At 43.0% G+C, this 288,358-nt stretch overlaps 3 protein-coding genes and 2 long non-coding RNA genes across 10 annotated transcripts in view; 2 read left to right on the top strand and 3 right to left on the bottom strand.

The window, feature by feature from the left end:
* Positions 1 to 9,873: 9,873 nt before the first annotated feature.
* Positions 9,874 to 18,335, bottom strand: LOC308474883. Its single transcript, XR_013984991.1, has 2 exons — positions 17,889 to 18,335; positions 9,874 to 10,268 (listed from the first exon to the last, which is right to left on the bottom strand). It is a non-coding gene; the product is annotated as an uncharacterized lncRNA (long non-coding RNA).
* Positions 18,336 to 43,913: 25,578 nt separating this feature from the next.
* Positions 43,914 to 46,750, bottom strand: LOC308474898. Its single transcript, XR_013985017.1, has 2 exons — positions 46,622 to 46,750; positions 43,914 to 46,355 (listed from the first exon to the last, which is right to left on the bottom strand). It is a non-coding gene; the product is annotated as an uncharacterized lncRNA (long non-coding RNA).
* A 5,724-nt stretch (positions 46,751 to 52,474) lies between these two features.
* Positions 52,475 to 250,788, bottom strand: GABRB3 (gamma-aminobutyric acid type A receptor subunit beta3). Of its 3 annotated transcripts, XM_081001393.1 has the most exons (10): positions 250,458 to 250,788; positions 155,641 to 155,688; positions 147,622 to 147,713; positions 147,376 to 147,443; positions 81,747 to 81,967; positions 72,264 to 72,346; positions 69,292 to 69,429; positions 67,644 to 67,796; positions 65,816 to 66,060; positions 52,475 to 54,860 (listed from the first exon to the last, which is right to left on the bottom strand). In XM_081001393.1, the coding sequence occupies exons 1-10, from the start codon at positions 250,556 to 250,558 to the stop codon at positions 54,510 to 54,512; spliced, it is 1,500 nt and encodes a 499-aa protein (XP_080857519.1). In that variant the 5' UTR covers positions 250,559 to 250,788; the 3' UTR covers positions 52,475 to 54,509. The 3 variants fall into 3 exon arrangements, with proteins under 3 accessions (XP_080857519.1, XP_080857520.1, XP_080857521.1); XM_081001394.1 differs by lacking the exons at positions 155,641 to 155,688; positions 250,458 to 250,788 and adding an exon at positions 148,068 to 148,326; XM_081001395.1 differs by lacking the exons at positions 147,376 to 147,443; positions 147,622 to 147,713; positions 155,641 to 155,688; positions 250,458 to 250,788 and adding an exon at positions 84,196 to 84,359.
* On the top strand, positions 188,603 to 262,847 carry GABRA5 (gamma-aminobutyric acid type A receptor subunit alpha5). 3 transcript variants are annotated; one of them, XM_081001398.1, is made up of 10 exons: positions 188,603 to 189,066; positions 191,057 to 191,212; positions 207,984 to 208,105; positions 210,918 to 210,985; positions 211,103 to 211,323; positions 227,612 to 227,694; positions 246,811 to 246,954; positions 253,432 to 253,584; positions 255,535 to 255,754; positions 256,959 to 257,070. In XM_081001398.1, the coding sequence occupies exons 2-10, from the start codon at positions 191,127 to 191,129 to the stop codon at positions 256,963 to 256,965; spliced, it is 1,104 nt and encodes a 367-aa protein (XP_080857524.1). In that variant the 5' UTR covers positions 188,603 to 189,066; positions 191,057 to 191,126; the 3' UTR covers positions 256,966 to 257,070. The 3 variants fall into 3 exon arrangements, with proteins under 3 accessions (XP_080857524.1, XP_080857522.1, XP_080857523.1); XM_081001396.1 differs by having other exon boundaries at positions 188,613 to 189,066; positions 255,535 to 255,746; positions 256,952 to 262,847; XM_081001397.1 differs by lacking the exon at positions 188,603 to 189,066 and adding an exon at positions 189,199 to 189,597 and having other exon boundaries at positions 255,535 to 255,746; positions 256,952 to 262,847.
* Positions 262,848 to 284,371: 21,524 nt separating this feature from the next.
* Positions 284,372 to 288,358, top strand: part of GABRG3 (gamma-aminobutyric acid type A receptor subunit gamma3) — a 310,487-nt gene continuing 306,500 nt past the window's right edge. For both annotated transcript variants that reach the window (XM_081001400.1, XM_081001399.1), the window contains exon 1: positions 284,372 to 284,999. In XM_081001400.1, the coding sequence (XP_080857526.1) occupies positions 284,947 to 284,999 (53 nt within the window). In that variant the 5' untranslated portion in view covers positions 284,372 to 284,946. The remainder of the gene's footprint in view (positions 285,000 to 288,358) is intronic.

The following is a 288,358-nucleotide window of genomic DNA, read 5'->3' as shown; positions in this document are numbered from 1 at the left end:
CGGAACGACTCAAAAAACGGAAAACTCTTTCATCTAGCGAGTTTTTCGTCTTGCGAGGCATTTGTCTTGCGGGGCACCACTGTAGATAAATAGGTATCGCTCCAGCGGGAAGGTAATTGGCGTTTCAGTGCACTGCTCTGGTTCGCCAGAAGCGGCTTAGTCATGCTGGCCACATGACCCGGAAGCTGTACGCCAGCTCCCTCGGCCAATAAAGCGAGATGAGCCCCACAACCCCAGAGTCGGTCACGACTGGACCTAAAGGTCAGGGGTCCCTTTACCTTTACCTTGGACATTGATCACAGAGCTGGCCAGAAACTGGCCAGTTTCTGCTAAACCATTGAAAAACTTCATTGAGAGTGAGAGAATTGCAGCTGCCTGCTCCCCCCTTTTAACAGGGCATTGTTGATGTGACTGGCCCAGGGCGGGGCCTGACAGGCCTATAAGAACTGCTTCTATGGCTACCATCCAGGAGGATTCCCCTGCTCAGCGCCTGAGGGCCCCAGTCCTGCCACTCACCACCTGGCCCTGATGGGCTCTATAAAGGACTGCTGCCGCTGCTGCTGCTGAGCAGAGAGGGCTCTGTTTTGTTTTTGTTTTTTACCTATGTCATCTTAAACTCTGATATGAATGCTGTATTCTTAGTTTTAGATTTTGATTTATGTGGAAATTATTTCCCATTTGGTTGTGTATTTTTTTTGATGTGGTTTATTTATTGTTTATGACTTGTGTAACTACGTAAATCTTGTTATGCTGTAAGCCGCCTTGAGCATTGTTTTTTTAACTGTGGAAAGGCGGCATACAAATAAAAAATGATGATGATGATCCATCACAGAATCATAGAACTGTAGAGTTGGAAGGGAACACAAGGACCATCTAGTCCAAACCCCTGCAATGCAGGAATCTTTCGCCCAAAGTGGGGCTCAAACCCACGAATCTGAGATTAAGAGCCTCACAATCTATCAGCTGAGCTATGATCACTGCTAGGTTTCTCTTTTATACCTTGCCAGCACAGGGGACCAGACCCTGCTGCGGTCCAAATCCAGACCAGCCTCATCCCCCACCCCAGTGCTTGCAATTTGACTTGGGGGAAGTAAACTCTCCTTGGGTGATATAGGACCTTCCGTCTCCATGCAAATAGCAGGTGCAAAGTTGCCTAATCTGAACTAAGGCTGCAGTGGGGCAAAAGAACCCGAGCCCCCTATCTCCCATACCAAGTTCCTAATCTGAACCAGGTCCCCTGTGCTGGCAATCTGAGAAACCAACACTAGGACAACAGTGCATGCAGGTTGACTCTTAGAGGAGATACTACAGCTCCTATAGAGGAGTATCTACAGCTCCATGCTGCTTCTCAAACACAGTGTCTAACCATTTCATGCTTTGCATTGCTTCACTCGACTTCCCTTCTTAGGAGAGCCTGTGTGACAGAACGGAAGAGAATCCCAGATTACGACTAGGAAGCTACAAGTTCAAATGCCTACTCAGCTATGAAACTTGTTAGTGACTTGTGGCCAGACTCTGTCTGTTTGTCTGTCTGTCTCTGACCTACCTACAAAATGGGTTGGAAGAACTTTATCTAGAAGCATTTTACAGGGGCAAGCACCTAATAATGCATGGATATGCCCTTCAAAGCTGGCACAGTGAACTTATTTGTTACACAGGTGCACCTACTCAAGTACAAAATGTCAAGTACAAAGAGTAGATTTGGACTGATGGAGAGCCCAACTAAATGTGCATTGAAAACATAGCAGGCAACTACAGGCCTTGTTTCTCCTTCATTCATTACTGGGGTGGAGAGTCTTTGTTCTCATTGTGGAGGCCACAAGTGGGGCGGAGAGCCTTATCTCTTCACCAACCCACTGAGACTGAAGTGGGTGGGGAAGTCTAATGGGACTCCCCCATCCCCGCCAAAGCTCCTAGCAATGTAGGGGAGGTAGTGGTGGCACAAGTTCCATTCCAACCTCAGCAGGGGAGTGATGAGAACAGCCTCCCCTTTTTGGGGGCTGCCTTCACAATGAGAGGGGCACAGGTGACGCTGTGGGTTAAACCACAGAGCCTAGGACTTGCCGATCAGAAGGTCAGTGGTTCGAATCCCCACGCCGGGGTGAGCTCCCATTGCTCGGTCCCTGCTCCTGCCAAGCTAGCAGTTCAAAAGCCCATCAAAGTGCAAGTAGATAAATAGGTACCGCTCCAGCAGGAAGGTAAACAGTGTTTCTGCGTGCTGCTCTGGTTTCGCCAGAAGTGGCTTAGTCATGCTAGCCACATGACCTGGAAGCTGTACGCTGGATCCCTCGGCCAATAAAGTGAGATGAGCGCCGCAACCCCAGAGTCGGCCACGACTGGACCTGATGGTCAGGGGTCCCTTTGCCTTTACCTCACAATGAGAATCCACCTCCTCCGGCTGTAGTCAGTTAAGGAAACACAAGTTACTGAGCTGCCTGCTATGAATCTGAGTGTGGCCCTCAGAAATATCCATGCGCTTGAGATGCAGAATGCTGCCTGCCTGCTTGTCCTTATATTACTACATGTAAAAAAAAGGGGGGGGGATAGAAATTACGGATGGGAGAGAAATCTAGTTTTGTTTGCATTGTAATGAGAAACTGCATAATTCACACTTCTCCAACCAGTAAACGACCAAAACGCAGTGGTCCGCCAGACCTTGAATTTTGCAATAGAGTTCGCCAATGTAACAATGTTTACACAAATTAGGTTGAAGTTTGCGTTAAAATGCACATATTAGTGAAAAGGTACCCAAATACATTAGGGGAAAGTGCTTGCAGATATATTTGTTGAAACTGCATATAAAAAATGTGCACGTTAAGAAAAAGGCACACTAAAATGCTGACAAATTTTTGTTAGGAGTCCACACACCCACCCTTTTTTAATGCATATTGCTGTAGAAATGTGAAAAACGGAACTTACGCTTGAAAAAAAAAAAAAAAGGAGACGCGGAGAAGGATCAAAATGGACAGATTCATCCTTCCGTTCTAGAGACCTACTTTTAAAAATGAAATGTGGGTGAAAATTCTCAAAGGGTAAAAAAAGGGCCTGGGATGTTTGCTGAAGGGGCCCGGCTGAAGCAGCAGCACACTCACTCACTCACTGTGACTATAGCCCTGACATTAACTGGCTTGACTTTTCCTAGTTCAGCTAAAGGCTGCATGAAAAGCGAGAGCCTCTATTTACAGGAGCAGGCAAAAGGAGCTCAAACGGGAGGATTTAACTCTGAGCTGCTGTTGGATCCGTTGCAAGAAAGCACCAGCAAACAGCAGAGAGGTCTCAGCCCTTTCATAATCCTCACAGCTGCTGCGAAACCTCCTCACAATGGAGCGATGTGCTGCACGGGGAAAACCAGCTCTTCTTATTAAAGGAATTTGTCAGTGGAGTGACAGGAAGTGTAGACGATGTCAAAAATCAGCTGTTAGTCACTTGTACAAAAAAAAAATCAGAATAATTAGCCGGGATGGGAAGTAGATGCTGTGGCGCTCTCATTTCTAAAGAGCTGCCGTTGCTCCCAGGCAAGCAGAAACAGAGAGAGGGAGAGAAGCTTTTATGTTACATGGGTAACTTGGACCCAAATGAGCCTTGAGCCACACTAGCTAGCACAGAAGAAGCATTCCTGCCACAGCTCCAGCCATTGCTCCAGCAATTCAGTCCCCACCTCCCACCCACCCACTCACGTGCACCATTTTGAGGGAAGACGATGCCTCCATGGGAGGCGAGAGTCATCGGCGAGTTCAAAGGTCAACTCTTGAAGATATTCAAAATTAAATGGCAAAATTAAAAACAACAACAATGAATGTTAAGAGCAAAGTGTACAGCTTGTGTTCATTTTTTGGGGAGGGGGTGTTTCTTGAGGTTTGGACTAATCACATGTGGTCTCAAACATAGGGGAAGGGTAGGGAGGAGTGACCCCCCGCCCCTCTTAATGGTACTCCTGTACCCAACCATGTTCCCTGTGGGTGCTTAATTTCCACAACATGGATGCAAGCTTGTTGTGGCACCCACATCTCAAGTGCAAAGACTCCTATGAGTCCCTCTTTTGCCATTTCTGTCCCCCTCCACCTTTGCTCATGATATTTTGCTAGTTCTCTGATGACACCATTGTATGAAAACCTGATTCCATTGGTCAGTGCACCCCAGGCTTGGGGGACCTGTGGCCTTGGGATGTTGCTGGACTACAACTCCCATAATCCTTGACTTTGGCCATGTTGGCTGGGGCTGGCAGGAGTGCAACAAAATCTAAAGGACCTCATGTTCCCTATCTCTGGTAGAGCATCAAGTTCAGTTCATTCCTGCCTCTTGTGATAAGGAATTGTGATCGGAAACTTTGGATTTTTCCTGCACTGTACATTGTCTCTCCTAGTAAATCCACCTTACCCAAATTCTGTGATTTGGGCTTTGCTTTGAATAAGGTATGAATGCAATTAGTTTTACAGCCCTGGCCTCAGTGACTCAAGGGATTAAGTCAAAAGTACCAGGTTTGTAGTGGCACACAGTTTTGCAGAGAGAGTGCATTTCGTATCGCAAGTCAAACACCTGTGTGGTTTTATTTTGTTTTATTTTGTCTTTAATTTTTATTGAGTTTTCTATTTTACGATTTAAAATATTCATTAAACAACCTTAAAATGTCAACGACTTCCCTTCTTCTCTTTCCATTGTTCAATTTGCATATCATAAATCCCTGCACGTTTTACATAAACTAAACCACTGAGTATTCCATTAATACAGCCATCAAAACTTGTTTACACTGTTGAATTTATCTTAATGCTGCCAACGTTTTCAAGTGTACAGCTTTCCCCCATATATTCAGTAAACATTTTCCAATCATCTTTAAACGTTTGCTCTTCTTGTTCTCTTATTCTATATGTTAGATATGCAAGCTGCACATATTCCATCAGTTTAAGTTGCCATTCTTCTTTAGTTGGGACCTCGCTTGTTTTCCATTTAATACCTGTGTGATTTTATAATCCATATATTGCTAATATGGAATTCGAAACACAGGTGGCTGCTGAGACAATTCACTAAACCACAGGGTGCCACAGGTTGGTGATTGGAGATGGGGCTATGCATTGTGGGTGATGATGGAGGCATAGGGAGTTAGAGCTGGCACACTGCAAGTCATCCTGTTGTGGACACAGGCTACTGATGTCATTGGGACAACCATCCAATCTGGCAACATGCTGGCTGCAATATCCCACACCTCTGCCTACTGGCATGTAAAGGTAATTACAGGAAGGTCCCTCCAACCTCTATAGTCATGCTGCAGTAGCCTGCAATTTCACCCAGCAAACTGCCTCACTGGCTACAGCTTACTCCGAGCCTCGCCAGCTCACATGACCCAAAGGGGCCACTTTGTCATCTGCAGCTGAAAAAAAATAGTGTTATGTTCAAGTGTCTAGTTGAAAGCCATTAGCTCATGTGATGAAAACCACTTGGAGTGAAGCTGTTAGATAATAGAGTTAACCCTGACAGATGGTCTACTCTTGCACTCCTGTGGGTATAATTTTAGGAGCAAGGAGGCCAATTATATCCCTAGTGGTCCACCAATGGGAAACATGGCATTTTGCCTCACTCCAGAGAGCCTCCTTTTGATTCAACGCAGATGCTGATGCTGTGTCACTCTTGACATGCAATGTGCCACTTCAAATAAATGTCCTTCTCAAGAGCTTCTCGGGTTCATGGAATACTGTGGAAAACATCAAATTAGGCTCTTTTCTAACATTAGCGTTGTAATTCTTAGCCACCTACCCTTCATGATTTCAGATCACGGGGATCATGGAGAGATGTAAGCAGGAAGGGGCTGTGGGTGCCATGCAAGTACTGAAATTTGTGGTGCCCGGCTGGAATTTTGTGGGTGCTCGGGCACCCAGGGCCCCAGGGAGTTGGCACCTATGCTACTTGTGTAATAAGAGCAGAGAGGGCAAGAAACCTGGAGGCAGACACATTTTGGGGGCAAAGTCCTCTGCAGTGCACCAAGAAGCAGCATGAGGCTCCCATGATAGTCTTGCTCCACCATCCCTCTGTGCTGCTAGACCAGCCATCTAGTCAGGCAGTGTAGTGGTTAAGAGCGGTGGACTCGTAATCTGGTGAACCGGGTTCGATTCCCCGCTCCTCCACATGCAGCTGCTGGGTGACCTTGGGCCAGTCACACTTCTCTGAAGTCTCTCAGCCTCACTTACCTCACAGAGTGTTTGTTGTGAGGGAGGAAGGGAAAGGAGATTGTTGGTCGCTTTGAGACTCCTTAGGGTAGTGATAAAGCGGGATATCAAATCCAAACTCTTCTTCTTCTTCTTTTGGAAACTATAACTCTGCAGAGCATGCAAGAATCTGCTGTAAGATTGAGAATTTAATTAATACATAGCCTTTGGAAACTGGTCCTTGGTCTCTGTGCACTCATGCACTGATTCCAGGTTGCATTCATGGAGCTGATGACGCTGTGGTCTAAACCACTGAGCCTTTTGGGTTTGTTGGTTGGAAGGTTGGCGGTTTGAATCCCCATAACAATGTGAGCTCCCATTGCTCTGACCCAGTTCCTGCCAACCTAGCAGTTCAGAAGCATACCGGTGAAAGTAGATAAATAGGTACTGCTGTGGCGGGAAGGTAAACAGTGTTTCCATGCACTCTGGTTTCCGTCACGGTGTTCCATTGTGCCAGAAGCAGTTAAGTCATGCTGGTCACATAACCTGGAAAGCTGTCTGTGGATGAACACCGGCTCCCTCGGCCTGAAGTGAGATGAGCACTGCAAGCCCTTTGACCGGACTTAACCATTCAGGGGTCCTTCACCTTTTTACCTACCTCTCCCCCTGTATTGCCCACCCCTTAATAAACCTGTGATTGCCAAAATCAAGGCAGCAGCAGGAGTTACTGCATATTTGCAAGGGACCCTTGGCACAAGTCTTAGAAATGACTACAGTGGTGCCTCGGGTTACATATGCTTCAGGTTACAGACTCCGCTAACCCAGAAATATTACCTCGGGTTAAGAACTTTGCTTCTGGATGGCAAAAGAAATTGTGCAGCGGCGGTGCAGTGGCAGCAGGAGGCCCCATTAGCTAAAATGGTGCTTCAGGTTAAGAACAGTTTCAGGTTAAGAACGGACCTCCAGAATGAATTAAGTTCTTAACCCAAGGTATATATATATATCAATATATATCAGCTCATAAGTCAGGGTGATTAGTGTGATTTGACACTTAACTCTTCATTCCTTGTTGATAGAATTAAAGTTTAGCTTCTGCTGGCATTCTGGAAAGGGTAATAAGCATCACAACGGAGGACTCTAATGCGCCGTAGGAGTCTGAAGCTTCAACTTCTGTGTCCATTCAATGCCTACATCTGAGCTCCATAGCTCTCTAAGTTACAGCCCTTCTGCTACCAGGCTCACAAGACCCTACCCCACCATGTTTGGCAATAATGAAAAGAGATTTACTTTTATTGAAAAAAGTATTAATGGTATTTAGAGATCCCACTGGAGCAGTCATGCAGTTTCTGGCAGAGTTCCCTCATCATCTAGTTAATCGCTTTAGTTTCATAAATTGTTGACCTGGAGATATCTTCAAGCGGAGGTAGATGGAATTAATTTCCCTTCTAATCTTTGATTAAACAGGCCAATAATTTACTTGGGTTGCCTCGTGATTTATAAGGGTTGTATCAGGGAAGCAGAAAGGGATAAAGATAGGTAATGAAACTGTTTTAGTGAAATTGTTTTATATATATATATATATATATATCCAGATTATGATTGCTCGCCACCAAAATCATATTTGCAGTGCTGAGAATTTTGCAGCGTCGTGAGCCAATGATAGATAAATAGGCACATGCTTCTTAATCAGACATTAAGCCTAATGGTACACAATTTAGTTCGTCTGTGATGATGAAAGGTATAGTTTATCCCATTAACTAGGTTTTCGGAAATGCACAGAGATAAATGTTAATCCAGTTATTGGAACGCCATGACTTTTCCTCAAGACTGTCACTCTCTCTGTGTGCGTGTACATGCACATACTGCATGTATCTGTCCTTTTAAAGCAGTTTTTTTTCCTATAGAGCAGTCCAAAAAAACCAGTGAATCTAATAAATTCTGCTCCACTTTGAATGAAATAGTCTAAACAGAGGTCCTAACAGCCTCATCTTAGAAATAAACAATGCAATATACTGGTTCTAGGAAAGAAACTGGTAGCTACAGAGAGTGTTTCTTCTTTACTCATGTGAAATATTTAGAGTCTAAGCTTTTACACCTCTGAATTCAATGGGACTTACTCTTTAAAAAACGTATATAGAACCCAAGACTTTACTGCTTAAATTCACTTACCGCCACATACGCTCAGGTCTGCAAGGTGACTGAAGGTGACGTCCGAATCAAATGGCTACGTTAGCATTATTAAAAGCTTAAGGTAGCCATCATGTCCCCAAAGAAAAAAATCCCAGATCCAAATTAGGGCAATACCTTTATTAGGCCGACTAAAATAACACACAGTAGCATGCAAGCTTTTGAGTTTGGTCAAGCATAAGTAATCCAGATTTTAGAATTTTCATTCTTGTATTTCTGAGAGTTGTAAAAACAACACAATTGACTTAATAGAGGATTTATTCACTCACACCCCCACTTTCCAGCAGCACTGGGCTTCTTGCAACAGAGAAAAACAGAACCCTGATTGAGAGTGTGCCGGTGAAGGGAGCTATCCTTTGGTGACTGTAGTAGCTGTCAGAACAGAGAGCTGCCACAGTCATCTGGAGGCTTCTGGCTTTGAAAAGACTCATTCACAAAATCTGTTTCCCCTGTTTCCTTTTGTATATGCTGAATTTCATTTCCTCATCCAACCTTCAATCTCTTTTCTTTCTTTACATAACCACTAGTTAAGAGAATTTGGGAGAAAGCTTCGATGCAGCTTTGAAAAATCTCAATGTTTGTTTTAATTCTGGAGATAATTTGAGCAGTATTTGCAATATAGCATCAATTATTTAAGAAAGGGGCTTTGAAGATGTTTTGATCTTCAGTACGTTGCACTTCAGCAGGGGAAAATTTACAGATTTCTTAAAAGTTTAAAAGAAAATGACCAAACAAAAAAACCCAAACCCAAACCCAAACAGAGGAGTTGCTTCCACTGTGGTATTTAAAACTCTGCTCTGGGCAGAACTAGCAACAGTACAGTAAAAAAAGAGAAGAACACATTTTGTTCCTGTGAAGAAACTCACACAGAGAACACCTTTAGTTCTTGTGAAGGTGTTAAATGTTGTGTTTGCATGCGCACACACTTGAAAACAAATGTGCTTTGCTAACCCTAACTAAATTTCACCAAACATTTTCATGCTGAAATGCTTGCAATCAAACCTTCGTGAGTAACTGCAGGTCTCCCACTCTGACAGGGAGGAAAAATGTTGCCAGCCTCAAAGCAACTCTCTCTCTCTCTCTCTCTCTCTCTCTCTCTCTCTCTCATGTATTCTTGCAGTGGGTGTTTCTTAAATTGCCAATGCCGTTAGTTTTGAAGTCTCCTTTGCACATTGCACCAAGCTGAGCTTGGGAGGGATGCTTCCAGTAACTAAACGGCTCCTTGTCATCAATTAACCGCATGCATTCTGTCAGTTAATGGTCTTGTAGCACCATCATTTACTTTAGAATACTTCCCCCAGAGTCCCTCAGGGATGCATTCTGGTTTTGCCAGACAGGCAGCAAATGCACATAATTATTGATCACTGCTGTGCTGATTGCTTAACTGAGAAATCTACGAAAAGCTACGTCAGTTTGAAGTGAGAAGTCTGACTGGAATTATTGAGAGGAATCATTTTCGGCTAAGGGTGGTGTTGCCTGGTCCCAGGTCTTTGCTATGGGTCTCTCATGATCTATCTATCTATCTATCTATCTATCATCATCTATCATCTATCTACACACACGCACACAAACATTTTATTGCAACATTTTAACAATCTCTGGAGAAAAAAAACCTGATAACAGTTCTGGGGCCTCAGGAATTCCTTGCGAAATTCCTCAGGGGTATTTGAAGGTCAAATGCAGCCCAGGGCTTGTTGCTTATAAGGCAATAGAGACTTCACAGAGATGCTGAAATATGGCTGTGATGCTTCAGACCGCTGGCAGCTTGCCATGCCTTTCATGACCCCACCACAAACTTTTCTTGGTGTCCCTTGGAGGCGACCAGATGAAAACTGCTTAGTCTGTGCAATACATCCATCACACCAGGTATTTGTCATGCTGCAAAAGCTGCCATTTGGAGCAATGGTAGGTGCTACTGTACAGCTTAGTAAACAGGAAAGATACCTGGCAAAGAAGAAGAGGGGGGAAGAGTGAGATATGTCAAGACAACGAAACCACTAAAGTGGGAGCCACCTAAAGCCAACAAACAATAGTAGGCACATATGACAGTATTATTTGTTGGATGCTTAGAGTTCACTCACTTGGGTATTGTGTAATACAGTGGTACCTCGGGTTACAGATACTTCAGGTTACAGACTCTGCTAACCCAGAAATAGTACTTTGGGTTAAGAACTTTGCTTCAGGATGAGAACAGAAAACATGTGACGGCAGCGGGAGGCCCCATTAGCTAAAGTGGTACCTCAGGTTAAGAACAGTTTCAGGTTAAGAATGGACCTCCAGAACAAATTAAATTCTTAACCCAAGGTACCACTGTAATGGTGCACCTAGATATACATACCCTCCAACACCTTGAAAGCAAAAACTGGGGTGCTAGCTTCCTGGATGCCATATTTCCATTTTCTCTTGTGAGAAAACGGTGGCCATTTTGGACACTGTGATGTCCCACAATTTTGTGCAGCAGTTCCCTCCCCCAAGTGATTTTGGGGGTCATGGTGCCCCAAAATGTGTGTTTTGGAGCACAGTGCTTTTTGGGGGGGGGAGGAATTGTGGTGCGGAGTCACGTGAGATCATGTCACACAAAATGGCTGCCATTCTCTCATGAGGTAAAACGGGATGTCCTGTTTCTTCCAGGTCACCTGTGGGGCCACTTGAATCCCCATTTGAGAGAAATGTTGTGGGTTAAAAAAAAATAAAATGTCAGGTTGTGGCGCACAGGTAATAGTCAGAAGCAGTCTGACAAATGGAGAGAATCGATTTTCTCCTCAGCCACCATCTTGCTGCAATATCCATTAGGAAAAACTCATTTGCATTGTGGGAATCAGTTTTGTTGACTTTCAAGGGGAAAGGAGATAGCATTTTATGGGAATGATTGTTCCTTATCAGGATGGTGAGGTCAACAGGGAATGGGGATTCCTCACCACCTTGTTTGCTAGGTCCATCCTAATAAACCTGAGTGTGCAAACTTCTTAGCATAAATGGCACTAAATGTCTTCAGAAATGAAACGAATGACACGGCGAGGGCCCCAGCTGAAGGCTATTATGGGTTAAATTGTGATTTATGGTGCCCATGCGCCATCATTTTCTGCCCAGTGACAGCTTCCACATTTCAGTCATGGCACCTTAATGAAGGGCCCTGATAGTATCTCAGAGTCTGCAGCTCTGTAATAGGCCAATTTATACAGCAAATGACACTGGGAGAGTCAGAAGAATGTTTTGTGTAATATTTGATAATGTAATTGACATTCACTCAGGTTTATGAATGTAAATGTTGGGCCATTTGGTCTTCATCGGGGGTCATTTTTCTTCCAATTATTGGGTACCCATAAAAATGAAGGAGCTGAACTTTATCCATACTACAGCAGAGGTATTCCGAAGCATATTCTCCTAGGGAGGAAAACATTGCAAACCTTTACAGAGCTATTCTTCATTTTCTTCAAGATGTCATATTTTCACACTCACTCACTGGAAGGCTGCGAGTACCAAGTAACATAGGCAGCACCTCTGGAAGTTGGCAGGGAAATGGGCTTAAAGGTACCATGTGTTGTAAATGGAAATATTGGCTTTGCCATTTTCTGATGAGTTGACTGGCTGTTTGGGGCAGAAAGAGTGTGACTGCACTGTTAATGCAACCTTCAGAGGTAGCAGTGGCCATGCAAGGGGCAGCGGTATTTAAAGCTGGGTTTCCCAAGCCTTTTCATGCTTCCATAGTCAACTGAAGCCAGTGCTGGATTTATGTATAGGCTAAGTAGGCTGAAGCCTAGGGCCTCTAAATCTAGGGGGCCTCGCCAGCCTGCCCACTCCCCAGCGGGCAGTCTCCCCTCTCCCAAAATTGCAAACCCAAGACTTCATGTGAGGGCATGGCAACTCGGGCCTCTAAATCTAGGGGGCATCACCAGCCTGCCATCTCCCCAGTGCCACAGTCTCCCCTCTCCCAAAACTGCAAACCCAAGACTTCATGCAAGGGCAGCGCAACTCAGGCCCAGCAACTATGAGACTCAGGGCTAGCCAGTGGGGCCCAATTTGAAGCAGTGGGGTGCAACTTGAATTTTTTTTTTTTGGTAGGGCCCCAGTTCACAGCCAAAGTCTGCAAAATCTTAGAGATATAAATAAAATCCATCTAGATTGCCCTGGTGCAGGAGCCCCCTTAGGAGCAGCAAGCAGGGCCCAATTTAGCTAAATTGCTCCAATTGCCTTAAGGTCAGCCCTGATTAAACTGTGCAGGAGTTGGACTGACAAGCCCTGCACCTTCTAGGTCCCTGGTGTCACTATTCAAAGTACAGACTCAAGGACTTGTTATGGAAATAAGGGGGGGCACTTATTGGAAATCAGTTTTGTCACCTCTCCCCCCCAACCCTGAGACAATGAGCTCAGCCACCTTTTATTCACAGTCGCATAAGCACTACACTACAGCATGGCCATAAAGCTGTACATTCAACCGCTGAAATATACACCCAATATACACCCAATGGAGATTTATGTTACTGCTTTATGAATGAACACTGTGTTTTATAAGTTGACTCTGTATTTTGTGAATTACCTAAGAGCCACCAATAGGGAGCTGTAGAATCTGATAGCTAACCAATTGTGTACTACCAAACAGCAACCACTACTGCTTAAAGCAGGTAACCAGCATGGAATGCTTCAGCTCAGCCTTTGCACTGTTGACTGACACCCCCTGCTGTGCAGATAATGGAGAAAGCTCATAAACTGTATCCCTTCTGGCATCCTGGCCAACTCTATTATGCTGGTGTAAACCCTGGTGCACCAGAAGCCCAGAATAGCAGCAAATAAAATCCGTTCATACGTCAGCGACTGATAAGAACTTGTCAACCAGTTCTTCCAAAGTCTTCCTAAATTATAAAGCCATACAGGCCAAAAGAGAACAAGTCTGGGAAGAGCGAGGCATACAATGGGCACCACCAGTGAAAAGGCCCTGCTCCGTGTAGCTCCTGCCCTGTCATTTGATAGGGTGCCCACTTGCCCTCCTTCTTGACATTGGATGCTCTCTATTGGAGTCTCCAGGTCCAGTAAAAAGACCATAAGAAGGGAGAGCAGGGACCTTGAAGTTCCCAACAGCTGTTAATCAAGCAAGCAAGCAAACATGCAAGCACACAGGCCACCTTTGTCACAGTCACAGTCAGGATGCCCATGTCCTGGCCAGGCCTGCACCCAATCTTGTTTTTGTGCAAACTTGTTTGTTCTCAGTAACCAAAATTATATTATCAACATATACAGGCAGAAAAGTTGTTTTCCTTCGTTTGCAAGGAATTGTACAAAACAAAGTGGCACTAATAAAGAAAAGTTCCAGGCTGACAACAGAAAGCAAACTAAAAATGCTTTGGCAGTTCATCAGAACTATCCAGCAATATCAAGTTATAGGAAAACTGGTGCTATTAACAGTAATCCTTCTAGTTGGTTAATTGGTTTGGCAACTTCCATGCACATGACATGTGATGCTAATTATTTCCCCAAAGAGGTAAATGATAACTAATCAGAGGCAGATACAGTTGCAAATGGCAACAAAATATCTGTGAAAGGAAGAGCAGGTTTGCTCAAGTGTGTTGCAGATAGAAGTACTGTTTGTAATGAAGTGAGAGCAGTAGTTTACTTGCTCGAATTAACAAATAAGAAAGTTTTGAGAATTTAAATTCTAATCGGTCCTGGAGGGTTTCATTAAATATGATTAGAAGGGACCAATTGGTAAAAGGTATCCAAGTGGGAACCAAACAGTATAAGTTGAAAGCATTTGCCGATGATTTGGTATTGACTTTACAGGAGCCAGAATCAAGCACCAAAAGAGTATTAGAATTGATTCAAGAATTTGGTCAGGTAGCAGGTTTTAAGTTGAACAAGATGAAAACTAAAGTTTTAGAGAAAAATCTAAATGAGATTGAGAGAGACAAGTTCCAGAAGGAGACAGGATTGACATTGGTTAAGAAAGTGAAATATTTAGGGGTAAATATGACTGCTAAGAATGTGAATTTATTTAAGGATAACTATGAAAAATGTTGGACGGAAGTGAAAAAGGATTTAGAAATATGGTCAAATTTGAAGCTATCATTGCTAGGTCGAATTGCTGTGATTAAAATGAATGTATTGCCAAGAATATTATTTTTGTTTCAAACATTGCAAATTTTGGACAAGATGGACTGTTTCAAGAAGTGGCAGAGAGATATCTCTAGATTTGTCTGGCAGGGCAAGAAGCCTCGTATAAAATTTAAAATATTAACAGATGTTAAAGAGAGAGGTGGATTTGCCCTGCCAGACCTTAAACTTTATTATGAATCAGCCGCATTTTGCTGGCTGAGAGAATGGATGCTTCTTGAAAATACGGATGTGTTGGATTTGGAAGGTTTCAATAATGTATTTGGTTGGCATGCATATTTGTGGTATGACAAGGTTAAAGCACATAAAGCGTTTAAAAACCATATTGTTAGAAAAGCACTGTTTAATGTTTGGGTAAGATATAAGGATTTGCTAGAAAGCAAAACCCCAAGATGGCTGTCACCAATGGAAGCAAAGGCTCAGAAAAAACTCAATATGGAGGCCAAATGGCCGAAGTATTGTGAAATTTTGGAACAAGAGGGAGACAGATTAAAATTACAGAGTTTTGAAAAATTGAAAAATAAAGTGCGAGATTGGCTCCATTATTATCAAATAATGGAGGTATATAATGTGGACAAAAAAATAGGTTTCCAAGTGGAAAAATCAAAATTGGAAACAGAATTGTTAGACTCTAAAGTTAAGAATTTGTCAAGAATGTATAACCTGCTGTTGAAATGGAATACTCAAGATGAAACGGTGAAATCTGCTATGATTAAATGGGCACAAGATGTGGGACATAATATTATGATGGCTGACTGGGAACAGTTATGGACCACAGGTATGAAGTTTACGGCATGTAATGCCTTAAAAGAGAACTTAATGAAAATGCTTTATAGGTGGTACATAACACGTCAAGCTTGCAAAAATCTATCATTTGCCTGATAATAAATGTTGGAAATGTAAGGAGACTGAAGGTACTTTCTTTCACCTTTGGTGGACATGCCCAAAGATTAAGGCTTTCTGGGAAACGATCTATAATGAAATGAAAAAGGTATTTAAATATACCTTCTTGAAGAAACCAGAGGCCTTTCTCCTGGGCATGGTCGGCCAATTGGTGTCAAAGAAGGATAGAATTTTTTTTATGTATGCTACGACAGCAGCAAGAATTCTCATTGCAAAGTACTGGAAGACACAAGATCTACCTACCCGGGAAGAATGGCAGATGAAGCTGATGGACTACATGGAGTTGGCGGAAATGACTGGCAGAATCCGAGACCAGGGAGAAGAGTCGGTGGAAGAAGATTGGAAAAAATTTAAAGTATATTTACAGAAATATTGTAAAATTAATGAATGTTAGAAGGATGCTGGAAAGAAGTTATATGACTTTAGCAGAAATGTTATAAAGAATTAAGTATGAATAGATTGACAATGGGCAAAGGTGCAAAACTTAAGGTTAAATTGCGTTAAGATAAATTATGGAACTAAATTTGAGAAAGAGGGAAAGGATTTGCTGGAATAATTAATTGAACTAGAATACAAAAAAAGGAGGTGTGAGGAAGTCGAGGAAATAAGCAAATGAAAGATAAGGACATGAAAATACGGGGTCTTTTTGTTGTTTTTTCTTTTTTTTCTTCAATTTTTTTAAAGGTTTGTGTTTTTTAAATGTTTCTGTTTTTTTTTTTTAATGTTTTGATGTACTGTTGTTGTTTTGTTTTATTGTATTCTCTTTTGTTTTTGAGGTTTTGTAATTGTTCACTGCTTGCTTTTCTTTTTTTTTGTAATTCTTAAACTCTAATAAATATCTTTTTTTTTTTTTAAAAAAAAGAGAATTTAAATTCTAGATTAAAACTGATTACTTAATTGAGAAGGGGATTATAACCAAAACACTGGGGCTTAATTTGAATAGTAGAGTGCCTGGTATCTGGTGGGCAATCTCATCCTTTATTATCTCATCTGTAGCTGCAGACCAAAGCACTCATCAGGAAAGCTATGAGATTCAGGTGAGGGTCAGATGCCTTGTGAATCCCAGCAGGTATATAAGAGGCCTTCACCCTGGCCAGGCCTTCACCATGACTGCTGAGGTCCACGGATGGCTGAATGTGTCCAATGCGTAACTGTCAACTTTGCCCTTTTCTTGCAAGGAATCCTATTTGGAATAAGGGAATTTCCCTTAAAAAAAGGAAAACTTTGACAGCTATGGTCCAATGCAATGCAAACCCAACATTACCTCTCTCGCCCTGACCTAGCCACTGTGATCCATGCGACGGTCACCTCCAGACTGGATTATTGTAACTCGCTCTACGTGGGGCTGCCCTTGAGACTGACCCAGAAACTCCAGCGGGTGCAGAATGCTGCAGCGAGACTCCTTACGGGGTCTTCGCTGCGAGACCACATTCATCCGGTGCTATACCAGCTGCACTGGCTCCCGGTGGAGTACAGGATCAGGTTTAAGGTGCTGGTTTTAACCTTTAAAGCCCTATACGGCCTAGGACCCTCGTACCTACGGGACCGCCTCTCCTGGTATGCCCCACAGAGAAACTTACGGTCTTCGAATAAAAACATCTTGAAGGTCCCAGGCCACAGAGAAGTTAGGCTGGCCTCAACTAGAGCCAGGGCTTTTTCGGCTGTGGCTCCGATCTGGTGGAACACTCTGTCACAAGAGACCAGGGCCCTGCGGGACTTGACATCTTTCCGCAGGGCCTGCAAGACAGAGCTGTTCCACCAGGCCTTTGGCCAGGGCACAGCCTGACTCCCTCCCTCGGCAATCTTCGCGGAGCTCTGGCCCAATAGTTGCCAGTGGCTTGAATTAATTAATTTTATAACGAATGATTTTAGACTGTTGTTTATGCTGTACTTTTGTACTGTTTTATTGTTGTTAGCCGCCCTGAGCCCGGCTTCGGCTGGGGAGGGCGGGATATAAATAAAATTTATTATTATTATTATTATTATGGTTCTGAATGCACATTGCCCGTGTTGGTCTCTCAAAAGCTAGGAGAACAGCATTGGATGGGTAGATTAAAGATGCCAATCCTTACTCACAAATGTGGCTGGGGAGAGTGTTTGGCAAATGGCGGGCCACCAAAGAAAAGTCCCTCCTCAGAGGCTGATTTAGGGGAGCATGACCAGTTCAGTCGCACTGGGCACGGAGCCTCTGGGGGGCTGCAAGTATGTTTTACAATGGAGTGTGAGTGGTGGAGGGGCACAAAATTTTAGCATTGCATGGGGCGCCACTGAAATCTGAGACCCCCAAAGTCAACCACTGCCCTTCTCCAGGTTTACCCACCACCTGTGAGCAACCGGGGGGGGGGGGGCTTTTCAATTCAGTGCCCCATTTGTCAAACACTCTCCTCAATCAGATTTGTGAGGAGGGATAGGGAGGCAGAAGACTGTTCAGCCCCAAATGGAATCGGGGGCCCTTCAGCAACCCATCTGAACACTGACGTTCCTGCTTGATGTTCAGTTTCTGCCTATTCGAGTAGGCCAAATTCCACCCACAGGTCTGATTCCTTTACCCCTTACCTGTCAGTTTGCATTTCTTTGTGCAGAAAGTATTGATTTGATGTGTAGAGATCTTTCCCATCCTACTTAATTCAAGAGGGTTCTGGAAGCTTCTGTGTGTGAAACAAACAAACAGAAGGTTCATGATGTTTGGGTTATTTCTTCCGAGAAGCTGAATACAGCTGGCTTAAACTGGTTCTCTTATCTTTTTCTGTCAAGGTCATGCTGATTATAAATATAGGCCAGAAGGGGCCTGGGTTTCACTTTCTCTTTCTATCTCTTTTCCTTCTGGTGTGGTGTTCTGTACATAGTATGCTTAGTGTTTAAGTTTAGACTTATTATAAGTTATTGTAAGTTTAAGTTCAGTCTGCTGCAACTGGATTTCTTATGGACAGTGCCAATCCTGAATGTATTGGATTTGTGACCATTATGCTCATTTGCCTTCAGTAGCAGTAAAGCTCTGCTGGATGAAATATTAATTGCCTCTGGTCTGTTCATTGGGAATCCTGCAATGTGATTTTACTCTGCTAACTATATATTGGAGTTCTGCTCCGGATCAACGTTGAGTAGAATTCCTATCACCCCTTATCCCTTAACTCATGGGACAAAGCCACTGTGGGGTCAGGCTGGCAGCCGCGCCTCATGGTGGAAGGCTCTGAGAAGTGTGAACTTTGAAGGATAACGGTGCTTCAGTTCTCGTATTGTTTCAGAAAGTAGGATTGCCTTTAAGTTAGAACGGAGCCCAATTTCTCCCCCATCTGTTTGGAAATAGCTTCCACTGAAATGCAACATAAGCACTGCAACTGACAATAAACCAATAAGCAGAGTGCTTATTGGTTCAAGCTCCCTTCTGTGCATTTGACAATGAATGCTAACATAAGACTATTCAGGCAAATTCTCCCTATGGGTTCCCTAAATGTGACATTCCCCTCTTTTCCATTTCAAATACCTGCAGATCATCCAGTAAGGGTTTTTTTTTTCTGATGAGCTGCTCTGTCTTAAATGAAGGCACTAATGTGCATGTCTCATGGTTTTTATTTACCAGAAGTCGCTTTCTATGATTTACAAGTGATGGAAACACAGTGCCTAAAGACGGGAAGCAAATGAATACAAATTTTGCCCCAAAGCATCACTTGTTAAAAGTGTTTTCCTCTACCAGCCCTCCTAAAATGTACAGATGAGGAAGAGAAATGAAGTTAAAAAAGCAAGGTAACTAAAGAGAATTCTAAAGCACGAATTAAAGCAAAGGGAAACTTATTTTGAGTTTAATTCCCCCCCCTAGCTTTCCAAATGCACTTAAGAGACAGGGGGGGGAAAGGAGAAGTAACAGGAAAGGAGTGAATTAGGCCACAAAGTAAAGCATATTTTCAGTTTAAGTGCTCCCCCCCATCTTTGGGGGTTTGGAAATAAATGCGGACTGGGCCTCTGAGCAAGGTTTTAGGAGTGGGGAGGGGTACAAATACCTAAAGAAGGAGGAGGAGGAAGAGAGAATCCTGCTGTCCTGGCCAAATGGTTACATATTCACAACATAATAATAATATTATTAATAATAATAATAATTTATTATTTAAACCCTGCCCATCTGGCTGGGCTTCCCCAGCCACTCTGGGCGGCTTCCCCCCCCAAAATTAAAATACTGTAATACATCGAACATTAAAAGCTTCCCTAAACAGGGCTGCCTTCAGATGTCTTCTAAAAGTCTGGTGGTAGTTGTTCTCTTTGACATCTGGTGGGAGGGCATTCCACAGGGAGGGCGCCACTAACGGGAAGGCCCTCTGCCTGGTTCCCTGTAACTTGGCTTCTCACAGTGAGGGAACCGCCAAAAGGCCCTCGGTGCTGGACCTCAGTTTCCGGGTAGAAAGATGGGGGTGGAGATGCTCCTTCAGGTATACTGGACCGAGGCCGTTTAGGGCTTTAAAGGTCAGCACCAACACTTTGAATTGTGCTGTATTACAGTATTTTAATATTTTTTTTGGAAGCCGCCCAGAGTGGCTGGGGAAGCCCATCCAGATGGGCGGGGTATAAATAATAAATCATCATCATCATCATCATCATCATCATCATTATTAGTGCTTTAAATGCATGTTGTAGATGTGGCCAGTATCCCTGAGAAGTGACTGAAAAACAAGTCCCTCATAATCTGAGGCAGTTTGTACCACTGTAAACAGCTCATAGTCAGTGCTGGATTTAGGCAGTTCCCCCGCACAGGGCAGCGAGCTGAGTGGGGGCAAAATAATAAAAAATAAAAAAATGAATTATTGTGAAAATAAGAAATATGAGGGAGACAAAAAAAATTGTCAGAGCACCATATTACCCAATCTGCCCTTGCTCATATCCCCAGCAAGTTCTTCCTAATGCTGTTCAGCCACAGAACAGATTGCCTCATAAGGGAGTTTGGGGATCAAATGCATAATGCTCCCATTATGAATGGATGGATGAACCTATTGATTCACTATCAAACAGCTCTCTGCCTGCTGCTCAGTACAACTAGAATCATAGAATGGTAGAGTTGGAAAGGATCCCACGAGTCACCTAGTCCAACCCCCTGCAACACAGTAATCTCAACATGAAGTCCCCCATCCAATTTGAAACCAGGCTGGGCCCTGCTTAGCTTCACAAATGTGCTGGCAGTTTTATCGCTGCACCACTAGGATGTTCTTGCAGCTGCCACTTTAAAGGGAGATTTGCACCATTGGGCAGATGAATAGCTTTGCCCTCCCATTTCTGCATAAGGAATCACTGTAAGAAGGATAGGAGCAGGTCAGGTCAATTTATCTTTTTTTTGGAGGAGGTGGTCAGTTGGCAACTCTATCTTTTACATCCAACCAGATTTATAAATAAAAGCTGACATAATCACATTCCTTGAAACGTTAGATAAGAACAAGCACAGAGGAAAGTCAGCGTAAAAGGGATCATTGTGAAAAGGCCAAACTAGTAATTAAGATATGCCAATGAAACGGAAAAGGTTTTCTTAAAATAAACAAGTCCTCGGCTGCAATCCTATATTCATTTCCCTGGGGGGAAGTCCTGTCGAACTCAAGATATTTCTTATTCAATATATATAGGATTGCATTGTTAGCCTCCCTGTGAAAAACAGCGAGCGAGGGGACTCTGAGACTTTCTCACTCTGCTTTTCACTCTTCGCTCATTCCAAATTCATTTACAAGTGCAACTCAGGAGAATAAATGAGCTTGGAAATTGTGTGTGTGTATATATATATATACACACACACACACACACACACACACACATAAACGGAGCCGTTACTGGTTTGTTGAATTCTTATTGTGCCAGAATCAATTGTGTTAATTTTGAGAAACGGCAGCAAAAACCAACATTTTGACAGAATCAAGGCTATCCCTTATCACCAATTTTGTTTGACAAGCTCACCGAAAGCTGGGCAGTAAGGAGGAGGTCAGATAGACAGATTAAAGCACCCAGGGTTTCTCAAACTAGGGTCTACAGACCCATCATCCCTAGCTAGCAGGACCAGTGATCAAGGATGATGGGAATTGTAGTCCAAAAACAGCAGGAGACCCAAGTTTGGGAAACACTGTAAGACAGTGCTGAACTAGATGGATCAATGATGGTTTGAGGCATCTTCCTATATACTTTGTTTCCCCCCCATTCTCTGAAAAATCATGAAAAATGCCCCCACCCCTGATTTTCAGCCTGAAAACAGGCTTCCAAAAGTGAGGGAGGAGTTGTTGCAGCATCAGTATCCTCTTACATCTCCATTTTGTTTCTCCTGTCCACACTCCTTCCAATCAATAGGAAAAGCATTTTTCTTTTCTCAAATGCAACAATTGAATTTGCTGGGCCAGCTCATTCTGAATCTGTTTAAGCGTGTTTGTAAACTTCCCCAGTTGTGTAAGGAAAAATGCCCTTTAATAGACTCTTAGGTGTTGGCTCCAAGTGCACATGCTGTGTGTGTGTGTGTGTGTGTGTGTGTGTGTGGCGGGGGGAAAACACAAGCATTTAAAAAGCTGTCACTCAGTAAATTGAGCTTTGAGAAGATGTATGATTTTCCGGTTCCTCATCATTGCTTTTTAGCATCTGTGGAAGATTTAACTCGACATCTATCATCTTGTTATAGACAGACAATGCTGCACTTGACAACTAGTGGTTTCACTGAAATGTGCATGGCATTGCCTTTATCCAAGATGCCTTAATACGTTAATCCTCAAAGCCTCCTTTTGGAGGGATGGGCCCTCAAACAACATTAGAAGGCGCTAAACTCCGGTCTGTTGAGTGTGTGGGGAGCAGTGCTGAGGAACTCCAGCACTTAATTTAAGCCTAACAGGTTCTTCTGTAGGTAGATAATTGTAACCTGCCCTTTGACCTTAAGGTGAAAAGTGAATGAGTAAGGAATCTAAATGTCATCACCACCATTTGAATGTCTTCCCTGCTCTTCTTGCTGGATTTGGACTGGGAAGGTGTGGGCAGGGACAACCAGATTGCACTGACCTTTTCTGCAGACTGAACCATACATAGGCGTACAGAGCAGGAGTCAGCAAACTTTTTCAGCAGGGGGCCGGTCCACTGTCCCTCAGACCTTGTGGGGGGGGGGGGCGGACTATATATTTTTTTGGGGGGGGGGAGAGAATGAATTCCTATGCCCCACAAATAACCCAGAGATGCATTTTAAATAAAAGCACATATTCTATTCATGTAAAAACACCAGGCAGGCCCCACAAATAACGCAGAGATGCATTTCAAATAAAAGGACACATTCTACTCATGTAAAAACACGCTGATTCCCAGACCATCTGTGGGCCGGATTTAGAAGGCGATTGGCCTGGATCCGGCCCCTGGGTCTTAGTTTGCCTACCCATGGTACAGAGGCTCCCTTGCACCCTTGGCAAGAAGCTGTATTGCCCGCCCGCCCCCCAATTACTTGTGCCCTTGGGAAGGACCTGTGTCAGCGCCTCTGAAGCCAGGAGAGAACATGGACCAGAAACTCAAAATGTTTGCTTTTCGTCACCTTTCATGCTCCTGCAATGACTTCTTCCACAGCCATCGGGGGCAGGTCAGCTCTGCTCAGCCTCTCTTCCTTCCTCCTCCTCCTTTGTTGGTTTATTTGCCTCCCTCCGTCCTTCCATCCATCCCTGCCACTCTCCCCATCTTTCTTTCCCCCAGCCCTGCTTGTCACTCAGCTCACACTTCTAATAGCACCTATGGATGACTGGGGAGGGGCTCCCACAGGGCTGCTGTGATGGCCCACATCAGTCTTACACTCAGGATTGATGGGAAAACCCAGCCAGGGAGAGTGAGAAGCTTTGGTTAGCAGGGAAAGTTGAGTCAAACATGCCAGGTCTCTTAAGAGTAGTAGTTATGGCTGAACATATCTCCATCAGTTCTCCATCATATCTAGATCTGGTATATACAATTTTTGTGCATGAACAGCAGGTGTAGATTGGGAATGTGTTGTGCATAATGTGGCATTACGATATTATGATGTGTATTATGATGTTGCAAGCCACTGCCTTCTCTTCTCTGATAGGGTTTTTCACATGCCTTTGTCTGTTGCCGTCAACACATGTTCAGGCATTTATGACCCTTTTAGACTGACCATAGCCAAGAAAATATTTCCAAGAATTTCCAAGAAAAGAATAAGAATAAGAGTTTGGATTTGATATCCCGCCTTTCATTCCCCTTAAGGAGTCTCAAAGCAGCTAACAATCTCCTTTCCCTTCCTTCCCCACAGTAAACACTCTGTGAGGTGAGTGGGGCTGAGATACTTCAGAGAAGTGTGACTGGCCCAAGGTCACCCAGCAGCTGCATGTGGAGGAGCGGGGAAGCGAACCCAGTTCACCAGATTACGAGTCCACCGCTCTTAACCACTACACCACACTGGCTGAAGTCTGAAGAGAAGACACATTTCAAACACACACCAAACATTAAAGGAAGAGTGATGCATGTATGTGCTGTGAGCGCAAAGCGAATGGTTTTTACCACTATCCATTGCAGAGGATTCAATTGCAATTGAACAGTGAGTTCCGTGAACAAGCCTTCTCAACTAGAAATGCCTGAGGAATCTGATCTTTCTGAACGCCATAAAACTATATTTATCTGCACCTTCCAAATGTGCAGATTGGAACTTCACTATCTACCATCTTTCATACTTGAAAATGTACTTGATTCAAAAGAAAATATATCAACAGTAAGTTCTTTAAGCACATGTTGAATGAAAATACATTAATAGATATGTATTCAAGACCAACAGAAGTGGAATAATACAGAAACTGGCAACCCAAACTGTGGGTGGACGCATCCAAGAGGTGACATGGAGCAGAAAAGACTGATTTGCTCATTTCTGCTGTCAGTGTGTGATGGCACCATAGGATGATGAATGTACTGATTGTTTGGTTACCTGCTTGGTCCTCCATGCCCCTCCATGCAGAAGGTCTCAGGTTCAATCCCTGACATGTCCAGGTAGACCTGAGAGTCACTGCCTGCTAGCATAGACAATACTGAGCTAGGTAGACCCATGAGCTGGCTAAGGCAGAAGTTTACCTTCCTACAAGACTGATCTTTGTTTCAAGTCAGCCACTGTATCTTTTTGTGTCATGAAACTGTGACCAATGGACTCTTTGGATCATATTGCTGTGATTCAAGAGGAACAGAAAACCCAATAATTAGGGCTGGATCTACACTGACATGTTTAACGTTATTAGAATGATATTAGATCTATCATTCTAAAACAGCCTTTCTCAACCTGTGGGTCCCCAGATGTTGTTGAACTGCAACTCCCATCACCCCTAGCTAGCAAGGCCAGAGCTCAGGGATGATGGGAGTTGTAGTCCAACAACATCTGGAGACCCACAGGTTGAGAACCGCTGTTCTAAAACATCACAGGGCATATTTATAAATTAAACTGTATCTTACCTTTGTCCCCCCCCCCCCATCAAAACACTGTTGCTTGTTGCTCTGCAGCACCCCCTGGTGTCATATTTTAATAACACATTGTGAATGTTAAAAGTAGGGTGTCATGTGTCCAAATACACTATGAAAAGCATTTCTTAATCATTCCTTAATGTTAAAAACCACAAGTGTAGATTCGCCCTAGGAGAAGTAGATTATAGAATTAGAGACAGAATTACAAGGCAGTCTGGTGATGGTGGTAAGGGGGAGGAGGCCAAATTCAAAATCTGGAAATGCATGTCTAACCCTGTGCGAAACCTCACAAACAGAATAGTGGCCTCTTGTGTTTAAAACCCTGTGCAAATCTGTTACATCAATGGGAGGCAGAGCAGGGTAAGGAAGACTTCCACCAGAAATCTGATCGTACATGCTGACTGTCATGCACAACTTCATGTGGAGGAGTTATGAACAAGCATGGACACTAGCCATGCATGCATGCCGTTATGTGGTACTCCCATGGGTTTATAGATCCTGCCCCAATGTATTTCCTGTAATCATGATGGGATTCCTTCGATGGAAATCTGCAAAATCTTATTCAGCTGCTATTCATTTTGGTCCCCATTTTTCTTTCCAAATAGCGATATTATAGAAGTGTTAGTGCCGGTGGTAGATGTTGTGAAAGCACTCAAAATCCTTGCCAGATAGAGCGTCGCAGCAGTGCCCCATTTGTTTTGTTTTCATTACAGCAGAGTGTGATAAATGCCACTTGCCTTGTGGTCTTTAGTTCAGCAAATGCCATTGGAAACGAGCACAATTATTGAGGCCATATTGAGAATTTCTTCCTTGCCCCCCAAAACAAAACAGCGTACATTGCTGTAGTTTGAACTGCGCCTCGTGCAGCTACTGCAATGAAATTTGTATCTATAGCGAAGGGGAAACTGCAAAAGTGCTAATTAAATAGGTTCTGCCGGGTCTTGACTTTGTAGATTAGTGCAGATCACACAGGAAAAAGTAGACAGAGGCATCTGTCAGCTGGTGTAGTTATCTCAATCTGCAAAGATCACTATTACATTTTGCAACTCTTTTCATAGCACAACCTACTACCCACCCAGGGGAGGAATCATAAAATCATAGAATTGTAGAGTTGGAATTGTAGAGTTCTATGCTTCTATTGCACTAGTTGGAGCCTTTGCACTGGCTTCCTTTAGCATGCCGGGTTAGTTGAATTCGTCTCCAGGTTTTGAACCTTTGTCATAACCAAACAAATTCACATGCTGGATCTGTTGCTTGCCACCAGAAAACAAAGGTATACTGTCTTGCAGTATGGAGGTTTCACTTTACTAATGCTATTTTGGCTGATGGGTTAAAAAAGTCTGATCGCCGAAGAATTGATGCTTTTGAATTATGGTGCTGGAGGGGACTCTTGAGAGTCCCATGGACTGCAAGAAGATCAAACCTATCCATTCTTAAGGAGATCAGCCCTGAGTGCTCACTGGAAGGACAGATCGTGAAGCTGAGGCTCCAATACTTTGGCCACCTCATGAGAAGAGAAGACTCCCTGGAAAAGACCCTGATGTTGGGAAAGATGGAGGGCACAAGGAGAAGGGGACAACAGAGGATGAGATGGTTGGACAGTGTTCTCGAAGCTACCAGCATGAGTTTGACCAAACTGCGGGAGGCAGTGGAAGACAGGAGTGCCTGGCGTGCTCTGGTCCATGGGGTCACAAAGGGTCAGACACGACTAAACGACTAAACAACAACAACTTAAAAAAGGAAAGACCGGACAATGCCACGGATTGCTCCCACCCCTTTATGTGGCAGCAAATACCCTAGCGGCACAGCCCTATACACAGAATGTCTACCCAGAAGTCCCCGTGAGTTCAGCAGGACTTACAGCCCAGGATTGCTGTCATTGTGAATTCAATGCTGTAGAAAGGAAAGTTTTCTTTACTTAGTCCAGAGCAGGCATAGGCAAACCCGGCCCTCCAGATGTTTTGGGACTACAACTCCCATAATCCCTGACCATTGGTCCTGTTCGCTAGGGATGATGGGAGTTGTAGTCCCAAAACATCTGGAGGGCTGAGTTTGCCTATGCATGGTCCAGAGCCTATTGCCAGTGCCCTCTAGTTGCCTGTCATGACCCTGATTTCGAGACAGAGAAATTCCATTCACTTCACATTATTCATAATTTCATAAGCTTCCAAACTGTGTTGCTGTGTCATTTTCTTTCCATCTGTCATTTTTTTTCTAAACTAAAAAGGTCCAAATGCCTTTTCCGCACTTTTGTCAAAACGCTCTCCTCGCTGAGGAGATGAAAATTCTTTCCTCAATGGGGAACATATTTATAGAGCAGCCTCAACCCTGCCAAGGGATCGAACAGCAGAACCCTTTTCTCTTTCTGTGTTTTTTTAAAAACTAAATTATTTTTCGGATGACTGTGGATCATGTGGCAAGTCTGTCTAATCTGATCTGATCCTTCTCTCCCTGATCCCATAAAGAAAATACTCTATTTGCCACAGATCCATTCCCTCTCCCATATGGAGAATAGACGGGATGCAGACTGTAGCTTATTGCATGACTATTGCTCCAGAGCATCAATGGGGCATAAATTGCTTGATGAAAAATGGTAGCAGCTGAGTTACCCTTTCCTGCTCTTCTGTTTTGCTTTTGGATTTTAAGCACAAAAATGGGGAACTTGCAGCTGTTGGACATTGTTGAACTACAACTTTTGTCACCCCTAATTATTGACCTTGCTTGCTGGGACTGATGGGAGTTGAGTCCAGCAACATCTGGCAGGCCATTGGTTCACCTTCTCTGTTTTAGCAGAACCTGCTGTGGTTTTCCTCCTCAAACATGTGCACTAGAAACATGGATGCTTTAGCTGAGATTTCTGCATTGCAGGGGGTTGGACTAGATGACCCTCGAGATCCCTTCCAACTCTATGATTCTATCTGTTTTTAAGATGATGGCCAGAATTGATAAAAAAAGGAATGCCAAAGTTTTATCGTAAGGCTTATCTCACCTATTTTGCAAGTTCAGAATAATGTCAAGCAAAATTATCGCCAAACGTTATTGGTGGAACTCATGTTTATTTATTCATTGGAAACATTGATACAATGTCCCCTAGTTTATAAAACCACTCAACAACCATAAAAACAACATCCATTGCAAAATATTGGGAGGGGGGATTAATATCAGCAGTAAAGAAGCAAAAGGAGAACCAAGGGATAAAAATAGCAGATCAATTAAAACCTGTTTAGATGACTTGTTGGGAAGCTTGGGCAACAAAAAAGGGTCTTCCCTGAGACTGAAAAGTTCTCAGGTCTGATGCCAGACTTATCTCCCTATTCCACAGAAAGGTGCCATTCTAGCTAAGCAGAAGCACTCAAAATGGGTATGGCTTGTGGAAGCCTGTTTTGCCTGGGAGTGTCTCAAGGGCCAAAGAGAGAAGTCTTGGGGGCCAAAGACAAATATGAGACACACCTGTTGCTCTGCTTTGCTACCTGAGCATCAAAGTCTCACCAATTAGCCATTGATTAGCTATGGAGAGAACGTGCAAACTGTTACGATATGGATGCAATGCAGCTGCAAACTGCTAGCTTGAAAACATCACATGATGGAATGTTGGGACTGTCCGTGGGAAACAGTGGGACAGTCAGTTCACAGGGCAATGCACCGGAATTTGCTCAGAGTGTAATTTGAGCTCTTCCTCTTGTGTACAGGAAGTACAGGAAGTTTTTGTCACTTGACTGCTGGAGTTTGAAGTGAGCAAACATGTTTTCTGTAATGCTGCAAAGACAGAAATAAAGGCATGTAAATACATTTCTGTCTATCTCCTTTCCCTGCCGGGGGAGCAGGAGGGAGGGTGTGTGTTCTTCCCACATTTGGGAAGAATCCCCTATCGAGACCTAGCCTGGATCTTGCTGGGGAATGCAGCCAGGGAGGTCAACAGGAGACCAAGCCGGGTGCCGGGGAGAGTTGCCAGTTTCTCCCAATAAAGGCTTGATTTCCGACATCTGGTAGCATGAGCCGATGTTTTTGCTACATGCAGTAGCAAAAGAGGTTGATGGATCGTATTCATCCTCTGTAAGGAGATAAAGGAAGATATGGTAGCGAGCGGATGGAAGCTACAAGGACGGCTGAGCACCGGTGAAAATGTTTTTGCTGATAAGCTATGAGCAACGGAACCCCTAAAGGTATGCTGATTGTTTGATGGCTGAAAGAGTGGCTGAAAGAGTGAACACAGATTGATTCTTCTCTGGTTCACAGAAGCTGCTTTTGGATAAAAAACAGCACTGAGAGAGAGCCACATTCTTCACATTCCTTAGGACTGATAAGCTCTGCTACTGCCGTCTGCCAAGTCCAGTTGCTAAGCAACGAGACGTGAGTACTTTCCAGCTACTTCTGAGCTAGTTAGCCTTGAAAAGTAAAGAGGAAAATTACAAGCCAATGCGAGAGTGAGGCTAGGACTGTGAGAGGCTGGAAAAACACTGGTAGTTTGTTTATTATTTCACTGCTCTTGGAGGGACTTTCCAAAGCAGCCTGCGCTTTAGCTGCCAGGTGCAAGGCAGTAAACAACCAATAGACTTTTGGATTTTACCAGCGCGTGACTGAGAGCTGAGGCTTGGATTCAAAATGGATGCCAAGAAGGGGGGAGGCTTACCTTACCCACCTCCACTGACTAATGACAATTATTCCTCATGGTCTGTAAAGATTAAGGCCCTGCTTCAGAATCAGAGGATTTTTGGGGTGATTGATAATCCCATCCCTGCTGCACCAACACCAGCGTGGAATTCACAGAATGTGAGAGCCAGGACAGCCATAATTCTGTGTGTCTCTGATGATCAACTCGTTCATATTGGGAGTTTGGAATATGCACGTGAGATTTGGGAAATGCTGCGTAGAATACATCAAAGAGATGCTGGTGCTTCAGCGTTGCTGCATTTTGAAAAGCTGAGAAATATGAGGCTAGCGCCTGATGGAGATGTGCAAGCGCATTTGACAGAGATGAAATTCTTACGCCAGCAGATGGCGCAACGCAATTTCCCTCTACAGGAAGAGATATTCTGCTTCATGATTATTAACAGCCTTAATCGGACTTATAAAACAGTTGCAAGTCAACTGGGTTCTCTACCTGCCGCTGATCTTACGGTGGAGAGGATTTGTTCAGTGGTTCTGAATGAGAGAGACAGACTTGCTGCAATAGATGTCGCTGACAGGGGGAGAGAAGCTCGGAGTTCTGGCACCCCCACTGCTATTGCTAGTGAAGAACAGGCTGTTGCTTTGAACGTTGACCGATGTTACAATTGTGGACAGACTGGGCATCTTCAGCGGAACTGTAAGAAGCCACGTCAACAGAGAGGAGCTAAGGGGAGCTCTGCAAAGCCTGAGGCGTCAGGCAAAAGTCGTACCAAGTCCCAGGTGAAACCAGCTAAGGCATTGCTGTCAACAAAAGCCACATTTTCAGTGGAAAACGCTTTTGTTTTGGACACTGGAGCCACGCAACATGTGACATCGTGCCGAGAACTGTTTTCTACGTTTGAGAAGCAAAGTTTCACTGTGAAACAGGCCAATGGTCAGGAGATCCAAGCGACCGGATTTGGAACTGTTTACCTGGAGAGTCTGAACTTGACTATTAACAATGTCTATTTGGTTCCTGATTTGAACTTCAATCTGCTGAGTGTTTCGCAGATCACAAAGAAAGGACTGGTGTTGTCCTATGAGAAGGAAAGCTGCAAAATCTTCAAAGATGGAGAGCTGTATCTTTCTGCCAGAGAGAAAGATGGACTATATTTGTTGACTTTTGATCAAAATGATTGCATTAATTGTACTGCATCTGATTCTAACATGATTTCTCTTGCAGGTGTGTCGAAAAACGTCCAGAAGGCGACGAAAGTTAACAGTGCATTTCAGCGAGTGTATGCTGATGTGATTGGTCCTCTAGCACCATCTAGAGGCAATGCAAGATACTATCTTGTGTGTGTGGATCATTTCTCTCATTATGTGTGGCTATACATATTGCAGAGTCCAAAAGAAGCCTTAGAAAGGTTTAAAGAGTTTTGTGACAAGGTTAAAAGTGTTCATGATACTAACATTGATTGTCTTTTCACAGATGAAAAGCCAGTTTTTCTTTTACAGGATTTTCAGGATTTCCTGGATAAGAAAGGGATTAAGCACAAGATTGCTGTTTCTGCACGTGCATGGAACAAAAGTGTTTGTGTAAGAGTGAACAAAGAATTGCAGAATGGGATGAAGGCACAATTGCTGAGTTCACATTTGCCACACGAGTATTGGGCTGAATCTTTATCGTGCTATTGTTACATTTGGTTGAGAAAGGTTTCAAAAGGCATGGAGTGTTCTCCTTTTGAAAGGCTATTCCATAGAAAACCTTCTGTTGCCCATTTTAAGGTTTTTGGATCTCATGTCAAGACTGAAGCTCCAGGTGGAGTAAAGAATGCAAAAGGCATTTTTGTGGGTTATGAAAAGGGTCTCTACAGAGTAATTTTGTCTGAATCTGGTCAGGTGATTCTTACAAAATTTCTAGAGAATGCTCCTGAACAGGAGAGAGTAATTGTTCACACATTTCCCACTGAGGACAATTCAGATGATGATGATGATTTTACTGATTATAGTGGTACTGAGAGTGACACAGATAGCTCAAAGATCTCAGTTGACACAGTCATTGAGAGGAAATCTCACACAATGGCTAGACCTTCACAGGTTACAGATGAACCACTGTTTACCATTGGAACTGTTTCTCCAAAGAGGTATTTTCAAGAGTTTGCTAACTCAGCTATCGCATGTGTTACTATTGTTGACAACTCAAGACAGGTTAAAGGTGTGTCCAAGTCAGAGACAAAGACACAACAAGGAGTTGCTAAGTGTAACACTACATTCCCTAGCCAAGGTAATGCAGAAGCATTCATTCCTTGGAAAACAGACAACCAGAGAGGTACACTGGGGAAACCAGTGGCAGGTAGTTCCAAGGGAGGAACTGAAACAACAGGGGATTGTTATATGTATAACAACTGTTTGTTTTCTTCTCTGGATCAAGCTTTGTTCGCAGCTCACATTGATTCATATGGGGGAGTATGTTACAATATGGATGCAATGCAGCTGCAAACTGCTAGCTTGAAAACATCACATGATGGAATGTTGGGACTGTCTGTGGGAAACAGTGGGACAGTCAGTTCACAGGGCAATGCACCGGAATTTGCTCAGAGTGTAATTTGAGCTCTTCCTCTTGTGTATGTGCAGGAAGTGCAGGAAGTTTTTGTCACTTGACTGCTAGAGTTTGAAGTGAGCAGACATGTTTTCTGTAATGCTGCAAAGACAGAAATAAAGGCATGTAAATCTATCTCTTTTCCCTGCCGGGGGAGCAGGAGGGAGGGTGTGTGTTCTTCCCACGTTTGGGAAGAATCGCCTATCGAGACCTAGCCTGGATCTTGCTGGGGAATGCAGCCAGGGAGGTCAACAGGAGACCAAGCCGGGTGCCTGGGAGAGTTGCCAGTTTCTCCTGATAAAGGCTTGATTTTCGACCCAAACATCCACCGAGCCAATAACATAGTGACTGTTTTTCTGCTTTATGAAGCCATAAATGTGATGCTTTATTTGCTATTAGGTCTCCTGCTGTCTCTGTGACTTGTTAGGAAACTTGGGATCCATTTATTTTCATTAGAGGTTCTACCTTAATTTGTTGCTGAGGAAGTCAAGCAAAGAGGAAATTCACCCTGCCAAGCCATAGTGAGGTTGCGTGGTGGTTTTGAATATCTCAGGAATGATGCTATTCCAACTGACACAGATGTGCAATGTTTTCCTGGCCTATGATGGATCACTAAGGTAAAAACAACTACACTTTAACAAGTGTTAAAATGGTTTTTTTTTTGGTTTTTTAATGCATTTTGAAAAGTATACTCTTGCCCCAGTTCTTTGATCAGCTGCATCACTGTTTTTTTCACAGCCTTTGGTTTCTAGCTGCTAAATGATGACCGCACCAGCCATTTCCATGCCATTTCATCCATACATGACAATTTGCCACTGATGCTTCAATGGTTCCTGATTAGGGTCGCCAGCCTTTAGTCTGGGCAAATGATGCATAGCCAGGGATCTGCAAGAATTTTGGACTTGGGAGTCATTCAGAAATCCAATAAACTGTTGTGGGGCATGGCAGGAGAGCACTATGGCAAGAACTCCATCCCCTCCCATGGCTGACCACCACAGTGCTGAGCAAACCATTTGATGCCCACAGCCGTCAGTGCAGGCACAGCCCACTGCTGTGTGCAAGTACGCTTGGCTCGTGGCCAGTGACTACAGGCAATCTGATGAGTCTACATTGTATACTCTGCATCACCCTACAGCAAGCAATTCACTTACTGGTAAGCCTTTATGAACTGTCTTCATTTCAAAGAAGTCTCTGGTTTGTGTGATTCCAGGAGATTGCTCTATTTCCTGAAAGAGAACTCTCTCCGTACCAGCACCTCTGTGTTCTAGAAAACCCTCTACTCTTGATCTTGAGCTGTTGTGACATCCTGCAAGGAACCAGGAGCTTGTATGGATCTATAAACATGCTCAGAGGGAGCAATTACTTCTAGAGTGTGAATGATGGAATCGATACATACACATTCTGAAAAGCCCTGGTTTGGCAGGCCGGCTAGGTAGAGGGGGAGAGATTCTCTTGAGAGAGACTGGTTGTCTGTCAAGGTGGATTTTTCTGACTCAACCACAGCTGGGAGAGCTGGCATGGAGGCAGGGGAAGTGGCAGGGAAGGGGGGTGCAGGATGGTGAGGTCTTGCCTGGGGATAAAGCTCCTTGCTTCAAAGGGGGGAGGAAGACCGCGCATCGAGCCAGCAAGCAGAGGGATAGGTTAATTAAAATATTTCTTCCTGCCATTCTGATGTTCATGAAAGCAAAACAATGTACTTAAAAGGTGCCCCATAGGGTCAGCGCCTCTGCTTCTCCCAGCTGTCCTGATGCTCAGAACCCTGCTCATGGGAACACCCAAATTATCCCTAATGGCCTGGACCTTGACATCACTATTATTTCCCTGAAGCGCCTTCTCCTTTAGTGGCTGGGTCATTCTTGGGCAGGCAACCATTGGTAACAGCAGCTGGCAAGAAAGAAATGAAAGGAAAACATTTCACTGTAAGGGACTAGGAAGCACCTCAGGGTTCCTGGGACCTCTGTTCAATCTCGGCAACGAAGCCCAGTTTGTCGTACCTGAAGCTTTCCCCTGCATACACTTCTTCTGCTTACTAGCTGATTAAAGGCATGATTGGAACGGATCCTGCAAATTTCCTGTAGGCAACTTATTTCATTGCCCAACTACCCTTAGCATTAGGAGGATTTATTCTAATATTGAACTTTCCCCTCCTGCAATTTAAAAGCTCCTTCTTGCCTCTGGCGGTGCAAGACATTCTTAGCAGCTGATTATATGCAGCTGAGGAGGCCGCAGCTGGAGAAATCTTGACTTTTTGGTGGACGCACAGCTGTTTTGTCTATCACTGTTTGGCAAGCAAAACAACGTTTTAAAGAGGTGGTGTGTCTTACGGAATCCCCTCAAGCTTTAACACCCCCTGTTTCTTTCTGCTTTCCTTGTGGATTGGATAGGTGTCCCCTTGACTCTATGGTGTGTTCTCAATGGACACAAAGTCAAGACATAGGAAGGGAGGAAGTTGCCTTAGACCAAGTCAGACTGTGGTTCCATCTAGCTCAGGGACTGGCAGTGATTGCTCAGGGTTGGTGGCAGGGATCATTCCCAGCCTTACCTGGAGATGTGAGGGATGGATCCTGGATTGCTTCCAGGTTGTCACTATTTTTGGGTGGCAAGGATTCCAGCTCATGCTGGCAAATCCAATTATAGTGGATTGGGAGGTCTTGCGCAACAACCCCCATGCCTTTTTGCAAGAAGGAAAATGATGAGGAGATGCACTGGAAAGTGAGGGATACTGCTTGTTTTGATGCTGCCCAGCGGCTGGGGCAACCCAGTCAGATGGGTGGCATATAACTAGATGATGATGATGCAACATCATCTAATCTCCCTGCAAATAAATCAGAATGAATGATCAATAAACTGGTTGCCTGGAAGTTTTTGGGTACACAGCACGAACACTACCACTCAAATATGGCCTCCAGCCAAAGATAATATCATCAGACTCATATTTGGCTTCACTTGACTGCGTGCTCTTTGCATGGGACATTTCTAATCTAATTAAGTTATTGGCACATATTTAGATGCATTTATAGCACCATCCTGAAAGTTTGGGTGGGTAGAGAACTCCATTGCAAAATTCAGAGAAGTGTGCATTTCAAATGATGGTTGTGTTCCAGTTCATGTGTTGTTTCAGAAAGTACAAATGAGGTAGGTCTGTCTTAAAATGTGAACTGAATCGATTATCTGCCTGATTCCTGTCCTCTGGTTTGTCCCTCAGCCAACAGGAGCTGTTGGGGCAATGCATAGAAAACAAGTTGACTAAGGAAAAGACAAAAGTGTGTGCATTATGACCCAAACCATGATTTGCTTCTTTGAGGTTCAGAACTGCTTCCTTGAGCCAAAACGTAGCCAGCTTTTCCTTAAGCATATGGGTTTGGGTTTTTTTTTTTTCTGGAGATGCCACATGGTGGCAGGCTGCACTCTGCAGGGGCTCAGCACTGGGGGAAAAAAAATCAATTAACTCCTGACTTTGTGCTGTTGTTTCTTATACACCTGCTGCTTGCAAGCTGTGCTGCCTCCATGAAATCTTAGATAACTTTTGGCCTGTCTCCACTTTAGAATAGCAGATTGGATACATTGACCCACCAGAAACTTATCCTTCCCCATAAATGGTAGTACTTGAATGGTGGTCATGTCAACAGGACTTCTGTCGGAGTTTTGCTGCTGAGTAGAACTATTTTGCAACATGTTTATCCAAATAGGAAACTGTAACATCAAGGCTACTGTCCTATACTATAGTGAACACACCAACCTATCATAGAATAATCATGTTGGAAGGTATATCAAGGGTCATCTAGCCCAACTTCCTCCAATGCAGGAATCATAACTAAAGAATCCCTGGCAGATTACTATCCAACCTGTTTTTTGAAAACCTCCAAGGAAGGAGAGTCCACCATCTTCTGAGGCGGTCCATTCCACTGTCAAACAACTCTCACTGTTCATCCTAACCTTGAGTTAGAATCTCCTTTCTTGTAACCTGAACCCATTGGATCAGGTCCTATCCTCTGGAGCTTGCTCCATCTTCAACGTGACAGCCCTTTAGATTTTTGAAGATGGCTATCATATCACGTCTCAGTCTTCTGCTCTCCAGGCTAAATATACCTAATGCCGTCAACCATTCCTCAATAAAGCTTGGTTTCCAGGTCCATTGTTATCTTAATCACTCTCCTCCATACACATTCCTGGGAGTAAGTTCCACTCTAAGCAGTGAGGCTTACTTCTGATGATTATTTATTCCATTTATATCCAGCCCTCCCTCCCAAAACAGCCCGGGGCAGCGTCAACATAGGAATATAGACATAAGAACATCGGAAGCTACTTTATATAGAGTCAGTCCATTGGTCAATCAAGCTCAGTGGCTGTTCAGGATTTCAGAGTGGGGTCTCTGCCAGCCCTACCTGGAGATGCAGAGGAATGAACCTGGGACCTTCTGCATGCCAATCAAGGACTCTAACACTGAGCTATGGCCTTTCTGCTCATATAAGATAGTGGTGTTAGCAGTTCTCCTGTGCCACCAGTGGTTCAAATGTTTCATTCTCAAACAAATTTGTCTTTTAGAAGGGGAAAAAAAAATCCCACTTTTATCTATGAATGAGAACTCAGCAATATATCATTAATGAAAAGAAACCTCAAAGGCTTGGGTGAAGACGATTTGACTTTAAAAATAAATACATCACAGCAATCTTTTGCTCTATCCCTGCTCTCAGACAGCTCACTGCACGCTAAAATTTGCTGAGAAACGACTTGAGCATCCTATTGCCCTGACCATAAACTTCTCTGAATGTTTTGCTTAGCCCTGACTGGCCTCTGTCGGAGTACATAAAAGATAGTGTCTCTAAGGAAAACGAAGCACTTAAACTCAGTTACCTATAATTTAGCCCAACCCTCAAGGAATAGTGCTGTGTACGTCATTCTAAAATGTTTCGCTTTTCCCTCCATTAAATAAACAGCAAGGCACACACACTCACATTCGCACACAAATAGATATAGTATTATAGAGAGGTTTTTAATGCAACGAAGAATTATTTCAATTCCAGGGTATTTCTGGAGTCTATCTACATGGAAACAATATTGATAACAGTGTCACACAAAGTTAATAAGAATCATCATCGTTTACATAGTGTTTTCCAGGCCTTCCAAAGCACATCACACACATGATTGAAGTAATCTTTACACGAACCCTGTCCTATTATCCTCATCCTGCAGATGGGGGAAAGGGGTTGGGGAGCACTGTGATGTACCTATGACAACCTACCATGGAGCATGTCAGAGACGACATTTCAGTTTGGGAACTTTTTGTTTCATGGCACCACAGTGGTTAGTCATCCTTGAGACAGACGAAATAAGCAGTGAGATCAAGGGTGCCTGGTGCTTTGCTGAGTTGTGGCCATTATATGTCACACACTGCAATTAGGTCACCAGTGTTATTATTTTACATAAAGGGAAGTGAAGATGAGAATTTGTGACTTATCCTAGATCGCAGTAAATAGGGGTACAGCTAGTTCATTTCCAACTCTGGACTTCATGATCTTACACAAACACACTGCACCTACCTTCTTTTGATGTTAATGTATTGTTGAGGGTTACGGGGGTGTGAGGGGATGTCTCTTTGGATAATGCCCCAAGTCTCTCCCAATTATTGGAGCCCTATACCCAGTGAGGTTGGAATCTGGCAAGAACTAGTCAGACAGGTTTCTATGTAAAACAATAGCTGGCCACTTACTTGTCCTCATCAGCATCCCAAAAGAACGAGTCAGATTGCAAGAGCTACCGCCAAGCGATGGAGTCATCTGAGGAAATGGGTGGGCCTTCTCCCACCTTCACCTAACTGGTAAGTAGAACATTGGGCAGTGTGAGAGCTGAGCAGAAAGCAAGCTGGCAGCTGGACAAAGAGACATACTTACTCTGTGCTGGATCCATACTGGTGATGCAGAAGCAAGACCTTTTGGAGTGTTGGTGCTGTGAGCACCTCCATCCTATACTCAGGTTGTATATATGTATATAAAACCATATATTCTAAAGGAGTTCACAATCTCCAATGACCTTCATTCCAAGGAAACGGAAGCACTTGGAACCTGTGGAGTCTCTCCCCATTTGGAGAATGGGGTGGTGTTTAACAGTACATTACATTACTTACTTCAAATGGAGGGACCTCTCTTTAAATTGTAATGCACATTACTTTGCTTACTGTGTAAGACAGCTCTGTTGCACTTGGGACCCTATTGCTCCTCCTGCTGAGGCATCAGTGGGTCAGTGTGTCTGGCTGTTAACCAGAAGGTTTGTGGTTTGCACCTACCCAGGGATGGCTGTGGGATTCCTGCATTCCAGGGGGTTGGACTAAATGTCCCTCAGGGTCCCTTCCAGCTATAATTCTATGATATGATTTGATATTATCTGTGCCACTGACAACAAATGTTCAACAGCCTTGAACTTGCAGCAGGATCTCTTGGCTCTTTGCTGGGAGACTTCAAGGAGGCTGGTGAACTCTTCCAGCTTCCATTTTCTAGTTCTCCTCTTTCCTTCTACTTCCTTTTGGGACTCCCTGCTAGAAATGTTGCGTGGAGGCTCATGTATAATGAATCACAGCGCTATCATCGCAACTTAATGAGCAAGTCTTGTCCTCATCATTATAACACTTCAAGCATTTAACATCCCCCTGGAGATTTCTCCAGTTACCACATGTCGCTCATTAAAAATAACACGAGTTGTTCCAAGCAAACATTCTCAGGATAGATTAAGAAGTTATCCTAACTGATTGTTATTTACACCTCTGGCTTATGCAGAAACGGACTGAGTCATTCCTTCATTAATAAAATAGCACAGCAGGTCCAGAAAAAGCAAACTGGGCAATGGCCATTTTTCTGAGAGCTGCCCTTAAGTTTTCCTGTAAAGGTATAAGATGGAAGAAAGGGGCAGGTGGGAGAATGCTTGCACCATCAGCGATCTTACAGGCTTGGACCAATAGGCTGATCACTCACTCTGACATACTGTTAATATTTCTTCTCTTTTGTAATCTGGTGTGTTCCTGATATGATGCCATGAAGAGTGCCACTCTGTAGAAGTTCCTGCCTGTGGAAAAATCAAATTTCTAAAAATGCCGCATCGAAGAAAATGTGTGCCTACGGTCAGTGGATCTACTTTAGCATGGGCACAGAAACGAATAACTGGCTTTGATATGCCTCGTTTTTATTGTCACACTGCATGCACTCTTCCAGTTAGGTGGACAGCAGAATTGGGCCTCTGCGCTACTAGTCATGATGACTGCATACTATTTCCACTCTTGGTTGCTGTACGTTTCTGAATGCCAGTTTCTGGGTATCACAATTGGGCTGAAGGCTGTTGCACTCAAATCCTGCTTGTAGGCTAGCCATAAGCATAAGTGGCTGGCCACTGTGAGAACAGAATGCTGGACTAGATCTTTCTAGCAGGACTCTTCTCATGTCCTTCTAATTCCTCCTACATGCTGCTACTGCTGTTCCCACCACAACTACTTGACTTCAGAAGGTGTGAGCCGCCTCTACAGGCACACATGAAAATTAGTTCTTGCTTGGGATGTGAGTGGGATCCGGGGAGATCATGCTGACATTCTCTTGTCTTCAAACCAACAGACCAGAGAACTCTCAAAGCAAGGAAAAGACGGGTTTGTTCTTACCCAAAGCATGCCTGGACAAGCCACGTTCCCTTGCGCCAACTACGTTAAGATGTTTGTTTTGCCAATTTTTCTCAGAGGGCATGTAGTATAACAACAAGGCTTTGTCATAAACGTGGTAGAGCGCATTGCTCCCTTTCTCTTCTCACCTCCCTCTGGTAACAATAAACATAACATTTTATGAGCAATTTCCTACTGTTTAGCTGAGCTGGTAAAACACAAAGTGCTAAAGGCAGCCACAAGGCAGATTACCACGAACGCTTGTGCTTGTTGAGCACTCAGGGTAGACAAAAAGGAAAATAAGAGTTTATAATCTGACAACTTTCAGAAGTCATACAACTTTTATCCACCAACTGTTGGATTTACTGTATCCTAGCCATTATTTTCTTGGAGGGCCTACAAGCAACCTGGGAGGAGGTCTCACACCAGTACCTCCTCACCCAGGTTTCTCCTTCTCCTTTATTAAATTTCTAGAGTGCCCTTCATCCCTAGATCACAGGGCAGTTTACAACAGAAAAACACAAAACACACAAAACATAATAACAAACAAAATCAATACCCCCTGCAAAGTTTAAAAGGCCATAAAGGTAAAGGTAAAGGGACCCCTGACCACTAAGTCCAGTCGCGGATGACTCTGGGGTTGCGGTGCTCATTTCGCTTTATCGGCCAAGGGAGCTGGCGTACAGCTTCCAGGTCATGTGGTCAGCATGACTAAGCTGCTTCTGGCGAACCAGAGCAGCGCACGGAAATGCTGTTTACCCTCCCACCAGAGCGGTACCTAGTTATCTACTTGCACTTTGAGGTGCTTTTGAACTCCTAGGTTGGCAGGAGCAGGGACCGAGCAACGGGAACTCACCCCGTCGCGGGAATTAGAACCGCTGACCTTCTGATCAGCAAGTCCTAGGCTCTGTGGTTTAACCCACAGCGCCCCCCACGTCCCCAAAGGCCATAGATTGTCTTTATTTAAAATGATGGTGTAGGTGCTGAAATATCTCCCACCTTCATTGAAGATGATCGGATCCTAGAAAGGTATGTTGTCAGAAACAGTGGCAATGCAGCCTCCGGCTGACCCACAGATGCTGAGAAACAAGAGTTTTCAAATCGGGCCAATCTGACTTTGTTGCTATGGCTGCTCCTGCATCCTGCCTTGTGCATGCATAAATGTGGTGATGGCGGGGACATAGTGGCAAGAGGGTAGCCGTTCATCTCATAGAGACTGCAATATTTTGGGCAGGGGGGTCCCATCATTGATTCCTGTCCTATTTGCGAACCCAAAGCCCACTGTCCTGGCATAGCCTTTGTTTGCACTGCTTGCAAATATACTTTAAAGTGCTTCTGGCAATAGATGTTGCCCTAATTGCATAATATGAATTGTGTTTACTTCATTACCTGTACGAATGAGTGGCTGCTTCCTCCCGTGTGTGTGCAGGAGGACTTTGTTCCTGCTTAATCCTCCTGTTGAACACTCTGTGACTTCTATGCATAAGGAAATCTGTCACTGGGCATGAGGATTTGCTCCAATACATTTCTACTAGGCAATTCTCTCAGAAAACAATTTGAAAGATGACAGTAATGAAGAATTAAATTCAGTATAATGGGCTGGAAGAATTGGCATATTAAGCCATTTAATAATTTATCATTTCTGGCCAAAAGAGAAACAGCAGAAAGGATCAAGACCTTCTGATTGTTCAATAAAGTTACTCCTTCTTTAAATTGATTTTTTAGTAAGCAAATTCCAAATCTGCATATAAAAGTCAAATATTTGGATGTTTAAGTCACCAAGCTGCCATTGTTCAGACATTGTAACAGCTGGACCTGCATTCAGATTCTACTTCATCCAAGCCATTTCCCGCCCCCCACAATGTCATGTGCATTAGGCTCGATCAGACTTTGACGGCCAGCTTTGCACATGTAAAAGCAGATGGTTGGGTGATGATCATCCTGACAGAATAATCATCATCTTCTGCTGCTGTATTATACCAACCAACATTAAATATGTGGACATACATGCAAATGGGACTTACTACTACTACCACTACTACTACTACTACTACTAATTTATTATTTATACCCCGCCCATCTGGCTGAGTTTCCCCAGCCACTCTGGGCAGCTTCCAATCAAGTGTTAAAAACAATACAGCATTAAATATTAAAAACTTCCCTAAACAGGGCTACCTTCAGATGTCTTTTAAAGAGAAGATAGCTGCTTATTTCCTTCACATCTGAAGGGAGGGTGTTCCACAGGGTGGGCGCCGCTACTGAGAAGGCCCTCTGTCTGGTTCCCTGTAACCTCACTTCTTGCAATGAGGGAACCGCCAGAAGGCCCTCGGCGCTGGATCTCAGTGTCCGGGCTGAACGATGGGGGTGGAGACGTTCCTTCAGGTATACAGGACCAAGGCCGTTTAGGGCTTTAAAGGTCAGCACCAACATGAGTAGACATGTTGCTGCAAATGAACAAAGTTTCCTCTTTGGCCCACAACTATATATTATTATTATTATTATTATTATTATTATTATTTCATTCAATTTATATACAACCCTTTAATAAAAGATCCCAGGGTGGTGTACTACACTAAAAATGCATCACAGAACATCAATTGTAAAAACATAATTAGAAAAAACATAATGACAGACAGCCTAATAGTAAAATAATCATCATGGTAGCAGTCCACTCCCCCCACGCTTTCACAGGCTAAAGACTTGTAGTGATGGCACCAAGCAGGCGTCTCTGAAGAGAACATTCCACAATTGGGGAGCCACCACAGAAAAGCCTTGTTGTCTTGTTACCACTGTCCGAACACCTCTGGGATGAGGAATGTAGAGAAGGGCCTCAGATGACAAGCACACATATCCACACATACATAAGGTGTGGTGATGGCCACTAACCTGGATGCCTTTGAAACAGGATTAGAGAAATTCATGGAAGATAAGACTATTAATGGCTAGTAGTCATTTGCCTCCACTATCAGAAACAGTGTGTCTCTGAGGGCTCATCCACACTTTTTCTCACCCTGCTGTTTTTGCCAGGGGAAAACCGCTCTTTAGTGTTCAATCAGATCAAACAGCAATTCTGGTTTTCTCCGGATTGGCATTTGCTCCTAAAGAGCAGGTTTTCCTTGGGAATGGGGTGGGGCGAGGAGGAAACCACTTGGACCCAGTGGAAAACCTACATTTTTGAGGTCCTGAAGTTCAAACTGTTATGGGGCCCCCTTCTCGACCAGCAACAATAGCTGGGTAACCACTGTTGTCTACTCAGTGAGGCTGTTCCATGACAGATCACCAAACCGTTACAATGGAAGAGATAGGACTAGCTTCCATTTCCCACACTTTCCAAGCATGGAATGTAAACACAGACATGTGATGTAACAATCACACATCCAGCAACGGGAAAGAATGAAAATACTGACAGATCTGTGCTACTGACTCTCAAACTTGGGGGTTTGTTGAACTGTAAAAGGTAAAGGTAAAGGGACCCCTGACCATTAGGTCCAGTCGTGGCCGACTCTGGGGTTGCAGTGCTCATCTCGCTTTATTGGCCGAGGGAACCGGCGTACAGCTTCTGGGTCATGTGATCAGCATGACTAAGCCGCTTCTGGCGAACCAGAGCAGCGCACGGAAACGCCGTTTACCTTCCCGCCGGAGCGGTGCCTATTTATCTACTTGCACTTTGTCGTGCTTTCAAACTGCTAGGTTGGCAGGAGCCGGGACCGAGCAATGGGAGCTCACCTTGTCGCGGGGATTGGAACTGCCGACCTTCTGATCAGCAAGTCCTAGGCTCTGTGGTTTAACCCACAGCGCCACCCACTGTTTGTTAAACCGCGCCCCTTGAACTGTAGACAACAAAAAAAACTATTCAATTGGAGTCGTGCAACTCAAATTCGGTCTTCTAAACCCAAAATTCACTTCCGGGGCCCCTGCAAGACGGGAGGCCTGAAGCTTAAGCTGTATTAATTTCATAGTAGATCCATCTGTGCTTGGACCAATGTCTAAAAAGCATGGGAAAACCACTCAGAGCTGTGCTTTCTGGGCGCTGAACAAGTGGGAATGTGGACAAGTCCTGAATGCCAATTTCTGTGAACTGCATCTGGGGAGAATGCTGCTGGTTTCAGCCTCTGCCAGCAGACTTCCAATGGGCATCCGACTGGCCTCTTGGAAAACAGGATGTTGAGCTACATGGGCCTTTGGTCTGATCAAGCTGGGATCTTTTTAGGTCCTTATGTTCATAGTAGTCCCGTTGGATTTTAGTCAAGCTACTCTCTTCCTTAAGTGCTGTGCAGGGTTAGAGGGCAGAAAGAAGCAGCATCAAATTGAGAAGAAAAACAAGTAACACACAACCCTCTTTATTTTGCTATGTGAAATAAAGTTACATTAATTTTTTTATATATATGAAAGGACTTGGGCGGGGGAAAATCATGTTAAAGCAAACAACATTTTATTTACTGAGTTTTACTTGATGCCCGAAGGCAACAGTCTTTTTGAGTCTACTGTTGTTTTCCTTTAATTCTCTTGATGGCATTGGTTATTCTTCTTCAGGCAATATGGAATTTGTTTTGAATACCTAAGAAAAAGAATATTGCATCTGTAGGTTGAAATTCATATCCTCTACTTCTGCTTAACATTAGGAATGACTTGGAGGAAAAAGCTGTTGATTAAGAGACTGGTGAAAGCAAATTAGTCAATAATTTAAAACAAGGTTTTACTTGCATGATGCTAATGCCTTTTTTTTCTTTTAAAAAAGAAACAATATATCCAATGCTATGCAAATCCATAATACTCTCTTTCCTTCTTAAAATATATTTTATTGTAATTTTTTCAAAACAATAAGCTCATTCCATACCATCATTTCCTCCTCCTCCTCTCTGCCCCTTTACGAATATTTCTAGAAAAAAAGAAAGGATGAAAAGTCACAGTGATGTTTTTCCACCACTTTGTTTCATTCATGTTGTTAAATATTTGTCTTTTCGTTATTTGTGAAGGGTCCCAATTTGTTCATGTGTTGGTTGGGTAATATTCCACTGCACTCCTGAAAATGCCAAATGATAGCTTTCTATATGACATGACAATTCCAATTACATGAATCACAGTTGCCTATCTACAGGTGCTCCTTTAACTGCTATAGGAAGGAAGAAATTCAGTAAACATGCCTTCTCCTGATACAGATGTAATAATGGAAGAAATGGCATCAGGACCTTACCACATTTCTCTCTATCATACGGTAGGGTAATGTTAGCAATCCCTATGAAGCAGTACACACACACACACACACACACACACACACACACGGCTTCTGTGTGAAGTGGAGAGGATCAGTAGGGTACTTATTCAGGGCATCCAATCTTTGCAAATCACATGTGTCTTAAACTGAGCACACACTCGTTTCCTGACCTGTCTGCGTACACTGTAAATAGGGGGCCACAGACAGCTGGTGTAGGACAACTGCTAAAAGGGGAAGCTGTGGGCCAGGGAGTCCAGATTCAAAACTCTAATTGGATCAGGGATGGGGAACCTTCAGCACTTCATACAATGTTGGACCACAACTCCCATCATGCTTAACAATTGTCCATGCTGGTGGGGGCTGATGGGAGTTGGAGTCCAAGAATGTCTGAAGGACCCCAGGCTCCCCATCCCTGCATTAGGGCATAATCATTCTTCCTGGCTTGAAGCAAGCCGTTATCTTTCAGCCTCAGCCACCACATGGTTATGAAATCCTAAGTATCACAAGAGGCCCAGTGCTCTCCACACAATGGCTGCAAAGTGCCGTCAGCTTCTTTTACAGGGAACGTTGTGGGAATGTCAAAACGATAAGTGGTCTGACAGCTGGGTCATGGATATGCTAGTGTGGTGGAGTCCACTGGGTGCACTTTGCCTGTGGGTTGTCTCTCATGTATTGCACCAACCTTGGGCAAAAAGCAGGCAGTTAAAGGTAGGTGGAGCCAAGGGTGCCCAGAGCCTAGCAGTGGAGGAAGAAAATAAGTACAAGGCTGCCAGTCCATGCATGGGAATAAATCCCACTAAACTGGTCTACAGAGGATTGCTCTGCAGATCACACTGCTTTCTCTGGTGGTCACAGGCAAAAGATGGCAGAGATCCTATACCTTAGAAGATAGAAGAGGACATTTCAGTAGACACAGCTGGTAGGACTCCTGTCCTTGTTTTCACCTGATGGGCCTCCTTCCCCCTCTCATTCACATACCAATTCCTGCTTTGATCCATCACAACTCCCTTCCTATAAATCCTATAAATCAGTGTTTCCCAAACTCGGGTCTCCAGCTGTTTTTGGACTACAGCTCCCATCATCCCTAACTAGGAGGACCAGTGGTCAGGCATGATGGGAACTGCTGGAGGCCCAAGTTTGGGAAACCCTTCTATAACTGCTTACCTACAGGTATAATCTAATAAGTTTCCGAAAAGCAGCATCTTTGTAATTATTCAGTTCTTCAATGTCATATTTTTTTTAAAAAAAGTTTATTAATTATTCATAACAAAAACAGTCCCAGTCCGTATTGTTTGCTCAGCCAGCCTTGCCGTGTTGAGGATTTGTCAAAGACAAGTAACGTAATACTGCAAGGCATTTGCCTTAATATAGATCTTTTCCTAAGAAGACATGCCAGAGTTCACAAGGGCTAAAGTACTTCCCGGCATCTGCTGTGCTATCACCAAAGCCATTGCAAGGAGAAGTGGGGGACTGGAGTATTGTTGCGACTCACAGTCCTGCCAGGCAATGTTCAGTGGGAATTGGTAAAAGATTTCTCTACGAGGAAAGGAACTGAATTGTTATATACTGAAGTTCTCACCCTGGGCCAGCAGGGGGATATTGTAGATAGTTTTCACTCAGGTCCACATATGCAAATAAGGGATTGAAAGTGACGTTCAGTGATTGGATAGTTACAGAAAGTGGTTACTGTTGCGTTCTAGTGGAGCTCTATATAAGCAGGTTGGCTGAACCCTTCAGTTCAGTTCTGTTCTAGCCTGTGAAAAAACAAGAGCTGTTTGAAGAATCGTGTCGTCTGATATGTTCACCCACAACTTAACAGGAATGAAAAATGGGGGGGGGGGGTTACTTCTCTACAGACAGGGATGATACCAAGCAGGGGTGCCAACTTGAATAAAATATTGCAGGGGGTGGGCAAGTAAGCTCTGCCCCACATAATCAATCACAAGGCAGTGCACGCACACAATCTGAATGGCAATGCCCATCAACGGCTGGCCCCCTCAAATATTTTATTGGGGGGAGGCTGGAGGGATCTTGGTCCCTAGGAGCTGGCTCTGACAGTAGTGAGCAACACACAGTGGTTGCTGATTTAAATGCATGTAAGTTTACACTTGATTGGCCAGCCTAGACAAAGATTGAAGATGAACCCTGGAAAAGGTGAGTGAGTGACCTGATTGTTATGACTAGTGGGTTGTGGGTTTTTTTTTGGGGGGGGGGGGAGACTCTGGTTCTGCAGTTTGGGAGGGACAGGGTGCTGCAGCCCCACCTGTCCAAGCTGAAGAAGTACCTCTGTTTCTATTGGCTTCATTTAACCAATTCCCAAATTGCCCATAAGAGCAACTCCTCCATTACAGTATCTTTCTTAGTAAAGAAAAACTGTCGATTCAAATCTGTTGCTCCAACCTCCATCTAATCTTCTGCTTAATCTGGGGAGGGGTTTTTTTTTTTTGGAAAATATTCATAATATTTCCACTCCTGCAAAGCTTGACCTATTTGCTGAGTTTTCACTCCCCTTAGAAAAAAGCAGGGAAGGACCAAAAGAGGTGTCAAGGAGAATCGGGGACAAGGCAACAAAGTTTACGTACTTCACCCACCTTCAGTTCAGTCATGCACAGCTGACTAGCTGGAGCAGAATATGAATTAAAATACATGTGCATCCTGATACATTAAAAGTAGTGGAGTACATATGGAGGACATATTTATCTGTATGCACAGCTGAGTAAGAAAATTGCCCACCCACACTGCCTTACTTTGCTTGTACATCCTAAGCTGCCTCTCCACCTACATCCTGTCCCAGACAGCCACACACAACTCGAACTGAAGAGGGATTTACCATGCAGTAGTGGCAGGAAGTGAAGTGGGAATAGGATGTCGCAAGACAGGAAGTGTGTCCCCATTATCCTGGGCAATGGAGACACATTCCACTCCCTGCTTCTCCTGTTCAGAGCACAGGCAACAGAAGGGCTTCGTTTGATGCCCTCAATGGCATCAATTTAATCTGATTAGTTGCGGTCATGTTAACAGATTCACTGTGCAATCCCCAATTGGTTGAGATCATGGTGTAAAGGGGAAAGACAAAAACGACACTGAAGCTGCTGAGCTCAGTGGCTGCAAATGGGTATAGAATAATTAAGCAGCTGGAGGAATTCCCCTAGGAGGAAAGGTTACAATATTTTAGTGTTGTTGTTTTTTAAAAAAGGCAAGTAAGTGGGAACATGATAGAGTATATAAAATTATGCATGGTGTGTAAGAAGTGCATAGAAATAAGATTTTCTCTTCGTAATAGTTAGGCTGTCCAATGAAGCTGTATGCTGGAAGAGTCACGAGAGAGAATTCCCTGCCAGATCTGGTGCATGCCAGATCTGGATGAACCCCAAACAGAGGTGCGATGCTTTGAATGGATTCGGTCTCAACCAATCTGAGGCAAAGTAGGATCTGTTCAAGACTGGACAGAAGAATTTTGTGGTGTTGCAGTGACCCAGACATTAAAGAAATGGTGCAGGCCAGCTTCCACAAAATGCGAAGTTATGTCTCTAAGCTCCCTGAAGAAGGAAAATGCAAGGGGGAAGAGGGAGCAGCTTTGCCAAATCAAAAGTTATGACTAGCTGAAAGCAAACACCAGGATCAGGAGAGGGCAGGAAAGCTTTTTACTGGCACTTCTAGCTTGCAATCAGAGAAATGGTTTTATCAGTGCTCCCCAATCCCAGTTTTCAGGGATTGAAAAGACATTTTGGCACCTGAGGCAAACCATAAAATGGCACCTCACTCCCCACCAGGAAAGAAGGGGAAAGAGCTAGACCAGGAACAAGAGGGGGATAAAGATCTACATCAGGATCTGTTGACCCTGTGGATCTGCTGCCTGAGGTGGTCGCCTCATCTTGCCTCATGGGTGGGCTGGCCCAGCCAGGTTTTTTGGGGGAAAGGATCAGCTTTGCAAGAGCAGCTTATGTCTTGAAGCTTAAGGAATAAATCAGGATAGGAAGGGGAGGGGGCAGAGAGCTCCACTGTGACTGGCTGGTCAAGCTTGTAATCAGAGGGAAATATTTTACATAGAAAGTGAATGCCATTTAGCTCTTTGCACTCCAAAACAACTTCAGTTGTGCCTAGCACAAGAGTCCCTTAAACTCTTTCTTAACCTGGGGCACCACTTTCATTTCTCCAATTTTCAGATCAGCTGAGTACAAATCAGCAGGGGAGATTAAGTTATTAAGTAGCAGATGCCTTTACAAGAAGACTACTGCAGTTATCATTCTGAAATGTGTCAGGAATCAGGCCTTCAGAATGGTTTATTCTGCCTGCAAATTTCATCCAATTCTGTCCCTTAATAAAAATGTTCCTCTTCCTTTTTTAAACAAAACAAAACAAAAAACAAAAATCCAATGTGAAAGGTATATTGGACAGAGGTGAGCTGTTACTCAAAAGTACTGAACCAGGGTCTGACCCAAATCTTCTGGTTGGTGAAGGACCTATTTAGATAGCTTTAAAGGGGATTTATGGAGGATACTGCTATCAGTGACTAATTTCCACTATCAATATGAATTGTTGGGATTCACAAGCAGGAGAGTACCACTGAGCTAGGCTTCCCATAGGCATATGGTTGGTCACTGTGGAAACACCATGCTACACAGTGGTACCTCGGGTTACATACACTTCAGGTTACATATGCTTCAGGTTACAGACGCCGCTAACCCAGAAACAGTACCTCGGGTAAAGAACTTTGCTTCAGGACGAGGACAGAAATCGTGCGGCAGCGGCACGGCAGCAGCGGGAGGCCCCATTAGCTAAAGTGGTGCTTCAGGTTAAGAACAGTTTCAGGTTAAGAATGGACCTCCAGAACGAATTAAGTATGTAACCAGAGGTACCACTGTACTAGTTAAGCTTTTGAGTGATCCAACAAGGCTCTTATACCAAATATGTGATAGATCAGTACTGCATGTACTTTTAAAGACTGCTTATATCCCTTGAAAGACCACTTAGGACATTGAAAATTGAGCTAGGTGATCATTCAGCACAGCACTAAAAATGTAATCTGTAATCCTGGCCGTTATTACAAAGTGACATTAGAAAAATTAGTGGGGTGATGCATAGCTTTGAGCATTTAGAGAAAGTGCTAAATGCTGATGATACCCATCAATTTTCTGACGAAACCGTTCCATTGTTTTTAAGAGTTTGCACTGTTTTGTTGTTTTAGGGTTTGTTGATTTGATGCTATTGTTCCTAGAGCTAGTGTCCCTGTGTGTGATTCTGTGTTTTTTTGTTTTTTGTTTTTACTATGCACACTGTTTCAATGGCAATGATAAGGACCAACTTGAATGGCTTTGAGAGGATTAGAGAAATTCGGGAGAATAAGGCTATCAATGGATACCAGTCATCACGGCTACATTCTCTCTCCACTATTGGAGGAAGTAATGCTTTTGAATACCAGCTGCTGGGAATCACAAATGGGAAGACCCCTGTTCCTACTCTAGGGTTTTTCAGAGGCATGTGGTTGGCCAACATGAGAGCAAAATGATGGACTAGATGGATGTTTGGTCTGATCCGGCATGATGTTTATTATGTCCTTTCCAGTGCCTTTCATAACAAACATGTTTTGTTGGCCTGCAAATAATTTATAAGAATTTTATGTAAAAAGCTATAAAAGACATGGCTAAATTTGCTCGAGTAGCAGCCTGAGTTCAGGAACGGGAAAACCTTTCAAGAAATTTCACTAGTCCCATCCAAATTCTCCGCTGGGCTTCCCTAGAAAACCCTCAAATGTTTTGCTACATGTGAAGCTCTGTAGCATTGTATGAGCCTTGGGATTGGACTCTTGCTTCCTCGGCAGGCTCATTCTGGTAGCAGTTCCTCACCCACCAAAGCTGTTGCAGCTGTATTTCAATTTTCTTGATCTCACCAGAGTCGCTAAGGCTGCTAATTCCAGCCATAGCTAGGTGGAGACACCACAGCACATACAGCACTTAATGGCTAGGGTAGAAGAGCAAGAGAGGCATGTAGCTGCACCAGCCTGGAGCAGGCATAACAATCAGGTCCAATTTGGGCCCATGGGATAGCAGTAGGATTGGCTTAGGATCCAGCAGATCCCAGGCTGGTTCTGCCTCCCCTGTCTCCGGAACACCCCATTTTGAGGGTTCCTACTTACTGTCTAGCAGGTGGAAGTAGAGCTCCACACCAGTGGAGGAAGGTGGTTGTCACTCTGTAGGCAGAGGCCACCAGGGTTGAGCAGTGGGGTAACTCCATCTAATATAAGTGCCCCTGCCCCTGCTTGGTGCAAAGGCAGGGTTGGATTGCTTAGTAAGGCTGTACAGTGGTACCTCGGGTTACAAATGCTTTGGGTTACAAACGCTTCAGGTTACAGACTCCGCTAACCCGGAAGCAGTACCGTGGGTTAAGAACTTTACCTCAGGATGAGAACAGAAAGTGCACGCCGGCGGTGTGGCGGCAGCGGGAGGCCTGTTAGCTAAAGTGGTACCTCAGGTTAAGAACAGTTTCAGGTTAAGAATGGACCTCCGGAACGAATTAAGTTCTTAACCCAAGGTAGCACCGTAATCCTAAGCACACACAAAGTACTGTATTTTTCCATGTATAACATGCCCCTGTGTATAAGACGACCCCTACTTTTTGGGACCCAAAATTAAGGAAACACGGGGAGATTGCCCAGCCTTGCTGCAGCCACCAATCACCCGCCCAATTGACGCAGCAGCAGCCAATCACCAGCAGGCCTTGCCACAGCCACCAATCACCCGCTCAATTGATGCAGCAGCAGCCAATCGCCAGCAGGCCTTGCCACAGCCACCAATCACCCACCCAATTGCCGCTGACAATCTCCTGCTTGCAGATGCCACCAATTGCCCGTCCCCCCTCAGCACTATCCAAATTTTTAACATTTTTAAATACTACAAAAACATCATCTTATAGACAGAAAAATACGGTAGGTTCTATAGATCTGTTTCAGCTTAATATGTTTAGGATTCAGATTAAATGTTACAGATATATGGTTCAACTCAATTAGTTTATGAATCACATTGTCTAAATTGTTGTTGAAGCCTGAAGTCATTACGGGTTGCTGTCATTCCTCGCTCGTTACTTTTGATCTCAGCGTTATAGACCAATCAAGATACCCTCACACAAAATTATCTTTATTTACATTCATAGCAAAAAAAGAAAAACGAAAAAGACAACCCTTCCCATCTTTCATAAGTTTATGAACTTCAGTATAAGCCTCCACATTCTATTATAATTATTATAATTATTTTAACACTACGGCTGTACTGAAATTTCGATTCCTATTTTGATTTAAAGGCTCATATTATAATTTCAATGGTAGCTTCAGTTAGGCAATAAAATGAACCAGTCCACTAAGAATAATTTTGGCATGATTTTAGTTAATACGTATTCTTCCAAGAAAGCCATGGTCTCTAGCAAGCTGCCCTGGATTCCTGGCATATATCCAAGGCTTTTTTCCAGCCAGAACTCACCGGAAGTCAATTCTGGCACTCTCAGGTGGGCGCCATTGCCATTCTAAGAGAACAAGGGAGACATTCACGGTGAGTTCCGGCACCTCTTTTTCTAGAAAAATAGCACTGCATGTTGTCTCAATAGCAGGTGTGGTATCAGCTGAGACTAAATATAATTCTGCAGGTTTCTGTTTTCATATCAAGGTAAAACTTTCCCCCCCAAATCACTAGGCCAGTTATGTGAAATACCATCCCCCCCCCCCCATATATGGTGTTCTCCAACATGTGAAAATGAAACCAGGTATGACTGGCTTTAGCTCGGTCTCAACATCAAACCCTTTTCTATAGTATATTATTTTTTGTGGGAGTGACATGCAAAAAGCATTCCTGTAACATGGAAAGTGGCCCTTTAACGATATGGCAGGTGAATCAGAGATTGCTTCCATATAAAGAAAGCTACAAAATGTTTCCAGTGCAACCCAACTAGTGGAAGTTGCCATAATGAAATGAATGGGGAATACAACTGGCGAATTGCACCTACAACTTTACCTTCCAAATTCCTGCTCATCCAGTTTTCTCTAAACTCCTTTTGATATTCACTCATCTCATGTATGCTAAGTTAACAGCACTGATATGAATGCATTCTAACTACAGGAAAACAAAAGTGGATCATTTTGCATAAGGAAAATGACTGAATGCATTTAATGCTGAAGCAAGACATTTGTTCTCCATTATTTATGGTTTGTGAATGTAGCATATCAGCTATACTAGCAGTTTTAGTGTGTATATACATATATATGTACAAAACAGATGTGAAAATGTTCTGTTATTGAATTTATACATTAGAAGTGCTATATTGGTTTAATTCTAGAGAAGAGAAAGCTGTAACATCACAGAAACAAAAGTATGATATAGCATGCAGTCACAGTAGCAAGCACTAGAAAGAAAATTGGGTAAATTATTCATATATATGCATATTATGCAAATATATCTTACATTAATCATGTTATAAGAATGTTTGGTAATGTAAATGCATGGTTTTCCCTTTTCATTTTTAACCTGAGGTGTCTTCTAGTTTATCATTGGAATATTATTAAAGAAACAATGGGCTAAGATTATCATATCCTCCATTGCCTGGCATTCTGGAAATTTGAAAAGCTCTGTGGCACAGAGAAGCTTTTATATATATATAAAAACCTTATCTATTATTTTGTGGAACTGATTTGTTCTGCCTGGCTGCTCCACTGTAACATGGAGAAGATTTGCAAAGGGGAAGCAGGTACAGCAGAACATGGAGCAATGTATGTGCTAAAATTTTCCTCAGAAAGAATCTCCTCAGATTATAGTACCCCTGCAAAGGAGAAGATTTGATAACCCTGTATAGATCAGATTAGATCCTAAATATGTTAGCAGCAGTTGCATTTCAAACAACATTCTAGTAACAATATGCTGTAGGGATTCTCTCCTCAAAATAATCCTATACTGTAATTGGAATATTAAATTAAAACATTATATAATGCACTGTATCACATAAGAAAAGGCTGCTTTGCATCGTTCAATAGCTTCTTAAGAATCGTAAATCCTATGAACGCGAAGCAAACTGATCTCTTGATCAAGATTTAACTTGCTACATGAGAATGAACAAGTGATCGCTAAAAGGATGATGCCCATTTTTGATAGGTAAACTGATCTTTGCTAGAATATAAAACACAAACCATAAGCAAAAAAAAAAAAAATTGATTAGGTTCATTGGTTCAATGATTAGGAAATATAACTTAGAGAAAGCGTACCAGTGTTAATTCTACCAGTTAATGAGCAGTCAAGTTTCCACAAACAATATCACATAATTCTGATAAATATGGAATTGCAGAGGTCTGAAAAATATTTGGGTGGTCTTAAATGACTTTTAGATTTATCAAAACCTACAGTTTTCAGAGCACTTGCCTCTCCATACTTTTTATTTTATTTTTTAAAAATCACTTAATGCGCATTCTGCTAAACTGTCCGTTATCTTCCGAAAGTACAGTGTGTGTGTGTATATATATAGTACATATGTGTATGCACAATGGGTATAATACACATTCTTTCACAATATATGTACACACATAAACAGGATTTTAAATATATTTATATATATTTTATATTTATATATATATATAGTGTAAAAGTTCTTATGTACACATACAAAATAACAGGCAAATTAATATTTAACTTGTTGAAGTCTTTTTTTTTTTAAAAAAGAAGTAAAGTCAGTTTAGTTGACATAGTATAGCCAGTAGATTAAGTTGAAAAGAGAAAATGTGAAAGGAAACACCATTCTTGACCATCTGTCTATGGCGTTCACATCCGTTAGGTCAGGAATTTTTATCTTTAGCTGTGAAGACCTTCTCCGTAAATGACTCTTCTTAGTGTGGGCGCCAGTTCTGTCCAATGTACGCCTTCCAAGGTTTTCTCGATGCGAACTCTGTTTTCTGTACTGGATACCTGAGCTGTCAAAGGATATTGTTGAATTCTGAGGATCGGTGACGCTTGTGGTGACCTCATTGCTTGCAACTTCATTGTGAATTTCGAGGGACGTTAGCAGAATATTCCCATGCATGTCCACCTAGTTGGAAACAAATTCATAATGATGGAGGTTCATAATTGTTTCCAGTAAATAAAAATATTTAATTCTATTTCAGAATAGAGGGCACCTTCTGTTCCAAGTTTTAAATGCCTGCTGAAAACCCTTCTATTCCATCAGGCCTATGCAGGAAATTAAGAATACATCTTTCCATAATAGTTAACTGACATCTGATTTGAACTTTTTAATATTTTTTATTGTATGGGGGTTTTTTTTGTTCTATTGTTATAAACCACTTTGGGTTTTTTAATGAATAGCAGTATACAAATGCTTTTAAAACAAACGCACAAACACACAAACAAATAAAATAAATAGCATGGAAGGTTAGCTATTCCCCATTAAAATGGACAGAATTACCATATTAAGTAGTAAGGATTAGGAACCGTGCCAGTAACATAAATATAAAACAAGTAGGGCCTGAAACAAAATCTTGCAATGTAGACTCGTTCTGTAACTGGAGTGCTATTTTCCAGGGCTTTAGCCAGTCAGCCAGGTAGTCACACCTCAGGACCTCAGATGATGCAGATCAGAGAGGGTTCTCTCGGGAGGGTTCTCTCCTGAGGGCATTTAACACAGATGGGTCTCTGTTGGTGGGATGAGGAATCCCCCCAGACCTTTGCACACTCCTGTGAGCACAACAGTATATAAAAAGGCGAAAGAGCAAATCCACTTTCACTACTGAATTGTATTGTAAGTTCTGATCAATATTCAAAATTGCATTTGAATGCAGGCTACTCATCTGCTGTAGAACTCGCTTTACCTACATAATGATCCTTCAGAAAAGTCATTAACACTAGGGGCAAATTCCGGTCCCAAGTGAGTATTGCTGCTCATGCAAGGAATGGCTGGCACAACACTCAAAATCTCACTTTCTCCTCTCCCTGGCACACATATGGGTGCAAATGCAGTGAACCACAATACACTGACCCATTGCCAGAAACAGGACTTTCACCCCACCTTTTATCTCCCAATGCAGCCCTCCCTCTGCCTTGGGTAAAAGTTACTCAAGCACCGGACATGTAAATATGAAACTTTTGGCCTACTTAAACTGTATCAAATGTATAGTTCACAATCCTGGGATGGTGGTGAGATTACATAGAAGACATACCACTACTTCCCAAGGGCTTCCTAGGTCCCTAGGGTAGGGAGGTCTTCCTCTTTGGTGGTTTTTATTCTATTATTATTCCCCCTTTCAATTGTGGTAAATGGAAAGAAATTGGCTATTTCATTTGCAGCATAGCTGAAGGCATGTGAGGGGAAGGAGGAGACTTAGGATCCTGCTAGTGCTTGGCTGCCCCCAACATTCCCCTGGAAAGCCCCATTTCCCATACCCATTGCCAGAAGAACATGGTTGTACGTGTTTGTGTGAATGTGTGTAAAAGTCCTGGCAGCAGGCCTCTTCAATGGCAGAGCATACCACACCTAAAAGCACCCCAGATCACATTTGCCTGGCTTTAGGATTACTGAGTGTGCAAATTCAACTAGGCAGAACAATCTACTTGCTCTTTTTTATTCTTAAAATGTAACGATAATCAGAGGTTCCTGAAGATACTATTCACTCTGGTGCAACATATTTACTAGAAATTTTCTTGTTCTGCTTTGGAAAGCAAGTATGTCACTGTCATGTCTGGGAAGTGTCATTTCATGGCAAAACTCCCGTTTGTTTTATGGGTCTAGATCAATTAAAAAAATGATTTAGCAAATTTGTATCAAAATGAGCAGGCTTCTCACTTCGTTCTTAATGCCAATTTCAACATATTTTTTATTGTGCGGAATTTTTGAAAGCAAATTTAATGGCAGGCAATTCATGTTTCCTGAATATTTCAATCCAATTTAATTGTTTAATATGATATTAATTTTAAGGGTCCTGGAATTAAAGCGTATTTGATACCGTTCACAATTGCACAGTGTTATTTACTTTACATTTTACCCTTCTCCCCTTTTCCCCCTCTTGCAGTGGCTCATGAACTTAACACAAGGGCTCTGTGGTAGTAAAATGAGAATGTGTAGCACCCTTTATCTGATCTGGCTTTATCATCAGAAGATGTTATAATATAGTGATCCACAAAAAGGTCAGATCCCACAAATTAGCTGTGGGATCCTTCTGCTTGGATTGAGTGCAATATAGAAGAAACTGACTGATTTCCTAGCCAGGGAATAAGACAAACAGCCAAGTCACTAGCAGACATAATATTCAATTGCAGGTTCTCTTGTCTTTGCACGTTAGCTTTTTCATGCAGATATAACATCCCCACAAGGCTTGGGATAATATGGGTTTTGACACTGTACTTATGCAACAGTCAATATACCTTCTCTAAACGCTTGCTTATGGAAGCAGGCGGTTTTAGAATCAGACCAAAACATTGTATATTAAAACAATGTTAGCCCATGGCAGCTGGGATTTTCCAACCAGACTATTTTAACCTTGTGCTATGTTGTTATGGTCTGGGCTATGCGTGTTTTGAACTCCGTGTAGATTGGCCTTAGACATTCAGTTGTGTCACCCCTTGAAACAGGATTGTGCTCCAAAAGTCAACCTATGCCAGTTCCAGTGTGTGCTAATATTGTGGACTCACTGTCACTTGGCCACTTTTAATATTGTCTCGAATAGATTCCCCTCCTTTTTTGGTTATATTAGTGAGAACATTTGAAAACTACTTTGCAATCCACATACACTGTCTACGTTTTATTTTCAGTGAAGGATAACCAGACCTCCTGAATGCTAAAAAGAGGGAAACTAGAATTTACATGGAAGCCGCTTTTAAATGTCTAGTTACTTAATTTTCTTGATTAGCCATTCTTGCCTTTCAAATAATTGTTTGTTTTATTGTAAATTGCTTTGGGACTTTCGTTGTTGGAAGCAATTCATAAATTCAATAAACCTAACTTAAAGGTCTATAGGCCAAGAGAGCCGGCGTTTTTCCGTAGACAGCTTCTGGGTTATGTGGCCAGCATGACTTAGCCACTTCTGGCGAAACCAGAGCAGCGCACGGAAACGCTGTTTACCTTCCCGCCAGAGCGGTACCTATTTATCTATTTGCACTTTGACATGATTTTGAACTGCTAGGTAGGCAGGAGCTGGGACCAAGCAACGGGAGCTCACCCCGCCGCGGGGATTTGAACCACCAACCTTCTGATTAGCAAGCCCTAGGCTCTGTGGTTTAGACCACAGCGCCGCCCGCGTCCCAAACCTAATTTAACCTAACTTTAATGGACATCTTTAGCTCTAGCACATATTTTTAAAAACACTAAAGTCCAAATAAACATCCTGGAAACAGTGTAACAAATACTGTTAAAGATCATAGTGAAGTGTATCAGAAAATTAAAAGGGGAAAGTTTTGTATTACATTTCCACATGCTACAGAAATTGCACTGTTAGTTCCTCCTTGCCATTGTGAATATTAAGAATTCTACTTGTAAAATTTTAGATGGGCTCATTGCCAATTTAAAAAGGTGCATACTGAATTATTAAAACTGGTGACATGGGTTGTTTTCAGTAAATGGCTCCTATTAAGGGGCCGTTACGAAACATGTGCAGGTTTTCCTTTACCACTCAATTTTAGAGCTCACCAACATTGTTCTGTAGTATATATTCTCAGTCCAGAAGAAAGCCTGTAATTATTTAAATATATTTAATATTTTCCCAAGTACAAGAATGGCAGATGGTCATTCAACAGGCCAAATTCAAACTAACTTGAAGACCTAGTATTACACAGCCTGCACCATCATTTCTCCCTAACTCCCAAGAGCCGAGGTTGGAGAAAGTGAGCGATGCTTTTTAATAGTAATTGGTACAATGAATGTTCCTGGTTGGAACACTCTGTTTCCAGGGACAGGATTTTCAGCTAACCATGCAGAACATACTTAACAGAGAAAGACTGGAAACCACGTTTCTCTTTCAGTTCTTTAATAACTGGGAGACAGGTATTTTCTAAGCCTTGCTCATCCAACACCTCATACTATAGTGATGCTTGCATGGGAATAACATAAGCAGACCAGCAATGGGGGTAAAGATTTACACCCTGATAGTTACTGAGTGGAGAGTTATTACATCACCAAAACAGTGGAATGTGCAAACCAGCCTTCATGTTGATAAAGAACAGGTGCAAAGCTTCAATAAAACACTTCCCTAAATTACTGCTGTAAAGTTTTGCATACATTTCTAAACACAACTCTAGCAACAAAGCATGCACACATTTGGGTGAAAGTGCACAGGAGTGGGGTGGGGTACGGCAGGACACAGTTTCGGAGAAGTTTTTTGGTGAATTATTATAGGTTCCAGCAGAATTTCAGGGGCTTCATATTAAACAACAATCTATAAATATCCCTGGTTATATCATAATTTAAGTGTTGTGCTTCTTAGTCAATGAACCTTGTGAGTTGTAAAGGGCAATACAGATATAATGTGGCAGGGGGCGGAGGAGATAATGAACCTCACAATAGAAGTACAGTCCTATGAGGGCCTTTACACTTGCAAGGTGTGCTGTCTTCCCATTTGTGGTTTTAAATGGGGGGCTACAGAAAAATCTCCTTTGTCAAAAGGCTCTGTCCTTGTAATGGTGGAGAGAGAGAGAGAGCCCATAGACCATGTCCTTTTACACTGCCCCTATGATCAAGATGCTTGTACAAAGATTATTGCCCCATTGCTTAGAAGAATGCCCAGAAGTCCTAGTTTGGAATTGCCCAGTTCACTTCTAGAAGACAGAAAACCAGAGACTGCAGAATTAGTCACAAAATTATTTGTGTGACAGCCTACGGAATAAGTCAGTTGTTCTTACCTGCTGGGTTTACATAGACCATTTACGGAAAAATATGGTATCTCTCCTTTTATTTTGCTTGATTTAATCCATACTAGTATTTGTTGTATTAGAGCACATTGGTATTTAACCCCCCCCCCCACAACTCACAAAAACAAAACAATTCCCAGAAGTCATTGGGACAGTTAAACTAGTTTAGGATTGGGTCAAAAAAAATTACGTAGGGAGAAGAAATTATGTAAGCCTGGATGTGCTCCCCTGATCACATGATAGATAACACATTTAGCCATTTAAGAAAAGTGGGTGACAAGAATACCACTTTCCTCCCTGGACATAGCAACAAAATATACTGGGACACCATATATAATATTGGCTTGAGAGGACCTATACAACTGTATAATGTTGCATGTGCCGTGAGGCACATGTCTCCTCTCTCTCTCACACACACACACCGCCCTTAGATAAACATCAATTAAAAATTCTCAGTGTGGTGACTTGTAACAATAGAACTAGTAAAAAAACAAATCAGTACACTGAGGAATACAAACACCACACTTAAAGCCTTTCTTAAATGTCTAAACATTGATCTCATATTTAGCTTTCTCTCCTGCACAACACAAAGGGAGGCACTGCTCTAGCTATGCGCTTGCAGTTCCACATCAAAATATGTGGTTCTCAATCTCTTACTACGTCAGTTGCCATGATCTGCATCAACCAAATATAACTCCATTAATATCACATTGTAAACGGCCCTTTGAATTCAGAGGCAAACCTCGTGAAGAAAAGCTGTCTTCTTGCACTCCTTTCACCATTTCCTGTACAAATACATACAACAGGAAATGAGCTGAGGTTTTGCTACTGAATAAATGTGTGTTTTGTTTTTGACACACTTAAATCCAACTGCCAAACAAAAAAACTCTGCATCTTCCTTAGTCTGGCGGGGGGGGGGGGGGGGGAGCTGACAGCATTTAAGTCTGGGCTCCATGACTTATTTCTCATTCTGTAGAAGAACTAGAAAGAAATAATAAACAGTGGCAGAAGTAGTAGTTTTTGTATGTAACAAAACACATTCAGTTGGCCAGTTCCCTTATCCTGGTCCCTAGGGTAGGGAGGTCTTCCTCTTTGGTGGTTTTTATTCTATTATTATTCCCCCTTTCAATTGTGGTAAATGGAAAGAAATTGGCTATTTCATTTGCAGCATAGCTGAAGGCATGTGAGGGGAAGGAGGAGACTTAGGATCCTGCTAGTGCTTGGCTGCCCCCAACATTCCCCTGGAAAGCCCCATTTCCCATACCCATTGCCAGAAGAACATGGTTGTACGTGTTTGTGTGAATGTGTGTAAAAGTCCTGGCAGCAGGCCTCTTCAATGGCAGAGCATACCACACCTAAAAGCACCCCAGATCACATTTGCCTGGCTTTAGGATTACTGAGTGTGCAAATTCAACTAGGCAGAACAATCTACTTGCTCTTTTTTATTCTTAAAATGTAACGATAATCAGAGGTTCCTGAAGATACTATTCACTCTGGTGCAACATATTTACTAGAAATTTTCTTGTTCTGCTTTGGAAAGCAAGTATGTCACTGTCATGTCTGGGAAGTGTCATTTCATGGCAAAACTCCCGTTTGTTTTATGGGTCTAGATCAATTAAAAAAATGATTTAGCAAATTTGTATCAAAATGAGCAGGCTTCTCACTTCGTTCTTAATGCCAATTTCAACATATTTTTTATTGTGCGGAATTTTTGAAAGCAAATTTAATGGCAGGCAATTCATGTTTCCTGAATATTTCAATCCAATTTAATTGTTTAATATGATATTAATTTTAAGGGTCCTGGAATTAAAGCGTATTTGATACCGTTCACAATTGCACAGTGTTATTTACTTTACATTTTACCCTTCTCCCCTTTTCCCCCTCTTGCAGTGGCTCATGAACTTAACACAAGGGCTCTGTGGTAGTAAAATGAGAATGTGTAGCACCCTTTATCTGATCTGGCTTTATCATCAGAAGATGTTATAATATAGTGATCCACAAAAAGGTCAGATCCCACAAATTAGCTGTGGGATCCTTCTGCTTGGATTGAGTGCAATATAGAAGAAACTGACTGATTTCCTAGCCAGGGAATAAGACAAACAGCCAAGTCACTAGCAGACATAATATTCAATTGCAGGTTCTCTTGTCTTTGCACGTTAGCTTTTTCATGCAGATATAACATCCCCACAAGGCTTGGGATAATATGGGTTTTGACACTGTACTTATGCAACAGTCAATATACCTTCTCTAAACGCTTGCTTATGGAAGCAGGCGGTTTTAGAATCAGACCAAAACATTGTATATTAAAACAATGTTAGCCCATGGCAGCTGGGATTTTCCAACCAGACTATTTTAACCTTGTGCTATGTTGTTATGGTCTGGGCTATGCGTGTTTTGAACTCCGTGTAGATTGGCCTTAGACATTCAGTTGTGTCACCCCTTGAAACAGGATTGTGCTCCAAAAGTCAACCTATGCCAGTTCCAGTGTGTGCTAATATTGTGGACTCACTGTCACTTGGCCACTTTTAATATTGTCTCGAATAGATTCCCCTCCTTTTTTGGTTATATTAGTGAGAACATTTGAAAACTACTTTGCAATCCACATACACTGTCTACGTTTTATTTTCAGTGAAGGATAACCAGACCTCCTGAATGCTAAAAAGAGGGAAACTAGAATTTACATGGAAGCCGCTTTTAAATGTCTAGTTACTTAATTTTCTTGATTAGCCATTCTTGCCTTTCAAATAATTGTTTGTTTTATTGTAAATTGCTTTGGGACTTTCGTTGTTGGAAGCAATTCATAAATTCAATAAACCTAACTTAAAGGTCTATAGGCCAAGAGAGCCGGCGTTTTTCCGTAGACAGCTTCTGGGTTATGTGGCCAGCATGACTTAGCCACTTCTGGCGAAACCAGAGCAGCGCACGGAAACGCTGTTTACCTTCCCGCCAGAGCGGTACCTATTTATCTATTTGCACTTTGACATGATTTTGAACTGCTAGGTAGGCAGGAGCTGGGACCAAGCAACGGGAGCTCACCCCGCCGCGGGGATTTGAACCACCAACCTTCTGATTAGCAAGCCCTAGGCTCTGTGGTTTAGACCACAGCGCCGCCCGCGTCCCAAACCTAATTTAACCTAACTTTAATGGACATCTTTAGCTCTAGCACATATTTTTAAAAACACTAAAGTCCAAATAAACATCCTGGAAACAGTGTAACAAATACTGTTAAAGATCATAGTGAAGTGTATCAGAAAATTAAAAGGGGAAAGTTTTGTATTACATTTCCACATGCTACAGAAATTGCACTGTTAGTTCCTCCTTGCCATTGTGAATATTAAGAATTCTACTTGTAAAATTTTAGATGGGCTCATTGCCAATTTAAAAAGGTGCATACTGAATTATTAAAACTGGTGACATGGGTTGTTTTCAGTAAATGGCTCCTATTAAGGGGCCGTTACGAAACATGTGCAGGTTTTCCTTTACCACTCAATTTTAGAGCTCACCAACATTGTTCTGTAGTATATATTCTCAGTCCAGAAGAAAGCCTGTAATTATTTAAATATATTTAATATTTTCCCAAGTACAAGAATGGCAGATGGTCATTCAACAGGCCAAATTCAAACTAACTTGAAGACCTAGTATTACACAGCCTGCACCATCATTTCTCCCTAACTCCCAAGAGCCGAGGTTGGAGAAAGTGAGCGATGCTTTTTAATAGTAATTGGTACAATGAATGTTCCTGGTTGGAACACTCTGTTTCCAGGGACAGGATTTTCAGCTAACCATGCAGAACATACTTAACAGAGAAAGACTGGAAACCACGTTTCTCTTTCAGTTCTTTAATAACTGGGAGACAGGTATTTTCTAAGCCTTGCTCATCCAACACCTCATACTATAGTGATGCTTGCATGGGAATAACATAAGCAGACCAGCAATGGGGGTAAAGATTTACACCCTGATAGTTACTGAGTGGAGAGTTATTACATCACCAAAACAGTGGAATGTGCAAACCAGCCTTCATGTTGATAAAGAACAGGTGCAAAGCTTCAATAAAACACTTCCCTAAATTACTGCTGTAAAGTTTTGCATACATTTCTAAACACAACTCTAGCAACAAAGCATGCACACATTTGGGTGAAAGTGCACAGGAGTGGGGTGGGGTACGGCAGGACACAGTTTCGGAGAAGTTTTTTGGTGAATTATTATAGGTTCCAGCAGAATTTCAGGGGCTTCATATTAAACAACAATCTATAAATATCCCTGGTTATATCATAATTTAAGTGTTGTGCTTCTTAGTCAATGAACCTTGTGAGTTGTAAAGGGCAATACAGATATAATGTGGCAGGGGGCGGAGGAGATAATGAACCTCACAATAGAAGTACAGTCCTATGAGGGCCTTTACACTTGCAAGGTGTGCTGTCTTCCCATTTGTGGTTTTAAATGGGGGGCTACAGAAAAATCTCCTTTGTCAAAAGGCTCTGTCCTTGTAATGGTGGAGAGAGAGAGAGAGCCCATAGACCATGTCCTTTTACACTGCCCCTATGATCAAGATGCTTGTACAAAGATTATTGCCCCATTGCTTAGAAGAATGCCCAGAAGTCCTAGTTTGGAATTGCCCAGTTCACTTCTAGAAGACAGAAAACCAGAGACTGCAGAATTAGTCACAAAATTATTTGTGTGACAGCCTACGGAATAAGTCAGTTGTTCTTACCTGCTGGGTTTACATAGACCATTTACGGAAAAATATGGTATCTCTCCTTTTATTTTGCTTGATTTAATCCATACTAGTATTTGTTGTATTAGAGCACATTGGTATTTAACCCCCCCCCCACAACTCACAAAAACAAAACAATTCCCAGAAGTCATTGGGACAGTTAAACTAGTTTAGGATTGGGTCAAAAAAAATTACGTAGGGAGAAGAAATTATGTAAGCCTGGATGTGCTCCCCTGATCACATGATAGATAACACATTTAGCCATTTAAGAAAAGTGGGTGACAAGAATACCACTTTCCTCCCTGGACATAGCAACAAAATATACTGGGACACCATATATAATATTGGCTTGAGAGGACCTATACAACTGTATAATGTTGCATGTGCCGTGAGGCACATGTCTCCTCTCTCTCTCTCACACACACACCGCCCTTAGATAAACATCAATTAAAAATTCTCAGTGTGGTGACTTGTAACAATAGAACTAGTAAAAAAACAAATCAGTACACTGAGGAATACAAACACCACACTTAAAGCCTTTCTTAAATGTCTAAACATTGATCTCATATTTAGCTTTCTCTCCTGCACAACACAAAGGGAGGCACTGCTCTAGCTATGCGCTTGCAGTTCCACATCAAAATATGTGGTTCTCAATCTCTTACTACGTCAGTTGCCATGATCTGCATCAACCAAATATAACTCCATTAATATCACATTGTAAACGGCCCTTTGAATTCAGAGGCAAACCTCGTGAAGAAAAGCTGTCTTCTTGCACTCCTTTCACCATTTCCTGTACAAATACATACAACAGGAAATGAGCTGAGGTTTTGCTACTGAATAAATGTGTGTTTTGTTTTTGACACACTTAAATCCAACTGCCAAACAAAAAAACTCTGCATCTTCCTTAGTCTGGCGGGGGGGGGGGGGAGCTGACAGCATTTAAGTCTGGGCTCCATGACTTATTTCTCATTCTGTAGAAGAACTAGAAAGAAATAATAAACAGTGGCAGAAGTAGTAGTTTTTGTATGTAACAAAACACATTCAGTTGGCCAGTTCCCTTATCCTGGAGGCACGGCAAGGGTAATTGGGGCAATATACATTGCATTAAGTGTTAGTGATGGGAAGAGAAGTTCCCAGGCTTGTGAATTCTGAACTAGCAATTTTGCTTATGGTAATAAAGTATGTGAACCTGTAGCCTACCAGAACTATGTTTTGCTCACTCGTTCCCTTTCTGCACTCTCTGTGTACTGGGAGTGTTTTATGTGACTAAGGATCTATTCATACTGAGGGAGGGAGGGAGGGAGGTGGCTGCAGTTTCTACAGATGCCAATGATACAGTTTAGCGTGGAGGGTAAGTACACTTAATCCTACTGATCCATAGTGGTGTTTTGGAACTGAAAACAACACAGGCTAGTAGATGATGTGAATAATCCTACCCGGTTGCTTTCGAACTTAGAGCGATCGTTGTTTGCTTTGGCCGTCTTTTCTGCAAGTTTCTTCTGCCTTTGAGGGCCTTTTCCAAAGAAGATGTAGTTGACAAAAGCATATTCAAGTAAGGCCAAGAAGACAAATACAAAGCAGCCCATGAGATACATGTCAATGGCTTTGACATAGGGAATCTTAGGCAAAGTCTCTCTGAGATGAGTGTTGATCGTTGTCATAGTAAGCACAGTTGTAATACCTAAAAATGGGAAGAAAGGTAAGTATATTAAGATCTTTCATGCATTTCCCCTTAAAAGCCATTTCCAAGAGCTTGTTGATATTGTGGAAGAGTCAGCAAAATAAAGAGAGGGAACGCTATTGTTTTATTTGTTTGTTTATTACATTTATATTCTGCCTTTCCCTTCAAGGACCTCGTATTTTGTTTCATAGGTCTGTGAATTCCACAAAGAGATCTTATCCAACATTTATTGGATGCCTCACCTATTACAACCAAAGTGGTTTGGAGCAAGACAGTTTCTTTACTGAAGAGTTTGCTTCTGAAATACCTATTAATGATTTGTTATAAAACTACTTTTTCCGGACCTAAAAGAAAATTGTGATATGTGAAATTCCTTAAAAAGGATGAAAGGAGATATAAAGGAGAGCTAAAAAGGGGATTTTCACTGAAATCAATTGAGCTTAGAGAACTGATGTAACCCAGTGCTTTTCAAAGGGTGGATCATGGGTTTCTCTGTACCAAGGGTGGTAATGGCGAAAGTTGGCTGGCCCACCAATTCTATCTGAAATGTGTACCCTAACAAGAGTGCTCTGGGATGCACATAGAGCAACGGTGAAACTCAAAAGCTCTAGCAAGAGTCCTGTGTGAATGGCATGTGTGCTTTAGAACCAGATGGACGGGGTATAAATAATAAAATTGTTGTTGTTGTTGTTGTTGTTGTTGTTGTTGTTGTTGTTGTTAAGAACCCACTTAAAAGCACAGGTGTTCTGTGGCAGGTGATATGGAAACAGTTCCTTGAACAGATAATAGCTGGAAAACTATTGATGTTCCAACAGCAGGTGTTTTGCACTTGAGAGTGGACAATGGGACTGCACGCAATTCAGTGCTGATCTTATTCTGGGTTACCTCCCTGTAACAAGGGAGAATCCACGAGGAACTGGGAGGAAGAAGAGGAAGCAAAGTGGCCTATATATTCCTTTGCCCTCCTCATCCTCCCCCACAAAGCCAGCTTGATAATCAGAGACGGGCTTGGACTTCAGAAACCTTTTCTCGGCTCGGTCCCCCTTGCATCACCCAACTGCTTCAACAGCAAAGGGAACAGAGCCACTACTGCTTACCAGGACGAGTGAAGCAGTGGCTAGATTGAGGCTGCGTACATACAGTGGTGTGAGCAATGGATTGGCTCTGTTGGTTAGGCATCCCCAACTTTGTCACTGTCTTTTAGCTCCTGCTACCAGTAATCACCATTGCTTTGCTGCTGGGAGGCTACTGCTGTGGCTCCAACCCCACTGGACAAACCACTTCTGATCTGAGGCAAGCTCTAACACAGGATTGCAAAAAAGCCCAACCTGTGAAAAGTCTTTATTCGCCTGCTGGGGACTGTAGCTGTAGCAACTTACTGATTTCTTCACTGTTTGTGGAAATGGGGACTTCTCTCATCTGACAGCCTGTTTATTTTCTGGGAAGTGCTCCACCCCTCCTGCGCCAGTCCACTCACCCATCTGCATGCAATCCTTTGTCACCTGTGCTTAAATATGTGGCTGTTGTAACAACCTCCTACATGGATATGACAGGGTAATGCCCCATTCATCCTCATTCCATACCGAGAGCAACTCTTGCTGCAGATGCATCATAATTGATCCAGAAGGACACCCACGATAAAATGGTAATCAGTATCGAGGGCATGTAGGTCTGAAGAATAAAGTATCCAATATTCCTCTTCAGCTTAAAGCTCAGTGACAGTCTTGGATAGGCACCTATTAGAAAACGAGGGAAATAACAGTTAGTTATATATATATATTCTCCAATGTAACTATTGATGATGTTAGTAAAGGCAGAATATGCTCCTCTTCTACAGAAGCAAAAGCACATTTGATGGGCTGTTTATAAAACCTCGAATAAAAATCACTTTGTGAGTTCACATTGAAACTAATGCATATTAGAGAAAATATGTCGTGATTCTTGAACACCTATCTGGTTACCTTTTGAAATTTTGTGAAGAACAGAGATATAGTTAACTTACATTTACAAAATAATTTTCACATATTACTGTAAATGTGTGTGTGTGTGAATAGCCTTCTTCCCCTTGATCCCAGCTCATGGATGTTTAAATTAGATAACCCTAAATCTTTAAAACACTTATCAAAATAGTGAATTCTGTCAGCACTTGTTACAGTGCTCATAATTAGAACAAAAACCTGACATAAAAACCTATTAATTAAAAAAAAATATTATGGGGGGTGGGATCAATACTTATTTCTCTATTACTATGTTTATCCATTAGCTTGGTTAACACTATACAGACAATGCTCCTAAAATAATTTAATCAGGAAAATTCAGACTGGTGGCTCGGTTCAGGAAGCTGTTTCTGAGTGAATTATTTTTGCTGTACAATTTCAGTCAGTTTCTGACCTTTAAGTGTTGCCCCTGTTATTGTTTACAGCCCCTTATTATTCTTACTTATTATTCTTCTTTTTAATTATTATTATTCTTACTTTTATTACTACTATGCCCAACTGGTATGTATGGTTCATAATTTGCAGCATTAATGGTAGGTAAAGGTAAAAGTAGGTCCAGTAGTGACCGATTCTGGGGTTGCGGTGCTCTTCTCACTTTATTGGCCAAGGGAGCCGGAGTACAGCTTCCGGGTCATGTGGCCAGCATGGCTAAGCCGCTTCTGGCGAACCAGAGCAGTGCATGGAAATGCCGTTTACCTTCCCGCCGGAGCGGTACCTATTTATCTACTTGCAGTATGACGTGCTTTCGAACTGCTAGGTTGGCAGGAGCAGGGACTGAGCAACGGGAGCTCACCCCGTCGCGGGGATTCAAACCGCCGACCTTCTGATCGGCAAGTCCTAGGCTCTGTGGTTTAACCCACAGCACCACCCACGTCCCAATGGTAGGTAGGATGTTGCAAAATGTTTTCATATTGAATCCCTGAAATCACTAAGTAAAAGGACTTTGCCTCTAAAGTGCTTGGTTGGAAGTCTTGCTTTGCCAAAGCACCCCCCCCCCCAAGCTCTACAGTTGTTTGGGATGTTCATACTTATATCCTTTATTCTAGACCATCACAAAAACATGGAATGTCTCGGTTGTCTTTTATTCCAGTCATTATAACACCAGTGCCCTCTATTTTAGAAACTATGATCTGGCCACCCAGTTTTTGTCACCTCTATGGCCATATAGAGACAAAAATGGGCATGTGCAAGAGAGCTAACGATGCTGAGCATTCAAAGCATGGGAAATACTTGCCTGTGGCAAAGACAACATTCCTGGACACAAGTTTGTGTTCCACAATAGAGAACTGAGGAAGTTCAATTCTTTCCACTCCAGAGACTGCATTATTCCCACCTCGCCAGTAAAATTCTATGTCATCTGTTGTGTATCCATCTGTCAACAAAGCACAAATGCTTTAGAATCATGGGTGCTTAAATGTAAAACTGACCATTGTTAGAGGACAAGCAATACAGAACTACAAGATAATAACCTTAAACAACAATTTCAAAAAATAAAACAGCATTCCTCCAAGGCACAATTTTGTTTGAGTCTTCATTGCCCCAGAAGAGCAACGAATTCACTCCCTCTCAAGAAGTAGAGCAGGGGCAGCCATGTGTGTATTTCTTATCAAGTTTTGTTGACTAATAAATGTGATGCAACTATCTGGCTACTACAGACGTCAATCCCTCAGAAACCAATAAGCTGGCCATGGGCCTATTAGATACTACTTCTGTCTCTTTTCGTTAGATCCAATTGAAACATCTGTCAGCTGCCAGGATGAGAACAACTGCCCATCAGATGTGTCATCTATCCTTATTTTCTTGTTTATATTTAAAGGGACAAAAATAAATAAATCCCATTCTTGGCTTCATGCTAAGAACTGATGCCATAGTAATACATGTTTATTATATGGTAGCTCCTACACAACCTGAAGAACTTACCTCCAAAAATAATATGTCTTATGTAATAAGTTTAAAGTTACAGATAGTAAAAAAAAAAAAAAAAGACTTAAAACTGGAGATTCTTTTTAGGAACACTTCAGAGTAAGAACAGAAACGATTGACCTAACTCTGAATTAGCCATGTGATGTTGTCATATATATGGTCAATCTTATTGGTTAAATAGGGTCATTACGTCATCATGCAATCCTTGACTGGCTGGGATCATATGGTCTATGACCACATATACACCATACATTTAAAGCACATTTAAATCACACCCCCCCCCAATAATCACGGGAACTGTTCCTCACCTGTCACTGAACTACAATTTGCAGAAAATTAATATTCCCAGGATTCTTTTTGGAGGGCAGGGGAATGCGATTTAAATAAATGACATATATGCTGCCTATGTGAAGAAGACGCTATAAAAATGGGACCCACAGGACTAAAGACCGAACAATGAAGAAGCCACGAACAAGAGTGGATGACAACAAATGTTTATGATTTGAGGGACTACTTTTGCAGCTCCCCCCTCTGTAAGTATTGAGCACAACCCTAGATATAGAGATGTTCTTTCTATCAAGACCAATCTCCTTCGAACGGTGAGCCCAGAGGGTCTGTGCTTCAGATTCTTATACTTGTGGTTCTGTGTTGAAGCACAATCAGGAGCACTGGAAATGGACCATTAAAAAGCAGGGTTTCCCCCCTTCATTAGCACAATCTGCACTGAAAGCAAGATGAAAACAACCCAATCTTCAAGCCAGCCTTACAATGTCAGCAATGTAACCACTGCCAGGGCCAGGGAAGGTAGAAGCACCCTGGCATGCATGTACTGAAGTGATTGGATGCACTAAAAAAGAATATTCAATCCTTTAAATAACAATGACATAGATGTATCCTGAAACACTACTATTTGAAGGACTAAAATGTTGTTGTTGTTGTTGTTGTTGTTTTTTAAATGCTAGAGTTGTACTGTACTGAAAAATGTTGAGAAAGAGACTTTAGAAGTGCTGTGAGACAAATTTGAGGCAGATGGCCTAATTCTTCCTTTGAAATCCATGGCAAAACTCCCGTAACTTCAACAGGAAAGAGGTAGCAGGCCAAGCGTAATTTACACAAAAGTGTTCATTAGCGTGTATTGATATTTTAGGCGTGTAAAAATTCCCTATACCCTTTGCATTGTAGAAGAAAGCGATGGCTCTTGAAATACAAATTTAAATGATATGAGCACTCCAATTATGGAAAACAACTGGATGGGGGAGAGAGAGGTTCTACTTCTTACATGAAGCTGAACTTCTAATCATAAGTAGGTCTATCTGACAGCCCAAGAGGGGGGAGGGGGGCATAGCAAGATCACTCATCCATAATAAAGCACACTGAAAGCAAATTGAATCTCGGTGCTTGCTTTCCTCAAACTGAATCTGATTAAAACATGAACACTAGTTCTCTTGTGTTGTAGATAAGCATCCAGTCATTGCTCTTTTGCCTAATCAGAACGGCATTATATTTTCCATGCCTTTGGGGTTGGTTTATTTTTTTTAATGCCCACAAATAATAGCAACTTAGCTACTATATTTATGTACTTATTTATTTTTCTACATATGAAAATGAAAAAGATCCCTGCAAAAATAAAAAAATAAAAAATCAAGGGAATACAGTGGCCATGATCCAAACAAAAACCAAACACTTTTAAGTTGCAGTGATTTCAATGGGGGGAACTTAAACACCCGATTAACCTTCTGATTTGCATAAATAGAAGCTGAAAGTACATAGTTTTGCCTGCATCATATGCAACAGATTTAACATTAAGAAACTCATATTTTGTCCTAGGTTGTCCTATCCAGTGTCAGCTTCCGTGTGTGTGTGTGTGTGTTCAGGGGGCCTCCCTTTCACAGGAACTGTTCCTCTTCATCTCTGATGCTGTTGCCCTTTCATTTGCCTTGCCCTTCTGGGCCCAATCCATACCACCAACCAGAGAGAGAGAGGTCAGGTGACTGCCCCGTCACTGTTCACTTGCTTGGGGAGGGCAGCTGATGAGGCAGTGACATAGAAAAGGGCATAGGGATCTGAATTTTGCCAGCGGACCCCTGCTAAGGTGCAGCCTTCAATAAATGCCTAACAATGTCAGCCCTTTATGCCAGCCCTAGTACCATCCTGAGACTTCAGTATGTGGCATGAATGTGAACGGGAAACCAAATAAATAACTGAGCAGCAAAATTAAAATTATTATAATTTGTGCTAAATACAACTGAATCTAGTAAAGCAAGTACTTTTATGTGTACGTACAGCTTTCTATTTCCAGTGTACAATTCTGCTCATCTAATGGGTATCTTCGCAAGTCCATCATGCAAGCTGCAGTGGTTGTAATTCTGAAACAAAATGCAACAATAGGAACTTTATAAGAGCAATAAATCAACAGTCCCTTAAATAGATATAACATTAAAAAGAAAAGAAAAACAGGAACTGATAAGTAATGTGAGAGAGGTACTGAATCGTTTGCTATTCCTTCACTAGGACTAAGCTCATGGGCGGGCAGCCTGTGGCCCACTGGGCTCCCCATTTGTCTCATCAGGCCATTTGGGCAAGGCCATGCTCACCTGTCCTGCACCTTTCATCCTATGTGGGGCTGGTAGATGTGGCTGGGACAAAAATGAGTTTGTGGGCACCTATCAGCCAGTTCTTGGGACTTCCAAGCACAGAGCAGGGCTCCTTGAAAGCGAATTGCTTATCTTTGCTTGAAGAGGACCCTGCACAGCTGAAGCCCCGATAATCAGCAAGTTATCAGTTACACAAGAGAGCTCCCCTTCAGAAACTCCTTGGTGCAGTTGAGGGGACCAGAAGCAGCAGCTAGGATTCAAAGTGCTTCCTCCAGGACTTTGAACCCAATTTCCTTCTATTGAAAAGTGTTTTTCGTTTCTTTTCACAGAAAGCCACCCATATTAAAAGAACTGGAGGATGCACTTTGAACACAAGCTACTTTCTCTGCAGAGGAGCACCCCACCCCCTTTAATTTTTAACAAGTGTCAATCTTCTGACATCACTGTGACTTCAGGAGTTAGATAAGGGGTGGTTGCACCCACCCGTCACAGTTGGACCATGAGGGGTGGAGAAGATAAGGATCCGGTTCACTGGTTGGATCCAGTACTGTACCCCAGTTTAATGTCTCTATTTCTGCACAGCCAAATGCAGCACAGAAAGATACATGGCAACTCTGTTTTTACTTATTCATTAAATATTTCTTTATTCTGCCATATCCAAAACGTTAATGGTAATTTTCAAAGGACAAGGTTCAATGCTAATAAAAGACTATCCTTGTTAGTTTAGGAACCTCGCCCCTCAAAACGATGAAGTAAGCTCAAAACGATACACCCACTGAAATTCTATAATGTGGGGCAGAAAAATGGAAACCTCTTTTTCAGGGGAAGAACAGTTTTGAAAAATTGGAACACATATTTGAACAAAGTACTAGGCCTGGAATTTTCTGCAAACCTTGATGTCAAGCTTATCTTACAACCATTTTCCTTTTCTAATCCCTTACTCCTTAATCTCAATGAGAAGCAAATTTTTTTTTACCAGTTCCACTAAAAACATGATTCCCCGCCCCCTTTTTGCATATCACATATATATCACACACATATACGCTCCAGGTTTCCTAAAGTAAATAAACAGATACATAAACAGATACATGCAACAATGTATATAACTCTATACAAATTACTTCTGTGTTGTTATTTATAAAATGATGATGAAGGAATAGAGTACCATATGGGGCATGACGCTTATACCTACTATATATGGTGGGGTTGTGTATAATTTTGCATATAACTGAGCTTTTAAAATAATATGCAGATGGCTGAGATATAGAAGAAGAAGAAGAATTTGGATTTGATATCCCACTGTATCACTACCCGAAGGAGTCTCAAAGCGGCTAACATTCTCCTTTCCCTTCCTCCCCCACAACAAACACTCTGTGAGATGAGTGGGGCTGAGAGACTTCAGAAGTGTGACTAGTCCAAGGTCACCCAGCAGCTGCATGTGGAGGAGTGGAGACGAGAACCCAGTTCACCAGATTACGAGTCTATCGCTCTTAACCACTACACCACACTGGCTGACACTTGCTGCAAGAGGTGGTCCAATGTGGGCAAAGCTTGGTTGGATTAGAAAACTGCTACATTCCATGCTATCTCTATCACAATACAGTGCTACTTAGAACCAAAGACATTATTTGTTAATCTAACACATGCAGGTTGAGGATCAAACTGATTTGACACAGAAGACTATAACCAACAATCATGTGGAAGTTCAGTTAGCATGTCTACTCAGAGGCAAATCCCACTGAATTCAATGGAGCATCCTCCTAGGTAAGTGGGTGCACAGTTGCAACCTTAACGTGTGGTTTTTAAACAAGTGCTTCAACATAATGCTTTATTCATTGACTTAGAAATTTTGCTACTCTGTGGCTTGATCATGTGAGCTTGCTATGGAGTTTGTCAGAAAACTTGTCCAATGAAGTTCAAAGCAAACAGTTTCATTGAATGAGGGAAAACAGACTGATCAGCACTGGTGCGGCCAAATGGAAGATGAATTGGGGTGATGGAGGAAAAGCTGCAAAAGATTTCTCAAGGGTTCACATTATAGCATGCAGGATAAAAAAATTAACAAAACTCTTAAGGACTGAAACAGCTTCTGAAGAGTGCCTTTGCAGCTGGTCTGTGGCTTCAGGGATGAATTCCTTTTTACCAAACATCTGCTAGCACCCAGCTAATTCCCCAGGCAAGGTGCTCAAGACTATTTACTACAGGGAGACTGTATTTCTCCAGTATGACAGCAGCAGCTGTGACTTAACATGTACAAGTAACACCAAATTATCCCCCTTTTGAAAACCATGCTACCTTAAGCTAAGGGGCAATCAAGCTTGTTTTAAAATGCACCATTCTGGTAATTATATAATCCTATTTATTTGTTAAAGAAGTGGAATCGTTTTGCAAGCAGTTCCAGTTTAGTGCATCGGACAAATAAAAGACCTGAGCTTTTCTGCTTGCATCAAGTTCTTTACGCAAACAAATATAAAATGATTTGCTTCAATAAATCAAGGGAGCTCCTAGCCTTTATCGTGCATTTGCATGCATTTTAAAATGAATATATGTGGCCAAACACACTTTAAATACTTATGGTACAATGCTTTTCTCTGTGGTTTTGAGTTATATGCCTGTATTCCTTATACTCCTATATTGTTGATATAAAATGTTGCACAGCTTGCACACTTGGAATAAGCAGCATATTCAAGGATTTTTTTAAAAAAAATAGATAAGTATAACAAAATTTAGCCCCAAGTTACACTTACATGACCACTGTAAACTTTATAATGCATTCCTGTTTTTGTGTACAGTGATACCTTGGTTTATGAACTTAATCTGTTCTGGAAGTCAGTTCTTAAACCAAAGTGTTCTTAAACCAAGGTGTGCTTTCCCTTAGCAGTGCAGGACTCAATTTACAAATGAAACACACTCAACAGGAAGCAGAACATGTTCTGCTTCCAAGGCAAAGTTCACAAACCAAAACACCTACTTCCGGGTTTGCAGCGTTCTTAATCCAAGTTGTTCATAAACTAAGCTGTTCTTAAACCAAGGTACTCAGAACTAATTATAAGAAAGTTCAATGGGATTTACTCCCTGCTAAGTGAGTTTAGGGATTTCATCTTTACACATAAATCTTCACAAAGGAATGTTCTACCACTTGTTGATGGCACATTCAAGGACCTTTAAACGTTCCTTTCCCCTTGTTTACAGGAAGCTTGTGTTGATAAGGGCTACCTCAAGCATCTTTGCAATAAGCCAAACCAAGCAGCTCAAAACCTAGGCTAGTGTTTATGGAAGTTATGTATCAAAGAAAGGAAGGAACAGTTATTCTTCTTTCTTTCAATGCATAACTATGTAGCAATACCTGACTACAATACAAGACCGATTCTTTATTGCAATATAACTAAAGTTGAAACCTTATCAAACAGTGGCTAATTGTTTTCAAATGTTGTAGACTTTGTCTGCCTAAATGCATTTGGAAATATTGGGTTGGTTTTGATACTTATCTCTTCATAAATGTTATAAATAAACAAGTCAATACATTGAGAAGTCAGTTTGTGTTTATCTCACATTTTGTCCATTTCTTAAGCTGTGACCTTTCTCTTTGAAAATGTGCAAGCTGACTATACTTCAGGAAATCTAAGTGTTCTGTGGCTTGACATATTATTCACAATGCTCATGACCATGGTAACTACCTTAAAATGGGGTGAAAGGGAAGGTGGGAAAGAATAGGATTGTATAGACAATTATAGTTTTCAGAAAGTCATTTTTGTTATCCACAGAAAGTTATTTTTGTTATCTACACCCCACATTTTAAAATATGCCTGTGGCTCCTACAGTTATGTCTGAATTTGTCTTTCTGAGTTCTTTCTGTATGAACATAAAATCTGCAGTACAGTGGTACCTCAGTTTACGAACTTAATCCGTTCCGGAAGTCTGTTCTTAAACAAAAACCGTTCTTAAACCAAGGCGCGCTTTCCCTAATGAGGCCTCCCACTGCCGGTGCCCTTCCACCATTCAGATTCCATTCTTAGACCGAGGTAAAGTTCTTAAACCAAGACATTATTTCCAGTTTTGCAGAGTTTGTAAACCAAATCCTTCTTAAAACTGGACTGTTCTTAAACCAAGGTACCACTGTATATCTAAAGAGTCGGCTTCAAAAACTCATCATCTGGAAAGAAAAGCAGACCCACAGATAAAATACAGGACTTCAACCAGAATCCAACCCTTCTCTCCTTCACAAGCTGAATGATCTAATGCAAGTAATAGTAGCTCAGCCTCCACCTGTAAATAATGAAAATAATGGGTTCTGGAGAGTGAACAGGATATAGATTATACATTACTACAGTGGTACCTTGGGTTGCATATGCTTCAGGTTACATACACTTCAGGTTACAGACTCCACTAACCCAGAAATAGTACCTCGGGTTAAGAACTTTGTTTCAGGATGAGAACAGAAATCGTGCTCCGGTGGCGCAGCAGCAGCAGGAGGCCCCATTAGCTAAAGTGGTGCTTCAGGTTAAGAACAGTTTCAGGTTAAGAACAGACCTCCGGAAAGAATTAAGTACTTAACCCGAGGTACCATTGTGTATAATTTTTTAAAAACCTTACCTAAAAGTTTAAAAATCTAAGGCCACAATTCAACCCCCCTCTGCATCTGTGACGCCACAGAGCCACTGCTATATCTGCAGTCCTGCTATTCATAGCAGTGGCAGAAGCTGCAGGGGAAGGTAATCCTTGGGCCAGCTTGAGGCTGGTGCAGTGATCGGGCCTGGCCTGGGCTCAATACCAGCCAAACATGACTGTGGAACCCACTCAGGATCCAGCAGATCCCGAGTCAATTCAGCCTCTCTGCTTTGGGGCTTTCCACTCAGCTCCATTGATGGGGGCCTTGCCAATGGGCTTCACCTGCACATCAGGTGGGTGGAAGGGGGAGACATTTGTATATTGGCAGTGGGTGGGCAGCTCATGTAGCAGAAATGAGCAGTGGAACACTTGAGCCAAACCCTCTATAGCCCAGGATAAGGCTAACCGTGCTGTCAATATGCAAATCATTTAACCTGGGTGAATTCTGACCAAACCATCCCATCAGTGGGAGTGTTACAGTTGACATCAGCAGAGCTTGGATTATTTCATCTCTCTCTCTCTCCCCCCTCCCCCGTAATGTAGTTTTTATTCATTTTCATCTTGAAACTGCTTAACATGGCTGTATTGAGATATATCTTTGTTTACATCAGAGCGTATGGCATGCAACTATTACATAAAAATAAAACAATGACAAAAACTTAGGTAAACATTTATGAGTATATTAACAAAGTTGTGTTGAAGTGTATATACCAAAATAATTACAGTTATAACAGCGACAAAACGATGCATGGTAACATGTATTGTTTAGATTGGCGACCATAAGTAAAAGGTAATTTGTATCAATAACAATTGGAATTTATAGGAAGAGGGGAAGGGAAAAATTAAAATGCATACTTCTTGCACACCAGACTGTGCCATAAACTATGGACACTGTTCTGTTATTCTGTAATCAATAAAGGCATACCAGACTGCATAGAAATAGTTGTGTTTCTTTTGACCTCTTGCTGCTTAGAATTTTTGTGTCAGTTTTTTCCAATAATGCTGTTTGCCAAAAAAGCAGAGACATCACCTTGCCAACAAAGGTCCATATAGTTAAAGCTATGGTTTTCCCAGTTGTGATGTATGGAAGTGAGAGCTGATCACCAAAGAATTGATGCTTTTGAATTATGGTGCTGGAGGAGACTCTTGAGAGTCCCATGGACTACAAGAAGATCAAACCTATCCATTCTTAAGAAAATCAGCCCTGAGTTCTCACTGGAAGGACAGATCGTGAAGCTGAGGCTCCAATACTTTGGCCACCTCATGAGAAGAGAAGACTCCCTGGAAAAGACCCTGATGTTGGGAAAGATGGAGGGCACAAGGAGAAGGGGACGACAGAGGACGAGATGGTTGGACAGTGTTCTCGAAGCCACCAACATGAGTGTGACCAAGCTGTGGGAGGCAGTGGAAGACAGGAGTGCCTGCCGTGCTCTGGTCCATGAGGTCACAAAGAGTTGGACACGACTAAACAACTAAACAACAACAAATCTCTTGCCCTGCATGCAGCTAGAAGTAGGTAATCTCCATTAAATGCAATTGTTGTGACTGTCTTCAGAAATTGCTAAAGAAGTGCAGGCATCTGAATGCATTGTTATTTCACAATGCAGACTGCACTGCCGGGCGAGGAGGCAGGCCCCTTTAAATCCCAAAGAAGGGGACCCAAGCAGAAACAACACCAAGTTTCCACCTGGCTCTGCCCTCTGCTGATGCCTCCTAAAGCCTGCCCACAATTGGGCTGACATCATGAGAGGGGTAAAATTTGACTTCCCCATGGCTGAGGGGAACATCTCCCATCAGCAGTTGGGAGGCTCTGAATCAGTCTGGCACCAGCAGCAAGCTGTGAAGTGCCACAACTGTCTTACACCAGCACAATGAGTGGAATTTCCACACTCAAGTAGCAAGACATGCCGTGTTTGAAGAGCAACATGCATACAAGTAGTGTACTGGCTGAATTTGCAGATAGCAGCAACGCTCAAAGCTGCTGTTGGTAAGGTTTTTATTATTATTTTAAACTCTGTACAACATGTCACAGTTTCATATCATTTAGATTAATATTATTAGTTATGTAATTAGACATATACAACAAACTAGTGCTTGAAAATAGTTTGAAGTAAATACCCTTGAGCTGATTTAATTTCTACAGAAATCTTTGTAATTTACATCTACTCGACATGTTTAATAAAATTCCAAGACTAAATTGCGGATAGAATGGAATTAGCTCTTACAATCTGAAGAGATAATGTAAGCATTTGTTTTCTTTAAGAGATTTGCTGCTTTCAGCAATTTGTCTTCAGAGCTTGTGTTTATTTGTTGAACTGAATTAAAGGTTGGCATGACATGAGCAACTTAACATTGAGTCATTATTTACTGCTGCTGTTGGGCTTTGGTCTATATACAAAATGTTGCTATGGTATGGCATTGTTAACCTGGGTGCCAGACCCCTCTTCTCCTCGGATCTAACAAATGTTAGAATTTAATCCAGGGTTCACATTCTTGGAATAGATAGGCTACCCTCCTGGTGAGGTGATAAACCTGGGTGATGAGACATTAAGGGGAATTTAGGGTGTTAAGGGAGATTAAGGGGCTTGGTACAAGATGGCAAATGGGTGGGGCCCCTTCTCTCAATGGATAAAGCCATAATTGAAAGTAGAGAGTTTGGGGAGCAGTGATGTGACCTAGAAGTAAAGCAGCAAGCTGGAGAGAGAACCAGAGCAACATTTGCTTTCTGTTTGAATTTAAGGCTGTAGCTATGGGAGAAACAAGACCCATTCTGGTGTGTTCATGCTGTGAAACCCTCCAGCATAAGCTCTTAAAGACACCACAGTTTCTGCTGTACCTCATTGCCAAAAGGAAACACAAATCCTGGGTAAGAACCTGGAACCCCTGGAATCTTGCAGCGCTTGGATAATGGGGTGGCATGCAACACCGTGGTATTATAGCACTGGCTACTGAGGCAGTAGTAGAGAGGCTCTGGGTTGCTCATATTTTTCTGGGAAATGAGCAGGAATGAAAACATAACGAATCCTGCTTTCGCTAAAACGGAATGTGTTTTTCATATATCTTGCTCCTTTCACAAACAAGACCATAGCAAGAAATACAGCTTTTTATTTCTGAGACTGGGTAGTTTCTCAGCCTTGATGCTTTTGGACTAATTCAGGGTTTGCATCTTTTGGGGGGCAAGCTCAGGAACTGTACAGCTTCCTCTTTCAATGTTAGGGAAGTGGTAGATTTTATTGCTTCAAGGCTGGGGAGCTGTTAGGCCTCATAATCTCAAATAAAGGTGTGCATACCCCACCCCTTGCATCAGTATCTGTGACTTTAAAAACAAATTCCAATGTGTTTCTGAGTTGCTCTGTGCTCTGTCCACTTGGATCTGTGTTTTGAATTCTGAGCCACTCTGTACACAATGAAGCTCTGTGTTTCCCTGTGTAATTTCCATCCTCTTTGGCCAAAGTGAGCGAAGTTTACAGAGGAGACCCTCCAGCATGGATTCAATCTGTCCAGGGGTTTCTGGGAGAGTGTGGAGTGTAAAAATGTTTTGAAAATGAAGCATTTGATGTGAACTGAATCAATGAACCCTTAGTACAAACAACTCTGATCTGACTTGGGAGGTGAATAAGGGCAGATTCTGACATGCTGCTTAGTCAATAAAATTGTGCCCTGATTTCACCCAACACTGGTGCCCAGTTTGAGTTATTTCCACCATACTCACAAGCTACAGGCATGTGCTTCCCTGGGCACTGCTGCTTATCATATGAATCAGTGTGATCAACGGAAAGCTCCCCTGCTGGCACTGATATGGAGACTCTCTATATGACTGAACTGATTCATGAGATAGCAGCCCTAACTAGCAGCCTCCCACATGGTGACTTCAATAGGAGTTTCACTTTACCTTGTGATTCATTATCAGTGCTTTGGATATTCCACATTAAATATATTACACACTTTTCATTGTCCCACTAACACAATGGCATTAAGGTACCAGAAAGGCATGTTTGTCTGAGGGAACTTCCATGTAGAACCCCAGAGATAGGAGGGAATGTATGCTCTGTTGGGTTGGGAGGTAAAAGAGCAGGAAGGATGAGGAGTTAAGTTTCACACATGACTAGACCTTGGAGTGCAAGTCTCAACAGACCACATGCTTTTAAACGAATGTTTGATAGATACTTGGATATGAGTTGATAGCTTAAATTTTGAAGCAAAGAAAACCTGGCAAAAGTACCTGGCACCAAGTACCTTGGTTCTCGAACTTAATCTGTTCCGGGAGTCCGTTTGACTCCTGAAACTGTTTGAAAACCAAGGTGCAGCTTCTGATTGGCTGCAGGAGCTTCCTGCACTCAATTGGAAGCTGCATCGGGAGTCGATTTGTTCAGGAGCCAAGCCGTTCGAGTGACAAGGTACCACTGTATTAGCAATGTCATTTATTCTCTGGGGGAATCTTTTAGAGAAATGCTAGAGGACGCATGATAGGTGGCAGAGGGTCTATGATAACTTAACACCAAGGGAACAAAGGTCAACAGCACAAAACCAATACTGGAAAAATCTTGATCACGCTGCTACATACCTGAGGCCATACAACACTGTACCATCTGGATGAAGGCGAATCATTCGATTCTTAACAGTAACACCGTGCACAAATGATTTCTTGTCGTTTAGGAAGTAAGTATCAGGCACCCATAGTTGATCCGCTACTCGGTTATCAAGCGTAAGGTTGAGAGGAATCCCAGCATAGGCTAGTCTTTTATCTCTCCAGTATTGTTGAAAATACATAGTTAGTGTGTAGTCCTGGTGGAGAGAAGAGAAGAAACTTAAGTCATATATATCACACTTCTGAAATCAAGTTTGTACATTTTCTTTGTCTGATACACTTCATTCTAAGCCTAGCTTGTGTTCAACATTTGAGTCCTGTTGCATAGCACCGTGCGATTCTGTGTAATTAAAATGTCACTGGGTCATTGCTTTAAAAAAAAAAAAAACGTGTAGGGAAAGTTTCAACTTTTTATTTTCTTCCTCAAATGTCCACTGATAAATCGCTAATATTTTTTTTGTGAGGGCTGCTGCCTTGTGTGGTGTAACATTTGCCTCTACGGGAACACTTTTGGAATTACTTGTATGGAAGGAAGCATGGGAAAGAAGCTGCACTAGAATTGGGCATCCATCTGAATTTTTCAGAATCCCAAATCAGACATGAATTTCTCAGGGGATACGATACAATACTGCAAGACGAAAAACTATCTTTGGTGGAGAATGATTGTCACTACTGTTCAGAGAAATAGCAGTTATATTCCGTTCTCAGTGCTCATGAACAATTTCTATTAGTGCATTGTCAGAAGGACAATATACCCCCTGGTGTTTTCTGCAATTTCTGATGTAAAGGATAGGAACAAATGCATTCTCTACCAGTTATAGCTTAATTAAAGCTTGGTTTTAGTAGTAATAAAATTGCAAAGTATTTTTATTGGCCTCTAATAAGTAATTTGGAACCAAAAACTAGATTACTAAAACCCACAGGTATATGTGTAGCACCAAAACCACATTATAGTGCAATATTAGTAATTTGATTAAACTAGAAGCAGTCTAAAAGAACTCTGTGTCTCTGGGAAAAAGAATAAATAGCAGGAAAGGCACGCCACAGCTATCTAGTACTCTCCCAAAAGTTCCATCATATTCCCATTTTGGAGAAAGAGAAGAGAAGAGCTTCCTGCTCAGTAACTGAAGATGAAGCTGCTTTCATGCTGACTTCATAAACTAGTAGCCTTCAAAACCATACAACTCTGTGAACAAATATTTAAATACATAAAATACTGAAACACTTGTGATTACCTCTCCAAACTTTGCCACACTGTATTTTTCACACACAATGCCACCCATAAAATATTTGTTTTATCATTTATCGCAGTGTAATAGAATTATATAACAAAGCTGGTGGAGAAAACATGGCTCTCCCATTATAGAAAAATAAAAAATTCTACAATCTCAATAATTTTACAATCAGCATTGTAAAAACTGGAAAGGGGCTCCTATCAACTTATTAAAGCAATTTCCAATTTGGAATAAAATTACATTTATTTAGATGAGGAAGAACAGATGGCCCCAATATTCTGTTTTTTTATTATTTTGCAGCTCACTTCACAAAGAAAAGTTCTTAAAAGAAGTTGGGAGGGGGAGAGAACAGGGAGTTACAGTGTTAAGTTTATTAAATAAAGTTTGGTTTGTGTTTCTATTCTGAAGGTGCTTGTGCATTTATTCATATGTAACAGGATATCTTATACATAAACACGAGTGGAAACAAGGTTTGTTCTCTTTGGAACAAGGATATTTCCTTTCAACTTTCTTGAACTGAATAGACCTTTTTAAAGAGGAAATGTTCCCATCAGCTTTTTTATCCCGAGACTTTGAAAATCTCTGTGTTGCAAAACATGACCATCAAAGTTTCCCAGATTATTGCCTTGCTACCTATATAGTGGGCAGGAGGCGCTCTCTCTCTCTCTCTCTCTCTCTCTGTTTGCAGGTCCTTTAAGAAAAGAAAGTTTATAACAGTTAAGGGCTTCTTATGAATAGTAACGCTGGTGGTGCTGTGGGTTAAACCGCAGAGCCTAGGACTTGCCGATCGGAAGGTCGGCGGTTCGAATCCCCGCAACAGGATGAGCTCCCGTTGCTTAGTCCCTGCTCCTGCCAACCTAGCAGTTTGAAAGCACATCAAAGCAAGTAGATAAATAGGTACCACTTCAGCGGGAAGGTAAATGGCATTTCTGTGCGCTGCTCTGGTTCGCCAGAAGCGGCTTAGTCATGCTGGCCACATGACCCGGAAGCTGTACGCCGGCTCCCTCGGCCAATAAAGCGAGATGAGCGCCACAACCCCAGAGTCGGCCACGACTGGACCTAATGGTCAGGGCTCCCTTTACCTTTACCTTTATGAATAGTAATAGGTCAGTGCCAAATCAATTACTTATCTCTGTTGTGCTTCTTTAAGTAAAGGAGCAGGACAGTTAATTTTGACTTGTTTTACCTACCTCAGAGCATATTTTTAGCTAGTGTTGGAAAATGTGTTGGCTCCAAATGAAGGCCAAGTGGCACGCCAACATTTTTGCAGGTCTCTAGCACAATGAAAGCAGCCTCCCAAAGTGCATGCCTTTTGGTGTGAATAAGTATGCCAACAACCTCTTTGGTGGGTATAAGTGTAATGAGAAAGGTTGCCATATCAACCAGTGTTAAGAGATACTGCACGCAATAGAAGGTTGGTTGGCATAGCAACAAAAGGCACAATATCTTCATTTTGGCATGGGAAGAAAAACTAACCACAAAGTACTAGGCTTTCAGGCATGGAAAGAGAAGGGACAGAGCAATAACATGAGATTGTTTTTGTTGTGCCACAGTCTCCTGTTGCCCAAATGATATAAAAGCTTGTCCATTGAAGGAGCTATTCCTGCAGTTATAAGTTGCATTCTGGAATATTGCTTTAGTGAGAAAATGTAAATTGGTCATAATTTTTTTTAAAATGCTTACTATTTCTAATCAATAATTTGGCTTATTGGGGCTTCCAGCGCAGTTCTAATGACTGAATAATCTAAAAATAATCCTTTCAATTTCAGCAGGCATTCTAAATAAGTTGTTCTTTATGTTTATTGATTGCTGTGTAAAATGTTTTGTGAAAAGCTATTGGAAACAAATACAAAAAAAAAAATCCATGTTCAAAGGAATGTTCTTAAGGTAGGCTTAAAAGTAAAGAATTTTAGAAATTTATTTACTTATAATACAGTTTCTATTATTTTAAAAGTACAGTTTCTTTATACAATTTACAAAATTGTAAATTGATGTGAAAATTCCTGAGCAATGGATTTATTTATGGAATAAATACATAGATGTCCCTTCCTTAGTTGATGCCAGGCAATGTCAGTGGCCTTCAACTTAGGAAATTAAGGTCATACACCTGGAGCTCAGAAGATATCACACGGAAGACAATACACACAGATCTCATGATCTGAACACATTGTGTACTCAGGAAATCATCTGTTAGGCAAGCAGTCACATAACAAGTAAATGATTTCCATTGATTCCTATGGGGAAATTTCTTAGGTCTTACGCAGTACAGATTCTCTCCCCCCACTAAATCATTGCAGCTTTTATTGTTGTAGGTTGTTTTGGATGCCCTTTGCCTGGGGAAGCAGTATAAATATTTTAAAATAAACAAGAAATGAAAAAAGAAGTCTCTTCATTCTCACAGCACAATGCTTTACATGTCTACTCAGAAGTCAGTCCCAATGAGTTCAATGGGGCTTACTCCCTGGTAATTGATGCAAGATTGCAGTCCTAGTCTGAGTCCAGCACCCTAGCCACTACCTCTATGAATATAGCGATGCCACTACCTCTATGAATATAGCGATAGGACACCAAAATTCCCTTCCTGATTAAAATGGTCCAAATGAATCGCAAAAGATTCATAGTGCATTCGTATACATGTTTACTCAGATGAAAGATCTACTACAGTTGATAGAGCTTACCTCCAGATAATTGTGCACATGACCGCAAACTCAGTGACTGAAGGAATATGTCCATTTCCTTTCCTCTTTCTTTCTCTTACACACCGAAGTGTATAGCAAAAGGGGGCATGATACTGTACTGGAAGTGGCAAGCAAAGGCTAGCCAATGAAGAGTAGAATGGTCTGCTCTCAACTAATCACAGAGCATTTAAAGATGCACCTCTGTCATTTATCCTTTACATGTTTGCTGCAGGAAGCTTTGCACAAGCAATATTCCCACATAAAACAGATACACAAAGATATAGCAAAGGTACTCGAATATTGCATTTAAAGACTCTGTATCGCAATGCAACCTAAAGGAGTTGAGATGTGTAGGTGGCATTTTTCAGGATCCAGCCATTCCAGGTTGAAAACATCAGGAGAAAGACACAACTAGTAGATTGAGACTGTTGACGACAGCTCTTTTAAAAAAAGGACCAGAAAGCTAAATACCCAAGAAAACTACCATTCAAAAGACAAATAACCTTAGGCTCAGCAAAGCACTGAAATTGCTTTATGCAGCACAAAGTTTATTTCCTTTTTAAGCTAACACTCTCGAGGGGATAGATTATTTGGAATCATTGTAACCACTTTAAAGAAAGGAACAAAATGTTCAAAGACAGTTGTGACTGAACCTGAAGTAGCAGTGGCCAGATGAGGGCCTTGCTTTGCTTTAGCAAGAGGAGGCAGGGGGAAAGGATTCCTTGAAGCTGTCATCTCATCTTTGAAGTAAACTCAAACCATATTTTTTTCAAGCTTTCCACTGCCATCCAAATAAACTTCAAAAGAAGACAGACATTTCTCAGCCAATCTTTGAATGCTGCAGTTTCAGGGGAAAAACCCTGTATCAAAATGGTCAAATGGGGCTGCCCTCGCAGTCGACTTGGAAACTTCAAACTGCAGTGGCCAGAACACTAGCTAGCAGTCCATTTAGATTCATATAACCTGTTTTAAAACAGTTGCATTGGTTGCCAGTTCATCTCCAGGGCCTTTCAAGGTGCTCACATTAGTATTTGAAGTCCTAAATGACTTAGGCCCCAAAGAGACTGTCTCCTTCCCTACAAGACCCTGATGGGTGTTTAGATTAGCAAAGAAGGTCCTCTCGGCTGTTCCACTGCCCTCAGAAGTTTGGGCATTGGCAGTTGAAGAGAGTGCCTTGGGATCTCATGGCAAAGAGGGGTTAATAAGTATTAATAATAATAATCCTGCTGCAATCCTATGTGAAGAGTTTCAGGTTGCAGAGTGCCCCCCATAGGAGCCAAGTGGTACCATCTCCACCTCTACATACCACCACTGCACTGAATGAACCATTGCAATAAATTTCCCACAAGCAGGGGTGCTTTTCACACTACACATAGGACAACTGACCAGCCTGGTCAACCTCAATTCCCTGCTGTGAAGTCTGGGAGCTGGGCTGTACCTGGAGCCTTGGAAGAGGTAGACTGCTAAATCATCTCTCTGTCTTTCTATGAACTCATGATTGCAGTCGAGGAGCATAATCCAAGTTTGCACCTAATTTTTAATTATAGAAGGCTCAAGAATGTGGAAATTTCAACTGAAACTCTTGCTGTTTTCATTTTTATCATAACAGCATATTAAGTGTTTTGTAAGTAATTATATATATCTTTTAAAAAAGAAAGAGTACAACTGTACTAGTGAATAACATGTAATTCATTGAACACTGAGGAATACTTATAGGCCTTATTCCGAATTGATGCTGAGTATATAAACAATGTAATTTGTTTAACATCTGCTTGTGGTAAATGTTAACAGATGTTCCTAATTATTATCTTTCGGTGCCTATGTATGCAGAATATGAACACACATATGATAAATTAGACTTGCATGAAACGAATGCGAAATGAGTTAACACACAAACAGTATACAGCTAATTAAAATGCCCATGCTTACATTTGAAAGCTAGATTAACAAACCATAACAAATGCCGCTATTTTAATCATACAAACGAGGCAGATGCTTTCATTTGCTGGGGAATTAGACCACCCAAAGCACAATTTGATATATTTGTTGTATTTTAAAACCTTGCCCTCTTCTCCATCCATCGCAATGTAGTGTTGTTGTCAATCCTCTTCGATGGTGGCTTTTGTCACTTGGTGGCTTTTCATTCAAAAGAATGTTAGATGGCAAATTACATGTAGTCACTATAGATGTAGTGTGTGCTACACCTACATTACGGGTGTTGATAGGTGGGTACACATGAAAAAGGATTGAGATTGAGCTCAATTTCAGTTCCTTCTATTTGTACCACCACAATTCTCCCCTTCTTCCTCTTTAGCCATGCCTAAATCCCAGCACAACAGACAGTATGCAGAATGGAAGGCTGGGGAATTCCTCTTGTACTGGTATCTTCCCATTTATCTACTCCCTATAGTTTGTCCTTTTAGTTATTATTGTTCTGGGCAGCTGTGCCTGGAGTCAAATTGACTACGCCAGTATTAGGTTTTAATTTACATTTCATGAAGCATTCCCCGCCCCCCTACTCCCGGGCCGCAAGGAATGGGGAAAGAGAAGCTGTTTTGATCCACATAAATACATTTAGGATCAAGGCTTAAATGCTGAAGTTTTGTGTGAGTCAGTCAAGCCTTTACATTATTTGAAGGCTTTACTCTCATAAGCACTTTATTCCTATGCTGCGAGATTTTTAGACTCTAATAGTTCACACTGTGTGCCAAGCAACTTTTAAGTTTTTTTTCCTCCCCCTTTGAAAGAAAAAATGGTGAGACATCTCGTTTAAGATTCTGGTGTGGGGAGGAAGGTTTCTATCGCATTTCGAGTTCCGTTTGCTATGCTGTTCACATTTAAAAATCTAGCCCGAGCACCGTATCTTTTTATGACTAAGACTCCAGTTGTCAAGCCACTTCCTTTGGTCTCCTGTCAGTGAAGCACTGAAACTGACAGCAGTGCTCCAGAACCGCTCTGGCCTTAGTTGCTACAGCTTCAACATAAACAATGTCGTGCAATCTGGCTCCACAGCACAAGCTGCTTACTTTGGACTCATCCAAGCAACTGGCATGAATCTCATTTAAGCATCTGCTATGTTCTAAACATCCAGCCCATCCTCTTGGATTTCTTCCTTTTGATTTCTCTATCCATGGATAAAGACACAGAGTAGAAAAATACTGACCAAGTATTTGTCTAAATGACAGCAAGTTTATTTGTTATTTGTTGTTGTTTAGTCGTTTAGTCATGTCCGACTCTTCGTGACCTCATGGACCAGAGCACGCCAGGCACTCCTGTCTTCCACTGCCTCCCACAGCTTGGTCACACTCATGTTGGTGGCTTCGAGAACACTGTCCAACCATCTCGTCCTCTGTCATCCCCTTCTCCTTGTGCCCTCAATCTTTCTCAACATCAGGGTCTTTTCCAGGGAGTCTTCTCTTCTCATGAGGTGGCCAAAGTATTGGAGCCTCAGCTTCACGATCTGTCCTTCCAGTGAGCACTCAGGGCTGATTTTCTTAAGAATGGATAGGTTTGATCTTCTTGCAGTCCATGGAACTCTCAAGAGTCTCCTCCAGCACCATAATTCAAAAGCATCAATTCTTTGGTGATCAGCTCTCACTTCCATACATCACTACTGGGAAAACCATAGCTTTAACTATACGGACCTTTGTCAGCAAGGTGATGTCTCTGCTTTTTAAGATGCAGTCTAGGTTTGTCATCGCTTTTCTCCCAAGAAGCAGGCGTCTTTTAATTTCGTGACTGCGGTCACCATATGTAGTGATCATGGAGCCCAAGAAAGTAAAATCTCTCACAGCCTCCATTTCTTCCCCTTCTATTTGCCAGGAGGTGATGGGACCAGTGGCCATGATCTTAGGTTGTTTTTTATGTTGAGCTTCAGACCATATTTTGCGCTCTCCTCTTTCACCCTCATTAAGAGGTTCAGCAAGTTTATAGGCGTGCTTATATGCAGGTGTATGGTAAACCAGTATGACTAAGTGGCTGCCAAATTTAAATTTCGGAAAATATTGAAACATGAACTATAATATAGCATAGCATATTAATCTTATAAACAAATGATACCCCCCTCATTACTTATTCTTATTCTAAATAAGGGATGGGAACTTGTGGACCTTAGGCTGCATAGCTAACAGTCAGGGATGACGGGCTTTTCCTTGCTTGGGCAAGTGAATGAAGTGGTATTAAGACTTTCAAGTTTTATCCTTGTTTGTGGCAGATACAATATTGGCAATATAAAGAATGGGAAAATGGGGAGTGTATAGAATTTGAGACTTAATATACAAAGGCAAAGCAATAACAAAAGAAAGGCTAAAGGGAAGGCAAAAAGATCTGCACCCTAATTGGCTTCAACTTTTCCAGTGCTGCTCCTTTGCAAAACATGTAAGAGAAAGAGGGGAAGGATTTCGTTTCCTTGCAATATTTGAATCAAGGTGTGTTGAACCCCATTGTGATATGAAAGGCATGGTTTCATTGATTTATAGTATGCTTGTAGAACACTATATGGGGAATGGACACCACCCTTAAGAACTATCTCATCTCACCTTCAAGAAGCTTATCTGAAGGTCATTCTTAGGTGGTATTGGACTCTGGTGCATCTAGCCCAAATCAATAAATCCCTACACATACACACCCTTTGTTGGAGAGGCTATGGGAACCTTGGAACGTATTTTCATGCTTAGTGGGAATGCAAAATTATTTACGGTATATATTTTGGACCAGGGTCTTTGATATTATCGCAAAGATGGTTAAATAAACTCTCTTGCCAAACCCAGCCTTAGCCCTGCTTTAACTAAACCCAGATTCCAACCATACTACCCAGCACAAAGATTTACTTGTTTTCCTACTGGTAGCCACACGTCTAGTGATGATAGTGTATCACTGGAAATCCCAGGTGGAGTTAACTCTTGAGACATGGTTCAATAATATTTGGGATATAGCTAGTTCAGAATGACTAACTGGCCTTAGGAGAGTTTCAAATGGGGTTATAAAGGAAAATACATTTGTGAACCTGGTGTCCCTTCTTTTCATATGTAAAGGGGGGGAAAGTAAAGCTCTTCCAACAACCTCACAAACCTGTTTGTGGAGGACCTATACAGACTGCCAATGTTTTAAGACCATGCAGAATGACACCATAATCTTAATGCTATGTTCTTTTCTTTGTTGAGACTGTATTGTATAATATTAAAATCTATTTTTAATATATTTAGAAAGAAAGAAAAATAAGAATCTGGATTTGCATGAGGCTCCCACATGTCATGTTATTTTTTCTAGAAGAGCAATATTCCAAACATTATACAACCAAGAAGAAACATGGAGGTCAGAAAAAGTTTTCTATTTTTGTACAACTGAGAGGCATGCGGCCAATAATTTTAAAAAATCAGTAAAGGAGAACTAGTTGTTGTTTGAATTGAATTGGTTCCTTATTAATCTTAAGAGACTTCTTCAAAAAAAATTTGGCTACCACGACAACATCTCTTCTTTTGAATGTTTCCTTGGTTTCATTCATCATCTCATGATCTCCTTGAACATTTTGATCAGGGGGACAATAGGACATCCCTAGGACTAAATAACACTTGGGGGCCAATATTATCACCCACAATAATTCTGTGGGGGAGTCTACCCTTCTGGGATTTCTAGCTTGTTGGACTCAATGCTCGCTTTGACCTGCAGAGTGACACTGTTAAAGCTAAAAGTTTAATGTGCATAAAATGTTTGTACATGCTGAGGTTAAAACATCTGTAGAGGTTAGCATTTGGAAGACAGAGGTTTACATTAAGTGAGAGGTTTTACTTTAGGTGAAAGCAAAAAGCTGGTGTTTTTCCATTTCACGGGCTTAGGCTACCTGATGACTCATCTCCAGAAGCCCAGCTGCACATCTTTCAAAGCAGAAGAGGAAACTTGAAAAGTCAGTGATGGCCAGCAGCAGCAGTGGCAGATGAAGCTAAGCTCTGCAATGATGAACAAGCTTAGGATCTCTCTCTGGGACCAGAGAGAGGAAAGTTTACTGTACTGCATAAAGGACTGAACCACACTGCCTGCGACTTGAAAGCAATATGTTAACTTTGTTTCTTTGTAACACTTATAACACTTATCCTTTGTAGTTAGTATATAAGACTGTTCGGCAGTAAAGCTTTGAAACTCCTTCTTGGGGATGGAAAGCTTATTTATTTCTACACAAGGTCCAGATCAGGGATTCCGCTGAACAACTCTTGACAGACACCACTTCTGCCCTTCCTATAGAGTTTTTATCCAAGGAAAATTGTGTCCCATTGGGTATCTCCATCCCACCAGATTTTCTTTGTGCCTGCTATAGGACAATGCCATCCTCGAAGACCCAAGTGCTCCAATTCACCCATCAGGCTCAGAGGTTTCTAGCATTAGCATATAAACGCTTGCCTACAGTCTCTCTCCTCCAATGGTCCTTGCATTTTTTGGTACTTGTATAACTGTATAGCATTGCAGCAGTAGGATAATTGTTTAGGGTGCTTATCTAAAGTTGAGATGTGTGCTTGGGATATGGGGAAGCAGGCAGCCGCCAACTAACTGAACAGGAAAAATTAAATAAAAAATCAAAAAGGTTCATGAATTGGCAATACGACGCTGCATGTGGTGATGGTGGAAGCTGGAGTAATGTCACTTATTACTTGCTTATGGTAGTAGGCAAGAGTACCTGGGTGGGTGTGGGATAGGCTGCTGCCTGAGTGCTGGAAAAATGTCATTGCCCTGAAGCTGATGTACTAGCAGGCAGAGAGATGGCTAGAACGCCCACAGTAATTGAGTAGGAATGACACAATTACTGCACAATAAAAACAATAACATAGACAGACTCTTATAGCCAAAGCCTTTTCAGTGTCAGCTCCAGTTAACTGCGGGGTTTACTATGCATTATGCATGTCTGCACAGTTTTTATTCCATTCATTTTTAAAGGACATTTAATAACACAGAAAATGAGCTGGCCAAGTTTCTGAAACTTTTGTTTATTCCATAGGCTTCTGCTTAAGCCTTTTAAATAGAATTTAAGAAATGACCAATTTTAGTCAGCTTGTTCCCACATTATTATTTTTTATAGTAAGACAAAATCTGCTAAGAAGCAAGTGTGTTCTTGCTGGAGAATACAATTAAAATCAAGAGGGCTTGCAAACAGTATGTTTATGCTGCTGTTTTGTTGCACTTGTTACATTCTCCAGCAGCTGGCATTCACTTATATTAATATCATGTTTTAGACTTTCTGATTCACATCTTGTATACCATACACAAAACATTCATTTCTTCTTTGCTGAAGTCTTGTTTAAATTACTGTTACTTAAGCATCAACAATAATAATCTCTTTTGAATTGGAGGTATTCAGCAAAGTTTTACATGGAGTATGCCAATTAAAATTAATGAATATGACTAAGTTAAGTCCATTAATTTCAATGGATCTATTCTGAGTTAAAGTTAGCTGAACACAATCCAAAATATTCTGATTCTGAACCCACTCCAACTTTAAGATTCAGAGCAGCTAACACTGAAAAAAATATTAAACTAGCAGAATAAAGTTACATAACTGACAATATTATGGCAAGGTATTATCTTAACTTTCCTAGTAAGCACCAAATCAATCCCATTTATGGAAAAATTCTAATTAAACTGGAATAAGATATTAAATGAGACTTAGCCAGTAGAAGCTAATTAGAAGTACAAAAAATTATTAGGAGTATGTCTGCTAATTAAGTGAGATCTAATTAACTGGTTGCCTAATGTGATTATTTCTTTTTTAAGACTAAGGACTCTGGGCTTGATTTTTCAAGGTCACTAAAATATTCAGCATGTCCCAGAATGAGAGCCATAAATGGGATGGTACCTAGTGACTGTTAAATGCCTTAATTACTGAACTTGGCATGCTTTCCAATCTTGTAGTCCCTTCATAAGATTAGAAAATATGCACTAAGAAGTCAAGGAAAGTGGTTGGGAGAGATATGGTCATTATGAAGAAGATAGGAGCATGTTCCAAACTTCTGAAGATAGATGTGAGCTGGATTTTTAAAAAGTTGTTCCCAATCTTATCTGCAGAGATGACTAACTTTTTGCAGGAGGTCCACCGTTCAAGGAAAAACATCAGGGTTCCTCTGTTGACTTAATGGGCTGAATCCAGAGGATGAATACATCTACTGCCATCTTGGTTTCCAGTCTCACTGCCTACTGCTGATGGAGTCCCATCCCAGTGTTTTTATTGGAGTGGACTCTGTCAGCTTACCTCTTGGTTTTGACTCACACGACTAAAGGAGTTAGCAGGTTGATTTACACTGGCTTAAATCATCACCATCTTAAAGTTATGGGGATAGTTTATGAAGTTAGCAGTGCCACCCAATTAAAATGCAACACATATTTGTGGTATTGTACTCATCCATTCATTTTGCAGCCAATCTAGACCTCTAATACCCAGCAGCTGTGTACCAGCTTACTAGCAGTCCACTGATGACCCAAACAACACAAGCTTGATTCAAGGCCTTTTAAATTAGGCATGGGCAAACTCGGCCCTCCAGATGTTTTGGAATTACAACTCCCATCATCCCTAGCTAACAGGACCAGTGGTCAGGGATGATGGGGGTTGTAGTCCCAAAACATCTGGAGGGCCGAGTTTGCCTATGCCTGATTTAAATCTTGGGTCATTTTAAGGTCTTTGTTTCTCTCATTGAAATAGTAAACCATCACCTAATAGAAATAAACATTCAGCTTTCTTTTCCCTTCATATGAGCATGTGAACAAATCTTAGAATGTCCTGAGCTCAGGAGTTACTATCTCAGGATAATGATAGTGCAAATAGGACTTCATGCTGTGAAATATACATGAAACTGATTAGTCTCCCAAGGATAATGATGACTTCTTTCTAAATGCTAACATGAAATGCTTCAGCAGTTGTTTGAACAGAAACGAGAACATTCCCCAGCCCTGATAGTATTTGCTGTAGGTTGTAGATGACAACACCTATTTCTTAAGGCATCAGAAACAACCATCTCAAGCTGAAGAAAGCAATCAGTGTCACATGACACAATTCACTCCTGTCCAGCTGCAATGATACAACTTGGTTAGAGCAGGGAAGGTGTATGTGAAACAACCAAAGACATTAGTTTTGTAATACTGTTGTTCATGTATTTATTTCGTTTATATTTTAAAATTAGTTTTTAATATATATTGTACATCTTCAAGAACTTGCAGTCTTCTCTTCTGCATTTCTGCATTGCCGCTGCTAATTAATACTGATGAATAATCCATGCTAGTATAACAGGTTGGGTGTTAGCTACCTCCTTTATGTGCTAAAATGTTATACCTGTTTCTTAAAGCGGGGGATAACTAGATCTTGTGCTTCCATGTTCTGCTATGGCATGGGTAGGCAAACTAAGGCCCGGGGGCCAGATCCAGCCCAATCACCTTCTAAATCCAGCCTGCAGATGGTCCAGGAATCAGCGTGTTTTTACATGAGTAGAATATGTGCTTTTATTTAAAATGCACCTCTGGGTTATTTTTGGGGCATGGGAATTCATTCATTCCCCCCAAAAAAATCCCCCCCAGAAACCTATTTGACACAAGAAAGAGGTCCTAAGACTTCTTGCTCCTGTACATTTGTACTCAAAACAGTCTTGCCAGCAACTGCAAGGTCATGACACTATTGTCACAGTAAAATAGCTCATCATGTGGCAAATATTTTATTTTGAGTTGAGTATTTTCCATTACTGATATCAGCGCGAGTTTGTTGCAGAATTCCTACTGGATGCTGTTGTTTTGTAGTGGGATCATTTCCCAAGTAATGGCAGTGTTCTCCTGCCACTGATGCATATCAGATTGCCAGAGAAAGGAAGTCTCTTTCCCTCACACCAAAAAGGCACTTTTTGAGACCTTACAGAGCCAAAATCTGTACCTCACAGCCTATCTCACTCGCAGGCTGAAGTTGCTGTTTCAGTCTTTTATTTCTTTCCACACCCAAACCTAGATTAAATTATCCTTAGCTAGGAGTGGTGGAGAACAGCATATCCTCCTTGCAGACCTCACAGTTATTCATTTCACATCTAAAGAGAAACACATTTTAGGCTTCTTCTTCTTTTACCTGTTTGGCAGATTTACATGTTATGGCTATTCTGGTGGTGATTGCAAATGGAATGGAAACTCTTCATGCAATTGGGGCAATCTACTGTTCCATAATTTTATTGGCCAGAACACAGAGCAGCTGTAAATTGTACATTGGCCCCTAAGTCCTACACATGTAGGATGATGTGTATGGTATCAAGGAAAATCAGGTATACGTTTATAAGATTGAAACACCCATACAATGGGCATAAAACTCTAAAAGAAAACATTACATAGGTCACTTTAAATAAATGTTTTACATTTAAATACAGGCTTTGCCTGGTGCTAATAAAATGATAGCAGCATTAATACAGCACAGACCAACCTTCCACAGCAAAATACGGATCTCCTAAACAGAAACACCTGCCATATTCATTCCTTCAATCAATCAATCAATCAATCAATCAATCAATGACTATGGATGGCAAATTCTATCACCCTCCCACGGCACACAAGAGGAAAGTCTCTGTAGACTCCAATTAATCTCATTGTATGAAGATGCACAAAAGATAGTGGTGAGGACAAAAAAAAAACAAAAACCAAGGTAAATTTCCCAAAGAAAGGTAAAACATGGTTTTTACTTCACTTGTTAAGGGCACAAAATGTTGGATGTTTTCAGAAGGAATAGGTTAGGAAAGATTTTGCATGCCTTCCCTTATCTGGATATTAAATGCCATGTTGGGGGGGGGGAGCATTCTCACTACACCGTCTTTAGACGCATTTCTTGGACAATCTATGTACGCAACTTAGTTACTAGGTTTACAGTATCCTTCAGTGGTTGACGTTTCCCATTCCCCATTTCTACTGGCCTGTATCACCAAAACGGGGGGTGCAAAACTGTTGTGTTGCAAGTTGCATGGGAAGCTGCCCTCCAGATGTTTTATACTAAGGCCAGACTAGCTGGGATTGATGGGAGCTGTAGTCCAAAACACCTGGAGGGCACCAGGTTGGAGGCAGCTGGCTTTGGCAACTGGATGGCTTTCTTTAATTAACCTGTATTGTTCTCAAGTTTTTCCATCATTCTACAAGATCAGACACACCAAAAGGCCAGTAAAACAAGCAAGCAAGCGAAGTAAAATTAGTAATTTATTACGTGAAGATGCCAAATATGTTTCGTCCAAAGAGGCAAACCTTGTGTGTATTTTATTCAGGGAAAAACATTATGTGTATTTTATTCAAGTACAAATGTAAACAATTCACTCCTTAATGTATGGCCTTTTGGGTAAACAAGGTGGGTAAATATCACCCATCTTCATGCCCGTCCCACACCCAAGATCAACAAAAGCAGAGATTCAACCTTGCAACCTGTGAAAATTAAGCCTTATGTTTTGTCTCAGGGCTCGTCCACACTTCCGCTTTTGTGCTTTCTGGGCATGGGTTCAAGTGGTTTTGCCTTTGCCTTGCCACTTTCCCTTGGAAAACCCGCTCTCTAGTGCTGAATCGGAACAAACAGCAATCCACAGGAAATCCAATTGCCTTTGTTCTGATTCAGCACTAAAGATCGGGGAAAGCGGCAGGGCAAACAAAGGTGGGGATAAGTCCTCTGTCCTATTCATGATGAAACAAATAAACCAACATGTCACCCTCCATTACTGTGGTGGCAGATGAACATCCATCACCATGACTGATATCAAACAACTTTTATTAGAATCATTTTCTTAAAGCTTACAAATTTGAAAGCTCACATTTCAAAGCTGCAAGCAAGAAAGCAGTTCACATGCCACTGGTTCTAGCCCACTGATAAATAATGGCAATACCCTGCACCAAGAGGAAGACGCCCTTGCTTTATATGTATGAAGCAAACACTCTATTATTACTGATGGGTTTGTGATCAATTACTTTTGCAAGAAATGCCAAGAAAAATTTGAATGTGAACAATGCTTAGTTTGGATGAGAGGCTAATAAACATGTTTGGAAACACTTTTTTTTTTTAACATACAAGTATGTAACAGTTCATATCGAGAAAGCAGATATTACCTAATATATTGATGGACGCATTAATAGATAATTTACTGTCATCTCTCTCTTTCTTGGCAGCAAATCATTGTATGTGTGTGAGCATGCATGCTACAAATTCAAAATAAAGCACTAGACTGAGGATTACTGTAGACAGAAACCATGATACTTCAAAAAGCCCTCATTCACATGTTGATAGTACAGCAATAATCCTAAAAAGCTGCTTTAGCTGCCCCGGTGCAAACACAAGCTTGATTAAAAACTAAGCAGTTGGAGGCCACTTTTTAGCTCACATTGTAGGATAGACTTCCTTCCTTCTACAACAGAGAACCTAAGAACCAGACTGAGTTATTAATAAGGAAGTATTAGAGTGAGCCAAAAAGAAACCGAGTTATTTAACCTTTTGTGTTAATATTTTTGTGCGTATGGAAATGCAGGGCTTCTGCAGTCCATGCTATGTATATTTACAGAAAAAGAGTGACACCAGTTTTTGACAACTATGTTATACAGATACTGTCTATCTAAATTACCAAAGCCTTAAGGCTGTACAGTATGTCAAACATAGTTGAATTCTAAGGCTTAATGACCCTAAAATGTGTATTCTATTTTTGTGAACATTATGTAAGTACTGTATCCATTTTACGTAAAGTGGATCTAGCACTATAGAGTGCAATATTTTGATTAAATGAGAAGCCCGTTTTTGCACGTGGCCAAATAATACAGTGGGTCCTTGAAGGCTTCAGCCACATTTTTGCTCAAGAAGCAAAGGAACAGAAAAGTGAAACTATATATATGCCAGGAGCACAGGCCTAGAATTCCACTTGCATTTCTCACTTATTCTTCAGCACATACCCATTTGAAACAGGTCATAACCTTTATTTGTATCATCACAGACACTACTCACAGGGGTTTTTTGGGGGTGGGGGTGGAATCTAGATCAGTCCATAAATAAATTAGATTTAGTGTTTTCAAGCAACTATTATGTGCAAAGGCACAGGCTGTACCAATTTTTTTATACGATTCATGACCATGAATCCTATTCTTGAAATATATCTGTAGTAAACATTTCACATGATCTTTTGACCTGATGAAGCAGACACTTGTCCCTGACACTGAAACCAATATTGCTGCATTTTTAAAAATGACAATCGTCCTATCAGTCTTACCAGCACATCATCAGCAGCAATATACTTTACAAAACAGGTAGTTTAAAATCACCATGCCCTTCATATAAGTCTAAGTGTCTCTTGTCAACATACAACTTAAAATTTCAATAATGTTGTGAAGTTATATTCTTTTACTCAGTGTATATGTGGGGGTTTTATGTCAGCGTCACTTGGGTAGGTTCTCTTTCTGTTTGTCTATTATATTTCCTTGGTAGTCTCTCCCCTTTTTTCTTCTTCCCCAACCTTATTCTGTATACAGCACTAACGTCTCACATCAAATGTAACCGATCTGTAGAAAACACTCTACAACCTGAAAAAAGAGACGATGCAGGTACTTTTGTAAACCAAGAAAATATTTAATAAAAATTATTTAAAATAATAATAATGTTGTGAACTGCTCTGTGATCTTCAGATGAAGAGTGGTATACAAATTTAATTTAATAAAATAATGGTAATAATAATAACACCACAAAACAAAACTGGCTGAAGACTCGCTTCAAAGCCTGAAATGCCTAATATCATCAGTGTTTCAGGAGTAATGTCTCTTTGATCATGTGCTGACAGCCTGTGTGGTCAAAACAAGTGCAAGAAGGCTGCTTGAGCAACTAACAGATTCTCTGAAAGTTGGGGAGGAGAGTATTGGAGCCTCGGCAAAAGTTATATTTGAGCAAAATGAAGAGAAAGAACTCTGCATTCACCTGCAGCAGCATAATGAGTCTGGTGCAACCCAACCTCATTCTCTTCCTTAGTCAATTCTGATGACTGACAGTTACCCAACGTCCTTCTATGGAAATCGAATTATTTTTCCCTCCCTACCATACAGAATAGAGGAAAGATGAGTTGTTTTCAGGGTCCCTATTCGAGTTTGATGTCTTGCACTTCATTAGATATTTCATAATGCTACTAGGATTACAGTGGCACCTGAAGATAGTGCAAATACTTCATGTGTATCAATAAAGGTTGCTCTGTATACAGTGGTGCCTCGCAAGACGAAAAGAATCCGTTCCGCGAGTCTCTTCGTCTTGCGGGTTTTTTCGTCTTGCGAAGCAAGCCCATTAGCGGATTAGTGCTACAGTATTAGCGGCTTAGCAGGCTTAGTGGATCAGCTGATAAGCGGCTTAACGATAAGCTGATAAGCGGCTTAACGATCAGCTGATAAGCGGCTTAACGATAAGCTGATAAGCGGCTTAACGATCAGCTGATAAGCGGCTTAGCATCAGCTGTTAAGCGGCTTAGCCATCAGCTGATAAGCGGTTTAGCGGCTTGGGAAAAAGGGGGGGGGGGAAGGAAAAAACCCCCGCAGGAACTCGCAAGACATTTTCGTCTTGCGAAGCAAGCACATAGGAAATTCGTTTCGCGAAGCACCTCCAAAACGGAAAACCCTTTCGTCTAGCGGGTTTTCCGTCTTGCGAGGCATTCGTCTTGCGGGGCACCACTGTACCAAAAATTGCTGTATACTGTGAAAAACAAATGGGCAGTGAGAAGAACCAGGAAGTGCTCACCTGTTGTTTGGAGAGGATTGCTCATTTATAATGAAGGCTATAGCCTAACCCAGGCAACTGGAGGAAAGAAATATCCCCATCTTTCCACTTATATACAGCACATCTGTACAGCTAGTATGCTTGGTAAATGAACAAGAGCAGTTGATAAAACCCCAATCTTAGTTCACACAGATACATACATACACACATATATACATACCGGTACATACATACATGCATACAATATAGATAGATCGATCGATCAATGATAGATAAAGAACTGAAGGCAAGCCTGATCTACATGGGCCTTATTATTACAGTAAAATAATAAAATTGCAACTCTTGGCTAAATGCAGACTCAAATGTAGCTCAGATTCACGTTTTCAAGATTCAGCTTGCCCAAAGGATGCCAAAAACCCAGGTTGTTTTCATTCATATATATATGTGTGTGTGTGTGAGAGAGAGAGAGAGAGAGAGAAAGAGAGAACGTTGAACCTAGTTCAGTCTGGGAACCATGCAAAATAAGATTTGGAGGCCAGAATGCTTATCAATATTTATTGGCTACAATTAATGGTAGTGGACTGGGAAAGAGCCAGTAAACTAAAGATGAATCCTGATAAGATGGAGGCACTGTGGGTAGACAGCTTGCTGGTTTGGCGAAATGATATTGACTCAAATTGCTTGTTTCAGCACAAAATGCCTAGAAAAATAAGACCTTTGTTCAGGAGTTCAGGAGTTGTAGGCAGGGAAACACACCTCATTAGCAAATGAGGATGGGATGAGAGGCAAGTTCTGCTGTCCTTTGTTCCTATGCTGCCTGAGTTTGATTTACTAAAGAAGCACGCATGATGCTTCCAAGGGAATCTGGCTCATCAAAACCTGCTTGCCTTTATCAACAGTACTGATGCTCAAAATTATGCTGTGCCTGTTTATGATATTGCAGGAGGTGCAGTTTGGGAGTTTCATCAGCACTGTAAGTTTGATGTGTTAAAAGGCTGATAAACAATGCACAGACTCTGAAGTAGCTCCATCAATGTATTAGAGTAAACTGATACCATATATATAGCAAAAATTTTAAAGTACAGAGGTATACCATTAATCTTAATGGACAACAGCCTATTTGCCACTAATAAATTCAGCTTCGCCCTTAGCAATCTTCAGTACGGGGGCGGGTGGGGAACGTGCTCTACATCAACCCACACTTTACTAAAAGTAACATGGGGGGTTATTGGACTCAATGTAGAAGTCAAAGGGCATACCTGATGCCCCAAAGAATGGACAGAATAATGCTGTGAAAACAGCGCACAGTTTTGGAATCCATTGCAAAGGTAGACAGTTTGAAAGTCATAGAAAATGAGCAAAAGAAGGCTTTTATACAATTATACTTATTTATACATTGAATCCTAAAACACACACATTTCCGTACACCATTGTTTTAGCTAAGAGAAGGAGACAACCATTGCAACTTTCAGGGCACAACCCTTTACTAAAAAAAGGGGAAAACACAGTTAAAGGAGATGTGGGGGGAACACTGTCATGTTAGTGGACTACCATTAAAAATACATTGGTAGAGCACTCCAGATCCCTCCACAGATATTTTTATGCTAGTTCAATGCCTAAAACTGGGTAGAGATCTCAGTGGGACATGAGTGACACAGAGCAACAGCACACTTATGCCATATCCATGCCAGGGGCAATCCAAGTCATGCCCCCATGCTATACCAATGCTATAACAGCTCCAGACAGAAGAGGACTTTCCCTCCTACTTGGGGAACTTTGAAGGGTCAAAGGTTCTGCCCCCTGAACCGTCAGGTTGATGTCTATGGGTTCTGTCCTGACTACCCCACAAAGGCAGGTAAGAAGAGAAGCCCTGGGCCCCAGAGAGCTGTCTTTGGGGAGCGGAGGGGGGGGGGGAGAGACTGGTTTTGCACCTCTTCTAGTCCTCCTTCTTGGCTGAAGGCAGAGTCTTTTTTTTTTGTCTATGGATTCAGTGAGATGGTCCTCTAACTACTCACCAAAGATCTTGGGATCTTCTGAGAAGTTGTATCCAGCTCCCACTGGGCTTATGAAGGTTGGCCCATATGGCTTTCCAGATGGAGTGAAAAATGTCTGGGGGAAAGGCACAGTGAAAGCAGAAGGGAAAAACTTTTTTGGCCCCCACAGCCAGCGGCTAAGAGGTGTAGAGCTGCACAGAAGCGGTTTTTTTATGTGCTCATGATGTTTTTGTTTTTAATTTTGTTCAGAAAGCTTTGGATTTTTGAGAAAGAAAAATGGGATATAAATAACTCAGACAAAATGAATGATAAAACAAACGCTAGAAACTTGATTTGTCCTTTTTTTTTTTTTTGTATGAAGATGCAGCAAGGTAAGATGTAGGTATCAGACCAATCAGAATGCCTTCAGTATAATTTGAGCATATTGCTCCACAGCAACTGTCGGTGAATAGGCAAGCACAGCGTACAGCAGGATAGCATGACCAAACAATGGGAGCTGCCTTTAGTACTGAGGATTGCTAGGCTGTGTTTGGGACCAAAATATCATTCCAAGAAAAATAGCAGATAGAATATAATATAAAAACAGGAGAGGAACACGAGGAAGAAACGTGTTGCTCCGATACTTCAGGCATCTTACTGTACAGGGAACTGAACTTAACTGCAGAAATAAGCTAGATCTACTTCTAAATAACTAGCTGCACACAACCTAAGGTTTCACAGATGTTGCATCCACATTAGAAAGCGGATGGTTCTATATTTAGCCACGAACATTTTGCCATTATAAAAGGCAAAGTAAAGCCATTGTAATTAAGTCTAATAGTTATATACAGCAATATTGTCATGCAGCCTCTCAATAGGTGAACAGAAAATGCTGTGGCACAGAAAATCTTGTTGCTTAAAGCTATAGCACCACAGAGCTGTATGCCAGCTTGATATCATTAATCAGATATATTTAGAGGCCAAACCTGCCTTCCATTTGAGATTCTTTTTAATGTCAGTTAGATAAAAATCATTTCAACATAAACATTCTGGACTTCATACAGTAGCTGGTGATTTTTATAAGGACAGATATTTTTGCAAAGTAGAAAAAACACACACTAATGTGTCAAAATTATGATTTGATTATTTTTTTAAAGGTTATATAAATACAGTTGTAGAATCAGTTCTCATTATACCGGATACCACCTATTTTAAGAAATTAAAATATTTTCTTAATACCCTGGAATGCATACATATACTCATATACTGTATTTTTCGCTCCATTAGATGCACCGCCCCATAGGACGCACCTAGTTTTTAGGGGGGGGGGAATAAAGAAAAAAAAATTATTTCCCCCCCAGGGCTTCCTCCGACCCCAGCCCCAAGAACAGCCTGCTATCCGCAAGCCTAGGGAGACGCGCCCCAGGCTTCCGAATGCAGGCAGCTCTGCGCCCGGGAGTGCAGGCAGCTCTGCGCGACCCTTCAGAGACCGGCGCGGCTTCGCTCTGGGCTCCGTAGGGTCGCGCAGAGTTGAGCGACGCCCGGGAACACAGGCAGCTCTGCGCAACCCTTTGGAGACTGGCGCGGCTTTGCTCTGGGCTCCGTAGGGTCGCGCAGAGTTGAGCGACGCCCGGGAGCGCAGGCAGCTCTGTGCGACGCTTCGGAGACCGGCGCGGCTTCGCTCCGGGCTCCGTAGGGTCGCACAGGGTTGAGCGACGCCTGGGAGCACAGGCAGCTCTGCGCGACCCTTCGGAGACCGGCGCGGCTTCGCTCCGGGCTCCGTAGGATCGCACAGAGTTGAGCGACGCCCGGGAACACAGGCAGCTCTGCGCAACCCTTTGGAGACTGGCGCGGCTTCGCTCTGGGCTCCGTAGGGTCGCGCAGAGTTGAGCGACGCCCGGGAGCGCAGGCAGCTCTGTGCGACGCTTCGGAGACCGGCGCGGCTTCGCGCCGGGCTCCGTAGGGTCGCGCAGAGCTGAGCCACCCCCGGGGGCACAGGCAGCTCTGCGCAACCCTTTGGAGCCCACGCGTCTTCGAGCCGGTCTCCCAAGGGTTGCACAGAGCTTCCTGAAGCCTGGAGAGCGAGAGGGGTCAGTGCGCACCGACCCTTCTCGCTCTCCAAGCTTCAGCGAAAGCCTGCATTCGCCCCATAGGACGCACACACATTTCCCCTTCATTTTTGGAGGGGAAAAAGTGCGTCCTATAGGGCGAAAAATATGGTATGTATGCATATATAAAAGAAAACTGTCAGTGTGACCACAAAAAGAAATCCTTGCCTTCTTACCAAGCCTGTTTCATATTATGCAGGCATTTGAGAGTCCTCTGTTGTAAATGAAAATGTTTTATGTGAACTTGCTCTAAGATTGTACATGCATGAACATGATTCTATAGTAAAATGAATTATAGTGAAATAGGTATATTGTTGTAAATTGTCCTGTCACCATTTTTGGCAAAGAGCAGTACAAAAATATCTTAATAAGTAAATCACATACTATTGTGCAGGCTTCCTAATCTTTCCACAAACACAGGCATTTTCCATTAAATGCTTCCTCATTACAGAAGTCAATATAGGCCTCTGCTATTTGCGACTCCTTTCATACATTTAGAACTTCTAGGTCACCATCACATCGGCTGCATTTGCACAATCAAACCTTGGCTTGATAAGCAAATATATGCATGAGTTTTTCGGGCAACCACATACAGCCTCTGTGCTCCTCCTTGCACGCAAGCAATGGAATAGCCAGGAAACAGAAGTTACATCTGAACCAGGAAACTATGGCTAATGCCTTCTGCTCAAGCCAGGATACTAAGCCATGCTTTAAAATTGGCTTCCAGATCCTGGCTTGTTTGGAAGCCATTAACTACAGTTTCCTGGTTTGGACATGAGAGGATGTATGGTTAACTGCAGTTTTTGCAAAGGGAGAAGCAAAGTGGGGGTAAAGGAATTGTGTCCAGGTGCCTGAACCTTGTGGATATGCCAGTTTACTAGGCTATCTAATTGTGCAAACATGGACATTAAATTGACCTGTCTAAACAGTGAACCAGAGCTGGGGCATCCTTGCCTTCTTTAGCCTGAAAGTAGGGTTTAGAAAGTTACAGAAGTACAATAGGTGAGCCAAATTGTTTCTTTGACATGGTCCTCAATAATCGAGCTGAATAGGAAAGTTATTTTTAGGGGGAGGTTCTAAAAGGAAAAGTGAATTGTTTCAAAGAAAGCATCAGTTTTCACTATACTCAGGCATTACTGATGGTTGAACAACTTAATACAACATGAACGGCTTACTTACAGGAGGTGCATATGTTTCAATATTTACCTGACTTTTTAAAAAAAAGAAATTAAAATGTCTATTCCTAGTAAAATATATGTCCCAGCTCCAGAGCTTGTTATATTTTATTTCTGTATCACTTTACTGTAATTTAAAAGAAATTGTCTTATTACTGAAAACCTTTAGGTTGATATGGAGCGTGAATGCAAATAAGCGATTAAAAGAAGCATCATATTAAACTGATGTTCAAAGTGAAATTACAGCAATTTCTTCTGAGAGTGGAAGAAACTGTGTAGTGTTCTAATAGAATTCAGGAAATGCTGTTCGCATAGCCTGAAGAGGTAGTTTTAATGTTTGAGTTTGCTCCCCGTGCAATTATCACAGCAGAATTCATGTAATTAAAGTCATTTTGGGCTATTTTATTAAGCACGTTAGGCTATTTTATTAAGCACTTAATATCATCCAGACTATACATTTCAGTATTTGACTGAGAGAATGTGAAGTTTTGATTGGATCCAAGCAACGTTTCACGTTAAAAACAAACCACAGTAGTCAAAGAGTAAATTAAGGTGATGGCAGGGTCACATAATTGGCTTAGCCTGAAAGCCTAGCTGGCTTAGTACTTAGTACACACCTAGGCAGTTTTCTAGAACAACACTTGAAAGAGATCTAATGGAAATGGGATGGAAAGAATCTGAATCTGGGTCAGAAGAGCCAGAAAATTCCACTTTATGAAGCTGAGGTGCATGATTTTATTTATTTATTTAACAAGCTTTACAGACAAGCTTTTTTCTTTTAAAAATGCTTTCTAACTGGTTGACATAAAATAATAATATAAAAGACGTGGGAGAGGGCCTTCTCGGTGGCTGCTCCCAGATTCTGGAACTCCCTCCCTAAAGAAGCTAAACTGGCTCCCTCCTTGCCACCTTTCCGCCAACAAGTGAAGGCTTTTTTGTTCCAATAGGCTTTTGGAAACTGGCTGCTTAAGAGCTGGTGCCATGCTGTTTTTATTGTAACTATTTGTATGGTTTTAATAGAAAAAAATCAATAAAACTATATACATATATAAAAATCTATTAAAACCCATACAAATAATTACAATAAAAACAGCATGGCACCAGCCCTTTCATTAAAAGCACATGCAATGCTCCTCTGAGCTGGTTACTCTTCCTCTCCAGAAAACATTTCACAACAAAAGTCAAAGGCTGACAGGATTCTTTTGCATGTGTGAGATTGCTTTATTACTGCAGGGTTTATTTACTCTTACTTTTTACCCTATTGGAACAAACAGGGAGAACAAGGTTATCCCTGCTTGCTTGTGACTCACACAACGGTAGCTGTCTTTGGCAAGCAAATTCACCCACTCAAAATTTCTGTTGTGTACTGAGAAGTAGTGTACCTTTTGGCAGTTGTTTGTGTGGACTTCAGCAGGTTTTCCTAGCCTCGTGCTTGCTTGATTTATTATCCGTACATTGTTTTTATCTCGGCATCCTTGCATCACGAAACGCGTTAGTGAACAAGATGTTAGGTAAGTGCCTGACCGTGGTAACAGTCAGGTTAAGAGCCAATAAACTGAGTCTAAATCCAGACAAGGCAGAGGTGCCGTTTGTGGATGCTGTTTGCTCAGTCTGGATGATTGGTGTTCATCCCATTCTGAAGCGGTTGCACTTCACTGGAAGGGAAAGGTCCAGAGCTTGGAATCACTCCTAGAGCCATTGTTGTAACTGGAAGCAAAGGTGGCCTCCGTGGTATAAAGAGTACTTCAGCATCTCACACTGCTGTCTCAGCTGCTGCCCTCGCATCAGTGATCTACGCTCTGTTAACATCCCATCTAGGCTACTGCACTCCATTACACACTGGGCTGCCCTTGAAGATGGTGCAAAATCAGCAAGGTTACTAATAGGGGGTCAGGCATTCTTAACATATTATGCTGGCCCTTGCTTGCCTGCAAGTCTAACCCCCATTTCCAGGTTCTGGTAAAAAGGTAAAGGTAAAGGGACCCCTGACCATTAGGTCCAGTCATGGCCGACTCTAGGGTTGCGGTGCTCATCTCGCTTTATTGGCCGAGGAAGCCGGCGTACAGCTTCCGGGTCATATGGCCAGCATGACTAAGCCGCTTCTGGTGAACCAGAGCAATGCACGGAAACGCCGTTTACCTTCCCGCCGGAGCAGTACTTATTTATCTACTTGCACTTTGCTTTCGAACTGCTAGGTTGGCAGGAGCAGGGACTGAGCAACGGGAGCTCACCCTGTCACGGGGATTTGAACTGCCGACCTTCTGATCAGCAAGTCCTAGGCTCTGTGGTTTAACCCACAGCGCCACCCGCGTCCCTCAGGTTCTGGTATTAACCTATAAAATGGCTTTGGGGCCCCAATGCCTGAAGGAATGCCTCTACCATGTGAGTTGACCTGGACCTTAAGATAAATTGTGGATAACTTCTTCAGGGTACTCCTCCATCACAAGCACAGAGGAGGGCAACAAGAAAGCACACCTAATAATATATCCTCACCCTTGCCCCAAGGAAGTTTGCCTAGCACATTCTGTGAAACCTTTTTAATGCCAAACACAGTAATTCCGCCCCCCACCCCGGCTTGTTAGATAGTTAATACATTAAATCTTACCAACAAGCATGCATGCACAATAGCCCTAGAGAAAGGGACTTATATCATCTAGAATTCAGACTCTGTGGATTTCTTCAAAGCCGCAAATCCCTGCCCACTGACCTCCCCATTGCAATAACACTGATCATGCAAGCAGACCAATGCAAGAGAGTTAAACATCTGAACCAGCTCACAGTTGGAAACAGTCGCAGCCAGCATTAAGAGTTCCCGGGGTAGTGCTTTCCAAGCTGGAAGCTAAGGCCATGCTATCTTCTCTTACAGCCAAATGATACACTATGTTAATCGCTTCAATTCTGTGGTTTGCTCTTGAGTACAAGATTTCCGTTTCACAAATTACCAGTGCAGGGGGCCTGTCAGGGAATGGTCTGAATCTGATTGGGGAATGCATTCTCAGGCAGATCAGCTCCTCTTTGAAGAGGAAGAGGAGGGGGAAGATTCCCCCCCCCCATTTCCAGCAGTTTCAGGAGCAGAGAGAGACACAGACACTGAACAGCTTAGACAGGAGTTACCTAGTTACGAGATAATGGAAAGAGAAACAGAAGGGAAGGAACAGCCAGCAGAGACGTCATTAGTTTAGGGGACCCTCCCTCCGCAAGAACTAGGAGGTCCATCTGTATTAGAAAACAAAGAATGCAGAGAGAAGGAGAAACTTCCTGTCGGCACTCAGGACGTTGCTGGAGACAGAAGGGGGAGGATTTAGAGTAGCCAACTGCTCTCCTTGTGGAGAGATGTGAATTTTAGCATGCAACCTGATGACTGAATAACTGACTGCTCGTTAATTCTTGTCTGTGAAGTTACCCAAGGAAGGGAAGGACTCTCCACGCCTGACAGTGACTGATACCCTGGCTTGGAGAGCAAGGGCTTTAACTCGTTGGCCCCTGCTGTCATAAGAACAGCAGCTTGTACTAAAAGGAACATAATTTTCCTTCAGAGCTACAGAATTTTAGATTAGTAAAGGCAGAGTGTTGGGTTTTTTTTAAAAAAGAAGTCTCATAAACCCTCATAAAATAATTGCATGAAAATTACAAATGGGTACGTAGGTTTGACTGAGAAAAATACAAAATGTATTTCAGGTGTCGTGCAGATGCACCTAATTCCAACTCCCCCACCCCAAAATGTTTTTTTCTTTAAAAAAACGCCATCATCAGCCTTTCACTTTAGCTGAAAATATCACTATTTCTTCTTAAGCTTTCCTTTGATCTAAAACTTCCTTCAACAGCCTCCAGGCCATGTTCTTGAATCTGTTACTACACCATGTTGCCAGAGTACCTTCAATGAAGTCAGTAGAGCATAGTCTAGTTCTCCCGAGGCTAGTCTACCACTCTGCTTTTAGACCAGTGGGTAACTCATCTGATAGTCACGTCAGTTTGTTGCAGAATATAACACAGAAACAAAATTCATCGGTGTAGGGAGCTAGATTTGGGCAAAAAAATTCTTGAGCTGGAACTCGCCAGAACTCAGTTCTGGCATCTCTCAGGTGGGTGTCGCTGGCATTCTAAGAGAACATGGGAGGCGTTCATGGTGAGTTCTATCACCTCTTTTTCTAGAAAAACAGCACTGGGTCTAGCGATAGTGCCTGCAATTAATATTTGGAAGAAGGTACCAGGTTCAATCCCTGCTATTTCCACAGAGCCTGGAAAAGACTCCTGGGAAAGACTGCTGAGCACAAAGCACTGGGGGTCACCAACCTGGTGCCTGCTGGCTTTCACTGGTACCTCCAGACAGCAGCTCCAGACCGAGCTTTCATTTTATTAAAGGAATCTCTAGCCCTCCTAGAAATAAAGCTGTGAAACAAAATGTATATATACCCTTCTAAACAGTTTCTATGAAATGAGCCAGCCTCGCTGATTCCACCTGTCCATGCTTTTAGTCAATGAGTGCAGTCAAAGCTGGGATTGATAAATGAGTTGTCTAGACACCAGGCAATAGGAATGCCTGGAGTCCTAAAGAGCTGCTCTCCCTTTTGCTGTACTTTTCCTGCTTCTGTCTTATGTTCTAATAGACCACGGAATCTCCCTTCCCTTCTCCCTAGCAACCAGGATGCAGCTTTCCTGTGCTGGGTTCGCCTGAGATCAGGTAATCCTCAGAAACTATTTTCTGAAAAGACTGTTACACAGTTAAGTGTGGGTGGATGTTAAAGAATCACCCCTCTCCCCCAAAGACAAATGAGAAAACTTTGCAAAGAGGCTTCCGTATGTCTCATGCTGTCCAGGAGCTGAAGACCAAGTACTCATTAAGAATTCATTGCATAGATAACTTATACAATGGCATATATGTCCACTCAGAAGTAAGTATCTCCCTGTTTAATGGGGCAGTCTAGGCTTTGGTTTTGAATTCACACTGTGGAAAATAAGGTTCTTGTGCCTTCAACAGCTATATGACAGGCAGGAATTCAACAGCACAAGCCTTTTCTAGCATGGAAATACAAGGTAGCATTCAAGTAATTTTTGCTCAGAGTAAACCAATTTAAATTAATGACTAAGGACTCAGCTATACAGCTGCAAATAAAATGTTTTAAATGTGTTGTAAAGTGCAGCATACAAATGTGACACTAGATGGCGAAACTGATCTATGCAATATTCAATGTATTTTTCAAAACTTTTTTAAAAAAAGCATTTTCACAGCATTTTTTAATATGTGTGTAGATTCTACCTAAGTTAGGCCTATTAGTTTCAATAGGTCTACTCTGTGTAAAGCTTCACTGAATACCACCCAATATTATGGGGACAGCTTAACCATAGCTGTATTGTCTAATTTGGTGTCATGTAATGCTTCCACAGCAGCCATTAGAGCTTATGCGACATGTACCCAGCTGCCATTTGGTGACTGGCACCCACAAGTACTCTCTCGAAATTCAAATTGGAAAGTCATAGATGTCAGCAAAATGTGCCCATGAGTCCAAAAACATTGGCAAACCCTGGTGCAGACAGTACTGAGGTAGATGGACTTGGCATAGGACAGGAACAAAAGCAGAGTACAGAGCAACCTTAGACTGAAAACCTGCTAATTTAGGAAGAGTGTTAGTTCCATTATGAACTGGCAGTCCCACTCACCATCAAGTCACAACAAGGATCACCAACAATTTGTTACCTCTTTCTTCTCTGTACCCCACACAATCTGAGGTTTTGCAACTTGTAAATGTTTGCCTTCAAATTCCATTCCTGATTGTGATTATTTTAAGATTAAAGTAGAAATGAATTCTGGCTTAAAACATTTGGTGAACAACTGTAAGAATCCTGAAATTCTTTGGTACATTTCTGCACCAGTGAAGTGTAAAAGTTTGCATACAAGAAAAGAAACAAATTGAAGGGAAGGCAGCTGAATTTTCCAGAAATATAGAATTTTTCAAACTTAGCAATTGACTCTGGGAAAACAGGGAGAATTAGCATGGTCAATAAGTTATGGAAATGAGCTAAAATAAATGGCAATAGTCTTACTGTATATTATATCCTCTTCAGGCTGCATATTCTAGGAAAGCTGCTATGCCAACAGAATGGCTAAAAATATTATTCCACTAACACATTTATAGTATGGGGCTGGGCAAGCTGTTTTCCTTTCCATTAATAGCTTTTGCCAGTCAGAGTAAAATGGCAACATGCATAACAATATCATGATATAGAAACAAGACCCCCAATTAATTCATGCTAAAATTGCTATGAAGTCAGTCAGCAAAGCTATATGAAGGATGACTTTGGGCCAATGCATTTAATTAAAGAGTATCTAGTATGTTGTTTATCCTCTAAAATGTCAATTCATATTTTAAATAGAAGCTTTACTCTGAGAAGTGTTGAGGCAGCACAAAATAAGCAAAAATTTCTTGCATAGTAAAACAGCAATTACATGCAACGCTTGTTGAAGCTACATAACCATTTTCTTTAGTTGCGCTGCAGAGATTACCACAGAGAACCCTCAAGGTTTCTGGTATTTTAATCTCTGATTAAGCTGAAGGCACTGTGCTGTGTTTTTGTTTTTAGGAAGAATTATCACATGACCTATCCTATTAGCATTCTGCTGCTCTGTTTACCATGATGCTTCTTCCCTCGCTGTGTTTAATTTCCCACTTCTGACTGAAAGCAAGTTATTCTTAGCAGAGCTGTTCTAGGACTAGCATGAGCATTTAGGCAATGCCCGGGGCCAGATACAATGATTAAACTGAATCACCTATAGCAATAGTCCTAGCAGGCAAGGCTTGTTAACAGACAATTTTCTCCATACTTCCCTGAGGAGAGGTAGGACTTTGCTATAAATTAACACACTCCCTCTTCCACCTTGTGCATGCCAATCTCGCTATAAAAAATGCACCATGAAATACTACACCAAAACATATTAGGCCAACGAAAACAGCAGAAAATAGTAATATGCTTTTTGAGTTCTCCAGAACACTCCATCAGGCTAGATGGTAAACAGAGAAAGGGAGGGGAACAAGGAAAAGGGATCTTGGTCTCAGTCTCAGTATGGAATTGGCGGGGTGGGGTATGTAGCAGACATTCAAATGAGGCTTTGTTAGGTGCTATGCAGGTTTCCCAGCTACCACCAGAGGCTGCTGGGCAGAATCAGCAAAGAATAAAAAGCTAAAGGGAACCCTGACCATTAGGTCCAGTCGTGACCGACTCTGGGGTTGCGGCGCTCATCTCGCTTTATTGGTACAGCTTCCAGGTCATGTGGCCAGCATGACTAAGCCGCTTCTGGCGAACCAGAGCAGCACACGGAAACGCCGTTTACCTTCCCGCCAGAGAAGTACCTATTTATCTACTTGCCAGAGAAGTACCTATTTATCTACTTGCACTTTGATGTGCGTCCCCCAAACACAGTAAATGGGCGTTAAAATGACAAAAGCAATTCAGTGTAAACAAGTGATTCATGTAAGGGCACAATACCTTAATTTCCTGATTGCTCATGGGGTCTGAATTGGCAGTGAATGACCAAGAGTAAGACCTTAGTAGGGTCATAGTGAAAGCATCAGCCCAGTTTGCAGCAGCTGTGAGAAAGGCGAATTCCAGGCTAAGAGAGGAACTGAAAATGAAGCTGCCAATATAAATAATGCCATTATACATATCTATGTTGTGACCATGTTTGGAGTACCACATACAGTTCTAGTCACCTCACCTCATAGAAGGGATTGTAGAGTTGAAATAGGTTCAGACAAAGGCAACCAAAATGATCAACGGTTTGGAGAAATTCCCTACGAAGAAAGGTTACAGCATTTGGAGCATTTTAGTCTAGTGCAAAGAGGCACTAGGTGGGATTGCTGCAATGCTTTATATGTAAGGCTGCCTCTGAAGACAGTTTGGAAGAATTCAGCCAGTGCAGAATTCAGCAGCCAGGTTGCTCATTGGGACAATACAGTTCCAGCAGCATATTACACCGATCCTGGCCTGATTGTACTGGCTGCCAATTAGCTTTCGGGCCCAATTCAAAGTGACGTTTTTGACCTATAAAGCCTTAAATGGCTCAGGACTGCAATATCTGAAGGACCGCTTCTCCCCATATAAATCATCCCGGACTCTGCATTCATCATCTGAGACCCTTCTTCATGTGCCTCCTCTGCAAGAGGTTCAGAGGATGGCAACATGAAAATGGGCCTTCTCTGTAGTGGCTCCCTGTTTGTGTAATGCCCTCCCCAGAGAGATTCGCCTGACACTTTCATTATATATTTTAAGGCAAAAACGCTTCTCTTCAACCAGGCCTTTGGGCAATTAATATTCCAAAGCCTTTTAAATCTGTCTGTAGTGGGAGGGGGTTATTGTATTGCTGTCCCCCCCTTAATTTTATACCTGCTTTTATCCTGCATTTTATCCTGCGAACTACCCTGAAATCTTATGATGAAGGGCGGTATATAAATCTAATAAACAAACAAACAAACATTATAATTATAGTGTATTATAAAGTGTATTATAATTAAGAATGGCATGGAGAAACTGAACATACAGTGAATGTTAGAAAGGAACAGACGAAGCCAAGTTCATACATGGCATGAACTATGGAACTTGGTTTAACAGACAGTTAGACAAGTAAATGGAGAATAAGACTATCCATTGGCTACTAGCTATCATGGTTATACTCTGCCTACAGGCAGTATGCTTGGGAATACGTTTCTGGAAATGGCTGGAGGTGAGAGTGCTGTTGTACCCAGGGTGGCGCTATGGTCTAAACCACTTAGCCTCTTGGGCTTGCTGATCAGAAGGTCGGCGGTTCAAATCCCTGTGACAGGGTGAGCTCCGGTTGCGCTGTTCCAGCTCCTACCAACCTAGCAATTTGAAAGCACCCCAGTGCAAGTAGATAAATAGGTACCGCTGTGGCGGGAAGGTAAACAGTGTTTCCATGTGCTCTGGTTTCCGTCACGGTGTTCTGTTGTGCCAGAAGCAGTTCAGTCATACTGGCCATATGACCCGGAAAGCTGTCTGTGGACGAATGCCGGCTCCCTTGGCCTGAAAGTGAGATGAGCGCTGCAAACCCATAGTCACCTTAGACTGGACTTAACTGCCCAGGGGTCCTTTACCCCCCTTTTTTTACCTTTTTACTCAGGCCCGCCCTGCAGGTTTCCCATAAGTATGTGGTTGGCCTTTGTGAGAACAGGATGTTGTACTAGACTGACTACTGGCTTGATTCAGCAGGCACTATGTTTTTAAATTAAATGGCTTTTGCCACTAAGTTTTGATGAGTTCACCTGTATAGTCCTGATTCCACTGAAGTCTGTCGGTAGCCTGATTCAGTGGTCAGATAGTTACCCAGCCATGATATTTACCATATTTTTTGCACCATAACACTCACTTTTTTCCTCCTAGAAAGTAAGGGGAAATGTCTGTGCATGTTATGGAGGGAATGCCTACGGGTGGCATGCCTACGGATTTTCCTCCTCTAAAAACTACGTGCGTGTTATGGTCGGGTGCATGTTATAGAGCGAAAAATACGGTAGGTTCTGCTGCTTTCTTCCACCCATTCTCACTAATCACTTCCTCTTTGAGAATTGTAGTTCCTAGAACACTTACCTCAGTGACACTTTTAAACAATATTATTGAATTCATAGTAATATGCAGGCAGGATTACCAGAACTGAAGGCAGCACACATTGTTTAAATAAAAAATACTAAAGACATGGTTTCTGACCCTTTTGCAGTGAACTGTTCAGTTGAGCAGAAGGAACATCAGATAAGGAACTAAGGTATGAGCAATACTTTTAAACAGGAAAATGCAAAACACAGAGTTCAGGAAGATTTCAGCATATCCAAGACAAGGACATGCAGGAAAGGGGCTTGACAGCTTAATTTGGGTACTTAAAACTGTAATAGTCTAGGAAACTTTATTTTCCCAACAATGAAACCTACAGAAAAAAACTAAATGTGTATGAGAGGAAGTGGGGTGAGTAGAAAAATATACTTGTGCATCACTAAAACATCTCTAGGGATGGTAATGTCAAGGGAAAGTGTTTATGACAATTATTCTTTTTAGCAGTTGTAACAGCAGCTCCACAAAGAGCTGAGGGGCGTGTTGGTGGTTCATTCACAGGAGCAGATTCCTAGCGACTGAGGTCCCTTCAGCTCCCCCAATAAAATATTTGAGGGGGCTGGGACCCCCAAAGTTCATGGGCATTGCCATTCAAATGGTGCACGTGCACCGTGTCATGTGCTCAATTATGTGGGGGTGGGGCTTACTTGCCCCCCCAACATTTTGTTCAAGTTGGCACCCCTGGGTTCACCAATATTTCATCGTCACAACAACCTATGTGGGGCAGATTAGACTGAAAGACTGCGACTGTTCCACAACGCTATCAATGAGTTTCACGATCACCCAAGGATTTGAACCATGGTCTCGCTGGGCCAAGGTCAGTGCTAGTCTATCCACTATACCACAATGACAATTCAATACTTGTCCTGAGCGAATTGCAATATTACCTCAAATACCAGTATTTCAAAAATTGAAATTAGAGGTGGAAACAACGGGCATTAATATTTCACTGTCCCACTACTATATTTGTCATTTTTATGCACAAATAATAATAATTTTTCACTTCCCCAATTTATATGGAAATTTGTATTTATACCTATTATATTTATTATCTACTTTTCTGGTTGTTAACTACTTATTTAACCTCACCAGTTTGATAGGTCATGGATGATCATATATGCCACATGCTATTTTTTGTGCTCTGATTGTTCTCTTGCAGTGAACAATGTGTGAGTAAATATTTCACTAAAGTGATTAATGTTAAGGGAAAGCAACAGTTTACGCAGAAAATTAATAGAGTATTCTGAGGACAGTGAATATTTATATTAGGTGAACATGATTTAGAGAGCTGCAAACTGCAAGCCACAAATTCCAGAATTGTACTAACAGAGTCACTTTGGAATCTATGAGGTATCAAAAGTATTATTGCCTCACAAATTACGGTCAGGAATAACTCTATTTGAGTGAACTATCTCGTGTGTGTTTTCATGTAGTGCTCCACATAAAATACCTGGCACTGAGCCGTTGTAATCCAATAATGTTTTTTTCTTTCTCTATTTTAGTGGGCTTTGCTACTCTAATCCGACGTAGATCTATCTTCTGGAAGGCTACTGCAGCATTTGTTAATAAATCTTTAGATACTTTGCTCTAAACATATCTTGACCATCCCAGGGTTGGGCAGGCTTTATGCTTCTGGAATCTGGTTTGCTTTTCCACTAGGACCACTGAGGTCTGCCAGCTGCCAGCAGATGCAAAACTGTTAGGGTGCTGGGAATTGTTGCTATGTAAAGGGCAAGCTGCAGTTCCCAGGATTTGGTAGGGGGTGGGAACCATGTGTTTTAAATATATGGTGTAGGCTCTGAGCTCATGAGTATTTTCACACAAAAATCTACTCCTGGCTTCCCCACACATTTCAGTGACCTACTTTGAGATGCGGGGGAAAGCCTTGCTTTTGTTCCTTTTTTTAGACAACTGGGAGTCAGAAACCCCTGCAACTAATCTATCTTCCAACCACCCCGGACTGTACTATATTCCTACTGTGTGCCATCCTTTTGAAATGAATAAAATTATCTAACCAACAACAATATGATTTTATCAATTTCTTTTTTAAGAAATCTTTCCTAATATTTGAATTTGAAACTCAAATACTGACTCCATTGAAAACACACACCCTGATTTCTCCCTTTTCACTTTACAAACACCAGCAAAAAGAGAGGTGGTATTATTTTAAATATTTGCTTCTTTCCATTTTGGCTATATTTCATATGGATTGAGTTACAATGAGTGGGATTCACCTAATGCAACCTATTAGCGGAAGCCCTGCGGAAGGATTTCCACTTGCACAATGAGAATGTCCCCTTTTTCCACTGCATACCCCCTGCATTGGCTTGCAGGGAATCCTGAGAACCCCCCCAGAACTGTGTGCAGAAGGAGGAGGAGAGGGAGATTGTTCCATTGGGCAAGCTTCCATGCAGAAATGGGGCCAATTACTACATCAGTCATATAAACATACCGAACATGTACCAAGAGAAGCAGTGGGTCCAGGCATGCATGTTATCCCACCTTATCTGTGATGTCATGTGCAACCAACTATATCTCAAAAAGAGTCTGTTATGGGAACCCTGATCATGTGGCAAAGAAACATACATTGACTTCTCATGGGTGAGTACATAGGCTCGATGTTGCAGAATATACAGACCTCCTGTATTCAAATTTATAAGCCAAACTTAAGAACCAGTTGGAGGCATACTTAGGCCCCCTTGCACCCTTGGCAAGGAGCTGTATCAGCAACCCCCTTCCCCTCCCAAAAAATCACTTTACCACAATAGTCACCAGACGAGTGAGTCCTGCACAAGAGTGGCAAGCAGGGAAAGAGGCAGGCAGGCAGGGCCTAGTTGGATCCCCAGGGAAGCAGGGGTTTAACACACACACACAAAGGAGTTGGGAGATGTTAACATCCCCTGCTGGCAGTGAGTGCGAAGAAGATGGCAGTTGTTACCCCAGCTGTCCTTTCAACCCACCCACTCCACAATCTCAGTTGCCATCCAGGCAATCTGTGTCTCACCCTACACAACTAACTCTTTCTCCTTGGTTGGAGCAATCTGGGGTGATTTTTGCACCCATCCTGTGTCTGCGCCCCCGGCGGTGGCCTGTTTCACTAACCCCCTAGGTAAACCCCTGGAACCAATTCGGATTGTGGCCAATCTAAAACTACTGTGCATGTAGGTAAGACAAGGAGACTTGGGCATACCTTCCAGAATGTGTACGATTTAACATCTGATTGCAACCATATGTACAATAAACGTGCTTACTATGCAGTAAGCCTGCAACCTACGTGGAGGTTACATTCCAAATACAGAGGGGCACAATTTGATTAAAATTTTGAGGAGGTAGCCGTGTTGTGGATTTAATTTAGGGACTTTCTGCTTGCATAGGAGTGAATCAGTGGACAGGGTAAACACTGCTAGTCGTTCAGCACTTGTTCAATTCAGCAATCAGTCGCTGACCAAGGTCTAAACACATTTTATCTGGAGTGGTAGAATTTTAAACATAGGCATCGGCTCTCTTGGCACAAACGCCATCAAGTCTGCAGCCAGACCCACAAATCCAGCCTGAGAGGAGCAGATCGAAATCTTATTTCCGACTTTAGGTATGCACTTAGATATCACTGCCTTTGACTTTAATGAGACTAGAGCACAAATATATATTGCATTACCGATGCAGGCCAACAGTATAATTGCTTCTTTGGCATAATTTGGAGTCTTATCCTGTGTGCTTTACTCTGCTCTGAAGGCATCGTGACTACATATTAGGCAGATGTAGTCTCTTAGCATTCTTCTTTAACAGAGAGCCTGCCAGCAGTAAAGAAGTCAAGGCAGGATTCGCTAGAACACTGCTGTATTTTCACTATTCTCAGGCCGATGAGTTTCAATTTGAGGCAGCCAAAACATAATTGCCCTGAAAAGTATGTCATGGGCTGGCAGATTCACAGCACATTGTGGACACAGCATTTGAAAGGATCTTACAGTATGCATTGGCCCAAAAACACAGACTGTGCTTGCATGCAAATATAGCTGCTGCCAGACATATGCTGTGCTATCACACAGGCAACACTTATAAGGTCCTGCATCTTTCCAGATAACTGTGTAAGGCAGCAATTCTCAGGCAGTGCTCTAGAGTGAGCTGAGTCCTTTCATGAGCAGAAGGCAGTTAAAAAAATTGTGGGGAGGTCTTCAGAGCAAAACCCACTACACTGATGCATTTCAACAACAAAAAATCCACACACTTGTTTTTCAACTTTGTGTTGCTAATAGATGCAAAGCACTTACAAAAATCCCTGTGCTTCAGCTAATTCTGTTCCTTTCGAGTATGATCTATTATAATGGTGAAATAATATCAAGCTTGAGACCTGAAGGGCTGAGGTGAAAGAAGAAGTTTAATTCTTTGCAAAAATATAGTTTGACCAGATTAAAATCTCAAAAGTAAACACTGCTGGTGGTGCGAGGAAGCAGACAAGTAAACGACAGGCTGCTTCACTTACACTAGAGACTTTTCAATATGAACTTTCACTTCAGCCTATTAAAATTTAATTGTGTGTCAGCACAAACATACAAATTATTCAACCAAGTATATAAATAGTACTGTAGAGCTATCTTAGCTATCATTACTGTGCTCATGTAAAGTTAGAAACCTAATGGCAGCCTTGCTCTTTCAAACTGTTAATTGGATCTCCATGAGAGCAGTTATTGTACTCTGGAGGTGGAAAAAAAAAGTCACACATCAAGTAGATGCAATCTTTAAAAAAAAAGAATGAGTTGTCATATTAAAAGATTCAGACACAGTAATATTTTCAGCAGATGAGGAGAAATGTATTTACATTTTTCCTAATGTATTCCACAAGCATATTAAAACCCACATTTTCAGGTAATTCTTTTCTACTGGTTAATCTTGTGGTTTATTTCCTCTCCCTCCCTCATGATTTGTTTATTTATATTTAGTGTAGTCTAGTTCCATGGAACTGTAGGGATTTGCCCCACTGCTTCATAGATAATGAAAAAGTATCTGCTGGGACCTTTGATTTGCTTGCTCAATGGCCTTCTTTATTCTACAGGGGCTAATGTTGTTTTCTGTCCTTAAGTGATGCCATAATATTGTTGTTCATCATATATATCCTGAAGCAGAACTGCACTGTAGCTGCACCAGAGCAACACTTAGCAATAGAAAAACATTACAGCAACAAGAGGATATCCCAGACATACATCTGAGAAGTCTTGAAAACCAAAAGCCAAAAATGTCTTCTCTGAAACTCAGATCACGAACCACAGAAATATAATCACTTGGTGATCAAGCATGACCATTTATTTTATTTTATTTTCAAAATGAAGAAAAAGGAGACAGAGAGCCAACAATAAAAGGATTAGGATACGCTTTCAGGTTAAGCTGGCACAGACTTCTTCCAGTTGGATGAAAAGAAGGGAGCAAACTGGGAAATAGACACATATGCCATTCTAATGAGATATTCTATTTGTAAGCTTCAATGAAAAGTATTACTTGTGCCTAGAACCCTTCTGTATTTCACACAGGATATAACCATGAAAGTAGGGTTTCTTGACGATAAGGGGAAAGCACTACATATTTTTCATGAGAGTCATTGGGCTCAGGTGACTCCCATTCTGAGGCCCAAGTGGCTTTCAATCTGTTTCTCCAGAAGTGCATGGCAATCCTTTCCCATTTTGCAGATTATTTCCACTGTGGTGGATTATGACTGCCATTGCCAAAACAGACTCAGCCCTCTACTTTATCAGAGAGATATTGGAAGCAAAATCTTAGCTTGGGGAAAAGTTAAGACATTTTTTAAATTTTATTTTTACAGTCATTCAGTTAAATCACGCATTTTGCAAGCATATGTGCAAAGATTTGCTAGATTTAGGCTGGGGGGGGATGCAGTGGAATGTTTGGAACTTTAATTACATTTGAAAAGAAATGTCTTGAGCTTAAATTTCAGGCAGAGAATGGAAAGTCATTTTTCAGAAGGTGATGGGACAGGAGTTCAAACAGAGGCCCATGGATTTACCCATTTTGCAGGGGTGTGTAGGAAGAGAATATGCCCCTGCGTTGCTAAAGCACCTAGAAAATGTTCTGTTTCTTCCCATGATGCACTACAGTAGTTTAATTGCCCAGATTTGAAGTGTAGTGCGAGAAAAGCTCGGAAATGTGTCCTCGATTCCAAGCCAACTTATTGATGCTCCTGCCTTGCCACATTCTTCTTTGAGGAAGGCAATGAAAGCACCAGAGCACAGCACAAAAAAACACAAGGAACATTATCACCGCCTTTGCAATGCAGAGATGTGTTTCTGCCTTCCTGAATAAGAGGGGAAACTGTTTCATTTGCTATCAGGGAATGTGCTAGGTAGCCAGATCTGAGTGGCTATATAGCATTATGTTGCCACCCCCCTCTGTACATGGTTTAATGGGAGCAGCAGGGAGAATGAACACATATTAACTACAAACAACCATAGAAAAATGAATGGGGGGGGGGAGCAGGGCTGTCAGGAGACATTGTATGGCACCAAATCTCCTTTCTTGTCCCAAAATGCTCATATGCACAGCTGGATTCAAAGCTTTCAAGGACTACAAACCAATCATTTCAGTTTGTAGTAATTAGGATGTCCTTCATAATTTCAGGAGATTCAAGTGGTATGGCTTTTTCCTGACATTTGAATGGCACTCCAGCTGAAGGTTGTATTTCTAAATTCTCTTCCACACAAAAAAAGTTTAAGCAGAAGCACTATTTATGTGTGTCCGTGAGGCAATAAAAAGCAACCACACAAATCCTCTTAAAACCCCTACTATTTTGTAACCTAATTTTGAAAATGTTCAATAATTGGCTTTCAATCCTGGTTTAAGAATCATGCCCTCTTCAATTCCTCTTTCAACCCCAGGTGCACATATTCCAGATTTATAATGGTTATGAAGCCATGTATGTTTCATCAATTTATAAAAGAGTGCCAGTGGAAGAAAGAACGGGGGAGGGGGGGAGAGAGCCTTACCTATCTATAACCCAAGGTATCTTAATGTCTACTATTCCTCTTTTGTTAAAATACAGCACTGCACTGCAGATTAAATGTGGTATTAAATCACCTCTTCTGATAAATCCGTGTTGCTGCATATTTTACAAGCCCATATTTTGTCACAGTTAGTGTTTATTGGAGCATTTTCCAGCTCTTCTCCCGCAGGCATAGTAAAAGTTACTTAGTGGGACAAGCAACAAAGTCAACTGTAGGAATTGCATGCTGCAGCTGTTTGCACCTGGCTGCATTGTAGTCCTACCACAAGTTTCAGAGAAGAAGTCTAAAGAAATGTAAATCAATCTCCCTGCTGGAAAATGAAGTTGCATCAAGAAAATGCATCATAATTTTATGTGGCTTGATTTTCAAAGAGCTTGAGTACAGCATGGCATGGCACTTGCTTATCTTTTCAAAAGAGCTCTGCACATTTCATCCAGAAGAACTGAGAACACTGGACAATGCAGCCTTACCTTAACATCTTCTAACCAATGTTAGAATGTACTTTTTGATGCTAACACAGTGGGTCCACTGGCAGACACAGATGCACAAGTAGGATGTTAGAGAATCCTGATGAAAATGGAAACGGGATTGAAAACTGCCAATGTTTGGCTCTTCATCCCATGGAAATCAGTTTAGTGGACAGGATTGGTATTTGCTGTTCTTGTTGTTTTCCACGCACAAACAATACATAATTGATTGAATTTCCTCCTATTTGCATAGTGCTTCCTGTGCATTAAAATGAAGAGAGTTGAATTTTCCAGGGATAAGAAGCAAGCTAGCAGGCTCTAAAGCAGGCTCTTGTTTTGGCAACTAAGGACAGGGTTGGTTCTTCCTTATTTTCAGTTCCTTTATTATTAAATATACCTATTATTTCATACGTTAATAAGAAAGAATGGATCAGAAAACTCAAAGTGAGCCCTCATATTTGTTTTTTTTTCTATTTCTATTTGCCAATTGTAAGTGTCTTAGTCAAATCCTACAAGTGAGTTCATTTCAGTACATTGTTTCTGTATATACATCATGAAAGGTTCCCAATCTTTCTTAAAGCCATTATTGTCCTTATCTTTCTCCCAGTTAACTTTGCCATTTCAGCATATTCCATCAACTTTTCTTGCCATTGTTCTTTCATTGGTATTTCTTCACTTTTCCGTCTTTGAGTGATGGAGAATGGCCCTGTTAGACTTCAGCTCCAATCATGGATAATGGAAGCAGCAGTCTAGCAACATGGCGGGGGGGGGGGGAATCCACAGGCTCCCCACCCCAGGGTTAAACAGTGCCCAAGTGATTGTGTGTGTGTGTGAAATGATTCTATCCTTTGAAACAACAGTGAAATGATTCTATCTTTTGAAATTGCTCACAGCCTGGGACCTGCCCCTGGTTTTATTTCTAGAGACCCAGTTAGCAGCTGCGGCCAGATGTTTAGTTCTGCCCTATATGCTGACTGTGCTCCTACCAGGAGACGTAAAACAACCTTGACAAAATAATGCATGCCTTGGTACAGCCAGGTTGAATTTCTGTGTAACATACAATATGTGCACCTGTACTGACAGTAGTTAGAAAACTGTCACTCATGAAACACATAGCAGCTCACCTGTAGATATAATTATGACTCGTAACAGCTATTATTGCATTAAAAATGAAAATTTTGACAATATAAAACCTCTCCCCATATAAATTGACCCAGACTTTGCGATCCTCATCTGAGGTCCTTCTTCATGTGCCTACTACATGAGAGGTCCGCAGGGTAGCAACACGAGAACAGGCCTTTTCTGTAGCAGCTCCCCATTTGTGGAATGCTCTCCCCAGGGAGGTTTGTCTGGTGTCTTTATTATACATCGTAAGGTGCCAGGCAAAAACGTTCTTCTTCCACCAAGCCTTTGGCTGATTTAGATTCTACAGCCTTATAAATGTGTTTGTGGGATGGGGAGTTATTTTGTTAAGTTTTGGTTTTAATTGTTTATTTTTGCTTTTGTATTTTTATCTTGTGAATCCCCCTGACCTCTTTAGATGAAGGGTGGTATATAAATTTAATAAATAGAAATTTAAATGGTTTTCAGTGTGCTGCTTTTCGGTGGGGAGCATTTTTAACATGCTGAATACCTTAGGGTCAGCATTCAATTGTAAAATTCAATCCAATGAGCCTTACAGGCTGGTTTGGTTTTTTTCAGCTATAGACTGCAATGTTTGGTGGTTCACTTTTCCATAATAATGGTGCTGTGGTCATTTTTATTTATGTTATATTGGATTATTATATTTGTATCACCTTGGCTTTTTGGGGATATTTTAAAGTAGTTGTTTTAAATACAGTTTTAATTTATATTTGATTCACAATGCTTGAGATATATTTTGTAAACCACTTTGGAAAGAATTTTTCTTGAAAAGAGGGTTATACATCTGTTAATGAATAAATAATACTTCAAGCAGCATTTTCTTCTCCAAGAGCTTCCCTGCACATCAAATGATTCTATTGTGGTAATAAAACTGGAACAGGCTTCACTTTCGTGGCTGACAACTTTGCTTCGTGCCTCCTAGTGCCTAGTCAAAAATTTTCATATTTCTCTAGGCATTTTAACAATTGTTTAAATTTTAATGACAAGAAAGTTTGGGGAAAGGAACAGAAGAACCTTGGGAGATCTGCTTTCCATAAAGTCAAACTGATCTGCTGGTTTTGAAGTTGCAAACATAAAGCTACAAATCCATCTGTATCAGAAAGTCTTTAATCCTCAAGCTTCAGCACATGCAACTATTAAGAGAGAGTGACAAGAAATGACTCTGAGCAGTAACATCTACTTGGTGAAGAATATGTAATCTTACCATTCATTTGAAATCTTTATATAAGCACCAGTGGTCAAAACAAGTGACTAGACACTCCTTTTGGCAGAATATTTTTTTAATTGGGGAGGGGGAATTGAAGCTAATATAGTAATCGGGGGGGGGGGGATGAATGGAAGCCAAAGGCTGAGAGGAAGAATAATTAGTGGAAGTAAAAATAAAAGGGGATGGTAGTAGACCTGAGCACTGACTTGCTTTTGGTAGGTCTCAAGAACACAGTAGTGATAAAATATAAATGAAGGTAAGGTACAAGGGAGACCCATTATATATAAAATGTTGCCTCAGTGAACAAGGGAAAGTATAATCCGAAGTCATTTGTACAGTGCCTTCTCCTCACGACTGAGGAATAATGCAGATTATTATTTTTACCACTCAACACTTCAAAGTCCATAGGCTGTGGAGTAAGTGGCTGGTTCTTGCTGTTGTTTCTACAAACATAGCAATTTCTGAAAATCCTTATTTACTCAAACCAAATGTTTAACACATTTTTCAAGAATAATAAGTAGTATATCAGTGAGAGTTATTTTAGTTGTCATTTGCCAAAAGCTAATGCTGAAAAAAACAACCCAGAAATCGGCATCATTTTGCCCATGCAACACCCCTTAAGGAGTTTGTAACTTAATTCAATAAATACTGTTCACAAGTTTATTATTACTCAGTGGACAAAAGAACATGGGGAGAGGGGTGAGGACAGCACTTGCTAGTTCTCCTGCACCGACCTGCTTGAGTACAAGCTGTTACTCAAATATACCCAACACATATCCATCCCAGTATGTATACGTCAGAGGCAGCAAATGTGTTGCCTTCCAGATGTTGTTGACCCCAACTCCCATCTGCCCTAGCCATGATGGAATGATCCTGACATCAGCTCTCTGATTGCATAAAGTGCGCTCAGGCCACAGGCACAAAACTTACACAGGTCTGGATATCCACATGTAAGGTCTTCTGCAAACAGGACCTCAGACATATGGAGGTTAGAGGTAGGGCCACAGCAGGCACAATCCCAATCTCTCTCCCTCCATGTGTACATCTGAACATAGATTAAACATCTGCACAGGGATAAATCACAAGCATTCATATACAACAAGGGGAAAGCATACATAATTGAGCAGCCTTCCCCATCCTGGTGCCTTTCAGGTGTTTGGGGCTATAATTCTCATCATCCCTGGCCACCGACCATGTTGTCTGGGGCTCATGGCTAATGGAATTCCATCAGCATCTGGAGAGTATCAAATTAAGGGAAAGATCTAATAGTGATATAAAAGGAGAGGATGGGAAGCAATGAATCAAAGTTCTATTTAAACCTTATGGGTTCGAAATAAGGCTCGGCTTGGGTAGTAAGGTGTTAATGCGGGTAAGCAGCCCTATTGGGCTCTAAGCCTCCCTACAGATTTATTTATTTATATTTCGTATAGAGTTGGATATATTCAGTTGTTCTGGTATAGGAGGTTCTAGGACTGTTGCCAAAGAGAGGAGCTAGGAAATGGAAGGCGATACATAACATGCACATAAACAAAACCACAGTAGCCGCAGAACTGTAATATGATGATTGACACGCGTCCTTAAAGCCACAAGAAATGTAGTATTTTCTGTAGGAATCGGCCCTTGTTTCCATTAGCAGTAGCATCTTACATCTGAATAATGTACTTCACTGCCTCAGTTTTGTTCACAGCAATTCCTGATGCATGTACAACCTACACATCTGGCTGCTGTGCGCACACATGCTCACATATGAATTCCGAATATACTAAAGGCTACATTGACTGAATTAAGGAGGTGTGAACTGAAATGGCATGTTGAAGATAAAAACAAAACTAAAAAAATAAGTTCACACTGCAAGCAGCAGTATCATTTTTATTTTATTTTATTTTTAACATAAAGGATTACTAAATAAAGAAGAAGAACATAAAAGATGTAATCCTTGTGAAAACATGGTCAAAAATGTAATTATACATGATAAAAAACGTTTTTATATATTTTTATCATTATTTGCTGGGCTAGCTTTTCTGTACTTTGATTGCCTTCATCAACATCACATCCAATTATTTATCATCTCAACGATTTGTCTTTTGTGAAAGATAAACCATTTTTCAGTTGGCATGTACCAGTAATATTAATTGATAACATCCATCTTGCAAATTCTCAGTACAGGAACCATAATGTCTCTGAGCATTAACTGTAGTCCTCAGAAGTGGTCTGTCATAAGCTACATACTTCATCATAATAGTCTATTTTTGGTTCCGCTATTTATCTTACGCTGGAGGAGATAACTCATTGCTATATGTGTGCTGAGGGTGCCCACAATTCAGTGGCAACAGTGGACAAAGTACGCTACAACAAATCTTCAAGCGTGGCTTCTTATGCTATACAGTGGTACCTCGGGTTAAGAACTTAATTCGTTCTGGAGGTCTGTTCTTAACCTGAAACTATTCTTAACCTGAGGTACCACTTTAGCTAATGAGGCCTCCTGCTGCCGCCGTGCCACCACTGCACACTTTCTGTTCTCATCCTGAAGCAAAGTTCTTAACCCAAGGTACTATTTCTGGGTTAACGGAATCTGTAACCTGAAGCGTCTGTAACCCGAGGTACCACTGTACTTTGTATTTCATTGCAGATACCCAAGAACAAACTGCATGCATACTATGCTACTATGAAGTGCACACATGTGTGATCTGCCACGTTCCTTTGAAATGCACTTCTATGTACTCTAAAGGGAAATGCAGCAATCTAAACACACACACACACACACACACACACACACACACACGCTTACAACCTTCTCAGCTGACACAGTATGATATCTATATATAAGAAGCTCTCATAGGCAGAGAGTTCCACTTCTCTGGGTTCTGTATAGTGTCCAAGATGATGAATGACTAAATACAGGTTATGTAGCAAAAGTGGAAGGGTTTTAAACACACTCTTTTCAGTGCTTGACATTAAAATGCAATTTCCATCAAAGATCAGAATAGTTCAAAGTGGATGTATCAGACAGAACTGTGCCTGTGGCAAAAATCAACCATTTTCTACTTTTATATCTGGCAAGGAGAAATAGGTTTCTTTAACCACATTGTTCTGCAGACAGTGACTAAAATGAATATATTGACAAGCCAAAGGCCTATTTACATTTTTTGCTGAACAATGTATACTGAATATGTAAATGGGCAGTGAAATCATGTGTCCCCACTGCATATATGCATAACATGTTACAGTAGTACCTCGGGTTAAGTACTTAATTCGTTCCGGAGGTCCGTTCTTAACCTGAAACTGTTCTTAACCTGAAGCACCACTTTAGCTAATGGGGCCTCCTGCTGCCGCCGCGCCGCCAGAGCTCGATTTCTGTTCTCATCCTGAAGCAAAGTTCTTAACCTAAAGCACTATTTCTGGGTTAGCGGAGTCTGTAACCTGAAGCGTATGTAACCTGAAGCGTATGTAACCCGAGGTCCCACTGTAATTTGGCCTATGCACACACATTCCTTTACACACTGCTCCAATATGCATGATATAGACACACCTTTTCTTAAGTAGAAGGTGTGTAGCCGATGTATATGCATAAGCCCATTTTACAATTCATGGCATATGTGTAATGGGAGGCCACACAACACTCAGCTATACCCTCTCACACACCAGACACCAGTAATCTCTTATGAGCACAGGAGCTCCACTGAGTGACCCAAGCTCTCCCAGCTACAGTGACCTCTCTGTTCACTTCAGCGATTTCTCCATCTGGAAATGCCCAGTCTGCTAAATAAAAAGAGAAATCCTAGTCAGACAAAAGGTCTGCATGCATCGGAACGCACACAGGGCTCTAAATTGTTTCTCCAGCATCATGCTGTAAAGGAAAAAAATTTTTGGAATGGATTGTCAACAGAAAAATAATAATTGCATTTGTCAAATTCAGTTGAAATAAAATATCCAAGTGCTTCCTTAAGCTCTTAAAAAGTCCATTTCAGCATTGTGAAGAAGGCACTAGTAAGCAGTTATGCATCTGAATTATTACTAGATGTGCTCAGCTAACAAGGGTCAAATTAAGATTAATAGTAGCCATCCTGAACTGCATTTTTTCCTTTGCAGTTAACAAAAAAACAAAACCAGGCATCTATATATAAGCCCATTACTAAAGCGACTTCAAACTTTAAGAGTAAGTAAACTGAGGTGAGATAAGACAAAATATTTTAACTGGCAAAAAGGACAATATGATCCGAGTCTATTGCTAGCTTCAAAATCAATTGTGTCCCTTTTCAGAAAATGGGAGTCTATTGTAGTAGCTGGATGATAAATGAACAACTGTTAGTTGCAGTGGGGAATCCTGGTATCTTTCCCTGAGAATATGGTTTTAATGCGACAATATCACATTATCTCAGAAATCAAAATGCATTATTTTGTCAGTGGAAAAATGTGATTTCCTCCCTCCAGCAAGCAATTCCATTTTACTACATATTACTATCTAGCACTATATAACTGACAATGAATATGCATTACTGGGCAATCATATTAGATATATTACTAAGCAATGTTTTGTGTATTACTAGTCATCGACCAGAGAAATTTCGCACTTGGCATAATTTTGGGAGAGAGGGGAGAGATGGAAAACTCCAACTCTTGCTGTTTCTCCCATGTGGTATACCCAGCCTCTCCCCACTCATAATCCTCATACTCATTTCTCCTCCTGATCCACTCACCACAACTCTTTTCCAATCTACTTTTGCCCAGTTGTCCCAATTAGTTCCCCTCACATCTTGGAAGGTAGTGTTGGGCAGTGCTGATGGTACTGAATATCCTTGAGTAACCCCAGAAAGAAAAGCACTGGTGTTACGAGATGGGTGGGTTCCAGTCCATAGTTTGCTCCATACCTTTCCTCTGCACACCTCTTGGGCTCCAGTTCTTTCTCCTTAAGATTCCATCTTGCCTCTACTCCATCCCATTTTGTTCCCTTCTCCCCACTGCTGTCCCAGCCACACTGCTAAAGTTGTCAGCATAATATGGATGCATAGGAAGCCTGTTTCATTTCATCTTCTGGAAGCTCACCACATCTGGAAGTATCTCCATTACGGTATTTACCAGTAATTGCAAGATAAGGACCAGTTGCTGTGGGGATTTAGTGTGATGTAGTATGGGAGAGGGCAGGGACTGGGAAGCACAAGACCTCCAATAATAATAATAATAATAATAATAATAATAATAAATTTTATTTATATCCCGCCCTCCCCAGCCGAAGCCGGGCTCAGGGCGGCTAACAACAATGAAATAATCCAACATTCTAAAAACATTTCATTATAAAAATTAATTAAAATCAAATTAATGGCAACCATTAAGCAAAGTTCTGTGCAGGTTGCCAGAGGAGGGAGTCAGGCTGGGCCCTGACCAAAGGCCTGGTGGAACAGCTCTGTCTTGCAGGCCCTGCGGAAAGATGTCAGGTCCCGCAGGGCCCTAGTCTCTTGTGACAGAGCATTCCACCAGATTGGAGCCGCAGCCGAGAAAGCCCTGGCTCTAGTTCAAGACAATACAGGCTTGCAGCACACTTCCTGGAGGGAGGCAGGCTCCCCAGGCCAGCCAATCAGGTGAGCACTGGTGGTCCAGGTGAAGACAGAGGCCAGGCAGCAGACGGGACCGCCTTTCCCCATTAAAGGGGAGCGGCGTCTGGTGTCCGGCCTCTTGCCCACGTGGAGCCAGTTGTCGTTGGATCACCCACCCTTCTGCCCATTTCTGTATGTGTGATTCAGCCCAGTTGTGACCCAGCTGAGCAGCTTGAGGACAATGCTATAGAAAACTCAGCCACTGCTTTCTAGGGGCCAGGGAAGGATTCCCCTCCCCCCGGGTCTGCAGAATTTTGCCTGTCTCATAGCAAATGTCATGATTTTGGCCTAGGAACTTTCACATTCAGGCACTGACCAAACCAAGGCTTACTTAACTTTAAAAATATAATAGCATCATCTGTTCTCGGACAAGTCCTTGCTAATGAAATGCTGTTGCATTGGTGATGAGCAATACCAACTGGTTCTCCCTAACATAGGGAGTGTGACTCCAGCAGTGCCTAGAGCTCCATTGCACTTAGGCAACAGGGAGTCTGTGATTTCCACCAACTTCCCCTCTGCCTTCAGTCCCCGCCCCCAAACCATACCTCACATCATATCCCAAGGTTCCTAAACCCTTGGTATATTTGGAAGTGGGGGTGGGTGATGCAGCAGGAAAGAGAGAGGCAGGTAAATCTCATTCCATGGGCAGCATTTTGCTCATCATCATTTCAGTCCAACCCACATCATTTTTTGAGTTGCTAAAGCAGTAATTGTCCATTAATGCTTTATGCCCTAAACAGTTCCATATCCCACAGCAAAGGCATGGAAGCCCTTGTGTAGGCTCAAGGAGAGAAGAGAACAGCATTGGAAAGGGTCCACCATTCTTCCACAAGGTACATTATTTTTCTCTCTCCTTTCTAAAGAAAACTAGCTTGTTCCTGCGTGATTCTCACTTTCCCATGAATTAATGCATTTTATCTCCCCTTTTTTATTCTAAAATGTGGGGGGAAAGGACAGCACCTATCCACCCTACAGAAAAACCCTCTCTCCTTCTGTGATGGATAGGAGGGCAAAATCATCGAGTGACTGCAAATGGGTCTTCTAGTTTCAAGATGAAGCACTATAGCTTGTCTAAATGCAAAGATAAAGAACACATCTCTTGTTAATGGATAAGAACATTATTTATGCAAGCTCTTGATTTCTATTTTGAAGCATAAGCTCCTTTATGTAATTTTAAAAGCAATTTACAATGCTACATGGGCAGACATGCCAGGGGGGAAAATGGATTTTGAAGGAGCCACTTTACAATAACATCAAAGGACCTGGTGCCTGTTTTCTAGAAATTCCATTCCAAAACTCAGAGCTTGCCCCCACCCCAGTAAAGATCAGCTGATCAAACTTCAATGCACTTTCTAATTACTGAGCATTATTTTGCTTTTTATACAAAAGAAGTTATTTTTGACTTTTGGCCTATGACCTCTGCAAACGATGTTGTTGGAAACTGACTGGGACAATCCTATACACAGCTGGAGTATTCATTGTTACTCATTGTTTTTTATAGTTGGGACACAAGAATGTTAAATCATCGTCCTTCACTATGCAGGACTCACTTCACCCAAACAAACTATCATCACTGCTGGAGATTTAAGCATAATGGGTCACCTCACCATCTTAATTTTAAGATGATTTGCATGAGTGCTAGTGCTGCTGTTTGTTGCCCTCTTCATTTTTTGTTTTTAAATGTTTTTAAACATCTTCAACAGCAGTGTTGCCAACTGGCCTCATTGCAGGGAATGCTGTTAACTCGACTCTTGGCTTCTCCACGTAACGTCTCCACATGGTTCGGAGGAAAGGATGCTGTGAGCAAGTCCCATCAGTAGGCAAAGTTTCTGTTGCAGACAGGCAGCTAGGCAGGAAGCTAGAAAGCGAGGCTGGAGGAATGCTATCGAAGCCAGCAACTACGTGATGCTAAATACTTTTAATTCTTCATCCTGTTCCCCTGCTCCTCCTCGTTCCTCAGTTGCTGATGACCCTCCTTCTCAAAGTTCGGTCCCCTAATTTCTATTTCTATTGCAGGCAACACAGACACTTCCCCGATGATGGTTCTCTTCTGGACCATCATCTCTTCAAAGGAAAATTTGTTCAGCATGTGATGAGGCACACGAGATGCAGATTACAATGGACAAGTTATTTCTCCAGTGCGTGGTTATGCATGGTGTGCTGATTCTAATCCACTGCTAAATGAGAATTATGGACAGAGGGAAAGGAATGAGAAGCAGGAGAGATAGTTACACACCGCCAGTTTTCTTTCCCTCATAAATTCTTACTGTTTATTTTTCTTATCTCTGGAATTTTCAGTCGTTTACACGGGTCAGGGTTCTTTAAATCCCGATTTCACTTTATACTGTTTGGTCTCCATTTTCAGAGCTCCCACTATTACTTGGTTTCATAGCAGGCTCTTTTTTTTTTTTTACCTTGTCTTTCTCAGTCAGATTTTTTCCCCATGCAGCTTGTTTAGACCAATTCTGGAGTGGACTCCCTTTTTTAACTCCAAAGGTTTTCTTTCTTTCTCCAATATTCTCAAATTGGTTCTTTCTGATTTTGGCTTTTTTTGGTGGGGGGAACCTGCAACTTAGCCAACGAGGGATTCTGGAGCAACTTGTCGTTGGGACAATTGTTCCCTGTGCTGAGGCTCTACCCACCAAGACAACACTGTCTCTTCCGATACCGTATCGCTAGTGGAGGTGGGGGGCTCTTTTCAGGCACCATAGACCTTCTGGATCTCCAGGTTCACCCTGGAATCTTTGGGGAGCACATTGCTCACATGCATGCCCCTTGAGCCCCCAAAATCGGCATCCAGTGCGCTCCTCAAAGTCACTGGCTCCCTCCATTGCTAGTGGCAAACCAGAAGTCCTTATCTATTCCATTTACATTAAGTCCATTTATAGATGGCTTAGTATCCACAGCCAAGTTTGGAAAGGAGCAATAATTTAAAAATCCTGTTGTTGGGCCAATGGGGCCTGGTATTTGGCTTACAGGATGCTGATATGAGGCGTGCCCATGTTGCATGATGAGCTTAAGTGACTCCTGGGCAAGAAAGGAGAAGAACTGAGACTGTCAGATATTCAAAGGAGGGAGGGTGCTGTTTGATTCTTCCCCTTGCAGTCAGATACAAGTAACCCTAATATAAAACCTCTCATAGCACCAGACAAGTAAAAGTTCCACATTACTGGGTGCATGAAGCCAGCAACAGAAATCTATTAATGTTGGAAATTCTGTAAAACTGTTTTCATAGGAAACTGAAGCAGGACTTGGGTTCTTAAATTACAATATTTTTCCGTGTATAAGACATCCCCATGTATAAGACACCCCCAATTTTGGGGGACTCCAAATTAAGAAAACACCCCTCAGCACTACCGGTGTATAAGACGAGGCCCAATTTTAAACCTATTTTTTAGCACACACACACAAAAAAAGGCAGCCTAGTCTTATACATGGAAAAATACGGTAATCACAGAACTCTGTTGCTCACAAAACAAAACTGAAGGGAGTATTTAAAAAACAAAAATTATTTCCAGCTCCTATGGCTTGACTTGTAGCAACAAACAGAACTCATTTAAAATAAATAAACAACTACGCACACACAAAATTGTCCTGCCTGAATAACGGCATTTCAAACAGAAGAAAGAACATGCTGGCTATAGCAGTTAGACCCTGTTCCCCCATGTAACCAACATTTACTGCCCTGTCTTCCGTTTTAAAAAGTCAAGTACAACATTTACAACAGAAAAGTAGTATGGGTGTGTTTTTTCACATACAGGAAAGGACCGTTTGAATCTTTGATCCTAACCAAGTCTTTCCAAGTTGTGGCCATATATTATCTCTCAGTTTGTTCCGTCCCACCCACCACCCATCCCTTAATTAAATACAAAACTGCCTTGTTACTCGATAGAAGTGAAGTTGTACAGGTTGGGCTGCACAGTGTCATTCATGCCTTAATCTGCTCCTATTCTCTTTTCACAAGGTCCAGAATCTTGCTGCCTTGTACTACAGATTGGTTCATGTTCCAATGGACTCCCTTTGGCCAAGTGGTAGGATCCCTATTTCCTGGAAGATTCAGAATCCAGACTGAGATGGAGTTTCCTGCCGTGAAGTAATTTCTTGCTCTCTTTGGCTGCCACAGTCATAGGCCCCATGGAGATTCCTTGCTTCCCAGGCCTCTTTGGAAGAAATGGACTTCTAAGAATTGGTAACTATGCAAGTACAGGGTGAGTCTTTTAAAAGAGGCCCTGTGGAACATGTGTACTCTGTATCCATGGGGCCTCTTTTAAAGGACTGTATATGCCTTGTCTTTTCATACCTTCTTAGGATAAAGAAAGACAGCTCAGACAGTTTTAGAAATACATTATTATCTTTTACGTCTGGATGCCTAGTGATTCTAATATCCTAATGGATAAGTCTATTTTTATCTATTGCATAATGTGGCTAGGGATTTAAAACTCTTTATGCCTACCCATGCTTAAACACTGTGTGGTGCTACCTTTTTACGGATGAACAGACAGTTTGGGTTTATTTGAGGTATTCAAATACCAAGAGTGCTAGCAAAACCTTTCTGAGGTGGTAACTTTTTGAGTGATAACAACCATTTTAGGGATCCCCACCCCCCTTGGTTCTGTTCTAAATATTACATTGGAACTGCCTGGTGTTGCAAATTCTATGAGTTTCAGAAAATCCTGTTTGATTCTAGTGTCTTCCGCAATCACCACCACAACTGATACCTAAAGGCAAAAAAGCAACCAGCAACTTGCAATAATCCGTAGAGTCTCTTCTTATATGGATACCTAACTCATCTCTCTCTCTCTCTTTTCCTTTCTGCATAATTCTGGCAAATGACAGGCAGGCTGACAGCCAGACTACATGGCAGTGAAACAGAGATGGCATACTTTGTTAGTGTTCCTTCACCCTTACAAGATCTGATCATTTTCTGTAATAGTTCAGATCACAGAGCGGCAAATTAATAATGTGCCATTCTCTATACACAGCCCTCATTTGCAACAAAGATTGGCTGCTGCATTCACTGAATAGTGAATGTGAAATACATCTGGAAGAACTTTCTGGCAGTAAGAGCTGTTCAACAGTGGAATAGACTCCCATGAGAGGCGGTGGACTCTCCTTCCTTGGAGATCCTTGGAGATTTTTAAGCATAGCTTGGATGACCATGAATGATCTAGCTGAGATTCCTGTACTGCAGAGGTTTGTACTAGATGACCCACAGAGTCCCTTCTAACTCTACAATTCTATGATTCTACATAAAATATACCCTATACAAAAGCTGCAGCAAAAGAAATCTTCTTTACTAAATCAGAATTTGCAGCATTAAGTGGTTCCTAATATCATTACGTTTTCAAAGGATAAAAGATTCCTCCAAAAACACACACCAAAAACCCCTACAGGGAAACACTAAAATCAGCAATCAGACATAAACATCAATATAGAGCCCTTCAAAAATGCACTGCCCTCAAATTATCACAAGCTATATCTGTATGTGCAATGGCTATATAGCTTAGGTATTCTTGAAAGAGTAAGAAATATATGCCCAAATTCACTTAATGTACAGGAGTACATTCTACACAGAGGATTGTGTCTGAGATCATATCCAGAGTTATCCAAAGTTATCCAGAGTTCTCTGTTGCTCTCTCATTCAATTGTAGAAAGAAAACTGCTCAGGTAATGCTCAAATATCTCAAGAGCAAGAACGCACTTTCAAGAGTCCATTCTTTTGTTGCCACCTCACTGAAACTCCTGTTGTTGTTGTTTAGTCGTTTAGTTGTGTCCGACTCTTCGTGACCCCATGGGACCAGAGCACGCCAGGCACTCCTGTCTTCCACTGCCTCCCACAGTTTGGTCAAACTCATGCTGGTAGCTTCGAGAACACTGTCCAACCATCTCGTCCTTTGTCGTCCCTTTCTCCTTGTGCCCTCCATCTTTCCCAACATCAGGGTCTTTTCCAGGGAGTCTTCTCTTCTCATGAGGTGGTTGGAAACTCCTGTTACAACTCTCAAATCAGCATGGCTAAGTCATGCAGGTGAGAATTAGTACTAAGGAATTTGGTGCTGACGGTAAACAAACAAGGAACCTTATCCATGGAGAATGTTTTAAATTGCTACTTCTGGTGGCTATTATCACGTTCCCTGGGCCAACATTTTAAAATGTAGTAACCCTGGGGCACCAACATTTAAAAGATTTGCAGCACAATATAAAATCCCTTTGCACTGGACTGGAAAGGAAAGATGGATTTAGCAGAGATGGAAAGGGGCAATGGTTGGCGTAGACCATTCCAATCCATTCGCCAAATATTCAAGCATGCTGAATTACCATTGGTGGGATTTCCAACAACCCCAAGGCCCAAAGTGGAGCACTCTTATGAGAGCACTGGAAAAATTGTTCATATACAGAAACACATAGATGTTCTGGTAGGCTACTGAAGGGAAAATGCCACAAGACTGTTTTCCTCCTCTCATGTAGGCTACTGTGGTGTTGTGTAATAAGTGATACAAAATACAGTTAAAGCAAAAAAAACCAAAAACCCATAACAGAAGGAGAAGTGACATGTAAGCTTGCTCCAGTGTGAAAAACTAACTAGCCTCCTATTAATTCCCATATGTAACTCCCAATTCCCTCCAATATTCAGGGTAAACTATCAGTGTGATGCGATTAACTCTCAACTTTCTTAAAGTTGTATCACCACACTATATCTAATATACTAATTATTAAGCCATGTTATTAGATCTTCTATATTTGGCTCAATCTTAATGACTTTACTATTTCTGAAAATGCAGGAATGTAGGCGTTTAATTAAATGAACCCATAATTATCAGTAAACATAAACTGTTAGCAGACTATCCTCTGGAATCAGTATCCAGCACCAACCTTTGCGGGAACAACAAAATTAAAAAGGGAGATGCAAAACATTTTCTCACCATCACACATTTAAGCTGGCACCGAGCTTGAGCAGAGATCTCAGCAGCTGTACCAACAGGGAGACAGACTCCTAAAATATTGCTAAGGTTGCTGTCAAGGTTGAGTGTTAACATATCAATTAGATGATGATGTACATACAGTACCAAATCTAGCAGACTGTTGGCACTAAAATATTAAAACAATAATAGCTGGTGATCTATTGATTTATGAATATACTAGCTTAGGGTGACAATAAATGCTGTTGAAGATGCTTTATGGACATGATGTAACTAACATAATCACAAATGGGCTGCACTCATGGCAAACAAGTTTCAGTTCACACACTCCTACAGTGGGGCCAGGGTTAGGAACAGCACTGGGAAACGTTGCTAGATTTATACAAACTCCTTTTGCCTTCCCTCAAAGTTCCTCAGATATTTTCCTTGAGGAGGAATCCTCAAATTTGCTTTACATTTACCATACTCTTCTGTCTATAAGACGCCCCTGTGGATAAGACGCCCCCTAATTTTGGGGACTCAATATTAAGAAAATGGGGGGAGATTGACCAGAATGGGAGGAATGCAAAAAAAAAAAAAAAGCTCCCCCCAATTCCAAATGCTTGCGATCGGACACAATGCAGAAGCCTCCTATCCTATTTCCAATCGACACCAGCAGCCACCAATCATATGCCCAATTGCCTCAGCAGAGCCCAATCACCAGCAGCCATTGCTGCAGCAGCGACCAATCGCCAGCGGACAGTCTCACAGCAGTGACCAATCGCAAGCAGACATTGCCACAGCAACGCCCAATCGCAAGCAGACATTGCCGCAGCAACCTATCACCTGCAATAATGCCAGTGACAATCTACTACTCAAGACAGAAATCATTTCCACCATCCCCTGTCTGCACTACCCATGTATAAATCGAACCCAATTTTTAAGCGTTGTTTTAAGGTAAAAAAACATCATCTTATACATGGAAAAGTATGGTATGTAATGGGACCATGCTTGCCTTCCCCTTTCCATGCTTCAGAGGAATGAGATCAACTGGTTAGAGCGTGGTGCTGATAACGCCAAGACTACAAGTTCAATCGCTGTATGGGACAGCTGCCTATTCCTGCACTGCAGGGGGTTGGACTAGATGATCCTCAAGGTCCCTTCCAACTCCACAATTCTATGATTCTATGAGTAGTGGATCTGGCAATCTTTTCATTCATCCCTTTTGAAGCCAACGACACACTTCACAAATATGAACTTTTCTCTATTAAGACCATGTTTAACTTCTTCGGTTAAATCTGTTTCTAACATTCCAAATAAAACTGGGTAGGACACATACAAATGTATGGAGAAATATACAGTATCAGAACCAAAGTGATCACATTACGAGTGTTACAGCATTTGGAATTGGAATTACGCACCCAGGGCTTGGCAAACTTGGAACTTTATTTTTACTGTACACCATCTTGATATTTTTTCTTGAATTTGCGATTTATAACTACTCTTATATATAAAGTAAATAAATAAACTGGAAGGTGGAATTTGGATTTAAAGTATTCAGATTCCAAAAAAACCCAACCCTATCCCCCCCCCCCATTAATTTAACTACCTTATATGTGCAGCTCTGGAACATAAACACACTGTTAAGAATACACTGGTGCTCTGTCAAATTGTACCATCTTGGACTTAGTGATAATGATGCCTGTGTGTGCCTAGGAACTTTCTGCCAATTTAGTTCACATGTTTTGGAGATGCCTTAAAGCTGAAACATTTGGAAAGGATGTGAGAGCAAGAATTAATCCTACATTTTCTTCTCTTACTTTAATCCTGGGAATGAGCTGCGTTTAGGCTGGGGCAATAATTCTTAGGCACCTTGAAGTTTTTTGGGGGAAATGAAGGTGGATAACTTTTTTCTTAAGGTTCTAGCCAAATACCAGAGAGGTGAATTCACACCAGGATCCGTGTAACCAAATGAAGGCATTCCTTAACTCAGACATGGGCAATCTGTGCCTGCCAAATGCTTGTTTTCTCCAGAGGCTAGGACCCAAAGCAATGGATTCAAGAAAGGCGATTCCAGCTGGAAAGAACTTTCTGACAGTAAGAGATGTTTGATAGTGGAACAGACTCCCATGAGAGGCTATAGACTCTCCTTCCTTGGAGGTTTTTAAGCAGAGGCTGGATGGCCATCTGTATATGTATAATCTAGTTGAGATTCCTGCATTTCAGGAGGTTGGACTAGATGACCCTCTGGGTCCCTTCCAACTCTATAATTCTATGATTCTACCGAAGAGGAAGAGGAAGTCAATCTGGCTGATCCTTTGTAAGGAGAACATTCATATCACATGGCTGAACTTGGAAACAAGTTGAATCAACATGGAGAGAAATAGAAGTTTGCGTGTCATCTAATCTTCCATCCTTCACCAATCTATGCTTTTTAGTTTGTTTGTTTTTAATTTGGGGGCAAAACTGTTCTGGGTCAGAAACTCAATGGAATTTTCCCCTTAAATGATGGAAATGTTCAGGTCACTCTACAAACAGTCGCCTTATGAACTATTTTTCCAGGAACGAATTAGGTTTGTATAGTGGGACCTGCATGTTTCATTTTAAAGACGTGGATTTTATTATGTTGTGGCCTGCTCTGTGACTTCTAGGTGAAGGGCAGTATATAAATTCTGAAAACAAATATATAAATAACATGGGTCACAGCTTATGCTACTTCACTCTTCCTGATTTTAATACAAGCACAGTATGGGGGAGGTATAAGCAAGCTGCTCATACAGTATATGTTTCTCAGGAACACATAGCTACACCAGTTTCGAAACAGTCTGGTTGATCTAGATTTGCCACATTTTGTTTCTGCAGTAAAGCACACTTAACCTCACCATCTTCAATAACTTTATAGCAAAAATGTACTCGGATAGCTGTGAACAGCTCCCCTGAGTCTTCACTGTCAGACTTTGTAACAAGTTGACCTGACCTGGGAGAAGCTAGCAAATGTTGGAAAACCCATAGTGCCTCCCCCCAAATTAAGACTCTTTTGCTGAAGATAAACTTCCATATAAATTATCTTAAATTTTCACCATTGCCTAGATTAGTAGCACCACCTTATAATTGCATTTTAGTGTGCTGAGAGATGCTTGTATAAAATGTGTGTCCTATATGCTCGCTCTGGTATAGATCAGGAAACACATTCATCTTCTAGACTAAGTGCAGTCTCCAAAGGATTCTAAGCAAGTTGAACAGACATTCTAAGACAAATTAAGCCAGCTACTAGGAATTGATTCTCAACTGCAAATCAACCTTACTTTTGCAAACCCTAATTACGTTCAATTTTACATTGGTTATTGAATGTACGAATCAGACTGCATTTACTCAGAAATAGATACATTATTAGCATGCTCAACGCCATCCTTTAATGCCTCAAATCTGAAAAAAGGAAGGAGACATCTAAAAAACACAATCTAATCTCTGAACATCATTTTGGTTCAGTGGGGAGGTTAAAACAGGGCACAGAACTGCAAGTAATAAGGTGCTATTCTGTTCTTTTTTGATGATGGAGCTAGATATGTAACAAAAGCTTTGCCGCGTCTGCTGGACCCCCTAACCACCAGCTGATTGGCATATACCATATTTACTCGAATCTAATGCTCACCTTTTTTGGGCCAAATTACATGGCAAAAATTAAGGTGCACATTAGACTCAATGGTGCATTTACATTCACCAGCAAATACTTTTGGGGGTTTCATTAGATTCGATGGCACATTAGACTTGAGTAAATACGGTAGTTAGAGCATTACTAGGATGTATAGAAACTTGAGAGACATCGTAGAGGAGCTTGGAAGGCTATTTAAAGCTACCTTTTGATCCCTAGCAGATGTTCAACATAACTCTGGACATCTTTTTGGGGAAAAGAAACCTCAAGTGAAGACACTTAGTACAGGCCCACTCAAAACACTCTTCTCTTACTCCATAAATCATATCTAGCAGCAGACAATTCCTTAGAGAAAATGTCTTATTTTTATCCACTTCAACATAAGGAGGCAAAATTCTAAAATGTAAATAAACTCCTGTTGAGCATCTAGAACTCCATAAACTAGCATTTTACTTAATTGAAGTTTACATTTGCAGCTTTATAATAGGCTGGGATATGGATATATATATATATATATATGTGTGTGCTAAGAATTGGATTTGATTATATATGCTGTGCTACAATACTTGTAACAAAGCCTATAATATAATTGACAGTCAAATTGTGTGCTGCCTTTAAGGTACTATGGTAAAAAACAGTTCTAGTAATTTGATTTATTTGAATACATTAATCCTCTATCTTTAAGGTAGAGTTCAGGTTTTAATAGACCAATTATGCAAAAAGCTGATTCCAATGTCTAGGTTTAAATCAAATAAATTAGTATCATTACCACTACCAGGTTTAAAGAGTGTGCCTGAAATGCTTTAATAATTACTGAGGTTAAAAATTTAAAAACCACAGTATCATCTTGGTATTACATGCATCTGATTAATAATTCTAACGTGGACAACCAATATGATGGTTGATCTACTGCTTATATATTCATTTCAGAATGGTGTTATGTAAAAAAAAAAGATGTTGTTTTAAATCAAGCACTAATCTTTACATTCTGGAGTATCCTGAAGCTTAATTGTATGAAAATATAGTCTGACAAGCAGAGAGTCCCAACAAGATGATGAAACACAATTTAGTTATGAAAACAGCTTCATCTAGATACATTAAAACCAACGAATTTAAGTTAGTCATGTTTAAGACGAATGATTTCAAAGGGTCCAACATGAGCATGATTTCATCAAATAGAAGCCACAGTAAATATTAGTGGTGCACATTTTAACGAGGTTTCTGGTAAAATCAGATTGCCTGTAATTAATAAATTTTATTTACCAGAGATACCACAGAACGGTGGTTCAAAAACTTTTCCTGCCGCAGATCACCTGAAAATTGCTGATCATCTTGCTGGACCTCTTAATGGTTTTTCTGCCTGTGGTAGCATTTGTAATGTGTTGTGCTAGATGCTGTATGATTTTAATTGCTTATTTTATTTCTTATACAGTGTATTTTATTGCAGCGCAATTTGAATTCCATGGAATTCGAATTGCAATACAATAAAATACAATATAAGAAATGAAAGAAGCAATAAAATTAGGGAAAAAATCTATATGAATATTTAATGCAATGGCTGTGCTGTCTCCCATCTTCAACCACGAATACACAGATATGCTGCAGACCAGTGAAATGAAGCTTGCAGACCATTGGTGGTCCAGAAACCAAAGTTTGGAAACCCCTGCCATAGAAAAGGGCAGCTCCCAGTGTTTCATCACACTTAAGTAAATGCAAGTGGCTTATGCATTGTACAAAGAGGCAGAGGGCATGCAGAAAGGAGCAGATCTGTTTCCCAGTAGATTCCATCAAGTTCCATGCCACAAAGGAAATGGGCTACCATCTGTACTGTTTATTTTCTCCCACATAAGCAAATGGGGAAGTAGTTCTGCTAGCACACAGAGTTTCAGCTGTGCAGTGGAACTTCCCTGCCCTCTCCCCTCCCTGTGCTTCCCCTGAATCTATTCTGGAAGTTTCCCCAACCCATTGGAACATATTTATAGGGGGCACAGGGGGCACACAGAGAGAGGAGAGTGCAAGGAAGTTCCATTGCACAGCTGAAACTTATTGCACTGTTGGATTTCACCCCTAGTTACCATTTACTCCAGTGTAGAGAAGTACTACACTTGCGAAGGGAGCACAATTTTGGTTGGAACAAAAATGGTAACAGGAATCCCACAAGGATGTAGAGTACTGTACATCTCATTGCTAGGGGTCCTTGTGTTATGCCCCCCTTTTTCACATTCATCCCATCTATCATAAAAGTCAGTTTCTGGCTCCCTTCTTTGCACCCTCTAGCTGTAAATTAAGATTTCCACATGGTTTAATTCTCTCTCCGTGAAGCCATGGCCCCCAACACCTTTAACAGGAGATAGGCTGGGGAACTCTCACTGTACCCCCTTTCCACAACCTAATATGGTGGTTTTCACAGCAGAATGGATTTGAAGACCCCAACACCCTGTATCGCATTGCTCAGATTCACTTCTCACCCAGCAACAGCAGCTTGGACTACACAATAAACCACCTCCCAACCATGACTGGCATTTTTCCTATTTTCTAAACAAATTACTAACCTCACTTGTATGTAGAACAGAGTGCACAACTGCAGAAATTAAATGTCACCAATTGCTTCTTGGGGGACATAAGCCCTGCTCTGAAGTGAGTCCCTGAGCTCAAATCTGTGTCTCAAGAATCAGGACATATAACATGAAGTAGATAGCCATTTGTGCGAGACGTTTCAACCTACATCTGTAGCTGTCAAGGGATTCTTAGGATAATCAATTAACTGGGTACCAGACTAGATGGAATATATGTTCTGTCCCTGTCATGCTTGTATTCATTACTTAAGCTGTTTATTTTAAACATCCCATTCATCATGTGGCGTGGCCTAATAAATCAGAACCCTGCAATGTTTCAGGACCCACTGATGAATAAATGTGATTAAGTACTGGGCATACGGAGGTACAGATTTAAAACTAAATATATTCTTCCAATTATAGGCACTTTGCGGCAGACTATATAAAACAGCAATAGATTCCAGAGTTGTTTACCAATTACTATGGGGAAGGGACATAATTGAGCAATGAAGTCTTTTCTTCCATGCACTCTCTGCAGATACTGGAGGCAGGGAAGGCAGTATAGACATTTTATTATAACTGGTTGCAGCAGCAAAGTTCAGGCAACTTAAAGCCAATTCAACTTATGGCTATAGCAATTTGCCAACCTGAAAAAAATCTCCAGTCCTGACTATTTTTATTGGAGATCTAATTGAGCTGGGGATATACAATATACGTTTTCATCACATACTGCTTACAAATTTAGCAGGAGCAGCTAGTGTCTTCCCTGAAAATCCCACCCTGGCCCTAACAGCTTTCCATAATTTCCCCAGTTGTGAGGGTGAGGGGAGGACAATGGACAAGGCATCTGCAGCTATGAATTGGTGTACTTAGGAAGGTGTTGCTCCAAGTGGCTTCTTGTTCTGGAAACAACAAAGAGACTTGCAGCACCATAAAACCTTAAGAATTAAGGAAATGAACTGCAGAACTTTCCTGAATTTAATTTCCTTCTGACCTCACTGTTTATAATCCTCTTCTTCGCCACTATGTATACCTGTATCTGCAACTCTGGATAACATACTGTAACTCTGGATAATGTACTGTAGTCCACAAAAGCTTATGCCATCATCAAATTGTTAGTCTTCAAGGTGCTGTAAGACAAACCTGGCTAACCTTCTGGATGGTCTTCCTCCAGAATCCTCATTACCTCAAAACACAGAGCTGGGACCACATCTCTGCCCTGAGTTGACAGTAACTGAGGGTACAGAACACGTGTTTTAAGTTTGCATTGTATCACAAAACAATGACTCTTGTGTGTTCTGTTTCCTTCTAATTTCATTTGAGGCTTCCTCAGCTATTTTGGGCCAACACCCTTTGAAGAAAATACTCTGAAAATATCCACCAGCATTTCCTGAAGTTGAAAAACAGTAAACACCTACTCAAAAAGAAGTGTAGATAATAGGTTAACCTGTCAAAGCATTAGGATACAGTCCTACACAGAAATACTTAGAAACAAGGCCCATTAAAATCAATGGGTGATAGCCAAATAAGTCATACTCACAGTAGACAGAGATTTCACTAGGTCTTATCTAAGCATGATTAATACTGGGAAGCACCCATTGGAATGGGAAACTGTTTCTAATTTGATGATCTACAGAAAGACAGGAAGTACACTTAATTTGTGTTTCCTGTTCACTGCACTTCTCTATCACATCCAAAAGGAACCTTATTCCCCAGAAAATATGGTTAGAATTGGAGTACTAAATATAAAACAGCATAAGAGAAAAAAAGGAGAAACCACAATTGATATTTTCCAGGGCAGATAAGTAATGTGTTCAATATGGTGTTAAGAACCAGTGTACCATCTGAGAACAGGAAACCTGCCTCTTGTATTATTTGAGACCATCATGAATCACCAAAGAACTATAGAAACACAAATAACTTCTAAACCTAATAAATCTGACAATCAAAATCATTTAGCGACTATAAAGGTATTGGGTTCAATAGTAAATAACTGTGATGTTTTTAACTTATAAGTAACAAGTAATATGTCAACATATATTAATCAACATATTTTAATCAAGTTGTTTCTTCTACAGAAGCCACACCTTTGAAGATTTTCCAAACAACCAAACACAAAAAAGGAATTTATTCTGCTCATAATTGTATTAAGAATACAGTAGTCTATTGGGTCAAATAAATTCAATCTATACAACACATTCTAAACATACAATGAAGCACAACAAAAGGGATTTTTAAAAATTACTTTATCCAGTTTTGTAGAGGATTAGGAAGCATCTTAAAATTGTTTCTCTCTAATATTTCCTCTATTCTGTTTAATCTTTAAAACACTGTTGATACATTCTCTTTTATTTATTTTCAAACAGCATAGCACCCAACATGTTTATTACTAAAGAACATATAAATAAAAGTAAAAAAAACCCAATAGTATAATATAGTAATACTAACTTGAGACTTTTAGATATGTTTGATATTTATGCCATAGTTTTTACAAGAAGTCTTCTAGAGATCTCTTTTTGTAAATGAAGCATTTCAACAAGGCATCTTTAGGAGTGCAAAATATGATAAAGTGCTTGCACATATATCCCATTTAATATTGGGTGGAAAGTTTCCCTACCCAGGTCATTAGTGAGATCCCAGCTCTATTGTGATATATCTTTTACTTTTAACAGTGCAAATGTACACATAGAAGTAAGCCTCATTAACGTCATTGGGGTTTACTCCCAGGAAAGTGGGAATAGGATGCAGCGTGAGTTCTCATGTGCCAAAAACATCTGCCGCATGGCAAAGCCACACATTTGTTACTTGGTTTGAAGTTATTTGCACTTATTATTTGAAATGTTCCATGCTCTACAGCGGTGACAAGCAGCATGGGTTTTTTAAGTGGAACCAGGTCATGATTTAGACAGTGCAATGCCTCCTTCACACACAATACAAGCAGTGCAGTTTTAAAACTCTGATTAGGGTGACATCTGCAATCCCAGCAAGCAGCAGGAACAACAGATGCATCTGGGCAACAGAAGTTCCCCTTCAGCACCTGAGACAGCAGCCTGAAATCCTGCTTTATCCCCTTCAGCATGCAGTCTACTCTGCTGCCATCAACTGAACACCCCCACATGCAAGTACTAACTGCGTATGACACACCCAAGCCAGCCATTAGACCGGCTTTTGCTGCATTACAACTTCTCAAATCAACAAGCGGTCCTCGCCAAGCAGCAAAGAGTAGCATCACAAACCAATATGGGGAGGCTCAACGTATATATAACAGGGGCTATGGTCACCTCTGACAGAAAATGCAGAAGATTAGCAACTGCTTGTTTCCGGCACTTGTCAAAACTTTCAGCCCAGGTGCTCTCTGGCTGAAAGGGCCTCTTATTCAACACCCTTCCACCTACTGCCCCTCCTAAGCACACTCCAGCTTCCTGGAGGGGGATGCAGACTAGATAAGGTGGTCCTGGGGTCCCATCCAACTCTACAATTCCATGATTCCTCTGCCTCTGAGCGTGATCACCAAAACCAAGATTCAGGAGCATTGAAAAAGCCTTACATCCAACACAGTAAGTTCCCAGCCATGTCCATGCCGAAGTCACCAGAGACCTACTCACCATGTTGACTTCTGACACCATGTCGATGCTGGCAATGTCTATGTTCATCCCCACGTTCACTGGGGGGCCTAATGGAGAACAGGAGACAGTGTCACTTGGCCCCACACTTGGTAGAAACATGGTTTTTTTCCCCCTCCTCTCTCTCAAGAATATTCCTCCTCCCCCTCCCCAAGGAAAAAACACACAAAAAAACCCGCACAGAATCCGAGACAGACAAGAACAAGAGACACCAAACCAGAGACTCACCTCCAAAATCCGGTCTGAGGCGAATGTCGTAGCCTTTCAGCAATTTATCCACCGTTTCTTTCACGAAGGACATGTTCCCATGATCGCTCACACTGTGGGGGAAAGGAGGAGTTTGAGGAGAAATTTGAAAAGGGGGGGGGGGGGGTTGAGAGATTGAAAAGGGTGAGAGGGATAAGAAAAGTCCGAAAAGATGCGAAGGGGTTTTTTTAAAAATAAATAAATAAATAAAAAGGGGGGGGGGAGGAAAAGTGAAGCGATAAAAGGGAGGAGATGGAAATCCGCGACAAGGAGGGGTGAGGGAAAGAAAGGCGAAGGAGCGAGGCAGGGACAGAGGAGGAGAGAGAGGGGGCAGAAAAAGAAGCTCTGGTCAGTTCGGGTGGCTGGTCGAGCCGCAGCCCTCCCCCCCCCCCCCGCGGCGTCCCCTCCCCGCCAGGCGCCGCTCCTACCTCTGGGCGCAGCAGACCACGGCCACCAGGACCGGAGCGGAGAAGACGCCGAAGATCCTGCCTCGTCCCAAGCCCCACATCCCTCCGCTCCGGGCTCCCTTCCCGCCGCAGCAGCAGCAGCTGCCGCCGCGGCCGCGTGCGGTTCCGGCTGCCCGAGAGCCGCCGAGGAAGAGGCGGAGGCGACAGTCCCCTCGCCTGCCTCTCTCTCTCCTCCGACGCTCCCCCCGCCCACCCCTCCCGCCCAGCGCAGGAGGCTGAGGCGAAGCTCTGGAGGAGAGCGAGAGAGAGGCAGCTGAGGAGAACTGCCCCCCCAACACCCCCGCGCCGCCCGGTCCTCCCCCCCCCCTCCCCACACGCCTCGCCCAGGGAGGGAGCGCCGCGGCTCCGACTTGGCGCTCAGGGCACCGGCGAGCTGCGGGCGCCGAGCTCGGACGGGCGCCGCCGCCGCCTTCTCCCGCGAGGAGACTCTGCTCGGCTCCTCTGGGCGCCGTCCATGCCACGCAGGCACCCTCAGAGAGCCCTTGTGGCCGGGCGCCTCGGGCCAAGCTGAGGCCACCTCGGTAGGAACCAGCAGCAGCAGCCGCCTTCCCGCCCTCCTCCGCTTAGCGCTGCCTCCACTCAGGCGGCGGCTGGCGACAGCGCCAATGCCGGGCGCGCATTCAGGCGCGAGCCGGGTGGAGCCTCGCGCGCCAAAGCAGGCGTGGGACAGGAGGCGGCAGCCACAGGTGCAGCTTCTCCTCAGAGGCGCGAGGCGCAGCGCGGGCCACCGAGAGGGGCGTGTGCGGACGGAGAGAGGGCATGGGGGGGAGCCGAGGGGCTAGGCCCTCGGAGGAGAGCCGCCCTCAGCGCGGAAGACTCGCCCCCTCTTGGCCTTGCTGGCTGCCAGCGGCTAGTGGGCCTCGAAGCGCCTAGGAAAGCAGGCCAAGTTTGGGCCGCTTCCTCAGGGGCTGGGCTACGGAAGTTTCCCCTCATAAACTGCTCCTCCTATGCATCTGCTGGCAGGTTGGGGACTTTTCTTGCTTGGAGGTTGGATGGCTGTCTGTCTGTCTGTCTGTCTGTCATGGATGCTACAGTTTTTCTTTCTTTCCCCTGACCGGGAATCAAACTCGGGCCGCAAGGGTGAGAGCGCCGAATCCTAACCACTAGACCACCAGGGAATGGATGCTATAGTAAAGGGTCCTGCATTGCAGGGGCTTTGACTAGATGACCGACTTTGCCATTCTGTAATTATGTGCTGAGATTTCTTTCTGCTGTATTCTTTTATACCCTGCTTTCCCCACAGGCTCACAATAAATAAACCCGCAAGGTGAAAGAGCAAAGACTTCATGCGCCATCCATCAGTCCTGGTGCCCTTCATTTCCTTCCTTCCTGAGGCCAGGAAGACTGCAGAGGTGTCCTTTCTTGGCGCAGGTTTCCCCACATGAAAGGTCGGTTCACATGCCCCACAGAACACTAGGTGATGGCAGCCATGGGAGGGCAACCCAAAGGTGAGTCCAGCAGCAACCCTTCTTGCAGCAGCCCTCTTCCTGTATGCAGTGCAAGCTTCTTCACTCATAGGTGCCAACTTCCTGGATGCCTGAGCTCTTACAAAATTCCCCATGAAGGGCCTGGGCACCCACAGATTTTGGTGCCAGGGCCATGCACCCACGGTCACAGGGCCAAGTTGGCACTTCTGCCTTCACTTTACCTTCAACCCCCTCCCATGACTTTGCCCTGCAGGGCTTTCTGATCTTGTAGCCTGTTACATCCCTTTTAATGGTATTTTTGCTTCTCTAGCTCCACCACACTGGGCATTCCAAAGGTTGTCTGCTCTGTCCTTTCTGCATTCTTGCCCCATAGGCTTGGCACTTCCTTCTATGGATGGTGCCACCTCTCAAAACCCTCTCCGCTGCAAGTAGCCCTTGGCACAACTCTCTAGTTTCCAGCCTTGAGAGCAAAGCAATTTGTCACTGTAGCCCTCTTTGGGTGTGTGTGGTTTTTTTTTTACTGTAGCCAGTTTAATTTATTTTAAAGCATTTATAAACTGCTTAATATTTTTTGAAATCTCTATTTGTATACAATACAATACAAAGCAAACAATATCATTAAAACAAAACTGCAACATAAAGCCGATGAAACGATAGCATGAAAACATATAAAAGTATATAAAACCAAATAAAACAGGGATTCAGGGGATTCAAACATATAAAACAGGGTACAGTCAGGGAAAGGCTGGGCCACAGACCTGTCTTTACAAGACATCTCTAGCAACCAATGGTTCCTGCTTTTATGCTCCTCTCCAGGCCTAGACTTGGCTTTGGTTCTATTTGGAGCTCTCCAAGGTCTTGCTACAAGCCTGAATCTCTGCTCCTCTGCTCTGACTTACATGGAACCCCTTCACATGTTTAACATGTAAAGACAGCTTTGAAATTGCCTTTCTTTTTTTCTTTCTTTTTGCAGAAGTGTCAATAGCAACTTTTGTGGCCTCAGGCAGGATTAGGATTGTACCACATGGGGAGGTGGGTTTAATTCTTTTCTCCTGCACCATAGTCCCCTCGAAGCCCTCCCTCCAAGTTGCTATTTGGGCAAGGCAGGGAAGCTTCCATTGGCACCACTGAGCTTTGGCCACAAAGAGTGGAAGAATACTTAACAGGCTGGATTGTTCTCCTTGTGGTCGCTATAATCTGTGATACTGTCAAGTTTTGTGCCATAGCTCCTCTGGCAACCCATAAGGGACCTGGGGCCTCAGCTCTCTGAGATATAACAATAACATTAAATTATCACTCATTTGCCTGACTTCAGGGATCTTATGCCTACTAATGCAGCTGTTCTGCCCTATCTTGCTGACCTAGAATAAGGCTAAACTGAGACGTGACTATCTTGGCTCCACTTACCCAGCCTTCTACATAGTTTCCAACTCATACATATTCAGCTTTCTCTTTGAAATCTATAACGCATTGGAAGATATATTTTTTCTTGTTTAAAAAAAGAACGAGGTTTCTTATTAAGGGAATATACATCATCATCGGACATTGTGTTTCTGAGTAATGCCCTATATAGGCAAATTGGAAGGAAATGTGAGGTGTGAACAAATCAACACTTGTGTAAGATGTGTAAAATCTGTTATAATTATAAGGTTATTTCTCCCATTTAGCTTTGCTGTGAAATTTCTGTTTGCTTGCTGATAGTCTGTTAGGGGGGAGAGGTTTATTTTATTATGGATATAGAGAATTGTTTGCTTCTCTGGGTTCTTACTTCCATGTGATCCTTTACAAATTTGAAACCATCATAATGTGTTATTTGATATTATTTAAACATAAGATGGCATGTGTTTTTTTAGACGGCATTTTTAAAAGAGGTGGAATAATACCAGAAGCCACCCAGTGACTTGGGAGTTTTCCTCTGGTAGAAGCTGAATCTTGTTACTCTTATCAATTCAGCTGGCTAATTCTCATTTCCAGGTCTTTGCCTATCCTTTTTTGGCAAACTGGCATGCGTGTGTGCTTTTCTCTTCAAGGAAACAATGTAAAACAATTTGAGAAAGAGGAGGTACACATTGTGTGTGCCATTACAGATTTCACTAGTGAAGAGAAAAGAGGTATCAGGTTCTGATTGGTTGGTGGGAGAAGACTGGATTATCAGAAACAACAAAAAGCTTACTAAGCATTAAACTGCAGGGGAGAAGGCAATGTGCTTTATAAACACATGCAGCTGTACCTTGGAAGTCAAATGGAATCCATTCCGGAAGTACGTTTGACTTCCAAAATGTTTTGAAACCAAAGTGCGGCTTCTGATTGGCTGCAGGAAGCTTTTGCAGCTGATTGGAAGCCATGGAAGCCACACCGGATGTTTGGCTTCCAAAAATCGTTCAAGAACCAGAACACTCACTTCCAGTTTTCAATTGTTCCAGAGCCGAAATGTACAAGTCCCAAGGCATTTGGCAACCAAGGTACGACTGTAGGTTGCGGTCCTATAAGGATTTGAGAGTAAGTCCCGCTGACATCAGTGAAATTTGCTCCTGAGTAAATGTGCCTAGGACTGCACGGTTTTCATGCATCATAACAATAGTAACTGAGTGCACGAAAACAGTGAGTTTTCCAGGAAAAAAAGAGATGCTTCTGTGGAATATTCACATTTCATTCAAAATGTGCAGGGGTGTGTGCCCTTCCTAAATGGCACTGCTGGTACACATCTGTTGTGGGAAGGGGATGTTCTTGGGCAAAAATGGTGAGCTTGCCATACTGTAAACCAATGTATGCTGGTTCATCAGGATTTGAAAGAGGCATATGTTACTCTCAATAAGAGCATTCATGATAGGTGAATACTCTTGGGCAAAGAATGAACTTTTGGCTTTGCAATCAGACTTACAAAGACATTGGCAAATCGAACACACTGGATCAGTAAGAGTGCAATCGTACCTTGGTTCTATTCAGAAGAAATGGTCAGTATAGTCCTAGCATGGCACTTTGTTGTTGTTTAGTCGTTTAGTCGTGTCTGACTCTTCATGACCCCATGGACCAGAACAAGCCAGGCACTGCTGTCTTCCACTGCCTCCCGCATGGCACTAGCCATAATTGCATGTGTTCCTCCAGTGTGGCCTGAAGCATGCAAAATCTTTCCATCCCCCAGAGCATGATCTCAAGGCAAGGGTTTCGAGGTGAGCAATGTCACGACCAGACTGCTTCTGCTCCACTTAAAATCAGTGGAGACTGGTGACTATTGGTATTGGTATGATGGAAAGGAGGGAGCTGAACAGTAGGTAGACCCACAGCCAATAACAGGCACAATCAACTAATTATAGTTTTGTTCCCATTCTGCTCCTAGGTGAGTTTTATAAGGGAAACACTGAATCTAAGGAGGAGCAAGCTGACAGGCTGTGCCCCCCCCCCCCGGGCTGCTTGTCAGTAAAAAGGCAGGCAGGTGGAAACTGAATAACATTGATGGGACCTTGGCCAATTTCCCCAAATGGACTAGCCTCATTGCTTAAAATGTAATATCTGTGTTCACACTTTCTTTATATAGGGCATATTTCAACGAAAGCAATCATAGTTAAATATGATTTCAATGTGTGGGAGTTAAGCACGTGTTTCAAAGGGTGAGTTAAAGAGCTTAACTTTGGCTGGATTGTTCCTCTGATGTGCTCCAGACTTAATAGCAATACTATCTTGTAAGATACATACAGGTTATTAATAAGGGAATTCTGTTAATCGTTTTAAGACCACCTGTGCTCATCAAAGCTGGACTAATATAGTGAAAAGAGTGGACAACACTTGTTTAATCTGCTCTAGGGCTTCTTCCAGTTATGTGCATAATTGCAAAATCTGGTACTACTTTAGCTGCATTGGGATTAAAAAATAAAATAAAATAAAAATGCTGCATTACAATATTACTGTAGTGAATAAATGCAACTGCTGTGAAGAAAGTATTGAAAAAAGGAATCGTGACTTCTTTGGCATCTGTCCCTTAAGGTATCACAATTCAAGGGCATAGTCCAACCAGCTAGAAACATTCATAGAGTTGGAAGGGATCCTTAGGATCATCTAGTCCAGCCCCTTGCAATGCAGGAATATGCAGGTGTCCCATATGGGGATTGAACCTGCAACCTTGGCATTATCAGCACCATGCTCTAATGAACTGCATGGGCCAAGGATAGTGCAGAATGGGGCCAGTGAAGGGTGTGGCCTGGGAAGAGGAAATGGCCTAGTGCAGGAATAGGCAAACTCTGGCCCTCCAAATGTTTGGGACTACAATTATCATCATCCCCAGCTAACAGGGCCAGTGGTCAGGTATGATGGGAATTGTAGTCCCAAACATCTGGAGGGCCAGAGTTTGCCTATGCCTGGCCTCGTGAGAGTTCTGAGGGCCAGATGGAAAGACTTGGAGGGCCACATTTTGACAATAGGCCTGTGGCTTTCCACCTCTGCTTTAAAAGATGCTAGCAGAGATGTTGCCTCACCAGTTACTCCTACCTCAAACTCGCCCCCCAAGAAAACCAGTTGCTGACCAGGGGTTTTTTGTTTGTATTAAGTTTGCTGGGTTTGATTCCCCCCACCCACCAACCCTGCACTTTGTTACATTATGGTAATTTCATGGCTGTTGATGAAGACTGCATTTGCTTTTCAGGCCTGGGAAATTAATCAGTGCAGTTGTACTCTGAGATCATAAATGGAATTTTCCACTGCAGTCTTAATATTCTCTAGAGCATATGGTATGACAGGTGTCAGTGTCATAACTTTATTACGTAGAATATTACTGTGCCTGTAGAACTGAACTATGCCTAGGTGTGCACTTTATGGTCAAATAAAGAACGTATTTCATCAGAACACGTGTGGTACTCCTGCAACAATACCCACCCTCTCCTTCTTTTAGACTTAAGACATTGCTATGTCTGATAAGCCAGTATGTTATAAACCCCATTTTGGTAAGTTGCCCAAAACCTATCAGTCACAGATACAAGTTCTCAGGAAAGCAAATGTCAGCTTCTATGAATAGCCATGTGCTCTGATTAAAAAAAACAAAAACCATACATCATTTTCAAGATTTTTTTCCCTCTCTCTCTGGGGCCAAACTAGACATGATATACAGTAGTGCGTTTCTTTTCCCCAGTTTTGTTTTTAATCAAAAGCTGCCTCGGGAGTCTGAAAGTCTGGGCAGAGGAAAAGCGGCGGGAGAAAGTGGGTGGGTTTTATTGTTATTTGGCACTACAAAACAATAAACCAGTTCAAACTTAGAAAGAAGTTTCAGAGTTTGTGAGCTGAAGAAGAGGAAGAGGGAATAACTTGAGTAATTCAAAATACAGTCTGTGTATGAACTGAACAGTGCTTAGATTGGTTTTTTTAGCTGCTATTTTGTTAATATTAATATTGTTTGATAGATTATAAATGCTGCATTGATTTTTTAATCAGAGTTGCTATGATTGTGATGTTCAGATTATTTTTAATTGCGGTGTTGTTAATAGTGTTTAATAGATTGTGATTGTTTTATTGATGATTTGTTAGTTATTTCATATGATTTATCTGTGTTTGTTCTATTATGTTCATTCTGTTATTGTTATTCAGTGTTTGTAAGCCACTTTGAGATTCATTTGAATGAAAAGTAACTGAGAAATACAGTAAATCAAATAAAATCAAAGTGGACAGGATTTATTTAATCCTATTCTCTGAGTTTTCTGCTCAAAATTTTTTCCTTCATCAACTTTTCCACCCATAATTTCACCTGTGTGTGGAGTGGGGGAGAGTAGCTCAGAATAAAATACTTTAAGTTCCTTGGTAGGGTAAATCAGCTCCTTCTTCCATGCTTTATTTAGTCAGACATGCAGATTTCCAAGGCAATATTTAGTTTTATATCTATATATATTTGATGAAAAGATGCACACAGTTCTTCTAGACCTCAGAATATCTGTTTATTATATTTTGAAAAAAGAGAAGCATTAAATGCCTTCCAAATCGGAGCCCAAAAATTTGAAAATAGTTGGAACCATTGGCATTATTAAATGATTGAATTGATTTTTCTCAAGTGACTAAAGAATCTCAAACTTTTATATCTCAGTTTTGTTTTTTGCACTTTTTTGTTTTTGCACAGTTTTATGACTTACCTTGTGTCATAAATTGCATAGAGTTTTTTGTTTTCTTCCACAGCATTCCTAAAAAATAAGAAAGAAATGATTCATTAAGTCTATGTTTCCATTTTTTTTTCCTGTTGCCTTTTCTTTGCCCCATATTCCTACTAACATCCCACACAGTTCTCATTTCAAGACCTGGAGTCACTCACTGAGCAAAGGTTTCTGCCTTTCATTCGCCAAAGCCTTTTCTAGAACCACAAAACAGAAACATTCGCGAACAAGTCAGTTTATTCAGTAGTATTTCACTGGCCATGATTCAAAGTTGGCTTTGTTCAAGAAACCATTTTTAACACTAACCACAGTTTGTCTAGGTTTGGATGCAACAACAACCCTTGGTTAGTTGAAACGGGAAGCAAATGCCTTTTATCTCACAGCTGTGCCAAAAGAGGGGAGAGGGGAGTACACGAGAAAGCGCAGGCATATATAGTTAAAATATGGCCTAGCTTGCCTGTGGGTACATAGGCATGCTGTTGAAGTACACAGTTCCCTGCTTGCCAGGACAGTCAATACATTTAGGTAATGCAGGCTTGTATTGAGACAAGATGAACTAGAAGAAGAAGAGTTTGGATTTGATATCCCGCCTTTCACTCCCCTTCAGGAGTCTCAAAGCGGCTAACATTCTCCTTTCCCTTCCTCCCCCACAACAAACACTCTGTGAGGTGAGTGGGGCTGGGAGACTTCAAACAAGTGTGACTGGCCCAAGGTCACCCAGCAGCTGCATGTGGAGGAGCGGAGACGTGAACCCGGTTCCCCAGATTACGAGACTACCGCTCTTAACCACTACACCACACTGGAGAAGAGTACGCAAAAAGATGGGAAAGTAGTCAGAAGATTGGCCTGTAATAGCAGTAAGACAAGCATAAAGTAACTGATGGTAAAATCTAAGGCATAGATGACACATTCATTTTGACCACAGTGCAACACAGATGAAGTGGATAAATTACAGCTGAAGTTTTTATTGATGTAGCAGCATCAAAAAAATAATAATTCAGAGAAGCAGCTTAGCAAAGTCTATCACTGATCACTGCACAAAAATCAAAGAGTGTGTGCATGCAGTTAGATGCTCTGTTTCATCCCTCCCACCCTCAAGCTTGCTCAGTAATTGACATCACTTGAAGTCAAAGCTATTCTGTTTTGACACACTGGGGGAAATTCTTTTAGTTTTCCAACAGTGCAGCACTGGAGGAAGAGATTTATAGAAGCGCAAAACCAGAGGCATCATGATTCCTATTAAAAATTCTTCACATGCTAGTTAATAGCAGATATTCACTTATTATGAGCCAATATTATTAAGCAGAGAATAACTGTGGGCAGCCAGGCAGTTGCTGCTGATGGTAAATCAAATGGAGAACATATGGTTTTGCTGTTGCTGCCATCAGTGTTGCTGAGAAAGCTAATGGGTTATATTTGTGCTTATGACTCAGGATACAGATTCAACTTTAGAGAATAAAATGAAACACTACTAATGTGATACAGGGAACTCTGCGGTGTTTAACCTGTACTGTGCACCCAGGAGGCTGGGACCGGTATCAAAACATGCTTTCAGGTTGCCTTCCAGAAAATACAAGATGTGATTATTATTTTTTTGGCTATATCAGGGCTGATCCTCAGGCAAACCATTAATTACAGTGCAGCTTTTTCAGCTGCAGAAAAGTCAGCTTTAATTCAGAGCTGAATTAAAGGATATCAGTGGCCTCATGTTAGTGTAGTATCTCTCCATTATGAATAGACAAATATCCGCAATTCGGTCTTGTTAGAAAGGGCATTGATAATCACTCTGGAGGGGTAGCTTTCCAAGGTACCTCTTTATCTGCCAATCAATTTTCATGGTATCCTTGTAGAGGAGGGGGCCAACACTAAATGGGTTTTTTCTTTTCTTTTCTACAGTCACTCTTTCCCATTCCCCTTCCAACTCTGCTCTGCAGTCAGCTTTACAAGCACACAGAGCTATGTCATTTTGGGGGGTCGGCCGCCACTGCTCATGTCTGGGACACAGAAGCGCTGTCTCCTACCACACATTCCTGCCCAAACCTCATGGTCATCAGCAGAGGTTTTACTGAGTTCTCCTGGCACAAGAAGTCAGTTGGCAGGGATTTCTCACTTGTGGTAACTTGTATCTGGAATGCCCTACCCAGAGAAGCTCATTTGGCTCCAACCCTGATGTCATATTGGTGCCAACCGAGCAATGCTTTACTTGCCCATACATTCCAGCATGCCAGCCTGCTGTCTTCTGATTTTCTCATTGGGTTATGGCCTGTAAATTAACAGTTTTTAAGTGTGCTCTGCCCTAGCAGCCTTGTGCCGCAGAACAACTTAAACATTTATTTCCCAAATTAATAAATAAAATTGTAGATTAACCCATTTGTCATTTATTTCCTTTGACATTTCTAAGAGGTATTTCATCAGAACACAGGAAAGCTGTCTGCCCTTGTCTTTTCCTTAACCAAGCCCAGTATAGCATTCACCCCAATTAATCTGCATTTGTAAGACCTAAAATTGTTAGTTACCTTTACCTTTTACCCAGGTGCTTAGCAAGTTGAGGTCATTTTAATCTGTTTTAGTATTTCAACTTCTGTATGTTTTAAAGTACTGTTGTACTTTTTTCTTGATTTTTAAATTTCTTTTCTTTTTTATAAACTGCTTTGAGGTTTCTTTTCAATCAAGTGCTGTATACATTTTATGAAATAAACAGATAAATAAATGTGGCCCTAATATTCCAATCCGTGAAATGAACACAGTCAATAAATTAAGCTGAAACCATCTTGGCACTTTCAATGGCTCGATATTGCTGCACAGTATCCTAAAGTCTGTAGAGTATGGCTGAAATCCAGTGGAGGCTTAAATGCATCTCATTTTGCTTTCAAAATGGAAAAGACTGAGAGTCAAGTATGTACTAAATGCTGTTCGTGTCTACAGGTTCAATGTCAGCTATATGATTACGGCATTTCAGGCAAACGTTTCCTTTCTTCTACAAACAGATAGAAGCAAATTAGCCTTGAAGCCCAAAGACCCATTACAGAGAATCAGCTCTTGCAATACCCAAAGCAAAATATTCAAGTTACATTTAAGACTTTCGGGATATTAAAAACACTCTGGCACTGATTAAATTATCGCTGGAAGTTGCTGAAATCACATTGAAGAGGTTTTAAATTTAATACAAATTTACAGTTCTATTTCTCTAAGGCATAAAGGATATATGTGTGTATCAGGTTTCCTGAAATGTTTATGTATGAGGAGCTTATGGTTCTGACTAAACATTTTTTAAAACAAAAACAAAACCCTATTGGGTACACAAAAAGCATTCAGTATGCTTTTAAGTAATTTTGATGCTTAACTTATATGGGATTATAATATAATAATGTTCATGGGTCCTTTATTGCACTTCTAAAGAGCCTCTCCCACCCACATTCTCTAGCCCCATAAATACAGTGGTAAACATAATCTGACATTCTATCACAAAACCATCAGTATGACATATTTGGGAGAAACATTACAATTTTTATTTTAATTTTAAAAAGGTTACCAGTTCCTATTGAATAAAGGCGCTCAACACCTCTTGCTTCACGGAAGAAGCTGCAAAGGTTTGTATCAGAACAACTGGACATTTCCAATTAGACAATTGATCATTTATGTCACGAGAAACAGAGATTCTAGTTTGTGTGTATGTGTGTGCTGTTTTGCTGCAAGCTAGTTCTAATGTGTTGATAGCTATGCATTGCAGGGGGTTGGACTAGATGTCCCTCAGGGGTCCCTTCCAACTCTACAATTATACGATTCAGTTTGACGATTCTATTCCAATCCAGCTGCCGGATAGGCAAGACCTTCTTCAACCTGCTGATCCTTGTCCTTTGGAAATAGAAGACAGATAAATTCTTTACAAAAAGTCCTTTTAAGATTGGTTGGTTGGTTATTTCAGCCTTCGCAGGGCATGCAACTGCAACCACCACAGAAATATAGACCATAATGTCACTTTTTAATATATCTGGTCAATGTGCGATGCAGAAACAGCCAAAAATATGCCTATGGAGGCTCCTGTTCATTCTATTTTTCAATATAATTCCTTTCTGGGGTGATCTAGCATTGCTCACAGTCACAGCCATGAAAATAAAGCTAGTTCTTTATTCCCCATCCTGTCTGAAGTCTATTCTCAATTTGTGACACTTCCCACTGCTGCGTTGACATTGAAAATGCCTTGTAAGGATAGTTCTGGCTGACTGGCATAATGTGAATGAGTCGCTCCCTCTGCTGCTTCTACTCTCATCCTCCTCTCTCATGCCAACTGTTCTTTTTTCAGCTGATGCCCTCCTGAGAGACCATTATTTTACTCTCCCTGGAAAACCTCGTCCAGGGACAGCAGGGCATTAGCTGAAGCCCAGCTGCATCTAAAAGCAGCTGGCCCTGTTGGAAGATTCCGACCAGCCATCTGGTTCCTCAGGGTTCAACCAGATAGGATAAAAGTTCATCCACCATATTCAACTTAAGCATGTGGATTTATTTGTGCATATTCTCTCAAGCATATACTCTCACATTTGCATGAATTTAGAAAAGCCCTCCAATGTATTTGGAGATGGAATAGGGCTTGTTAACTTCCACAGCAGTTACCAACAGCTTGGTATATTATTTAAAGCCTGTTCTGCAGCAAAAAAAGGGCAAATAGTCGTGTCTTTCTTTACTGCCTCTAAAGGTTGGCCTTTTGCTTTTGGTTTATGCAGCTGTGGGGTTTGTTTGCCAGTGTGGTGTAGTGGTTAAGAGCAGTAGTCACGTAATCTGGGGAACCGGGTTCGCGTCTCCGCTCCTCCACATGCAGCTGCTGGGTGACCTTGGGCCAGTCACACTTCTCTGAAGTCTCTCAGCCCCACTCACCTCACAGAGTGTTGGTTGTGGGGGAGGAAGGAAAAGGAGAATCTTAGCCGCTTTGAGACTTCTTAAAGGGAGTGAAAGGCGGGATATCAAATCCAAACTCCTTCTTCTTTTTGTTTTGTTTTTGATAAATTACAGATTTATATGCATCCATTCCAACTTGTATGTGATTATAACTAGTAAACACTTCACTTTTAAATTCAGTTCATCTGCTAACTCAACAGCCAGTTGACTCCCAACAAGGGATAAATTAAACAATATTCAGTTCTGCACATTTCCAGTTTGTAGTTTAGAAACACCAAAACAGTCCTTGTGAAAAATTTGTCAGCATTTCACTGCACATTTCTCCTAATGTACACATTCTTTTGTACACAGTTTCTCCTAACAGCCACAATTCTCCATAATATTTTTGTATGTTATTTCCACAAATATATATGCATGCTTAATGCAGATATTTCTGCCCATGTCTTTGATCAGAGAATTGCATCACAATGTTAGGAGACATTCCATCTTCCTGCGATACTGGGGGGGGGGCGAGGGGTGTGTGGCCAGGGAGAAAGCAAATTGGCCGTCTTGCAGGTTTTCACCTACCTCGTAGCAACTGCCACAACTTTGGCAGGCATTGGGCTGGATCCTTAGTCGCGGGGGTACCCTGTTAGAGGGGCCAGGAGGGGCGACACTGTCTGGAAGTCCCCATGGGGACTGATGGGCCAATACACCTCTCCCAGTGGCAACCTGTCTGGTGTAGTGGCACCCAATCCATGTCAGGGATGACTCCCCAGTACAGGGTCTACCTCACTTGGTTCCTATTATCAGGCACAGGCAAACTCCGGTTCTCCAGATGTTTGGGACTACAATTCCTACCATCCTTACTGTCAGGGAACTGCCATCGGAAGGAAGGGAAGTGAAAGGGCTCACACAGGTTGGGAGAGACTCAGCAGCTGAAGAGGGAACCAGTAGGGGGAGAGGAGCTGAGCTGAGGGAAAGTGAGCTGGAGGGATGGCTCAGAGACACTTCCAGCGAAAACAGTGGGGAGGTTTCAGGACCTCCTGTAGGGACACCCACTCCTCGCCGGAAACTGTCACGCAGAGAGTCCAGAAGACGTGTTTCCGTTAAGGAGCTTTTATGTTGGAAGCGATTCCGAAAGCAACCACTGTCGGAATCTGCCAGCGACTGACGGAGCCATGTTTAAGGGGCTCCGTTACAGACAGAGGTTTGCAAACTTGACCAAACTCTGAGGGACTAGGATTTTACACACAAGCAGCTCATCGTCCCATCACAGCATTCCGACAGTCTCCGTGAGCAGCTTGTGCAGGAGAAGGCATCATGAGCAACCCAGCCGGAACCGGAGAAGCAGGAGCTGGAGCGGGTCCAAGCCTGGAAGAAAGGTACCGGGTGTTGGAGGTCCAGCTAGCGCTGCAGACGGCGAGGCTTGAGGAGAGGAGGGCTCAGGATGCAGACAAAAAGGGGAAAGACACCCAGCTCGTCAGAAAGGTACCAGGATTGGTGCAGAAGTTTGGGGGGGAGCCCAAAGACTATCATGGCTTTCGGACAGAGATGCAATATGCCCTCAATCTGCAGTTTGATGAATTCCCTGACGAGGAATCACGAGTGGCTTTCGTGATTGGGCATCTTGAAAAGGGGGCGAGAGACTGGGTTAGACCCCTGATGGCAGCGAATAGTGACGTCCTAAAGGACACGATGAAGTTCTTTCGCGCCATGGATCTGATGTTTTCCAGCGATATTGAACAGGGAGTGGTCCGCAGACAGTTAATGGCTTGCAAACAGGGGAGCCGATCTGTCCGTGAGTACTGGACTGAGTTCACCATGTTGATCCATAAATTGGGGTGGGATCTATCGGCGGAACCCATTCAAATGCTCTTTGAAGAAGGGCTTTCTTCGGCTGTGAAAGACGAACTTTCCCGGGCGCCCAGGGCGGAGTCTATGGACCAGCTGACCAAATCAGCGCTGACCATAGGAGCGCGCCAGGAGGCGAGAGCATTGGAGAGGCGGGAAGGGAAGGGGGAACGTTGGAAGGAGTTCCGCATTCCAGACATTCCAGAGCCAACTTTCCCGCCGGCAGAGCCGATGGAAATCGGAACAGCGCGCGCGCGCGCAGTTTCAAAGCCCAGTGAGGGGGGAAAGAAGGAGGGAAAAGGCGCCCGGAAATGCTATCTCTGCCAACAGCCAGGTCACTTTGCCAGAGTCTGCCCCCAGAGGAAGGAATGGCAAGGGATGGTAGGAGCTGTGGAGGGAAGAGAGGAAGAAATACCGAAGCAAGTAAAAGCCAACGCCTGGCTGCCACCGTCGGGGCACAGCAGCCAGGCCAAAGAGCAGTGAAAGTGCCCACGCCAGAACCTCCTAAACCCGCCCTAGTGATAGAAGTGGCGCTAGAGCTGCCAAACGGACACCCTCTAAAGATAAAGGCGCTGTTGGACTCAGGCAGCTCCTGCAATTTCATGAGCAAAGAGTTTGCAGCTGAACACCAGATACAGACGATCCCTTTAAGCAACCCCCTGCAGGTGACCACGATCGATGGCAGGGAGCTGTTGGGAGGAGAAGTCAGCTTGCAGACCGTCCCAATGATAATGAAGGTGGCAAGGCACACCGAACTGATAGCGTTTAATGTGGCCACCTTGGGAGGAGCTCCCATTATATTGGGGATGAGCTGGCTAGCGTTACATGATCCGCTGGTGGGCTGGCATCAGAGAGTGGTTTCTTTTGGTTCAGCACATTGCTTAGAACACTGCAAAGAGGGAAAGGGTTTGGCAGGGGCCCAAGCCACCCTAGCAGGGACTGAAGTAACGGAGAACGTGAAGGTACCACGACAATACGCAGATCTCCGCGACGTCTTCAGCGAAAGGGAAGCTGACCAACTACCCCCGCATAGACCCTTTGACTGTCAAATCAATTTACTCCCTGGGGCACAGCTCCCTGTAGGCAAGCTGTACGCCATGTCAGACAGAGAGATGCAGGAGCTAAGAGAGTTCATTGACAAGAACCTGAAGAGAGGGTTCATCAGAGAGTCCAGGGCGGTGGGGGGCAGCCCAGTGTTTTTTGTGGATAAAAAAAACACGAACAAGCCGAGGCTTGTGTGTGACTTCAGGGCCTTAAATGCAGTGTCAGAACCAGTGGCTTTCCCTATGCCCAGGATTGACGACATTTTGACAAGGGTCAGGAAGGGAAAGATTTTTACTAAACTGGACCTAAGGGGGGCGTACAACCTGATACGAATAAGGAAGGGGGATGAATGGAAAAACACCATGTTCACCCCTTTGGGGGCATTTGAATATTTAGTTATGCCCTTCGGCCTACAAGGAGGCTCCGCGTGCTTTCAATCGTTTATGAACCACGTCCTGGGGCCTTTGCTTTACAAGAATTGTGTGGCCTTCTTAGACGACGTGTTGGTGTATTCTGAGAATGAGGAGCAGCATGTGAGAGACGTCAGAGAAGTGTTGAGCAGGCTGCAAGCCAACCAGCTGTGGGTGAAACTGGAGAAGTGTCAGTTTCATACCAAGGAGGTGGAATTCCTGGGGTATCGCCTGTCAGACAAGGGATTGGCCATGGATCCCGGCAAGGTCCAGGCGGTGCTGGAATGGAAAACACCCAAAACAAGGAAGGATGTGCAGAGGTTCCTAGGATTTGGGAACTTCTATCGTAAGTTCATCCGAAACTTTGCCCACCTGACGGCGCCCATTACGGACTGTCTCAGCAGTAAGAAGAAGTTCGTTTGGACTGAGGAGGCGGAGCGAGCATTTGAGGAACTAAAAAGGGCCTTCGCCTCGGAACAACAACTCCTGCATGTGGATTTACAAAAACCGATGAGAATGGAAACTGACGCATCAGACAGAGCGATTGGGGCGGTGCTTCTGCAGCCAGGGAAGGAGGAGTCAGAGTGGAGACCGTGTGCCTTTTTTTCGCGAAAGCTGAACAAATCCGAGAGGAACTACACGGTGTATGACCGAGAACTACTAGCCATTCATGAGGCGTTCCGGAGATGGAGGCACCTGCTAATTGGCGCACAACATAAGGTGCAAGTGTGCACTGACCACAAGAACCTAGAGTATTGGAGGACGGCACGAGTGCTCAACCAACGGCAAGTGAGATGGGCCCAGGAGTTCTCCAAATTTAACTTTGAGATTTGTTACGTGCCAGGCCCAGAGAACATTAGGGCGGACGCTCTCTCACGCAAACCTGAATATTTGGAGGGGGAGGGAGCACCCGAAGAGAGACATGTCATTCCAGAGGACCGCTGGGTGTGTGGGGCGGCATTGGTGGGACAAAGAGAACTGGTAGAGGAAACAGAGAATGATGAATACGCCCAGAATAAGCTCAGAGGTCTTAGGGGTGAGGGAGAGGAACCAGGGGGTTTCGAGGAAAGAAATGGAGCTTTGTATTACAAAGGGGCACTGTATATCCCTGAAGGAGACTTAAGGGGGAGGGTACTCAAGCAGTTGCACGACAGCCCCACGGCGGGGCATTTTGGACAACACAAAACCATGTGGTTGGTCACCAGGGAATTTTGGTGGCCTAAGGTGAGGGAAGATGTACGGGAGTATGTAAGAGGGTGTGAGCAATGCCAGCGAGCCAAAGGGGAGAGGCGGGCACCGGCGGGGCTATTAGAACCCTTACCAACCCCAGAACGACCTTGGGAGGCAGTGTCGATAGATTTTATGACTGATCTGCCGAAGTCCAAGGGGAAAACAGCCATCATGGTGGTGGTAGACCTACTAACAAAGATGTGCCACTTTGTAGCCTGCTCGCATGCAGTCACGGCGGAAGAGACAGCGAAGTTATTTGTAGAACACATTTTTAGGTTGCACGGAGTGCCATTGAGGGTGGTCTCAGACCGAGGAAAACAATTTACTTCCAGGTTCTGGAGGAAGCTCATGAGCTTACTGCAGGTGGAGGTCAACTTTTCGACTGCCCGGCACCCTGAAACCAACGGGCAGGCGGAAAGAGCAAACGGGGTCCTCCAGCAATACCTGAGGTGTTATGTCAATGACAGAGAGAATGACTGGGTAGAAAAGTTGGCGCTGGCGGAATTTGCCTACAACAATGCCGAGAATGTGTCCACAGGGATGAGCCCCTTCTTGGCTAATTATGGGTGTCATCCCAGGGGTTTCCCAGGGGGAGAAGGGGAGAGATGGAGCGTCCCGGCAGCCGAGCATTTTGTAGAAGAAATGGAAGCAATCCATCGTCAGCTCCAACTCAACTTAGAAAGGGCGAAGGAAGAATACAAGAGGCAGGCAGACAAGAACCGAAGGGAAGGTGAAACCATAAGGGTGGGAGATAGGGTGTGGCTGTCAACCCAAGGGTTGCCGTTCAAAGGAGGTTGTAAGAAATTAAGACCCAGGAGATTGGGTCCCTTTGAGGTCATTCAACAGGTCAACCCAGTGGCTTTCAGGCTCCGGTTACCCAACCACATGAAACTGCACCCAGTATTTCACAGGTCGTTACTGTCACCGTATGAGGGGGGACGAGAAGGGATGGCCACTCGGGGACCGGTCATAGAAGAAAGGGAATGCAGCAGCCATGTGGCAGAAATCCTCGACGCCAGGTGGAAGGGGGATCAGGTGGAGTATTTGGTAGCGTGGGAAGGAGAACCGGAGTCAGAAAACACTTGGGTAATGGCAGAAGATATCAATGACGAGGTATTGATAGAAACGTTCCATCAAAGGTTCCCAAGGAAACCTCAGCCTGTGGAGAGGTTCCGGAGGGAATACTTTGGGACCACCGATGAGGAGGAGGAGTTGGAAGGATTCTCGGACTCGGAAGGGGAAGGGGAGATGGACTCTGAGGAGGAGGAGTACTTCGAGACCAGGAACCGCAACAGGTGGAGAGAAGTGTTCGGGACATCGGAAGATGAAGGAAGTTCATTCCGGGGTTTTGCCTCCTCACCGCCCGTAGAGGAGGGGGCGAGAGGGGATGAAGGGGGCCCTGGAGGGGAGGTGGATGTCAGGGAACTGCCATCGGAAGGAAGGGAAGTGAAAGGGCTCACACAGGTTGGGAGAGACTCAGCAGCTGAAGAGGGAACCAGTAGGGGGAGAGGAGCTGAGCTGAGGGAAAGTGAGCTGGAGGGATGGCTCAGAGACACTTCCAGCGAAAACAGTGGGGAGGTTTCAGGACCTCCTGTAGGGACACCCACTCCTCGCCGGAAACTGTCACGCAGAGAGTCCAGAAGACGTGTTTCCGTTAAGGAGCTTTTATGTTGGAAGCGATTCCGAAAGCAACCACTGTCGGAATCTGCCAGCGACTGACGGAGCCATGTTTAAGGGGCTCCGTTACAGACAGAGGTTTGCAAACTTGACCAAACTCTGAGGGACTAGGATTTTACACACAAGCAGCTCATCGTCCCATCACACTTACCTAACAGGACCAGTGGTCAGGGATGATGGGAATTGTAGTCCCAAACATCTGGAGGGCCGGAGTTTGCCTATGCCTGCTATTAGGCAGCTTGATGCAGGATACATGCCCGATGTCTTAGCCAAACCTACTCTGTCCTGTAATCGATAAAGTTGTGGTCTAATTCAACCCAATACCAGCATCCTGTGTCCATTCTGTTGGTCCTCCCTGCAGCAGCCGTGGACATCATGCACCTGTGGCATCAACTGCCTTTAAAGGTCATTACTGGGTTGTACAAGGGATAACAGACGTGTAGTTAGATGTGCCTTTTCTCAACATGTTTCACCATAGCTTGGGTTTAGTATCCATGTGTCCAATGGAGCAAGGGAACCTGGCATGTGGATTGGTCCCCTCTCACAATTAGTTTGCATCCACATTAGCTCTGCACTGCACTCAAAGAGCATCATAGCGACATTTACGTGACCATAGCGACATGCTCTTTTTCATAGTTAAGTGCAGTTCAGCTATTTAGAATTTGTTTCCTCTGGGAACTCTTAAAAGCTTCAGATCTTAGCCGCAGGGGGTGTGCTTCTGTGTCTGTAACACTTATTTAAACATCAGAAAAGTTCAGATCTAAAGATCCTCTAGCTCAGCACTGTGTCAATAACAGCATTATTTATCTCCTCCTCCCCTCTACTTAACATCAAGTGTTGGAGTACAGAGAAATTGCAGAGTGAACCTTTGGCAATGTGTGGACAAGTGAGGAAACACTTCGTTGGATAAGTGATGCAGAAGAACTAACACCATTTATATTTTACATATATATAAATACACATGCATATATAATTGAGTGAGGAGCATTTAAATGGGCCTGAATATAATGGAATATATTTAACTCCATGGGCAGAGTGGAGATGTTCCACTTTAATCTTTTTTTAAAATGCTGAAAAATGTGTTCAGGTAGATGGATGATGACTTTTTTTGGTCTGAATCATTATAAGATATATGGTACATAAAGAAATAATGGGCTGCATAGGAGCTAACTCTTAGGGGCCAAGGTGTCTTCGCCTCCCCCCTAAAATATTTGAGGGCTCCCCCAATGGCATTGCCATTCAAATAGTGTGTGTTGTGTCATGTGATTAATTATGTGAGTTGGTGCTTATCTGCCCCCCCCATATTTTATTCAAGTTGGCACCCCTGATGGGCTGGATCCAGTGTAAGTTAGTTGTTGGATCACATGTTCTTCTGATTGATTTCAATAGGAACTAATTCCAAATAACAGAGTTGTAATCCAACCCAATATCAGTTCCCTCCTTTCTCAAGTAGAATGGGGTCTGCTTGCTTAGGAGAAGAGAACACCGACTGAGGATTTAGGCTGCATCTACACAGCTATAAAAAAAGCTCTGGAAAAAAAACGTTTTAAAGCTCACAATGGAAAATTTCATGGAGTTCCAATTTCAGCTCTACAGCACCGTCTGGCTTCACGGTGTTATAACATATTTATAACATTTTATTTTTTACTAATGTAGCCGAGTCCTTAGAGTGTCTTTGTGGAAATCTATCACCTGACTATTTACATGTCATGGAAACAGCAACCAACATTGTGCAGTGTTGGTCACAAAATGGACTTTCCTGCTGGTTTCCAGGACCTCCAAGTCTAGCAAGCTGTGAGCAATGCACATTGACTGCTTCTGGGCAATCTCATGCTTGTGGCATCTTAGATCTGATCTACACAGTCTCAAGAACTTGCCTTATATCAAGTGAAACCGTTGTGCTATCTGGCTTAGTATTGCTTACACTATTTGGATTTTCTACCAGTCCTGCATAGAGGGACCTTCTGCATGCAAAGTATGAGTTCTACCAAAGAACTATGGCCCTTCAGAATAACCACACAGTAGAGCTCTGTTATGACAGAGCCTCTTCTAGTCATGCTAATGTGGGAGATTTTATCATCACCATAATTTATTATTTGTACCACATCCATCTGACTGGATTATCCCAACGACTCTGGGCAGCTTCCAACATATATAAAAACATAATATAACATTAAAAACCTTCCCTATCATACTTTGAACATGTCATTTCCTCACCTAGAATAAAAGAATAGGATAGTTGGGAGGGACCCTAAGGGTCATCTAGTCCAACCCTCTGCAATGCAGGAATCTCAACTAAAGCATCCATGATGCCACCCAACCTCTGCTTAAAAACCTCCAAGGAAGGAGAGTCCACAACCTCTTGTAGGAGTCTGTTCCACATCTAATTGCTGAACTTAATGCTGCAGTACGTCTTCTAGTGTAAGTATCTCTTTATGTACAAACAGTTTTGTAGAGGGAAAAAAAATAGAAATCTAACACACCATTTTGGGATAAGAGGCCGTCTTTCATAAATGACTTGCTATCTGTCCAGTATAATTAATCCTGCATGCAAGGAATAAACAAGACTTGACAGTGTGTCTGTTTTGCTGCGAACGCTACTCGAGTCTTTCAAGTCCTTCCTTTGAAAGCTTATGTTTTTGACATTTGCTGCACATAACCTTTCATGTTTTAATTTTTAAAGGTTGTTTCTAATCTGATTGTTTTATTGAATTGTCATATATTGCCTTGATCTTTCGGGAAAGCTGTCTAATCAATCTTGTAAATAATAAATACAACTTCCAACTACATGCTCTGCTTCTCTTCCTCAGCTTCCAAGAAGCCCTGTGTGTATAATCCATTTATTAACATGAAACATTTATATAGCACTTCTAACACTTGGGCGGGGCAAATCTTGATTTTGAATGACAGATGCACAAAGAGATGCTGGTGGGTCATTAATATAAATTGATGAGGAAACCCACTTCCATTTAGTCTTAGAGAGATCCTTTGACTGACATCAGAAATAGATAGTGGTCTGTCATAAAATCACACCGCATATCTAATTTGGCAAACTATAGTTTCTTCCTGTTTTAGCGCATAGGTCAAATCCCTGGTTCTGCATAGTTTCCATGCACACTGTCCTTGCCATGAGTACAACCAAATCACTGAACTGCAATGTTGTTCATTTGGCACTGTATACAGTGCGGGTGGCGCTGTGGTCTAAACCACTGAGCCGCTTGGGCTTGCCGATCAGAAGGTCGGTGGTTCAAATCCCCATGATGGGGTGAGCTCCCGTTGCTCTGTCCCAGCTCCTGCCAACCTAGCAGTTTGAAAGCACACCAGTGCTAGTAGATAAATAGGTACCACTGTGGTGGGAAGGTAAATGGTGTTTCTGTGCACTCTGGTTTCCAAAACGGTGTCCTGTTGTGCCAGAAGCAGTTTAGTCATGCTGGTCACATGACCCAGAAAGCTGTCTGTGGACAAACACCGGCTCCCTTGGCCTGAAAGCGAGATGAGCACTGTAACCCCATAGTCACCTTTGACTGGACTTAACCATCCATGGGTTCTTTACCTTTACTTTACCTACAGTAAGGTTTGTCCTCAGATTCCCTCCCTCCTGCTGCACAAGCAGCTATCTCCTAGTCCAGCCTGCAAATGTATAGTAACAGAGCAAGGAAACTGAACAGGCATTTTCTGCTGTCATCCCTGTTCAGTGGAACTCCCCTTTCCCCTCTAAAATGTGAAGTGGCAACCATCAGTTGCTTCAGAAGTTTTATAAAGACATCTTTTTGCCTGGACTTTCCCTGACCCATGAAAGGAATTTTTAAAGTATTTATGCAGCCTATAAATAAGAATTATTTTTTTTTAAATGTAGACAGGGCCTTCTCAGTTGCAGCTCCCAGCTTGTGGAATTGCCTTCCACAAGAGGCTCAGAGGACTTTCCCTCATCTTGAGGTTACCTGGCTGAGGAAGTATGGCTGAAGAGGTGGCTGTGGAACAGTAACATCATTAACATTTAGATGATTTTGAGAAAGCAAACCATATTGCATTTTTCAACAGAAGGCAGAAGTAAAAAAAAGCTGTTGCTGTAGGGAGAGCAAGAAAAGTCATTGAAACTGCCTTTAAACTTGGAAATTTGCAAAACATGCAATAGTGATTAGCAATGACACCCACATTACCTATGGAGCTGGATTTTCTTTTGTTAGTGATAGTGATTTAATATGTTTAATACGTTAATATGTTGACAGTCATGAAACATCCCAGCTAAAAGTGAAAAGTGTTCTTAAGATAGATTACTTAGTCAGAGCCCTTGAGACTCTGAAAATCTGACAATGTACTATTTTAATTAGGGGCATGTTAGGCCATTCCCCTTTCCTCCTCCTCCTCCTCCTCCTCCTCCTCCTCTTCAGCATACCATTATGTTGCTTTTAGATATAACTTTTTGGCAAAACCAAAAAAGAGGTTCAATTTACTTCTCCTAGACCCAAAAAATCTTAGCTGCACAGAGATGCATTTAGCACCTTTTCAAATAGTACCCAAGTCCTTCGGAGAAATGAACCAAATGAGAATTTGCTTTACCTTCAAAGATGGAAAACAGGGCAAAAAGATTTTCTACCTGGAGCAGAGCTTTTTTGCCTGTATTGAAAAAAGGGAGATGCATTTTTCTACTTCAAAAAATAGTATTGCAGTGTGTTCCTGTGTAACTCTGGTGGCAGTGCTCATATTCACTATATGACTTGGGAAACCACAATATTCTGGGCATGGATTGGGGATTTGGTGCCCCCATGTTGTTGGACTCAGCATGGCCAGTGGTCAGGGAAGATGTGAGTTTTAGCCCGGCAACATCTAGAATGCCACAGGTTCCCTGTACCAGTTGTGTTAGAACAAGTGCAAACTAGGAGTGTACCTTTCAGTGTGAAAACTTTTAATTTGGGACTTCTAAATTAATTTGAGACTTCACGAAATTACTGCTGTGTGGAAATCTGTTTGGGACCCCAGCCAGTATACTAGAAACTCAGATTCTAGGGTAAGTGAAAAGCAGGTCATATTTCAGTATCCAGCACAGTTCTACATCCATCACCACCTCTTGCATTCATAATTCTGCTAGATGAAAACTCAACCATAGGACTCCACTAAGTCACAACCAGGCTGTTGCTGTTACTGTTCTCCCAATGCTGAGATAAAACCTGTGGTTGGAGTATGCTAGACTGGCTAGCAACTTTTTGTCTCTTTCTAGAGAAAAGCGTGACGTTCTGATGCTGCAGCCATTCCACCCCACTCCCAGAAACCTGGTGCAATTTCCATATTCTGCTAAGAAGACTGGCATACACAAGGCCTTTTTGTGGTACTGCTGACCTCAGCTATGGCTTAACCTACTTCTTTTATTTCATTCTATCATGTACAAGCCCCCAAAGAGACATTGTCTGTTGGCTAACGGTATCATCAGCTCAGCGCTTAGGAAAGTTTGGTTCACTTCCTTCAACCTTCTCATCGAAGCTTCAGACTATGACTCACTTTCTCTAGCTGTGAAATGAGCTTGTGGTGCTTTGTAGCCTATGGCATGAGGTGAACTCATTGTAGTTGTGATGTGTTCAGCTGGGCTACTGCCGAGAAGCGGGCTCATAAATAAAATCTTTCCTGGAAGCTATTTCCTGTTTCCTGGGCAAACTTTGTCTTCCAGTCACTGCACTGATGCACAGACCCTTGCTGCTTCAGAAGGATGGATGAAAGATGCTGAAGAATGAACAGAGGGTCTGGTGCTTTAGGTAAACAAAAATCAGCCCCAGGAAGTATCCTATCCACACCACAAGGAATTCCCAAGGCGTCTAACGGGCTTGGAGCTGGATGCAAATTGTGCTGTCTGCTCTTCCTGATTGAACCAAAGATTTATGTCATCCTCCATTTTGTTTCCTCTAAGCAGAGGCTTCTGGGAAATTTTCAAATGGGGTTTAAGGGCAGTCGTATTTATTACTAAATATTATTTATTATTATTTTATTCCCTCCCAAAGGAGCTCAAGAATCAGGAAGAGACATCCTAAATATGTGAGCGTTTTCACAGCTGGTAACATCAGTACAGTGGTACCTCGGGTTGCATACGCTTCAGGTTACATACGCTTCAGGTTACAGACTCCGCTAACCCAGAAATAGTACCTCGGGTTAAGAACTTTGCTTCAGGATGAGAACAGAAATCGTGCTCCGGTGGTGCGGCAGCAGCGGGAGGCCCCATTAGCTAAAGTGGTGCCTCAGGTTAAGAACAGTTTCAGGTTAAGAACAGACCTCCGGAACGAATTAAGTACTTAACTCGAGATACCACTGTATATTGATCAGCAAAAGTAGTTGGGGGAAAAACCCAAATTAGGTAGGTTTTGCCTCCCTCTCCTGTGTGCTTTCACCATTTAATGGAGTTACTCCAACGCTCCGCCATAGAAGATGCTTTTTCAGCATTCATTCTGATTTACTTTCACAAACCTTTAGACTATATCCAGTCTTCACTGAGCATTCATTCTGCTTTGTTTACAGGTTATATGACAACGGGCATCCATCAGGCATACATCCCGATTTGTTTATGGGGCGTTTACAACTCTTCTCATAAGTCTTTCATGCATTGCACACTTTCCAATACATTTCTCCATCACTTTACAATCTGCAAAAAGTCTGTTTCAAGTGCTACTCCCCTCCTTTATTTGTTGTGCGGCGATGGCAGAATGCTTTAATCCACTTTACAGTAAATGGACTGGCACTCCAGATGGACTTTGCAACCACCTCAGAAGAGGGCAGGCGAGATAGTTAGAGTGTCACACAGGGACCTATGAGACCAGGGTTCAAATTCCCACTCAGCCATGAAGTTCACTGGGTGATCTAGGGACACTCTCTCAGCCTAACCTACCTCAAAGGCTTACTGTGGAGATAAGATGGGGAAGAGGGGATTAAATGTATGCTGCCTTGAGCTCCTTAGAGAAAAGGATTGCATATACAATGGTACCTCGGGTTACATATGCTTCAGGTTACAGACGCTTCAGGTTACAGACTCCGCTAACCCAGAAATATTACCTCGGGTTAAGAACTTTGCTTCAGGATGAGAACAGAAATCGTGCAGCAGCAGCAGGAGGCCCCATTAGCTAAAGTGGTGCTTCAGGTTAAGAACAGTTTCAGGTTAAGAACAGACCTCCAGAATGAATTAAGTTCTTAACCTGAGGTACCACTGTAAATGCAATCAAACAAACCAACAAACTACACATGGAATCCCAACTCAAAACCAAAAGAGCCTGATATGAACCTTTAGTGAATCATGCAGCTACTGGCTTTGTCTTGGGGCACATAGAAAACATCTCCTTACAAACTTCAGAGGAAACTCTTTCCCTCCATTGAAATGAATGGGGAAAGCCTTGCATGCATGAGATGCATGTGAATTCCAGAACTCCTGTGTGCACAATGGGCTGCTGGATTCAGTTGACTAGGGTGCATTCAGAAGGGTGACGTTGTCATGCCTTGCTGTACTACTTCAGCACCAAGGACAGTGACTCACACCCATAACGCTATCCCAGCACTCTAAACATGGCTATGAAATGTTTTGTTTTGATTTTTAAAATCACTGTTGCCGTTTCATTTGTATGGAATTTATGTTGGCCTGGTTTGATATTATCGTTTGACTTTAATTTTATGTATTTCTCCCCTTGGAATTTTGGGGTTGACGATCAGGCTATGAATTTGATATATATAAAAAACTAAATACAGGTAAAAGGTTTGACTGATGATGCTCTATAAATGCTCTGTACCTGTGAATGCCCCCCTCCCTGCCCATTTATCACCACCACATTGGGGAGAAATATTCAGCTTCTCCTGCTTGGGCCACTACGAAGCGGGCATCTTCAAAGTGGAATGAGACAAATTCATGGGGGGCAAGTCTCTCAATGGCTGATGATCATAATGGCTCTCTTTCGCTTCCATTATTAGAAACAGTCTTCTTATGAATGGCACTATCCAGACCAGTCTGGATAGTTAGCCTTGGTGAAGACTTGACGTTTTCATACCCAAAAACGTTTTTGATTTGAGTTTCCATTGAAATGAGGCTGCATTTTAATGTTTTAATGTTGTATTTTAATCTTGTTTTTAAGTTGTATTTCCATCAGTTTGTTTTTATATCAGTTGTTTGCCACCCTGAGCCCGGTCTTGGCTGGGGAGAGTGGGGTATAATTAAAATTTATTATTATTATTATTATTATTATTATTATTATTATTATTATTATTACTTGCTGGAGGCAACAAGCATGACAACACTATTGCCTTCATGTCCTACTTGGCGCTTCCCAGAGACATCAGGTTGACCAGTATGGGAACCGAATGCTGGACCAGATATGCCTTTGGTCTGATCTAGCAGACCTCCTCTTAAGGTTTTATATAAATGTCCTTTCTTTCTCTTCAGTGAGCCTGTGACCTTTTTGTACGTTAAGAAACAGGACAGAAGCAGGAAAAGGGTGGACTGGTGTGTGTTAAAGCAAAGGACAAAGTGCTTCACTCACGAAGGTGCCCTCAGCAATATGAGAGTTGATATTTTCGCTTGTATAGAATTTTATAAGGTCACTCATCACAGCAGTACCTGACTCCCTAACACAAACACAGCAACAGCCCTCTTTTACAGCTCTAACTCTCCTGTCCATAAAACCACCGCTGCCATGATCACAACATGATTTCCTGGAATGGAGGAGCACGTGAAAGAATGGAAGCCAACACAATGGGGATAGCTCAGAAGCTACAGGCCAGTAGAAGGCATCTCATATCTGACTTTTAAATCCTGTTAAAGTCATGTAAAATTAAACAGAAACAGCAGCAACGATGCAGCCACTGTTTGTTAACACTCTTTTGGTTCTCAGCGTGCTGGTGGCCTTGGAAATGTCACTTTCTTATAAAGCATTCTTACCCATGCTATTTTGAATGAGAAAAAAGGCCGCCAGTTCTGTTTTCCTCCAAAGCACTCATCTACATCAGACTTACAATGTAGTGTAAGAGTAACAAGAGGTTAACTTTAACTCAGTAACCCAAATGCAATGAAGCTGATGAGCAAAATTTTATCTGTTGCTTTTCACCAACAGCCTGTGTGACTGCAGACTAGGGGCTCATCCACATTTTTGCTTGACCCATATCTTGATTGTAAGGTAAGGTAAAGGTAAAGGTACCCCTGCCCGTACGGGCCAATCTTGACAGACTCTAGGGTTGTGCGCTCATCTCACTCTAGAGGCCGGGAGCCAGCACTGTCCGCAGACACTTCCGGGTCACGTGGCCAGCGTGACGAAGCTGCTCCGGCGAACCGGCACCAGAGCAGCACACGGAAACTCCGTTTACCTTCCCACTAGTGAGCGGTCCCTATTTATCTACTTGCACCCGGGGGTGCTTTCGAACTGGTAGGTTGGCAGTTCTTGATTGTATTGTGCACCAATTAATTCTCTCAGGTCTGAGAGGTTTTCTCCTTGTTCTGTGGCTGGGCCTTGTGAAAATCCGATCTCACGTTCTGAATTAGACATTCTGTTAAGCAAAATCTCACTTCTGCTTTTCCACACATCTGATTGATTTCTCTCGGGGAATTGCAGCTCTGTGAGTCTCCTTGTGGATCTCAACACCCTTAACAAACTACATCTCCCAGAATTTTTTGAGGGGGAAGCCATTGCTGTTAAAATAATCTATGACAACAACAACAACAGTCAAATAATAATAATAATGATAGGTTCTATTCTGTCATTTTGAATCTGCAAGAAAATTTAGGATGAGAATATTGCAAGGGTTTCAGTCTTGGTGGTGTGAGCTTCCTGAAATAAAATTATTCCTAAGGAGGCAAAATAACTCTAGAATGCAATAATATGCCCATCTATTACTGATAATGTCTGATTGGAGTGTCAGGGCAGTGCTGTGGTCTTCTCCACTTTTGTTGTTCTGAGTGCCTCAGGTTGCTTATGTCTCTTTGACAGCTAAACTGATCTATTAATATAGCTTCCAAATGAAGTGCAGCTTTGAAGCAAGCATTAATGTTAAAGCCACTGTGTTCCAAAAGATGTTATGGGGAACGGGGAGAGGAAAATAAGCATGTTTGTGTACCCTGATAAGGCTGCTCTGTGGTGATGAGAGCATACAAGTCAGCTGCCCTGGGTACAAACAGGAGTGCGAAATGAGGACAGGGAATGATGGCGTTGCCAACACAAACAAAAATAGCAGGGTTTTTTATTTCTTTTCTCAGTTTGAGACAGATAAAATATGACACATACACATGCTCAGAATTGCCATTCTGGACAATCCGAGGATTTGTGGCAAGGATGAAATTACAGAGACTTTGTTCTGTAGAAAAGAGCAAGGGCCTGAAGGCCTCCTTATATCACACAAGAATAAGTAGCAGCGCAGAATCCTTTGACCTTGGCAAGAGTCCATCCCTGTTTATTACCGGTCAGTTTCAAGACAATACATTTTATTAATAGTTAAGTAAGTTAGAGCAGCCTGCCTGCCTATCGCCTACAAGCTCACCCCATCCAAAGCTATTGGCTGGGCCGCTGTGATGTCATGGAATGTTACATGTTCCATTTGATGGCGGGGAAATGGAACATGGAATTGATACAGGTGCTCTGAGAGAGGTGGGAAGTTAGATTGGAGGCAAGATTTCACATGGGGCTTACAGATAGAAGGACTTGATTGTGAGAAACAAACAGAAGAAGTGAAGGGACTAAGGGGCCAGGATATCTGGGGAAATTGCATGCAAGATTTATAGACGTTGTTGTGGTCATAGGGAGAACCAAGATCCACAGAGATGAGAGGCAGTGGGTTGAAAATAAGGAAGGGATGCCTTAAAAATAAGTAGGGAAGTCTTTGACTGCAGACCCCAGGTATATAAATACTTTAGAGGAGTCTTAACAGTGTATAGTCCATCAGTACTACCCCCAGTAATATTTTTGCATCCACATATCAAATGCATTTTGTATTGTTAACAATAGCATTGTCTTGCAGAACAAGCATGCCTGTACTCATATTTCAGCCTATATTTTGAGGAGTGTGCATTTTACACATCTGGCAAGATTGGACAGTCAAAATCTGGCTCACTGTGACCTCCTGTTGACCTCCCAGTAGCCAAGCATGAAAAAGTAGGATCCCTGCTACAGATGGGATACTCTACTTTAGCTTCCCAAGCCTGACTTCAAGAATGAGCTGGTCCTCTGGCGAGTAGAAAAACTGACCAGGATTTGAGGCTTTCACAGGATTTAAAATCCGAAACCACTTTATTAAAAATAAAAGTAGACCACAACTGATGCTGGCTAGGCTAGCACAGTCTGATTTCCTTCATCTACAGAGGTATCAGAGCAAGGTTCCATTATTAATCATTTTGTGTGTGTGTGTGGTTGTGTATGGATTAACACACACATATTTCCATTCTGTTGATGTTTAGTCCACAGCAGTTTCTTCTGCTGAAGAAATAACTAGTCCAAAATGTCACACTGCCTTAAGCTACAACCTAGCTAGTCAAGTTTTTCCTTTTCTTTTCTGAAGGGCTGGTGAGTGGGAAGATAGCCAGTTTCAATACAAGTAATTATAGATTGATCTGTCAGAAAACTCTTTCCCCCTTAAAACCACATTAATTGTAGCAGTCCGATTTGCGAAGCCTTGGTAGAATTTAGAATTGCAGAGTGCCTTTATTTCATCTTAACACATAACACGTGCCTATAAATGCAGAAGGGAAGCTCTGTCTCAGAGACTTTAGAATAAACACCTCTGCAGTTTTCTGAAGGCTTATTTTTCCCAGTTGAAGCCAAAGACAGCATGGCAGGTCAGCACTAAAGCTTATGCTGAACATCTCATCTGTACAAATAATTTTGGTCAACAATCATTATTAGCTTGCAGCGCTGATCAGAAGCAGAAAATAAGAAACCCTTACATTGTAGCCTGCGTGAAGTTTTAGCGAGTGGCACAGAGCAATGCAATAAACAAAAGTATAACATCAAAAACAACACAACCAAGATTAATGGAGGCCCCTTGGCTGTCACAACATTGAGGCAACAGAACTTATCAAACTGAAGGCTCCAGGAATCAAAAAGTATGTTTAGTGGACTTTGCTATTACAGATGTGCAGAAACAGAAATGTGATGAAAAGTGGGCTAATATTATCAAGAAGTCTGTTTGCTTCCTCAGAATCCATGGTTTGGGTGAAGCAGGACTCTCCAAATCCAACACAAATTTTGTGATAGATAAAATTCAACAGCAACAATTATTTCTTGTGATGAATCAACCTTTTGCAAAAGGAAATGCCCGAACTCCCACCTACTGAATACATTTTTAATATAGCAGACCCCCCTTTCATTTTTCTCAGTTTCAGATTTAGCCAATCTTAAATTCAGTCCACATCAGTTTGCATTAAAACAAGTCATTCAGAAAATTCACCAGCACTTTAGGATGAATTTACCCTAATATGCACATTTTTGCACAGCAATTTCCCCTAATCCAATGCAGTTTTGTGTGTTATTTACAAGAATATATGCATTTTTATGCAACTATTACTTAAGTATATGTGTTTTTCACATGGCTGAAGAACTGCATTGCGAAATTTGAAGAGGTGCAAATTTTGAAGGACGGCTGCGTGTTCGTGTTGGAAAATGCAAATTAAGTGAGCTCAACATTTAAATGTGAACTCAGCTGCATTTCTCCCCCATCCATCGTGATCATTATTCCGATCTGGTTTTCTGTATATTGTATAGCTCGCTCTCTCCCTCTGCCCCCCCCCATTACCAGCATTGCTCTTGAAGCTATAAAAGCATCTCCCCCAGTTAGCTTCTGTCTATTGTATGAAAGGTTCCCCTACAGATTTCTACAGATCAAGCTAGCATTTAAAGATACATGAGGAGGCCAGTTTTTCCCCCCTAGTTAAGCTGGCAGCATTGCACCTCCCAAAGCACAAGGAACACATTTTCCCCATGAGCAAGTGGTTGCTGAGGTGGACTAGGATTTGGAGGTGTGAACCTTGCTCCCCGCCATCCTAGACCACCCCCAATACCTTTGTGAAAACTGACAGCCTGTATTTAGCAGGGAGAAAGGCGAGGCAGAAACGTCCCCTCTAGCTGACAAGTTTAGGCAACAGAATTTCTGGACGCAACCACTGAGTTCTTCTGCTATTTCCTTTGAAAGCAAAATCTAATCTCCCTTAACAATTTGGCTTGGGGAAGCTGCTTGATCTTCTCCACCGCTGAAATTAGGGGGGCTGAGCAGACAGATAAAAGTAGGCATTCATACCAACCTAGTACGGTGTGCCTGCCTTGCAAGGCAGAAAATGTGTCGCTATTTGTGTCTCAATTAGAAAAGAGCACAAGCAAAGCAATCAGAAGATGTCAGCATCTCCAGGTTGGAGCTTTTGACATGTTAGGTACTGAACCTGGTTGCTTAAAGATTAATTGGCTCCAGCCAGACAGCGGTTTGTCTCCATTCCCAAGCGGTGGGGTCTATTCAGCTCATTTACTAGCTCTTCTTAGGTAAAGGTAAAGGTAAAGGGACCCCTGACCATTAGGTCCAGTCGCGGCTGACTCTGGGGTTGCGGCGCTCATCTCGCTTTACTGGCCGAGGGAGCTGGCATACAGCTTCCGGGTCATGTGGCCAGCATGACAAAGCCACTTCTGGCAAACCAGAGCAGCGCACGGAAACGCCGTTTACCCTCCCACCGGAGCGGTACCTATTTATCTACTTGTACTTTGATGTGCTTTCGAACTGCTAGGTTGGCAGGAGCAGGGACCGAGCAACGGGACCTCACCCCGTCGTGGGGATTCGAACCGCTGACCTTCTGATCGGCAAGTCCTAGGCTCTGTGGTTTAACCCACAGCGCCACCTGTGTCAGCTCTTCTTAGGTAGAAAACATAATAACATAGGAAGGGCCTATCTGGATCAGACCAATGACCCATCTCATCTAGCATTCTGTTCTCACAGTGGCTGACCAGATGTCTGTGGGAAACCAGCAAGCAGGATTCGAGCATCAGAGCTTTTCTGTGGTTTTCAGCAGCTGGCAGAGTTGCACCAGGTTAGGGAAAGATGGTGGTGGACCAGTCTTTGAGTTAACGTGTTATTAGGCTGCATACGCACTATGTGTTTAAAGCACATTCCCACTTTCCAAAAATACTGGGAATTGTAGCTGGTTAAGGGTTTAACTCCTCCACCTGAGCTGCACTCCATTGTCTCTCAAGACAGACAGATGCTAACTACCAATTCCAGGTTATAAAATTCTTGATGAGGATTTAAGCTGCTATTAATCAGCGCTATTTTTCTAGAAAAAGAGGTGCCGGAACTCACAATTGAACACCTCCATTGTTCTCTTAGAATGGCAATGGTGCCTCCTTGAGAGGTTCTGGACCTGAGTTCCAGTGAGTTTCTGTTGAAAAAAAGCCATGGCCAAAGCCATTAAGGTATGGTAAACTCCCATTTCAATGCAGTAGTGTTTCTGATTTAAACCATATATGTATGTGTGTGTTTTGTTGTTTGTTTGTGTGTGTGTATGTGTGCATATATACTCCTGAGCAATAACTAACAAGCCATAAATGCCCAAATAAAAAACACACACACCAGAATATTTATTTTATCTCCAGTGTTGGGAACAATAATTGGATGAAATCCAATGAAATGTATGTCATGTTTTTGTCATTGATAAATTGCTTTTTGTCTTTTGCTGGTTTATTGTCACAATTAGAGAGAGAGAGAGAGAGAGAGAGAGAGAGAGAGATGCATGCAAAGGCACAAACTGCCAGCCTCTGCATAGAAAGTCTGCCATCGCTACAGGCAGAGCAAGTGCTCCACCATCAGTTCAAATGGCCTTACTGGTAGCCAGCCTCAGGCCTGCTGATCAGAACTGCTTAGCACAGGATTCTATGGAACGATGGTACCCTCTAATGGCCCAGTGGCCAACTGCACCTATTTATGCATCATGCTTCCTCTTAAAGAACAGGAGGAAAATGCTGACTGAACAGATGGGGTTTAGCAACGTGTGCCTGTAAGCTGGTATTTCTTGTGGCAAGCACAATCTCCTAAAATTAAATTGATATTTATCAAATGTTCCCTTTTGCAGCGGGATGCACTTTTCCATTTTCTTTTACCAAAAAAAGAAAGAAAGAATAAAAATCGACAGCCGCCTTGCCATTAGACTGCTATCCAATTTCCAGAAGCTTTCTCATTAGGACTTCTCTCTTGATTTTGTTGAATGAATATTCATCTCTAAGCCACGCCGCTCTGAGGGAAAGATCTGACACATTCAAAGAAGTGAATGTGAGATTAGATCAAAGTTGAAAGTGGAGCAGGGAACTATACAATGGCCCTCCGTTACAGTTGAAAAACAAAAATTCTAGGCCAGTGTCCTTATTTGCAATTTTTATTTAATGATGAGGGTTTTTCTTTCCTCCCCCCATTTTTTTTTGCTATCTCATCTCTATGCTTAGTTAACCTACATTAAAAATCTAGGGTAAAATAAACGCTCTGATTTAAATCTCTGAAAGGAAAGAAATTTCAAAGGCCAGAACCAGATTCTTATCTCAGTTTGTTTTGGGCAGGTGCTGTAGAACATAAAACAAGTCTTTTCCAAAGAGGATTGAATCCATGGTGATCATAGCTGTCAACCTTCTCCTTTTCTTGCGAGGAATCCTATTCGGAAAAAGGGAATTTCCCTTAAAAAATGGGAAACGTTGACAGCTATGATGATGATGATGCCTTCCTTTTCTTCCTGTGCCATGCCTGAAGAGTTGTTCCCAGTAACTCCAGATATCTGCCACCTTATCGACATAGCTTGCCCAAGAAAAGTATGGGTGCCAAAGCCATAATCCTGTCAAGATTATAGTCCAGTTGGTAGAGCATGAAATTCTTAATTTCAGGGTTGTGGGTTTGAGCCCCATGTTGGGCAAAAGATTCCTGAATTGCAGAGGGTTGGGCTATATGACTCTCCCAGTCCCTTCCAACTCTACAATTCTATTACAGTGGTACCTCGGGTTACATACGCTTCAGGTTACAGACTCCGCTAACCCAGAAATAGTACCTCGGGTTAAGAACTTTGCTTCAGGATGAGAACAGAAATCGTGCTCCGGCGGCACAGCGGCAGCAGGAGGCCCCATTAGCTAAAGTGGTGCTTCAGGTTAAGAACAGTTTCAGGTTAAGAACGGACCTCCGGAACGAATTAAGTACTTAACCCGAGGTACCACTGTATTCTAAAACATGCACGCATAGCCTATGCTTGCATAGTCTGAAATCTGATACAGGCATGGTACATTCACATATCGACTGGAATCCAGCTCAGTTAGATGAGCTTAATCAATGGATATTAAGGGTTCAAGCCTGCCCAGCTCTGGGCTAGACTATAATGATTAGTTGGCTAGCTCAGTCATTAGAGCATGGGACTCTTAATCTCAGGGTTGCAGGTTCGAGCCCCACGTTGGGTGAAAGATTCCTGCATTGCAAGGGGTTAGACTAGATGACCCCCTGTGTCCCCTTCCAACTTTACAATTCTATGATTCTGTGAAATTGGAGCTATCACTTGCTTGCATCCATGTGCAAGTGAAACTGCCCTATCACCTTGGGCCACATCAAGAGGTTGTGTCACAATGGAATGGAGAAGGAAGGATAGCTGGGATACTTAAACTGACTGTTACTCATCATTTTAACTCTAGCTGTCATCCTACCTATGTGAGCTTTACCTGAATGCTATGGAATTGGGCCACAAACTGTGCTTGCTTTGTGTTTTTTCATTCACAGTTATACCTGACCTAGTTCCTGGATCCTATAAAGTTTCTGACGTTACCTTTAACGCATCACTTTCTTTATAAATGCATTATTTCTTCATTGTCCTATTCTCCGGGTATGGTGTCTTACAGTCGTCTGTGCAGTTTGGCATATGAAATCAACTCAGCACCTTAAAAGAAATGTCAATATATAAATCTGCCTCTTTCCCTCATTTTAGTTCCAGTTTGCATAGTTCCACTTTATATTAAGAATGTGAACTGTGTATATTAGTGAGGTGCTTTATAATATCTTCCCTGCCAATGTCTTCTGCATGTGTAACACAAACTTGCTGTTTAGAAAGTGGTTTGCTTTCTTATATGGGCTGCTGCATAATATCTTCATCCATACAGAAGACTATGCAGAATTTTATTGCATTATTTTTTTTTAGGAGCTCAATAGAGAATTTAGCAGGCTATAGGTAGACATGCTCTCTCATGGCATTAACCTGGCAAAATTCATTGGTTTTCCTTCTGAATCTGTGAGCAGCAGAAGGCACCAAAGCAAAGCCCATTTACTCCCAAGAGAAAATTGGCATGGCCTGAATCCTGTGGCTAGTGCAGAAAGGATAATATTCATCAGTCAACTCTCCTTGGAGCGAATGGACAGGCTGTCAGAGAGAGATGACCTTGGCTGTCTTATCATTATGAAGAAGTGGCCGTAGTGTGTCTACTGTGGAAAAAGTAACAATTTCCAGAGGACTAGCCATGTTAGTCCTGTGACACTTTAAGGAGTAACAAATTACAGGGTGTTTTTAATACTCCTGCTAGTAGTAATAATTCATATTGTTGTTGTTTCCGTTTTCATATACATTGATTATAGAGCCATTATTAGCAAATGCACAGTGGAGGCCTCCTGTACTTTTAAACAATTGTATACAATTGGGGTTTTGTATAGAATTGGAGGTGGAATTTGTCGTGCAGGAGCTGACAAAGAAATCAGCTGCAGAAATTCCCCTTCCCCACTCCTGCAGTGAAACGCTACATGTTTCTGCAGATGCCCCATTGAGTTCAACAGAACTTACTTTCAAGTAACTCTGCATAAGACTGTCAAATAGGAGATCTGGCTTTTTTTGTTTGTTTGTTTTGCTTCCAGGCATCCTTCCACAATACAGTGGTACCTCGGGTTAAGAACTTAATTTGTTCTGGAGGTCTGTTCTTAACCTGAAACTGTTCTTAACCTGAAGCACCACTTTAGCTAATGGGGCCTCCAGCTGCTGCTGCCGCGCCACGATTTCTGTTCTCATCCTGAAGCAAAGTTCTTAACCCGAAGTACTATTTATGGGTTAGCGGAGTCTGTAACCTGAAGCATCTTTAAACTGAAGTGTCTGTAACCCGAGGTACCACTGTACAGCGTAATCCTATGCATGTTTACTTAAAGGTAATTCCCCCTGTGCTCAGTGAGCTTGCTCCTTAGTAAGAGCTCTTGGGAGTGAAATATTAACACCCCTATGAGGCTTGCACCACCACCACCATCATCAATCAATCAATCAATCAATCAATCAATCAAATTTGTATACAGCCCTATCCCTGCAGGTCCCAGGGTGGTTCACAACATAAAATCACAATATAAAAACATAAAATGCATGATAAATATAAAAACGAGACTATCAGAAAGCTTTGCATGCCATCCACACTGTCAACCTAAGCTGGGGTTTCCAGGATTTCAGGAAGACACATTATCTCCTGGTGCTGTGAGGTTGCTAAGCGTTTGAAATGTACACTATCAGACAAGAGGCTACTTTTGACATAGGGCATGATTCTCAGTGCATGGAGACTTTTGTCGAACAAGCAGCTCCCTCCACAAAAACAAGAACAGATTTCTGAAAGGCCTTTACTATCTCAGCCTCAGAATATTTGGCCCACTTCCTATGTTCCGTTAACAGCTCTCCACGTGGAAGGTCTTCCCAAGAAGCAACCTTATATCGAGTCAGACCATTGGTTCATCAAGCTGACTATTGTCCACACGGATTGGCTGTGGCTCTTCAGAGTTTCCGACAGGGCAATTTCCTATCGCTAGGAGGTGAGGCCAGTAATTGAAGCGGAGAACTTCTACTAGTAGAGTCAGTGTGGTGTAGTGGTTAGAGTGTTGGATCTGGAAGACTAGGGTTCAAGTCCCCATTCAGCCATGAAGCTCACCGGGTGACTGGGCCAGTCACCATCTCTCTGCCCAACCTAACTCACAGGTTTGTTCTGAGTTAAAATGGGAAGGGAGAACCATATATGCCACCTTGAGCTCTTTAGAAGAAAGGTGGGATAGATCATCATCATCATCATCATCATCATGTGCTATTTTCCTAGAAAAAGAGGTGCCAAAACTCACTATGAATGCCTCCCTTGTTCTCTTAGAATGGCAGTGGCGCCCACCTGAGAGATGCTGGAACTGAGTTCCGGTGAGTTCCAGCTAAACAAAAGCCCTGATTCTTCTTCTTCTTCTTCTTCTTTAAGCATCCACCCAACTACTGAGCTACAGCACTTCCCCAGCATGGATGAGCTTTTCCTGCTTTCTTCCATCACTAGGAACAATGGAGGCTGCCTCATACTGAATTATACCATTAGGGCATTTCACTCAGTACTGTCTGCCAGTGCAGCAGCTCTCCAGAATCTCAAACAGGAAACAGTCTAAGTCCAACCTGGAGATGTCAGGGATTGAACCTTGGACCTTCTCCATGCAAAGCAGATGCTGTGACATAGCAGTATGGTCCTGGCCACTAGCACAGAGGCCTTCTACACAATGAGGCCAGTTCATAGCTTACATATCTGGAGAGAGTGCAATATGGAAAGAGCTGAAGGCAGCACTCATGCTGCCTTCATAACATATGAAGAAGCCCCAGAGATGCCAACAAGGTAGCCAAATCTGGGGAGCATTCAGTATTCGCTGTGGCAGGAGCTCCATTTGAAGGACCTCTGGATACTGTAGGTCAGGTCTAGGGATGCAGTGAAGGAACCAGGTACCAGCAGAGGACCAGAAGGGAGGAAGCAACAAGGGATGGAAGAGTTGACAAGAGCCAAAAGCAGCAGTGATGGGGAGGAGAAGCAGCTAGAAAGTGTTGTGTTAGGACTGCTGAGAGAGGAAACAGAGGCCAGGACTGTGGGGACACTGGGAAATGCAAAACCAGGCTAGCTTGTATTCTAATTCCACATGTGTGATGGTTGAAGGCAGGTTGTGGTTGAAGCAAGGGAATATGCTCTGTACACGTACAGAGGAACTCCTTTTGCTGCTGCTGCTGCTGCTGCTGCTGCTGCTGTTGTTGTTTTACAAAGTCCAAAGGCCTCAGCAACAGGGCCAGGTATTTCTCTCCACTGTGCTGAAACCAGGCCATACAGCTGCAAGGATGAAGCCCAGAGGAGGGCAAGGGCAACCTCGACAAAGCTATTGCTTTGTGTATCATGCAGCTGAACTGCAAAATGTGATGCTCAATACCGGACACAGACTTTTGCATTCTGAGAATCTCAACTGTATTCTTGTCAAAAGCAACCATCTGGCTCAATTAATTGCAAAACAACAACAACAACAACAACAACAACAACAACAACGACAACAACATAATTCCAAACTGGGAAACATGAACCTAATGTAAGGTGGAATCTCAGAAACACAATTTGTGTGTGTGTGTTTACTCGTGTGCATGCATTCAGGGAACAGAGCTCAGTCTTTGCCATATCTTTCTGCTCCTTCTTACAGTTGGCAGAAACAGTGTAAACATTGCAACCTAAGGGAAAAATAAGTGCAAATTTGCGTAGATATAGATGTGTACTGGCATGCTCTGGTCCATGGGGTCATGAAGAGTCGGACACAACTAAATGACTAAACAACAACAGATATGCACAAATCCAGACGTTTGTGAGAGATAATTCTGATTTCTTTTTCAGAAAGTGCATGTGTAATTTATAGCCTAAGCCTATCAATGTTTACTCATGAACATGCTCACTAGGTTGAATGAGACTTGGTTAAGTGTGGTTGGGCTTACATCTTTAGGGTTAAGACCCCTTGTAATGAAGCATGATGTGGTTTCTACTTGTGTTATTGGACATACAAAGTTTGAGTTCCCTTGGTGCAATTACTTCCTGCATTGTGTGCCATTTTCTTCTTCTCTCAGCCTTCATCATGTCCCTTCCTCATGATGGTGTCCAGATATCTGCTTCTGTAAAATGCTTGCAGGGGAGGAATTACGTAAAGAAGTTGTAGGAAGAATGGTGTGTAAAACGCAGGAACTCACCCAAGGCAACTTGATGGTAGCAACAACTTTAATGTATTTTTAATCTTTGTTGGAAGCCGCCCAGAGTGGCTGGGGAAACCCAGTCAGATGGGCGGGGTACAAAAAATAAATTATTCTTATTCTTATTCTTATTCTTATTCTTATTCTTAGGTGGGGTGAGGTGGTGAGAATCAGCTGTCTGACCTACAGCTCAATCCACTGAAGCGAAAGACATTCTCACCTCTTACAGGGTTTCTGAAAACACCATTCTTTTGCTATTAGTAAATATTAGGTTGGCTCCCAACTTAATCCTGTTTAGAGTAGGCTCGTTGAAATGAATGGTTCTTACGTTAGCCATGACTGACACAAAACCCACTGATTTCAGTGGGCCTACTCTAAGCATGACTAAGTATGGATCTAAACCAGTATCTGTTTAAATCACCTTTATCGTCTTGTGTTTGTATCTCAAGGTTGTTCCACCCATTGCATTGCTCGCATGTATACAACATTTATGTTCACATGTAAACATATGTATTATACAGGCCCGTTGCCAAGAAACCTCGATTAACTATGGTGGAATTGCATGTGCATTTGGAGCCTCATCCTAGTCAAGTTTACTCAGAAGTAAACTGAGCAGGGTTGCCATCCTAGCAGGGGCAACACATATCTACCACTACGAAATAGAATAAATATGTCATCAGTCTTAAGCAAACTCTTTTTAGAACAAATAAGGGCTGCAAATCATTTTGCGCACTGAAAATGCCCTCTCTCGTGTGTGTGTGTGTGTGTGTGTGTGTGCGCGCACATGGACAAAATTAAAGATCTCGCCATCTCTACGCTGCTTTCAAGTTTCCCCTAACCGAAAAGCCCCAGTTCAGCACGCAAGAAGCCATCCCTTGCCTTCGGAATCCCCTTCCTTCGAAACAGCACAATTTAGGAAGCGCTTGCCTTAGCAGTCTCGAGTTCTCCTGTGTAAGGAAAGGGGCTCGGTGATTAATCTGGGCTATTTCTGCCATGCGTGCAGCGGCCTCTGCTGGCGCGCGTCTGCTTGGCAGCCGTTCGACTACAAGCCGAGCGAGAAGCCATGTGGATTTTACGAGGGGAAGACTAGGGGTGACGGAGAGGACCAGGGGAGATCGAGGGGGAGCAAAGAGACACCCCCCAACCGGCCAAGCAATCTTGGAAACGGGGGTTGTTACTTGGATCTTTACCTTTGACTCCCCTCTAGACTCCCCCCGCCGCTACCACCACCACCACCACGCTTTTTTGGCGCCGAGGTGGAAGATGCTCTGTTAAGAGAGAAGCCTGGATCACCGCGGCAACCCCAGCTCAAAAGCAGATCGGCGAGGGAGGCGAAATCCACGCGGTGGACCAGCGCTGGTAAGCTTTTCTTGGCTGCGCGGCGAACTCGCGGTTGGGTGAGCGCATCTCCCCGGAGCAGGCGAGATCCGCAGGAGAGAGGGGATGGTGGGCGAGGAGAACCGAGGGAAGGGAGCAAGGGAGGGTGGATCTCCTCGGGGGAGGCGACCCCCCAGTTCCTCAAGCCCGCCAGCAGGTCGGGAAGGCAGGCAAACTTTGCTGGCTGGCCTGGCTGCTCTGGCGCAGCTGCGCTCCATCCGTCCGCTTGGATCGCTCAGTGGACGTCGGTTGAAGGTGGGGGGTCGGGACGGGGAGGGTTTCCCCCGCCTCTGTCCCGGCTGGCCAGAGCAATGGAGCCGGAGAAAGAGCCGCACTTGTGCTCTTTCGCCGGAGTTTGCGGGAGTTGGAGAGCGCGGCGAGGCGCGAGAGGAGAACCGGGCGCCCCATCGGCTTCATTGCAGCAGCAGCGGCAGAGGCAGTAGCAGCAGCGGGAGCAGCGGGAGCAGCAACAAGGGCTGCAAGGCACCCCGTCCTGCGTGGATCCGGCCACGGGTACACAGCCATTTCCTTGGGTCAGAAGATGGAGGGGGGTGCATGCACACTTGGCAGGGAGATCTAGGCAGAGAGGGAGCCAGAGATCTGGGGTGGGGATGGTGGTGGCCGTGATGGGGGGGGGGAGTGGGGTGAGGCTGTTTGCGCGGGTCTGCGTGTGAATCCCCGGGCAAGAGATCAGTGGCAGAGAGGCTTTGCTGAGAGGTAAGGGGGACTGCTGCGGCTCTGCAGTGCCCTCTTTCTCTGGCCAAGCGAGGGAGGTGAAGCGGGAGAGACATCCGCTGGTCCAGATCTGGACCAGTTCGAAGGAAGAGGCAAGGAACCCTCTTTTCCACCAGGAGGATTCAAAAAAAATAAAATTTTTAAAAAATCATCTGCACTTAGGGCCAGGTCGTATCTCCACTCCTGGTTTCTTTCGCTGGTCACCTGAATTCTGCTTAGGGCTCGGTGGTCGCCACAGCACTTTGAAAAACGGAGGAGAACCTCCCTTCGCTGCTTCCATTGCATGGCTCGGTGGAGTGCAGGGTTATTTTAGTCTCAGGTGCGGGGGGTGGGGTGGGGGGGGGGGAGGAAAGGAGCCCAGAGTTGAAAGGCTGCTTTGTTTTGTCACCTCTGCATCCCGATCAGACAGATCAGGAAGAGAAGGGAGAGATCCTGCCCTCGCATACAGTCATAAGGAGATTTTTTAATATTTGGGGGGACGGGGAGACAGGCAGGTATGCAGGCAGGCAGGCAAATAAAGGAATACCAGTCAATCCTGCAAGCAGGTATTTTGTTGCCATGCCAGCCCCCCTCCCCATTTCCCCAACTCCTTAGTGTGTCGTTAAGGGGCTTTCAAAGCAAATGAGGCCTTTGCTTTCTATATACCGTTCTTTATGTGTGTACTCTGACTTCCAGGATGTATCAGCTAGCTTCTTGCGGTTAAGAAAATAGCCAGGTGAGACAAAGGGCATCTGAGGGAAGTGTGTCTGTGTGTAGACATGCACACACACACACTAGCATATCATAATAATTAAAAAGAGGAAAGGTTAAGCGCCTATTTTGTAGTTTTTACACATTTGTTTTGCCATGGATGTTCCATTGTGAGCAGGGCAAGTACTTCCTTGCCTGATTTGCGACTCGTGGATCAGATCTATCACTATATCAATGCATCTATGGAAAGGCACTTAATTATAGGAACTGGTTGCAACCTCAAAAGATCCCGAATACGCTGGGGTCCTCATTATCCAACCAGCTCAGGGTAACCGAATACACTTGGACATCCTTCATGTAGAGAGAGATGCTCGCACAACCTTATGTAAATTCCACTTCTCAACGAATTTGGGGTCTTTGAGGAATGTTTCAAATATCTCCCCAATGGGTTAGACAAATGATGTGCGGTGTATTGCTTGATATCTGACCTAGTTACTGTCTTTAAGTTAACACTTATGTGCATTTCTGCCTCTCTTGTCCTCTGCAGTTTCAGAACAAAGGTGGCGAAAGGTATACCCCTGCAAAATCAGCTGGTTCTATTAATAATTTCACTGGGAATGGACAATGGGATGTTCTCTGGTTTTATCATGATCAAAAACTGCTTTCTGCTCAGCATTTCTATGAGTTTAGCCAGTCATTTTGGGTAAGTTACCATATGTAACATGATTATTATTATTATTATTATTATTATTATTTAAATGAATGGAAACCATTAGTTCTAAGGAGTTAAGAGAAAGCATCCTAATGCATACTTGATACCAAGAAATGGCTGTGGTACAATGAGAGAATGCTGGATTTGGAGTGATCAGGGTTGTGATTTAGCCAGCCTCAATTCCCCTGTCTGTAAAACAGCAACAATATGGTCCTAATATATAAGGATATTTCTGAGCTCATGTAAAATACCAGACACACAACATGCAGAGTGTTTTACTGTCGCCATCGTCGTTATTTCTTCTTCAATATATGTAGTTGTAAGGGACAGGGATGTGAGCCAGTCAGTTCACTGTGTGCCTGAAAACACGATAAAGCAAGCAAAATAATTGCATGAGTAACTTGCTCATTAGCTTTCCCTGTTACTGCTTGTACCCTCCAGAAAGGGGAATTAAAGCATTAGTGAAATGCACATGCTCCATGTGTATTCAAAACTTGTGCATCACACCGAAAGGCAGCAAGGCAGATGCATAAGTCCATTCTTCATGCATTGGCTTGAAGGGGGCGTCACTTACACACCTGCTTTCTGTCCCTTCTGGAAAGGGGCAAAGCAGCCTTCAGTTCCCCAAGCTATTGACCCATTATGTCATGCCTAAGCACATCGTTTTAACTCTTCTGAGCATGTTTCATGGCCGGAGTTTACTGCTACAGTGATCGCATTAGGAACAGGGATGTGGCAAGTAGACAGTATGGGAGGCAGAAGCTCAAAAATGTCAGCCTTCTACTCGAATGGATCACCCTTTCTGGACTTTGGTCTAGTCCTCCTACACACAGGGCGAGACTCAAATGCCCTGGGCCCTCCTCCTTCCTCTGTTCCCTTCCCTTCCTACAAAAGATGGTGAATCAGAGAGCAAGTCCCCTCGTCACTGGCAAATGACACTCTCAGTGCATCATTTCCTATTGGATTATGGGGCTTGTCTGCAAGACCCATTGATCCCTGGTTTCCTGACCTCTGCCAGAGAACACCTTCTCCACTTCCCCTTGGGGTTGGTGGCTGATGGAAAGAGTAAGATGCTTGGGAGAAGAAGGTTAAACAACCATCAAGGGCAGCCCCAGACATCCCCCCCCCCCCCCAAGCAGCAGCAAATGGCACTTTTCCAAGTCAAGGTCCACAGTACTCCTGGACAGGACTTTTTTTCCAGCCACAACTCAATTCCAGCACCTCTCAGATGGGTGCCATTGCCATTATAAGAGAACAAAGTTCATGGTGAGCTCCAGCATCTCTTTTTCTAAAAAAATAGCACTGCTCCTGGACATATGCAGAATTAGCTTTAAAGGAATGTTTTATTTCAGATCAGTAAATGCAGCAAACAGCTAGTGCAACTCTGCTGCCTGCCCTTCCCACAGGTACAGAAGTCTGCCTCCTCTGGGGGCAGGGATAAGTATTTTTTCATAAGTTGCAATATATCCTATGTTTATGAACAATTCAACCCCTCCCCCATAATTTTGTTGTCTTTATCCATAGAGGATTACTAGTGTAGCCTTATCCTCTTCATGCTTTTATTATTTTTGGTGGGGTTAACGGGGGAGAGAGAGAATGAAGATTAATTATTTGTGTAGGTGGTGGTGGTGGGGAACTGCTGCTACTGCCCCCCCCCCCCAGCAATTGCTGCCTGCAGTGGACACTTTCCTCTGCCTAATACTGAGGGCTGGCCCTGTTCAGGGTGAAAAAGAGAGAAACCCAAGCTTCAGGATTGTTTGATTCATATAGGCAAGCAGCCGATCTGATTTATGAGCTGAGCAGCCAGGGTCTTGCCCTCTCCTCCATAAGAAGAGCCAGGCTTGTGTTCCAGCACTTCAGCGCTCTGGGATCACAAAAGTCAGCATCGCTGTAAATCAACAGAAAGGAAGCGTGCCCATAGGTTGCAAGCTCCTGGTTAGCTGGAGGAAGTGGGAATACTGTTAGGGCAATGGCTTGCTTTCTACCTATATTTGCTTAACTCTTTCCTGTGTACTTCTGGAAATATGAATTCGCTAGGGTGGCCTTAGGCAAGCCACTCTCTGCCAGACTCAGGGCCAAACTAGCAATGGGGGGTTGTTTTCTTAGGCAGTGAAGAGACCTGATCTCCATTCAGTTCTTGGTGGAAGAGCGAAAGCTGTCTTCATCAATGGAATCAGACTCCTCTCCCTCAATGATTAGTTAAGGAAAAGCAAGGTATACAGCTGCCTGCTACATACTGAATGCACATCTATTTTGACCCCCCACTTCTCTGTTTGAAATATTGAAATACACTGGCCCACCCTATAAAATGGTTGCAAAGATCAGAAAGAAAGAAAAACCACTCAAAAGTGCAATATAAATGCTGAACAATTACTACTGAATGAATCTGAAAGTTGCATTTGAGAAATTGGGTGGGTGGGCGGGGGGAATCAAATCAACACTTTTGGTGAACCCATTGGGGGAATGCTTTAGTAATGTGCTATACAAGCAAGCATTGAGGTTAAATCCAGAGTTGCTACATTCTTACTTGATTATTGTAGGGAAAGGAGAAAACTCGTGTTCTTGCAATTAACAATGCAACCCCAGTGGATTTCAGTGGAACATCAATTTTAACCAGAAATGTACTGAGATATTTTTTTGGGGGGGGGGTGTTTTTTGTTTTTTTAATGCACCCTTGTCCTTTCCTCAGAGCTTTGTAGAAATCTTATTTTACAAAAACAATGTAATATAGGTTAGTCAAGTTTCATGTTTTAGATAACAAACCAAGCCAGATGTTGCAAATACTTGGACCTCAGGACCTTAACTAGAACGAGAACAACAGAAAGTTTTCCTTGAATTTGATTCATCCTCCCCAGATTTTTGTTTGATGAAGTCACAACAAAAGAAATGGAAAAACAAAAGCAGACAAAACAGGCCAATTGCCCAGAACACAGTAGAAACTCATAGTGGGGTAAATCACAGTTGGGAGGGGTTGGGATGAGCTATGCTGGATCACTGGTTTCAGTGGAAAGTGACATATTGTTCTGGTTGCCTGGGCAGTTGGGACACTGATCTCTGCTTACTTGGTAGTTTAAGAAGCAGGGTGGTGAAGAATAAGGGTTGTCGGAGCAGAAATGTGAAAGGAAGATGGGAGCTGTCCAAGGAAGCCCTTTCCAATAGTTCCCAAGATCACAGCAGACAAGAGTGAAAGGGAAAATGAGTGAGGGTGAAGCCAACTTCTAGCACTCTTGCTTGGGGTTGTTTGTACTGATACACCATCAATAAAAAGGACAGAAATTTGTGCATAAAGTTTAAATGCATGTGATTCCTATAGATTAAAGAAAAATGCAGATTGCCATTGGGAGGATGACTGACAAGGTGACCTGGGTGCTCTCCAGGTGCTGATTGTGGATGAGCAATTTCAAGGTCCTTCTTCTCCCAGCTTATGGTTCTTGGACCCAGACAGGGCTTTAAAAAACTTGATGCCTTCAAATAGAGGTTTGTCCTCTGACCGCTCTTTAAAAGGAGACTGTCCTCTGTAAAGTATGGGGCATGAACACCCTAAGGCTAGGCCAAGTAAGCTTATCTGCCCAGGACACTCATGGAGTTGTAGTTCTGTGTGGAAGGTTAGGGATATCTAGCAGGGGCTTCCATCTTAGAATCATAGAATCATAGAGTTGGAAGAGACCACAAGGGCCATCGAGTCCAACCCCCTGCCAAGCAGGAAACACCATCAGAGCACTCCTGACATATGGTTGTCAAGCCTCTGCTTAAAGACCTCCAAAGAAGGAGACTCCACCACACTCCTTGGCAGCAAATTCCACTGTCGAACAGCTCTTACTGTCAGGAAGTTCTTCCTAATGTTTAGGTGGAATCTTCTTTCTTGTAGTTTGGATCCATTGTTCCGTGTCCACTTCTCTGGAGCAGCAGAAAGCAACCTTTCTCCCTCCTCTATGTGACATCCTTTTATATATTTGAACATGGCTATCATATCACCCCTTAACCTCCTCTTCTCCATGCTAAACATGCCCAGCTCCCTTAGCCGTTCCTCATAAGGCATCGTTTCCAGGCCTTTGACCATTTTGGTTGCCCTCCTCTGGACACGTTCCAGTTTGTCAGTGTCCTTCTTGAACTGTGGTGCCCAGAACTGGACACAGTACTCCAGGTGAGGTCTGACCAGAGCAGAATACATTGGCACTATTACTGTCAGTAATTCCTGACAATTACTTCCCTTGATCTAGATGCTATACTCCTATTGATGAGGCCCAGAATTGCATTGGCTTTTTTAGCTGCCGCGTCACACTGTTGGCTCATGTCAAGTTTGTGGTCAACCAAGACTCCTAGATCCTTTTCACATGTACTGCTCTCAAGCCAGGTGTCACCCATCTTGTATTTGTGCCTCTCATTTTTTTTGCCCAAGTACAATACTTTACATTTCTCCCTGTTAAAATTCATCTTGTTTGTTTTGGCCCAGTTCTCTAATCTGTCAAGGTCGTTTTGAAGTGTGATCCTGTCCTCTGGGGTATTAGCCACCCCTCCCAGTTTGGTGTCATCTGCAAATTTGATCAGGATGCCCTTGAGTCCATCATCCAAGTCGTTGATAAAGATGTTGAATAAGACCGGGCCCAAGACAGAACCCTGTGGCACCCCACTAGTCACTCTTCTTAGCACCTCCATTACAGTCTTGCAAGCAGGACCTAAGAGCAACAACCCCTTCTCCACTGGTGATGCCCAGCAATTGGCGGTCAGTCATACTGCCTCCAGCTGGGGAGGTAGAACATAGCAGTGCAATTCCCAGGACTCCTGGTAGGAAGTCAGGCCAAACAAAACAAGCCTAAAACTGATTTGTGTGTGTTACATGAGTTGTAAATCGGCCCTCTGTCTTTGCTTTTATATAAGGTTCCAGAGACGTGAGGACACAGGTTCTGCTGCTTTGCAGTTCATGCATCTGTCAGTATTTGCGTTATTTAGCTTCATTATTATATTGAACAGAGTATTGAGCAAATGATTGCTAGGGGCTTATTTAGCCAAGAGTGCTGGGGAAAAAAGGAATGGAGGTTTGCCTGAAGTTTCCAATTCTTAAAAAAGAACAGCAGAAAGTAGAGGGAATAATAGTTGTTTACCTTGGCCATTGACTTTGGACCAGACACATTTAGTGTTAAAGTGCTGGACTGCAAATATAATTAGATATTAAGAAATAAAGTTGGTAGTGCCCTGTCTGTGGACGTGCCCTTACAAGTATGACAAGCACTGACGCTGTTAGCATTTCTGGGCCAAGTTAAGATTTATTTGCCCAGGTATTTGAAGTTTTGTAAATTGATGAGTATTTCATCTGTTGTCTCTCTCTCTCTGTGTTTTTTTTTATAAGATTCTTCCATTGTTGGATGTTGCATTTTAGTATCTGTTAACTGCTATTTTATGATTTAGTAGGTGGTTTTAATGGGTGCCCATCAACATGGTATGTTGATGAAGGGAAGGTTCATGATAAAAAAAATATTTTAAAAGAGAAGTAAATGAGATCTCACTAAGCCAAATAGCAGCTTTGGGGAGGGTGATGAAGAGGAGGAGGAGGAAGAAGAAGAAGAAGAAGAAGAAGAAGAAGAAGAAGAAGTGGAAAGGATGAATAAGAGGGATGAGAAAAAGTTAACATCTCTGCGTATTTGTTTCTCCATCCCACTTAGAATAGAAGTGGGCATGTCTTGCCCATATAAGAATACACGAGAAAAGGTTGCTGCTGCAAGGCAGGGAAAGTGCAGAAAAGGGAAATGTGAAATACTCTCACACACCCTGCTCTGCTTATATCACGGCCATGTGCAAATCAGTGGTCACTGGTGCCCATTCGGACTGGTAGGGCAGAAGGCAGAGAGACCAACAGTGGTAGAGCCAAGCCAATGACAGGCAAAGCCATGAAGGTGGAGACTAGCTGAGGGAAGACAGAGGCTGGAAGTGTAGTGCCCCATTTGCCCCAGTGGACCAAGCTCCGCTGATTCAAATCCCCTTTAAAGGCACTTCAGGAATTGAATCGGCTTTCTCGAGGCAGGGAGCTTGCACCTCTCCATGTGTTTTTGAAGAATGAGCATCATTAGGCACTCAAGTTCTTTAGATCTGGCAAGGAACTGGGGTAGATTGGTGTGCTGCCCTCAGCAGCAAGTTTCCCAAAGAGAAGGAATGCAGCAGATCTGGAGCTTTAGAACACGGAGTGGCAAATGCTTGCCTTTCTGGGGTCACCTGAGACCAGGAGCATGCTCAGTAAGGGTGCTAGACTGTCCGCCTTGAATTGCCTGTGATTCCTGATTCTGGCTAGCAGCCAGAACACCACTACCCAGAATCCTCAGGTGATCCCAGAGAGGCTGTCCCATTTGCAAAGCTCTTGGTGGCTCATCTGCAAAGCTCCCACTTGGAGCCTCCTCCTTCAGAATAGCTCATCCTATTTTAAAGCAGGAGAGTGGACTAAATTATCTATCTGCATCCTTTCAGCTATTATGAGTCTTAAATGCAAGCCAACATTTTCTAGATGAAATTTGGCCTTGTATCTTCTTTCATTCTCTGATTCTATTAAAAAACAAACAAACAAAAAAAAACCCCACAGACAATCAGAAGCAGACGCCAGAACCAGAAAAATTAGCCCTCTTGTATGATTCAGGATAAAGCTTTCCCAATGAATGGTAACAAAATCAGACGTTTTAGTACAAGACCAACCCGGCAGGGATAGGCAGCCTTTCTGCATTCTGCCATTTATCCTTGCAGTAAAGCTGTTCTTAAAATTGGTAAAACTCACCGAACAAATCCCTGTAACCAACTGCAGGGGTAAAGTTCCTAATTCACTGCAATGTTGGCTGTAGACTGTCCTGATGCTCAATTCTCTCAGCAATGCAGGGATGTGTGGAAAACGTGCATAATAAAGCACAGAAATTCTGTCCTCGTTTAGCTGCGGTTTTGTAACTAGCTTGTGAAATGTTTGGGGATTCCTCAGAAAGGCCCTATAGATCTTCATAAGGCTGGGTCCCATAATTTAAAGCAGCATTTTCAGCAAAGCCATTTGACACCTAGAGTTGTTGTTTGTCACAACCAGGCACTTCTGTAATTACTTTTTGTTTTACGGTGCATTTTGTAAAAGCAGTAAACTAAAATCCAATGTACTATAAGAGATTCAATATATGGCCTTCCTAGTCACTGTAGAATTCAGAGAGGCCTTTTTTATTCATAGGCTACTATGCAGCTAAAGTATTTGCCAGCCACTTGGATAGCATTTTTTGGCCAAGAAGTACAATATGAATCCTGGGGGGAAATAAACGTTTAGGAAGTAAAGCCAAAACAAAGTTCGTTGTAAATTTGCAGCATAGTGATGCTTCAAAAGGCTTTTTAAAAAAATGCAACATACATCCAAAGCTGTAACAATGGAGAAAGTTCCTCCCAAATTAATTTCAGCTTTGGTTTTAATACTGTAGCAAAACATACACAATGTGTCTTGTTATCAGGACAGAAGCTTCAAAATGCTGCTAAATATATATCTTGAAAATTCTTAATTTTGAAGAAGAGAAATTTACTAGGTGACGCACTGGCTATGCTTGAAACCCACACCTAACTATCCAAATTTAAGCAGGTGTGGTGGTCACTCCCCCTCCCCTTTTCTGTACACCCAAAGCTGCTCTCCCCTCAAACCCATGAACCTATACTGATAAAGGTAAAAGTAAAGGGACCCCTGACCATAAGGTCCAGTTGTGACCGACTCTGGGGTTGCAGCGCTCATCTTGCTTTACTGGCCGAGGGAGCCAGCATACAGCTTCCGGGTCATGTGGCCAGCATGACTAAGCTGCTTCTGGCGAACCAGAGCAGTGCACGGAAATGCCATTTACCTTCCCGCCGGAGTGGTACCTATTTATCTACTTGCACTTTGACATGCTTTCGAACTGCTAGGTTGGCAGGAGCTGGGACCAAGCAATGGGAGCTCACCCCGTTGCAGGGATTCGAACCGCCGACCTTCTGATTGGCAAATCCTAGACTGTGTGGTTTAACCCACAGTGCCACCCGCATTTCTAACCTATACTGATACATTTCAATAAATGTTTTAAGTGGTGAATATCCATACACACATGAAATTGTGGTGGCAACTGCACCTACATTGTTTGAGAATTCCACCATTCATCTCTGTTAGAAAAGTTCGATGAAACCCAATATCTGTTTTCCAAAATCAGAGAGCTCCAGATATGCTCCAGTAAGATACTTTGCATATTCCCTCACTCACTTCAAATATAGGAGACAGTTTTGCGAATGTATTACAATGTGTCAACTCAGATCACGGACTTTCCACCCTGACTTGAGCTGGACATTGTATAGATGGGGACGCTCTTTAGTGTGTGTTCTGCATTGATACGCAACAAATATTATTCTGGCATTCTGAAGAGATTGATTGCGATGGATAGCTCAAAGTCTTCAACATGGGAGAGGCATCTGCCAGTCTTTAGCAAAGACAATATGCTGCAGCAGGACAATACTCTGCCATTTTCCTCCATCAGTGGATGAGGTGGACAGACTTCCCTAATCTGGTGCCTTCCAGCTGTTTTGGACTACAACTCCCATAAGCCCCAGGCAGCATGACCAGTGGTCAAGCGTTATGGGAGCTGTAATCCAAACCAACTGGAAGGCACTAGCTGAGTGAGTCATTCAAAGAACTTCACATATAAGGGTCCCTCCCTCCCTCCTTACTGTACTCGTACTTTTTTTTGTCACTTTTGCAAACGGAAGACAGAGAACAGCTGCTGATGTTAATAGGGATATATATTATATGTTATTGTGTTCTTCCTTCAAGGGTTTGAAGGAAATATACACAGTTCTCCCCTGCCATTTTATATTTACAACAACCCTGTGAGGTAGCTTAAACTGAGAGGCAGTGACTGGCTTCATGGCTCAGGGAAGGATTTTATCTTGAGTCTCCTTGCACCCCTACTCCCCACTGACTTCCCACAGTCATTTTCTTCAGAGTTTTAAAAAAAGTGATGCTGCGCTTGGTGTGTACTGCAAATTCCTCTTTGGCCCCTGATTAAAGGTTTTGTATTGTTTAAAAACCTGCAAACACTATTTGACCTGAGGCAACGGGGGCAAATGGAAGAGATGTCTGTACACCATGACAGCTAATGGTTCTCTGTGAAAGCACTTTCAGCTTTCTTTAAAATGGTTCTCTGCCTCATGCCATACCCTTTCTTTATGAAGATATTGTAAAGTATTCTCTCTGCCTCCTTCTTCATTAGATTTGCTTCTTTTCCAAGACCGGGAAATAAATTTACAAAGGGACTGAATTATAAAAACTCAGTCTCCCTGTTGTGAAGAGACACTCTCAGAGATCTCCATTTCCACGGGTGAGATCCATGCATCCCAGAGCCATCAATGATAAGGAGAATTTGTATCAGGAGCTACATTTCACTTGATGTCAAAACTAATCCATCGGTTTTAATTACAGAAATGGAAGGAGCTCATTAAGGGCAAACCTCGTTGACGTAAGATTCTTTCCCACAGAACATTCACCAGTGTGTTGTTGTTTTTTAATATTTCAGATGAAAAGCTCTGCACTCCCCCAGTAGCTAATAACTCCCAATATTTTGTTTCTGATCAAGCCACATAAACCATGCCCACCAATAACTTTGGTGATCGCTTTCTATTTCAGTACTTCTGAAGTTGTGGAACAGAGAAGTATTAAAGGAAAGAAGGAACTAGGGCACATACTAGTCTGGTGCAGTACTTGGAGTGTTTGATTTGGATGTGGGGACGCTAGGTTTTAATACCCAATCAGCCCCGGAGGTCTCAACCCAACCTACCTTTTAGGGTCATAGTGCAGCAGAAATGCCCCTCTGAGCTTCTTGGAGGATACAGATATAATACATATCCTTTTCTGTAGTTTCACAAATCCAACATGCAAATATGCTGCCAGCATGAGTCAGACAAAGGCAAACACAAATTCTTGCTTGACTGAATACTCTCCCATATCGTTCGGTCAGATGGGGTGATCAAAAGCAGGATGCAAGCCCAATAACCCTCTCCTGCAGTTGTTGCTCACCATGTTCAGAATCATAGTGCCTTTGATCACAGAGACATTCTATAGCCATCAAGACTGGGAGACATGGTAGGTTCACTCTTCTTGTTTGGAACTATTGGCAGTGGGACCAAGGATGGTGAAGTACTGAGGAAGTGCTAAGCACTGAATCCTGAAGGTTCTTAGAAAGTCCTTAACCAGATCCTTGAGTTCTCAACTCTGGATGAGCCTTCCCTGCTCAGGGAGAGAGCTCTGGCATACAGTGTCGTCATAGTGCTCCCAAATTATGGAGACATCTGATTGCTTTGACAGTTTTGGAATCTGCTTTACCATATGTGCCTAATACTTTTTGGGGGAACAGTTGTATGCCCATTTTGCTAGAGATCAAACATCCATCACTAATCCATGAGTAATCTACTCTGGATAAAATGATTCACCTCTACCTTGGTTGATGTTTTAGTGTGGATATAGACACCCAATTGGGATGGTGACCAATGTGGTGAAGCTACCATAGTGTGACCTTTGAAGATAGTTGCCAGCTTTTGACACACCACAGATCATAACATGCTTGTGACACCAGAGTAACCTCCTGATCAATAACATGTCAAAACACAGCCTGTGATGGCTTCACTACAACAGTCACCATCTCAAGTGGCTTCCCAAATTCATGTTGTTGCTTTTCAATAACATGCATGCAAGCATTTCACTCCCTGTGCAAAAGGGGGTGTCATCCTTGGGGAAGCATAGCCAGTTGGGGGAAGGCATCTGTGAAAAAGACACCATTTTATGTAATGCTCTACATGTGAGTTGCATCTTGTGTCTTACGCAATAAGGCTTTCTGTAAAAGAATTAGATAACAGTTAAAGTGGCCCAGAGTGGATTTTTCAAGTGGCACAATAAGAAAAATGTACTCTTTCATTTTATTGCCAACCAACATAACAAAGAGATGAGATTTCAGACTACCAATCAACACATTCCAGGGACTCACTCACAAATGGAGCTATGCTTTCCCCCAGAGAAAACCCATAATAGTTATGGAACACTGGAATCAGTTTCTAGACAGAGCCAAGCTCTTTTCTTCTTCTGAGCTTGGAATTTTAAATAAATAAATAACATGCAAACAGCACATATTTCATGCAGGTAAACATATGCTGAATCAAGCAAATTGCATCTCTTGCCAAAACAATTAATAGTCCAATCAGTTCAGCTTCACTGAGACCATCAAAAATGGCAGGTGAAATGCCCAGCAAAATAAAATCCGATGTCAGGGTGGGAGGGAGGCTCACATCACTCACATGGAAGGCTAAATCATTCACAATTTTTCAGCATCGCCATCCCCATTACTATGAGATTACACAAACAGGTGTGAGAGAGACAGGGAGCGAGGGAGGGGGAGAGAAGACAATGATAGACTGCGGTTACTTGTTGTCAAGGCTTGCATATGATGTCCAGTTGGGCACTGGAAATGACTAGAAACCATTTTAGGCTTCCAGTTCTTCTCCCTATTCTGTTTCTCTCTCAAAGTTGTTTCCTTATAAGCAGCTTTAGGCAGAATTAAAATTGCACCAAAGCTTTACAAACCACAAATAGTTTGTGTAATGAAAGAGAATTCACCGGCACACTTCCCAAGAAGTGTCAACTAGCCAGGTACCAAACAATGCAGACTTCCCTTTCTAAAAAGCTCATTGGATTCCTTCTTTTTAGATAGTTTTTCAATGTAGTCCTATATTATATTACATAACACAGGAGGTAATTGCTTCCAGGAAATACCGGGAGCAGGAGAGTGTTGGATTAGACAAGAATCATAGGCTTTTGCTAGTCTTAATGTCTCCTTGAAGACAAACACAATTTCAGTTTTTTAAAAATCCATTGGGGAAATGCTTTATGGCGTCCTTTTACTGCCCTTAGAGAAGAGAAATTGCACAAAGGGTTTCAGCTTTCCCCGTGTTTCAGCCTGGCCAGTGGAACAGTAAGTACATTAGTTGCTTTTGTCACTGGTCTGCATTCACTCTTTCTAAATTTCTAAGCAAATCCCTAGCTTTTACCATGATGGCCAAAAGAAATCTTGCAGACTCTTTTGACAACAGTTAGAATTTAAGATGACCGTACGATCCATCGTTCTTAGTATTCAATGAGACTGTGAATGTTAATTTCCAGGCATGTATAAAGTTCCTTAACGGAGCAGAGAAAACCCAATCAAATGGAGAAAAATGCTTATACACAGGTGTAAGATTGCCAGAGCCAGAGAGAACATAAGAAAAGCTCTGCTGGATCAAACCAAACACCCATCTAGTCCAGCATCCTATTTTCACAGTGGCCACGCATATGGCTTTGTGAAACCCGCAAGCAGAACCTGAGTGCAAGCAGGATTTGTGTTGTCTACTTGCAGTGCCAGTGGGTAGCTTTCTTTCTTGCACCTCTGCCCAGCTTTGGGAATGAAGGAGGAGGGCTGCAGGATCTCTTAATCCAGAATGCGGCAGCAAGACTGGTGACTGGGGGGGGGGGGGCGGTCGAGACCACATAACACTAGTCTTGAAAGACCTACATTGGCTCCCAGTACGTTTCTGAGCACAATTCAAAGTGTTGCTGTTGACCTTTAAAGCCCTAAACAGCTTCGGCCCAGTATACCTGAAGGAACGTTTCCACCCCCATTGTTCTGCCTGGACGCTGAGGTCCAGCTCCAAGGGCCTTCTGGTGGTTCCCTCATGGTGAGAAGCAAAGCTACAGGGAACCAGGCAGAGGGCCTTCTTGGTAGTGGCGCCCACCCTGTGGAACACCCTCCCACCAGATGTCAAAGAGATAAACAACTACCTGACATTTAGAAGACATCTGAAGGCAGCCCTGTTCAGGGAAGTTTTTAATGTGTGACATTTTAATGTATTTTTAATCTTTGATGGAACCCGCCCAGAGTGGCTGGGGAAACCCAGCCAGATGGGTGGGGTACAAATAAATTATTATTATTATTATTATTATTATTATTATTATTATTATTCCCCTCACAACTCCATCCTAAAGCCTGGGAAGCTTCTGTTCAGCTTAGGGAGGGAGGTGCAATGCTCTGGCAGGGGCTGAGAGGCCAGTTTCTCAAAACACACATAACCTCTTTCTCCTCCAGGTAGACAAGCAAGAGTAATGATCAGAGTTCGAGGACACATTCCAGCCTGGCAAAAATACTCCAGGAGGGTGTGAAGTGTGAGGGGTGTGGCCTGGGGGAGAGTAGGAGGTGTGGCTGGAGGGGGCATGTGGCTTTGGGAGAGTCCCAAGGGTCAGACAGGCCTGGAGGGTGGCATTTGGCCCTGGGCCTAAGGTTGCTCACCTCTAAGGTTCCTCTAAGGATTGCTGCAGGATTATATTATGTGTAACACTAGAGTGTGACTGATAAGCTTCATATCCTGTTATTCCGAATCATTTGTAATTAAGAACACTAATTATGACAGGATGGCAGTTCCATGCCTACAGGAGCTATGGGCAGTCCCTGTTCCGTTCTCAATCCCAGTGGCATTTATTGTCCATATTAAGTGAGAATGGCCATGGAACTGGATCCCCGAAGATCTAGCTTCCATTATGGTTTTGCTCGGCATTACACAACATTGTGGCCATCACTGCTTGCAATAACAATTTCATAGGATTAAAATGTTGCTAAAGACTCTGTGTAGCAGATGGCAGAATTTGATCTTCTGGCTGCAACTTAATTAAAGCGGCGCGTCGACGGTGACCATGATCAACTTAGGGAAGAAGGCCTTTGACCCATTGGCTACTTCTCTGCAAATATCTGCAAATGTTTTCCATTTACTCATCTCAGATTCTGGAGTCTGTCCAGCAGTAGCAGAAGAGGAAGGCAATGGGTGCAGCAGAATGTCTAGGAATTTGGTGGGTAATGTAATGCTAAAGCAGGGGAAAAAATGACGGTTTTTAAAGTTGTTCTGAGTAGGAGTGAGAAAGAGACTTGTCATCACCTTACAGAGATTACAGAAAGACTGTTCCTGCCCTCTGGCTTAGAATTTGAGGCCTGGTGCTTACAAATATCATTTGTGGGAGATAAACCTGTCTGTGGACTGTACTATTTCAAACTATGTGTGTGGACTCATGTGAGTGAATGTATCTCTAATATTCCCTGCACATAGAAAACCCTCTTATCAGGGAGAAGGGTTGGTTTATTCCAGTAGTCCTCAACATTTTCAGGCCCAGGACATCTAATCCTAACCAGCATTTGGGGACCCATTTTTTAATCTTTTGCCATACATTTGCATGGTGGTAGTGCTCTTGTTGAGACCCACCTCAGATCAAGCTGTGTCCCACTAGTGGGTTCCAACCCACCAGCTGAAGACCAGCAGTTTATTTCATTTATTTATAAAAAAATATTTACATACCACTATTCATTAAAAAAAATCTCAGAGCAGTTTCCAACTGTCACACATAAAACCATACGATAAAACCCATGTAAATAAATATACAGTCATACCTCAGGTTATGAATGCTGTGGGTTGCGTGTTTTCAGGTTGCGGACTGTGCCGAACCCGCAAGTACCGGAATGGGTTACTTCCAGGTTTTGGCACTTGCGCATGCGCAGAAACACAAAATGATGTCACACGCGTGCACAGAAGCTCCTAATCGCGTCACGTGCATGCGCAGACATGGCGCATCAGGCTGCGAACGCTGCGGGTTGCGAATGTGCCTCCCACACGGATCACATTCGTAACCAGAGGTATGACTGTATATATAATAAAATTAGAAACCAGCCTTAATGGAAAGATGTATTCTTAGTTGCCCGCAGAAGCCTGGAGGAATGGAAACACTTTCAGCTGGCATTTAATGGTCTAAACCAGGCATGGCCAAACTTGGCCCTCCAGCTGTTTTGGGACTACAACTCCCATCGTCCCTAGCTAACAGGACCAGTGGTCAGTGTTGATGGGAATTGTAGTCCCAAAACACCTGGAGGGCCAAGTTTGGCCATGCCTGGTCTAAACAGAAGGAACCTGCTGAATTGCTTTGGCATAACAATCCCACAGGACTGGGCTGATGACCCCAAAGGCTCCATTTCTTGTTTTTGTCAAATGAGCCTCATCAGGTTGAGGAACAAGTTGTTAACCCAGCCTCTGAATGCTGAAGGTCCCAGGTTCAATCCCTAGTATCCCCAGAAAGGGCTGAAAAAGACTCCTTTCCTTTTATCATGGAAAGTCACTACCAGTCAGTGCAGAATATTGAGTTAGATAGGTTAATGGTCTGACACAGCTTCCTATGTTCTCTCTCTCTCTCTACGTGTGAATGAAACATTCAATCCTGTGAGCCCTGCCCCCAAAAAGCCCACCAGCAGTCAGAAGTGGAACAGTCCACAAGCCAGTTTCCCACACCATATGCATTTATGCAGTGCTTTTTCTGGGGTTAAAGGTAAAGGGACCCCTGACCATTAGGTTCCGTCGTGGCCAACTCTGGGGTTGCGGCGCTCATCTCGCTTTACTGGTCGAGGGAGCTGGCGTACAGCTTCTGGGTCATGTGGCCAGCATGACTAAGCCGCTTCTGGCGAACCAGAGCAGCGCACGGAAACGCCGTTTACCTTCCCACTGGAGCAGTACCTATTTATCTACTTGCATGTGCTTTTGAAGTGCTAGGTTGGGACCGAGCAACGGGAGCTCACCCCATCGCAGGGATTTGAACTGCCAACCTTCTGATCAGCAAGCCCTAGGCTCTGTGGTTTAACCCACAGCGCCACCTGCGTCCCTTAACATTTTGTGAATTTGTGTACCTTTGTCCATTTGCTGTATTTATTTTCCCCGATTTGAACTATAAAATGGTGGTTTTCTTGAGTCAAAATGAGAGTACCCCTAAACATATTTTAAGGAAAAAAGCACTGCATTTATGGAGCTATTAGAGAAACAAAGAAAGGTGACAAAAAGGAAAGGGATAAAGAAGGGTGGACAAATCTCAGATTCATGGTGTTTAGTTGTTGTTTTTTTTGCTAGAACCCAAGATCTATTAACCAGGTGGAAAAGAATGGCTGAGTGGGGCAACACACTTTTAGAATTAAGGAGCAGGGAGCCTCTGAGCAAACTGAATTTGTTTTCAATACCAAAACTGAATGCACAGCCCTTTCACACAAAACCCCTCTTCAGTTTCCCCCCAAACTTCCATCCCTGATATCACCAGCTTAATTTAGAAAAGGAGGGAGGGGAAGACGCTTTCTTGTCACTGTTGTTAAACAGTTGGGAGTCAGAAGCCTTGCTTATCTGCTGCAAATTACTTCTTGATCTATCCTGCAGAGGCTGGTCCATTTGAACAAAGGCGACACTGCCCCAGCAATCTCAGTGCATCCTCAGCTGGCCCCCACCTGCCTGCCTTTGAACTTACAACCAGTCAGGGCATGGCTCTGTCTGTAATTGGCTCTGGCTCCACCTACTGTTGGCCTCCCTGCCTTCCACCCTATCAGTTCCAATGGACACCAGGCACCACCGGACCTGCCAGTAGATTCTGATTTACTCCTGGAAAAGAGGAAACAAATTGTACCTAGAAGCCCTGACAATAGGGTGAATTACGCTTTTTGCAATGCAGCATGCACATGTGTTATGCATGTTATGGGGCACCTGTGTGCGTGGCAAGCAAAGTCCAAGAGCAACCAAGCCATTGGATTTTTCTGCAGTCCTTGTTAAAGCTATCCATTCTCAGATGCTTATGAGATCGATGACACAACCTTTAACTCTTTAGCTGTCTCTTCCAGTTTTTATTGATGTGTCTTCTCCACTCCCCCCCCCCTTTTCGCAGCTTCTCACAGATGCCAACAGCTTCAGGGAAATATGATACCAATGATAACATCACCATCTTCACTAGGATTCTGGACGGCCTGCTGGATGGATATGATAACAGGCTTCGTCCAGGCCTGGGAGGTACAACAGATGTTCCTACAAGCATGCCATTGTAGGGGGAAATGTTTAAAACAGCATGCAGTCGTGTCCCAGTAAGAGATGACCAAAGATGTGCTTAGGGAGCAGTGGGAGATGGTTAAGAGATCTCCAGAAGGTGTGCTGAAAGCAGCAGAAGAGTGCCACAAAAATCCCCTGGTGCTTTTGTTTTCTCACTGGTTGTATGTTAAAGATTTCCCCATTTTCAAGTTAGAAAAAGCATCCCCGGCCCACAGAGTTTGTAATCCATTGCATCGTTCTCAGAGCAGACCCAGAGAAGTCAGATCACCTCCTCAGTGTGTACATCGGCCTTGCAACCAGACAAGGAAGTTGGGGAGGGTGGGAGGAGAACACTGATTTTAAGTTATAGTGGCTTTGCTGCAAGACTGTATGAAAGCCACTTGTTATACTGTTTATTATTTAAATCCCACATTTTCAGAGATGCTTCAATATAGATTTAAAGCAATGCAACAACAAAAAATGAGAACTGAACAATTAAACAACACCAGCCACAACGTAGTGGAGACCAAGTAATAGAATGACTTGTCAAAGGTTGCAAAATGACCCAGTAAATGAATGCTTTCAGTCACTTCCTAAAGGCCATTAGGCATTATTGGAACAGGAACAGGAAGTGGGTTCAGCTGTCAAGGTGCCACCACTGTCGAGGCCGTGCCCCTCACAACCATCCACAACCCCTACAATAGTTTGAGTAGTCAGATACTCTGGACAGCTCCATACAGGCTCAGGCTGGAGACTCCAAAAAAGTTCAGAAGCAACCATAATCAGAATAAACCTTAAATAGGAAGCACTGACCTATCCTAATATCTAGCTCTGCCTTCAGTGAGAGATACCTTTTCATTTGAAGAGGATCCTCATCCACTGAAAAAGTGGATTTTGAGCCCAGGGTCATCATACTTACCTACAGAGTAGGTTCTTCCTTTCGGTATCTAGATAGAAGTCATATAGAATATTCCCTTTACAGTGGTACCTCTGGTTAAGAACTTAATTCGTTCCGGAGGTCTGTTCTTAACCTGAAACTGTTCTTAACCTGAGGTACCACTTTAACTAATGGGGCCTCCCACTGCTGCCACACCGCCGCCACATGATTTCTGTTCTCATCCTGAAGCAAAGTTCTTAACCCGAGGTACTATTTCTGGGTTAGCGGAGTCTGTAACCTGAAGCGTCTGTAACCCGAGGTACCACTGTATCTGTTTTTGGTTAATTGCAAATCAGTTGCCTCTCAAATCTCAGAATGCTCTATCTTGTAAATCAATAACCTAAATATCTGATAGTGTTACTATAGCCCCAGGCTGTGATGTATATCACATTACCAAGAAAACATCACCAAGATTTCTAGGATTTTCTGATATCTGAAAAGATTTGTCATGTAAAATCAATATACCATATCTAAATTACTAAGCTGAATAGTTGGCAAAACTTGCGTTTGCTTTAATGACCTAGGCTTTGTTATGACGTTATCATTCCACAAAGCAAGCAAGAATAGAATAGAATCCTTAAGGGGAGAGGGGAAAACACCCTCCATGAGCTTTAAGCAGTGTTGAAAAAGATCAGAGCTTCAGTTTTTAGTACAACCACGTGAATACTAACAAATGCAGCCACTTGTGAAATTTGACGTTGTTAAATGTTATCATTTAATTTTACCAGTCCAGCTGTTTTTGAAGCTGGACAGACATAACTAATGTCCTCTTTGTACCAGAGCTAAAGACCATTCATTTCATTCACTCTTCTGATGGTTGTGGGGACTAGGCTGCTAATGCAGGCATGCAGAAACTTGGCGTGTACAGTGACCCATTTTCTTTCAATGGAAGGGCACCTCTGTGTCCATACCCCTCTTTGCACATCTATTGAAGCAGCCCACACATTCAGGAGCTCCACATCGTGTGCTTAAAAGTAAAGGGACCCCTGACCATTAGGTCCAGTTGTGACCGACTCTGGGGTTGCGGCGCTCATCTCACTTTATTGGCCGAGGGAGCCGGCGTGCAGCTTCCAGGTCATGTGGCCAGCATGACTAAGCCGCTTCTGGCAAACCAGAGCAGCGCACGGAAACGCCGTTTACCTTCCCGCCAGAGTGGTACCTATTTATCTACTTGCACTTTGGCGTGCTTTCAAACTGCTAGGTTGGCAGGAGCTGGGACCAAGCAACGGGAGCTCACCCCATCGCGGGGATTCAAACTGCCGACCTTCTGATCGGCAAGTCCTAGGCTCTGTGGTTTAACCCACAGTGCCACCCGCATCCCCCTACATGTACTTAGGCCTGCTGAATTGCCAGACTTCCTTGCTTGCATTAGTCTTGTAGGCAGAGGTGATCTACTGCTGCTATAGTGGTACCTCAGGTTACATACGCTTCAGGTTACAGACTCCACTAACCCAGAAATATTACCTCGGATTAAGAACTTTGCTTCAGGATGAGAACAGAAATCGCACACTGGCGGTGCAGCGGCAGCAAGAGGCCCCATTAGCTAAAATGGTGCTTCAAGTTAAGAACAGTTTCAGGTTAAGAACAGACCTCCAGAACGAATTAAGTTCTTAACCCGAGGTACCACTGTACGTACTTCTGCAATGTATCTTTAGCATCAACAAAGTGCTAAGTGCTGTCCTCAACACAGAAACAATATGGTAATTGCTCAAAAGCCGCATAGCATTAAATGGAAGAGTCAGGATGCCACTGAAGGGCAAAACCTTTCTTTGCTTTGCTATTGCTATAAGATTAGGGGCTCCTCGATGCAAATTGCCAGCTGATGGAGCAGTCTTAATTGTTTACATTTCTTTGTTGTAGAGAGAATAACAGAGGTGAAAACAGACATCTTTGTCACCAGTTTTGGCCCTGTGTCAGACACCGAAATGGTAGGTTGCAGTGCTGTGATTCTAAATGTCCCCTGCTGCTATCGCTAGAATAATCTGGAGGACTGGTTCATTCTTATGAGCTACGGCACTTATACAATGGTCTCTGTTTTACGCCAGGAATATACTATTGATGTTTTCTTCCGGCAAAGTTGGAAAGACGAAAGGCTTCAATTTAAAGGTCCCATGCAACGCCTGCCTCTGAACAACCTCCTTGCCAGTAAGATCTGGACTCCGGACACCTTTTTCCACAATGGTAAAAAATCTATCGCCCACAACATGACCACTCCTAACAAGCTTTTGCGCCTTGAGGATGACGGGACCCTCCTCTACACAATGAGGTGAGGATGAGTCTTGTGGGTTTCTTTTGACGCTTGTTCTGTGATAGGTCCCCATTTGTGCTGCCCTCTGTTCTTCACAGGAGAGTCAAGGGGGGAAAGTCTCTTGCATGAGAACATCAAAAGAAAGCAGAAGGCATAATCATGCCTTATAACTAGCAATTAACATACGGCTTCTGAACAATGCCGATCTTTTAAAAAAAATTATCTGAAAAGTAGATGATGCAGACTTTTCTTTCTTTCTTTCTTTCTTTCTTTCTTTCTTTCTTTCTTTCTTTCTTTCTTTCCAAAAGACTAGTACTTTCCCATTGTATTTGTAGCTGTGATTTTGATCTAAGCCAGAAAGTTGAATCTGTCACTGGTTTGGTACTTATTGAACAATCAAATACTAGGTTTTTCTTTTCTTCCTTGACTTTTACTAATCCTAATTAACAGACCATGATGTTAAAGCTTTGGCAAGCGCATGAGAGAGGCTTCATTTTAGCAGGTGGCCTTTTTCAGATCAAGCGAGTGCTTTTTAAAAGTCTTTGTAAGTTAGATCAATATCCATATCTTTCATAGCTCTGGTCCTTTCTGATCTAGTGATATTGGAAAGACATACTTTTGCACTGCAATTTGTAAAGGTGGTGGAATGGATTATAAGCCTCTCTGTGGCCTGATTATTATTATTTTTTATTCTCATTGCTAATAAATAGGATGGAATGTAAGCCCCTCTGTTGCCTGACTGTTGTTGTTATTGTTGTTCTAATTGCAAATAAGTGTTCTGTAATAGTTACTTAGGAGCAACAATTGCATCAGAAGTGTGGTCACACAGACAAAAATCTATAGAAAAATTAATGCATTGCATATCATGTACAGCTGCCTGTAAAATATGATTAATGACAAATGATAGTGGCAAACTCTGGAATTGGCTGGACTTGTAATAGTGAACTTATTATGAGTTCTTCTCCCATCTCCTGAACTCACTGGGAACTCAAGTAAAGTTTTGTCCTGGCTCATTGTGACTTTGCTAGCACCATCACATTTCTGCTGATGCAGACATCCTTTTGCAAAACTTATCTGGAAGTGGCTGCAGCAACAAAAAATAACCTTCCTGTGAGGTTTCTGTACCTATCAGAGTTTTCTCATTGCTAGTAACAGCATGGTGTAATAGTGGCTAAGAGACTGAGCTATGATTCAGGAAGTCCCCAGTTCACATCTAGCTTCTGCAGTGAACCTCCTAGGTGGCCTTAACCAAGCCGGTCTCTCAGTTCCCTCATCTGACAACTCACAACTCTGGACCAAGTTACCTGAAAGTCTATCTCTGTCTGTATAGATCTGTAAGAGCACTTAGATCACCTGATGCAACTCTACCTGTGGCACTGCATCCTAGAGAGTATCATCGTGCAGTGACCTGACAATGCTTGCCTCAGAGAGCAGAGCCCTAGAACCCTTTGAGTCCATTATAGTTTAAGAGCACCTCATCAATTCCTATCATGGTTTGCAGCAGGGAAGGACTTTCCCCACTCTTTATGAGCCTGATCGCTACTTCACCAGTGTTAGGATATTTCTGTTCCACCTTAAAAGGGAGCAGGCTTTGTGAGTCACAGAGTCTGCGCATTTCCTGTTCACAGGATGTTTATGTTTTCTGTTGCTTTCGTTTCTCTCTCTGTGTGTCTGGAGACACTGAAGCAGGCAGTCATGTTTTTCTTTGTTCTGATCAACGCTGAATAAAACTTGTAAATAATGCTCTGCTGAGTGCGACTTTTGCTGTGCATTATCTGCTGACAGAGTGTACATGAGCTCTGGAAAGTGGCAAGCTATTTCTGGAAACTCGTGTCGCTAATTGCTGATACTGTATCTATGGGAGATCGATGGATCGTCCGGCAGCCGGCTTGGGGGCCATGATGGACTTTGTCTCCCTGGCAGTATCCCAACAACCAGAACCCTGGTTCCTAGTGAGGAAGCCAAAAGGTGTTGCTTCCTAGTAGAGCAGCGGTTCTCAACTAGTGAGTCCCCAGATGCTGTTGGACTACAACTCCCATCATCCCTGAGCTCTGGCCTTGCTAGCTAGGGGTGATGGGAGTTGTAGGCCAACAACATCTGGGGACCCACAGGTTGAGAAAGGCTGTAGTAGAGGATTGACTCCATTTGGCTCCAGAAGCAGAGGGAACATATTTAATCAGAAGCATTCCTGTCAGGTTCTTTTCCCTGTGTTTGAATCTGTTCTTAGCCTCTAGGCCAGGGGTGGGACACCTTTTCTTTCAAATTATTTTTATTGGTTTTCCAGATTCTTACAAATCCAACCAAATTACTTTAATTTAATACAATTTCTTTTTTAAAAAATCAGGTTTCCCGCTCCTGTTGTAAACATATGTCCATCTTTTCCTCCTGTAGCCACATCATCTCTTCATTAATATCCATTTTATCCTTCACTTGTTGTCCATTCTTATAGCCGACCATCATTGTCTCCTTATAGACAGCACCTCGGTTATTTCTTAAAAATATAAAATGTGTTTCATGTGTGTAGTCAGGGCTGGATTTAGGTTTGATGAGGCCCTAAGCTACTGAAGGTAATAGGGCCCTTTATATGTCCAGCTGTCCTTTGTCAACAACAAATTGTCGCTGCTTTTTGTGTTGAATATATGCTATATGGTAATTTATGGACCTAATAGGTATCTAAAGCCATTTGCACATAACAAAATATGTATTTTATCAAAGTAATTGCTGAACTGAAATACAATTAAGAATTGTGAAATAATTATTAAGCTCTAACGTAAAATGATTTTGCTGTTGTTGTATGTAGGTTTTATTTTATTTGTTTTTAATCTTATATTTTGGAAATGTACATCCAGTGTTTTTTTTCTTTAATTTTTTTGCCCCCCCCCCCCAAAGTGTGGAGCCCTAAGCTATAGCTTGTTTAGCTTATACGTAAATCCGGCATAATCGGATAGATACATAATGTGTAGTCCTTCATAATCGTTATTGTCTCAGACCCAGTGTGCTGGGAGAGTTAGTTCTTATCTTCCTTTGTTCCTTTGTTCAGTCTTTGCAGTGTTTACAAAGTCACATTCCAACTCCCGCTGTTCACCATTTGCATGCAGGTTGAGGCTATAAATAACTCACAGATTACACGTCCACTCTCCGCCATTAAAATTCCACTCTGGAGTTCTTCCTTGGCATGCAGCTGAAGACAAAGTCTTTTCTCAAACACAGCCTCTTGCCAGATCAAGCAGCGGCCGAGGAGTGGGGCACCTTTTTGACTTGGCAAGCCAAATCTTTAACTCCCCTCCCCTCACGGGCCAACTTTGACAGGTGGGTGTCGGGTCTGCCAGCCCTGCTCGCAGTGGTGGCAGTCCTCGCAGGGCCTCACCACAGTAGTGGAGGGCCTCGCTGGGCCCCCTGGCTTCCTCCCAACACACATGACTTCACATGGGTGTGTCGCATGTGTGATGTCACGCGCATGCGATGAACCTTTTCCCCACCCCCCCATGTCAGGCAGAACTCGGCGTCTCTGTTTGAATTCTTTTGATATTGTCTGCTGCCATAATGCAGCCTTGAAAGGCATCCCTCCTCAAAGCTGAAGCTCTGCAGCCATGAAACTTCAAGTGCTTCATTAAACTCTGGCTCTGTGACAAAGTGTCATAGTTGCGAGGACTCAGTACAGGGCACAGAGTAAGCAGCAGCAACAGCAGCAGTCAGATGAAAAAGGGCCGCCACTTAGCAGCAAGATACAATGCCATGGGAAGAAGAAACATGTGTCTGATTAGAAGGCAGTCATTTCTGTGCGTGTGCCGCTAAGTCACAGAGTGCAGGCCCAGAGCGGAGTTCTAGAGGACCACTCTAGCCATTGCACTCTGTATCTGGTCCATGCTGCTGGCCATTCCTATAGATACTCTTTGACAGTGGCTGTAGGAAGAGGCTCCTTTTCAGCATCCTGCTGCTGTGGCACCTGTAGTTGCTGGGTTTGTTGTGAGTCCTCCTGGGTAGCTTTGTGGGACATGGTGATTGAAGCTTTGTAGAGGAAGAGGCATCAGTGGTGGCAGCAGACCACAGAGGGAAGATGCAGCAAGGGAATTGGGAATCCATGGTTTCCCATCCATTACCTAAACCATTGCCCAAAGCTTGTCAAAAACTTCTGAAAATCCTTCAATGTAATGATAGATTTGTTGTAAATATTCGGTTTTGTAGTGCAGAAAATTGCCCTAATACAAAGGGCTCTGCCATTCACAGAACTTCTGTGAGAGTGAGAGTTTAGCCTACTCATTTCAGTCTTACTTTATCTTATCTGTATCCCCAGACAATGGGGATCCAAAGAGCTCCCCCCAGCTTCTAACTTATTTTCACAACAACTCTGTGAGGTAGGATAGCCTGAGAAAACAGAAATGTTGGGAGTAGGTATCTTGGGTGCTGAAATGAATGTGGCAGATTTGGGTTTTGAGGACAACCCAATGTGTGTACACACTATGTGCTAGATGAGAATTAAAGAGTTGTATCAGGCTGCCGTTTGTGTTATTGCTTCCATTTTTGGTTGGGAAATCCCTGAGTAATACATAATCATATCAAAATGCCACTGCAGAGCTGGGCTGCATTTAGAACATCACTTCTTTCATCATGAGTGTTCCTGTGATATTTTTCACTGGCAGAAAAAGTAATGATAACATGCACCGGTTTGTCCTTAGAGAAATAGCTGCTAGCTGTAAAATGTCAGGTTTCAAAGTGTGATGTCTCTCTGTGTGTGTATATTAGCAAGTCGCTTTCCCTCGCATTTAGTAACCATGGTGCAAATTGAGAAAGCCCTTGTTATGCTTGAGAATTGTTCCATTGTTTTTAAATTCAGGCTGACTTTGTTCAAGAATAAAGCTCAGTGTGACCCCCCAAAAAAACCTGTTTTGGGCTTGACCAACCACATGGTTTAGCATCACTGGAGGTTATTTCTATGAGATCATTACAATTCAGAATTGAAATTCCAGCTTCTGTGGATGCAAGTACGTATACATTTCATTTTAAAATGTACATAAAAATTAAAATGCATATAGAAATATATGAGTGGGGGTATTAAAATCATTCAATAAATTTGAAAGCCTAGATAATGTTGGACACCAGTCAGTAAGGATACTGAAAATTTAGATTTAATGTAAGTGAACTGAACTGAGATTATTCAATTAAATTCAGCACTCCTCTTCTAACATCTATTTCAGTAGCATATACAAGTATTGCAGACTTGTAACAAGGTCAGCACTTAAATTTTCCATTCCATAATGCACAATTGCTGTAATTTTCTGCATAACCATTATGGTCACTTTTAGAAAGAGAGAGAGAGAGAGAAGAAAAGAAAAGAAAGCCACATCCACAAAGTTGGAGTTTTCATAGACTGTTTGTGTAGTACCTTTGTGTAGTACCTTTCTTGATTGAAATTGAGCTGGAGGATGTGAGCACTAAATTAGATACAACATTATTCACATATTTAACCCTTGTGTGTCTGATCTCTTAAAAAAATAATGCAGGGGGGACTAGATCAATACAGTGGTACCTTGGCTGTCAAACGGCTTGGCTCCTGAACAAATCGGCTTCCGAACGCTGCAAACCCGGAAGTGAGTGTTCCGGTTTGCGAATGTTTTTCGGAAGCTGAACGTCCGATGTGGTTTCCACAGCTTCCGCTTGAGTGCAGGAAGCTCCTGCAGCCAATCGGAAGCTGCACCTTGGTTTTCTAATGGTTCCGGAAGTCGAACGGATTCCTGGAATGGATTAATTTTGACAGCCAAGGTACCACTGTATGGGTATCTGGATTAGGACCATAGTGGAGGTAAAGGCTTAAAGGGTATTGCTACAGAATACATTTTAAGCACATCCAGTGCAGATTTAGAGCAATGGTTTTCCCAAAAGGATCCTGGGAACTGTGGTTTGCTAAGTGTACTGGGAATTATAGGAGGAAACTATACTTCCTAGGATCCTTTGAAGTCATGTGCTTTAAATGTGTGTGGTGGATCTGCCCGTGGTCTCTCTCCTGGGCTGGCTTCAACCATCCCCAAGCTCAGAGGACGATTCAGGTGAGGTGGAACTGCTGCTCAAGGAGTCACTATCCACTGCTGTGGGATCTTCCAGGTCAGAAGACATTGCCTGCTGTAGTCCTTGGACTCAGAAGAGTGGTACCTCAGAAGTGGTACCTTCATTCTTGAATGGTTTAGTTGACGAACAAATCGGCTCCCAAATGCTGTAAACCCAGAAGTAAGCGTTCTGGTTTTTGAACGTTTTTCAGAAGTCAAACATCCAACATGGCTTTTGCTTGAGTGCAGGGCAGGTAGCTCCTGCAGCCAATCGGAAGCTGTGCCTTGGTTTTTGAATACTTTCCAGGAGTCGAACAGACTCTGGAACAGATTAGGTTCGAGAACCAAGGTACTACATTACTCCCAATATGTTCCTCTTTAACCAGGCCTTGAGCTGATTAATATTATGCAGCCTTTTAGATGTATCTTGTGGGAGGGGGTGTTATTGTTTTGTTGCTCCTGGTTTAGCTATATATTTGTGCTTTTGTATTTTTATCCTGTGAACTGCCCTGAGATCTTTCAATGAAGGACTGTATATAAATCGAATGAATAATAATAACAACTAATAAAATAATGGCTGTAGCTCAGTGAAAGAACATCTGCTTTCCATGCAGAAGGTTCCAGGTTCAGTCCTGGCACCTTCAGGTAGCACTGGGAATGTCCCTAGTCTTAAAACGATCCACTACCAGACAGTGAAGACAGCACTGAGGAACATGGACCAATGGTCTGCCTGATTGGATACAAGGCAGCTTCATATGTTTCTATACAAACACCACAGCATAGTTGAAAGTGGCTGCATAATAAGGCTCAGACTGGGCTGGGAGGCTGGCTGCAGAACCAGGATGACCAGCCTTCTGGCCACCTCAGAAGGCTTCTGTGCCTTGCTGAGACAAGGAGTCTTCTCTCTGGGAGAATCCTCTAGCTAGCAGGGCACTGTCCAAGGTTCTGACAACAACAGCCTCGCCTGTTGTGACCCCACTCTGCTTTATGTAACATGACTGTACCCAAAGACTGTACAGCAGGCTTCCATTGAGCTGAGACAGGACAGGACACCTCCCTGTTTGTGTGCCAATCTGGTGCCCCCACTTTTTAAAACAAAACAAAACAAAACACATGCACACAAGAGCTAAAGGCACACATCTTGGTTGCTTTGGGATGATCTGCTGTGTTGAGCAAACAAAAGGGCAGGAAAAGACATGTGCCAACTCCGAATCGATATCAAGTTTCCTAATCCTTCCCGTCCCAAGTTCAGCATCAGACTGGGCTGCACTGCCTTTAGAGACACACAGTTGCCCATGATAGCTGGCTCCATGGGAAAATGTTGGGTGAGAGGTTATGACAGTTCTGCCTATTATTATTATTATTATTATTATTATTATTATTATTATAAATACACTTATTAAAAAGTTACACTTCAGCTTTGCCCACTGCCATAATACCACAGAATGATCACTCCTATCCTCAATCCCTCATCCCTGTCATGTTGGTTCGCCAAATACTCTCTGTAGGAACCCAACTACCGATCTGGTTGACTAGACATTTACAATCAATATATCCCCTCCACAGATACCTCTGTGATGATTATGGTATTAAAATATCCTGTTCTTCAATAAAAGAGAAAAAAAAAAGGAGACCAAATTGTGTTAAATGTATTTTTTTACATGCCTTTGATTATTTGCTGATGGTGTGTGGGGCTTTCTGATAGAGCAATGCTCCAGATGTTATTAACCCAAGCATCTTTTAGTACATTGGAGGTTTTCTTCCTGCCTGTGTTTGAGCGATGATGCCTGGTTCATCCACCCAAGCAACTGCTTAAGATATGTTCTTAATGGGCTTAAGATGCCCATTATTTGATTACTTCAGCATTTATGAACCAAGAGATAGATTGCATTTTTAAAATTTATTTTACTAAGTATTAGTTTAATTACTGGGAAATAAATAAATATATTTAGAATTGAGCCACACATCTGATTTAGCTGGACAAATGGACAGTAAAAATACTAAGCTGATTGTAAAACAATGTGACCAGCAGGGTCACTTGCGGAGTAATTTGATTTCTAATAAGTGTTTGGAAACTGGCAACATGAATTTAAGATTGCATCTTTCTTTTCAGCCCCTAGAGGGGAGCATTGTCCGTTTCTAAATTTGGAAAAAGCGGCTTTCACAAAGAGGAAAACCTATACAAAATGCTAACAGGAACAGCTCTGGTTTTTGTGGCATCCGAAAGGTTTGCACATAGAGAAAGCAAGAGTACCAGCAATGAGCTTTTATTAATATTTCTGTCCGAAAATGCTAATTTGCACAGCATATCAGAAATGAAACTGGAAAGTGAGGGGGGGCATGGGAATATCGATATAAACATGACTTTCTGTTGATATGTAAGTGGGGAGCAAATAAGCAGGATTCTTTTCTTTCAGAGAAAACCACTATGCTTGTTGAATTGCAGAACAAAGATGCAAACCTATGATCTGATGAGCTTTAAATGTTCATTTTACAAAACTACCTGGTTATTTATTTGCCATTGAATTTGGTTGTAGGGAAGCTGAATTTATGAACCATAACCAAGCAGTCGGTGCCATTTGCACATGGGAATATTCGACCTGCCTTAATTGTACATTCCAAATAAAATGCGGACAGCTGGAACTGAGTGCAATATGTATAATGGCCACTTGATGGCACCACAGGCATATCTTTGCTCACAAAGTCCTGGCCCAGTAGCTGTGCTTATTAATGGAGAAGAACATTTTCAAGGCTTGCGTCATGTGCATCATTCATGTATGTGCGTATGATGTTCAGAATCAGGTGCACTTCGGTTCTAGGCTCCCATAAATACATTTAACAGAAACTTTATAGGCACCGTAATGTTTACTGGGTATTAGAACGAATTAGTGTGGAATTAAGGAGCTATTTTTAGTGCTGCTGCTGCAGCACGACTGATTTTTTCCCCTTCCTTTAAAAAAACAAAAGCAAAACTTACCTTAATTTTTAAATCGGTTGGTTCTCTGCAGAGACAAACTAGCATGCCAGATGTTTTCCCAGCCCGGCTGTGTAATCCCTTGTAGGGTATAACAGCGGCTACCCCAGCTGCCCTTCAATAAGTACGGACATTATTCCCATCAATAGCTGCTTCTAGAGAAGCTTTTTCATTTTAATGCATGGGGGGGTGAGTTAGCCTTTTCTTTTTCTCATCTTTGTTATTAGTGTTTTGGTAGCACCTGATGTAATCGCATAAACACGAGCATGAGAAGGCCCGCGAGGCAGTAAAAACCTAGCGTGAGATAAAGAGGCATCCCATTAACGTGTTAGGTACTGAACTCTCACTCTCTGAGACAATATTCAAGGCTTGCGAGGTAAGGGAGATGGTCTTGAGCCTATCAGGAACTAAAAGATGGGCTAGATAGAATCTGCCAATCTCCCTCACCCCAAAATATGACTTTTGACTCATGTTGCTTAATATTTTGTGTTGCAGCAAAGGATTAAGAGATTATGTGAAAATCGGCCAGTATTTTTTATTCTGCTGTCACACACAGACAAACATAAACAACAACAACAAGCCAATGTGACTTGTTTTATGTATCAGCTTGATTTCTTATAAGGATTTAAAAACTGGTAGCATGAATTTAAGATCGTGAGTGTGTGTGGAGAGTGGGGGAGGGGGAGAGAAAGGAGGGAAGGAAGGAAGGAAGGGTATTTTGGATGCAGGCTAATGATCCAGTGCCAATTGTTTCTGTATGGAATGAGGTACATTATGTTTTCCACTCAGCCTTTTCCATTAAATTTCCAAGGTCCTAAATTGTTTGATTGAATATATGTCAAATGTATGATTGACTTCTAGGTAGTGAAAACAAACAAACTTCAAAATGCACAACATAATAGATACTTCTAAGGTTTTTACAGTAGCTAAAAGATGTGGTGGGAAAAACAGATTTTAAATTACATTTGATTAGGTGGTAAAGGGAAAAATCATTCCTTTTATCTTGCCCAAACAACCCAAAGCAACTTGCAACCAAACACAAAAAAGCAAACAACAACAACACCCCACATAGATACATTAAAACCAAGGGGGTGAGAAGGAGGAAATATGCACATTAAAAACATCCCACCCACTTCTAAAAGGCCATAGACAGTTGATGGCCAAAGGCCTGGGTATAGAGGAAAGTTATTGTCTGGCGCCTAAAGATATATGAACCATTTAAGGCTTTATAGGTCAAAACCGGCACTTTGAATTGGGCCCGGAAAATAATTGGTAGCCAGTGCAGTTGGACCAGGATCGGTGTCATATTCTCAAACCGTCTTGCCCCGGTGAGCAACCTGGCCGCTGAATTCTGTAGCTGAAGTTTCCGAACCATCTTCAGAGGTAGCCCCACATATAATGTGTTCCAGTAATCTACCCTAGAGGTTACCAGAGCATAGACGCCAGATGTTAGGCTATGCCTGTCCAGACCAGGGTGCAGCTGGGCACCAGCCGAAGCTGATGGAAGGCACTCCATGCCACCTGGGCCACCTAAGCCTCAAGCGACAGCAATGGATCCAGGAGTTACCTCCAAGCTGCGTGCGTGCTCCTTCAGAGGGCATGTAACCCCATCAAGAGCAGGCAACCTCCCTCCCATCCATCCAGTCTAGGAAACCACCCACTAACAGTTCCTCAGTCTTATCTGGATTGATCTTCAGTTTATCGGCACCAATTCCTAGCCTTGTTATGAGAAATGGAGAAAAGCTTCTCGCTGTCCATTTTCTCCAAACTCTGCATAATTTTAAACACCTTGATCATGTTCCTTCTTATTTGCCTTTTCCCCAAACTAAAAAGCTCCATATTTCCTCATAAGGAAGTCATTCAAAGCCCAATAATTTTGGTTATCCTTTTCTGAACCTTTTCCAGATCAACAAAATTGTTTTCAACAGACCAGAAGTATACCATGAATTTGTATACAGTGGTACCTCAGGTTAAGAACTTAATTTGTTCCGGAGGTCCATTCTTAAACTGAAACTGTTCTTAACTTGAAGCATCACTTTAACTAATGGGGCCTCCCACTGCCACTACGCCACCGCCGCCCAATTTCTGTTCTCATCCTGAAGCAAAGTTCTTAACCCAAGGTACTATTTCTGGGTTAGCAGAGTCTGTAACCTGAAGTGTCTGTAACCTGAAGCATCTGTAACCCGAGGTACCACTGTAACAGCATTTGGATATTGGCCATTTTATTTGTAACCCCTTTCCTAATGATCCCTAACATGGAATTCACATTTTTCACAGCTGCTGCACACTGGGTCAACATCTACAGTGAGCGATCCAGTATGATCTCTACATTTCTTTTCTTTCATTCAATTGTTGTTGTTGTTGTATAGATAAGGCCTGGAGAGGCCTCTGCTCCCCTTCTGCATTGATTAGGTAAAGCCAGTAATAAAGTTTCTCTGTAACTCCAAGGCTTAAATTACCCACTCTGCTGAAGAAGGCACCTGCCAGCAATAATAAGGACAAGACTTGTGCCCTTCCGCAGCCCTTGCCATTTGAAGTTTTGAAAGCACTTCACACAAAAAACATACAAATAGTAATTAAGCTTCATCACCGCTCTGCAACAGCAAAATAGTAACGATCGGGTTTCTCTCCCCCCCCCCCCAAGCATGGAAATTGGCACAGACTGTGACCGTGAGTAGGAAATGAACAGGGGCTCCAGATTTTCTGAATCACAAATTCACTGGTGGGTGGCGATTGTGCCTGGCCACCAACAGAAGGCATAGAAAGGAGCTGCAGAGTATGAGAAACAGAAAGCTAGAAGACAGACAGGCTGGGTGGATAAATATAGTCCAGTGGGTGGCAGGCATTTCCTTATAGATGGCCTCTGCAAGGTTTGCACAGCTGAAGTCCCCTAAGGTTTAAGAAGGACTTAACACTGAGAGAGATCAAGCCAGGGGGATTTTTTAAAAAACAAGATTAGAGGAAAGTGAATCACTTCAGGTACACCCAAAATAACTGAACAGTGAACAAAAAGAAAAATAAATGACAATCAGTTTAGCTATATATACTAATGGTTCAATCTTTCGTTTGCCTTTAAAAAAAAGTGCATGGTTTTCTCTTTATTTTTATTTAAAGTTAAATGTTGCTGTTGTTGTTTAAAATATCCCAGCCTCATTTGTTTCTGAACTTCATTGTCTACAACTTTGTTGGCCAATTGCCAACTTTTGGGTTTTCTTCTCTTTGACATAGTTGTACGGCAGCCAAATCTTTAGTCACATCTTTAGTCAACAGAAAGGCAGCAAAAATTATGCAACAATCCCTTGCTTGCAGTATGGGGCACTATGATTTGTATAACTTTCACAAGCTGTGTTAAGTCCTGGGCTCGCTTGCTTCCTCCCTCTAAACTTCTTGCCTGGTTGGGAAGAGGAGTTCAGAAACTTCTGCTTTCTCTTTAGCAACAGACATGTTGCCTGGCCCAACAAACTTTAGATAACATCAAACCATGGTTTCTGAAGCTGGGTTGAAATCAACTGTCGTTTGTGTTAACCATGGTTCACAGTTTTGATGACATGGGAAGCCATGGTAGACTAAAAACAGAAACGAACGCTTCCCAATTTCTTTATGCTGTGCAGAAGGAGGAGATGAGAGGCTTGTTGTAACTTATGCATGTTTCACTAAACCGTGGTTTCTCATAATACAGCCACAGAGCATAGTTTATTCTGTTGCATTTCTTTTCTATGTCATACCTCGTGTTGTGTTATACCTCGTGTTGCGTTAGGTTCATGTTGCGTCATACGTCGTGTTGCATTAGGTTCATGTTACGTCTTTTCAGCTTGCGAACACGGCAAAATTACACTTCCGGGTTTCGCCGTGCGCGCAGACACAGAAGTGTTCTGCACACTTCTTGCATGCACAGAAGCATTCTGCGTGCTTTGCATATGTGCAGAAGTGCTCTATCACGCTCCATGCTTGTGCAGAAGCACCGCTATAGTTGCAGACTTTTCAGGGTGCAAAAGGCACCCTGAACAGATCGTGTCCACAGCTAGAGGTACCACTGTACAGTTTCTCTAGATTGTGCATAAATGAATAGGAAATAAATGAACGAGGCTTTAATGTATAACCTACTACATACCCTTACAAAAAAAAGGTACCACTGAACTTTGTCATGAAATTTCCCCAAATGCTAGAAACACCTCATTCACTCACATGCTGTGGGTGTGTAACATCAGCTGAGACTCTGTGAAAAGGATGTGACTGGCACTTCTCCATGGCTGGTTCATATGCATCTCAAGCAATTTAGAAAACATCAAGCAGAAACAAGTATCATCCATCACCATATACACAGATGAAAGCTCCCTTGTATAGTGGTTGCACCTTGATACTAAGTCATGATAATGACCGAGTGACATGAAGTTAAGGTGGCAGAAGTCCTATTTAGGTGTTCACAGAACAGGTGAGGGAATAAAGTGTGCAGGGAGTACATTCACTAGTCCATGTCCCCAAAGTCCCTGTTTCTGCTGCCCCTATCCCCTACTTGAGCTTTGTGCAATGAGGTCAAAGATCCAACAATGGATTCTTTGCATGGTCATCTGAACATGCTGAGAATACTCTACAAGATCACCACACAATCGAGGTTTCTTCAGATCTGACAGCTCACCACAGGAAGGTCAGAGGTGAAGGCACCAGATACAGCTCCTCTACCAGGGATGCCAACTTGAATAAAATATTGGGGGGCAGGTAAGCCCCACCCAACATAACTGATCACAAGACACGGCACATACAAACTATTTGAATGGCAAGGTCCATCAACTTGGGGCTGGTGGCCCCCTCAAATATTTGATTGGGGGCGAAGGGACCCTGGCCTGTAGGAGTTGGCTCCTATGTCCTCTAAACTTTACTCTCCTGTGTATTCTTTAAATTCCTATTTAGGGTTGATGAGGAAAGAAGAATGCAGGTTTGTTAGTTGAGTGCTTTGGGAATCTGATCATTGAACTCCTTTTTAACACATTCTTGGTTACTCTCTAGGTTATGTTTCTTTTTAACAGAGATATTTTACAGCCATACATCTTTTTAAGAGTACTATACACATTTGGAGAAAAGTGATTGGATTAGGGAATATAGAATTCTTCCATGGATTTATTTTTTATTCTTTTTTTTTTTTATTAAAAAAAAACAGTTTTCATGCCGCATACAATGTTTTGTGTGAAAGCTCAGGGGGTGACTGTTCCTTTCTGCAGATTAATGCTGTTTTACAAGGCTATGCTTTTATAACTTTTCAGAAATAGGCGTTTCTGCCAATGGTATATTGATTAGTTGTGAGATAAAGCTACCAGTTCACCTAGAATAGATAGATTATGTACCAGTATGCAGAGTGAGGGGGATGCATTAGGAAGCTGATTTTGGGCTCCATGAAAGAGCAGCAAATGGCTAGTTATCTAATCTATTACCAGTATATTTTTTACTGCCAGGGAGGAGGAGAGGGCCTTGGGTGCTATGTATGTTGACTTGAGGGCTGGGCGATTTGCTGCTATGCCTCAGGAAGCAACATGTCTTGGGCTGTCTCCGAATAGATGGATGGAGGGAACAGAGATGAGGACAACTGTATATATAGATGGATGGGCTACTGAATAAGAGGGAGGGGAGCGGGTGCAAGGAAATGGTTGTAGAATGGCAAGTGGGCTTCAGAAATGTTATTTCCACCCTTTACAGCAGGCATAGGCAAACTCCGGCCCTCCAGATGTTTCCCATCATCCCTGGCCACTGGTCATGTTAGCTAGGGATGATGGGAATTGTAGTCCCAAACATCTGGACGGCCAGAGTTTGCCTATGCCTGCTTTACAGACTCACAGTCAACTTGAAAACCGATTGATGGTTTTGGAACTACCATGAGATGATGGGACCTAATTAATATAGACCCCACAAGAATGTGTTCTTTTGATTGTAGTGGATAGCTGTTAACCAGGCCTGGATCAGAAAGTCAATTCTTCAAATAATAGATTTGGGGGGAAATAACCCGAGACTATAGTTCAGATGCTGTCGTTATGGTGCGGTTTAGACCAGCACAGGGAACAACAGAGAGAATAGTTTTAATGTTACAGTGAAACATTAAACTTGTTGGCTTTTTTGGTTTGCTCACACTTGTACCTGGATGTACAGGCAACCCCAGATTTGCATGGGAGTTGCATTCTGGATCATCATGCACATAAGCTTGTTCCACCTCTGCCTGCTCCTGTTCTCCCCCATTCCGCCCCCTTTTCTGCCCACTTCTGGGTCACCACAATGCATGTGTACATGGCCACATATCAACTGAACACACATAAATCAGTCTAAAAGTAACAAGCCATCCTGTTGTTATGATATGAAAAATATCTTCTCTCCCTCCCCATTAGTTAAAGTACCACCAGAGTTTCTGATCAACCAACACTGATTCAGCTTGAAATTTTATTGCAACACCCCACGCGGCACTAGGAAATCCTCCTTAGGGTATATTTCTCTACTTATCATGGACTTCCACTAGCATGGCTGTCTCTCAGAGTCCCATTACCTGATAGCTTCCCAGCTATGATTTTGAAAGTCTCTTAGCAGCATTTGAATGGCATTCACGATTCCATACCTTCAAGTGTTCATTTGACATTGTCATTATCAACATTACTTCTACTGTACTTGGAAATGGTGCAGCCACTATAAATATGGAGGGAGTCTTACAGATTAGCAGAACAGCTGCTTTGCCAAAGAAGAAAAGCCTTTAGCAAAAGCGTTGGGGGGTGGGGGACAGAAAGAGCTATCCACACTTTATTTCCCCAAGTTTTTAAGAAACTGGTTAAAATTTAAGGTGGTAAGGAAACAATTATTGCATCATCAATACATTATTAAAGCTTCTGTATGTGACTTAGAAATCATTTGATTCCCATGAGAAGGTGTGGGAAATATGGCTGTGCTTTCACCACCTCTCACACACAACATTTGTAAGGGGTTCATACAACCCATGTGTCGAAAGAATGATTGGAGGCAGTCAAGGGACCATGCGGTCTAGTGCTGCCCCATGCCAGCACATCATGCTCCCCTGACTTCTGCACATGGAACGGTCACCAGATGGAGGTCTCCCCACATACAAATGAATGAATGGACATTGGAGGAGCATGGCAGTGATGGGTGGGACAGCCCACATGGCAGTGAGTGAGGTTGGGTCACATGGCCCTGGAAATCCTCCTGCATGATCTATTAAATGTGTAATGGTCCATGTGGACCCATGTTTATCTGGCATAACAAACCAACAAACTCTTAATTGTCTCTCTTTCTCTCTCTCTGTCAGATTGACCATCTCTGCTGAATGCCCCATGCAGCTGGAAGACTTCCCCATGGATGCACATGCTTGCCCATTAAAATTTGGAAGTTGTAAGTGTTTAATAATAATAATAGTAATTTATACCCCACCCATCTTGGGGCTGCTTCCAGAAAAATATATAAACAGGATAAAATGTCAAACGTTGAAAACTTCCTGATACAGGGCTGTCTTTAGATGTCTTCTAAAAGTTGGGTAGTTTTTTATCTCCTTGACATCTGATAGGAGGTTGTTCCACAAGGAGGGCACCACTGCCAAGGAGGCCCTCTTCCTGGTTCCCTGTAACTTCATGCAGTGAGGGAACTGCCAGAAGACCCCTGGAGGTGGACCTCAGTGTCCCTTGAGCGAGATCAAGGGAGCCTATTTTAATGGGGTTTTTGTGCACCATGAGGATAACTTAGCCAAATGTGAAGGATCTGACATTGTCTTTGGTTTCCTACATCTGTTCTTTACCATTGTACATTTGATCTAGTCAGTGCTGGGTTGTTTTTTTTAAGAAAAAAGGGGGCTAGTACTCACCATGAAGTTATTCCACATTTTAAACATTTTTTTTAAAAAAGGTGATGGTACTCTTGAGTACCCCCAGGGGGAAAAAAGCACTGGAACTAGCAAGGACTTTTTTCTGGCTCAGACCAGCTTCCATAGTTAACTCCCGATAATCCCCAGAGGCAATCATTCCAATGGCAAACCACATTCGCTTTATATATAGTGGTACCTCGGGTTAAGTACTTAATTCATTCCGGAAGTCCGTTCTTAACCTGAAACTGTTCTTAACCTGAAGCACCTCTTTAGCTAATGTGGCCTCCTGCTGCCGCTGCACCACCGGAGCCCAATTTCTGTTCTCATCCTGAAGCAAAGTTCTTAACCTGAAGCACTATTTCTGGGTTAGCGGAGTCTGTAACCTGAAGCGTATGTAACCCAAGGTACCACTGTACTGTGATAACTTTGGCATTTGCAGTCAGGGGGGGCGAATTTATCTTACAGAAAGTGATCACAGTCAACAGTAGTTGTGCTGTGAGCCACAAGCAAAGTCGGCTGAGGGTCATAGCCACTAAAAGTGAATAAAAATAATTATTTAAAAAATAGCCACCATCATTTGGAAATTTTTGTAGGTGCTATAAAAATAGGTTAATAGACTGCCTTTGGTAAGTGTGCCACACATTGCCACGATATCTGTGCTTCGGCTTGCGACTCACTGCATGTTACGACTGTGAGAAAGGGGACCTGGGATGCATTTTATTTCATAAATGAGAGAACAGCCATGTGGCACAGTTATTCATTAGGAGCTGCAAGCAGAGCAGCTAGTCACTGTGCAGCAGGTGCCTGGGGATTTTATATTTATGTGGAAATGATCATTCCATTAAGTCTCAAATTGTGTTAGTATTTACATGTGCACTATTATGGAATGCTCTGTATAGTTTTTCCAGCAGAGACACAAAACATTCAAAGAATTATCTCTGCGGAGAACCATAATGCGCCTTTTCCATCCAATGTGGTATGCACAGGTCCAGAAAGAGAGGACTGGGATGAAGGAGAATCTATGCTGCATTATGTTCCAGAGCACAATATTTTGGGCATATGGTCTATACGTTCTCATTTGACAGCATCCAGAATGATACCACAGACAAATAAAATGAGAGAGAGAGAGAGAGATAGAGATAGAGATAGATAGAGAGAGAGAGAGAGAGAGAGAGAGGAGAGAGACAATGGGAAGAAAATGCATAGCCCTTGAACAATTCCATAGCAGCAATAGAAGGTGACATATTTGAAGATTATCCTGACCTGCTCCTCCCCTAGACTTTACACCCACCCTCACTTCCTGCCAGTTGAACAGTAAAGCAAGAGGTTTGCTTGCTAAAGCAGGGAGAAAGAACAGAGAGAGAGCAAAATGACCAGATAAGGATAAGAGCAGGAAAAACTAATGTCATAGCACCCCATATTCCCTGGGTCCTGTGCCATGATGCTTCCCAGGTCTTCCCCTTTAGAACTTCACTGCCACCAGGTAAAATACAAGGCTGCTTTTAACTGATCATTATTTGGCAAAGTATTGAGGCAACAGCGGCCACTGTCTGCTTGGTGTACTTTATGCAGAAAGGTGGCAGTGTGAACACAATCGCAGCCCTTTTACGATACGATACGATAATCTTTATTGTCATTGTCCCATACAGAACAACGGAATTGAAAAATCTACATAAAACATTCTAAACCCAACAAGCCTGCTATCCCAGCTATCCCAACCTGGTTAGCCCCTTAAAAACTCTGATACCCCATTTTTAAATACAATATACTCCCATAGAGATTCCTTACACTGCGTTTAAAACCAAAATTGCATTTGGATAGAAACTGTTTCTCAGGCGGCGAGTCCTAGTCTTTATAACCCTGTACCTTCTTCCAGAAGGCAGAAGCTGAAAGAGATCATTTCCGGGGTGCGTACTATCCTGTGCTATCTCTGCAGCTTTCTCATGGCACCTGGAAGCATAGATTTGATCCAAGGTAGCAACTGCGGCAAGGGCTCCTTCCTTTAAAAGCTAACTACAGAAAAGTCCACTGCACCAATATCACCTGTTTACGTTTAGATTTCAGCAGGCCACTAAATACTTCTGGAGGGGACTGGGGCTCAAAAAGCAAGACTTGGGATCTATTGCCTCCCTTCTTCAGCAACCCTCTGTCTTGGTTGCAGGGGTGAAAACTTGAATAAAATATTGTGGGGGGGGGCAGGTAAGCCCTGCCCCACATAATCAATCACAAGATGTGCCATACGCACATCATTTGAATGGCAATCTCCATCAACTTGGAGGGATGCCCCCTCAAATATATATTTTTTGGGGGTGAAAGGACCTCGGCTCCTAGCTTGGCTGCCACAGAGGGAAATCAGAGGAACAGTTCAACGTGTACTTTTACAAGAGTGGAGGAGCTGTGCATACACTCCAACACTCCTCAGAGGAAAATAGGAACATTTATCACTTTCCACCAACTGAAACCCCCATCCCCTCTCCCCACTTCACCAGTGGGACACAGCACAGCAAGCAGGCCAACTCATCCTCCTCCCCAAACTCGGTGGCAGTGGCCCTAGTGGGGAAATAGGGACATTCTGGGATCAACACAAAAGCTGGGATGGCTTTCATAATTCTGGGGATGTCTCTGGAATATGGGGACACTTGCAGGGTATGGCTATGCTTTTGAAAGCCAGAGGCTCAACTCCAGTGCAGCAGCCTTATTCTTTTGGTAGACTATCTCATACTTGGGGGTCCTCCAGATGTACTATTTATTGAACTTTCATCCTAATGTATTTGGACATAGCATACAGGAAGGTTTGATTATATCCAGCATTTATTGAGCATCTGTTTTGACTTATGTTCAGAGAGCTTATACAGCAGTGGACCTACATCAGACATCTATTCTGATTGGCTTGTGTAGTGTTTATACATCTTTCGTTAGTCATTCATTCATGCCACACTTTCTAGTGTGTTTCACCATCTCTTTCTTTAACCCCCACAAGTCCTTTTTTTTAATACATAGTGGGTTTGTTGCACTAGGGAGACACAGCACTTGGAGCCATAAACCTAAATTTCCCAGCATGCACTTGAATCCCTTCCACAAAACACTAACAGTCTGGAGGTGCCCTTGGATAGCCCTGCAGTAAAGAGTTTTAGAAAGCCAATATAAACTCTAAGTGCTGTTTCTTAGAACCTATTCGGATGCAGGATGGTGTTTTGAAAGCATCAAATGGTGTGGGTTAGAGCTCATAAGGAGCTTTCAGTTTGTCAAACAAAATCAAAGGTGACAATAAAATTACTCATGTGCTCAGTGATCCTCCAACTCTGAGCTGCTGATGAATTCAGCCTTAGCTGTATAATTTGTTTCCTTTTCAACCAGTGCAGGCCATCTTTCAAAAAAAAAATTTCAAAAAATTCAACACGTCTAGGCTCTGACTGAGCAACTTTGTATGTAGGACTGTTTTCCTTTGGGCGACCTTGGCTCTTAAAAATGCAGATGACAGAAACTCCCACTGCCTTGCAGATTTCTGGGTTGATCAAATATAAAGTGCAACAGCAGAAGTGGGATCTCTGCATGCTAACGTGAAGGGACCGGCAAATGTTTAACCTTTGCTTTGTTAATCAGGCAGCTTGAAAACAAAAACAACCACAGCATGATACACTTGGATTTAATTAGCCAATTCAAGAGTATCATGCTCTCATATAAAATATTTTATCTGAGCTTGCTAAAACAGAGGCTTTGCTCTTTGGCCCTTTTTCTCCCCCACCTTCATTTTATTTACAATGACTTTCCTAGTGAAAGTCTTTTTACCGTGTGTGTGTGTGTGTGTGTGTTTGTGTGTGTGTGTGCCAGAGGGACATGTTGTAGAAGTCAGGTTTACAGTTAAACAGCAGAGTAGTTTGTGGGGAGATGGAGTCTAGAAAGTCCATTGGCAGGCCAATAGCAGGAGGACAATGCAAGGTAATGGGTTGTATCTATCTCAATTTTACTCAGAGTAGACCTATTGAAATTAAGAACCCTAAATTATTTATATTCATCAGTTTCAATGGGTCTGCTCTGAAGAGGAACAACATTGCATATAACCCAAAGTATGTAAGGAAGACTAGATGGAAACATGGTGTACAGCATCAGACCAGTGGGTCACCATGAACATAGTATTCTTTAGAAAGTGTACTCTTGATAGCCACAAATGTTGCCTTTCATATTAGAATATCTGGGGCAGGGATAGGGAAACAAACACTACCACCCGCCTCTTTTGAGGATACCTTTCCCTGAAGTTACACATATGTCCTAGATAGCAGACAAGCAGTACAAGGACAAGCAGATACTACTAAGTTGATAGAACAGGATGCGGGTGGCACTGTGGTCTAAACCACTGAGCCTCTTGGGCTTGCCGATCAGAAGTTTGGCGGTTTGAATCCCCACAGTGGAGTGAGCTCCTGTTGCTCTGTCCCAGCTTCTGCTAACCTAGCAGTTCGAAAGCACACCAGTGCAAGTAGATAAATAGGTACTGCTGTGGTGGGTAAACAGCATTTCCATAAGCTCTGGTTTCTGTCACAATGTTCCATTGTGCCAGAAGTGGTTTAGTCATGCTGCCCACATGACCCGGAAAGCTGTCTGTGGACAAAGGCCGGCTCCCTAGGCCTGAAGTGAAATGAGCACTGCAACCCCATAGTCGCCTTTGACTGGACTTAACCATCCAGGGGTCCTTTACCTTTACTTTTCTTTTTCTTTTCTTTTTTACTAAGTTGATGTTAGCAAGCAAGCAATGCAAAAAGAAAGAAGATGGTATCTTTTCTTGGTTCATCTTCATAATCTTTGCACATTGCCTACCAAAGATTTAGAAGACTCATTCCAGATTTAGCTGTCTTCCTATCCATCCCCATGAGGAATTATATGCAACTTGCAAGTTTGTATACTCACTACAGCATAAGTGGGGAACCTCCGCACCATGGGCCAAATTATGCTCATAAGTCATCCCCATTTGGCCTGCAAGACCCTTTTGGCCCAGCCATGCCCACCTGCCCTACACATCCTGTCACATATGACATCAAATGTGGAACAGTAAAGACATTGCGGCGTGGGCATAAACTGGTGGTCTGATGTCATTGTGATATCAAGTGACTGACAAGTGGTCAGCCATGCACACCTGTCAAACTTTGTCCACAGGAATTGGGGTAGATTTAGGGCTGGGCAATATCTGGTTTTCAACATTGCAATAAATCATCAGCTAAACATTGCAATATACCGATGTATCAGGATGTCTGAAATAAGGATGGAGCTCCATAGAGGCTGGCTTCACATTTTCCTCCAAATTGTGATTTTTGCATGGATTGCCAAGTCAAAAATTATGAAACTGATTCACAATATGGATTTCAAACCGGTTTTGGGTGATCTAGCAATATATTCCCCAGCCCTAATAAGGATCTAGTTTTCCATCCCTGCCATACACCAACAGAAGCTGGTCTCCTCTACGTATAATACGTATAATATTTGCCCATACTTTTTTGCCAGTCTGGTGAAATTCCAACAAGATTATCTTTCAGTCTGCTGTAGCAATCTTCAGCTCCTTCACTGGCCCAATAGGTATTCTGCAGTTATTGAGTGAGGCTTTCCAGCAGCTCAATAGAAGCAGGTAAATATGATTATGATTTTGTACAAACAAGATATTTGGAGCAGAAAGAGGTTAATTGACTTTCCTTCAAGGTCATGCCAGCAAAGCAATGTCAGAATGAGAATTTCACCGCAGTTCTTTGGTCTACTGAGCAAATGTCTAATCCAGACAAAGGAGCCCCCCTGCCCAGACAATTGACTTAGCTCCTAAATCACATTTTGCACATAGTGTTAATGATATTGCATTCACCTCACTCAAAGATGAATTTGCTAATGTGTGCCGCTCTTTTGACAGTGTGATAATTCTACACTTGCTGTGGTAAAGTTGTTACTGTAAAGTTTTTCAGTTTTCTATACTCTTGATTGAGTACCGAAAATCTCTAGTAGGGCATTTTTTAAATAAATAAATAAATATTGTGCTATAAAATTCTCATTCGAAAGTGTATATAATCTGGACAAATTTTCTGGATGAAGAAACAATTTTGAAGCAGAAACGCATGTTGCTACATCAGCCAGAAGGAATAAGTAGTGTTGAAATCTGGGTTTAAATTGTCTTCTTTAAAAAAGTTTGTAAGCCATCCAGAGGACATTTTCCTATATGGAAATCTTTCAAATAAATAAATGTTAGATCTGCCATTGCTTATAAAGGCCTTCTAAATCGGACAACAGTATTTTGTGAATCAATTAAAAAATCTGTTGCTTTCTTAGTACACTAATCAGCCTTAAGTGTAGTGATACTAGGTGATTAACCTAACTTTTCAGTTGATATTGACCTACCTACAGGCAGGAAGCTTAGGACAAAGTCCTAAGGGTGTGTGTACTAAGTCCTCTATTAGATCAGAGTTTTAAAGGTTAAGTAGGTCTTAATTAAGTTAGTGCACCAACTTTGGGTTGGTGTTCAGCTCCAGAATGAAATTCACCCTTATATCTTTCTCTCTTTATTTCTAACATAGTTTTTACTCCTTTTCGTCTTTGAACTGTTCAACATGGTTGCCCTGAGAAATATTCAAAAAACATTTGAATTATTACCTTAAAAACCTTTAAAACATAGAGCATGGTGTGGGTCCTCTTTCAATGTTAGAGGGCTCTCTGTTGGAAAAACGCTCTTGGGGAGACGGTGACCCCCCAGGACCTCTGAGCGTCTCCTGGTGGGCACGTCTCTGGAATGGCATGTCCCTTCATCTCCAGAGTGCCTTTCTGCAACACTTTTCATACAAAAAGTGCACACAAGTCTTCTAGCATCATACAGCAAGAAGAAAGAAACATCCGTAGATCTAAACTACATTTTATTTACATTCTATACAGACAATCCATAATCACGTCTCTGTTCTCCAAGCTCTGGCAGAACAACTGTTGCATCCTGCAAAAGTAAAAGTACAGTACAATAACACGCTCAGACGGAAGAGATAAGACAGTCTTCCGTTCCCACTCTCTTCTCAGACATCTCATGTGATTTATACGAATCACACTAGCAGCATCGGCTGCATAAAATTCCCAACGTTCTCAAGTACCACTAAGGGTATAGAATAAACCACAAGCATAAAAAACAAACATTTTAATCAGGTAAATGATAGGATGTTTTAAGCCTGCATTTTCTTTTAAATCTCATGTCCCAACACCCTGGTACTTTTAAGATGTTTATGTTTTCAGATCATTCCAATCTGATTGCTTTGCTTCTATAAAAACATTCCCCCCTCCCTTTGAAACTGCATTTTCGCCTTGCAATAGTTTTTCCTTATTTTCTAGACATTTGTAACCTTTCTGAAATATGTGCAGTGCCACCTCTTCCTTGTCCCGGTCTTCTCTTTGATGGTTTTTTTTGGCTTTGCTGCACCTCTCCCACCAGGGCTCTTGAACGAGGTCATTTTTACCAATTGGTTCACTATCCTGCTACTGCAACAAATCGATAACCTCAAGTGGGAGAGTCCAGTTCTAGCGTTGTTAATAGCTCTGTGGCTTCCTTGTGGTTGGTGGTTGAGAGTTTGGTGTTTCATTTAGGGGCTAACAAAAGTGAAAAGCCCAATAGTGCAGTTATCGAGTGTTGTGGAGCGCAACTCTGTGCTTCGTTTTTTCGAAGTATCTGAGAATAAATCCTGCAAGATCATGACTGGATTATTGCTGTGTATTATTCCTTCAACATTTCTCAAAACTGTACAGATCTTGTCTTTCTTTTTAAAACTGTGGAAGCACATAACAATATTGTTTGTGGGGGGCCTTCATCACATAGGTATGCTGACAGTGCTCTGTGTACTCTCTTCGTATCTTCTGGGGACAATTCCAGGGAAATTCTGTAATATTATCTCATTCTGCCCCTTCTTTAAACCTGCACACATGTAAATTAACATTTTGTTAAATGTTTTGAACTTCCTCAGGCTTAGACTTCATGCCTTTATTTTCCTGAAGCAGCCTTTTATTTTTTTGTTCTGGCCGCAAACCTAAATCCATGGTTACAGAAGCAGTTTCAGTGGCTCCATCCAGCTTCTCTGCTATTACACTTCCCTTTGCTTTCAGAGCTGCCATTCCTTCCCTCCAGGTTTCCATGATCATGGCTTATAAGGAGATGTGTTGTGCTTCAAACTCCTCCTGGGTATGGCATCCATTCTTTCCTCCCTTTTAAAGCTGCTAATTTTTGCTATTTTAGAAGGGACAGCTGCCATTTTGTATCCTTCTCCAACTATTGTTTGAGCCTCACATGGAGGGAAACCAGCTGTAAAGAAGAGTGGGAACAAAAGTGTTGGCAGGGAAGTGTTTGGAAGGAGGCAGATGTTTATTCTTAGAAGAGGGGTGCAGGTAGTGCTGTGGTCTAAAGCACTGAGCCTCTTAGGCTTGCCAATCGGAAGGTCAGTGGTTCAAATCCCCATGATGGGGTGAGCTCCCGTTGCTCTGTCCCAGCTCCTGTCCACCTAGCAGTTCAAAAGCACACCAGTGCAAGTAGATAAATAGGTACCACTGCAGCGGGAAGCTAAATGGTGTTTCCGTGTGCTCTGGTTTCCATCATGGTGTCCCGTTGCACCAGAAGCAGTTTAGTCATGCTGACCACATGACCTGGAAAGCTGTGGACAAATGCTGGCTCCCTCGGCCTGAAAGCGAGATGAGCGCCACAACCCCATAGTCGCCTTTGAGTGGACTTAACCATCCAGGGGTCTTTTACCTTTTTACCTCTACCTTTATTCTTAGAGAACTTTTGGAAGAAGCTTGAACTTTTCCTGATAACTTTTTGAAAATGCTTCAAGAATTGTGTGTGTGTGTGTGTGTAGAGTTCAACTATCTAGCCAGAAGAAAACAGGATTGTTGGCCTGGATTCTGCATTCCCTGTCCACCAATGCAAGGGGCTGTTGTGCTGGCATAAGGGTGAGATAAAGGTTGTGCAGTACAAAATCCAGTGCAAAAGTTGTGCTAGAAGAAGCTGGTTGTGCAAATGGAAGTGTCGGTGCTACAGCAATTTGTTGTGCAACCAGCTACGAGAACCATGCTGGCTTCTTGCACAAGTCACTCCACCAACACAACTGGTAAACTGCTGAAGAACTTAGTGCAACATTGAATTTCTCCCATTCTTTCCTATAGTTACTATATAAAGCTAAAAAAAAAAAAAAACAGAAGAGAAAGTAATTTTTTTAATGGAAATATGAAGAACTTGACAGGAAGAACTAATAATGGTCATTATAATTTACTTGAAACCCTTTTCCAGACTGAACTGCAAATTCAATGTATTTTTCAAAAAGTTTTTTCTTAAGCATTTTCACAATGTTTTTCATATATGTGTAGATTCGACCTAAGACTAGTCAGAGGGAATGTTATATTTCTGGGCTGAAAGCCACAAAGAAAATGCAGCGGGAAGGACTTTCAAAGGGCATAAGGAACAATTACTGTTTTTCTTGTTGTTATATTTATTTCCTGTCTTTTATCCAAAAAGCTCAAGGTTGCTTCTATGGTTCTCCCCTTCCCTATTGGATCCTTGCAACAACTCTGTGAGGTAAAGGAGGCTGAGAAATGGTGACTGGCCCAAGGTTCCCCTATGATATCATCAGTTAGATTCAGAACAAAATGACAAGAGCCCTCTTTCGGCATAAATATGTGGAGGCCAAAAACTGGGGCAGGGGCAGTTGTGCAGCCCCCCCACCTCCCCACATGTACTGAGCATACACCCTCCTGCTTTAGTCTTCCAGCACTGAGAGGGAAGGTCTGAAAAGGGCTTGTGAGCATATTTAGCTGAACATATGTAAAAGCTTTCTTGGAATCAGGAAGCCTGATAGTGGCTGGGTTCCCAGTCATGAGGAAACTTCTGAGTGTATCCAGCCAAATGTGCTTAGAAGTTCCCTTCAAACCATCATAGTCTGATGTGAAGCTGGCATAGCTGTGGGGGCAAGGCTTGCCTCTGTCCAAGGACCTTCTTCTACAATTTTTGCCTCTGCATCTTCAGACTGAACTCCTGAAGAGGACTTTTCTGTTTGTGTTGTTAACAGATATCAGGTACCTGCTTGTTCTTGTACCTGTATCCTCTGAAATTCTAAACAATGAATCTGTTTTATCGTATTATCTCCCATCCTGTCTCTGTGGCTCCTCTCGTCTGCTTGTTTCCTTGACTGAATAGCCTCAGATTCAAAAAATATACTTCTTTAATCTCATGCCACTGAAAAGCCAACAGAAATGTTTGTATTGGGTTCCAGTTTGAATGCGCTCACATTGATGGTAGACGTTTCCTTTAATCAAAAGCCCATCATCTTAGTTGAGAGATGACTATTAGAGTTACAGGAATGACAGAAATTTCCGAGAAACAGACCTGTATGCCTTTGCTTTAGTAGGAGACACAATAGGAGACATGGCTTTATTTGCTGTTAGTATAAACTTGCAATTACATTTACTGAAGAAAAGAAGCAATACAGGGCACAGAAAGCTGTAAGCTGTTGTCAGCCTCCTGAAAACAAATGCTGAGATGGGTCTAAAGCTTCCATCTGGAAGCCTGGCCTACACAAAGCACGCTATAATGATCCACTCCCAAAATGTGGAACACATAAAAGTCTTGCCCACCGAAGCAAGAAACTGTCACAAAGATCTCTTGTAAAGTATTGTTTCCACGAGAATACATGATGGGCCTTGAGGGAAACATCCTTGGACAGGAGCTTTGTTTCCTGCTTATGAATCTTTCTCACAAAACCTTCATGGATATTTCATTCCACTTGAATATCTCCGTGGGTGAAATAAAAAATGCACTAAAATTGGAATTTGAATTGCAAGTCTTTATTGTTGATGCTGCCGTAAGGATAGTAATGTTGAACTAGGGCTGTCCTATTTCACAAGAGAAAGTCTAGACAAAAAGTCATCGAGTTTTTTTTGTTTTTGTTTTTTGCCAAAGTTGAGCTTTTTATAGGAAATTTGCCCAAAAATTCAACACTTCCAAAATGGGCTGCCATACACCCGCCTTTTCCCAGACATTTAAACAGAATTCTGAAAATTCCACCCAGATGCCATTTTTGAAGAATCCCAGCAATGTCTGGAAAATTCTAGATGTATGGCAGCCCTAGTTGATCTGTTGCAGCAAAGACAAAAAAGCGTCTTGTGTCAGCTTAAAAACTATCTGTGTTATTAAGGCATAAAAGTCTGTGATCATCAGATGTATGAAGTGTTAATTCTGAGTTAAAGAGATAGGTGTGGCTTTGGAGTGACAGCTAGCAGTGAGGTTAGAGGGATGCAGGAAGTAAAATGACGGTGATTATTACGCAATTAACAGTGGGGAAAACTGCAAATCAAAACTTGAATATTTGACTTTGCATATGTGCATTGTTCTCAGTTTAAAGTACAGTACACTGTATTGTTTTATACCAATTCCCATCTTTCACTCCTCTTAAAAAAGTATCAATTTGTTACATTGAAAATATTTCCATTATTAACGACAAAGTGTTTGGAATTTGCAAACTCCAAACATTACATTAGCCCTCTGTCTGAAAAGCATTTTATAGTATCATGCATTCCAAGTACTCCATGCTGAGATAACAGTGACCCCAGCATTTTGCCTGCAGACTCAAAACGATTTCCTTCTACTACTGCAGTATATGTTAAGAAGCTGTTGCTGCTGCATTAATGGTTACTTAGCAGTCATCCGCATTCTATAATGAGTAGCTTTTACTTCCACCCAGACAAGAATTTAGGCCATTTAAAACCTTGTCTTCTTGAATGCCTTAGTGCCTCTTTGGTATTGTGCAGGACCATAGTCAGAGAGGAGAAAGCTACTGACCCTCAGCCTTGGGGCAGAGATAAAGCTTTTAAATCAAATTAAGTAAGCTCTTAAGATGTGCTAGCATGACATGGCACAGCATCTGCCACTTCCAAAGCCCACAACGTTGAGTATCCTGCTGTGGAATTTCAGGAGTGGGGGCAGAAGTCAAACACTCTTGCAAGAACAACAGAAGTACTGTCAACTCTACCCAGAATATCTTTAGCATGGTTGATAAGAGATGTGCCATTTTTTTTGCCACAAACATACAATGGGGAATGTGAGGCAATTGGGTCTGTAGAATGCTCCCCTCAAGCAGTACCTTTTCCCTCTGCTTTTCAGAGGTGTGCATTCATTGCTTTCCTTTTCTGCTTCTACTTAGTGCTTTCTCCCTTCCTCTGGGGTCTCTTCTTCCCTGAGTGGTCCTAGACAATCAGGGATCACACAGGGAATGTGATGACAACATTCAGATCTGGCTACACGTTAACAACACTATGGACAATTGAAGCTGGCGCTTTGCCCCTGGTATGAATTAGTGTGGGGAGGAAACACACATATGCCAAGGGAACCATGCTGCATTGGCAAGACAGAGAGCATGGGCCTTGACAACAGAAATGCACTTTGCAGATGTTTTCAGTCACTGTTGAGGGACCTGAATGATTGGGTAAAGGGGGAGTCACTTTTTCCATTGGCTGAAAAAAAAATGATGTGTCTCTCCCCTCCCAGTTTCAGCTCAGCTTTTAGGTACAACCGCTGCAGGTAAACCAGTGTTTCCCACAACAACAAAAATATAAAGTATGCATTGCATACACACCTGTGTAGTGGGAACTTGACTTGAACTGGGTACACATACATGTGTGTTCAAAGATGCAGGTACATTGTTCACACTTGATGTATTTGGTATGAGGAACACTGTTGCGCTAGCAGTGTGAAAGCCGCAGTAGCATAAACTGGGCTGCCCTTGAAAGAAACAGGGGCGATGTGCCCATTGGGACTGCTGGGATGACAAACAAACAAACAAACAAACAAACAAGTAAGTGGAGCCAGAGCCAATGATAGGCAGAAGCATCTCCCGAGTACAGTGGTACCTTGGGTTAAGTACTTAATTCATTCCAGAGGTCCGTTCTTAACCTGAAACTGTTCTTAACCTGAAGCAGCACTTTAGCTAATGGGGCCTCCTGCTGCGCCGCTGGAGCACGATTTCTGTTCTCATCCTGAAGCAAAGTTCTTAACCTGAAGCACTATTTCTGGGTTAGTGGAGTCTGTAACCTGAAGCATATGTAACCCGAGGTACCACTGTAGCTGTAAGAAAGAAGGCAGCCAAGAGAGAGTTAGCTGAGGGCAGAAAGGGCAAGTAGGTTGCTGTCCCATTAAACTCAAATGAATCAGCCTCCACTGATCAATCATTTGTTTTCCAAACACCACTTTGTCCCTAGCAGAAGATATTGTCTTCTAGAAAGGGAAACGGAACCCCTTCGTAGGTGAATAGCAAGCCAATAATTTGTAAATAAAGAAAACAGTCAAGAACTATAGACATTATTTTACCGTACAAACCTTGCACATACAAGGCCTTATGCCACCATCGTAAGCACATGTGAGAGCAATCTTCATTTCTTATTTATTTATTTGAGAATTATATTGTGCCTTTCAATGTAAAACCTCCTAAGGCACACAATGGGGGGAAAGTGAAAAACATTGATCTACATCAGAATGGCTGGTGGGGTGGCTATCCCCCACATAACACAAATGAAATGCTCTACTGGCAATGTTTGGAGATGGCTTTGATTTCACAGCTCCGACTGCATACAATAATTGGGTAACAACACCATTTTGCTTCAGCCCACATTTGGCTGAAGATCATAAGCCTGATTTGCTTATTTTGCCTTCTTCTAGAAGCTGCAGCTTGGTCATGCAGCTGAAGTATCAGAAGCTGTCTACTATGCTATGCTTTCTCTTGTTTATCCCCAGTCACTGACTGTGCCACACTGGTTTACGGGGGTTTACTATCACCGCTGGAAACTCCAGCTTTGAATAGGATTGATAGTGCGTGCCTGTCATATTTCAGCATGGATGCTGTTCCACAAAAACAGGGGCAGCCATTATGCATAGTACTATACAAAATAACTTGATAACATTTATTTTTATAAATCTCTTATATTTTAATTTGATACTTAGATTTACATATTTGGTAGAAAGTGTATGCAACCTTTAGTTCTCTCCCTCCCCAGCCCTGATTTACAGCTTTTTTTAGAATGAGGGTTACCACCAGACCCTAAAAAATGGGATTATTTTGAGACAAAAAAGTCTCCTGTCCTCTTTGGACTTCAAACGGGATGCCTTTCCATCCCGTATTTGAGTTTGGCCAGCCAAAAATGGTGGTTGCATCACTGTTGGTGCAGCTGACAAGCAGCCCAGCCAGGCGTGAGCGACAATAGAAAGAAGGGGAAAGGAGAGACCTCCTCAGCCGCCAGCTGCTGATTTAACACTGTGCAAGTCCGCTCTCACTTGACTCCCTCTGCCACTCTGATCTGACCTCTCCTCCTCCCTCCTCCATGCTCAAGCCTTTTCCCCCACCAGCATGGGCAAGAGGCTAGAATTGTGGCTCGTCTTCCATGGGAGCTGGCCCCTGCCTGTCGATGTGAGTTAAGGGGAAGAGTGGGGCCAGGGTGGTGAGGGAGTTGGGAGGCCAAATTTGGGAAACTCGTCTCTACAAAGGGGGCAGGATTTGGTGGGCCCCCCAATCCCTACCCCCGACCTGTCCCATATTTTGCCTGACCAAAGGTGGCAACTGTTATGTACTGAAGTTCTCACTCTGGGCCAGCAGGGGGATACTGTAGATAGTTTTCACTCAGGTCCGCATATGCAAATAAGGAATTGAAAGTGACGTTCAGTGATTGGATAGTTACAGAAAGTGTTACAGTTGCGTTGTAGTGGAGCTCTATATAATCAGGCTGGCTGAACCCTTCAGTTCAGTTCTGTTCTGGCCTGTGAATCAACAAGAGCTGTCTGAAGAATCGCTGTGTCGTCTGATATGTTCGTCCACAACTTAACAGCAACCTTATTTAGAACCAACACTTGTGGTTAAACCTACAACAAAGAAACATGATTTTGGATGCTGGACTCCACCCAATTGGGCTCCCATACTTGATTGTTCTTTGGAAGTCACTGCCCTGTTGTCATGCTTACAAGAGCTCCAGTCTATTTAAAACTGCCCTGCATAGTTTCAGTTTCTAAAGATACGGCTTCAAAATCACCCTCTTTCAATGCTCAGCCATTAGGGCCCTTTTAAAAAGCGAGATTTATAGTGACAATAAGTCGGCAAGCGTAGCAGGAGAGCGCACAAAGGAAAAAACAATAGCAGCCGAAATAACCGATTCTGGCTGCTTCCCCTAGAGAGATAATTATGCAGCCACTGTCAACGTGCAGTTCAGAATCAATTTTCAGATTCATTCCAGATCAAATGTTGCATCCAAAAATAAATATTCCACTATAAATATTAACATCAATGAGCAAGGGGGAAGGAAGGAAGGGGGACAGAAAGTACTGGAGATCCAGGAAAACTGAGGAGGGGGGTACTCTTGCAAGCCAAGTCTGCATTGTAAAAGTCACATTGGATGTGCGAATCGCACCAGTAGTGGTACTCAGGCCAAAATATGTCAAATTGGAATATTGTTCCAATTTGGCAATGTTATTACCATTTGAAATGCTTATTCCCCCACTCCCTGCAGGCAACTTCATATCCATCCAATAAGTGTTCCATGTTACAAGAGTAGGAATAATGTATTCTTCTCCCCCAATGTTTGTTTCCCTATAATGGTTTTAAACAGGAATTGTTAATTTGTGAATAAGTTAGACATTTGGAAACATTGTTATAGCCTCATTTTGCCTCATAGCCATTGTAGACCAGCAGCTAGGAAGTTGGGCTAAAGGACCTGGCTCAGCTCCTGAGACTGTTTTCAGTATTGCAAAATTCCTACATGTAAGACACTTCCATGTAGGAATTAGCATGTAGCCCTCAAAGCATGTAATCCTGTCACCTTAAGGCGCTCACTTCACTTATTTATTATTGTGGGGTGGGGGGAGGGGAAGAATAGCATGAACGCAAAAACCAAGGGATCTGGCTGTTATATATTGTGGCTATTACACATTGGACCCCCTCTTTTTGTCCTTGGAATATCCTTTAAAATAAAATAAAAATCACAGCTGGTACAAATAACTCTTTCGAGAAATATCAATTTAGTATCAAAAACATGTTTTCCTGAATTACAGTTGTACTATTATTAGTTATATGGACGTAAAATCATAAGGAAGCTAAGAGAGTATGAACGTCCTCTCTCTTTTCCTTACATTGTGCAAGATAACACAGGCTGCATTGTTAAAATACTTCAAAATCACATAATGAAACAGTAACTCCTAGGCTGAAAGCAGCACCATTTTTCCCCCTTAGTGATTCTGTGCTGCTTATTTAGGAGTGATGCAATTACCTTCCTACAGCTTGAAGTTTTATTCAGCTCTTGTAGCAATTAATTCTCCTAATTTGCTCCATAAGGCTCTTCTTGATATATATCTTCCTTCCAGCATTTAAATCAGGCCTGTACAATGTTTGCTCCCACCCTGTCCTAAGCCAAATATAGCCCCCAGCCATATATTCTGACAATGCCTATGCCTTCGCGACCCCAGGCAGACAGAAAACCCAAGAGGCTTACTCGCTGTGGGTGGACTACTGAATATGATTGGTGGGTAGCAGCAGCTAGCCTGGCATCTTATCAGCAGTGAAGTTGGCACAATAAGGCCACCATTGCTTGTAGGGAACAACTTGCCATCTTTGGTCTTTCTTGTGCACAGGCTCAGATAAAGCTATGAAAGTCATGAAGTCACTCTCAGGTGGGCACAGCAGTGGTGCCATGACCAGAGTGATGGAAGGAGGAGGAGGAGGAGGAGGAGGAGGAGGAGGAGGAGGAGGAGGAGAAGAAGAAGAAGAAGAAGAATCCCCAGGTCAACCAACCTGGCTGGTTCTGAAGCAGCAGTAGTTACCCATTAGCACCAGGCTCCAAGTCCTGCCCTCCACAGCTGCTCTTCCCCACAGAAAGCTAGTTGCAGTCCATCTGCTGCTGATCTCAAGTTGGCATGTCAATAGCACACAGGGGGCAGGGGGGACATGATATCCGAGGCACCTGGTCCCTTTCTTCAGAGGCCACCCTGCTCATTTGATTGTGTCATTACATGGCAGAGTAGGAACCTACAGAAGATAGAACTCATTGAGCTACCTGATACTGAGTCAAACCATTGGTCCATCAAGGTCACTATTGTGTACAGTAGAATCCAAACTTGTGGCCCTGCAGATATTGTTGGACTCCAACCCTCATGAGAACCAGCCATCATGGTCAATGATCAGGGATAACAGTGCCCTACTCCTTCTCAGCAGCTTCCCAAGATTGTAGACAGGAGTCTCTCCTAGTCCTACCTGGAGATGCCTGAGACCTTCTTCATTCAAAGCAAATACTCTATGGTTGAGCTACTGCCTGGGACCTACAAAAAACGGAGCCAGCTCTGGTCACAATCCATGGAGGCTTGACATACATATTTCTCTATGCTATATTGAAAGCCACATGGATTTTAAAAACCCCCACTCCTATTTAGTGAATCCTTATACTGATTGACTGTTTCAGAGCAAAAAAAAAATTACAATCAATTTTGTAACAGGCGTGCAAGTCTCATATAGGCAACCTCACATGACAACTGCATGCACCGCTGTTTTGTCATATAAATAGGGTGCCCACAAGCTCAGAAGTCACAGCCTGTTGTGCAGTTTGGAGAAGACATGTGCTGATCTGCTCACCATTTGAATGTTAATGGAACTGCCTTCTGCGCAGGAATTTAGAAATGCTTGGAGGCTCATCACAGCCATTCGCTGATGAATGGCTCTGTGAAATTGACTGTTTCCCAGTCTCCCGCTTCCCATCTGTAAGATATAGTAGTCACTACCTTGCAGGCTAAATGAGTAATGAAATATGGAAACATTATGATAGTTCCCTAGGCCTAGGAATAAGAAAGGGTATACATTTACAAGAGCATTTTCCATTAGTTTAAAACTGGTGCTGAATTTCCATAAAGGGAGAGATTTGTGTCTAAACACTCTGCCCGAAAACCTTCTCTCTCTATCTCCCACTATACAAGATCCTCTTTTGGTCACCATGCATATCCTCCGTCTTTGGATGTATGCACACCAACCCATTTGTAGCACAAATATGTCGTTTTCCTCATCCTGGAATCTTCCATGTTTGTCTTTAATAAGCTGCTTTCATTTGATTGATTCTAAATTCTGCTGTCCGCAAAGGTGGGGGCAGTTACTTGGTATGCATTTAGAAGCCCTCCCCGATTAGGATATCCACACATTTTCTTCCCTGCACATGTTCCAGGTGAATGGTGGTGCTTGCAATCTGGGTATACATCCACCCACAATGTCATTGAGCAGGTGCGGATACTGCCCCCATTGCTGGGACTGCCTACATCTGTTTTCACCTGTTTTCGAATGGACACACTATAGGGCTGTCTAGAATAAACCAACAATGACCTTTTATTTTCAGAAAGAAACCAGTTGCTCAAAAAGTGTTTTTCAGAGCAAAAATATGCAACCGATCTAGAATGTGTGTGGACTGGGGGGGGGGCGAATACTAAGCTCTCATTCTCCATTGATGTCAGAATAAAATGTGTGCAGGACTGAATCCTGACACTAGCAGGAGATTCCGGAGCTGATCTTTGGAATTAAACCCTGCTTATCGTGTAAGATTTCAAGTCTATGAATATTAATCTCCAGACTCAATTTCTCACATGCTCTTTTTGCCAGATGCTTATCCCAATTCCGAAGTGATCTATGTGTGGACTCACAGCCCAGCTGCATCCGTGGTAGTAGCAGAAGACGGTTCAAGACTCAACCAATATCACTTGATGGGGCAAACTGTTGATTCTGAGAACATCAGTACCAGTACAGGTGAGGAGGGAGAAGGGATGCTGTTTTTGGCAACTCATGTGTTTATTTTTGCAAACGGTTTAGATTCCTGAACATCAAAACATCTAAGTAACACATCACAGAAGCATTAGAATATCAGAATGAAACAAGAGTCAGGCAGATTCAAAATGCTGGTTGTGGACAAATTCAAAAACAATACCAAGCTAGAAAAAAATCAGGTTTTTTTCCTATCTTGGTATTGCACCATTAAAAAAACACACGGTGCAACGACACTGAAAGCCAACTGACCCACTTAGCCATGGGATACTGTCAGCAGTTGTGGACTGTTGTGGTCTAGCAGTGGTGTGGAGTGAGAGCTGGTCTCTCAGGTTACCTGGTCTTGAGATGCAGAGGATGTTACTGTATATACCAACAATAAAACATTGAGCTTGGCCTGGTAGCATATTGGCAGCCACTGCAATTCCCCGAACAAAGGTGTTACATGATAATAGTAGTCTTCTCCACATAGCAATCTAGCAGCTGCATTCAGCACCAGCTGCAGCTTCAGGGTCAACTTCAACGGCAGACTGAAGTGCATTGAAATAATCAAGTATTGAGGATACCAAGGCATGAACCACTGAACCTAAATTATATGAGTGGTTGTGGGTGGCACCTCAGCCAAAGCTGGTAGAAAGCACTCCTAGCACTGAAGCCACCTGGACCACCGATGTTTTAGTCAATGTGGAAAATGAGAGATTCACTTCTGGAAATTTCAGGCACATTTTTAAAGTCATTTACCACCGGTTGATTATATTTTCACTTCCCTCTTTTGTTCTCACAGTGAGTGTGGATTAAATAATTGGTGCTCCCTTGCCCATCTTATTTATGTATCCTTGCATCTGTATTCCAGCATTGCTCCAAGGAGCTCAAGCATTCTCCCCCTCTCCATTATTTTCTCACAACCACCCTGTGAGGTGGGTTAGGCTGAGAGGATGTGACGGGCCCCCAAGGTCACTCAGCAAGCTTCATGGCTAACTGGGCATTAGAAGCCAGCATTCTAACCACTTGTTTGGGTGTGGGTAGGATGTCTTGTTTGGGTGTGGGTAGGAAAAGGAGGCAATATTGCTCAAGCATGCATATATACCACTTGCATGAGCAGAACCCACTGAAAAGCCTAGTGACAGGAATGGGGAACTGCAGCTCTTCCCATTTTGGTGGACAACAGCTGCCATCATCCCAGACTCCCAGCCCCATGTTGCCTGGGCCTGATAAGAGTCAAGAGTTCAACAGCCTCTAGAGAGGACTACATGTTCCCCATCCCTGCAGGAGGAGAAGCTGATACATAAACGCTTGACTGGAGATGCCTCATTCCCCCACTGGATACTGCAGTGCTCGAGTGAGAATACTGCATGTGTGCACCACCAGTTCAGTGGCTTTAATGGCTGTGAGCATGCAGTCAGGTTGTGGTATGCCTGATTCATGCTCGGACAGTATCCAGGATCCAAAACACCACATGCATTTTCAGTCTTTCTCTACCATATATGTGCGACACAAGTGTGTCATGCAAAGACTCCCTGATTTTGCATGCTTTTTCTCGTGTTTGATTTGGGCCATCACACATCTAGGCTGATGCATGTGCCGCTTGGCCTACATCACACTCTTTTAGGTGCATGAGGAGGATTCCAATCTACCGTCCGTGCCTGGCTACATGTGTGCATTTAATTAATACAGAGCATTTCATTAATAGAGAGTGAAAAGGTAGAAGCCTGGGTATGTACCCAAAGGCAGCTATAGGTATTGTGGTGATAAAGGAGCTTAGTCTATGGGACTATGTTCAGTGGGGGGAAACACAGAGATGGGGAACCTGTGGCCTGCCAGATACTGCCAGACTACAGTTCCCATGGGCCCTGTCAGCTGAAGCTGATGAGAGCTGGGGTTCAGCAACATCGGAAGGGCCCCACAGTTCCCCACTCCTGCTCTAAAAGTGACAGCAACCTAGCAATCCAAAGGAAATGCTATTCTTTGTCCATGTCCTGAATATAGGACACACTGAGCAGGCAGCATAAATCAATCCTTTAATACCTTTTGAACTTGCCGTATCTGCCACCCTGTCTCTAACAGAATGTGCAGGAGCACAAATCCAAGAGGCACATCTCTACAACCAGGGGAAAGCTGCACCTGTTGGATGGCTGCCTTCGTGCAGCTGCTCCACCAAGGCCAAATCTTCTGCGGCAACAGCAGCAGCAGCATAGTCCGACACTTGGGCGCTAAGGAAAGGAAGGCCCTTGAGGAGAACCGGGGACGAGGCGCCCGCAGCTTCCCCCGCGTTTTGCAGAGGCTGCTTTCGCTCGTGCCGGCTTATTCCCCTCCTGCAGGAGGCGAACAACCGCCTACGCGTTTTGATCTCTCCCTCTCTCTCTCTCGAGCTTTAAAATGATTTGTTTGATGAAACGCATTTGGAGGCGGGCGGGGTAGAGGGGGGGGGAGGAAGTGGCAGCTGTTGCCTGGCTTTGCAGCGTGTCCGAAGGACCACGTGGCTGCAAAGGAGGCGCTAACCCGAAGGATTCTCCCATTTCCTCCCTAACTGGAAGTGGAGGCGCCAGATGTGGCAGCATTAGGGAACTAAAGAAGCTTTAATCCCGCGCCCAGCCACCCACGTGAGACCCCCCCTCCCCCGCTCCCCGCCTGGCTCGGGGTTCTATGTCAGGGCAATCCTGGCCGGCGATTGGCTGCAGCGCGTTCGGAGGGGGCGGAGGAGGGAGGGCCGCGGCCCCGGACCGAGGTCCGGGAGTCACATGGGGGCGGCAGATAGAGGGGCTGCAACAGGTTACGTAACGGCCTCGCCTTCGCTGCTGGGAACGAGGCGGGGACGGCGTTGTGCGGTAATTAGAAACTAAGCACCTCGCCCGGGGCGGAGGGAGCAAGGGGGCCGCACGCTGCGCCCATCGGGGGAGACGCCGCCGAAGGAAACGCGGGGCTCCTTTGTCCCCGGGGTGGTGGCGCAGACCTCCGGAGGAAAACCAGCAGGGTCCCCCGGGGCTGATCCGGGGTGGGGCGGAGGAGCTGCCTGTTCGATCAGGGGAAGGGCTATTTTTAAGGGATCCCTTCATGGAGACAAAGGCAGACACGGGGCTAATGGGAAGGAGAAGCGATGGCACAGCTCCAAGCTGACTCGTTCGCATCAGCAAAGGCGCCCGCAGCTCTTCCCAAGCGGCGACCCGCCGACTGCCCAGCGGGCTGCTTTTGAAATCTAAAGGGCGACAATAAGGCGGTGGGTGGGCAAGGAGGAAGGGGCGGCGGCGGAACGGAACTTCGCGCGGAGCGCCACAAACCTGGCAATTGTCTGATCAAAGCTAAGATCGCACCGATTCCCCCCAAACCTCACATCCAGGGCTCCGCAAAACAAGCGCGCACCGATCCACAAGTCAAAAAGCTTTCGTTTTGTTTGGGGCAGGGGAGGAGGGATGGTGGAAGTTAGAGGAGCACCTGCACGATGAAACCAGGGCGGGCAAGTAGCAGCAGCAGCAGGCGGCCGAGTTTCTTACCAGTTCACCATCATCGCGGCATTGTTCTCTGCGATGAAAGGCAGCTCCCCTCTCGCCTTCAGAATCGCCAGGAGGAAGATCCAGAGCGCGTGCCGAGGCATCTCCTAGGGTCGTGCGCGGCTCCTCGGAGCAAAACCACAATCCCAAGCAAGCGGTGGGCGCTCCAGGGTGCCAGGGGACTCAACTCGGCCACTACTCTGCAGGGCACTTGCGAAGGGGGGCAAACAGCTTCAGCCTCAAGGAAGCAGCAAGATTCGTAGCAGAAATCAAAATGTTAGTGCCCGGGGGCACCGCCTCCCTTAAGGTTTGCAAAGGTTTAAGCAAATAAAATGTTGGTTTGCAACATCAATAGGTTTGCTTTCCCCCCCTTTCTTTCTCCCCCGCCCCGTCTTCTGGTTTCTTTCCCCCCTTGCTAACGTCCCAGGTTACATCTGTGCGGGCTGGGTTGTGATTGCAGGGTGGATCACAAAGAGCAGGACACAGATTGTAACCAGGGATTAGCAAAATACAAAAATCCGATTTTACACAGGGGAAGCATCAGTCAGCTATGGATTTTCTGGGCTTCATCAAGCTCGCAGGAGGCCTGTAATCAGGGTTACTTGTGAACGGATTTCCAAGATGTTCTGTCCTTCCACAGAGCTGTGGGATCTGAAAATAACAAGCATAGACCCATGAAAGAATTTCACAGTTTGCGTATTTTGCTCCTGCCTCGTTTCCCCCCTTTGCAATTGCTTCTTAAAAAGAAAAAAACAACAACACCTCCCCCCCCCCACAGCACCACACAACCTATAAATAATATGCCATTTTTATTTTAAACCATGCAGCAATTGGTGAGAAGGTGGAAGGTTCGGGATGATGTGAAGCAGATGTGCTCACAGCGAGGGCTGATTCTGCTCTTCACTGGGGACTGAAAGCAAATTGGTCCAAAATCCAAAACCACATCATGCATGGATACTGCCTGCAATATGCTTGTTGGAAATCAAAGGAGCCAGTGTGGTGTGGTGGTCAGAGTGTTGGATTAAGACCTGGGAGACGGGGATTCGAATCCCCACATAGCCGTGAAGTTCGTTGGGTGATCTTAAGCCGATTGCTCACTCTTCGTTTAACCTACATTGCAGGGTGGTTGTGAGGATAAAATGGGGGTGGGGAGAACTATGCATGCCACCTTGGCCTCCTTGGAGGAAAGACAATAAAGAAATAATGTGTTGCTTTCAGTAGGGTGAGCATGATGCAGAGGACTGCTTCTGCATGTGGGTCACCTTACTTGGGATAGGGTGCCAGGCTCCATGGAACCAGCTTTTGGGACAGCCACTGCAGGTCTTTGCTAGGAAGCACCAATCTCAAGAAGAGATTCTGCAGTAGATCTCAGATGGAAAGACCTGGACTCAAAGGATGCAGAACTTTAAGGCCTTGCCAGTTTTGGGAAGCCAGATGTTGTTTTTTGAGAAAAAGGATGACACTTTCATATATATTTCTTGCTCTCATTTGGTGCCTGCTCACCCCTAAATGAGACCCTAAGTTTTAGTGAGTGACTTGATTTATTTATTTTAAACCAGACTACAGCCAGCACATTCAGCTTTTAACCTAGGTTTTTCCTCACAGCAAAAATATACATCTCGCCTCGAGTAAATCCTGTTGCAAGATCCATACCACATATAATCTCTCTACAGTCTGGAGCTCCTTAAGTGTGCTTGGTAGAGTTGAACAACTCTTCATCTATTCAGCAGGTGCAAAAATTGGTAGCATATTAGTCCTTCATGCAAAATCATCTCCTTTCTACTGGTGCACATAGATCCACATATTTATGGATTATTAGAATCAAAGGAAAATTCTGTGTTAAGGTGTGTAGTGGATTGCATAAAGTAAATTTGCATAGAGTTCAGCCCTGGTGATGTAGTCACTAAAGCTACAAGGAGACAGTAATTCAGGACACAGTAATTGCCTGCAGTCTGTAGATCACCATGCTATTGGGGTAGGAACTCTCCATGGAAATGATACAGACCTTGAGACCAGGTCCTCCAGTGGAAGCCACAGAAATGATTCCATGTGACAATAACTATACTGCAGCCTTTGCCAACCTGGTGCCCTCCAGATGTTTCGGATCACAATCATAGGAGCTAACTCCTAGGTCCTTTCAGCAGCCCCAATAAAATATTTGAGGGGGTTGAGCCCACCCCACCCCACAATTTGCCATTCAAATCACAAATATTGTGATTGGCACCTTCAATGGGCATTGTAATCCAAAATTTCTTGAGGACACCAGATGGGCAAAGACTAATTGATCCTCCACAACAATGGGAGAGAATCCTTGTCAGTGCTAATTGTCACTGAAAATGTGTGGCAGAGACATGAGGACTCCCCCATAAGTTGTGCAGTGCTCCAGAATAAATGCTCCACATAATAGGTGCTCCATAAATAAACTCTTATGGGGAAGCATTTTCCAGCAACATCCACGTGGGGCCACAACATGGATTGAGCGGGACCATGGAAGGTCACTCTTCTTCACCAACAACTGGGTAGGCAGGCAGAGTACTAGCACAACTTGAAACATCATGAACAAAGTCTACGAAGCTTGGATACCAGAGAGCATCTTAGCTTAGAAATAAGCTTCAAGCGGATGGGTCTTGCTTGGCTCTAACTCTGTCCTCACCTTATTTTATAGCACAGCCTGCCCCCCCCCCCCCAAGACCAGGGAACTGTAGTTAAGGGTGCTGGGGATTGTAACTCTCCTGGTGGTAAACATTTCTGAGGATTCTTTGGAGTGGAGCATTTTAAAAGCATGGTGTGTATGCTTTTGTTCCCAGCCAGTGGCTTATGAGTACAAAAAAAAGTCCTCAGTTCATTTCTTTTGTTTGAACCATCCAATATTGTCATATGGAAGAACTGTTAGACAGAAGACAGCTGTTTACGAACCAGTGCTCTGGCTTTTGTTGATAACTTATGTGTGTTGTTTTCTCTTCTTCTGCCACCTTAGGTGAATATACTATAATGAGAGCACACTTTCACCTGAAAAGAAAGATTGGCTATTTCGTCATCCAGACGTACCTTCCTTGTATTATGACGGTGATCTTATCCCAAGTATCATTTTGGTTAAACAGAGAATCTGTCCCTGCTAGAACAGTCTTTGGCAAGTATTTCACTTCTCTCTGGTGTTTTTTTTTTAAGTGACCTTTACTCTAAGGCAGAGGACGGAGAACCCTAACCAGGTGTCCTGGTGACCTAACCACCATTGGGTAGGAGGCAATGCTTAACTCTTCCCCTGCCAACCAGTTTCCCCCTGTGCATGCCCCTGTCTCAGGCAGTTCCTTGCCTTTTCTCTCCACCCCCTCAGCCCCACCAGCAGGGTCTGAGGGAAGCGGGGGCCACAGCCCTACATGCAGCTTCAATCACAGAAGCAAGGAAATGTAACATTAGAGTCCGCCATCGGACAGGAAGCTGCATTCCTACATCTCAGCCAGCTTGCAGCCTGATTTGGGCAGAGGGCACAGTTATTCCTGAAGCCAAACACCATGTGTCCCATTTATCATAGCAGCCTGCTTGATTGAAGTAGTGGCCACTCACTTTGTATGGATTTTGACCATGCCAGGCGAACCTCACTGCCAGAACCACCCAGATCATGTAGGCCAATGATCACCAACGGCTTTGGACTTGTAGGCATATATGCAAAATGGAGAAACTCTTGTTAACACCACACACACACACACACCCTGCTGCCAAGCACACATCACAACCTATTCTACAGGCTGCAATTGAATGCTTCCTTCAATCCTGCTTTCAGCATGGGGAGGGCACCCTGGGGATACCCTGGAAGGTGTCTGCAGGCATATGTCTGCCGCTGATCCACATGCTGTTAGTATCCAGTTTTAGGTCTTCATTCCACATTATGACTTCTATTTTCCTCCCTCAGTATTGCACGTTTCTAGATTTGATATATTGGGGTGCTCGCACTGCATCAGGCTTTGCAATTTCCAAGGAGCCGATCAATGCTTAATAGCAAGCGCCATCTTTAGAAGTATTAATTATTCATTTTATTTCTTCGTCCCCTAATTGCAAATGTGGCTCTAGGTGACATACAAAGTCAGGGTGTACATTTATCCATGTTTTTAGGCCTGTGCTAATAGGCATTTTACTGCATTTGCCATTGCCTGCAGCTACAAGCAATAAATATTTATTGGATTGGGCATACAAAGGAAGATAAAACAAAATCAAACTGCAATTCCTGCAATTCAACAATTTGCTTTTCAGCAGAACACCCCTCCAAGGCAAAAACTCATCAATTGCCATCAACCCACAGCAACTCAGACCAATGGAGTGTTTATATGAAATGCCGGTGAGGTTGGTAGATGCTAAAAGATGTTCAGTATTTAAGATGTTGAAAGGTTTGGGAGAAGATGGAAAGTCTAAAGTGTAGGTACCAGGCAAACCTCTTTACAGAGAGCATTCCGCAGATGGGAAGCTACTGATGAGAAGGTCCTTTCCCTTGGACCCACTCTCCCTACTTCATGATGAGAGGACACTTGGAGAAGGACCTCCCAAGATGATCTGAAGGCATGTTTGGGAAATGCTGTTCCTCCTTGCTATCAGGGTCCCAGGGTCTATAGGTCAAAACCAGCACTGTTCATCTAATCAGACCTTCCTCAACCTGACTCCCTTGAGTAGGAGTGCCATGGGGGGGGCGAGGGGCCAAGTCCCAGAGTCCTCCTGCTACCTTCCCAAAGTGGGGCAAGCACTTTCCGGGCTTTGAGGAGGAGGAAGGAGGGCTCTAGGACCCTGCCAGAGCCCTTCTGCCTCCTTCCCAAAACTCAGTGCCTTTTACCCAGCTTTGGGAAAGTGGGGTGAGGGCTGGAGAGGGCATCAAATTTTGGCCTTGCACAGGGCGCCATATTACCAAGGTCCACCCCTGATTGCAGCTCCCATTGTTTCTGATTGTTGACCATGCTGGCTGGGGTTGATGGCAGTCTGAAACATATGGAAGGCACCCAGCTGGAGAAGGCTGACCTAAGACATGCAGGTAATTCTAAAAGTTCTAAAAGACATGCGGGTAATTCTAAAAGTTGCTCCTTCTTTTCTTTTCAAGGGGTCACTACGGTCCTTACCATGACAACTTTAAGCATCAGCGCCCGCAACTCTCTACCAAAAGTGGCCTACGCTACCGCGATGGACTGGTTCATAGCCGTGTGCTATGCCTTTGTGTTTTCTGCACTGATTGAATTTGCCACAGTTAACTATTTCACAAAAAGAAGCTGGGCCTGGGATGGCAAGAAGGCATTAGAGGCTGCAAAAAAGAAGGTAGCTCGGTTGGTTAGAGCATGGTGCTGACAACACCAAGGTTGCAGGTTTGATCCCCGTATGGGACAGTTGCATATTCCTGTATTGGAGGGCATTGGACCATATGATCCTCTGGGTCCTTCCAACAATATCAATGCTATGATATGCATCTCTCTGAAGAGATAGAATAGTTACCCTGAATAGGAAGGTGGGAGCTCTCTGACTTGGTTAAAAATCGAGTGAACATAATCTACAGGATGTGTCCTTGTTGCTGTGATCTTCCACAGTGCCATTCCACTGGATCGCCCTCCTAACATTTCACAATGATACTTAAGCAAAGGAACTATCCCTTTGTCTTCAGTGAGACAATGGATGTCATGGGGCCAGTTCTACCATTTGATAGAGTAAGCTAACTGCCTCAACCAGCTGATTCTGAGCATCAGTAAAGGGCAGCAAACGGCTACTGGTGTAATTTACTGTTATTGTATGTTACAGCTAGAGAGGGAAAGGCACTCATGGGAATTTCTACCAAAATAACATGACCTTCCTTGCATGCTTATACAGGCATGAGATGGCCAAGTGGATTGCGGGTGGGGGAGAGTTTTGCTGCTCTACCTCAGGTCCTAAATATCTGAGATCAAAACTGCTTTTTGCTATACTTTTTTTGGCCTGGACCAAAATATCAGGGTAGGGTCTCTCTCTCTCTCTCTCTCTCTCTCTCTCTCTCTCTCTCTCTCTTAAAAAAAGAGAGCAAGAGAGCGAAATAGAGAGCACCAGTTCCAAGCCTAAGGGGTAGTAAAGGAGAAAACCCTATTTTATTTTCTCTGCATCCTCTTGCTAAGATAAATTCTGCACACACCCAACCAGAGGATGCATTCTCAAACTGAATAAGATTAATCGGTTGGGTTTGCCATACAATCAGATTGATGTGGTGAAACACTACCCCCCACATGTTTTCAAATGTGTATTTGTGAAAGCATTCTTAGAATCTGGGTTTATTTTGCTTGGTTTATGAATCTGAAGTGCCCTTGCAGTTTTAGCAAGGATAAGAATCCACCACAAGAATGCAAAACAGAAACCTGTTTAGTCCTCTTTAAATCACTTCAATTGCTTTTATCAGTGTTAAGGCATAAATAATCTCTGCATACAGCCCTCATCTTTCTTCATGTCCTAAGTGTACATTTCTGTTTTTTTCACCAGTGTTCTGGTTTTCTGTTGTTTTGCAGAAGAAAGAGCGTGAATTGTTGGCAAGCAGAGCCATGAACACTTACCCTGCCGGACGGATGACCCCCACCTTAAACTTACCAAAGGACTCTGCCCCTGCAGTAATCTCCAACGCTGCTCCCATTCCAGTCAAGCCCGCCGAAAAACCAGCCGAAAACAAAAAGACCTACAACAGCATCAGTAAGATTGACAAGATGTCCCGGATAGTATTTCCGGTCCTGTTTGGAACTTTTAACTTAGTCTATTGGGCTACGTATTTGAACAGGGAGCCTGTGATCAAAGATGCTTCTTCAAAATAAATGGAAGGACCTTTTCGAATCAAGTGTTAGCCATACTTGCAAAAACAAACTCTACCAAGGAGAATTTGAGGTTCCAAAAGACTTTCTACCTTTGGGCAATATTCTTCAGGAAGTTTTTGCATGTTTAACAATATGTACAAAAAGAAAAAAGAAAAAATATTATTGCCTCGATTGTTTCTACATGTAACCTCAGATATTTCCGGCAATTACATTAACGGCAGCAGACACAAATCTTTCTAGGACAACAGAAGACATGAGACATGGTTTCTATGCTGCTGAGTAACTTGCATTGATAGTTTACAAATGAAATAGGGTATATTTTTTAAACTGTTTGGGCATATTGCATATCTGCAGTTTTTTATACTTTGAATGTAAATATCGGTGGCAACTGTGGATTCTGCCGTTGCAGAAAAGTTCATACAAGTTATTTCGGAGTTTGTCAGTTCTGGAGTATTCTGACTAGGATCCACAACCCTGCAGGCCCATAGCTTGGCTGTGCACATGTAAGTGGATGTTCACCATCTCTTGTGTTGTGCTCCTCCTGGCAGGTTTTTGGATTAGTGGCGATCCACATATGTACACTTGGGTTGCGTGCGCATGGTTGAGTGGGACACCTATCACAGATCAGAGACCACAGGCTTCATCTTGCCTCACATCGCTTCATGGTAAGGCAGACCTTTTCAGCAAAAGCAGTTCACACGTTCAGCTGCAAATCTGAGAAACGGGCCGGGCATTTGATTATGAGTGCTGCGGCGACTGGCATCCCAGTGGCAAGCTTCTCCTCACCCCAGCCATAATAGGTAACACTCCTGACATACAGCACAGTACTTTTTGAGCGAAGCTCATGACATGATTGCTCTACCTACCTCAGGGATGGGGTACAACAGCAGAGCAGATGTTGTTGTCCTCCAACTCCCATCAGCCCCAGCCAGCATGAACAGTGGTCAAGATGATGGGAGTTGGTGTCCACCAATAACATCTGAGGAAACACAGGTTCCCCATGCCTGGACCTCATGGTTAGCAGTGCCAAATATTATTGGTGCTTCTGGAAAACTAACTATGGAAATATTGATCCCTGCAGTGAGCACAATCCATAGCCCATTTCTAGATTATGTCATTAAATCAGTGTTTCTCATACTTGGGTCTCCAGTTGTCATTGGACTACAACTCCCATCATGACTAGCTAGCAGAAAAAGCGGTCAGGGATTATGGGAGTTGTAGTCCAGCAACAGCTGGAGACTCAAGTTTGAGAAACACTGTATGAAATGATTAGTTATTGAGAAGAGTGAATGCATCTTGGATCAGCCTTCATTTTTCTCACATAGTGGAGCTGTGCAGGTTTTAGAGACCCAGGTCTAGATTCTTTTCATACATAGGTAATAGCCTCTTGATTATAGCCTATGACCATGACTTCAAACTATTTATCTGGAAGAATGAAGCCAAACTAAATATCTAGTACAGGGGTCAGCAAACTTTTTCAGCAGGGGGCCGGTCCACTGTCCCTCAGACCTTGTGGGGGGCTGGACTATATTTTGAGGGGAGGGAATGAATGAATTCCTATGCCCCACAAATAACCCAGAGATGCATTTTAAATAAAAGCACATATTCTACTCATATAAAAACACGCTGATTCCTGGACTGTCTGTGGGCCAGATTTAGAAGGCGATTGGGCCAGATCCAGCCCCCGGGCCTTAGCTTGCCTACCCATGATCTAGTGGTTGCCTCCTAGCTTCAGAAGACTTAGGCAGCTTCAAAGGCTAGGACTTAGAAGACTTGGCAGCCTTAATACACTTTTTCAGTGAAAATAAGGCCACCACCTAATTCTTCATTGAAAGCAGGAAAGTTGTGCCCATCAGGAATGTGTCACCTAAAGCAGATGGCTTCCCATCACTTTCATGGTAAACAGGCGCCTGCAGGAGGGATGGGGAAGAATTTGATTCAGTTCATATTTAAAGGCAAATTTACCTAATCCACACTTTCAGAAACACGATAAGAACACAGCCAGCTTTCAAATCCACACTTCTCTAAATTCTCCAATCAAGTAAAGTGTACCAAAATGCATATACAACAGTAAAATGTGCATATAACTGCACATATTAGTGAAAATGAGGGTTGTTCTGCTCAGAGTAGGCGTAGTGAAATTAAGGGACCTAAATTAATCATGTTTATACCCAGGTGGGGTATAAAAAAAAAAGTATTACTACCATTATTATTATTGTATTAGGAAAATTGCTTTGCAAAGGATGTATATGTTAGGCAAAATTGCATTCAAAAACGTGTATATTAAGAAAAATAAGCACTGAAACACTGGTGATTTTGATTCAAACTGTTGTGAAAATGGGGGAGAATGGAACTTAAGGCTGGGGGGAAGCAAGAAACAGAAAAACTGGAACTGACAGATTCACCTATCACTACCTGGCAGAAAGAACTTTGAGTTATGGTTATTACCTTTTCCAAATGTCTAGTCCATGACCACAGGCCATGCTGGGAGTTGAAATCCAACAAGCCCTGGAGAAACATTGGTTTCCCATCTCTGGTCTAGTTTCTAATGTGGTTCCCCCACTTGCAAGATTCACCTTTTTTCACTCCTACGGTGTGTCCAGAACTGTCCTGCCACCATTCCAAGAAATTCCAGATTCTACAACAAGATCAAGCAGTGCCCTTATCAGGGAAGTAAACCCTAATCTAATTCAATTAGCTAGCTACCTTAATGTATATCTTGTTCGACTTTTGATCCCAGCACTATTGGGGACCACAATGTATTTATTGTGCTATTTATTTGTACTGTCTATAAATTTGTTTTCCCCTCCCCTTCCTTGCAAATGCTCAATCTGAAATGCCTCCCCACAACAACCCACAATCCATAACCAGTTCAACAACTTTGAAACTGGTATTATATTTAAAGACCATTATAGTAGCACAGAACATAAGAACAGATGTAACTATAGTCAGCAACTAAATGAAACTCAAGACCCTGGGCGGATTTACACTCACATTTTTTAATGTTAAGAAGGGGGTAAGGAATGGCTTTGATAACCATATGGACACATGGTGTCCAACTTTTAACATTCAAAATGCGTTATTACAATGTGACAAGAGAGCAACCAGCAGTGGAGGGGCAGCATTTTGGCAAAACAAAAAACAGGTAAGAAGTGCTTCATTTTACAAATATGCCCTGTGACATTTTAGAACGATATATCTAATATCGTTCTAATAACGTTATACTGGTCAGTGTAGATCCAGCCCATGTTTGTACTTAGTCTTAAGGCTTTGGGTCAGAAAAAAAGTACGGTTTACCAATATCCCAGCTTCCTAAAGGCTATTTAAAATTATAGATGAACTCTGGCTTTTATCATGCACACACACAAAAACATACACCCTATAGGTAGACAGAACTGCTGAGCCCCCAAAATTCCACCCGTTTTCCAGTCTAGTAGCATGTTGACAACAAATCGGGCATTGAGCAATGATTTTGCCATATATACTCACACTGGTCACTCCAGGGACTTTTTCACATGGACCTGCAACTTGACAAACAGGAGTTGTGCAAGAGCCATTCCCATTATCCCATTCCAGTGGTACCTATGCAGGAGCAAGATCCTGGTGGAAGATCTCTCACTGCACAGATGATGCCACTGACCCAGATTCGCATAGGAATTTTGAAACCCACGGACCAGTTTTAATATGCGCTTGCTGAGAGTCTGGTTCACTGATTACTTGAACAATAAAGCCACTACCTACGTGCTCATTAGAAGTGACAGGAATTTTGCCTTTCAGGGAAATAAATACTTTTGTTCGAATTCAAGCTGCATTTTCCCCACCCCCACTACTTAATTATCATTGTTGAAGAATCGAAACATGTATTGCATGAGGTTACTTTTTTATTTTTAAAAGTAGAATAGAACCAACTACGCCAGATATAACGTACTGTTCATTCGCTTAGTATTCATTTCCATTAGGGTGATACAAACATATTTAGAATGTCTTCTCGAGAGAAAAAAGAATGCATTGTATAATGATGTCATGTTCTGATAAATAAAAGACAGAGAGGGAGAGAGAGAGAAATTATGTTTGTTTTTTTAAAAAGCCAGCTGTTTCCAATAGCTATATCAGTATTTTGTTGGGGATCATGCCTTTCAGAAACTTTTATTGCTTCCAGTATGTTTTGCTTCATTGGTGAATGATCAAGGCTGCAATCCTGTACACATTGATCTGGGAGAAAGTCCCACTGAAGTCCATGGGGCTTCCTTCCGAGTAGACATGTCTAGGATTTACACCATCAGGCTGCAGTCCTTTGCACACTTCCTTGGGAGTAGGCGCCATTGAATTTAAACAGGACCTACTCCTGCATTACCATGCCTAGGCTCAGGATTGCATGAGTAATTTGAGTTATTTTTACTTTCTTTTCCCTGCATAGATCCATTGCTTCAGTAGCTTTTGTAATTTTATCTTAATGTTTAAATAAAAGAATACATTTGATAGTCAGTTGCAAAATGTCATCTTTTCCAAACTGATTGTTAATAGAGAGAATTAATGTTCCAGTTTTTGTTTTTTTAAAAAAATCAGCCGAAAGCTTGAATTGTGATTGCCACCAGTAGGAACAGATGCTAGAAACATACAGGTTTGTGGAATTTAATTTGCCAAGGAAATAAGGCTCCATTTCCTGATGTGTATTTGAGGCTTGGCCACCAGGACACAGGTGGTGCTGTGGGTTAAACCACAGAGCCTAGGGCTTGCCGATCAGAAGGTTGGCGGTTTGAATCCCCACGATGGGGTGAGTTCCCATTGCTCGGTCCCTGCTCCTGCCAACCTAGCAGTTCGAAAGCACATCAAACTGCAAGTAGATAAATAGGTAACACTCTGGCGGGAAGGTAAATGGTGTTTCTGTGTGCTGCTCTGGTTCGCCAGAAGTGGCTTAGTCATGCTGGCCACATGACCCGGAAGCTGTACGCCGGCTCCCTTGGCCAATAAAGCGAGATGAGCGCAGCAACTCCAGAGTCAGCCACGACTGGACCTAATGGTCAGGGGTCCCTTTACCTTTTACCAGTTGGCCACCTACCTGTGCCATTCAACATTCATGACTCCTCAGAGCTCAGCTTTGTGTTCCATGACCGCTACTACCAGTGAAACTCACAAATACACAATGCTGACAGCAGTGGTTGGGAAGGATAAAAAGGGTGACTGCTCATGCCCTTGGTACAAACTTTCATGACTGTAGGGTCACAGCATCCTCACAAAGGCATTCTAATTGTAAAAACACTACATTTCTTGGGGTTTCTGTTTACCTTATTCAAAGCGGGAGAAAGTATGGCCCTCCTGATGTTCATGGAGTCAAATTCCCATTAGCCCCAGGCAGCATGGCCAATAGGGATGATGGGATTCGTAGTCCAACAACAGATTCACCAATGCTTCTGAATACCAGTTGCTGGAAACCACAGGAGAGTGCACTTCTGATCAAATCCTGCTTGCTGGTTTTCCACAGGCATCTGGTTGGCCAGTGTGAGAACAGCAGGCTGGACTAAATGGGCCATTGGCTTGATCCAGCAGGCTACTCCTGTGTTCTTGTAGAGAGCTAGTTTCCCCATCCTTTACATATTAATTCCATCTGACCATTAGAGTGGTCAGAAGTCTACCAATTGTGACTCACCATGACTCAGTGGAATTCCATTCACATCTGTGGGTTGCAGACCAAGCTTGCGTGTGAGCAACTTAATGGAAGGTCTTTGTTCTCACAACTTGATGCCAATATAATCACAGGTTCCCGTCTAAAGAGAGCAATGTCTAAAACATGACTGGTGGAAGTTGGAGTCCACCAATATCTAGTGAACCACAGGTTCCCTATTCCTGGTATACTGCTTCAGCTCCTCTAGGGTCCCTGGCATACAGTCTCAGTTCACCCTCATTTTGACATTTAGATGTGAGTTTTCTAGAGCAATAATGTCAGTTGGATTCCCCTCCCCCCCCAAAAAAAAATCTTATGCAAAGTAAGGTAAAAGTTCCATTTGCACTGGATATTTTTTTTAATGTCCCAGAGAGTGATCTAATTTATCATCTTTAATTTACTTGTATTTAGTAAACAAAGCTTGAAAACTGCCAAGGTTGCCTAATAATTGATTTTGCACTTGGCATGCACTCATTGTTACCAAGGGGCATATGAAATGGAAAATGTTCTGCACAAAAACAGAGCACTGAGAACTTTCCCACTCTATCACTGCCACTTGCTGAGGAGCTACAGGATTTGGCAGGAGCCCAGGAGATGAGATGCACCACTGGCAAGAAAGAGACGTCATTGAAATTCCATTCCCACTGCCCCCACACAGCTGGAACAGCCAAACGTGTTGATTAATTGGTTGAGTTTCTTTGTATGTTCCATTTCCACTGTGAGCTGGACACCAAAGCAGCTTACAACACCCATCCACAAAACATTGAGAGGTGTGTGTGGAGGAAGAGGAGAGGAAAAGTGTTTGCAAAGCATGTCAACGAAGTGAGATAAGGGAAAAGGTCAACAACTTAGCAAATGAAATAAGTTCAATATTGCAAAAGAAATAATCTAGACTTAGTCATAAGTACAGAGCAAAAAGGAGAAAAAGTTAACAGACAATTAAGTCCCAGCTGCTGTTGTTGGCCTTACTGCACACCAAGGAGCCCCTGTGTGGGATGTAATCCACCGAGAGCAGCCAAACCCAACATTCCTTGTTTTCCTAGAGTGGACATGCAAGGGGATGTTTGGTCCAGCCAGTCGAAACTTCCTGTTTCCTCCTTGGCTGGAACATCCTTCCTTTGGCATGTGACTAGAGGTGGGCGTGACCTTACCTGTCCAGGTAACAAAAGAACAAGGCATGCTGCCACACTCTCTTTTTCACTTCCTTCTTTGTCGGACCAGCTTCTTACTTAGAAATGTTCTGCTAGCTTCCCAGCTAGCAGAAGCACTGGGATTATTCCCCCATAAGGGGTAGATCTAAATGTACATATTTGTAACTGAGTCTGCCTTCAGGGATCCAACTGTGAACTGAATGTAAGTAAACTTCTTTTTTTGACTTTAAATATGTTTGTCGTGTCTTTATTCTTTTAAGAGGGATAAAAGGGAACTTACCAGGAACATACAATTCAATACTGAATTGTATGACAGTGAGAGGCTTACACAAGCCTGCAACCAGCTATCTGCTGTGCGTCAAAAGGGGAATGTATACTCTGCTAAGTAAAGGAACCTGTTAGCGCAAGTTAGGAAGGATATTAACAAACAACATTTCCTCTCCTGTCTCCCTGAACATTCTCACACTCTGCAGCATAACCTAAATACAGTTCAGAGAGGGCGAGGTCTTCTCTGCAGGCTAAATGATCTGCAGCAGACTACCTCATCTTTCATCCAGGGGAGGCTTAAGAACAGCAAGAGAGTCCCTCAGCCTCTTGGAAGTCCCAGCTGCTAGCCCTCGTTTTACGACTCTTCTCATTTATATCTGCAGGTGTGGTGGTGATGTCTTGGGCTGATGTCTTGCCTTGGTAATGGACTAGATGTGACTAAATAAAGTGACACTCAGTCCCAATAAGACTAAGGGAGTGTTAGGGAGGGTTGGTTACCTAGACTGGGTGGATGAGAGGTGGCTTACTCTTGGTGGAGTTACACTCCCTCTGAAGGAGCAGGTATGTTGTTTAGGGGTACTTCAGGATCCTTCACTCTCACTTGAGGCTCAGGTGGCCTCGATGATGTAGAGTGTCTTCCACCAGTTTGGCTGGTGGCCCAGCTGTGCCCCTGTCTGGACAGGGATAGCCTAACTTCTGTTGTCTATGCTCTGGTAACCAACCTCCCAGATTGGGCAACTATTAGACATGATAGCCATTCCACCATATCTAATGAGAGTTTGGGGTTTTGTGTGGCTGCAATTTTAAACCCACTTATTGGGAATAAGTCCCACATTAAAGCAGCAGCAGTAAAACAATGCAAGAGTGCTACATATTAAGAAATTGCGAGTGTAAAACGTTTTCAGGGTCTACTTGAAAGCCAGTTCTCTATAATTTCCCTAGGGAGAGAATTCAACAAGCATGGGGCCAATACCAAAAAGGCCCTGCCCTCCTGTGCCTGTGAATTCTGATTTCCACTCAACACTTGGGGGTTGTTCCATAAATCACAACTACTAATCATCAATATCTTCCATTTTAAAAAAAATCTGGTGAAATAAGAAATTGCTCTCAAGGTTTGTGCCATTGAAGAGTAACTGTGCAGAGAGCATCCTAAGACATTTCAGACCCAAACTTCCTAGCTGCAAACACCTCTCCGCAGTTCTGATTCAGTTTAGCCTGTCCCTTCCGCCATCAAAAGGGCAACATTGTAAAACTGAGTTTCCAGTGCTGCTTTTCTCCTTCCCTTCCTTCCTCTCTCGATGGTGTTGCTAAAATATTGCCATAATGGTCCATTTTCTATTACCTTCTATCTCATTTTGTGCCCTACAGGAGGAATTTAGGTTTTCTATGAAAGCGTTTGCTTCCTTACAAAAGTTGTTGAATGCAGCAAAATACTGTGGACACAATTAATGGTTTCTATTTCAGGTTTAAGCCAAGAAATGGTATTGTACTGGAGCATAATGCTGCCGTACACAAACATGGCACAATGCACCATCAATAACAGTACTTGCATTCTTATGGATATTGGAGAGCAGATGATGGGAACAGCATTCGAAAAGGAAGGAGTAGGGGAGGGATCTGTGCATCAAACTTATTAACCATTGTGGGGAGGCAGGGTATCTTGGTACAGTATGTTTGTGTGTGTGTGATTGCAATTGCTATGCTTCTTGGATGTGTGAGGATGTAACTAATTAATCAAGAATGCAGCACCTAGACTGATGGCTGGGAGCGGCTGCTGTAACCATATAACACCAGTCCTAAAGGATCTACATTGGTTCCCAGTACATTTCTGAGCACAATTCAAAGTGTTGATGCTGACCTTTAAAGCTCTAAGCAGCCTCGGTCCTTGTATCTGAAGGAGCGTCTCCACCCCCATCATGCAACCCAGACACTGAGGTCCAGATCCGATGGCCTTCTGGCAGTTCCCTCACTGCGAGAAGTGAGATTACAAGGAACCAGGCAGAGGGTCTTCTCAGTAGTGGCGCCCACCCTGTGGAACACCCTCCCATCAGATGTTGAGGTGATAAGAACTACGCAACTTCTAAAAGACATCTGAAGCCAGTCCTTTATCAGGAAATTTTTAATGTTTGATGTTATATTGGTTTTTTATATTTTATTGAAGGTTCCCCAGATGGGTGGTGTATTATTGATTGGTTGGAATCACTGATCACACTTTTGCTATGGAACTTCCTAATTTTCCTGTACAACATTCTTGGGGAAAGGTGATGGTTAGTTGCTGCAGGGCCACTGCAAGCTGACATGAAGTCTGCTTTCTGGCTCACATTTACTCTGTAGTAGACCTCACTATGTACAATTGGGGCTCATTCTTAAGCAAATGTAGAGAGACTTTAGAGCACCTTATTCTTATACATATTTATTCAAGAGCAAATCCCTCTTTCTTCAATAGGACACGCTCTCCTGTAAGTGTGTTTTGGGTCACAGCCTAGGTGCTATATACATAGCTACTTGGGAGTATTTTCTAGTGGGGTCAGTTGTGCATCTGAATTGGCATGCACTAGGTGCAAGGTGCCAGAATCATTGCAGTTTATTGCTCCATCTTTGAACAGAAAATCTGCTTCTAAAGGCTCCCTCAAACGTATGGTGTACCTCAGGGCATCATTCATCATAACCTACTTGGGAAAATGGGAGTTGGCAAAGGAAACAGAAGGACTCAGCTGGCAAACCCCAGGGACATAGTACTTATTCTGTGAAGAGAAACTACCTAGGGGCTGAAGCAGTTAGGCTCCTTCTCAGGGACACTCATATTTACAGTGTCCAGAGGCAGAGAGCAACAGACACTGAGAGAATATTAATTCACACAAGAACAGAACAATTCTCCCTAAGCTTCCTGCAGTGTAACTGTATCTTAGAAGGACCATTTACCTTCAAACACCTTTTAAGGCAACTGTTGCAAGGAACTGCTGTAGCTGCAGGCTTCATTCTGCTTTGGCCCTTCCATCCAAAACTTAAGAGTGACCTTAAGATGGTCAGGGAACCTTCCTTTGTTAGGTGTATCTCTTCTGAATAACCCAGTGACTGACTGATGGCTGGGGGTTATGTAGAGATCTCCCTTGAGTGTCAGCCATCAGAACTAGGAGTCTCCTCAAGTGCATTTATTCAGATGGAATGTACCGTAATTTTTGCTCTATAAGACTCACTTTTTCCCTCCTAAAAAGTAAGGGGAATCATGTGTGCATCTTATGGAGCGAATGCAGGCTGCACAGCTATCACAGAAGCCAGAACAGCAAGAGGAATTGCTGCTTTCACTGCACAGCGATCCCTCTTGCTGTTCTGGCTTCTGAGATTCAGTATATTTTTTTCCCTTGTTTTCCTCCTCCAAAAACTAGGTGCGTCTTGTGGTCTGGTACGTCTTATAGAATGAAAAATACGGTAACCTTGAACTGTGATAATGCCTCTCACTTGCCTGGGTGGAGGATGGCAAGATATGTAACAGTGCTGGGGAATAGAAAACTGGCTTTTAGGTGGCAGTGATGTCACCTACTATACAGAGATAGGAGTCACATCTGTTCTGTTGTCAACTTTTGCTCCTGGCACCACCTGCTTTTAACCCTGGAATCGTAGACTCTTAAAATTGTGGAGCTGGAAGGGACCATAAGGGTCAACTGGTTCAACCCCCTGCAATGCAGGAATCTTTTGCCCAACGTGGGGCTCAAACCCACAATCTTGAGATTAAAAGTCTCATGCTCTACTGATGAAGACATGTGTAGCTCCTGGAAAAACTGCTGATGAGGGAATGTGGCACTTGGGCTGAAGAATCCTCCTTCTGCTCCCACTCTAAAGGACGCCCAAACTCAAGTAGCACTATTCCTAGGACTATTCACCTTACTGAGTATACAACAGTGAGTTAAAATGGCTTAGAGCGTCACCCAGAGTAACATGGTCCTTTGGACCAGCATGAGCTATGCAAATGCTATCCTTTCTCTATGATTAAGCTGGTGTGTGAACTGTGCAAATGCTTTCGCTTCTGAACTTCTGTGGGAATTAGATGGTGATGATGTCTTGGTACATACCCACAGAAGCCAGAAGACAAGGACTGCTCCTGGTGGAAAGCAATGAACGGGAGGGCTATGCTTGAAACTTGAAAAAAAAGTTTACTTTCTTCAGCTCAGCAGAACATGTGCTGCAGGGCCCAATCTCATCCACTTATTTCCAGTGCACATCATTTGAATAAAGCTAATCAGCATCAAGGCCATTGCAATTAAGGTTTGTTATTTCTTTGCATTTCTGTACACTTGTGCAGTCTCCGGAGCCTTAAAGAGATCGTTTGTAAGCTGAGCCTATGCACACTGACCAGGAAGCAGTTCCATGATCACAGTGGGTCTGAACACCTGACTAAACACACTGTGAATATTTTGTAGAGAGTCATGAGCTAAGAGGGAAGTTTATTCACTCCAGCTTATCCCAACACAACATTCTTTTCATCACTGCAGATGAGTTCTGCCCCAGAATTTGGGGTGGTGTTGAGGAAACATAGCTCAGCACATGCTTTGGATACAGGAGGCCCCATTTTTAGTTCCCAGTATCTGCTATTTCAAAGATCTCAGGTAAGCAGGGCTAGCAAATACCTTGCCGGAGACTTGCTGTAGTAGGTGATGCTTGGCTCAAGAGACCAATAGTCCGGCCTGGTATATTCTCATTTCCAGGGAACTTCCTAGTACATATGTATAGAGTTCCAGCCTGCTTTAATTTTCCCCAGGCTCTTGACCAATCTTTTGCAAGTCCAGGTGCCATGTTGTAGCTCTCCACCTCACAAGCTACTTCTGACCAAAGACCACATGTGACAACATGATTGGGCCACACCTTAATCGATTACAAATGCAAGTTGTTTGGCAAAGGCATTGGGTTACAACAGATATCAACCAGTCCGACTGTGAGATGATCCAACTCCCAAGAGACTGCAGTGATCTACCCGTTGCCATTGGAGGGGGGAGGAGCTTTTTGGGGGGAAGAGAGGCAAAAATTGTTGAACTTTTATTAGGGGGGAAATGCCAGAGCTGTTGACCTTTTTTTTTTTAGGGGGGAAAGACTATCCATTAACTACGATGCCAACAAGCGCACAAAACAATAAAGCCCGCTAACGTTGGCAGCAGAATATAAAAGACCGACCTTTTGATGCTACGTAGGTTGGCAGAGTCCCATGGACTGCAAGAAGATCAAACCTCTCCATTCTTAAGGAAATCAGCCCTGAGTGCTCACTGGAAGGACAGATCCTGAAGCTGAGGCTCCAATACTTTGGCCGCCTCATGAGAAGAGAAGACTCCCTGGAAATGACCCTGATGTTGGGAAAGATGGAGGGCACAAGAAGAAGGGGACGACAGAGGACGAGATGGTTGGATAGTGTTCTCAAAGCTACCAGCATGAGTGTGACCAAACTGCGGGAGGCAGTGGAAGACAGAAGTGCCTGGCGTGCTCTGGTCCATGGGGTCATGAAGAGTCGGACACGACTAAACGACTAAACAACAACAACAACAACAACAAGGTCGGCATTAATTGATGTACGGCATGCATCAAATAGGCACCACCTCTCAGTGGAGTGCCATCTCAATGAGTGGTATGGCCCTAGCCTGGGCATCCAGACAGAAGCACCTCCTCATGGATCCCTTTAACGCAATACCTCTATTCCCATGGCTTGGTCAAAATGACTTCATGGGTCAAGTGGGGAGGCCTGATGGTCCAAATTTGGTACATGGATCTGTGTTTTCCCACTGCTGTAAAATGATCTGTTTACTGTCTATAAAATAGAAATGCACTTTCAGAAAGACATATTCCTGGGAAGTGAAATGGGCATCTGATCTATGCAATAATGACAGTTGCTTTTCAGGGGTATCAGCATGTGTTCTTCTGGAGTTCTGTCCAATGCATTGCATGAGAAACCAACCTCTCGCATATGTTCCAAAAACTGACTGCTTTAAGACCTATGGCTTCCTGGCTGTGCAACCAAGTTGAATGGTTTGGCCCATGAGTTGTAACAAATGCCTTTTCTCTGGTCCCTGTTGAGATCTCTCCAACATCCTACTGAGCAATACTTGTGGTGCTATCTCCATCCATGCTGCATGGATTCCCACACTTTTTCTGCAGCCTCTTATGTTTCTGTCTAAGTCCACTCTTTGCCCTTAGACTGTGTCTCTCAATTGGAACCTGGATTTCAAATAGCTTGTCCTATCATTTCAGTCAAGCCTGGTCACTGGTACAAACCCTGATGTACCTTGCATTTGTTTTGACTGTGACTCTCTGCACAATAATAATAATAATAAAAACCAGTGAAGTATATATTGCAGGATGTTATGCTTCCCAGGTCATCTGGACCTTGTTTTCTATCAATGGATTGTGCACAGTCTGTGATCTCCACATTGCTTTGCCAGATTTCTTACTTTGTTCAAGAAAGGTGCACTGTTTGCATTTGCCGTGACATTGACTAATCCCTGCTTTAGCTACAGTCATCCACTAGATGGTTTGCTTTTGTTTGTAATGGCATTTCATAGTTCTTTCTGTGTCTGCATCTGCAGGCTTGATCTAAGATCAATGAAAAGCAACAGGGAGAATGTGCATAAATTTCAGTGACGTTTTCTACAAGTCTTTCTTATTTTATTTTATTTTGGTTTTTATTTTTTAAATCAGTAAATCATAATAGAATCTGATGAAATTGCAGTTAACTTTATAGCACTTTGTGTCATTTTACTGCTAAATGCAGTAATTTGCTTGAAATACCACAGGAGGAGTCCATAAAAGCTAGATGGCTTAACAACCACCTTTTATAGCTCTACGGTAGTTGTTTAATACAGATAATCAAAATTCCCACTTAGTTTCTAGCTAATTATTGACTGCTGACAGAAGAATTTTCTTGTGCACTTACTTAGCAAGGGAAGGTCACATCCAAAGTTTTTGCTATTTACAGCTTACAGAGAGATTTAAGTTAGATAAAAAGACTTTCAGTATCAGAACAAAAAAAAGATAGACTTTGAAATATAGTTGTGTACAGATGATGAACATGTCATTGTGAAATTGTACAAATTACTCTTTAAATTTGAAATACAAAAAAGAACAAGTTAAATAATGTTTAATTAAATTGGAAAAATAACTTTGGGTATAATATACAGATGGAACAATGGGAGCATATGGGATTATAGGGTTAAAATACACATTGCGTTATGATTGAAAGGAAAATTTTAATAAAATGGTGTGCCGTTGGTATTTAACCCCTCAGATGTTATTTAGAATGTATAAAAATATTCTAAATACTTGCTGGAAGTTTAAAGATGGAGGTTTAAAGGGTGGCACTGTGGTCTAAACCACTGAGCCTTGGGCTTGCAGATCAAAAGGTTGGCGGTTCGAATCCCCATGATGGGGTGAGCTCCGGTTGCTCGGTCCCAGCTCCTGCCAACCTAGCAGTTCGAAAGCATGCCAAAAAGTGCAAGTAGATTTATAGGTACCGCTCCGTCGGGAAGGTAAATGCCATTTCCGTGTGCTGCTCTGGTTTCAGTGTTCCATTGCGCCAGAAGCGGCTTAGTCATGCTGGCCACATGACCCAGAAAAACTGTCTGCAGAGCAGACAAACGCCGGCTCCCTTGACCTGAAAGCGAGATGAGCACTGCAACCCCAGAGTCGTTCGCAACTGGACTTAACTGTCAGGGGTCCCTTACCTTTTACCTTTACCTTTAAAGAACATGAAGGCACATTCTATCATGCTTGGGGGGGCGGGAATGTAAAAAAGCTATTAAAAAATGGATACAAATTCAAACAATGATACGGAGAATTTTGAAGGTTAACTTCCAACTGAACCCAGAACTCTTCCTGCTGGAACTTATGGAGAAACAATTAGAAAAAGGACTATGACATTTTATTCCAAGACATGATTCCACCGGTGAGACTTTTATACACAAAAAGATGGAAAAACTCATGTTTCCCAAAAATGGAAGAACGGTTGTTAAAATTATTGGACGTAGCTGAGATGGTGAAATTTACATGTTTAATCAGGGAAACATTGACTAAAGATTGGGAATCTCTTATAGACTCTGTGTGTGAAAAAGAAAATGAACTAATGACATTTGGGTTTGAAGACTGAAGGTAATGTTGGTTTATAGAAAGTGGTTTTATTAGGTGTAATATTGGAATGGATGAGTTGAATAACATTTACAAATAGCTGATAGACGAGGAACAAGAAGTTCTTTCTTTCTTTTGCTTTTGTTGTGGTTTGTGCTTTTATCTAAATTAACTTTTTACTTTGACAAAAAAGATATTTTATAATAATTTCTGTATACCTTTTTCTATATTCCAATAAAATCTATGGAGGGGGGGAAAGAGTTTTCTTGTTCCTGCTCAGGAATGATCTGATAACTGAGTCAGGTGATCTGTTGACAAAAATAATTAAAATCCATATGTTCCCATACATATCCTAAGGAAGATTACTGAATAAACAGAAATGCTCAAAGGATGATTATTCTTTTCAAAGGTTTGCTTATAAGGATCTCCATCTGTTACTGCTACTTATGTGTTGTCTTGTGTTCTGCTCTCAAGTTAGTGCTGTCTTTTTACTCCAGTTATATTGAAAGGTCGGAGATGAAGGGAAAAGTTCCTCAGCATATCACTTTACCATCATTAATGTTACCATCTTCAACAAAGCAAGCAGGGAAAGAAAGGACTCGTGAGTTCTCTGTGACTTTCCACATCAATGGCCTGTAAGTTTTGGCTTTTCATTTCCGCACCTGCAATTAGCTTTGGTATTGAAATGAAATGCGACTTGAACTGAAGATCTTCTCTGTTGTGGTTGTTCTTAAAATTAGGAATTGGTTTCAGAAATTCGCCCTAGTGAACCATTTTTCAAATCCTAGGTTTTTTGAACTATTCAAATCACACTTTTTTGCAACTTTGTTTTCCACTAAATTGACATTACAGTTACAAATGCTTCAGGTTACAAACTCCACTAACCTGGAAGAGTTACCTCGAGTTGAGAACTTTGCCCCAGGATGAGAACGGAAATTGTGTGCCGGTGGCGCAACAGCAGCAAGAGGCCCCATTTGTGAACGAACGCCTCTAGTTAAGAACAGTTTCAGGTTAAGAATTGACCTCCAGAACGAATTAAGTTCGTAACTAGAGGTACCACTGTAATTTGTATAAAGTCTTTTTGGTTGTTTGTTCTAATAGATTAAAAAATGTTAATCCTCTAAAGTACTTGTTGGCAAATCTGTATCTAACTAGAGTGGGCGGCTGCCTCTTGGGCTACACAATGGAGAATCAAGGATCTGTCGATATTTGGTTAAATAAAAACAGAATTTGACGAATGCCTACATTCAAACATGGGGCTAAGTAAGAGGGAAGCCCCTGCAGAGCTTTAAAGTCACAAAAGTAGTGTAGCCAGAGAATAATAGGTTATTAGACTTTTAAAATATCTCATTCTAGCTGCAATCAGAGCTTCCCCGTTTCTACCCATCTCACAGTGAAAAGTTCATACAGTTTTATAAGTTTAAAACAGCTTTACTTACAAAACTTCCAAAGGTCAGATTCATGCATTTATCCATGCAACAGCAAGTAAACACAAGAAGAATTCCTGGGACATAAAACATAGCAAAATAGGGGAATATAATTATGCAGTCTGAGCTTGTAGCAAGCAAGCTCAGGCACATCCTATCTCAGTGAGTTCATGTGGTGAAAGAAGAACAAACAAAGGAGGAATCTTAACTTTCCTCCTTCCAGCTGAGGAGTCTAGCTGAGTCTAGGAATACAGATCTGTGGTCTTAACCCCATCATGCATTAACTAGCCTTAAGCTTGCTAGTTATATCTGACTGCAATTTCCCATAGGATCACTATGCCATCAATGTATGCCTACATGGTTGGGGGTGCCTACTGGCATCACAGAGGTTAAAATGTTGTATCCAGTAAAATCAAACATCTCCTTTCACTTTCCAATGCCCTTAACAACTCCCTGTTGAGCAAGCTGGAAAAAAATATCTGCATTGTTTGAGAGGAGCCACAATACAGTGGTACCACGGGTTACATACGCTTCAGGTTACATACGCTTCAGGTCACATACACTTCAGGTTACACACTCCACTAACCCAGAAATAGTCCTTCAGGTTAAGAACTTTGCTTCAGGATAAGAACAGAAATCGGGCTCCGGTGGTGCGGTGGCAGCAGGAGGCCCCATTAGCTAAAGTGGTGCTTCAGGTTAAGAACAGTTTCAGGTTAAGAACGGACCTCCAGAACGAATTAAGTACTTAACCCAAGGCACCACTGTACTAGCTCAATCGCTTTCTGAGGTAAACTATAAATTACTGCTGCTTCCTTCAATGGGTATTCTTTTGGTTTGTTGTGCATACTGACATAAAGACATCTCTCTCTCTTTTTCCTATGACCTCTCCCAGGTAGGTGCAAGATGGAAAACTGATGGCTGTGGTACCACCCAGTTGCTGATCAATATAAAAGATGCTCAGATACTCTCTCTCACCCCTCCCCCCCCCCGATTCTTCCTATGCAACTCTCTTTCATATGCTCTCACCTATCTGAAAAGAACACAATCCTAACCTACGGCACTGGCTGGGTAACTACGAACTTTATTCCAAAATGTCAGGAAAGGTAGATGAAAGGTCATGCTTGGAAACTCAGATATTCTTTTTGAAAACTAGGGGGACAGAGCAGGGGAACTGAGGAAGCCGCAAGGAGGCCAAACCTTCAGTAAGGCTAGGTAAAAGCAAGCATGGGGGCATTTGAGAAGAGGAGAGGAAGGGGAAGTTCTGTTGAGCAACCCAATGTTATTTTCTATATGAAAATTGGATTACTGAATTGTGTTTCAATTTGTTTCAGTAACAATCTGGAGTCTGTGGCCCTTATCTTTGGTTATGTTTTACTCCCTGGCAGAGCGTGGGGGGGCATAGGGGCAGTTGCCACAGGCACAAAATTGTTAGGGGTGCAAAATTTTAACACCTGGTGCTGCCTCAAGACAGTTGTGTGCTTCTGTTGCTAGGCTCCATTGAAAATGGCTTCCCCATGCAAACCAGGAAGTGACCTCTCCAGACGATGGAATTATTATTCTTTTCTTATCTCTGTGGCTGCAATCTCCTGGGTGATGTGGACTCCATTAGGCATATTGAATGTGTATGAGTACTCCATCTGTTTTCCTCCCACCCTTCCATACGGCCCCGGGCACTGGCAACCCATGCTACACCACTGCTCCTTAGGCCCATGGGTCCATGGAAGAAGAAGAAGAAGAAGAAGAGTTTGGATTTGATATCCCGCCTTTCACTCCCTTTAAGGAGTCTCAAAGCGGCTAACATTCTCCATTCCCTTCCTCCCCCACAACAAACACTCTGTGAGGTGAGTGGGGCTGAGAGACTTCAAAGAAGTGTGACTAGCCCAAGGTCACCCAGCAGCTGCATGTGGAGGAGCAGAGACGCGAACCCGGTTCACCAGATTACAGGTCTACCGCTCTTAACCACTACACCACACTGGGCCCAAGGTGCTATTAGAGCACCAGATTAACATTGGGAGTGGCTATTGGGAGCAGCCACTAGGAGATTAGGTGCCATTTAGCAAAGAATGCAGTGGCTAGGTTACTTGTGGTGGCAAACTACCACCAGCAGAGAACACCTTGGTTGTGGGATTTGCACCAATTGCCAATCTGCTACCTGGACAAGTTTTGGTTCTAAAAATATTAAGACCTCTATGCAGCAGAGATTCTCCTTCAAGTCCCCCAAATATCAGGAGTCCATAGTAACTCAGAGCAGGGCTTTCAGTGGGGCTGCCCTGTTCTGTGGAACAGCCTTTCTTCTGAGATACAACAGGCACTCACTATCTTTTCCTTTCATAAACAACTGAAGACATTTCTGTTTTGACAACCTTTTCCAGATGGCTGAAAAGGTCTCTGCCTTGGGTGTTCATTGTCTTTAAACCTACCTTTTTTGTTCTATTTTTTAAAAGCTGCTTAAAACACTTTTCACAGTATGTTTGTTAATCCCTTTCAGACACACGTAAATGGCAATTCGATAATAATTAAAGTAATCATCATCATCATAATTTTAATACTCCAGTGAAGGAAGTTGCATGTTCAGCCACAGTGATGGAGCACTGAGCAATCAAGTAGTGAGTGGTCTTCTTCTTTGGTGATCACTCATGGCCGAGTAAGATTGTCTTCCATGAACACAGTCTTAATGGTGTGTCTGTAAGTGACTATGAAGGCCAATTCTGGATCCACACGTCCTTACACAGTGGGGACAAAGGTTTTTTGGTGGAAGCAGTGAGTGGTGTGCCTGCTTGCAGATAGCAGTACTCTGCCTGCCTCACTTAATGGGATAGGTTTCAAACTTCTCTCTGCAACAACATATTTAAAAGAAGCCGATCATTTCTAAACCTACCTGACAGGCATTTCGGAATTTCTATTAAAGCACAATGGTCCAAACAGCAGCCCAAAGCAATAGCTGCTGTCTTAAGATCAATGGCAATTCTCCCATAAATAGAACTTCCTGTGGCTTGCTCCTAGCTTAATCTATGGGTGGGGAGGAATGGGCTCAGCTGGAAACAGCACAGCAGCAACAAAAGGCTTTCTGAGCAGCATTTCTTGGATCAGCTGCAAGAAGATCCTGCAGCCAAAAAAAAAGGACTGTTAAGGCAGCAGCTCCCTGTTGTCATTGGGCTGGAACACAGTAACTTGAGGCATAGTTGGCAACTGAAGGGAGGACAGCTTCCCCGCCTCACAGGATAGTCTATAGAGGAAGGGGAGAAATGCCTCAACTACAAAGTTTCCCTGGCTGTTCATTCTGTGCTGGTTGTGGGTATTGTGCAAGCTCTAACTAACTAAAAAAAAAAAGACAATTTTATACTGAAAAGTAAAAGGTAAAGGTACCCCTGACCATTAGGTCCAGTTGTGGCCGACTCTGGGGTTGCGGCGTTCATCTCGCTTTATTGGCTGAGGGAGCCGGCGTACAGCTTCCGGGTCATGTGGCCAGCATGACTAAGCCACTTCTGGCGAACCAGAGCAGCACACAGAAATGCCATTTACCTTCCCGCTGGAGCGGTACCTATTTATCTACTTGCACTTTGACATGCTTTCGAACTGCTAGGTTGGCAGGAGCAGGGACCAAGCAATGGGAGCTCACCCCATCGTGGGGATTCAAACCGCTGACCTTCTGATCGGCAAGTCCTAGGCTCTGTGGTTTAACCCACAGCACCACCCGCGCCCCTATTTTATACTGTACTGTACTGCTATACTGTTGTTGGCTCTTTGGAGCTGTCCGGAGTTCAAGTGCTGAAAGATGATGGTTACTGGTTATGTAAGGGAAGAAAGCCCTTTTCCCCCTACCCCTTATCTAGCCAGTTCTTCTTCCTTATGCTTCCCACCTCATTTCTGATTTAGCAGCCCACCACCCACCACAGAGGAAGCTCCCCTTTGAACACATCCTCCTGAAAAGCAACACATCATGCAAAGCGACCGAATGCCTTCCTTCTGCAACAGATCTGTGAATCACGCCATCTCCTCTGCTACCTCAGTCCTGCACCTCACAAATAGTTATTGATACAGAACAAGGCACTTACTGTCCAAGCAGCTTATCTGGCCAATGCAGAAGCCCACACTGCATTTAAACAAACATTCCAAGTAGCAAATTAGCATGAAACATATTGGTCACAGCAATGAATACAAGCAGGAATAAGAACCCTCCAATTGTAGGAACCTCTGTGTTTGAACTAGATTTGCCCTTCTGGCAACCGTCAAATGTAGCTTTTACAGCAGGTAATTATTAATTTGCATGAACTGTAATGAGGTAATGTAACCATGGGAATAGCCTCCTACGTGGAAGTAGAGGTTTAAAGACTCCATTTCCAAAGAGGCAGCAAGCTTTAGAAAATCCATGCGACCCAGGAGAACAGTTCATGGGCAGACAGAAAGATACTGCCAATGCATTGGGATCAATGATGACATCAGACAATCTGAATTGTCCAAGGCTCGATGCAGGGCAGCAGCTGGGAAAGGTGAATGTGGTGGGGTTTGCATTTGTTCCATGCTTTTTAATTTCTAGAGGCAGTGAAAATAGATCTGCCAGCTCCTTCCAGGAATATGTCTTCCCCCATTTTGGAGACATGTCACTGGAGGGCAGGCTACGGAGCCATGTTTTCTCCTAATGCCCCGATCAACCCTAGAAAACCTTCCCTCCCCCCCCTTTACCTATGGCATAGATTTTGCCTTTACTGAAGTTGGCAAGGGCTACTCAGATTTCTGCTGCAGTAGGCTAGACTGCAGGGACACAGGTGGCACTGTGGTCTAAACCACTGAGCCTCTTGGGCTTGCTGATCAGAAGGTCGGCGGTTCAAATCCCCACAACGGGGTGAGCTCCCGTTGCTTGGTCCCAGCTCCTGCCAACCTAGCAGTTCAAAATCACGCCAAAAAGTGCAAGTAGATTAATAGGTACCGCTCTAGCAGGAAGGTAAACAGCATTTCTGTGCGCTGCTTTGGTTTTAGTGTTCCATTGTTCCAAAAGCGGCTTAGTCATGCTGGCCACATGATCCGGAAAAACTGTCTGTGAAGCAGACAAATGCCAGTTCCCTTGACCTGTAAAGCGAGATGAGCACTGCAACCCCAGAGTCGTCTGCGACTGGACTTAACTGTCAGGGGTCCTTTACCTTTACCTTTAGGCTAGACTGCACATAGTTAGATCTCACTTCACAAGGGTGAACATCTCTCTCTCTCTCTCTCTCTCTCTCTCTCTCTCCCTCTCTCTCAGAAAGGGAGATCCAAAACATCCTATGAACCCGTCCAAACCCAGAAGCCCTCCCACCAACTGTAGGGTTGCAGCCTAAGATAAATGAATAAGCACAAATTATTTTGCATTTCATGCTACTTTTAGAATGACTGTCTACTTCTGATGCTTGAAAAAATGCAGGTTGTGCTTAGTGAATGAGGCCTTTTCTCTCTGTCCTACCAATATCTGCAGCGCAGTTGGTGGGAACTCAAGTGAAGGACATCTTGGTGGCTGCTCCCAGTGACCTCTATGATAGTGTAGACCAAGCAGAGCTGCTTCTGTTGCTACATGGTGGTACAATTGGCTTTGATGCACTGCTGTATTTTGAAGGCTGAACACACATGTGGCTTAACTGTATTTGTGAACTTGCTTGCTTGCTTGTGGTTTTATTATATAAACTGCTCCGGGATTCTCATGAAGAACCGTGCAACAAATGAAATCAATCAATCAATATAAAAACAGACAACTTTAATTAAGAAAAGCTGTTGTTAAAAAAGCAACTTATTTTCAAAGACATGCATTTGAGTTCCCTTACCTTTCACTTCTCAACTGATCTGGGGCTAGTTCTGTGGTTCTGTATGGGAGAACAACCTACTGGCATCCAGTTAAAAGGGAGGAAGGCATAAGCCATCAAATTTGAGCTCATATATTACAACTTAATTTTCCCCTATTAAAACCAACAGACTTTAGGGTGCAATCCTATTGATCTCAGTGGGACTTAGAGCTCACCCACATTTCTGCTTCTCCTGTGCCTGGAAGGCACGTGTCTGAGTGGTTATCCGCTGGTCCCATACTTTCTAGGCATGAGTCAGAGTGGTTTTCTGTTCGCTCCATTGCTTTCTTTTGGAAAACACACTCTTTACCACTGAATTGGAGCAAGCATCAATCTGAGGAAAACTTGATTGGTGTTGCTCCAGTTCAGTGGGAAAGAGTGGGTTTCTTCAGGGGAAATTGGTGAGACAAGAGGAAGTGTGGAGGAGCCCTTACTCCTAAGTAAGTAGAGATTAATTAACAACAGCAACAAAAGTTTGATCTGTGGACATCAATGACAGATCTCCCATTCAGTAGTATGGGGGTTTCCCCAGTTAATTATTTCTGATGCAAATAATAGTAATAATCAGGTAGCTGTGTTGGTACATGAGAGGGCGGCAGGAAACCAGGGATCTTTATTGTATCTTTATTTTGTCAGAACGTTCAGGGTGGCAGGAGAGGATATATTGTTTATTAATATCCTTCCTAATTTGTGCTAGCAAGTTCCTTTACTTAGCAGAGTTCTATTCCCCTTTTTACATGCACAGCAGATAGCTGGTTGCAGGCTCGTGTGAGCCTCTCACTATTATAGAATTCAGTCTGTCTCAGATTGAATTGTACGTTCCTGGAAAGTTCCCTTGAATCCCTCTTAAAAGAATAAAGACACCACAATCTTATTCAAAGACAATAAAAGAAGTTTACTCACATCAGTTCACAGTTGGATTCCTAAAGGTAGACTTAGTTACAAATATATGCATGTGGATCTACCCCATATGGGGCAATAATCCCAGTGCTTCTGCTAGCTGAGAGCTAGCAGAACAGTCCTAGCTAAAAGCTGGTCAAACGAAGAAGGAAGTCAAAAAGGAGGGGAGTGTGCTGCGTGACTTGTCCTTTTGTTACCTGGACAGGTTAGGTCACGCCCACCTTCTATCGCATGCAAAAGGAAGGATGCTCCAGCCAGGAGGAACAGGAAGTTTCCACTGGCTGGACTAAACATTCCCTCACATGTCTTCTCTAGCATTACAAGGAATGTTGTACTTGACTGCCTCTCATGGATCATATCCCACACATTACAGGGATGGAGAAACATTTCCAACATACAGTGCAAGCGATACATGTAGCCGGAGCAACTAAGGTAAATTTTACATTTGTTCAGTAGGCTGGTTTGTGCATGCACCCTTCCATCCAGACAAGCAAGATGTAGTCATCAGAGTTCAAGTACACATTTTGTGCTGGTCCAGGGGGGAGGTTACCGTGGGGCGAGGTCCAGGACCTGAGTCGAGGGTCGGCAGACAGTCCTCCATGGGCGAAGCGGGGTCCACAGCGAGGAGCCGGGCAAGGACAGGAACTCTGGGGGAACCGGACTGGGTGCTGGCCGAAACAGCTCTTCAATGACGTTGCTCCCGCAACCTGGGACCGGGCTGACTGGCCTTTATCTTCTCTGAGGCCAGGGGCGGTCCCGGCCCCCAGGAGACCCGCCTCTCCTGGCCTTAAGGCGAGCACTCCTCCTGGGAGAAACCAGTTCCCTCCGCCTCTCTGCCCTGAGCCTCTGCAGTTCAGGAGAGGCTGAAGGGTTACTGGACCCAGGGGGAGACTCACCTGTAGGCACTGAGTCCTCAACCACCTCCGGAGCCAGAGTGGATTTACCTGGTGCCTGCTCCTGAGGATCCGGCACAGGTGCAGGCACTTCAGAATCAAGGCCCTGCCCCAGTTCAGCCGGCCCTGGAGGCGGGGACTCCTGTGCAGGCTGGGATTCCTCCGGTTCAGCCTCTGAATCGGATTCCCAGGCCATCACACCTTTCAGCCAGGCCAAAATAACAACAACAATAAAAAATGTGGGGGAGGGGATGAAGAAACATCAGAGGGCTGTGGCCCAGAAGAGAGTTCAGCGGGTCAGATAGAGAGGCCTAGAGGTCTATAATTTGCCCCTACCCTACCCTGGGGTAGATGTTCCACACCTGAAAAGATGCTGTTAGAGGGCATAGAAGAAGCCATGGCTTCATTATTACAGAATAATGAGCTTGGTTTTATAGCCAGTGAAAAAGATGGCACCAAAAGCAGAATGGAACAAAGAAGCAATGACTATTTCTTTGAGAAAGCTTTTATACCCCCTAAGAGAGGGGTGTGTGCATGTGTGGCTTTATTGGTCTCTGTACAGCCCGGAGAAATCTGTGATCTTATGAGCATCCTGAACATTCCACCCCCAGCTCTGACACCACATATTTCTGTTGGGGGAATTGTTTTCTTTTTAAAAATGAAGCCTAATGAAGTGTTTTGCAGAACTCTAAAACTCTGATTTATGATTGTGAGTTGCTTCTAATAAACCTATGGTGTGTTGTGTTTTTATTCCATTATATCCTATTTAAGTTTACATGTGCACATAACTTTGTTAGTATTTAAATGATAGGGCTTTTTATCTCCTTAGTTTTAACACTGTACTGTACTTCCCCCCCCCCCTTGCAACTCACATTTCTCTCTGATCTAGTAACTGCAATATGAATGAAATAGAATGATAAACACCTTATTTTCCCCAGCAATCCAACCATTTGGGGGGGGGGGAGCAAATACCCTTTTATAAAAATAGCATTTCCACCCTTTTCATATATTTGTGATGGTTTATGACAACAGCAGACAAAACCATTTTAAAATGAGGATGCAGAGTACGTCTCAGTGATGTGAATCTTTAAAGTGCTTAGATTGTCCTGACTCAACTAAAGCTATGCAGATCTACAAATGAATCAGGAAGAGGTGGAAGGCTGAGCCTCTGAAAATGTCCTCATATTTTGGAAAGCTTTCCCTACAAAAAAAACCACACCTCCTTCCAAATAGAAACCCAGCACAGCAGGCAAAAAACTGAATCTTTGTCTCTAGTGTGGTAGTTTTCTATTTGCGTGGGATTATAACACATGGGAGTGTTCCAAACAATATTCAGTCTGCAGACTCTGAAGTGACATTCTTTGCTCTACCACTTCTGCATGGTAGAACCTCATCACCCTGTATGATCACTAGGCCTTACGAGTCTGGGTTAAATCCCATGGAAGTCACTGAGACAAGTTATCGACAAATAATTAAAGCCATTGTGGCCTAGTTGTTTGAGTGTCAGACCAGGACCTGCGAGACCAGGGTTCAGATCCCTGCTTGGCCAAGAAGCTCACTGGGTGACCTTGGGCCCGTCACTACCTCTCAGCCTAACATTCCTCACAGGGTTGTGGTGGGGATGAAATGAGGAGGGAGAAAACCATGTATGCAGCCTCAAACTCCTTGGAGAAAAGGATGGGATATGGATGCAATAAAAAAGGTAGGAATATACGTTGATTTCCATGTGAGTTAACTGTAGGTTCCATTTATGTACAGTCCTTATAATATAGCTGAGTAGCTTTAAGGAGATCAGGGCCCTTTTCTTACTTACCCTGATAGCAGGGTTCAGACGTTACAAGAGCAACACAGGCAAACAGGTTGGTGATGCTTTTAGAATCTCTTTGGAGTCGGTGGCTACTAATCTCTTTCAGCCAAAGGAACCTAAATGATTTCTCCAAAGCTACCCCAGGCTGTCGAGGATGGGGTTAGTCCTCTCAAAGTCCACCGCAACAGCAAGCTCAGCACAGTTGCTCCAGAGAAGCGTTTCAGCTATTGGCATTCTCTTCGTATTGTGACTTGGGGGCGCGGTGCCATTGTTTGTAGCCAAGGGGAATTGGATCAACTTTTCATCTTCCCTTCCTCGGGGAGTAAAGAATACGTTATTGCTGCGGGTTTGTTGTTTTTTAAATGGGCGGGGGAGAGGGAAATGCCCGTTCCCTTTCGAAATCCCTGTTTTCATGCGGACTAGAAACCTGCGCAAACCTTCCTGAGCGCGAGCTACTAGCCCACCTCATTCCCTGCCTGGATATTCCTGCGCTCGCGAGTTCTATTTCGGATCAAGCAGTGGGCGGATGGCAGCAGCGGCGCTCGTGTTTACTCGTCTCCAGATCCAGAGAGGATCCTGCTTGGCCCACCAGATTCTGATTCAGGGTCCTCCTCCTCCGCCTCCTCCTCCTCGTCGCCCATCCCTGGCTGCCAAGTCTTGCCAAAAGCTGCGGTGGGTTGGGGGGTGGGGTGGAGGGGATGTGACCGCCCTCTTTCGCGCTCGCCTGGCCATCCCTGCAGCTGGCAGGGACCTCCCCGCTCTCGCAAGGACATCCGAGGCAATGTTGACGAGGCTCAGCTCGGCTCGCTCCTCAATAACTGTCAGCGTGGGTCGCCTGGCGAGGAGTCAGCCAAACACAGCAGCCTCCTCGCGAGGCGCGGGCGGCGCCGGGAGGTGCTGCTGTTGCTGCCGCTGCTGTTGCCGTCGCCTAGTCAAGCTGGGGAGAAACTAGACCCCCCATCCCGCTCCTCCAACTGCCCCCCTCCATTTCTTCTGGAGCACCTTGACCCTCAAGGATGGAGAGGCACCGTCTAAGCTCCTAGTGGCTCCAGCTGCCCGGGAACAGCCAGGGACCTCTTGGCCGTCCGGGGAGGGAGGGAGTGGGGGACCCCACGCAGCCTCGGTGATCCAGGTCCGGAGGAAGCGTCCCACGTCGGGGATCGGAGCTTTCCTCCTGCCCAACGCCTGATGTGCTTTCTGCAGGCGCTTCTTCTCCTCCTCCTCCTCCGACGTGTCTCCACCAGCCGAGGGGCATGGCTGGCTGACGCGACCCTCCCGTGGACCAGCAGCTTGCTTGACCAGCTTAGACAATTGGGGGGGAAGTGGGGGAGGGGAAGGGGGTAAGGAGGAGGGCTGTGGAGCACCTCGGACCACCTGTCAGACCCTCCTCGGATCCGGAGTCCCTCTGGGATCGAGGGAGAGCTCGCTTTGCACTTGGGGGGTCGTGGGGGTTGCCTTATGGGAGACGTGGAGGAAAAGCGGGATATGCCTTGCAGCGCGCGGAACTGGGAATAAGGAACAGCCAACAGAGGGGAAAAGAAGAGAATACCCGTGGTTGCTCTCCCTCACCTCAGATACCTCCTCCTCCCCTTTGCCTGAACATCTCCTGCAACCTCTTCCTCCTCCTCCTCCTCTGGGTCTGCTGCAATTTCTCCCCTCGCTTGGCTGCGCTGCTCGGATCATGTCCGCTAAGCTTCTGGTGGGCTTCTTCCTCCTGTCCGTTTTCCAAGCCTGGTAAGTTTCATCTGGCGCGCTTCTCCTAGCCTAGTTTCATCTCCGCGCTTCTTTCTCTCTCTGTCTCTCCCCCTCCCTCTTTCTTGGAATGTCCGTGTCCGAAAAAACAACAATCTCCAGCGGCCCAAAATAATGTTATGATGACAACAATTTTTGGGGGGTGGGTCGCTCTCCTCCACAGCCGTGATTTTCTCCCCGGCTGGGAAGAGGAGCCGTGAAATAGACCAGCTGCGAGCAACTCATAGACACACACTGTCACTTTGTAAGCCCAGATGCTGCTCCTTCCATCCACGCATCCTCTTCCCCCTTTCCAAGGCTCCAGAAATGGTAGTCGTCCTCTGGAGTCTCTCTCAGTCCCAAGCCCCCTCTCAGTCCCAAGCCCCTTCGTTCGCCCCCACCCATTGCAAAAAAAAAAAAAAAAAAAAAAAAAAAAAGGGAAGAAGTTTGCTCTGCACTTTGTAGGGGAATCTAAAGCGAGCCTTCCTCGCAAAGCTAGGTTTCTGACAGCCCAAAGCAGGCTCTGTCTGCAGGGGACGAGATTCCCCAAGTGGTTTGTGTCTTAAGTGGCACCCTCGTATTTTAAAAGAAGATCCACTTGCGAGCGATTTGGGTGGCGCCGCGGTGAGATCCAAGGTTTGACGCTCACTCACCCGGGTCAAGATTTGGGGGCGAACGACGGCTGATCTTTAAACATGCGAGTCGAGGACCAAGACAGGGAGAAATTGATCAAGGCAATTAGCCTGATTAGCCCGCTTTTGTTTCTCCGCAGCTGATCTGGGGAATGTCTTGCGAGGCTCATTTCGTTAGACGGATCAAAGCGATTGCCTAAATATCTTGTCCGGGATTATCCAGAGAGATGGTTTCCTTTGATAATCATATTATACCGGGTTACGATAATGCCTCGGTAATAATCGTGTCACAATCCGTTCTGGAAAATGCCGGCACGGTCATTCAGAGAGCGATCTGCTTGCCCTGCTCGGGGTGCTTTTATTGGGATCCCTTCTGCCGCTTCTTTGCCATCTCTCTCCTCGCAGAAATAATTCTGCTAAACTTCAGCTAACGGGCAGGATGTCAATCAAAGTTAACTCCTTTGCAGCTGCACCACGTTATTGGGGAAACCCACAATACACCTTCTGCTTTCCCTTACCAGTAACTTTACAGTATGAATCTATGGTTTCATCATTCCTGTGGTATCCACACACCTATAATGGTGGAGAAGTTCTGTTCCCCCTCTAAACTGTCCCCAAATAAGACACCCCAGGGATGCCTGCAACCTCTGAATACAAAATGAGGTGGAAAGCCTTTTCATTCATCTAGAAAGGCATCCCAGAATAACTGGACAACACTTTTTAAAAAAGTTTAATCTAGTGTTTACAGATACTGCAAATGGCAAGCCCCAGCTTCCCCCTTCACTGCCATCCAGGAGGGGATGCCTCCTCCAAGAGAGCAACGTCAAAAGATGGAGGCCTCTTGATCCATTACAGGAAGAAGGACCAAGTCTCTTGAGGCACCTTAAAAGGGAGGGGGACCTGGGGACCTTCAGCTGGCGTTGCATTGCAGTTCCCATCATCCCTGACCATTGGCCATTGTGCCTGGGACAGAGGAAACTTAAGAGTCCCAAAAGATATGGGGGGGCCAGAGAGTCCCTACCCACTCAAAGACTAATGAGGAAGTGATTATGCTTGGCTCTAGTCAAGGAAAGGTTATGGTGCAATTTGTTGTATTGAAGGTTCCACAAGACCCAGTTGCTCATCCAGTCTCAGTCTCTCTCTCTCTCTCTCTCTCTCTCTCTCTCTCTCACACACACACACACACACACACACACACAATGCAGATTTATTTATTTCACATCGTTGACTAAAATTGCTTTAATCAGGTGACAACTGTACACATTTTATTCTGTCATTTTGCCCTTTCTAACCCTTCCCATCCTCTAATATGCAGTGATAAAATCACCCTGGCTTTATTGAATTGCTTTGGGGTTGGGGGAAATGCTGATGATGTTCCCTTTTAGGGGAGAAATTAGACGGTGGTGCATCTGAAAAAGCTTCAGCCAAAGATCAGTGTCTGGAGCAGTTACTTAGTCCCAGATCCTTCCACAGTGTACAATGTCTCCTGGGATGCTTACAATGTTGACTGGCTCTCAGAGCTTCCTAGCTTTGATTTTGGAACCTCCGAAGCTGCCTTATACTGAGTCAGATCATTGGCCCCATCTTGACTCACTATTGCCCTCACTGATAGGCAGTGACTCTGGGGGGTTTCAGGTAGGGACTTTCCCTATCCTACTTGACAATAGGACCTTCTACACGCACCATTGCCTACTGAGCTAGGGCTCTCCCCTTCTTAGCAAGACCCAAGAGCCACTGGTGAGATGGAAACCCTACTGTGTCCTGCAGCAGATGTGCTAGTTCGATGAGTGAATATTGCTCCACTTTAATTCAATATTATTGCACGGAAAGGAAACAACCCATGTGCAATGGTCGCACCATTCAAGTGACCATGGTGGCATGGTGGATATTGCCTGATCAGCCCTGTACAAATGGTTCTGTGCATTCCATACAGTTGCCAAAAGGGAATGCTTCTATATATCATCCTCAAGGAACACATGAAGCTCTCTTGATACAGACTGTTGGTCCATCTTATCACAGGACTATCTATTTCAACTGGTTGCAGCTCTTCTAGAGCTTTGGGCAGAGATGGGCATTTCACTCATCCGTTTAATTTGGGGATGGGGAACCCATGACCTTCATATGTTGCTAGACTCCAATTTCCATCACCCCTGACCTTTGGCCATGCTGGCTGCAGCTAATGGGACTTGAAGTCCAGCAGCCTCTGAAGGGCTACAGGGTCCCCCATCCCCACTAAACTGAAGCTCCCAGGGATTGAACCATTTGCATGCAAAGTGTGTCTTCTCTGCCATTCTGTATTCTTTTTTTTAAGCAATAAATTCCCTGACATAAGGAACTTGCCACCTAAATTAACTTGATCATAGTTGTGTATTGCTTCGGGCTCAACTAAATTAGACACATGCTTTTTGTTTTTCTTTTATTTTCCTTCAAAGCAGCAGTCATGTGGGACTGCGACTGGGGAAATTCGTCCTGAGGGAAGAGGTGTTCAGTCATACTCCCATCCCATTTGCCCATCAAGAGGAAATCATACAGACACCATATTGCTACATTTGACTTGACTGGGCAAATAGCAGCTTTAGAAGGGTGATTCAGATCAGCAGGTGGGAAAGGGTTAAACACCCCACCTCACAGCACCACTTTCTTAATCAGATTGGAAACCCCATGCAACTGGTTTAATTAAAGAAAACACACACATAAAATTCTGATTAAGGATATCCCAAGTCAGCTGCG

Source organism: Podarcis pityusensis (genome assembly GCF_964106645.2).
Source record: "Podarcis pityusensis genome assembly, chromosome: 4".
Lineage (NCBI taxonomy): Eukaryota > Metazoa > Chordata > Lepidosauria > Squamata > Lacertidae > Podarcis > Podarcis pityusensis.
Note: the sequence above shows the minus strand (reverse complement) of the source record. Positions and strands in the feature narration are given on the sequence as shown.

Bases quoted from the DNA above. Each gene is read 5' to 3' on its own strand.
- GABRB3 (XM_081001393.1), bottom strand. From the start codon at position 250,558: ATGCCTCGGCACGCGCTCTGGATCTTCCTCCTGGCGATTCTGAAGGCG. The intron at 81,968-147,375 runs GTGAGTAGGTCT...TCTCTCCACCAG, and splicing joins TGGTGTCAGAAGTCAACATG to GACTACACACTAACTATGTA. The intron at 67,797-69,291 runs GCAAGTATTTCC...GTTTTCTAATAG, and splicing joins GAATGTTGTCTTTGCCACAG to GTGCCTATCCAAGACTGTCA.
- GABRA5 (XM_081001396.1), top strand. From the start codon at position 191,127: ATGGACAATGGGATGTTCTCTGGTTTTATCATGATCAAAAACTGCTTT. The intron at 208,106-210,917 runs GTACAACAGATG...TCTTTGTTGTAG, and splicing joins GCTTCGTCCAGGCCTGGGAG to AGAGAATAACAGAGGTGAAA. The intron at 255,747-256,951 runs GTAGCTCGGTTG...GTTGTTTTGCAG, and splicing joins TAGAGGCTGCAAAAAAGAAG to AAGAAAGAGCGTGAATTGTT.